General features: G+C 39.4%; 4 protein-coding genes across 5 annotated transcripts; all 4 read right to left on the bottom strand.

Moving 5' to 3' along the window:
- Positions 1-45915: 45915 nt before the first annotated feature.
- auh (AU RNA binding protein/enoyl-CoA hydratase) lies at positions 45916-87652 on the bottom strand. The gene is made up of 10 exons (XM_079600183.1): positions 87311-87652; positions 86858-86925; positions 84494-84581; positions 82356-82442; positions 78921-79013; positions 70980-71036; positions 53142-53329; positions 53006-53056; positions 49471-49518; positions 45916-47319 (listed from the first exon to the last, which is right to left on the bottom strand). The coding sequence occupies exons 1-10, from the start codon at positions 87519-87521 to the stop codon at positions 47242-47244; spliced, it is 969 nt and encodes a 322-aa protein (XP_079456309.1). The 5' UTR covers positions 87522-87652; the 3' UTR covers positions 45916-47241.
- A 1239-nt stretch (positions 87653-88891) lies between these two features.
- On the bottom strand, positions 88892-94530 carry nfil3 (nuclear factor, interleukin 3 regulated). The gene is made up of 2 exons (XM_079600039.1): positions 94251-94530; positions 88892-90659 (listed from the first exon to the last, which is right to left on the bottom strand). The coding sequence occupies exon 2, from the start codon at positions 90533-90535 to the stop codon at positions 89156-89158; it is 1380 nt and encodes a 459-aa protein (XP_079456165.1). The 5' UTR covers positions 90536-90659; positions 94251-94530; the 3' UTR covers positions 88892-89155.
- A 1322-nt stretch (positions 94531-95852) lies between these two features.
- On the bottom strand, positions 95853-194639 carry ror2 (receptor tyrosine kinase-like orphan receptor 2). The gene is made up of 9 exons (XM_079600178.1): positions 194177-194639; positions 132690-132770; positions 117410-117697; positions 115798-115825; positions 102567-102688; positions 101643-101945; positions 100750-101007; positions 100465-100670; positions 95853-99425 (listed from the first exon to the last, which is right to left on the bottom strand). Exons 1-9 carry the CDS (start codon positions 194265-194267, stop codon positions 98010-98012), a joined length of 2793 nt encoding a protein of 930 aa, XP_079456304.1. The 5' UTR covers positions 194268-194639; the 3' UTR covers positions 95853-98009.
- A 5050-nt stretch (positions 194640-199689) lies between these two features.
- On the bottom strand, positions 199690-217868 carry sptlc1 (serine palmitoyltransferase, long chain base subunit 1). Of its 2 annotated transcripts, XM_079600179.1 has the most exons (15): positions 217792-217868; positions 216797-216904; positions 214469-214563; positions 214269-214362; positions 212752-212824; positions 212546-212678; positions 211867-211996; positions 210731-210820; positions 210205-210312; positions 210022-210117; positions 205067-205163; positions 202127-202181; positions 201565-201682; positions 200176-200249; positions 199690-200092 (listed from the first exon to the last, which is right to left on the bottom strand). In XM_079600179.1, the coding sequence occupies exons 1-15, from the start codon at positions 217843-217845 to the stop codon at positions 199999-200001; spliced, it is 1419 nt and encodes a 472-aa protein (XP_079456305.1). In that variant the 5' UTR covers positions 217846-217868; the 3' UTR covers positions 199690-199998. The 2 variants fall into 2 exon arrangements, 1 of the variants encoding a protein (XP_079456305.1); XR_013796190.1 differs by lacking the exons at positions 199690-200092; positions 200176-200249; positions 201565-201682; positions 202127-202181; positions 205067-205163 and adding an exon at positions 208725-208825 and having other exon boundaries at positions 209784-210117.
- Between the last annotated feature and the right edge of the window lie 7026 nt (positions 217869-224894).

Raw genomic sequence — 224894 nt, 5'->3', positions numbered from 1 at the left:
TATCTTTTATGCCAAATCATTAGGATATTAAGTAAAGATCATGTTCCATGAAGATATTTAGTAAATTTCCTACCGTAAATATATAAAACATGTATTTTTGTGAGTGAATGCAGCACAATCGTGAACATAAATGCACAACTTTAAAGGAGATTTTCTCAATGTTTCGATTTTTTTGCTCCTCAGATTCCAGATTTACAAATAGTCATATCCTAACAAACCACATCTATTGGAAGCTTATTTATTCGTCTTTATAAATCTCAATTTAATACAATTTCTCCATGTGACTGGATTTGTGGTCCAGGGTCACAAATATGGACTAAAAATAGCCATCTTCCTTTAGAGAGCACATCGTAGCCTACAGGTCTCTGCTACTTCACACTGTCAGTCCAAATCTGATTATTTGTGTATCTGATTGGCTCATTTCTTAAAATCTTAATATCCGCGCTGGACTATGCGTCTTCTGGCACCGAACTTTTTTTTGCCGTTCACACTGGCTAAATCTGATCGGATTTCAATCCAATTTGCACAAAAATCAGATTTGGACTGAAAGTCTGAACGTAGCCTAATAAACATGTGCATATAATTCTAAAATCCTCCATTTTTGAATAAACCGTCTTTGAAAGAACAGTAGAGGATGTTGTAATGTTCTCCGGATATTCTTCATCTTCTGAATATGTGAAAAAATAAATAAAGTCAAGAAATCTGTTTTGTTGTGTGCAGCATGTACTGTATATGTCCAAAACGCTCAATGTTATGCTCAAACAGCAGCATTACACACTAACTAAAGTTAGAAAAGTGAAATCATATTCAACCACCCCTTTAAGGCTGGAAATGAAACACGCCTTATATTCAGGTGTGCATAATTATTATTAGACACGTTTTCGTTTACAGATCAAATAAGCCCGAAAAAAGAGATTTAACTCTTAAAATTCTGAAATGACCATGAGAAGGATGCAATACTAGAAATTGCAGTTAAGGCATGACCATTGGACAGAGAAATGCTCGTTGGGTCAGAAGGGTCTGACAAAAACAGGTGGAGAAGAAAAGACACGTTAACTGCAAAAAAAATGAAGAATTAAGTGAGAAACCATCAGGAACCCTTTAGTCTCCAGCAGCGCCACCATTTTCCAGAACTGCACCCTACCCGGAGTCTCCAGAAGAGCACGATATCAGGATCAGAGAGGTAGGCTAGGTCAGGTAAAGATCCTTGACCCCCTCTTAATAAGACTCACAGGCTGAAGTGTAGTAAAATACATTAAGACTGTTTTTGATATTTGTAGACAGACAGGTTGAGAGTGACTCTTGAAAGACCAGCACCACATCCTCTTTTAACTGATTGAAGAATTCATCTTCCAGAATCTGGCAGTACGGCTTGGAAGGTCATTTTTAGTCCATCTCTGCTAAACGGACTTCAGGATCGGAGATGGACTGAAAATGACCTCCCAAAGCTCACTGCAGAGTCCGGAAGATGAAGTCCACTACAGTATGTGTGTGAGCCCTGCCTCATCTGTCAGGTGAGTTTGGAGAAACTTTTCCATTTATTTAATATTTTTATGTTGCATGTTTATGACGTGAAGTTGGTGATGACATCAGCAACTCCTCTTTACATGAGGCAACAGTCTGAAACACACTGATTATATAAAACCTCATTTTAATTGATTTAATTGATCTCATAGAAACAGACGTATATCAATACTGTCTGTGCTTTGTTTTTTCCTTCAAGTGTTGCATAATAGCCAAATATTTTTAAATGAGATTAAATTGATTATATATATATATATGTACGTGTTTTACTCAAGTCACTTAAACAAAACATTTTAATAAGCTATCTTATTTGTCACGAATGTGTGGCTTGGGTCATGTTATCTAAAACATAAATGTCTGGTTTAGCACTCATTTGCTTTGGCATTTAGCCCTCTCTGGTGCCAAGGTTATATCAGGGGCAAAAGTTTTTTGTTTTTACATTATTTTATAATATACAGTTTAGCAGTTCCACACGGCAGAGAGTGGTTGGCTGATCTCAGAGCGGTTGTTCTGGTTCAGACCAGAGTGAGATCGCTTTGGTCACAGGATTGTGTTGTTTCTTGTATTGCTGCTAGGTGGCGCTGTTGGTCCACTTTACAATATGACTGTCGCCCTGTAGCAAAGCAATGCTGAGCAACACACCTCGAGTGAAGCTGCTGAACCTTTGAATATAAACACTGCAACCATTAATATGAGCACAGGTGACTTGTAGACATTTACTGAATGAATGCAATAATAATAATCATTTCTTGTGCTCAACCGGAATAGACCTGCGTTATTACAGTGAAATTAGCTTTTTTTTCAGTGACAATCCACTTATATTTATAGTGTTAGTAAGAGAAGGAGTGTGATTAATATATTTTTAGGGCATCATAACTTAATATACATTTGGATATTCTGTTTTCAACACAGTAAGAAACAAAGAGTTCATGAATGATTAAACTAATGAAGGCAATAAGTTGGAGAGTTTGGTTGCTGTTGAAAATTGTTGAAAAAACTGCTGTTTTTTAGACAGTGATTTCCTTTTACCTTTCCAATTGTTCATGATTATGATTTGTAACAATTATTTTAGATTTCAATTAGAGCATAAAAAGTATTTAAGAAAAGAGCATAACTTAAAGTTATTATATAAAAGTATATAATAGTTTAAAACCCCTTAAGCGGCGCCCCCTTTTTTAATAGACATGAAAATGCACATTCCAAACTTAAGTAATTCAAGAATGCTTTAGAATATAGATGTAAAAGAGAAAACGATGTTACACATTTAATTATATATGTTATATAAAATATGAATATATACTAAAAATGCAACAACAAAAAATCAAAGCCAAAAACCTGAACAAGTTGTGTTTCAAATTTTAGGTTGATATCTCAGAAAATCAGCGTTCAGTGAGATTTAGTTTGGGTGCAGTACCACACTTCTCCACTAGTGGACATTACTGCCCATATAAGGGCGCCTCCATATCCATATGTGGTTTGAGTCTGAACCATTATTTTTACAATTTTCATACAATTTATGAAGTAAACATCCTATTCAGAAGTAGTGTTGGAAGTTTTGCAGATTTTGAAATGAATTCAAACTCTAAGAAACACAGAAAGAAACACGTATGTGCATTATAGCTCGCTGCACATCACTAATGCTGAATCTATTATTATTTTCTTTATATTTAAAACATTATCAGACCTTTTTTTCTAAAATAATTGAATGGATGCTATCTTTTGAACTCTTGGCATGAAAACACACTGAGGTTTCTACCATTCTTTCATGATTTTTCATGTTCATCACTATTTCAAAATAAAGGTCTGAACACGCCTCAGGAGTATGAACATATTCTTGTTGCAAATTGATAAATTACGGCTCGTCTGTAATTTATTTTGAAAACCAGTCACCAAAATGTAAACTAGAGATTGTAAACTTTCAAATGATATATAGTTTGTGAAGATTAGTTTAGGTTTAGTCAATGCCAATATAAGGTTTAGTTGATTTCCAAGCTTTTTCCAGTCATGGAAATCACACTACTGTCCCTGAACTGGGGCTCTGACACACACATGCAAAAACAAAACCTCAATAATGTAATTATCTAACGTACTAACACATGGGTGCAGGAGAGATCTGGGCTTTATCATTCTGAGAGATATTAAGGTTGATCAGAAGATCGAGGGCAAATTTCAAAAGGCATTTTGAAAGGCACTGCAGAAATTGGATCCTTTGTAGGATCATTCCCAACAGATGTGAGGAACTGGATGCACAATACTGGATGCAGAATTATATTTTCCTCAAGATTATTAACATTATTAACAGCTAAAAAATTGGATTTGAGATATTTTCTATTTTACAGGATCTTAATTGTGTTTAGGAGGTCTCCTACAACATCACCTCATTCACACAGAGCCTGAAATGGATCATCAAAGATTCAGTCTCTATAATCCACTCTTTCCACAGTCTACTCTGCTCTGATTGGTCAGATGACCCAGTCTGTTGTGATTGGTCTACTCTGCTCTGATTGGTCAGATGACCCAGTCTGTTGTGATTGGTCTACTCTGCTCTGATTGGTCAGATGGCCCAGTCTGTTGTGATCGGTCTACTCTGCTTTGATTGGTCAAATGGCCCAGTCTGTTGTGATTGGTCTACTCTGCTCTGATTGGTCAGATGACCCAGTCTGTTGTGATTGGTCTACTCTGCTCTGATTGGTCAGATGGCCCAGTCTGTTGTGATCGGTCTACTCTGCTTTGATTGGTCAAATGGCCCAGTCTGTTGTGATTGGTCTACTCTGCTCTGATTGGTCAGATGACCCAGTCTGTTGTGATTGGTCTACTCTGCTCTGATTGGTCAGATGGCCCAGTCTGTTGTGATTGGTCTACTCTGCTCTGATTGGTCAGATGGCCCAGTCTGTTGTGATTGGTCTACTCTGCTCTGATTGGTCAGATGGCCCAGTCTGTTGTGATTGGTCTACTCTGCTCTGATTGGTCAGATGGCCCAGTCTGTTGTGATTGGTCTACTCTGCTCTGATTGGTCAGATGGCCCAGTCTGTTGTGATTGGTCTACTCTGCTCTGATTGGTCAGATGGCCCAGTCTGCACTAAAAAGTTCTGCTGTTTTCTCTACCGCTGCATGAGGAGAGATGCGTTTCAGGGTGATCACAAGTGGTCAGCCAGGATGCATTACCATATCCATCTGGTATTAACATGTATTTGAACATAACATATATAGTCACTCTGAACTTCATCTAGACTACATCTCTCATGGAAGCGCCAAATGTGGTGCACGATTATTATTAAATGACCGAACACACGTTACACAGCTGACTCTAACGTGATCAATGTGTTTTGGTTCAACACAAATTTGAATTGCTTGTTTTGTTGCGCTTTCTCACATTCACATGCATTCAGGATGGACGAGTTTTTCGATATAGTCATATGTGCCAGGTGGTTTCAGTGATCTGATCACAAAACGTTTTAGACCTTGTGTTCATCTAGCCTGGCTCCGCCCTCCTACATACTTCCGCTCAATTTTCATTTTCCTTCAGTACGTCGTCTGGGTTTGCGGTGTATACGCGGGTTTTCTCCGGTCAATTTTCTACCCGTCCAATCAGCGAACAGAGGGAGTGTCTGAGAACGATGGCGTTGAGGTCGTGCGCTAGTTTGAGTTGTAGTTTCGTCATGACCAAACGTTAGCGATTGGTTATGGCAGATCCAGAGTGGCTCTGGACAGATCCAATAGTTTTAAACTTCAACACAGTACCGCCTTCAAGGAAGTTAACGCTGGTCAATGGAGAGAGGCCAGACTCTCTGTACAAATGAAATGTATGAGAGTCTGGTAGGACCAGGCTAATGTTCATCTGTATTTAGCACTGACTCAAAAAAAAAAACGTTAAAGGGGACATATCATGAAAATCTGACTTTTCTGTGTTTAAGTGCTATAATCGGGTCCCCGGAAAATGTGAAAAGGTGAAAAGTGAAACCCAGTAACTTTGTTTTGGTGAGCCTTTCTCTGCAAGCATGTCAATAAGCCGCTCAGATTTCGCTCCACTCCTGACATACGTAGGAAGGGGATCTTATTATAATATTACCCCCTTTAATCTGCACGTTTCCACGCACGGCGCCACCGTTTGGTTTTGGCGAGACAACAGTGTGACCAGTTCTAACGCAATAGCAAAAGTTCGAGCAAAGCCTGTAAACTGTTCTGCCGTTGCTGCACAGACGAGCACTGAACACTATTGACCAAAACATGTCACATCTGTCTTATAAAGACCTCAGTGAACTGTGTCAACTTGTGTAAAAGTTAAACATGATGATGGTACATGCAGATCGCCGAGATGAATCAATGTAACTCCACAACCACAACATAAATGTGTCCACTAACCATTCAGAAACGTCCAGGTGCGTCTAAAAGTTGTAACCTCTTCCTGAGTCTCTGTAACTCTACACTACTGGTTATTTCTGAGGTTTTGGATGAGATTATTCACGTGTTTTGTTATTGCATCTGAAGCTGTGTAAAGGATCGGCCTCTTCTGAACGGGGCGGAGCAGAAGCTCATTTGCATTTAAAGGGACACACACAAAAGCCGGGAAATTTGACAAGCTATAATAAATGATCTGGGGGGTGTTTTGATCTGAAAATCCATAGACACATTCTGGGGACACCAACGATTTAAATTACATTTTGTGAAAAGGGGCATACAGTAATATGTCACCTTTAAGTGACTGTATTACAGCAAATGTCCTGAGGTCTCCTCACACTGTCACTACAGTCTTCAGCTGCCATAGAAATCCATTGACTAATAGTTACTGATAGTGTTCAGTTTTTCTGGAAGGAATATTCGCCACGACGTTCCTCTCTTCCCTACCCAGAAGATAATGGTGTTGTAGAGAACCGTGTGCTCAAATACACTGTCCATCCAGCAACATCAGCCATGGAAACCTGTGGTAACTGGCTGGTGAACCGTGCCTCTCCACATGCCTCCACTGGTACTTCAAACTTTCAGCTCCTCTATGGCAGGAAAAAGCTCCTGTGCACACACCAACTGACATGACTGTCCGCCGAAGGGTCACAAAATGAAGCAGTGCTGATGCTGAGCCTTGTTTCCAGGAGGGGGATAAAGTGAGTGCACTCAACCCCACGCATGTCCCTAAGGACACCGAATTTACCAGTTGCCAAAAGGGTCAAATTGCGTTCTTAGTGATGGAAATACATGGTATGCTTCCCATCTCACTGCATTTCCATGCACACCAACAACAACTCTGGCTCAGATCACTGCTCACTACACACACAACACACACACACACACACACACACACACACACACACACACACACACACACACACACACACACACACACACACACACACACACACACACACTCAAACCACCAGACCTAAACATGATCTTCAGTCGATCCTGAATCTGATGGTCTATTCTGTTCTTAAAAAAGAGGAATTGTTGTGTTCATACGTGAATTGTATGTGGACTACTAAGTCTAAAGTGTTGTGTAATGATGGAACGTGTGTGAAGTGAATGGGTAAATAAGACTGAATTTCGCTTCATTGTTCAATAACTCCTGACAGACACCACAGTGCTCCTGAGTTTCATTACTTTTGGATGCAGGCCCAACAGGAGCCTCACATATATCCACCAGAGAAACACACAATCGCACCACAGAGAGCAAACACATCCGGCCACATGCTCACACTCGCTAGCCTTTCGATCAAAGGCCCTCGCACACACACACAGCAGTCATCTTGTAAGTGATGGGTTGATAATCGGATTTGAGAGGGACGGTGCAAGAGTGCAAGGACCGGCTGCGGTTTTGAAGCATTATGACTTCATGTATGTGTTTCTGTGGTTGCTTACAGCAGGAAAGAAGCTTTTATAATGAGAAAAGCCACCGACATGGAGATGGCTCAGATAGGTAACGCTACGGCAGAAAAATGGACATTTGAGTCAGGTGGATTTGCTTGTTCTTGAGTCATTTTCTGGTAAATTAAAAAGTGTTGAAGTCTGAGCAACAGAGTAACGTCCTGACAATCTATACTCTATTTAAAACAATTTCAAACAGCATTTTGCTAATTGTTTTTATCATTATTATAGAATTTAATTGAATAGAATAAACTTTTTCTAACCATACAAACTGAGAGACTGCATGGAATATTTATAGTCTGATTAAATGAAAATTATTTTGAAATTATTAAAAAAATATAACGCATCAAGTGTTTTTCAAGTGTCTGTATTTTATATGAGTATTTTTATTTTGGGAAACTTTTACTTCACCACATTCCAAAAGCATAATATTATAATTTTTACTTGAGTCATCAACTCACATGATCTGGTCAGAGCGAGTCTCCATAATTCACTGAGTTCACAAGACTGACTCAAAATAGGCCAAGACCAGCGCTACATCCGAAATCACACACTTCCCTAATCACTACTATAGGCTAGTAGCAGAAAAACAGTACGCTAACAGATTAGCATGCCCGAATACTTAGTAGCCCTATTCAAAAAAAAGTATGCGAAAACTACCCGGATGACCTCTTCCGGTGAGTTTCTGAAGTGTGTATACGATGAAGGCTACACTGTATCCCATGAGGCCATGGGAGAAGATTTGAGAATGACAGTGATGATGGGACACAACTGATGCTCGTAGTAGTTCACATGATAATATACGTCTAGATTACAATCATACCACACTCATTCCCAGTATATAGAGCGTACTTTAATGACTGATGGACTGAAAGTACGTTACGAATGCCGAATTTTAGGATTCAATATTTAGGCTAGGCAAGCTGTTAAAGCTAGGGTAGGTAATGTTGGAGAGCTAGCCAGGGGTGCGTTTCCCAAAAGCATCGTTAGCCAACTATGGTCGCAAGTTCCATTGAACTCTATTGGAAACGACTGAACTTGCGACCATAGTTGGCTTTGGGAAACGCACCCCTGATTTGAAAGTGGCACCTCTTCTAAGCTCCGCCCCCTGCTGTCAGTGCTCCGTCCAAAGCTACGCCCCCCCCCCCCCCATCCCCCCACCCCACCCCCCCCACAAACATGAACGTGCATCCACATTTGGAGTCATCTGCATGTACCTACCAGTGATGCACGGGTTGATCCAAAATGAGCGGGTGCCTGCGCCCGCGGTTACGAGTCATCCAAAAATATTTTTAATGATATTTGGGTCGCGGTCGGTCGGGTCGTTTGAAATAAAGATGCCAATTAAACCTTTGTAATTTATATAGTACTAGACACAATGTTCTATGAAATACATAGGCCTACGCTTTATTGGCTGAATAACTGCGCGAGGATGACGCACGAGCTCAGTCTGCAGAGATGACAGCGGGAAATCCTTATTTACCTTTTGAATGTTGAGCGCGTTATTAACTTTTGAATAAAAGCTGACGCGGGACAAAATGCCCGATTTCCCAAAACGTTGAACTGAGCAATGCCATCGTGCCATTTTAATAGGCTACTTTTAAACGCATATAGCTCAGTAATGTCAGTTTATGTATTTGCTGAGAGGGGGCGGGGGGGATTTTTGTTGGGAGAGTCGGGGGAGAGACGCACACGTCGATTAGACTGGATAAACACACGCAGCATCTTAATGGTTAAGAAAATGAAACGAAATAAATGAATAAATCAAGCCTTTATTACAGAACACTAGGCGATATCATACAGCATTCAGAAAAATGCTGCGCCCGCACCCCTAGTTCCTCCGTCTACGGCCCATGACGCGATGAGCATTTACTCGCTACGTTTAAAAAACGTCAGGAAGCGGGTCGGGTACAATATTTTCTTTCTTTTTTTTTGCGGTCCGAGTTGCGGGCGGGTTAGTTGAAAACGTCGGTCGGGTGCGGGTTGTTTATACATTGACCCGCGCATCACTGCTGTGCACGCAGTGGTGCTCGGGCACGAGACATGAAGGCATCTGATTGGTTCTTTACATTCGCACCGAATGGCAGTGATTGGTCAGAGTTTTTACTGTCCTACAGCTGCTACAGAGGTCAGATTTTCATTCCTTTTTCTGAACACATAATGTATTGACTACTATCAGAATGGAAGGACCATTTCACCCAGTATAATAAAAAATGTTTCTGAACAGGATTACCAACCCTAGCTTTAAGCTCACTGTATGAAATGTTTGAACATGGACAAATCCACATTTGTGTTAATGTCTGGGGTTTTAGGTAAAAACTAAACATATCGTTAAAATAAAGCTAATGAATTCCCATGCATCTTCCCCGCTGCCGTAGCAGTTTCAAACGATGTAAAACTGGTATGAGTTCATAGCGTTCATACACAGTTTGCCCTATAGTGACGTCTGTTTTTATATTGTGTGTTTACATTTGTCAATAGCGTAGACACACATTATGTTTTTCCTCATGTCTATATACTATTAGGTATATTTAGCTATTTTCTCTTATTTGCACACTTGAATTATAAGAAATGATCAGTAGTAGCTATTAGTGTTTAATATACTGTAAGTTTTCTTACTTACACTGCATAAAGTAGCCTATATTGATTAGTGCTGGCTACTTGTTGACAATTCATACTTCATAAGATGGAATTATAAAATTGCAAAATAAACATTCATCATTCAGTACTTTTTACTTTTAATACTTCAAGTACATTAAAAATCAATTACACATTTTTTGCCTTTACTCATGTAAAATTCAAATAAAACCAGTACATAATATACTTTTACTAGAGTAATATTTTATTATCTTTACTTTTACAAAAGTACTTGGTATGTGCACTTGTTTGTCCACCACTGATTTTAAATAAACTATAACAGATAATATAATATAAATGAAATACAAGGCTATTTAAAGACAGCACACTTTCATGACTGTTACGAGACACACTTCAGTACACTTTTAAAAAGTTTGTTATAATGCCAAAATTAAGGTTTTACATCATCATAAAGTAGGCTACATTTTAAATCATTAAGTTTTAATAATCTTTAATAATACTTTAAGTACACTTATTTTAAAGTGTTACCTAACATACTGAAGCGCATGTAAAGTAGCCTATACTTATATTATAATTTTCTGCAATAGTAGCCTATACAGCCTATATTATATATTAGTAGCCTATATTATGTTAATTTTTAGTGTGTTATTTGATATTAAAGTTCATATATTTTAAATGTACTAAAATGCTACTTCATAAATTTGTAATTACACATATATTTAAATACATGACATACAAGTTTCAACAAAAATTACATTACAATGTTTGTCAGTGCATTCTGCATATTTCAGAGAAAATAGAAATAATTATGAAGTATTTACATATAGATGTAGGCCTACTTAAGTAGCCAACTAGCCTACTTACTGTAAGTGTGTAAAAAAAAGAAGAAGAAGCAAAATTCGCCAATTAGCCAATTGGATCGCGTTCTGGTCACTTGCATTGGTTGAAGCGCGGGAGAACAGAAGCGACAGACCCAGCTGACAACGACACGCCGTCGAATTGTTATGAAGCGAACCATGGCCAGTATAGGAATACGTTGGATGTAGAAAAGACACGTGGTTGTCCTTTATGTTTGATGTCCAATTTGCAAAAAATGTGGACGCAAAGTGGCTGCAAAAGGAGGAAACACAGAACACCTTCCCTCCTGCAGATAAAGGTATGTCCCGTTTATAATGATTATAAACGGATGATTTCCCGATGCAGAGGGAATCCCGTAATCCCGTCATTAGGAACGCAAATGTCACGTAAAACACGCAAACTAATAAATGGATGTGCAATAAATACAACCGACATGGTCTATGAATATTAAAGCGCAAAAAGACTGCTATGTAAATATATAATCTGCTTGTTCTGCGTGCCTCTGTGTGAATGAGCCGCGCTATTTCGTCTACTACATACTCAAGTAGGCCTAAGCTTGAGGCTCGTGGTGTTTTCAGCGTCTCACAAACAATACGAGGACATGCATGCATGAAAATTTCGAGAGCTCTCTGAGAGAACGCCTAATGCGCATTTTCAACATTTTATTTGAGAAAAAAACATTGTCAAATACAATTGTCTTCGCTACAACCCGTCAAAATAAAGTTCGGTTTAACTAGGAGAAATTATGACAGAAATATATTAATATTGTAGGCCTACACTAGAATGCACTTAATAATAATAATAACAACAATAATAATACAATTTATTTAAACATTATTTAAGAAGCCTAAATACGTTTTTTTTGTCCATAGTTTAATTTAGTAAATCTGTTTTGAGCACTTCCCCCAAAAAAAGGATATGTTTACATTTTCATTTGATTACCACCGTTTTTGATAATATATTTGTATTAAATAATAAAAAGAAACATTACTTTTCTGAATAAAATACATTTCATAGGACTCTATTATTCTTAAACCTTTTAATAAATTACTAATGTTCAAAATAAGTTGTTAATCTAATTCATTATCAATTATTGAATTTAGTTGATTAGGCATGTTTTATTGACATTTTAATAAACAAAACAAACAAATGGTTTCAAGTTTGTTATATTAAAAGCATTTGTTCAACCAAAAAAAAAGTTTTCATTAATTTAACTTTTAATTAACATTTAACTCATAATTTAATAATACAGTTTATTTGTTTAATAATTGATTAATACCGTAAACTGTTTTTTTTTAGATGTTATCATACCGTGAAAATCTTATACGTTACAACCCTACACGTGACGGGAGAGTCCCCCACCAAACTTTTACTCTGAGTAAATTTTAAATGAGCTACTTTTTACTTTTATTTAGTAGATTTTTAGACCAATCATTTTACTTGTACTTAAGTACAATTTAATTGAAGTAGTAGTACTTAAACTTGAGTAAAATATTTTATTACTCTTTCCACCTCTGCACTAGTTTGCTTTTCACAAGGGAGAAGAACATCTAACACTTTACTACATTCACTGCTATTTAATTTGTGAAATGTGATATGGTGGTTTACATCTTGATATGATATTTCACATATTCCACCAGCACAGAACGTCTTTCCATTTCCAGAACAATGAAGGATATTGAACACTGAATATCAAGGTCAGGTGAAACAATGACAAAATCTGCAACACTAACATACTGTACCAATTCAGTTTCATTTACCACACTGTAAAAAAAAAAAAAAAAAAAAAGTTATTTCCTTAAATTTTTTAATTAAAGACAATAAACTTGGATGTTTAAGTAATTTCAACTTAAATTATATTAAACTGGCTTTAAAAAAATGCGTTGAAACTTGGATAACATAAAAAAAGATGAAAACTGCTTAACTTATTTTCATTAGTTAAAGCAATGTAAAAACATTATATTGTCATAACTTATTGATCATATAATTATTTACAGTTATTAAAAGATGATGTTGCACATCTATTATGATTGCATCTAAAAGAGCTCGAACTGAAGAACATTTAACACATTCAGTACCACTTCATGTGGGAAATGTGATATGGTTTGTTGCTACTAACCATTTGCCCACCAAATTTAACATATTCCAGCACAGAACGTCTTTCCATTTCCAGAACAATGAATGATATTAAACACTGAATATCAAGGTCAGATTTTTTTAAAGGTGAACAAATGACAAAATCTGCAATCCTAACACACCAATTCAGTTTAATATTCCATTTGCAGGCAACTATTTATAGATTACGTTGCGCATTACGTATGGCATCTTAAAGAGTAAAACAATGACAAAATCTGCAACACTAACAAACCAATTCAGTTTAATTTACCACACTGTTAAAAAAAAAAAAAAAGTTGCTGCCTTAAATTTTTTAAAGACAATAAACTTGGATGTTTAAGTAATTTTAACTTAAATTACATTAAACTGACTTTAAAAAATGCGTTGAAACTTGGATAACTTATAAAAAAAGATGAAAATTGCCTTACTTATTTTCATGAGTTAAAGCAATGTAAAAACATTATATTGTCATAACTTATTGATCATATAATTACAAAATCTGCAATCCTAACATACCAATTCAGTTTAATATTCCATTTGCAGGCAACTATTTAAAGCTTACGTTGCGCATTACTCATTGCATCTTAAAGAGCTCGATAAATGAGTTCCAGCTGCTATACTTGAGCCCCACAAACGTGAACTAACACGCAGCATTCATCACAGCCAGTGCGCTCGCTGAGAGAGACTCGTGCTCGTCTGCAGTCGTTGCTCTCTGGCCCAACGGAAGCATCGGCCCCACACCTCACAGCAAGAGGAGAACCACCTTTACGCAACCCCCACACCCTGCACCCCTTCCTCCTCGCGTTTCTGTGGTGGATTCGTCCTCGGCCTGCACTGGGACATCTGCCGGAAGCAGGTCACCCACAGTGGGATGTGCGTTGCCTGACACAGGCCCCTGAGGCTCTGGGACTGAAGCCACAGCTCAGGGTCCCTGGTCAAGGCAGATCGCCTGCAGGCGTGTGATAGCAGCCGTCGGATCCTGTGCTCAGACACACAGACTGAGGCCATCACCGCAGAGACGCTAAACCAGAGCCTATTTCTGTTGTGGCAGGACTCCACCTGTGCTTCTGCAGAACGACAGACGTCTCGGCCTCTTTCCACGTCAGGTGCTTCAACAGTCACTCTCAAATCCTCAAAACACGCTTCGTAGGAAATCAATGAGCCGAACAAGTGGAGCGGCGGTTATCGGGTTCAAATCTTTTGGCTTTTGTGAAGGCCCTTTCCCCCTGGATGGATTAATACTAGCAAATTTTAAACTTCTGCAAAGAAGATCTATTACGTCACACCGATTAAAGGCACAGTTGCAAAACTGACCTCTCGTTGAAACGCACAATTTAGGCATTTCTTGAAATCCAAGCTATTCAGATTATATATCTGTGAAATGTAAGTGCGCTTATTATTATTGAAATGCGGCGCTGTGACCCAGGACTGAACGCAGGCTGTCGCAGCAGCAGGTGGGGAGTGTGAGGTGTGTGGTTCGATGTTTAATTTATTATGCAGTGGATGCCAATTCAGCTGCCATGTTCAAACCACTGGATATCCGCTGGAAGTCTATTCAATCTTCCCTAAGCCCTATGTGGTCGCCCTGCGGTCAAAACACAAAGGCCACCACTCAGCCTAGGACAGCATATGCTTCATTTGTTGTGGGCAAAACATGCTGTGGGCTTCACTGTAGAACAGACGAGCACACCTAGACTTCTGCGGGCCACTGAAGCTCAGACTCGTTCATCAGCTGAGCACGATATTCTCTGATGACAAATAGCTTGGGTTTTAGTAGGTCCTGACACATGAGCTGAGAGAGAGAGAGAGACTTAAAGCCAAGGTTTATGCAGAAAATCTCATGTTTTCTATTTAAAGCTCTTTACTCTGTTCTCTATCAAGGGTTGACGACGATGATATGGGCCACACAACACCAAGTCCGCTGATATATTATACTAATGAACCGTTTTTCTTCACACACAGATATTTTTTATACCGTTTGTCTTTACTGATGCACTAAAGCATTTGTGTGGTTTGTCATAATCATATCTTCATGTGGTGTGGCTGAAATTAAGCAGGTATGCATTTTTCTTAATAATGCTTTCAATGAGCTTGAGTATACATGACTAAACGGTAAACAAAGCCCCCAAACTATGTAATAACTTTGAATGGGAATTATATAGTCCAAACTATTTTTAGTTATATATACATATTATATTAGTTTTAGTTTTATTTAAAGTAGCCACTTTTTGCCATGATTCTGGGATACTTTTAACTTATCACTTGATTGCTGGTTTTCTGGTCAAAATTTTTTTTACACTTTACACTTTATTGTAAGGTGTCATTGTTGCAGTGTAATTATATATTGAAGTACTGAGTAATATTAAGTAACTACATGTACTTACTATAGGGTTAGGGTGGGATTAGGGTTTGGTTGAGGGTTAGTTGCATGTAATTATATGCATTTACTGTTATTACAATGGTACAATATGTATGTAACAAGGACACTGTAAAATTAAATGTAACCTTAAAGGATTAGTTCACTTTTAAAAAAACTTTTGCTGATATTTTACTCACCCCGATGTCATCCAAGATGTCCATGTCTTTCTTTCTTCAGTCGAAAAGAAATTAAGGTTTTTGATGAACACATTTCTCCATATAATGGACGTCAGTGGGGACCAAACGGTTCAAGGTCCAGATGACAGTGTCAGCGCCGCTTCAACGGGCTTTAAACGACACCAGACGATGAATACGGGTCTTATCTAGCGAAACGTTCGGTCATTTCAAAAATAAATAAAAAAGTTTAAGTTTTATAAGCACAAATGCTCGCCTTGCTCTGTTCTGTGATGCGCGTTCGTGACGCCACGTAATACGCAATTACGTTGAAAAGGTCACGCTTCTATGAAAAGTAAAAAATCTGTCCTGACGAAAATGTTCTTTTAGGCTTTTTAATATTACAACACCCAGGATACGCACACGAGATGGGCATTTTAACCGATAAACTGACACAAAGACATTTTAATATGTGTGTATGATCCTCCTTCTGCACATTTGTAAACACTGACTCGTCAAGCGTGACCTTTTCAACGTAACTGCGTATTACTTGACGTCACGAACGCGCATCACAGAACAGAGCAAGGCGAGCATTTGTGCTTATAAAACTTAAACTTTTTTATTTATTTTTTAAATGACCGAGCGTTTCGCTAGATAAGACCCGTATTCATCGTCTGGTGTCGTTTAAAGCCATTTGAAGCGGCGCTGACACTGTCATCTGGACCTTGAACCGTTTGGGGCCCATTGACGTCCATTATATGGAGAAATGTGTTCATCAAAAACCTTAATTTCTTTTCGACTGAAGAAAGAAAGACATGGACATCTTGGATGACATCGGGGTGAGTAAATTATCAGCAAAAGTTTTTTTTTAAAGTGAACTAATCCTTTAAGCACTTAGAAAATGCACTGTCACTGGCTTATATTGCAGTTTGTCTTTTGTCTCATTAACCTTTAACCATAAACTTCTAAATTAGACAAATAATGGTCATCATCTGTCACGGAATATATTATACATTCATATTAAAATATATTTAAAATTAGTATTCACCCTTTCAGGACTAAGCACACAAGTGTGTCCTCATTAGTACACACTACAAACGGCAGATTGGGTCGTAACCAGAAGTCTTTGTTTCTGAATCTGCAGTGCCGTTCTGTAGCACAAGAGGGCGCGCGTAGAGTAGAAACCACGTGGGTCTTTCTCCTAGGAACAGTGACCTTCCTCTGAGAGCCCCACTTTCTGACAGATATAGGGTTTCTTTCTAGGACAGTAACGTTTTCAACAATACAGTGTTTCAAATCGCTTAGAGCTTTATTTAATAATTCAAGAATACTGATTTACACTAGAATAAAGTATAAATCATAAAACCACTGGGGAAAAAAAACACTAGTCTGCAAATGCACTGTTCAACCCGTCATATCATTTTGCCTGATTACTGTAACACTTATGCAATATCCTCAACATACACTTTAAAAAAAAGAAAGAAAACGGTGTAGAGGTAAAATCTTTGCGTGGCAGGGGGAGCTGCCACTCGACCAGTCACGGAAATATGCGTGGCAGGGGGAGCTGCCACTCGACCAGTCACGGAAATATGCGCCTGCCACTGCGTTATATGCGCCGGCCACTCGACCAGTCACGGAAATATGCGCCGGCCACTCGATCAGATGCGCCTGCCACCCGAACTTACACAATATGTAAGGTTTTTTTTAACCAAATGCAGCAAGTTTCAGCCATGTCAGCCACTACCAGCCACACGATCTTTCACTGTTTACATCTTTCAGACACTCCTATTGATACACAAGAGCACACAGACAGTGCAATACAGATCTTATTTACCTAGCCTATTTCTCATATTATGTGATTTTTTTATTCGCTCTTTTTACCCATATATGGGAGTGCGCTCGTGGCTGTAAGCGTTGCCAGCCACTACCAGCCACACGATCTCTCACCGTTTATATCTTTCAGATTCTCCTATTGATATGCGAGAGCACACAGACAGTGCAATACAGATCTTATTTACCTATTTCTCATCTTATCTGATTTTTTATTCGCTCTTTTTACCCGTATAGGCTATGGGAGTGCGCTCGTGGCTGTAAGCGTCGCCAGCCACTACCAGCCACTACCAGCCACACGATCTCTCACCGTTTATATCTTTCAGATTCTCCTATTGATACGCGAGAGCACACAGACAGTGCAATACAGATCTTATTTACCTATTTCTCATCTTATCTGATTTTGTATTCGCTCTTTTTACCCGTATAGGCTATGGGAGTGCGCTCGTGGCTGTAAGCGTCGCCAGCCACTACCAGCCACTACCAGCCACACGATCTCTCACCGTTTATATCTTTCAGATTCTCCTATTGATATGCGAGAGCACACAGACAGTGCAATACAGATCTTATTTACCTATTTCTCATCTTATCTGATTTTTTATTCGCTCTTTTTACCCGTATAGGCTATGGGAGTGCGCTCGTGGCTGTAAGCGTCGCCAGCCACTACCAGCCACTACCAGCCACACGATCTCTCACCGTTTATATCTTTCAGATTCTCCTATTGATACGCGAGAGCACACAGACAGTGCAATACAGATCTTATTTACCTATTTCTCATCTTATCTGATTTTGTATTCGCTCTTTTTACCCGTATAGGCTATGGGAGTGCGCTCGTGGCTGTAAGCGTCGCCAGCCACTACCAGCCACTACCAGCCACACGATCTCTCACCGTTTATATCTTTCAGACTCTCCTATTGATACGCGAGAGCACACAGACAGTGCAATACAGATCTTATTTACCTATTTCTCATCTTATCTGATTTTTTTATTCGCTCTTTTTATCCGTATAGGCTATGGGAGCGCGCTCGTGGCTGTAAGCGTCGCCAGCCACTACCAGCCACACGATCTCTCTCCGTTTACATCTTTCAGACTCTCCTATTGATACGCGAGAGCACACAGACAGTGCAATACAGATATTATTTACCTATTTCTCATCTTATCTGATTTTTTTATTCGCTCTTTTTACCCGTATAGGCTATGGGAGCGCGCTCGTGGCTGTAAGCGTCGCCAGCCACTACCAGCCACTACCAGCCACACGATCTCTCTCCGTTTACATCTTTCAGACTCTCCTATTGATACGCGAGAGCACACAGACAGCGCAATACAGATATTATTTACCTATTTCTCATTTTATCTGATTTTTTTTATTCGCTCTTTTTACTCGTATATGGGAGCGCGCTCGTGGCTGTAAGCGTCGCCAGCCACTACCAGCCACACGATCTCTCACCGTTTACATCTTTCAGACTCTCCTATTGATATGCGAGAGCACAGTGCAATGCAGATATTATTTACCTATTTCTCATTTTATCTGATTTTTTTTATTCGCTCTTTTTACTCGTATATGGGAGCGCGCTCGTGGCTGCAAGCGTCGCCAGCCACTACCAGCCACACGATCTCTCACCGTTTACATCTTTCAGACTCTCCTATTGATACGCGAGAGCACACAGACAGTGCAATACAGATATTATTTACCTATTTCTCATCTTATCTGATTTTTTTATTCGCTCTTAACTACCCGTGGAAACTACTCGGTTTTTAAACTTTGTTTATACTCTTTAGCACTTTGGGATTGTTTTTAACTATGAAAAGTGCTTTACAAATAAAATATATTATTATTATTATTAACCGTATGGGAGCGCGCTCGTGGCTATAGCGTCGCCAGCCACTGCAGCCACACGATCTCTCACGTTTACATCTTTCAGACACGCGAGAGCACACAGACAGTGCAATACAGATCTTCCAGATAATACAGATAATATGAGAATAGCCTATTTCTTTTCGTTTTAAAATGTTTCGTTCAAAAGTAGGCTAGACATTTCTAGCTTGCATTGTGAGGAACATACAATGCAAGTGATCGCACAGAAACCATATGCCACGATTTTATAGGCTATTTTCTTATTCGCTTCTTATTTATTAAATCCAGCCAGGGAATTGTTTGATCAAACATGATTAAAATTAATATACAATTTATACAAAACGAATTTTACTTTAAAAAGGGCTTTATACAAAACAAAACTTAATGGAGTGGTCAATCATTCTTCAGAATGTCTATCTGAGTATCAGGCAGCTGCAACAGTGAGAGATAGTGGCTGGCGCGCCACAAGACGCGCTACATTACAGGTCAAAATAGCTAATAAAAATATAAGATAAGATGAGAAAAGGGTAAATACGAGCAGGATTGCACTGTCTGTGTGCTATCGTGTATCAATAGGAGTGTCTGAAAGATGTAAACAGTGAGAGATTGTGTGGCTGGTAGTGGCTGGCGACGCTTACAGCCACGAGCGCGCTCCCATATACGAGTAAAAAGAGCGAATAAAAAAATCAGATAAAATGAGAAATAGGTAAATAATATCTGTATTGCACTGTCTGTGTGCTCTCGCATATCAATAGGAGAGTCTGAAAGATGTAAACGGAGAGAGATCGTGTGGCTGGTAGTGGCTGGCGACGCTTACAGCCACGAGCGCGCTCCCATAGCCTATACGGATAAAAAGAGCGAATAAAAAAATCAGATAAGATGAGAAATAGGTAAATAATATCTGTATTGCACTGTCTGTGTGCTCTCGCATATCAATAGGAGAGTCTGAAAGATGTAAACGGTGAGAGATCGTGTGGCTGGTAGTGGCTGGTAGTGGCTGGCGACGCTTACAGCCACGAGCGCACTCCCATAGCCTATACGGGTAAAAAGAGCGAATACAAAATCAGATAAGATGAGAAATAGGTAAATAATATCTGTATTGCACTGTCTGTGTGCTCTCGCATATCAATAGGAGAATCTGAAAGATATAAACGGTGAGAGATCGTGTGGCTGGTAGTGGCTGGTAGTGGCTGGCGACGCTTACAGCCACGAGCGCACTCCCATAGCCTATACGGGTAAAAAGAGCGAATAAAAAAATCAGATAAGATGAGAAATAGGTAAATAAGATCTGTATTGCACTGTCTGTGTGCTCTCGCATATCAATAGGAGAATCTGAAAGATGTAAACGGTGAGAGATCGTGTGGCTGGTAGTGGCTGGTAGTGGCTGGCAACGCTTACAGCCACGAGCGCACTCCCATATATGGGTAAAAAGAGCGAATAAAAAAATCACATAATATGAGAAATAGGCTAGGTAAATAAGATCTGTATTGCACTGTCTGTGTGCTCTTGTGTATCAATAGGAGTGTCTGAAAGATGTAAACAGTGAAAGATCGTGTGGCTGGTAGTGGCTGACATGGCTGAAACTTGCTGCATTTGGTTAAAAAAAACCTTACATATTGTGTAAGTTCGGGTGGCAGGCGCATCTGATCGAGTGGCCGGCGCATATTTCCGTGACTGGTCGAGTGGCCGGCGCATATAACGCAGTGGCAGGCGCATATTTCCGTGACTGGTCGAGTGGCAGCTCCCCCTGCCACGCATATTTCCGTGACTGGTCGAGTGGCAGCTCCCCCTGCCACGCAAAGATTTTACCCCCTCTCAGAAAACGTGTCCACAGTTCCGCTTTATCTTAGGCGGCCTTTATGATTAGAAATCAGACTTGATCAGAATCGTAACTCTGGGACATTTAGTGCATATAGTTTGCTGTTTGAAATTAAAATTTCAGTTACACTTTATTTTAATGTGTACTTGTTACAGTAATTATGCATTGAAGTAGTGAGTAATATTAATTTATTACATGTATTTACTATAGGGTTAGGGTTTGATTTTAGGGTTAGTTGGATGTAATTATGCATAATTTACTGTTATTACTATAGTAAGTACATGAAACGTGTAACAAGGACAATGTAAAATAAAGTGTTACCTAAATTTCTTTAAGCTATATGAATTCTACACGTAATTAACTGACTATCGCATTTTACTCTGCACGATCTGCGAGCTCAGGTGACGCGAAAATCTGTCTTATTTTCATTGTGTAAATCTACAGACACTTAAAAAACAGAAAACGGCATTATAATGACCTACTAGACCTATTTGATTAGTAATTAGTACATGTTTTTTTTTTTTTTTCTGTAACAGTCAGGAAAGTGAAAGGCTTTCTATTACCAATAAACAGGTCAGAATACATTCCCTTGTTTTAGATCAGCGATGACAACTCTGGGTCCACTGTCCTGCAGAGTGTATCTTCATCCGTGTGTCGGGAATGTTGACATGCTATGGGAATCATGTAATGTATATGGTAGCCTACGTTTGGCCTACACGACAATGAGAGCGGGGCACAACCTAACGCGTGGCTAGTTGTAACACCCTTGTTTTAAATATTTCCATGCTAGCATGACTAAACTTAGTGTATTTACTAGTTGCCATATCAACACTAAATAGAGAAAAAATTGCGCCAAAATTCAGAAATCTTTGGAAAATATCACTGAACATTTATTTACCATAGCAAAAGTAAATATCTTACTTACCTGTATGTTAATTTTTTCATCTCTATTTTTGGTGTTTATTTTAAATTAGACAGATCTGATATTATTTTAATCTCCAATATGTTATTTAACAGTTGATATAGTTCTTTAATGCTTCGCTAATAGCAGAAGACACTAGCCGGGTTTAAATCCCAGTTACGCAGCTGGGGAACGCTGTAACACTGCGTTACAATGAGCCCCTATTAGAACTATGCTATTCTATACTTTTATGAATTCTATTAAGAAAAAGGTGAATAAAGACTGAGAGTCAATGTTCAGAAATTATTAATTATTATTATGTTTTGAACTATGTTGTATAGCTGTGTTTTCCGGTGTGTTCGTTGTCAAACTCTAAAGTTATTTTATTTTTAATTATTAAAAAAAAATGCCGTTATTTTACATTTTATTTTATTGAGAAAATATTTTAGCTTGTCTTGTATATATTTTTTTATTAGATCACTGTCATATGGTCATGTTAAAATGTGCCCCTCACATTTAACAATGTACCCCACATTTCACTTTCATTCTTTCGGGGTATATCAAGAAAAAAGATTACACTGTATTAATAAAAGAAAACTACATAATTGTACTAGACATGTGGGAAATGAATGTGTGTGTGTGTGTGTGTGTGTGGGGGGGGGGGGGGGGGAATACTCTGAATCCCAAGTAGATTTACACAAAATGAGAAAGTCAAAAAGCTTTAGGTTGTGCCCCGCTCTCCCCAGAAAGGTTTTTCCCTTGCATTTTTCTGGTACGCCTACAGACGTAACCATTGTCAAAACGATCCCCGTTCACACGCATCCGCGAAAACAATTAAAAACACTGTATTCTGCTGCCAGGCCATTAGTTGGCAATGTTTTTTGTGAAGAAACACCACACCTATAGACTCAACACGTAATATGCATGCGCATGACGTCACTGTTTTCATAAATTCGCATTTAAACTGAGAATATAAAGGTATAATTTTCAACAACTTGCACTTTGAAACCTGTTTTCAAAAGTTTGTATTTTCAGGCCCCCAAAACTCTGTTCCAGTTTACATGATTGGTCAAAATGTTTTTTGAGTGTGCACACTGAAGCATATGGCGGTCAAGTGTATCAAACACAACCAATTTGATTGTGAATGTACTACCCATATGTTTAATGGTTACTGGTTTAATGGTACTATTACATCCTTATGTGGTAAAGATATACTGTGGGCAGGACTAACAGAAACTGATTAATAATATAAAACTTTACATTTTGACAAGCGTATGGCATGCACCTAAAGGAAAAGAGAAAGCTTGTAAACATCTTGGTTACTGATGTAACCCTCAATCCCTGATTGAGGGAATACAGACATTACGTCGACTAACACACTGGACTGTGTTACCATGAGTTTTGGAGATGCAGATGCTGGCAAGCTATAGCGTGCCCTTTGGCAACTGCTCCCGTTTAGCTGTAACCTACCCAGCTCCCCAAGTAAGCCAGATAATAGTTCACCATGCTAACGGGATGGATGGAACAGGGCTTACCTTAGAGACGGTCACCGCTGCTGTTCCTGTTTCACGGGAAGAGAGCTTCAGTTCTCAATTCCCCTTTTTCAGCCATGACCAGTGTTATTAATGCTAGGGAAGCGTACCTAGTTAAATGGAGAGGGATGCTACGGAGGCCACATCCTACCGTAGGGAGGAACATGTGGAATGACACATATGGACTGACCCGTGGGATAGTGAAACATATGGAAAGATCTCTGCAGTAGCTCCTCCCTAGACAGGGATGTAACTACTACAGAACCAGAGACGGGGCAGAGCAGAATCTGCCCAGGGAAAGACACAGGTTTACCGGCAGAGAAACTGTTATGTGGAAGAATACACATATGAGATTACCAAGGGGGAATCACAACACAAGGGCCATCTAGCCGTCTGACTGCCGTAGGATGCTAGGAGGAAACTCAATCCAGGGTTCGCCAAGTGGGAAACTCCAAGGAGAGTAAAGAAGGTGCTTGTATCCCCCCATTAGAGGAGAATGGCTGCAATCGAAACATCAAGCCAGTCTTCACGTACATTACCTGTTTGTACCCAACATTCGGGAAGAAACTGGCTTAACCCAGAGATTGTAGAATCTTGCGAATGTGTTAGGTGTCGCCCACCCCGCAGCTCTGCAGATGTCTACCAGAGAGCCCAGGAGTGGAGTGAGCCCTTGGGATTGGTATGCCAAGGCGATGGCGTCCATTATCCGGTTGGCCAATCTCTGTTTGGAGACAGCCTTTCCCTTCTGCTGACCTCCAAAGCAGACAAAGAGCTGCTCAGAGCTTCTAAAGCTCTACGTGTGGTCCACGTAAACACGCAGAGTGCGAACGGGATATAGCAATGCCAGGGCTGGGTCTGCCTTCTGGGGCAGCACTTGCAAGTTCACCACCTGGTTCCTAAAAGGAGTGGTAGGCACTTGGGGCACGTATCAGGATGAAGTGCGAAGAGGCTGGCCCAAACTCAAGGCCCGACTCGCTGACCGAAAATGCCTGCAAGTCCCCCACCCTCTTGATAGAAGTGAGCACGATCACTTTAGAGACCTAGAGATCTTGAGCTTAACTGACTCAAGCGGCTCAAAAGGAGCTCTCTGCAGACCATAAAGGACCACAGAGAGATCCCAGGAGGGGATGAGGTGTCGCATCTCCGGGTGTCTTCCTGATGAGATACTATTGAGTAGTAGATGAGATACTACTTAAAAGCATAAGCTTGACTGGTAGAGGGAGCTCTGGCTTGAGTGATAGTGTCTACTTCAGCTGGTGGTAGGCCACATAAGTCTTCCACATCCCTTCCAAAATCCACACGTGGAGGTTCTCAGATGTCCGGACATGGGTGCCATATGATGCCTCATCCCTAAGAAAGAAGGTCCTTCCTCAGGGGAATACTCTAGGGAGAAGCATCAGGTCAGAAAACCAGGTCCGGGTGGGCCAGTATGGCGCAACCATCAAGTCCTGCTTCTAATCCTCCCTGACCTTGTACAGTGTCTGTGCAATAAGGCTCACTGGGGGAAACACGTATTTGCATAGGCTCCTGGGCCAGCTGTGTGCCAATGTGTCCGCGCTGCTTTGCCTTCCTGTGGGAAGCTCGACGGGTGTTATCTCCTGTCGTGCCAGAACAGATGTAGAAGCGGCAGGGGGAAACCTTCAGCGACGAGCAGACACCTCAGGAGGTGCTTGTTTGCCTGTTTCTGAACTGCTGAGAACTGCTGGGCGAAGCCCTCAACAGTGTCGTCGGAGAGGCCATCTTGCGAGATGGGGGCATCGAGAAAGCGGTCTTTGTCGACATCCCGCATTTCAGTAGGATCTAGCCAGTGATGACATCCCTGGACCACTAGAGTGGACATCATCTGGCCGAGGGCCCGCGCCGGGACTATCGTTGCCTAGAGGTGAGGTCAGTTGCCGTGTGCAGTTCCTGTTATCAATCTCTTTCTATTTTGTCCTCTTTTTTGAAAGTTGTGAAAACACTATTGTGGAGTTTTTCTTTTGCTATTTGTGTAAATAGGAACTCAGAAAAATATATTTAAAGGGCCCCTATTATGCTATTTTAAAGTTCCCTAATGTTGTTTTAGAGTCCTACAACAGGTTTACATGCATCAAAGGTACAAAAACTGTTTAGTTTTCTCATAATATACATTTGCACATCAACAGATTTTCAATGATTCTCAAATGACTCGCCAGACAAATCTATCTCTCTAAATCCCTCCTTTCCACGAGCTACTCTGCTCTGATTGGCCAGACAGCTCAGTCTGTTGTGATTGGTTTACCACGTACAGCACGCGTTGAAAACAAAAACGGCCATTGCCATAACAACGTCAGCTCTGTGTGTCCTGAGGCTTCCTACACCGCAAACTAAACACAGTAAACAATGACATAGATTTTAACCATATCAATGCGAGCGCGAGTCCGATGATGATACATTTGAAGAACTAGTTATTCAACCCGAAGCTCCATCGCAAGGACGACTCCAGCAGGACGTTTCTCAGTGATAAACTCAGTTTGAGGTACATTATGAGATGTTGCAACTGTAATTCCTCACCATCAGCATTAACAAGTGCATGTCCATCAAATGATTATTTTACTTGTACTAATTTATTTACAGAGTATTTTTCTAATATATTGGGGTGAACACGTGGACACTATCAATATCAGTGCACAGCCGAGCTCTAGCGTGAATGACTGATGTAACATAAACGTTGGTAAAACAAATCTTGCTCTAATCTTTTCTCAAAGTAGTGAGAACGACAGACAATCTGCATTAATAGACACAGTTTTAGGTAATAGTGGCCCAAAACTGATTAGCAGAAGTATTTCAGTAAGACAGTGATAATGTGAGTTAGCCAGTTATCAGGAGACCAACACAATATAAAACTTTGTGTTTTACAAAAGTTACAAAATCTAAGTATTTTGACCACCATCTTTCAAGAGCAAGTGGTTTGCAAATTCTGCATTGAACTGCATTGAGAAGCAGTCATCAGATAAAGGGAACACATGAATAGTTTAGGATTATACTGCTGTTGTATCATGTTAAAGATACATTTTAACCACTGATTCTTCACATGCTCGTCCTTGGGCAGTGAAAAAACTGGCTTAACCGTCACATGGTAGAGCACAGCGTCTCCTCGACATGATGCTGTCCAGAGTCCACAGGAATCAGCTGCTGGTTTAAGTTTCCCTGGTGTCTGTGCGCGCAATAAGTGGGCGGGAAATATGCTAATGTTTCGTCTTGACGTCATGACGAAACGGCTTATGATTCGTTTGAAAAACAATTCATTTAATTGACTCAAGAGTCGACTCTTACATTTGAAAGACAATAACTTTATATACGGTGCACTTTCCGAATTAAAACTTTGCAGGATGTTTTCATTCACTTAATTAATGTTACACTACATGATAGTCATATTCAAAAATCCGTAATAGGGGCCCTTTAATGTAGTCTCTTTTTAGTTTACCCAACTATGACGACTTCCGTTTTCAAAGACCCAGAGATGTGAAAGGGGTCCATGACCAACTTCAAAATGTGTGGGCCCAAGTGGGCTTCGTCACTGATAACTGTTAATACTCAAGAACTGGAGTATTTTCACTTTGTCGACAAAAACAAACTTTGCAAATCAAAGAGTTCATGTGTTCAACTTTTAGTTTTAGGCTACACGCATTTATAAAAATAAAAACTTGCAATGAAAAAAAACTGATTCTGGACTGGAGGGGTCACCTCACCTAAATTCCCAAAACGTGAAGAAAGCATGCGTTGCGTTTCTATTCTGGGTTCATCGGCTCACCTCATTGTATGCATCATCAATACTGAATTTGGTACACCTTATTGATGATGCATACAATTTACTTTTAATGTCACTGTCTTACTGCATTACGTAGCACAATCCAGGTAAAAATGACTGGCAGCCACAAGAGAAAGCCTTGTTCTGCCCTCCACGTGGGCGTTCCTATAAGGGTGTGATGTCACGTGACTATGAATTTATTTACATGTATATTTTATCAATTCCAAATAAAACTTCAGCATGTAATGCACAGTACGTCTGTCGCTTTGTTGAGCCACCACCGGCATGTCACCGGAAGTAACCATAAGCATGACTGCCATTTTTGCCGTGATGCCATTTAAATATAAATAGATAGCTTTTTAGAAAAATATTTGATGATTCTTACTGACCAGTTCTTTTTCAGCTGATGTCATGTTTAAGACATGATGTAGGTTAAATAAAGCACTGCACATGTTGCCAAAGTATTTTTGATTCTGATTGAGATAGTCATTGGATTTCATCCTTATATTGCACCTGATTTCGAGGTGCTTAAACTGACGCTGTTACAACCATCTGAATGTTTATTGCGATATTACTGTAGTCTGCCTGATATTTTTATTTTTAGCACACATTATACTATAACCACCTATTACAATCAAAGTGAAATCTTATGAAAAACGTTAAATCTTAAACCATCAGTAACTGTACTTGTACAATATTTTTAGGATACATCAGAATAAAATGTAAGTAGGATCTGATGTCGAGTGCACAGCAGCTGCTGCCAGAGAGATGAGTGTGAGAATCACACAGTGACACAGAAGCCGAGGGTATGGGCATGAATGAACCTCATGGCCTCGAGTCGTGGCAGTATACACAGGCCTTCAATAGGGCTCCGCGTGAGCGAGCAGAAACATACAGACAGAGGCCGACTGGATTAGGTGTCGGCTCTTGGAAGGCAGCCAGAGGATCAGCATTCGATTCCAGCTGCATTCAGCACAATAGCCAACTAATGTGACGGCTCAATCTTACATCAGAGCGGCCAGCGCTCAGCCATCGACCCGCGGCTAAAATTAGGCCAGCAGCTGCATGCACAAAAACAACTGAAACTTTGAACCTGGGTATGCGTAATGGGTCACAATGGCTAAGTGTCTATAGATGAAGGATTCTGATACACTGAACACTGCATTCAAGATATACTACATATGTTTTATCAGCATGTGTGTTTCCTGGGAATCGAACACATGACCTTGACATTTCTGGTGCTGAACTAAACGAATCGGAAAATCCGCATTTTAACATCAAATTATTCAAGGAAAACTGCCACATCGAGAGTTAAAGGAGAACTCCGGGCAATTTTTAAGTTAATCTTGATCGTTAGACCTTTGTGAGTACTGTCTATAGAAAAAAAAAATGAACCGGATTGGTGTTTGCAACACGGAGCTGCTACCGCTAATGCCCAGAGCTCACTCAGCTAACGGCAGTAATGGGGCATATTCATAAAGAGTGTGTCTGTGCCTCTTAACAGACACAACATGCAATTAAAATGTCTGTCCAACATGAACAGGGTCTTTACATGACAACAAGATGCGTTTAGCAACTTAGCCATTGTTTAAATTCATCTAAATAGTGTTTTAGAGACGGCTAGCTGTAGTCTCGCGCTGAAGTCCCGTGGGAACTCCCGTTGTAGCCGGGAAGAGGTATTCTTGACTGAAGAGTGTGAGGCTAGTGCTTCGTCTGTATACTCGGGTTTGAATAAATAAGGACGACCATCAAACTCAAAAGCCTCTTCCATGTTCAAAATCTTCTATATTCTCCATAGTTACGTTACGAACCATTTCTTCTTCATTTGTGAGCAACTCCGATCATCACTCTTCACACACACGACACTCCTCCACACACTCTTCACACACACAACGCTCCTCCACCTGCACACTTCTATTTACCTTTTCCCGGCTACAACGGGAGATCCCACGGGACTTCAGCGCGAGACTACAGCTAGCCGTCTCTAAAACACTATTTAGGTGAATTTAAACAATGGCTAAGTTGCTAAACGCATCTTGTTGTCATGTAAGGACCCTGTTCATGTTGGACAGATATTTTAACTGCATTTTGTGTCTGTTAAGAGGCACAAAAACACTCTTTATGAATATGCCCCATAACTGCCGTTAGCTGAGTGAGCTCTGGGCATTAGCGGTAGCAGCTCCGTGTTGCAAACACCAATCCGGTTCGGGTTTTTTTCCATAGACAGTTCTCACAAAGGTATAACGATCAAGATAAACTTAAAAATTGCCCAGAGTTCTTCTTTAAATTCTCAAAGACGCTCCCCAGTCTCCAGCACTACAATTCCCAGAATCCCTCTGGGTCTCCACCTGCACACACACCCGTTTCTAATTAATCACCTCGACAGCTCCCTATATAAGCACACCTCCACTTCAGCTGGACAATAACTTTATTCTAGAGCGGCTGTAAAGCCAAAACAATCTGTTACTATAATTTCTATTATCACTGTAAAGCTGATTTGAAACAATCTATGTTGTTAAAAGCGATATATAAATGAAGGTGACTTCAGTCTCAGTCTGGCCTTGAACAAGTCCTGCCTGTTCTCCGCATTGCCCTGTGTGTATTCCTGGTTCTCTTTGTCTTTTCCTGAATTTATCTGCAATAGTACTTACCGTTGGGCCAGATGTGTGTGCTTTTCTCCATTCCTGTACAACAATATAGACCGTTACCATCATCATCATCTCCATATTCAAGACTGTGCACTTCTGCTCACCCGTTCACCCTGTGATCCCTAAAACAGCTTTTCTGGATTCACTTAACCTCTGTTAAGTGTATATTTCCTGACGATGACCGAATACTAAGATTAAATTAAGATGGCAGATTTCATCTTGCTCAGAGTTTCCAGCTTGCTTGGGTCTGCATGACTCATGAAGCTGAGCTGAGCTTCTGGAAGGAATGAACGGCTCTTTCAATTGCCTTGTTTTGCAATGATTAGTTTTACCTTGACAAATGGAGGTGATTATCAGGGATGTGGTTAAGTTTCCAAAGGTTGTTATGGCAACACTCATGTGCTACTTTATTCATAAATAGATGTATTTTTGTGCAGCAAGAAAAACATTTTTTTTTTCTTTGAACACTGTACCATGAAGGTTATAAGAAATATTGAGCGTGCGGTTGTTGTGTCGACCTGTGGCGCTCTGCGTCATCGCTCCTGGCTTCTGCGTCCGGTTGCCGGGCAACACTGAGTTCTGTGGCGTCTGCACATGAAGAAACTTCAGCCGGAAGAGAAATCTCCTCAGATGACATCACTCTTCTCAGTATTTCTTTGAGCATCATCAACACTGAAGAGGATAGAGGCTAGTACACAACGAAAGGTTTTGAGTAAACTATACAAATGAAGCATTCTACATCAATATATATTGCAGCAGGGCCCTAAAAAAATATTAGAATACAAATGATATAAAAAAAAAAAAAATCTAAATATTAATAAAAAATCAATCCATCTATATAACATCTGTTTGTCTATCTATCTATATATCTATCTATTTATCATCTATCTATCTATCTATCTTTCATCCGTTTATCTATCTATCTATCTTTCATCCGTTTATTAATCTATCTATCTTTCATCCAATTATCGATCTATTTATCATCAGTCTATCATTCATCTATCTATCTATCTATCTATCTTTCATCCGATTATCTATCTATTTATCATCAGTCTATCTTTCATCTGTTCATCTCATTATTCTATCATCTGTCTGTATATCTATGAACTATAAATTAATTGAACTTTACTGTAATGTATTACTCCAAAAATGCCTTGAATATAACATGCATGACAACATGCCAGCTCCTGTTCTTTTTTATTTTCTTCTCTTTTCATTTCTTTACTTTTCTTTTTTTTTTAACAGATTTTTAACCAAATGGTGTTAAGTTGTTAAGTCAGTTCTTCTATCCTAACCGTCACCACGGGTGTAATTCATCAAATGAGCTATTAATATGTTCCACTATTGTTGACAGACAATATTGTCTTTTTTATGACCATTATATATTGTTTTGTCAACAATCTTGTGTTTGTGCCATCTTTCTGCTGGATACACAGTAGTTTTCTAAACACTACACCATTCAGATATTTAAATGTGACGAGTACAGTTTCTTTTATATCTAATGAAACGTGTTCCACCGTTCTTGCGTAAGACATGTTGAAAGCTTAGCTAATGTAAGAATAAAATGTCTCAACCCTTGTGAAGGACTGTCACTTTTGCTCACTCACACAAACACAAATATGACCATAAATTCCATCTAAAAAAAACAATCCCATGGTCCCAGTTCCTCCCAGTGATTGGCTCCTGGCTGACAGCACGTGTCCCAGCGAGTCTGCAAAGAAAGGCGTCTATTTATAGCTCCTGGGTGCGGCTATCTATAGCAACACGTGAGTCTGGAGCAGCTGTGCTGGAGATCAGGAGAGAGAGAGACAGATTCCCCATTCATTGTTATCCAGAACGACCTTTCTAAGAGTCTGAACCCTCGGGCTCTGTGCCAACACCTCTGCCGAAGCCGAAGCCCGACTCAAACTCAACCTCAGGACTGATGTAGAGTATCGGCTCCAGAAATAACACACAACATCTTTATTGAGACATTTCTGTCCCTCATCCTCATGAATGAGTTTCTTCACTGAGTTTATCGAAATTCATGGAATTGCCTTACTAAAGATTCTGCCTTACAGTGTGTCCCAAAGAAAATACTTTGGTAACACTTTACAATAAGTTTCATTAGTTAACATTAGTTATTGTATTAACTAACATGTCATGAACTAACAATGAGCAATACACTTGTCACAGTATTTATTCATCTTTGTTAATGTTAGTTCATAAAAACACAGCTGTTCATTCATTGTTCATGTTAGTTCACGGTGCATTGACTAATGTTAACACATACAACCTTGGATTTTAATAATGTATTAGTAAATGCAGAACATATTATGTTAATATTAACTAGGATTAATACATGCTGTAGAAGTTTTGTTCATTCTTAGTTCAAGTTAACTAATGTAGGTTACCATTACTAATGTAATGTTGGTTATAATGAACCTTATTGTAAAGTGTTACCAGTATTTTATAAGGGAAAGTAATTATGTGTCTGTAGAAAACCAATTTTCATTGTATTATGGTTTGCGGTAGTACCATTTTTAAATGTTTTCGAGGCACTGAGGCAGCATCTGATCAAAAACCGCAATAACTGCAATATTATTACAATGTGAAATAATGTTTTCTATGTGAATATATTGTAATTTATTCCTGTAATCTGAATGTTCAGCGTCATTACTCCAGTCTTCAGTGTCACATGATCCTTCAGAAATCATTCTAATATGATGAAACATTTATGATTATTATCAGTGTTGAAAACAGTTGTGCTGCAATATTTTTGTGTAAACCACAATACATTTTTATTTTTTCAGAAATACCTTGATGAATACAAAGTTCAAAAGAGCAGCATTTAAAGTCTTTACATTAAGTCAATTAAATGAATCCCTGCCCAATGAGAGTATTCATTTCTTTTTTCACAAACTTTTGAACGGTGGTGTATTTGTTTATTTAGTTCAACACAACAAATGTACAATAACACTCTTAATGTGAACATTGTGTGATCAGTTTGTAGCAGAAGACACATGATATATGAAATGTGCACACTGCACACATGTTTAGAGGAAAAGCAGGAAATATAATTAGGTACAATAAATAGTTTATTTGCATTTGTGGAAATGAGCCTGCTGGTGTTCCAGGAACTGAGATCTATTTCTCTCACAGAGATTCATTTTCTTTCTGGAACATTGACAAAAGCGAAGATGAATCATGGAACAAGCTGGAGTGCACAACGAGAAAATATATATATATATATATATATATATATATATATATATATATATATATATATATATATATATATATGAATATATATTTCACATCTGCTTCTTTTCATTCTATTAATGCACATTGAGTTTCATTCAAGTTTCTAAATGTTTTGTAGTATGTGGTAGCGGTGTAGCGATGCCCTCATGTCACGATTCGATACATATCACGATACTGAACTCACGATACGATATTATTGCGATACTCCAAGACACATGATAAAAGGTTAAAGGGGTGATTGATGATTTCACTTTTCTAACTGTAGTTAGTGTGTAATGTTGTGGTTTGAACATAAACAACATCTGCAGAGTTATAACGCTCAAAGTTCAAAGCAAAGGGGGGAAATTTGCTTTTAAAGAAATTGCTTTTTAAGGACTACAACAAATGACGATTTATAGATTATGAAGACCGAATATGCTAATCAATGACTAGAAGATAGACACATAAGTTCACCAACATTCAGAAATGTCCTGTTGCTTCTACATGTTGTCACTTCTTCTTGAGTCTCTCCATCATTGTCTGACTCCAGTTTGAACATTAAAGGCTAAAAGTTTTGTTCAGTGCGTGTGTGTGTGGTAAAAGGACTAGAGCTCTTGAAGCTCCGCCCCCTGTGCCGGGAGCAGCAGCTCATTTGCATTTAAAGGGACAGACACAAAAACGGTGCGTTTTTGCTCAGCCTCAAAAAGTGACAATTTTAACATGCTAAACCCGGGTTTGGTGACTCCACGGCATTGGTGACTCCACGGGATTGGTGACTCCACGGGATTGGTGACTCCTCGGGTTTGGTGACTCCTCGGGTTTGGTGACTCGTCGGGTTTGGCGACTCCTCGGGTCCCCGGGTTTGTTGACTCCTCGGGTTTGGTGACTCCTCGGGTTTGGTGACTCCTCGGGTTTGGTGACTCCTCGGGTTTGGTGACTCCTCGGGTTTGGTGACTCCCCGAGTTTGGTGGCTCCTCGGGTTTGGTGGCTCCTCGGGTTTGGTGACTCCTCGGGTTTGGTGACTCCTCGGGTTTGGTGACTCCTCGGGTTTGGTGACTCCTCGGGTTTGGTGACTCCCCGAGTTTGGTGGCTCCTCGGGTTTGGTGACTCCTCGGGTTTGGTGGCTCCTCGGGTTTGGTGGCTCCTCGGGTTTGGTGGCTCCTCGGGTTTGGTGACTCCCCGAGTTTGGTGGCTCCTCGGGTTTAGTGACTCCTTGGGTTTGGTGGCTCCTCGGGTTTGGTGACTCCTCGGGTTTGGTGGCTCCTCGGGTTTGGTGACTCCTCGGGTTTGGTGACTCCTCGGGTTTGGTGACTCCCCGAGTTTGGTGGCTCCTCGGGTTTGGTGGCTCCTCGGGTTTGGTGGCTCCTCGGGTTTGGTGACTCCACGGGTTTGGTGGCTCCTCGGGTTTGGTGGCTCCTCGGGTTTGGTGACTCCTCGGGTTTGGTGACTCCACGGGTTTGGTGACTCCCCGGGTTTGGTGACTCCCCGTGTTCTGGAAAGGAAAGCAGGCTCGATTCCTCACGTTCACTTCTGTGACCCGCCGCATGACCATGGCATGAACCGCCGGCCACACGGGTGAATGAGAAGAGCAAACACATGACGCAAGGCCACAAGCATCTCTCCTGCAACAGCTGAGGGTTCAGACTGTGTGAGCTCGAGCCAAACGCACACATGGATGTGGATGAGTCGCACAAACACCACAGCACCTAGTGGTCATCAAATGTACAACTTTTCCAAAGAGTAGGTTTAATGGTTTCTTTCAGTTGGAGTATTTCTGTAAATGTGTACTTTTCCCATCGGTGTGTGCAGACGAATGCTCTCACATGCAGCTGACGTGTGTGAATGAGCTAATGTTTACAGGCCGGTTTACCTCCAGGAAGGGATGTTAGCTCTGTTGTCGAGGGGTGTGTGTGTGTGTGTGTGTGTGTGTGTGGTCCCGCACGTAGGCTTGGACTCCAGCCCTTAAACCGGCTCCTTCCCCCTTCCCCGTGTGTGTGTGTGTGTGTGTGTGTGTGTGGCCACTCTGAGCTTCCCCACACAACTCCCAAGGATTGTTTAACCCAAAGATGAAGCCACTGCACTTGAGTACACTGATGGGCAGAACATAAAAGCTCTGAAAGATGAGATGAGTAAGCCTCTAAAGGGAAAAACTGTATGTCTGTGTGTGTCACATTAACATAATTTACACAGGACTCATTCAGACCCAGAAAACACTCAAAGGCCGAGGTTCAGAGTCATTTCAATGGTGATTTCATAGGAGTCAAAAGGTGATGGAAAAATGTTTCAATGCTTTTGCATTTACTCACAAATCTTCTGCATTCCTGTGAAAAACATTGCGTTTCTTTTGCAAAAGTATTGCGTTCCTTCTAAAAAACATTGCATTCCCTCGCAAAAATATTGTGTTTCTCTAAGAAATGTAGCGTTTTGTTGCGCAAAAATACTGCGTTCCTCTGAAAAACATTGTGTTCACTCACAAAATGTTTGCGTTCCTCCATGAAACATAATTGGCTCGCAAAACTATTGTGTTTCTCTGAGAAATTTTGCGCTTGCTCACAAGTGGATTGTCTGAGAAATTTGGTGTTTGCTCGCAAAAATACTGTTTCTCTGAGAAGTTTTTTGCTCACTCGCAAAAGTCTTGGTCCTCTGAGAAATGTTGCGTTCGCTCGCAAAAATATCGAGTTACTCCAAAAAACGAGTTTGCTCCAAAAAGCATTCCTCCATGAAACTGCATTTGCTTGCAAAAATATTGTTTCAAATTTTCTGCTCACTCACAAAAGTTTTGGGTTTATCTGAGAAATGTTGTATTTACTTGCAAAAATATTGCGTTCATCCAAAAAACACTTATTTTGCGTTTCTTGTGCTTGCTCGCAAAAGCATTTTGTTTCTCTGAGGAACTTCGTGCTCACTCACAAAGTGTGTTCCAAGTTTGTATTCCTCTGAGAAATCTTGTGTTTGCTCACAAATATTGCGTTCCTCAAAAAAAACAGTGTTCGCTCACAAAAGTTTTGCGTTGCTCTGAGAAATTTTACGTTCACTTGCAAAATGTTTGCGTTCCTCCAAGAAACAGTTCGCTCGCAAAAGTATTGTTTCTCAGAGAAACTTTGCATTCACTCTCAAGTTTTTCATTCCTCTGAGAAACTTTGTGTTTACTAGCAAAAGTTTTATTTCACCAAAAGTTTTGTGACTAAATGCAAAACCATTGAAATCTCATTTTTTCCTAATCAATGTGTCCCATAAGTGGCTCCATAACATAGTTAACTACTACAGTATAAGAACCATTCTCATGCAGATTAATAATTTAGGGCCTTTCTCAATCTGTGTTCTTGTCTGTACTTGTGTTCTTGTGAAACGTCATCTTTTGTGGCCCAAGTACTGTCCCAATACACAAGTTAGCATTATGGCAAGAACGGTTGTTCTTGACACGTCCATTTTACCGAGGATGCATCGGTTGGTAACTTGTGTGAACTTGACGGCTGAAATATCCCAGCATTCATTTCGGATTTCGAGGAAGGAGAGGCAGGTCAATACAGAAAGTCGTTTTTCTACAATTTCGTACGCTATTTCATCACTAAATTCACTTCTGAGGACATTTGATGCGAGAAATCAACTGTGTAGATTTAAAATATTGGAAAATTTATGCCGAATCGAAAATGTGCTCAAACGTTTTCGGAAGTGAGAATCTCCATAAGCGCCTGCGGGTGTTACGTTAGCTTGCGAGCCAACCGGCCAGTCTGCTCACAGACTCGTTTTACCCCGCAGTCAAGAGACCATTGCCTTTTACTGGCGTTTTTCCCCGCCGTTGGCTAGTGATGTATACACAAACAAACAACAGAAAGCAGAATGAAAGGAGACAGGCGTTGCTTTATTGTTATGAATATACATTACATTGTAGTGTACAGTTGTAGAGTAATCCCTTGAGCTGAGGGTAGGCTTGGGCGATAAAGCCTGGCTGTTATCGTCAATAATTCTCATTATGTTTGGCTACAGCAGACGCTGTTTGTGCGGGGGTATTATTGCGCAATACCAGCAAGAACACATCGTCTCAAACTCTCAGCAGCGTTCTGTGTGCTCGTCACCTTGTGAGTTCATTCTTCCTAGAACAACTAGCAAGAGCGTTCTCCCCAAGAACACAAGTCCGTTCTTTGCATTCTTGGTTTTGAGAAACACCCTTAATTTCATGAAAAAGTTATTTTTGAAAGGGATAGATTTCCACCCCTTAGGCCAAAAGTACCATTCGCATCAACAAAGACAGATACGCCTGTCTGTAAACTATTACCCAACACTAAACATTAAACATGATCAAATTTCAATCCCATGACAAGTGTTTAAAATATGTTCTTGCAACATGTGTAAATTTGTGACTGATATAATGACCCATGATGTTTGTCTTTCCAAACATGTTAATGTTGCACAGACCAGAGTAGAAGACATCGCTGAGCAAATGTCACTAGCACTGGCCTTGGACAGCATAATACGTCTAACTTTTACAATGTAACCCAAAGAATTTCTTAAAAGTTTCTCATATACAAAAACACTGTATTTTTTGTATTTTTTTACACACAGCATCAAGAATCAGCCTGTGAATCTCAACAATGGTGACAATTATAAAGCATGTTGCAGTGCCTTTTGGGTGCCACCAATCAAAACTCATTCATGGCTCATGGTGACAGCTTATGATCAGAGATCTGTTTGTCACCATTGTTGAGATTCATACGCTAATTATTGATGTCTGTGTGTGCCTACATAGAAAAAAAAAATGAAGTTTTTTTCTTTTAATTGATTTGATCATTTTAATTACATTGAAAAGGCTAAAATAATAAGATGTACAAGGACAGTGCTGCTATAATTAATAAAGTAAACCTAACTCATAAATAGGGCTCTATATGAGTTCAGTGATTCAGGTCAAATGATTGTGAAATAATGATTATGTTAAAACAAAACCAACACCATCAGATCACCTTTTCTCTTTGTTCATCTGGCTGTTACTGTACTGCAACTCAGGTACAACAGCCAAACAAAATCTAAAGTAAATGATTAAAGGGTCAAGAGCCAAACTAAAACAAACACTGTTTTTTAAAATGACGGTTTTCTCCTTCAGTGATTCTGCTTGTTATCATCCAGTGTCTTCAATGTTGGCAATAAAAAATAAAGAGTTCTTAATTCATCTTTGACGTCTGTCTGTTATTCAGATATTTTTGTTTAATTTTTTTGTTGTTGTAAATTTTACTAATTTTAACTTTTAATTATTACTCAATTCTAATTTGTTACATTTAATTAATAATATTGCTTGTAATCTGTTGCCACAATTTTATTGACTAGATATAGCGTATTCATTTTTACAGTGTATCGCACCACATTATTTATAGTATGCTTTGAGCCAAGAATATTTTCAGCAAAAAAAAAAAAAACTGTTATGGGACCACTGCGCTTGAAGAATCACATGAGCAGATTAAATAACAAATGTTTTGCTGTCATGCACAAGTTTAGCACACGAACGGCACTGTCTTCTGCTGTTATGCAACACATGTGACATATGTCTACTTGCTGTAACACACACAACTAATTACCACAATAACAGGTGGTTAATTTGTCAAAAGTACAGTCTGGAATGAGATGTAGATGTATTCAAGTATTATATTATATATTTACATAACGTTTTTCACAGTACACAGTTGTGTCAAAGCAGTTTTACAGAAAACAAGCTGAGACAATGAGGACATCACAAATTATGATGCGAAGAACGTCTGAGACTGTTTTCATAAACAGACTGTGTGTGTGCTCAAAATAAAATGTGCCGATGAGTTTTCAATTGACAGTTGAGATTAATAAACACAACTGTCACATTACACTTACCAAACACCAAGTGGATACAGAAAAATGGGCCAAATATTCTTAGATTCAGGAGCAAATCTGGGGCACTAAAGCAGCCCACACACTGCAGTGTGCACAACACACCTTTAGCATGAGGTTTGAAATAATCATTTCTCATCAATTATATTAAACCCTGTTCTAAAGGCCCGTTCGCACCAAGAACCATAACTATAACCATAACTATATTAGCGTTCTGTTTATAAGCACGTGCTGCAGTTTTGTTGTCTGTCGCTTTAAATGCTCGAGCTCATTACAGCAAGATGGATTCTGATTGGCTGTCAATGTTTTTATCGTTCATCAGCTAAATAAAACTGTTCTGAAAGTGATTCCAATGACGATATAATTTCTCTGTGCCGTTATAGTTGTGGTGTGAACTCTGCTACTCTTTTATATTTGAGCGATTTTTAGATCTTTATCATTATTGTAATAGTTATCGTCCTCTAGGCATTAAAGCTTCAATATGTATTTTTTTTGGCAGCTAGGGGTCGCTAACCTCTTACAGTAACAAAGGCATAGGTTGATGATGCAGTGATAAGCGGAATTATGGATCTTGTCGTCAAGCTGATGGATGTAATAATGTTTATGGATGAGTGAATACATTAATGTTTTTATCATGACTGTGGTGTAAAGCAGGCGATCGCAATTGCTAATGAGAGACAGATATCAGCACCACACGCGAGTCCCGCGGATATAAAGGAATAAGGACATTTCATTCTAACGAACGCAAGTGCTGAATAATTCTCGCACAGGTCATTTTATTAGACGAATGAAACTTGTGAGGTAACGCAGCGCTGTTCACTCGCTCTACACTATCACACTAAACTGTGTTTGAGTGTGTTTAAAGTTATAATGTTATTCTGTGTTAGTTTGTCTGTATGAGACTCGCAGTAATCTAGATCAACATTAGAATAACATACTGATCATATTCTAACATTTCATCATGTTGAACTATATAACATTGATTAGTTTTATGTACATTTGCTCACCTGTCTAATAAAGTATATGCAAGAGCGCGTCCCTATCAAGTCGAAGTTAGTCGCGGACGCTAGCTCTCGGCATCTCGAAAACGCCACGCTGATATTGATCCTCGTTTTATTTCTCCTTTTGTCCCAAAGTCTGCTTACCATGATCCATAATGTTTGAACGAAACAACAACAGTGTGAGCGTGCGTCTACACGTAACGCAGTTGTCCACGTCTGTCACCATGGTTACTATAGCAGTATGAGGGATAACCAGGAAACCAGGGATAACACGGCTATTACGTCAGTGACAGGCGACACGTGAACAGGGAGTCCGGGACGACCAATTATATAAAATTGTAATTTCTCTGAAATTAAAAATCCTTGGGAACTTTTGGGATATTTAAAGTACACAACAGCAGGAAATATATCACACTGTGCAAGTGATTTTGGGATATTTTATTACAAATATTTTTAGCGTTTTGTTTAGTTACTTGAATTGGCAAGCACAGGATTCTTCTTTTAAACTACTAGCTGTGAAAACATGGCTCATCTAAGCAATTTCTACAATTAAAAGGTATACCACAGACATTTTGTACAAATTTTAAACTACTTTTCTGACCTCAAGAAGCATTGGTCTCTAATCTATAACAAGAGAATGATGAAAACAACAGTTTCAAGTTGAATTTATTTATAAAGCACATTTAAAACAACCTTGGTTGAGCAAAGTGCTGTACAAGAAATATCTAGTAGGCCCACCCCCAAAATGAAAATAAAACATTCACAAGACATTATAAGCACAAGAGTTGAAGTGACACTGTGGACGTGTGTTTTGATAGATAGCCTGTAAGCAAACGGGCAGCTGCATTTTGGACCAGTTGAAGTCGATGAATAGATGAGACCGGCAGCCCTTGATATAGCGAATTACAGTAATCAAGCCGTGAGGAAATAAAAGCATGGATTACAATCTCAAAACTCTTCCTACTTAGGAGTGGTTTAACTTTATCTAATCTACGGAGGTAGTAAGAGCTAGAACTGACAACTGTATTGATTGGTTGGTTCAATTTTAGGCCACTATCCAGTGTAACTCCCAGATTCTTTGCAAAAAAAGAACAATATGGAGTAAGAGAACCTAAGTCAACATTACTCAAATCAGTTTTCTCGGTAGCCCCAAACAGGACAATTTGAGTTTTGTCATCGTTCAAGTGGAGAAAGTTATTGTTTAACCATGCTTTAGACAGTCTATCAATTGATTTATGGCAGACCTGTCATTAAAGCTGTGTATCATCGGCATAGCAATGGTATGAAACACAGAATCTTCTAAACACAGAAGCCATGGGTAGCATGTACAGTGAAAACAGTAACGGTACTAAAATTGAACCCTGAGGCACACCCAGTGTTGGGGTAGTTACTCAAAAAAAGTAACTAGTTACTAGTTACTAGTTACTTCTGTAAATTGTAATGAGATTACTTTACTAGTTACTGCATTTGAAAAGTAACTTCACTACTTATTACTTTACTTTCCCGTTTCTTAATTTACCGTGCAGATACATGGACAAACATAGCCCTATCATCACTTAGCCTGCATGTCCGCATAGTGTTTATAAATGTAGCCTATAAAAATGGCATGTAAAACCATATAAAATAACAATATCCCTCTCTGCACAAAGAAATATGCCTCACTGTAAAATCTACAAACAACAGGGATATGTCCGTGGTGGTAGACACATGATCAGGGCTGGACAGAGATAAACATTATATTTTATTTTGACGGAAACTGCAAAACTGAAACTTTCTTCTCCATCTGTATTTTGACCATAGACCGTATATAAGAGATTTTGACCGATACACTGACACTGCACGCTCGCTCAAAGCCCAAAGGGGGAGGCATTTAAAGATGTGATTGGGCCAATCCAGTGTCAATCAAGAAAATAACCAATGGGCCAATCTACGTGTTTCATGGGCCGGTCTGTCAGAAAAAAAACTAACGCTGACTTTTTTTAACCAATGCATTACACCGGCACTTACCCAGCGCCGCCAATTAAGCAAAACAAAACGAATGGGCCGCCGATGTACGAGTTTTATGAGCCGTTAAGACAAACGAACAAAAAAGTTTTAGATGCATCGGATCGGCCCAAAAAGCCGTGAATCTCCCGGTAGTCCCGATGGCCAGTACTTGCCTGCCAGGGCATAGAGTGAATTTCTGGCAAATATTTTTGTCCTTTCGGGCAAAAAACTGAAAGTAATGTGAATATCGCCACTGGCCGAAACTCGCGTCTCCGTCTCCATCTCCATTCCTCTCTGTCCTTCGCACCAGCAGCTACGTCACTCAAATCGATCTCTATGGCAACGGTGCTCAGGCAAGCACACACACACAGGCGTGCACGCACCACTTCGACAGATCAGAGCTTTACACACATGCAAACACAGCTTGGGTAACGCAGGAAAGCGCGTTCCTATAGTCTAGTAAAGTAGTGTAGTTACTGATATTTTTAGTGTAATGCGTTACTTTACTTCGTTACCCAAAAAAGTAATATCGTTACTGTAATCCGTTATTTTGTAACTCGTTACCCCCAACACTGGGCACACCACATAGAATTAAGAATATTTCCCTAGAATCTTCTGTTGGACAGGAAGGACCGAAACCAGTCGAGTACAGCGCCTCTTACACCGATGTATTGCTCCAGGCGAGACAGCAGGATACCGTGATCAACAAAATCAAACCAGTCATCATTTACCAGCATCAGTGGACATTAAAATGTCATTAACATTTTTCAAAAAGGCAGTTTCTGTGCTGTGTAAGGTTTTAAAACCAGACTGAAAAATATCTGAAATACCATTGCTATTTAAATAATTTTGTAGCTGCATAAATAAAACATTTTCTAGAATTTTTTATAAAAACGGCAGGTTGGAGATTGGTCGAAAATTTGAGTAACTTGCAGGATCAGGCGAAGGCTTCTTTGGGATCGGTGACACTGAAACTGATTAAGGGCGCTTTCACACAAGCACTTTTGGTGCACACCCGGGTTCGAATGACGTCAGAGTTTGGTTCGTTTGGATGATGTGAACGCTGTCTTCCGAACTCGGGTGCGCACCTGCGAACCGTACTCGAGTCCGCTTAAATAATGCGTAATTCATACAGAAAAATTAAATGTAATAATATTTTTGGAATCCATTTGAATTGTTTTTTATTATATTTAAATTTTAAGTACACGTTTGTATTGTGTGTGCTTACTGGAGTTTAAAAGCATGAAGTTGTCTGGTCTGAGATCCTGACGCAGGTGTGGAGCGCAGACCGTTACATTGGGGGGGATATAATGAGGAACTGATCGCTGGAGCGCGTGTGAAGACATGCTAGGTCTTAAACCGCTGGAATAAAGGCTTCATTGAGCGCACAAGTGCAGACTGACGCTGTCGAAGACGTGGATGTGGTTCACATTCCTGAGCCGCCACCACACGCTGCAATGCTGTCATCACAGAGAAAACACGCGAGGAAACAAGACTTCAGACACAAATCCCCAAAGCGTTTCAAAACCCAAGTATGCATGTCATTTCCTGCTCAACATCTCCGCTCTACCAATAAAACAGGAGGAGAAATAATAACACGATTAATAATTACCTACTTTGGCCTTTATCCCCTTAAGTGGCACCCCTTTTTTTTAATAGACATGAAAATGCACACTCCGAACTTAGATGGTTGTAATTCAAGAATGCTTTGGGATAAAGATGTAAGATTGGTCTTCTTTTAAAGAAGACATTTGGCAGATTTTTGTAGAAGTAAATTGAAATAAATTAAGAAAGTTAAACAGACAAAAAGTTATATAAGTTTGAGTTTATGAAAATGAACAATGTAAAAAAATGTATTATTCATATTTTATATAAAATATATATTTTCAAAACCTGGTGGACTCTAAAAATGCACAAAAAAAAAAAAAATCAAAGCCAAAAATCTGAACAAGTTGTGTTTGAAATTTTAGGTTGATATCTCAAAAAATCTAGCCTGGCCAGCCAGACTTACATCAAGATGTTTAGTCTGGACACTGTCCATAGACTAGGCTTACTCTGAGAGGCGGGATAAACGGCTGTCTCTCAAAATCCCTCTGCACGCAATAGGATAGCGCTACAACCAATCAGAGCAACGAAGAAGGTGACGTGGTGCGTTTTCCCACCAGCGGAGCTAATTGGTATATTAAACTTATTCCGTATCCAGTCGGCAAAACTCCGAACACATCTTCCTTTTTTAAAAATGATTTAAGTGCCGTTTTTTGCTCTTTTCTTAAAGAGAAACTTAACTCCAAGTCCTCCAGAGTCGCGGCCAAAGCCGATTTGAAAGACTGCTGTTCGACAGCTGCTGCCGCCATTCTTTGTTTACAAGTGCCTATGCCAGCCGTCGCAACTCTGTCGTCATATGTTAAGCCCGCCCCGCATGCTCTATACACGACGTGATTGGCCTGACCCAATCTGGGTTTTTGCTGCTAGAATGTGTATTGAGAGTTGCTAGACTGGCCCTGGCTGCAAAATACATTTTGCTGCCGCTAGGGGCGTCTAGATTTCTAGGCTACAAAAAATCAGCTTTCAGTGAGATTTAGTTTGGGCGCAGTACCACACTTCTCCACTAGTTGACATTACTGCCCATATAAGGGCGCCTCCATATCCATATGTTGTTTGAGTCTGAACCATTATTTTTTAAATTTTCATACAATTTATGAAGTAAACATCCTATTCAGAAGTAGTGTTGGAAGTTTGGCAGATTTTGAAATGAATTCAACCTCTAAGAAACACAGAAAGAAACACGTATGTGCATTATAGCTCGCTGCCACATCACTAATGCTGAAACTATTTTTTTATTTATATTTAAAACATTTTCAGACCTTTTTTTCTAAAATAATTAAATGGATGCTATCTTTTGAACTCTTGGCATGAAAACAAACTGAGGTTTCTACCATTCTTTCATGATTTTTCATGTTCATCACTATTTCAAAATAAAGGTCTGAACACGCCTCAGGAGTATGAACATATTCTTGCTGCAAATTGATAAATTACGGCTCCTCTGTCATTTATTTTGAAAATCAGTCACCAAATATGTAAACTAGAGATTGTAAGCTTTCAAATGATATATAAACTTTCACTCTGCAAAACCATGCAGCTCCAGAAGTATATATATATTATGTATATATATATATATATATCTATATATATATATACATTTTATAGCAATAAATGTCCCTTTGTGACATGTGAGCCTGCAGAAGCTATGAATGAAATAAAATGAGAATAAAGCGGACACATCCTAGGCTCATATGTATTCGGGCAGGCATGTGCTTTCCTGCTGTGTGTGTGTATGAGATCAGCATTACATCAGTGTGTTAATAACTCGATCCCCCATGAGCCCCTGGGGCGGCGCTGCTGCCAGCTGACTCAGCAGATCTGGGAACAGTCGGGGTTTTCCTCTTTTGCCACTGAAGCTCAAATAACAAAGACTGTAAAACCACAACTGTAATATTCTATCATGATAGCAATTAACATGTTTTAAGCGCAGCCCTGGAGCTCTGTTAGACTCGCTGCTGTTACACGGGAACTTTGAAGAGTTTAATCCGCTTCATCAGTTCCTGTGAGACGACTGGGAATGGAGAAGCGAGACTCACTTTCATCGTATCAATGTTACAGAAAAATTGGGGATTTTAAGGAGTAAATAATATTTATATTGTTTAATTATGTCTATCCAAAGTGACACATATTACATCTTAATTCTTCCAGTGTGTCCTGGTCCTTTTGGAGAGAGATAGCCGTGGTCACGTTTTTTTTTCTACCATTCAAAAGTTTGGGGGTCAATACGTGTTTTTCCTTAAGCCATTGAAAAAATTAAAATACATTAAAATATTATTACAATTTATCCCTGTGATCAAAGCTGTATTTTCAGCATCATTCCTCCAGTCTTCAGTGTCACATGATCCTTCAGAAATCACTCTGATATGACGACACATTTCTGATTATTATCAATGTTGAAAACAGTTGATTCATATTTTTGTGGAAACTGACACATTTTGTCCAGGATTCTTTAATGAATAGAAAGTTGAAAAGAAAAGCATTTATTTGAAGCAGAAATCTTTTGTAACATTATAAAATGTCTTTACTGTCACTTTTGATCAATTTAATGCATCTTTACTGAATAAAAGTATTCATTTATGTAAAAATAAAAATAAAAATTGAAGCCCTTTTAAACATTAGTGCATAGACACTGTATATAATGTTCTTGCTATACAGTTCCTAGTTTGCAAAGTTTACATGAATAAAGCCGTGTTTGTTCCAGTGATGTTCACTGGCAGATATCTGACTATGAAGAGCAGGATATATCTGAGAGATAACACGAGTACACACTCCCAAGGGCATTAGGGCAAAACTCACTGGAGGAAGTACAATTATCTTTATACTCGTCAGTATTATCTTGTTTTTAAAATCTCAAATAGTTGTGTTGTTGAATTACACAGATTATGAATACGTTTTAATGCATAAACTACAAATGTTAGTACTTTTTCCTAATAGCTTTGCTTACAGAAACAGAGACTGAGAGGTCAACACACACACACACACACACACACACACGCACACACACACACACACACACACACACACACACACACACACACACACACACACACACAGCTCCTTCAACTGCCTTATAATGGAGTGAATTGTAATAGTTTATTTCCCATTTTGAGTTAGTTTGAAGTGAATTCTGTATTATTTTAACTGATGAGAATGAACAAAGTCTCTTTACATTACAGGTGAAACTCGAAAAATGAGAATATGGTGCAAAAGTTCATTTATTTCAGTAATTCAACTTAAAAGGTGAAACTAATATATTGTATAGACTCATTACATGCAAAGTGAGATATTTCAAGCCTTTATTTGTTATAATTGTGATGATTATGTCTTACAGATTATGAAAACCCCAAATTCAAAATTAGAATATTGTGAAAAGGTTTTCATAAGCTGTAAGAAATTATAAAATTATAACAAATAAAGGCTTGAAATATCTCACTTTGCATGCAATGAGTCTATATAATATATTAGTTTCACCTTTTAAGTTGAATTACTGAAATAAATGAACTTTTACACCGTATTCTAATGTTTCGAGTTTCATCCGAAAGAAAAGAAGTTCATAATCACAAAGGACATACCATGCAAAAAGAAGCTGATCACTGGCGGAGGATAGCTTTCATCTTCAGGCAGAAATGTCTACAGATGTGACGATCACGGCAGCGCTCCACATGTCAGGAATGCAGCAGTCTCTCCGGCACTCGGGAAGGCTGTAGAAGGCAGCTGCTTGTGACCGGGTTGGTCAGGCGGGGTCACTCGCCCTTAAAGCGAGGAGGACGCTTCTCTCTGAACGCCTGCAATCCTTCCAGCCGGTCTTTGGTCGGGATCACCTGGAGACGACAGTGGCATCAGAGGAAGCTACAGCTGTGCCGTCTCCCGAGCTAAATATAGCGGCTTTCTGAGTGATCTAGGCCAGCGCTCACTGAAGTGCGTCACGTTAACCCTTTAAATGCCGGATACACAGACTGATTATATGAAATTGACCGTTCGCAAAAGCCACGCCCCTTAGTTATTGTTACTACGCCCGTCAAACAATTGAGAACCAGACACATGGCTGGGTTGAGCTCCATACATTAAGTGATTAGTTTTGGAGTAATGCAGCAGACATATCCTCCAGGGCACGACAGAAAGTATAGACAGAATAGCGCATGGGAGCACATGCACAAAACAGTTTTGTAAAATTATATATCAATCATTTTTATTTGATCATATATCATTTTACAAAACTGTTTTGCGCATGTGCTCCCGCGCGCGCTATTTCAGTCACAACACTGCAATCAGAGGACGCGCGGAAACCATCAGCTCTCTGTTCTCTTCATTCATAACTCAAACTACTGAGAAGGATATATGTGTGTAAATAGTTGTGCAACTGCGCGAACTTTGTTTTGAAGTTTAATGTTTGAGTTCCAGAGGAATTTGTGACTGTGTTCCTGTTCAACCACATCAAAGTTGTGTCCTAATTAGTAAGTCCGTGCTTTTTCTCTTTTTTCCCTCTTGTTTGCTGACTGATGAGGGGCCGCAGTGCCGTAGTGAAACGGTGTTTGTACATGTAGCCTATTTTTTTAGTATAGTTGCAAGCAATCATAAAATACAGCAAGTTTTAAGCCCGTGCAGACCCCACTGCCATAGGCGCATCGTTGCACTATCTTGCTGAAATCGGAATGTTTGACGGAGGTCCTTCTCCTTAGTTACAGTTGCTGAGCTAGGATTGGACGAGAACCGTTAGAGGGCGGGGTTTTGCGAACGGTCAATTAAAGGAATTATTTTTACATAGCTACTATTTATTTTTGGCTTTATTTGCCAGGACACGATGAGGTCGGACAGGAAGAGATAGGAGAGGAGAGATGGGAACAGGATTGGGAAAGGACCTCGAGCTGGGACTTGAGTTAAAGGATTAGTTCACTCCAGAGTTCAAATGTCCTGATAATTTGCTCATGTCATCCAAGATATTCATGTCTTTATTTCTTTAGTCGAAACGAAATTAAGGTTTTTCAGGAAAACATTTCACTAGTATTTTTCTCCATATAATGACTTCAATGGACCGGTTTGAAGGTCCAAATGTGAGTTTCAGTGCATCTTCAAAGTCTCGACACGATCCCAGCCGAGGAATAAGAGTCTTATCTGGCCAAACCAGCGGCCAATTTCTAAAAATTAAACATTTATATTATTTTTAACCACAAATGCTCATCTTGCACTAGCTCTGCGATGCGCCACACATTACGTGATCCCGTTGAAAGGTCACGTGTGACGTATGCAGAAGTACCGACCTAGTGTTTACAAAGCAACTGTGCAAGTCAAACACCATTTACAAAAACAAAAAAAAGATTAATAAAAGGTCAAACAAGATTTTGACGTTGGAGGAGAAAATGAGATCGAGTTTTCGCCCTACTCTACATTTTCCACATACGTCAGGTTACGGCCTGACCTTTCCAACGGGATTACGTAATGCGTGAAGTCGTGGACGTTAAAGACGAGCACTTGTGGTTAAAAAGTATATAAATGTTTATTTTATTTATAAAATGGCCGATGGTTTGTCTAGATAAGACTCTTATTCCTCGGCTGGGATCGTGTCGAGACTTTGAAGCTGCACTGAAACTCACATCTGGACCCTGTTGAAGTCACTATATGGAGAAAAATCATGGAAAGTTTTCCTCAAAAACCTCAATTTCTTTTCGACTGAAGAAAGAAAGACATGAATATCTTGGATGACGCGGGGGTGAGTAAAATATCATGAGATTTTAAATTCTGAAGTGAACTAATCACGTTTAATATGTCCGAGTGCCAGGACATGGCTCTTGAAAGGTTCATCAATCATGGGAAAAATATATTTCTCCATGTTGAAAACAAATGGGGTTTTACTGTGGAGTCCAACTGTTGCGCTCTATTGTAGAACAGTATTTTGGCTCGAAAAACAAAAGTTAATACAACAAAATACAATATTGATTCTCAGATTAATGGGAATTTTCATTGTGTGAACATACCTGAGAATAACATGCCTCTTCAATAGCTAATCCTGTCTTTAAATCCACCTGGAAAAAAACAAAACAACATCCGACACTAGTTTTGCATCATCCGTTTTCATTTGCAGAATGTTTATATGAAGCAGAACAACTGTATAAGTCACGAGACAACTTCTGATTCGATGTCGAGTGCCCACACAACACACTCTCTTTTCTCCTTGTAGCCGTGGGAACAAACCGTCCAATAAACGTGCAAGAGCTCCTCATGACAACAGAAGAACACAGACCTACTTTTGTAGGTGACCTTGGCATTTCACAAACACAGAAACATCTGAATTTTAAGTGAATGTCCTTTGGCATCAGAGGCTCAATCGAGCTCTTGCTTATTTTAACAGCGCCAGCTCTTCTAGAAAACTTTGCTTCCTAGTGAAGCATCTTCAAATATAAGGAATTGCTTTTTTTCAACTCAGGCTCACTGGGAAAAACGAGCTTGTGGCAACTTTTCTGCAAAATGATATTATGTTGCTGCTTTCATGTTTTGCAACACTTCCAAAAACTGAAATGACACTAAAAGCATGTGCAGTTTTCTCAGAACCAGATTATCCTGAATCTGAACATCTGTGTGCGTACGGCGGCGGCTCAGAAAGTAAATGCATGTTGAGTGATGCTAAAAGGTTAATGCTCTATCGCGTTTGAAAATATCGCATCACCTGACTGATAGTGTTAACAAAAGCAAACGTGAGAAGCTCTTTTGTCATGACTGGTGCTTTATGGGACTCAACAAGTGCAATGCTGTCCCAGCCGCGCATATGGAGCTAGTTATGTGATACACACATCAACATGTATTGGTTTACAAAGGATGTAGGGATGCACTGATATGAACATTTTGGCCGGTGCCGATATATCTTTCTAATTGAAAGCCGATAACCGATATAGTGGCCGATAAATCTAAAGTCAAATTTTTATATAATTTTTGAGAGCCTGATTACTTAAACAAAAGTCTCACCATTAAAAGCCATGTCCCAAACACACAATTATTATGTTTTCATTATAATTTGATCTTATATGACAGACGTGCGCTGCACATGTTGCACTGAACTGTATTTTCCTTTTTTGAAGTGATTCTGATCATATTTCAAGCAAATCAAACCCATCATGATGAACAGTGCGCATCTGAAGTGTCTCAGCTGACGGAAATAATACATTATTTATCGGCTTTAAGATATCGGCCAAATTAATTAAAAATGAACATATATCGGCCGATACTGATATGGAAGCCGATATATATCGATGTAACTGTCATATGTGACCTGTTCCTTTTTATGTGATGCTTGTTTGGATGTTTTGACTATGTTGTATTTGTATTTAAATTGTAACTGGTGTGCCGTCTTGGCCAGGTCTCAAGGGACTTCCTGGTTAAATAAAGGTTAAATAAAAAAATATATATATCGAGTTTCCCTAAGAGGACGTGCTATAGTAAAAGTGCAAAAGGTCATAACATATTCCCATGCGATTCCTTGCACAACACTACGCCCTTATTAATCAATAATCTGCCCCTGTAATCATAATGCGTGTAAAAAGTAGGGCTGCACAATATATCGAAATAATCTAAATATCACAAATGTATAAATCGCAATATGCATATCACAACGGCTCGCAATAACGGCTCATGAACAGAAGACAAAGAGAAAATCTCTCACTGCTCTTGGCTGAATAACTTTTGTAGCTTTAATAAGAATCAGTATATATATTTAATTCATACAGTAAAAACTAAGCAGTGTTTCTGTTGTTAAATAAACCTAATGTAGGTCCTAAAACCCTAAACCCAGTGGTTTACACTGATGTTAAACTATCTTATCACTTTCAGAAGATGTAGGGATGTTTTCTTGTCACAAAAAGAATGTGAAACGTATGTAGGTTATATAACTTTAAATATATTTGAAAGATAATTAAGTTCATTTCACACACTTTAAGCATTATCGCATTGCATAACGCATTTTTCTTCAATATCGTGCAGCCCTAATAATGAATAATGAATAAACGCTGTTGGTGTTTTACTGCCTCTAGTGTTCATGCAGTGTACTGTACTGCTACGGTTTAGGAGTTTTGCTAACATGTAGATAGCACGTTTTCCAATGAGCCTGTGTTAGCTTTCTTCCTCTTTTACTGACATCCACAGAAGAGACGAGGAGCTGACTTCCTGAAGGACGGGTGGTGTTGACAGGCTGGCCTCTCGGGTCGAGCTAATGTCATGAAGCAGACGCTCTCTCTTTGGTAACTCGGATGACAGCTGCACATGACTTCACGTACACACACTCTTTTACTGGTAAGCATACACATGCTGAGAGATGGACGTGGGTATTATAACAGATGTATATCTGCTGCATCATAGTGTGTCTGTTCTGATAGGTTTGCTCACGCACAGTAGGGAAAAGCATGATTATTTAAAGGAAAACTATTAAGCCCCTTTTTCTCAAGATCTAATATAAGTCTCAGGTGTCCCCAGAATGTGCCTGTGAAGTTTCAGCTCAAAATACCCCCAGATCCATTATTATAGCTTGCTCATTTTTGGGTGTGAGCAAAAACACGCCGTTTTTGTGTGTGTCTCTTTAAATGCAAATGAGCTTCTGCCTTTACAGCTCGTGCTTCGGATACTCTGGCAACAACAAAACTGGAGAATCTCACGCAGCAAATAAATCAGAAATTGTCAATAGCGTGTTCAACCTTACATGTTCGAACCAGAGTTGGACACTGATGGAGAGACTGGACGTTCCTGAATAATAAGTGGATGAATTTTCATAGTTGTTGTGGGATTAAGGATTCAACTCATCGACTAGCATGCCCCGTAATGTTAATATAAAAATCTTTCAGAAACAACATTTGTGCAAATCCAGCGTTAAACTGACCCTTGTTTGTGAAGCTGTCTGGTATAAAATGATTAGTGCAAATATACAACACTTTAACGATTTTCTTCAGTACATTTCCTTCATAAATGACACTTAACTACAGTGTCCTCAGTGGGTCAGATATAGAGACTGTTATGTCCGCTGGTACATCCAATTGTATATCTCCGGCTGCTTCAGCGAGGAAACGGAAACGGCGACTGCAGCGGCTCACTCGCGGCGGGATCTCCGCTAATAGAGATCGTTAAGAGAGTAAGAGTAGGGGGAAATCTGGAAACACTCGTTTGGAGACACCGTTTATGATTTATGGGGATTATAAAAAAAAAAAGGAGTGGGTGGATTCACCATTATAGGCTGGTTGTTTACACACACTGTAGACACACATCAGTGTTCAAACACCTTATTAAAGTGAATTTTGCATAATAGGTCCCCTTTAATAGTCATGGTAACTTATATCAAAATAATGATCAACTTTTAAAATGCTTCCGGTCTTTTTTTTCTAGACATCATAGGAAGTTTCTTCAATCAAACTCTACGGTATTTTGGCAAACATTCGAGTCACTTGGTAGGAGATGCCAACACAGATTGCCTCACTCTCAACAACCAGGAAGAAAACTGTATTTTTGACCAGATAAGTCAATGTGCAATCTTACCTCCATTCCCTGGTCGATTGCCAACTTCGCCATTCTGATGGCGATTGGCCCCTTGAAGAGAACAATGATCACACCTTCATTAGAGCGACGTACGGTAAGGAGATGTTGAAGAATGAGTGAGCATGGCAGTGCATACCTGAGGGATGAACTCACGGGCCAGATCCAGAGCTCGCAGATACGCAGCATCTCCGCTGGGGTTCTGCTCCACGGCATGATTGACGAGCCCCAGACTCTTGGCCTCTTCGCCGCTCAACACGCGCGCCGCGAATATCAGCTCTTTGGCTACGGACACTCCCACGGTCCGGGGCAGGCGCTGAGTTCCCCCTGCGGACAGAATATGAGGACACATTACCTCATATTAATCTGTGACATTCGAAGCATGTTTGATTATGGGGTTAGTAAGATTTTTGAATGTTTTTTTAAAAGAAAACTCTCTTTAGAGCCCTGCACGAGCCAAAAACTCCAGCCCTAACCCGGCCCTGGCCCCTGGTGTTCAAGCCCTACCCGGCCCTGGCCCGACAACGGCAATTTTTCAGCCCGAACCCGACCCGACCCGAGACCAATATCACTTTAAGCTCTCTCTGACGCACGCTCTTTGATGCGAGTGTGTGAGTAACGTGAGTAACGCTGCGTATAGTGTTTGTGTTGCTTAGGCGATGTATAATATAATCAATATAACAATATTTCATACACACTATGTGACGTGTGCTCTGCACGTATATTATGGGCACAATGAAAGGAGAGAAGCTAAATAAGCCCGAGTCCGACCTGAGCCCGATCTGTAAAAAAAAAAGAAAATGGCCCGAGCCCGGCCCGATTGGGCTTTAGCGTGTCGGGTCCCGACGGGCTTGCAGACCTCTAAGTCTCTTATGCTAAATATAAAAATATATTATAAAAACAGAAAGAAAAAAAACAGTAATATTACCACCATTTATAATAACAGTTTGCTATGTGAATTTTGTTTTTCAACCAGTGACGCAAAGCTGAATTTTCAGCATCATTACTCCAGTCTTTATTCAGTGTCACATTATTATTATGAATGATGAGGAATGCATATTTTTGTGAAAACAGACGATGATAACCTCTTTGAATCACTACCTTCCAGCAGAACTCAATGCTCAAGGTCTCTGATCGGCTAAACTATAGTGACACATTCTTCTCTTTTTCTGTTTGCGGTGTCTAGGGCCGTCAAAGAGAAAGATGCAACTCCTCAGGAAAACACTTCTCAACGGAAAACAACATCTTTAAAGTGTTCGAAAAACTCACCATTTTGGCCACAGTCGAATTTGGAAAATTAAGCAAAAGGTTGGTGTTGGAAGCTGATGAGGAGTGAGAACTAGAGGAGTTAGTTGCATTGTGCTTCAGTGGTGTTAACACCATCAAAAAATACACATTGCAATTTACAACTGCAACAAAAGGCTGCATCTTAGCGGTGACCCGGTCCATTTGTTGCACACACATATTTAAAGGTGCTGGTCATTCATTGCAAGTGTTGTGGTTGAAGACACACACTCACGGCCTGTTTTATGGTCTCAACACCCGTCTTAGAAAATTGTACAAAACGAAGCTAATTGCTTTACAATGAGTCTTGAAAATGACTGGCCCACTCGTGCATCCATGTTCCTTCATTTATTTCAATTTACACAAAGGTTTTTACTACTTAAACTAAACTACACTATTCCAGCGGGCAGTTAAAGTCACAATCCAGAAATGGAGGTAATTATGGTCACTTCAGTGCAAATCAACAGAGACGAGGAGAATTGTTCAAACCATTTTGTATTCAATTCAGAACAGCAGAATAAACAAATTGCCAGCAGACAAATGAAGGCACAACAAGTGTGTGTGTGTGTGTGTGTGTGTGTGTGTGTGTGTGTGTGTGTGTGTAAACCCATGTTTGAGAACCTGAAGCTTATGACAGGCTGTAAAGTTTTTAAACAATAGCTATAATTTTATCTATTCAACAGCAGGAAATGAATGTCATTTATATCTAGGTACCGTACGTTGAAAACATTTTACTGGTTTTGCTAAACGGCAATGACGTGGCAAGTGATAAGAAGAAAAATAGATATGTCCTCAACTCAAGTTATAATAAAGGGCAAACTGTATTTTTTAATAATATTCCAAACGTCTAAACCGGAAGAACTAAAACAATACCCACAGTAGAGCTCAAAATGACCCGAGTTGTCAAGTTCAAGGACACAAAACAAATAAACAGCAGTATAAAATCAGATTAAAAGTAGATCAAGTGACGTCTGTCAGAAAATAAGGACACTTTATGAGCGCTTTACATTTAAAGTCTTGTGATAAATTCCAGTTAGTTCTTCACACAAACAATGATATTTGATGCCAATAGTTTGTATGCGTGGCATAACTGGATGCAGGAGCAAGTTTGTGATACAGTATGGTGCCTAAAATGGAGAAAGTTTTCAATCTGTTCCCTGCATAAAGCTACCGGCTTCGGGAGAATTGTAATACAGTATATAGTTGGAGATCTAGTCAAATGGACTCATTTATGGTTCTTTCTGTGCTGTTTTTTTTTTTGGAGTTGAGAGACTTATACTTGACCTATTGTTGTATGGAAAAGAGCCTTTTAAACTTTCCTAAACTTTTGCATTGTACAGAAAACACAACAACAGACAGGTTTGGAAAAACATGACAATGAATACATTTCCATTTTGGGGATTTTTTAAATCAGGTTTGGTTCCGATCGGGCGAAAAATCAGGGACTAGTTTGCAAAAGTAGGTTTTGGACAAAATTCGACATAGCAGAAAATGTTTCCTGCCTAAATCACATAGGAGACATACCTTTGTGTCAGGGATCACAGTGGTGCAAGAGACTTGAGTCCAGGACAAGAGTTATGAGCGATTTTGTACTGTTGGTTGCTGTAGCGCCACCTATGGGCCAATCGCGGTCATACTCTGATAGGTTCTCCCCAAATTGAGGCCAACCATCTGGCCATGTTTCAAGTCTCTAGGCCTCACGGTTTGGCTTGCACGATCAGTTTTACAAATCCTTACAATTGCAATAGGGTTTCATCATTTCATGCTTGAACCCCTAATACGAATGAAAGCTTTTTGCCAGTTATAGCGCCACCTATGGTCCAATCTCCATGAAACTCTGCATGCTTCCTCACCATGTTATGACACATATGCTCATCAATTTTTGTGAAGTTCTGCGTTTTCCTTAATGATTTATAGGCTTTTGAGTGTATTTTCACACCCCTTTTCTAAATGACCCTGTTACAGCCACCCAGATGCAAAAGTTAATTTTTTTTCGATAATTATCGATCTAGAGAGTCCAGAGAATTGTCCTAGACTGGTTTTGTTCAGATCGGGCGAAAAAACAGGGACTAGTTCGCAAAATTCGGCGTAGCAGAACATTTTTCCTGCCTAAATCGAAATTGGAGAAATAGTCAGTAATAACTCAGTAAGTAAATATAGATGCACTGGTCAAACGGGGCATAAGTCGGAGCGGTCTTGAGTTTTATTTTGGCCGACCTCTATTCTGGACTTGCACAAAACCTGCTTTGCAATCATTTCCCAACATGTCGTTTGTGTGGGAATATTACAGAGTCTGAGTTTCACCTGTAAATTTAAAAACATGTACATCTGTGTATCTTTGTTTGCATCATGATGCAAATGTGGTTGCCTCTAATTTCAAATGGCTACAGATTTATTTTTGTTTAACAGTGGCCGGTTACACAGCAAATAAACAACAAACACATTTCCTTAAAGAAAATAAATAAATCAGCAACTGGTATCAGAATCGGCCAATTTGCTTGTAGAAAACAAAATCGGAATCAGCAATGAATCAAAATCTAATAAAAAATATTAAATAAAAAATTGTAAAAGATGTATAAAATCTGTTCACGGTAAAAAGGCAGTTTTCACAGAGCAGTGTGTTTTTCTAGTTGTATTTAATTGTAGTTTGTAAGGTTAATATTAAATGTAAACATGTTGGATGGTCCCTCATCCTAAAATGAGATAACCCTGAACACAGTAGGGCTCTGGAAAGCTGTCTGTATATTATTCAAATCAATATTTATCATTCCTAAGACAACTTGCATTCATAACCTTTGAATCATGAATCTTTTCTTGAGAAATGTGCAGTTATGGCATGTAACCGCAAACTACAAGGACAGGTTCCTTTCACAATTGTAATCAGGCCATCTCTTGACTCGGTTGCACAACTCTTCCTCAAGATCTGGTGTGTGAGAGAGATGTTTACACATGAAAGCGCAGAGACATGTTGCATAAGTGCTCACTAATAAAGCGGTTCATAACCCTGCACGGGCGACTGCCACCTCTCTGGCAAAACAAACCCTACATGAATAAATCATAGTGTTTATAAATCTAGGACACGGTCTTTCCAGTTTGACCATTTCTGATGAACGCTCTTGGACTGTAAAAAATTATCGTGATTTTAAATGTAAAAATGCTACAGTGAAAAACTGGTAATTGGTTAACAGAAAATGTCCTTACTATATACGGTAAATAACTGTGATCGATCTAATGGTACATTTACTGTAAAATACCGTTAAATGTACAGTTTTTGAAAGTGAAAAAGAACAAATTGTATAATTTACACTGAAAAAACGTAAATTGACATTCCCACAATTCCTGCGTGACACTTCACATTTGATGTATTTTTGTTGAAATCACTGTTTCTTCATAGTTTTCATAGTTTTTTTTTCTAATCAGTTATGCACATTAGGGTTTTATGTTACATTTAATGTTGTTAAATTAATGTTTATTACATTTTTTAAATGTCACGTGTGTTACCATGATGGTGTTTAATGTTTGTGTGAATGACACTGTGCCGCTTCTGTATATTAGTATTAACTTTCCTGTGGAAGAGCTGCTTGTGATGAGCTTTGATTGATCATGTGACTCTCATCACTGCTGTGATTGGTGGTTACCAGTGTATGGTACAAAACAGATATTAATACTTCAATAGGTCGGTAAATTCACATTAGATCAGATAATGAAATACGGTTTGTTACTGTAAATGTAAAAATAAGTCTGTAAAACCTGAAATGTTGCTACCGTAAATTACTGGCAACCACAGCGGCCGGTATTTTACCGTAAATTTAACCGATTTCTTTTTTTACAGCAGTGCAAATCTACGACTTTAATACAGTACAGACAACCACACTATATAATCCCGTAAGTCAGTGTTACATATGATACACTATCTCTTCATCTCTTTTCTGTCGTCGGTCTCATCTTTCTTCAACACTCATCCTCACACAGTTTGATCTGACCCATTTTAATTCAAGTAACATCTTCCAATAAGGCCGATCATTACAAACACAACCGTGAGCGATGATGACAAGATCTATTTATACTGCAATCCTCTCATTTCATTAGCCATCATTCGGCTTCACAAACAAATCTATATCTTTGGCTTCCTATTAAATAGTTTTCATGAAACGTTTTATTTTATCTCCCTTTTTTTGCTGAATGACATTCCTAAAGACCTTCAAACCTCTGTTTACAACCCTTATATTCATGGCAAAGAAATGTATACTATTAAAATGGTCTACATCTCAGGTCCCTACTATTTCTATGTGGATTTCTCAGCCTTTCTTCCTTTAGAGAAATTAACTTATGACCTCAACCACAAACAGGACAAATTCAGGAATCTTTGGGATCCTCTCCAATCCTTTCTACACAAATTTTGAAATTCTTATTTTAAGAAAGTTTTGGCTTCTCGTGTTGACTTCTCTTGTTTTGACTTATGTTTTCGGTAAACGGACACATGTGTACATTGTACATTTTATTTAACTTGCAGCGCTTGGGGCTTGTTTGCTTGTCTGTCTTTGTTTTCGATGTTATTATTATTTGAAAATCCTTAATAAAAAATAAAATAAAATATAAAAATATATAGTTTTCATGATAATTGTTGATGTTAGAGAACTAGAGTCATGGATGAAAAATAGTAGATCAAATGCGTTTCATGTATTACTGAATTTTTTGAGACTAAACAACAAACAACATTTGGTTGCGCGGCAGAGATTTAGCAAGAAGTTCAGGGGAATTATTGCATCACATCATCAGTCCTGGCCAGTGAGAAAGTGGCCTTTGCCTTTATACAATGCATTTACAACACCAAAAAAAAATAGAAAGAGGAAGAGGAAGATTACCATAAACGGTGTCAACATGCTGAAGAAAGACGAAGGGCAAACAGTGTGACGGAGGTTAGCTCGGGGTTGTTGTGAAATCAAGCCGAGGCTGGTGAGTGTTACACATTCATTCCAAGAAACCGGAGAGGCCGTCGAGAAAGCGCCGCAGTCCAGCATGTGCTCGTGTTCCTGGAAGGGCCACACAATCCTGCAACCCTTCAGCTAATCTGCTCAGATTCGACAGAGACTGCAGATGCAGGGACTATAAACAGTGATCGCACCTATACTTTCAAACAACATGTACATTTAAAGATTGATGATGGAAACGTACAATATGTTTTGCTTTGCTTTGGGGTCTTGAGTAACAGCTCATTATAAGGGCCTAATTCCTGGAAAGAAACTGATTTCTTTGTATAAGTTATGCGTCTCATTCATAAAACACATGCAGAATCCAATTGCTTACTGTATAAATTGCAGCATTTAGGCTTGGGATTAAGGAAAGAAGCCCAATGTTTGTAAATACCTATAGTCTAAAATGTGTTTTTTATTGATATATGTTCTTATTTAACCACTGAGTAATGCCACACAAACACACTTAAAGATAAAGACAAGATACAAGTTTGTCTTTCAACACCATGAGAAAATAAAACGTCAACAAGCAAACACACACACACACACGTTTGTTTAGCTATACTTGCGGACTCTCCATAGGCGTAATGGTTTTTAAACTGTACAAACTGTATATTCTGTCCCCTTACACTGCCCCTATCCCTAACCTACCCATCACACACACACACACACACACACACACTATCCCTAAACCTACCCATCACACACACACACACACACTATCCCTAAACCTACCCATCACAAACACACACACACGTTTGTTTAGCTATACTTGAGGACTCTCCATAGGCTAATGGTTTTTAAACTGTACAAACTGTATATTCTGTCCCCTTACACTGCCCCATCCCTAAACCTGCCCATCACACACACACACACGCGCGCACACACACACACACACACACACACACACACACACACACACACACACACACAGCCCCTATCCCTAAACCTGCCCATCACACACACACGCACGCACACACACACACACAGCCCCTATCCCTAAACCTGCCCATCACACACACACGCACACACACACACACACACACACACACACTGCCCCTATCCCTAAACCTGCCCATCACACACACACACACGCACACACACACACACACACACACAGCCCCTATCCCTAAACCTGCCCATCACAGGAAACATGAAATGTCCTCATAAATCACGTTTAAGTTGTAATACCAGTGTAATACACATGTCATTATACAAATATGTGTCCTCATAACTCACATAAACAAGAGCACACGCGCAAACACACACAGTAACACACACACAGTAACACTCCACCCCATTTAACTGGTATCACTGCTATTTAAAAGTCATTATGTAAAATGTCTGCATATTTAAACACACACGTCTCACATGGCAAGACCCCGGACGGCCTGGGCTGACCTTCCGCTCCTCCTCATTCCCAGCACAGGACAGGAAGAATGAAGAACTATGAAAATAAGCAAGTGAAGTGATCTGCCCATGTGCAATATCCTGACTTACTGGGAAAGTTCATCTGAAAATCAAAGTGGTCAACAAAAACGTAGTAACATTTTACAATAAGCTTCCACTTGTTAACAGGGCCTGAATTTCAGCACGTAATCGGGCATCATTTTGCACATTCCCGCAGGTTTCGCAACTGTAAAGCGGGATATTCCCGCAAACATTTACGGACATGTAGGTCAGATGATTATGTAAGGTTCAGGCTGCAAGACTGATGACTGACTAAAGAAACATTGTCAGCAAGATGGTAGAAAACTGTACATTTCTTGTCTATTGCCACACACTGCAGCTTATAACAACGACGTAAATAAGCGCAGTTACAAAAGCTTCATATGTGGGAGAGCGCTGCTAGAGTGTGACCATATTGTATTGCAATAGGTATCACTTCAAAGTCAATACCAAATCAAAACTAGTTAGCACATTATTTGTAATCGAAAAGGTTTAAAGACAAAATATGGTTACAGAGAGACAGAGAGAGAGAGAGAGAGAGAGAGAGAGAGAGAGAGAGAGAGAGAGAGAGAGAGAGAGAGAGAGAGAGACAGAGAGAGACAGAGAGAGAGAGAGAGAGAGAGAGAGAGAGAGAGAGAGAGAGAGAGAGAGAGAGAGAGAGAGAGACGAGAGAGAGAGAGAGAGAGAGAGAGAGAGAGAGAGAGAGAGAGAGAGAGAGAGAGAGAGAGAGCGAGAGAGACCCAGAGAATAATAAGAGAAACAGAGCAACAGTTACGATCTTCTTTTATCCTTTCCCCTGACCATGTGACTAAAACCCAAATGTGAGACGTTCAAACTGACCAATCAGAAAATAACAACTTCCCCCACCGTACTAAAGGTGTGACAATTCGTTGACCCCTGATGTACACAGTTTGGTCACTAGCAGCACCTCTACGCCTTTAGGCCAAAGGGTCCTTGTGGCAGAAAGAGGCCGGGGGAGGAAACCAGTAAAAGCAAATGTCTTTGTTCAGTGCAAATATCTTGGATTATTTTCAATCCTACAATTAAACGAATCCGAACAGATTATCAGAGCAAATCAGTCGTTTGAAAACTTTCTGCGAGACGTAATTTCACAAAAAAAGTGCGAGTGATTAATCTCTCTCTCTCTCGCTCTCTGCACAAATTCACACAAAATGATGTCAAAACACTCTTGTAAACACAGTGACTTGAGTGAATATAAGCAGTTGAGAACGTAACGGATGCGTGCAGGTCTTAAAGTGACAGCAGCCTAATAAACCTGCTGCCGTCTGGGTCAACGCTAATCAATAATAATAATAATAATAATATGTTTATTTTATATAGCGCCTTTCTAAAGACTCAAGGTCGCTTTACAATAAATTACAAAAACACATGACACAGAAACATGACACACAAACTGTGAAGATACATATAGAATCAGAACATGGAGTCAGGGGTCGGGGAAACAAGTGACAAAAAGATATGTTTTAATGTGGGTTTTGTGCCGTGGGATCGTCAACAGACCGGTATCCGAAGATCTAAGTGTGCGAACAGGGGAGTATGTATGGATGAGATCAGAAATATAGTTGGGGGCGAGACCATGGAGTGCTTTGAGTGTAATAAGAAGTATCTTGTACTGAATGCGATAGCGAATGGGTAACCAATGTAGACTGCGTAAAATTGGAGTAATGTGGGAATCAAGCAACAAAAGACAAAGAAAATCACTCATTGCTCTTAACTGAATAACTTACAGATTATGAAAACCCCAAATTGAAAATAAGAATATGGTGCAAAAGTTCATTTATTTCAGTAATTCAACTTAAAAGGTGAAACTAATATATTATATAGACTCATTACATGCAAAGTGAGATATTTCAAGCCTTTATTTGTTATAATTTTGATGATTATGGCTTACAGATTATGAAAACCTTTTCACAATATTATAATTTTGAATTTGGGGTTTCATAAGCTGTAAGCCATAATCATCACAATTATAACAAATAAAGGCTTGAAATATCTCACTTTGCATGTAATGAGTCTATATAATATATTAGTTTCACCTTTTACACCATATTCTTATTTTTCGAGTGTCACCTGTATATATGTGTGCTTCTGCTTGTAGTCTCTGAATTTTTGTTCATGTTCTGTATTTGGTCTTGTTTTTTCCTCCCTCTAAATTCAGTTCAAAGTTTGAAATCAAGCTTCCTTGTGTTGTGTGTACGCTATTGCAACAAAATTACCCTATTGTAAAAACATAAATAGATTGAGCAAACATTTCGGCAAGATAATGGTCATTTCTTTTTTAAAACATGTATAAAATGCAATAAACAGAGACGGCTCAATCTGAAGCCGGTTGCAACGGTCCTTCTAAAGAATCCGGGCCAGGATAACCAAGGCATATTGAGGCACTGAGAAGTGGGTCAGTAGATCCGTCATTGACTCACACATACACACACACACACACACACACACACACACACACAGGTTTATTATGAGGAATGAGTTAATCAGTAAAGAGCTCACGACATTTCAATACTACCATTCAATGAGCTTATCGGTGCCTGGAACTACTTCACATCAAATAAACATTGCATGTAAGGATGTGAAATACTACCACACCAAAACTGATTCACTAGATTTAAGGAAGCTCACTGTGATTAGGGTGGTTTCAGTCTTTAAAAAGCTACTTTTGTGACATAAAAAGAAAACAGCATAATAATTAAAGCATTGCAGCTAAAAAATATTAAAACGTAAAAAATAAAAATAATAACATGGATAACTCTGGCCCCTCTCTAGTTATGTAGACGACACCTGGTCTTCTATTTCTGACCGTCGACCGTCTAAATCTTGTTTATTTTTGTATAATTTGACAGCGGTTTCGAAAGCTTTCATGAGTCAAATGTGTTGTTCCACTAAAGCTGGTTGCAAAAATAAATATGCTTTTTAGAAAGCCATGGTCTAGAAAAGCACTTATATGGCAATGCAAATGGATATTGAAAATGTAAAATCTCATTGTGATTTACTTTGTGCAGATTCATTGTGCAATCACACAACTAATGGATTATGATCGAGATACTGCATATTGCATCGGTAGATGGACAAGAGTACGCTTGTCAGCAGTGCTAACTGTGTGTGGGGAGGAGCAAAATAGCAGATATTACAAATACAACACACGATCATTGGAAATATTTGCCTCAAATGCCTTGCAAAACTGCACAAAACAAAACCATGCATACAATTTTCCATCTGAAATGAACACTAAAACTATTTTTCTTTTATGGGGGTAGATTATCGATTAATAGTCTTATCTTTGAGTGGTTTCTAGCACAATACCATGTTATAATATCAAAAGACTTTTGTCATAGTGCATGATTTGTAAACTAATACATTTTGACATTTGCATCACATGATCAGCTCAACCAACATGGTTGCTTCAGCATTGGTTTTGTTAACACTCTGTTATGTTTAGTGTAGGGTTTACTGTGGTGCGCTATTTTTAAAAGTGACAGAGTATTAACCTTTTAACACCACTCAACTCAAAAGACATTTTCGAACTGCCATCATACGTTCAACAACCAACGCAGTAAAACGGTTCACGTTCACTGGTTTCAGATTGATGCACCGTCACACTACCCTGGAAATCCAGAGTTCTTGCGAGAGCACAATTTGAGTTTGCTCAGCGAGTTTACTCTGGTGTCGAGTAATAAAGCTCATTAAATATGCCCCTCTATCTGAGCTGCACCAATCACATCGGGTTATCTGGTATCGGCGGGCCAGAGGCGAGATGACATTAGTCATTAGTAAACATTGCAAGATGGCTGTGGATGAACACCAGTTGTTTGAAACGGCTTTGTCCGCTACAATGAAAGATTTAGACTTGCCTTTTTCTCTAAAAGAGGAACAGAAGACGGCGCTCGGATCGTTCCTTTGCAAGAAGGACGTTTTTTCTGTTTTGCCGACCGGACACGGCAAGAGTATAATCCACCAGTTAATGTTAGCTCCGCTCAAGTTCAAACCCGAAGACAGACACAAGAGGCGGGAACAGAGTAACGTTAGACGTGATCAAGGTGAAGTTGCAGAAGAAAGACGCCGTGGATCAGGAGGTCAGGTGACACTGCAATAGCTTGGACTTAAGGTGGACCCAACTTTTCAAATGTAATCAACATTTTCCTCAGTACTAGATGTGTTGGGCTATTTAACATGACATTAATTATATTCTGCTGAAATGAACGAAATTACTCGATAAAAGATTTGTTCATTTTGCTGAACAGAAGATTCAAAGATCCGAGTCAGTAAAATGATCCGAACTTCCCACTACTCCGCTGGTAGCTCAGCGTATGGGGCTTAGTGATACATCACCCGTGTATTGTTGTGATTGGTCGTAGTGTTAGCCAATTGCGTGCAGTGAGATTTTCAATTGCATGCTTGGTGCCGCCCCTCGAGCTGGCCGCTTTTCATTCACCGACACCAGACCATTTATCTTTCAGATTTAGGTCTGGATTTCCAGGCTACCTTAACACCACTTACTGGACATTTCACTGTGAAAGTGTAGCAACACACGCAAGCAGCGATGTAAGATTCTGTCACATGCACGCATTTCCAATGAACATGGGTTTTACACTTCACGGTGTCCATAAATAAATCAATAAAACTCGTTCTCTTGCAATTCTAAGTGTATAAGTATTAGTATTATCAACACAATTAAAACAAATTTAGCGATGAAAAACATTTTGATGATGTTGATTGATTATTGATTAATATGCCCAATCCTAAAAGATCATTATGGAGGAATTACTTCCAACCGGAAACAGAACATGGATGTTTCTAGTAATACGGATCGCCTTGATTATTGGATTGTGTAGTGAGGAGTGGAAAAGGCTGTCGAGCTGATCGGGAATGCAGCAAAACTCGTAAATGTCTTCATGAAATGGGACACACGGAACATCTCTGGACAAATCTTCATTAATTTCCATTAACTTTCTTTATTGAAGATATGTTGAAGTATTAGAATAATAACCATGACAAAACAAAAGTTGTGTCTCTAATTGATTAAAACACCGTCTCATGACCCGGCTTGTGCCCTGGCATCTCTGAAGCCCCATGTGAACACTGCTGTGGGAGAGTCCGTGGGATTAACAGCCTTTTCCTCCAGTTTACAATTGTACTGTTAGGAATTTGTACAGTTTAGGGCTGACTTGGCTCCTACAATATCCTATAATTTCTTAGTTTTTTTTAGGTTTAATACCTTTTTCCACTTCATAAGGGCCAAACAGGCTGTGAAACCAGTCCTCTCGAGTGGAGGGTCTCTGCTGATCTTCCTCGTTCTAGTTCCCGCGACTCCCTCAGGACAGGCTTTGTGTGCCTCTTGGGTCAATAATGTTGACACTCATGCCAATTCAAAATACAGTGTCGTCCTCATAAAAGATTTTAATTCCACTTCAAACTAAGAGTTCAGAGTTCTTGCCATTGAATACTTCTAACCAACTGAGAGTCCTACAGGGGAAAATCATGTCCTCGTGGGCTTTTAGAAAGAGACCTCAGGCGTCTTAGTGTTTTTTGTCCATACAAATGGAAGTCACCAAAATTCTTCAACACTCTTCAAACAACAACTCAACAATGATTGGAACAACTTAAGGGTGAGTAAATGATGATATAATTAAAATTTTTGGGTGAAAAGTCCATGTTTCTTTGTAGTTCTCATGTGTATTGAAAGAGAAAACTCATTACATTAGTTTCAAGCCTTTATTTGTTAAAATTTTGGTGATTATGGCTTACAGCTTATGAAAACCTTTTCACAATATTCTAATTTTGCCATAATCAAATTTGGGGTTTTCATAAGCTGTAAGCCATAATCATCCAAATTATAACAAATAAAGGCTAGAAATATCTCACTTTGCATGTAATGAGTCTATATCATATATCAGTTTCACCTTTTAAGTTGAATTACTGAAATAAATCAACTTTTGCACCATATTCTTATTTCTCGAGTTTTACCTGTGACAGTATCAAAATAATAATCATCACTGCTAGAAGCATGTCTATTGTCCCAAGTTGGCTTGTGCAGCTTTAAAAGCATTGAAAGTTAGTTTGTCATGACCTACAAAATCTCTAATGAAGAGCCAGATCATGGTCCGCCCTGCCCTGCCCCATTGGCATATTCATCTGTGCCGAAGGCATGAGGCCCTGTGATTGGTCGGTCCGGGGCGTGAATATTATCAGCATAACAGTTGCTATTCTGACTCCACCATGTGCTGAGTCATTGGAAACCAGATTCATGCGGGGAAAAGGCTGGCGTGATTAAGCCAGACACAGGCAACGATCTCAAACACACTTAATTCAATACCACCAACTGAACATGTTCTGTTTTTCTCTGGAGACTCAAGACTTCATGTGGATGACTGTAATATCCTTTGTAATCTTGCAATTTTCCAAAAGCTACCAATCAAGCCTTATTTGGCAATCAGGGAGTCAATTAAATAATTAACCTTGGAGAAGCAAGCAAATATTATATGTTATTATTAACAGAGGCCCAAGTCATTTAATAAGTAATTAAAGAAATCAAAGTTCTGTCATCATTTACTCACTAGCTCTTTCCCATACAAAACCAATGCACAACACACAATAAAATAACCATAAAATTAGACCATATGACTCATAATTAGCAATACTTAGAGTCCTCTTTACACTATAAATCCTCTTTATTATGCTTTTTTTTATGTTCATCTTTCTTGAGTGTGTAATGTTGCTTTTAATGTCCACTTGCTTTGGACGCGCGAGTGGATTCAAAACGTTCAAGCGTCCAACTAGACGTGATAGACGCGAATTTGACGCTAAATTCGCGTTTGGTGTGAACGCAGCATAAAGGACGGGACATTTCCCAAGCGCATCAAAGTGGTTGACCAATCACAACACACTAGACCAGCCAACCAGTCAGAGCACACTGTGCTTTTCAGAAGGAGGGGCTTCATAGAGACAGGAACTAAACAGAGCGTTACTGACAGACTGGGAAGAGACGAGCAGCAACAATGGAGAATTTGAGGAAAATAATGTGTTTTTTGAACATTCAAGAATGAAAACCTGTTCTAGTAGAGCCTAAAACCAAAATCAAGACTTTGGAAGGGTGCTCTATTGCAGATAACTTTTATGTTGTTTTATTTTTTGTTTATGGACAGTTGTTAAAAAGAAAAGCAGGGTAATAAACTCTCCCATGTTCGATTTTATGCAGATAACATTGTTTTTTTTGTTGGTTTTTTTTGGTTGCACCATTCCTTATTCCTTATTTGGATAGAGTTGATTATAGAAAGTATAGAAATGGATGTCCACACAAATTCAGAATTGAGAGGTTCACCTCTTCAGATGTGCGAGGTCAATGAGGAAATTGGATCAAGGGTACAAAACAGCACGACACCACAAAAAGAAGCCATGTCATGTGCTGATGTCTTAGCCACTGTTTTTCCAGTGCCGAATAAACCTCTGACTGGTTGGGTGTGTGCCAAGGCTCTGGCGACCTATTTCCATCCTCTCTTCTGAAGAGAGCAAACCTCTGGCTGCGAGTCAAGCCCTGAGTGATAACCATACAGGCTGTCTGACTCTGGACTGAGATTATTCTCAAACAAAAGGTATTTTTCTAACTCAACCACATGTACAGAGATCTAAGGAAACTGGAAAAACTGCCACTGGTTCTCACCCAACAAACAATTCTTCCATAACAAATCTGCTTGCTGCAGAATAGTCCAACAAATGCATGAGCCCCAGAAGTCTCGAACACCTACTGTAAGCCACATCTGAACATGTCTAAATGTCACTGCGTTAGATAAACCAGGTGGCATCAGTAAACAATGCTAACACTTTACTTAAAAGCCTTCATGTAGAATTAATTATGAAAATATTTTTAATGCCTTGTAATGCACATTATTATGGTTATTAAACTTAATATAAAAAATATGATTAATCTCACTATTAATTGAAACCACAGTTATAATACATTATAATATTTATCTATTTTGTTATACCTCTAGAAAGTATAATGCATTAAAAAAACACGACAAACAACCAATTAAAGATCTGCAAATACTATAATGCATTTGGTTATAACTTTGGTTATTATTATTTATTAAAATATGTAATGCATTATAATGTACATTATGAATACTTTTATAATGCAGTGCACTATGAATAAAGGCTTTAAGAGTAACCCAACTTGCTTCAGTCAAGATTTAAAAAACATTTGACGTAAATGTATTTTAATGGCTAAATAACACAGCAGAGTCTGACCATGGCAGAGCAGTAACCGCTGAGACAACGTAGTGACGCTCATCGTTTTTAAACACTTCCCAAATACTTTTAATTTATGTATCGAACAAGATACATGTACCGAATTATAGACGTTGTATGGAATGATATGATATTATTGCCTTGCTGTCGACTGCCTACAAGGCAGCATACTAACTGTAACTGAGAAGGAAGTGCAGTATTCTAATGAATTCCCTCAGAATAACAATAAAGTGTCTCTATTATGCTTTTATGGATATTGCCTTTCTTTCATAGAAATCATTTTACGACAGAGTTCATGTGTGATTCATGAAATATTCATATGCCACCAATCCCATCGTATGAATGATCGGACGACAATAAACTTGGTGGCTTAAAACAATCGCCATTTGAATATTACAGCCACATAAATTCAGTTTATGAGTTTACAACATGGAGAAACAACCCGGCCAAGAAGAATAAATAATCTCATGATGGAGAAATTGATCAAAAAGCAAAAAACACCTGTTAAATAATGTATTATTAATGTAATGGATATATGGATATGATAAGCTATATGACACTGTCAATAGAATATTTCACTATTGGCAACACATTTTTAAATGATGAATATGTGGTTTCGGAGCATGACCATAATTAACTGGATAACCGACAGTAAGAATTTTGATGGATTAATACTATCAGTTAAACGGTCACAACAACAGACTGGGTCATCTGACCAATCAGAGCAGAGTAGAGCAATCACAACAGACTGGGTCATCTGACCAATCAGAGCATAGTAGAGCAATCACAACAGACTGGGTCATCTGACCAATCAGAGCAGAGTAGACCAATCACAACAGACTGGGTCATCTGACCAATCAGAGCAGAGTAGAGCAATCACAACAGACTGGGTCATCTGACCAATCAGAGCAGAGTAGACCAATCACAACAGACTGGGTCATCTGACCAATCAGAGCAGAGTAGAGCAATCACAACAGACTGGGTCATCTGACCAATCAGAGCAGAGTAGACCAATCACAACAGACTGGGTCATCTGACCAATCAGAGCAGAGTAGAGCAATCACAACAGACTGGGTCATCTGACCAATCAGAGCAGAGTAGACCAATCACAACAGACTGGGTCATCTGACCAATCAGAGCAGAGTAGACCAATCACAACAGACTGGGTCATCTGACCAATCAGAGCAGAGTAGACCAATCACAACAGACTGGGTCATCTGACCAATCAGAGCAGAGTAGACCAATCACAACAAACTGGGTCATCTGACCAATCAGAGCAGAGTAGATCAATCACAACAGACTGGGTCATCTGACCAATCAGAGCAGAGTAGATCAATCACAACAGACTGGGTCATCTGACCAATCAGAGCAGAGGAAGCTCTCAGAAAAGAAGGGTTTAGTATGGAAGCTGGTTTACATCACAGAATAAAACATTTAAAAAAGGTAATTGTTACTTTTTATCTCGCAATTCTGACTTTTTTTCTCAGAGTTGTGTGATATACAGTCGCAATTGCAAGATATAAAGTTATAAGAGTTATAAACTCGCAATTCTGAGGAAAAAACCCCTCAGAAAAGTCACAATTTCGAGATGTAAACTTGCAATTGTTAGCTAAAAAGCCACAATTATCTAGTTTATAATGTTTTATTCTGTGGAGAAACAAGCTTCCCTGGTTTAGAGAGACAGAATCCTTCATCGAACCGTTTCAGACACTGGAGAAAAGAGCTGACGCTGAATGTATTTTATGAGAAAATGAAAGCATTTCTTGACCCCGGGTGCATGTCAATCTATTGGCGGAGACTCCAATACAAAATCAGGAACCAAGAAAATGTATTAAAAAGCTCCAAAAAACTAGTTAAAAAAAAGTAAATGAATAATTTGCAGAAAGACCATAGTGTAGTTATTAATCCAGAAGACAATTTATCACTCGTTTGTTCACTTTCAGAAGTCAGAAGCAATTACAGAAAACATTACAAATATACATGCAGAGAGAGACACTTACCAGCGCCTGGGATGATGGCTAATTTAGTCTCCACTAGTCCCATCTTAGCAGAGGTAGCTGTGAAACAGGTCAAAGTGTGAGAATCAGCCTTTGTTCAAATCACAAAACACACGGACAGACACATGCTTCCAGAAGGCATACATTTAACACCAAGCAAATAGTGATAACTTTTAAAAAGTTAGGTTTATGTATTACATACAATATCTCATAAAATAAGACACGTACTTACAGAACTGTCTCCAATTTAAAACACGAAATTAACAGTTTCGTATTGTTTTCTTTTTTGGATAAATTAAATCCATTTTTATTGATAATACTGTAATAATAATAAGATTCTTTCTGTTTTGTAATATTGAATGCAATGGTAAAAAATAAAAAAGTACAAAAGTAATTTCCCTGAATGATATGTATGGAAGTAAAATAATGCCAAATGTTTTTGAAACAAAAAGCCTGTTGAATTGCACTACTTGAAAAAAATATGCATTGCATTAACCATGCTTGCATTTTAATGCATTGTATTTTAGGACTTGCATTTTTTTATTGCCTCAAATTCAACATGGTTGAATATTTAAGCTGTGAATATTTCAATTCAAAACATTTCAAACACATTTTCATTATTAAAAATTAAATAATCCATATTCACCTTTCATATTTCAATTCCAAAATATTCAAACGGTTTAAAAATACAACCTTTAATATTCAACAGGGAATTTTCAGTCCATTTTATTTCGCTTTAAAAATTCGCTTCCTCAAATTCAGTGGTTAAAATTCGACAGTAAATTCAACATTGACATCCAGGAACTGCAGGAAAAGCAGTAGATTACCGAGCATAATATCCACCTGCTGTTATTCGGCCTCACCAGCAGGGGGCGCAAGCGCGTGTTGTTGACGAAGACGAGAGCAACAGTTCATTCATAAAAACCCCGTTTATAGAAATGTAAGTGTATTTGTGATTATTACGAGAGCTGTTTTTACAGCTGAGATTATAATGTTATTCCCCCGATGCTGATGTACAGATCAAATGTTACATTTGAAGTAGACATATATTTCTCTTGGTTGCAGAGGTGGGTAGTAACGAAGTACTTCGTTACATTTACTCTAGTATTTTTTGGGAAAAATTGTACTTTTAAGAGTAGATTTAAATGTGGGTACTTTTTACCTTTACTCGAGTACATTTCTAATAAAAAAACGGTACTTTTACTTCGTTACGTTGAGCGATGTTCCTCTCGTTACTTTATTTTAATGCAATACGTGTTGTTAAATGCGTAGTTTTCCAAGCGCGCTGTATCTTTTTTCTGGGCATGAGCGATGCTCAATTCACAAATGAATCACTCTTTTGAGTCGATTCTGTTCAAAGACTTCATCAAACAAGTGGGCAGATCTGTCTAAATCGGTTCGCGAATCAGTTTGTATGATCTGTTCAGTTTCCTGCACGCACTGAATCGTCTGAAGCGCTTTCAATTCACACTCGACTCGGAGTCGTAACAGGAAGATTTAAGAACATCAAGAGCGTTGGATGAAGTGGCTGTGGACCTACAGTACAGTCAAGTGAACGCAAATCTGCAAATGCATAATTTTTGCCAGCGATGAAGATCTCTATTATCTTCGTATGCTGAGGATGATATATCATGTGGAACGAATATTCGATTTAATTTCATTCAGGTAATACATTTTACAACCAAACAGATTATTACGATATGATAGCACTACTTCAAAGTATGACATTACCCGTTTTTTTTTTGGACATATACATTACTTTATACAATAAATAAGCTACCATTGTCCACATATGAAATGAACACCCGCCATCCCGCGGTAATGTGTGTGTATTGCGCAGTGGCGTGCGAACTCAACTTGAAAACGAATGCCTTTGCCTGCCTTAGACCTCGTTGACCAGTTTAAACATGGTTGCAGAAATATACATTTGATTACATTTTGAAGAACAGACAGAAGAAGATCCGTCGATGTGCGTTTGATCGTCGTTTGTGTTCAGATGTTCAGTAGCGGTCAGCGCGAGCACATGTGAAGAGTTTTAACTCTTTCTTCTCTGTGTCAATGTTTCCCTTTACATGCAAAACTCTGCAGATACACTATATTTCGACATTGTCTAATAATCCAACTGTAGTTGTATAAGTCACTATTATACAAACCAAAGGACAGGCAGTGATTTTCGGGCTACAGATGGCAGAAATAATGCTTGTCTCTTCTGTTTTTGTGGCAAAGATAGCCTATCTAATTATGATAATAATAGTCATTTAAATAAAAAATATCTAAATAATATCATGTTTTATATATATATCATATATATCGGCCTATGATCCGAAGTAACTAGTAACTAACTACTTGAGTAGTTTTCTCATTGGATACTTTTTTACTCTTAAGTAACTATTAAGATTGTTACTTTTACTTTTACTTTGAGTAAATATTTCTAGAAGTACTTGTACTTTTACTTGAGTACAGTTTTTGGATACTCTACCCACCTCTGCTTGGTTGTTTAGTTGCCTTAACATTATATCACTGCGATGTGCTGCAGTAGCCTAGTGTTTCCCTCAATACTTCAGGATGGCTGGACATATAAAACGCTCAACGTAGCGTGGACTAGTAGATATAACGTTAAAAGACCAAACTCGCACTTTAGGCTGTAGGTAGGCCTATGTGGTTACGGGCAGCAGACGGACTCAGAATCATATGAATTTAACGCGCAAAGTTTCACGCAGTTTGTTTGTGTGTGTGTTTTGCTAATACAATAATAAATCATAAATCAGATGTGTACAGTAACATTACGTCCAGCTATCAAATAGTGGCCTAGGTCTACATTGGGTTTCATTTGTCGTTTAATGAGATCTAATATGTTGTCAGTGCCGAGAATTTTCCTATGGAATTTTCAGATGAATAGATCCGACTTAAATTACAAATGTACTTTAATGGTCGAGTGGTAGAACTTTAGCCAAGAGGTTCAGAAGTTCTGGGTTCGAATCCGCACTCGTATAGTTTTTTTTTCTCATCAAAACCGATTATGTTTATCAGTGGTTGTATATCAAGCTGGGACACTTAGTGTGCAGTTTGTTTTGTGATTTCACCGGAACGAGAGTCTCCGCAACTGATTGAAGCGCTGAGTGAAGAGTGTTCGCGAGCCACATACTCGATCCGCACCACTGATCGCAGTGGCAATGAGCACTTGATTTCATACACATTTCAGCGCTAGATCGCCTCTTGTTTAACAAACGAACTAAATGAATGCTCTGCTGGTTAACTGGAGTTGTTTTATTTCGGCTGTTTGTACATCCGTGCTGCGAGGTGGGGACAATATCTACCCTGGCAGAAAGTGTGGGACATATCCCACCCGCATTATGCATGGATACTTGCATAAAGTTGGCTTGACATTGGACTTTCGCACATTTAGGGACCGTCTCTAAAATTACATTCAACATTACACACGTTTCTAACTTCAATAGCAAACTTCAACTTATCAAAAATATAAAAGGTGTGCATGTGTATCATGCCTGACCTACCAGTTTTCTGTAAGTCATTCTCTCCCAATGCTATTGAAGTTAGAAACGGGTGTACCAATGTCGTGTGTAACTTTAGAGACGGTCCCTAAATGTGCGAATGTCTAATGTCAAGCCAACTTTATGCCATATATCACAGGGAAACTTGGCGTGAAACCTTGCGCGTTAAGTTCATCTTTAGTCTGCTGCCCGTAGCCATATAGTACCTATACAGCCTTCTCAATAAAGTGCGAGTTTGCTCTTTTATATCTACTAGTCCACGCTACGTTGAGCGTTTTATATGTCCAGCCATCCTGAAGTATTGAGGGAAACACTAGTAGTGATATAATGTTAAGGCAACTAAACAACCAAGAGAAATATATGTCTACTTCAAATGTAACATTTGATCTGTACATCAGCATCGGGGGAATAACATTATAATCTCAGCTGTAAAAACAGCACTCGTAATAATCACAAATACACTTACATTTCTATAAACGGGTTTTTATGAATGAACTGTTGCTCTCGTCTTCGTCAACAACACGCGCTTGCGCCCCCTGCTGGTGAGGCCGAATAACAGCAGGTGGATATTATGCTCGGTAATCTACTGCTTTTCCTGCAGTTCCTGGATGTCAATGTTGAATTTACTGTCGAATTTTAACCACTGAATTTGAGGAAGCGAATTTTTAAAGCGAAATAAAATGGACTGAAAATTCCCTGTTGAATATTAAAGGTTGTATTTTTAAACCGTTTGAATATTTTGGAATTGAAATATGAAAGGTGAATATGGATTATTTAATTTTTAATAATGAAAATGTGTTTGAAATGTTTTGAATTGAAATATTCACAGCTTAAATATTCAACCATGTTGAATTTGAGGCAATAAAAAAAATGCAAGTCCTAAAATACAATGCATTAAAATGCAAGCATGGTTAATGCAATGCATTTTTTTTTCAAGTAGTGCAATTCAACAGGCTTTTTGTTTCAAAAACATTTGGCATTATTTTACTTCCATAGATATGTTCCTGTAGATCGGACTGGTAGAGCAAGGCGCTAGCGACAGCATTGCCATGGGAACACACATACTCTACAGAGAAATAAACGGAGAAATAATAATGAAAACAACACTTAAAAGTCATTAAATAATTTATCTTTCTTTCTTTCTTTCTTTTTACAGCATGGCAACTTCGAGTCACATTACACCAATTATGGCACTAAAATAGCCACAAATGAAAAGGTGCCTTGTGTGTAAGCATATGGTGTGAATTGAGCATGCAGGAGACCTGTTAACGCATCATCATCTCGATCTAAATCTGGGTGTGTGAACAGAACATATGAAAGAAGACATCTGCTAACTGACAGCATAATGAAGAAATGCAGTTATAGTCCCCCTGTGGTGGAAATCAAGGTTTTAATGTTGTTTATGTGTCTATATGGTGTTTTTAATCTGCTTTAAGACAAACCATGTTTAAGTTCATAAGTCGACAGCATTGCTGAGTGTTTTCTGCTTAAAACTGCAGTGAACCAAAGACAGTCTCAAAAACACGGTTTGAAATCGGTGGTGTTTCTGACGTCACACACTACCTTGTAACCAATCAGATCAACGTGTGATCGTCAACCAGTGGATCTCTGAGTGAGTGAGTGAGTGGAGGCGGGGCTCATTTGCATGTTCATAGAACCACGCATACTAAAATGAGACATGGGTGTAGAGTTACATTCAAGATATTTTAAGGCATGAAGAAATTAATGGCATTGAATAGTCGGGTCAGAGGAACTAGACTCGCGTACGGCCGTTACCGGAAGCCAGTGATTATAGTTTATAGGGGTGGGAATCTTTTACCATCTCACTATTCAATTAGATTCCGATTCTTGAGGCCACGATTCGATTCAAAATCGATTTTCGATTCAAAAAGATTTTCGATTCAAAACGATTCGATTTTATCCATAATGATTTCTAATCGGATTTCTGATCATGATCTACTCTCATCTGCTTTGCTATACAGAATGACAAACGGAGACATTAAAGTGTCTTTTTCACATTTATTAAGTTCAATTCTCAGGGAAGTGCCTTTTATAAAAAAAAACATTGTCTGGTTCTCAATTGCTACTCATTAGTAGCTAGCTATAAAATAAGTTGGAACAAAAATAAAGTGCTTCTTCATAATACAAAATGGTTCAAAATAGATGCATTTCCCAGGAAAGTTGCAGTTTACCACGAACATCATGTAGAACACAAGCGGTGAAGACAAAAAAAACCATCTATATTTCTCAGTCAGACACAGTAACTTAAAGAATAACAAGTTATGAAAATAAAGTGCTTCTTTCAAAATGAAAAATAGTAGCAGCTACCCCTAAGCTACCTGGCGATGAAGCAGCGATAGACCGAGTTTTTTTTGCCCTCTCGGAGTTGGCAGGGAGTTTCGTGAAGCACTGCAGTGTGTTGGTCTGCAGCTGGCGGCTGACTGTACGTTCACACCGCCGCCGACTTGAGCTGCAAAAAAGCTATGGCCGCCCTGTCAAGGACGCTTGTCAAAAAGTATGGGGAATCTTGTTGACGCTTTGGCCGCTCTGACGTAGCAGCATTCACAATGAAATGTAAACAGAAAAAAACAAGCAATGCATTCGGCAGTTTAGGATATCGCACAAGATTTGTCAACACAGAAACCATTTCATCACTGGAGAGTTTTTTCCCGACACCATCGTATTAATTGATTTTGATTAATATGCGCGAGGGAGAGAGAGAGAGAGAGCAGACAGCGCTCGGGTGAGTGCGCGCGCGCGGCCGGGTCTCTCTCTCTCTACTTGTTCATATTTATGCCCTGTCAAGCGCGCCCTGATAAACTGACAGGACTTAAAACACATGCAAATGATACACTTTCACTCTATGATGGTTAAACTGTGCAATTAATTATTTTTTCTCGGAACTAATGTTTTGGTAGGAACGAAAGATCTCCCTCTCATCCATATTTGCTTCCTCTTTGTTTTAGTGATTTGCCGCTCACGTTCCAAAACCGGCTGCGTGACGTCCCGAATAGGCTAGTTACAAAAATGGAGGCGAACAGCCAGCTGATTTTATTTATTTATTAAATCGATTCTTGGACATTTCAGATCGATTCTGAATCGTTGCAAATGAGAAACTAGATTCTTCTGTGAATCGATTTTTTTGCACACCCCTAATAGTTTATATAGTTATAAATATGGATATTTTACAAAAACGCATCGCTTCGCGTCAGAAGGCCTTTATTTATTATTATATACGACCCACAGGAGTCATAAGGATTACTTTTATGATGGATGGATGTGCTTTTTTTGGTTTAAAAAACTCGGGCACTATTCAATGCCATTACAAAGCTGGGAAGAGCCAGGATATTTTGTAATATAACTCAGATCGTGTTTGTCTGAAAGAAGAAAGTCATATACACCTATGATAATGATAATAATAATAATTTGTTACATTTATATAGCGCTTTTCTCGACACTCAAAGCGCTTTACATAGAAGGGGGGAATCTCCTCAACCACCACCAATGTGCAGCTCCACCTGGATGATGCGACGGCAGCCATATTGCGCCAGAACGCCCACCACACACCAGCTTACTGGTGGAGAGGAGACAGTGATGAAGCCAATCAGTGTATGGGGATGATTAAGAGGCCATGATGGACAGAGGCCACTGGGCATATTTTGGCCAGGATGCCGGGGTTACACCCCTACTCTTTTGAAGGACATGGGATTTTTAATGACCACAGAGAGTCAGGACCTCGGTTTAACGTCTCATCCGAAGGACGGCGCTCTTTGGCAGTATAGTGTCCCCGTCACTGGGGTGTTAGGACCCACACAGACCACAGGGTGAACGCCCCCTGCTGGCCTCACTAACACCACTACCAGCAGCAACCTGGATTTCCCAGGAGTCTCGCATCCAGGTACTAACCAGGCTCATCCCCGCTTAGCTTCAGTGGGCAACCAGTCTTGGGCTACAGGGTGATATGGCTGCTGGTGATGGCTTTAGGGTGAGTAAATTATGGGATAATTTCCCAAATAAGAAATACTCAGATAAAAGAAATTCTCATGAGTGAATCAAGATCAATACATTCATTTATACCATTCAATAATTTTGGGTTGTTGTTCCACACTTTACCACAGATTAGTCCTTCACTACTCCTGATTTCCAGTGGAGCTTTAAATATAACTAGTGTAGTTAAATCAGTGGCCGGTTGCAGAAACTAGTAATTTTTTCTTCAAGACTGTTCCTAACTTTTTAAAGTCAGTCTTAACATGGTGGCTAAGTTTATGCAACTGGCCCCAGGACTAACTTCGAGGATCTCTAATATGGATTCACATTGGAAGCACGTGTCAACAATAATATTCTGCATTTATTCTGCAATCATTCATATTGTGATCAGCTTCAGGTTGTGTTCATATAACCTTACGAGGAAAACCATAAAAGAAACATGTACCTGCCACTCTGATGTCACAGGCAAGAGCCATTTCAAGACCCCCTCCAAGAGCCGCCCCATCTAAAGCTGCAATCGTTGGCATGGGAAGAGTGCCTGAAAAACATTTACAGGGATACTTCACGCTTTGTCTCAGTAAACCCGGTAGTATTTTCGAAAGACCGTGCTTCCCCCCCTCATGTCCCCCTGAGACGAGAGATTTCTGTGTTGTGTGTCTGGAAAAAAACCTTTACTTCATTTAGCGTCATCATCGGAGGCTTTTCTGATCAGAGGCTCGAGACTACAGCCAGTAGTAGGAGCGAGTGCCGCATGTTTTCAACACGCCCATAGTGGGGTTTCGCAAAATGGATATAAATCCGATCAGTATTTAAATTAATTTATCAATAAATCGTCACGGAGACTCACAATAAAATGGCGTCTTTTCAATTTCGAGTCGACTAGTAGCCTAGTTGTATCTTTATACTGGCCTCTGTAACCGGTAGGCGTGGCTTGGGCCACATAAGGCAGTGGAGCAAGTGCATTCTGGGAGTTGTTGTCTTACATCCACATGAGCCAAAATAACATTTTCTGGCTTTTCTCAGTCTAGAAGGCACCAACTTCTAAAATAATGTCACATTTCTATTACATAAATGACCCAATTTTAATACACATTCATCTTTCCACCTTTAATAAATGTTAAAGTATGACCCATTAGAGGTGCAGTAAGCCATTTCTGCTGAACGCTGTTATATTTGAAATCACCAAAACAAACACGCTCCTACACAAAATGATCACACCCCTATCTTGATGCCTTCGCCCCCACATTCACATGTGACATTCCAGGCTTATAATAACAATAATAATGCAAATGAACAAACAAGCGAAGGTGACACACGAGTATACACAAGCAAAGAAAACAGCATCTCTAAGCTCTGTAAAACACAGAAACATGTTACTCGCGTATACAGAAGCAATAAAGTAACATTGACGTCTGTTTTCAGGCCTTCCCGCTCCTTAAGGTCTCTCCAGAGCTACAAAGCTTCTGCGATATTCACGCAGGTCTTGCCAGATGGTAACCCTTCTTTTTAAAAAGTTATATTCCCCTTCTCTTTTCCTCTGCCATCCCTCTCTTTCTATAGTCATTCTGCTAATGTCTGTCTTGTGCACTGAGCTCTCTCTCCTCCCCACTTTGAGTGGACACGCCCTCTACTGCTAATTGGCTCACTCTTTCTCCTCCCCACTATGAGTGGACACGCCCCCTACTGCTAATTGGCTCACTCTTTCTCCTCCCCACCATGAGAGGACACGCCCTCTACTACTAATTGGCTCACTCTTTCTCCTCCCCACTATGAGTGGACACGCCCTCTACTGCTAATTCGCCTTTGGCTAAGCCACACCCTAGAATGTAGATTGACCAATCACAGCACAGCCAAGAACGAGCTCCCACAGCGGTCCGACACTTGTTCACAGCGCTCCATTGACTTTAACACCGGCGTCTCATATTGTTGGTCTCGGCAGGCTATTACCGTCGTAGTTTTATCAGAAATATGGTTAAACGTTGTGCCTGGGGCATTTGTAACACAGATACGCGTTTCCCAGAGAGGTTGGAGGGGGTGTCCGTTTTTTCCCTTCCCAAAACCGAAGTCAAATACTGACAAGTGTCGTTTTTGAATTAAACTGTGTGGACGTCCTCAGTCAGCGAAACCCCTCAAGGATCAACAAGCTCACTTTTCTGTGCTCTATTTTTGCTTTTAACCTTACTGTGAAGTTATATAGTTAGACGGTTTTATGCTGTTTAGGTTATGATTTCGGTTCTCTACCCTAATTGTTGATACGCTAGCACAGTGGTTCCCAAACCTGTCCTGAAGGACCCACAACACTGCACGTTTTCTTTGTCTCTCTAATCAAACACACCCGATTCAACTCATCAAGTCATTATCACATGGGTTAATGAGCGGATGAGTTGAATCAGGTGTGTTTGATTAGGGAGACAAAGAAAACATGCAGTGTTGTGGGTCCTTCAGGACAGGTTTGGGAACCAGTGCGCTAGCGCACACTGCTAATAAATACAACTTTATACTCGCGTAGTCCGTTTGCTTTGTAATAACGATTATAGAAGTGAATAGAGACCTACCCAGCTTTGCATGAACAGTGTTGCTCTTGATATTGTTAGTCACAGCCTCCGTCTCGATTAGTAGGATATGCGGTGGCTCATTTTTTGACTGAGAACGTTATGCTTTTGCCTCTAATTGGATGCCTTGTTGTTGCTTGCGTTTCGCCGGTATGTCTTGAATATAGCCTTCGAGCGCATACTGCAGCCCCTTCTGCCTACTTCTATCGGACACTTTATTTGCTGCTTTATAAAAGTTTGATAAAATTCCAGCAGGAAGAGCATAAGCCATGTTGATACCAAACCAGAGCCCAGATGAAGTTGTCGGAGGTAGCAACAGTAACTAAGGGGGGCGGGGCTTAGCCAAAGGTGAATTGGCTCACTCTTTCTCCACCCCACTATGAGTGGACACGCCCTCTACTGCTGATTGGCTACTCTTTCTCCTCCCCCATCATTAGTGGACACGCCCCCTACTGCTAATTGGCTCACTCTTTCTCCTCCCCACTATGAGTGGACACGCCCTCTACTGCTGATTGGCTACTCTTTCTCCTCCCCCATCATTAGTGGACACGCCCCCTACTGCTAATTGGCTCACTCTTTCTCCTCCCCACTATGAGTGGACACGCCCTCTACTGCTGATTGGCTACTCTTTCTCCTCCCCCATCATTAGTGGACACGCCCCCTACTGCTAATTGGCTCACTCTTTCTCCTCCCCACTATGAGTGGACACGCCCTCTACTGCTAATTGGCTCACTCTTTCTCCTCCCCACTATGAGTGGACACGCCCTCTACTGCTAATTGGCTACTCTTTCTCCTCCCCACTACGAGTGGACACGCCCCCTACTGCTAATTGGCTCACTCTTTCTCCTCCCCACTATGAGTGGACACGCCCTCTACTGCTAATTGGCTCACTCTTTCTCCTCCCCACTATGAGTGGACACGCCCTCTACTGCTAATTGGCTCACTCTTTCTCCTCCCCACTATGAGTGGACACGCCCTCTACTGCTAATTGGCTCACTCTTTCTCCTCCCCCGTTTTTCAAAAATCGCTTACTGCACCTTTAAACGGATAGTGCTCTATAAAGAAGAACCTTTTTGAAATGGAAAGATTCCATGGATGTTAAAGGTTTTTCATGGAACCATCAATTATGAACCATCAACCAAAAACCAATTTGTTAATTTAATCGAATTCTTCCAAACACTATCCATCTCTGCTATTGGTAGTTACTGTAATCTCTCAATGTGATAATTTAATAATTGCAGAGATTAAATAATTCTGAGGCATCAATATTTCTCTACACAGCAAAAATTCTCAAGATTGGTATTAATGTTTTCAGCAGTTTAACTTACCAAGCTCTGTTATAAGTGTCCTTGCTTTAGTAACAAAAGGTCCTACTTCACTCTGGTGCATCTTTGCTCTTTCTTTTAAATCTGCACCTGTTCAGACAAACGTGTGTTAATGCAACTTTGTGAAAGATACTGTAAATCCCATTTCATTTTCTAGTGCAAAACGTAATGGAAATGCAACCACAAAGGTATTTTGTGTGTGTATTAAAATGCACTTTTCCCCTGTCAAAATTGAAGGGAATTTGATTACAAAGGAGTAGTTCGCATGAGTTTTGAGAGTTTGAGTTATGAGTTTGTGAAATTAATTTATAAAAGCATGTCACAAACACCTGGAAACAATTGATCAGTGTTATTGAGATGATCTGGTGACAACTCAATGGAAATGTAATTGAACTTTAGATTTATCGACCAAAAATATATTAAAATATTCATGTATTTATTATTATACCCAATTTTAAAGTTTTAATAAATAAACAAACATGTTCCAAAGCTGCGGTCACATTTCTTCTGATCATGTAAACCATTTTAAGTTTGATTCAACATTTGCGTGCTCTTTTTTGTGTTCAAATGTCTTTCTAACTTTTGCATGCAGCAGAAGACTTCACATGTTCTTGTGTTTTGTGTCCCACATGACCACACCTTAATTGTGTACGATCAAATATTTCACATTATTCTGAAGGCAATGTTTGTTTGCAGCAAAAATTTAATATTTTTTCTCTACCAACAATCTATTTTCTGTTGATCTATGTTTACTGTGTAACCAATCATAACATCAAATCCTGAAAACTTGCATTAATAGGTTGAGGAGATTCCCCCTTCTATATAAAGCGCTTTGAGTGCAGAGAAAAGCGCTATATAAGTGTAGGGCTGGGTATTGTTCTAAATCTTTCGATCCGGTGCCAATTTCGATACCTCAGTTTCGATAACGGTTCTTACGATACTTTTTTCGATACCAATTTTATGAAATCCATTTTAACAAGATTACATAACATATTACCTCAGAAAAACTTTGGTTTTATTTTTTTTCAGTTTGACTCATGCTCCTTAGCCAGTGCACAAAGGAACAACATTTTTTTTATAAAGAGCTCATGCTCACCAAAGCTGAATTTTTAAATAAAAAAATACAGTAAAACTTAAGTAATATTGTGAAATAATATTACAATTTAAAATCTTATTTGAATATATTTCAAAATGTAATTTATTCCTGTGATGTCAAAGCTGAATTTTCAAAATCATTACTTCAGTGTCACATGACCCTTCAGAAATATGAAAACAGTTTGCTGCTTAATATTTTGGAAAATATTATGCATTTTTTCATGATTCTTTGATGAATAAAACATTCAAAAGAAAAGCATTTATTTAAAAACGAAATAGTTTGTAACATTACACATGTTTTAATGTCACATTTGATAACTTTAATGCATCCTTACTGAAAAAAAATTCTGACTAACCAACACATTTTTGAACGGCAGTGTACATTCAGTAGGTTATTATTTATTGCAATATAAACACTGTCCGAGTGATCAACAAGGTATCTCTTCATTTACCAGTCGAAGACGGAGCAACTTTCTGCTCTTATGTTTACTCCGTGCACTGTCAAGGTCTTCATCATATTTGTCGTGGTACCGGTCTTTGCAGCAATTATCTTACAGCAAATACTGCATCGCGCGCGGTTGGCATCGAGCCTGGAGAAATGTACCCACACTTTTGATCGACTTTTCCACATCTTTAAGGTATTATGTGTGTGTGCTCGCGTCTCATATGAATATGTGCGCGGAGAGTTTGTGTGTGTGTGCTCGCGTCTCATAAGTATGCGCGTCGATAGTTTGTGCGTGCGCGTGTCTCATATGAGTATGTGCGCGGAGAGTTCCGCGCGTCTCGTGTGTGTAGAGTTTGCGTCTATGTGCGTGATTACTTTATGTGTGTCGTTGTGCATTTCATATGTATTTGTTTGAGCACTGACGTTGACGAGTTAACTCCTTAGGTATCGAAATCTGGAACCGAACAACATGTCATTTTTCGATACTCGATAGTATCGAGGCAATTCGGTCGGTACCTAAAAAGTATCGAGACTCGGTACTCAGCCCTATATAAATGTAATTAATTATTATTAATTATTAATAACTTAAATGGCTACATACCTGCGCAGAATATTCCCGGCACCATACTGCATAAAATTACAGTACGCACTTTATTGTTCTTCTTCAATGACTCCACGGCTTCGGACATCTGGCAAAAAAGAAATCACAAAAGTGGGGACATTATGTAGGCCATAGCTCTTATTTGTTATCCAATCAAATTCTAGTCTATCGGGTTAACCAATACCGAAAAAGTCTAGTCTAGTCTTTTCCGGCTGGGAGGTTAGAGAAATTCATGTTTCAGACGTACTTTGTAATTATAATCCCGTCTGAATCTGCCAAGTCCTGTCAGAATGAAATCACAGACGTCGAGTGATACGAATCGTGACACAAACGTATTTTAGAAAACTAGATGTGCATCAAGGCAGGGGTTTGTCACAGACCCCCAAATATGATCAACCTTGTGTGAGGGACCCCATCATAAAATGGAAAAGGCATCAACTTTTACAAACACCTAAAATTAGTTTCTATTAAGTAATTTACATTATTATATATATATATATTTTCTACTTACTATAGTAATGTACAGTACATACTGGGGCTGTAAATGATTAATTGCGATTAATCGCATCCAAAATAAACGTTTGTGTTTACATAATATATGTGTGTGTATTGTATTATAATTATTTAGTATATATAAATACACACACATGCATGTATATATTTGAGAAATATTTGCATTTATATACTGCATATATATTTTTATATAATTTATATTACATATAAATATAACTACTTTATATATAAATAACACATTTTTCTTAAATATATACATGCATGTGTGTGTATTTATATATACAAAATAATTATACACAATACACACACATACCGGTATAGTATGTAAACACAAACTTTTGTTTTGGATGCAAATAATCGCGATTAATCGTTTACAGCCCTAGTACATAGTCCTATGTATTATATATATATATATAGATATACTTATTTAATTTTAATCTAATGTTCATTTTATTAATCAAAAGTTTCACAAGTTGTGAATTGTGAAAATTACGTGAGCCAGGACCTTTATACAGTTCATGCGATTGTAAAGACTGTCTATTCCTCACAGCCTCGTTTTCATCGGTGTTAAATTCAATATGGAGTCTAACTATGATCTATAGTTGTTATAGTACAACGACGTCCGCCCCTTTTTCAGTGTCGTTGGTTCCGGACGTTTTTTTTAATTACTTTTTAAAATTTATTATTTTAAAATATTCTTTGTTAAAGACTTAAAATTAACAGCAGGGCCTAAAATTAACACTCGGCAAGCGCCAAATGCGAGTAAAAATCGGTGTTGGCAAGCACATGAAACATTGTCTATCACCAGTTGGCCGGTAACATTTTTATGAATTGTAACAATGCAGCACTGTGAGAATATGAAGGAGAACGACACGCGGGACAGTCGACGGGCCAATGCCGCATCGTCACGAAAGTTTAAGCCTTGTTCATTTAAATATTCAAGCGCAAGAAGCAGCGAGAGGGAGACCGAAGCGTGCGGCCAGAAATCTGCGTCTCAGACAGTGAGAATAGGGGATTGACAAACATATTCAAACAATATTATGTCAAAATGCCCGTCTTGGCAAGTATCCTCCTCGTAAACATAGTCAGATGTGTCTTAAGTGATCGTAAACAGTTGAGGAAGAAATAGTAACAGTATAACGCATCCGTGCATTCGGTCTTAAAGAGACAGCAGCCTAATATTCCTGCGGTCTGTGTGTTTTTAATGTAAATCAAAAAACAACTGACAAAGAGAAATCACTCACTAAATAAGGATTAATCTACGTTTAATGACTGGTTATAAATATTTATGGCCAGTAAATTTTCTTAAGTCTCCGGCCATTTGCAGGTGTGGCTTTTATGGTTTTATTGAGGGAAAGAGCTACAATCCCACGAAGCATTGTAAACAGCATAATCAAATTAAAAACGATGGAGGAATATAAAACTACTTTTACAAATGTTAATTTTATGTATAAAAACAAAAACAATATATTTTAAGAGTATTGCAAATTATGCATATATACATAAATGTCAGTATTTTGAGAGCGTAGGGAGGTCGACTGTCATTTGCAGTGCTTCGTGGGAGTGGGCGGAGCTAAAGAGCTATTTTGGAGCATTGCTTTTCTGATTGGTGGAATTTTCGGTACAGCATTATGGGTACTGTAGTTTTTCACCAGGAATTTCAGCAAATACTGAATCGATGAGTATTTACTACAGCATGCTGCAAATACTACCGATGAACAACCTCGTAGCTCGCAGTAGGTCTGTCTATAAAGGTTTATAAGTTATTGTTCAAAATCTATTTCCTAATGGAGAAAATGAAAGGTGTTTTTACTTCCCGAACCCGACAAGTAACATTTTACAAATACTCACCATCATAACAAGATTTTTGCTGATGGCATTTTTAGCTTCAGGGCGATTAATCCCCAAAACAACAATCCCTAAAAACACAAGAACAGTTAGACTACAGAAGACTGTCAAAACAATTGCAGGAAAATGAACAGCATTATGAAAAATAAAAATCATAACAAGTGACATGACAACTGAAGCAGCCTCTGAAAGTCACAAAAAAAACTCTCTCTATATAAAAATAAAAAATAAACAAGTTAAGAACATTTAATTGAAAATATGTTATGTCGGGGTAAGGTTAATGAGCAGATGTTATATCCTAAACTCGGGCATTTGTCAAGGACAGTTGTAGTAAGAGAGGCACTGAAACCGGTGAATTATGGGGCAGTGCAGAAACTGCGTGGCTTTGAGTGACAGATGTTAGACTCGTGTCCTACAAGACTCTGTGATCCTCAATGCCTGTGTCTGGCGGTCTACCTGAGTCTGCACCGTCCAGGTGTCTAACGATAAGGTCGTCTCCGGACTTAACGTCGGAGCTGTGCAGTCGGACACCTCCGCTGAACGCGCGCGCCCTCTCGGTCAGACATGTGTGCAAAACACTGCCCGACCTCATACACACGCCGTCGATAATGCTTGTTTGACATCGGGAAGCCCGAAACAGCATTCTGCACTTCACTAAAGCCGCCATGCTGGAGCTTTCCTCCACTCTCAACTCTGAACTGAGCGGGTGACGTCACGTGTGTCTGGGGTCACGTGACTGGGATTTCTCTCAAGAAGAAAAAAGCTGGATTCGCCCAGACGTCATGAACGCACACAGTCCTTTAGGTAACATATGTAGTATTTAAATAATACATTTGTAAAGACCTGTGCACCATTTGTTAATTGCCTTTTACATTGTGTTAATTTAACAGACGCTTAGTTTTATCCAAAGCGAATGAGGAACGTAAGCAATTTGGCGATTACGCAAAGCAGTTTTTCAAAACAGTATTTTTGATGCCAAATATTACCTATTCTATCTTTGTTACTCATTTGTGCAGTCAATGAAAATTCATGGATTGTGTAATTTTAAATTCATTTTTGTTTACATTTGTAGAAGAACCAATCGATGTGTTGTTTCAGCTTGATGTCCAAAATAAGTTTCCTGTTGCAAAACCAGTTGAAAACCACAAGTATTACTGATGATTACAGTATGGTCATTAGTTTTATAACCTGATTATCAAATAGGAAATCTATTTTTAATTTCCTAATATCAAAATTATATTTATAATCTGAAAACACTTAGGTAACACTATGAAGCCTGTATTTATAATGCATATTATTTATAAGGGTATTAGTGCATGCTTATTGCTTTATAACCGCTTAGAATATGTTATATAATCTCATGAATATTCGTAACAACAGTTGTAATGCATTATATAATACTTATTTATGGTTATTTTGAGAGTGTGCTGATTTATTACACGATATCCACCTAGGTTATGATGGACTATAGTTATATTGACATTGAGATCTGCATAATATTTCACTAGGCTACATCTTAATTAGGTGGTTATTCCTATTTGAGTGTTTCCTGTGAGGCTAATGTTATGTCAGTGTGAGCTAGTTTAAGTTTACTGGTAGCTTGAAAACAATGCAATTTGGTTGTGCTGATGATATTACAATAAATACTGTAAATGTCATATGATCCATTCATGATATATTATGGATGCTTTAAAGAAAACTTTACTTAAATCAGTCAAAGACCACTTATAAATATTATGACCAATTTATAAACCCTTTTGGATGTTTATGAGAAGACTTTGTATTTGTAACTTGACAGTAATTTGATAGATAGGCCTATAAGATATTGTGTAAATCTTAATGTCAAGATATGAGCCTTATAACACATCATAATTATAGGAACTAGAATACATTATGGTGTTCAATGTGTTATCATGACACTTATAAATGTTATAACCACAAATAAACTAAACATTCAATAGTAAATGTTCTTTTAAAGCTGCAAAGACAAAGTTGCTATTCTTACCTAGCGAGAAAGGGGAAAAGAGACGGGTATTTCAGTGCTTGCATTTATTGTAAACAAAAGAGAACATACAATGTACAATACATTTCGAGAAGTTAACATTAACAGTAGCCCAATTTTTGGCTTTTGAGCTACAAATGGAGTCATCAAGAAGACACGCCAAACCACAACAGTAAGTGCACAAAACACCGTTCTTCTCAATGAAGTGCAGCTTTTTGACACCAGAACAACCGCACAGTGCAGTAGCGAACACAGTGGAAAACAGGCGTTGTGCAAATAGATTTTCAGAAACGTCCTTTTCATAACGAGTCAATTTCAGTAGTGCTTTTTGTGAACTCGATTACAGACCCCTTTGTTATCAGTCTTTTCAAGGAGGCCACTTCTGCCGACAGGTCGGCGATGCCCTGTTTCAAGTACAAGTTCTCAGATTCGGAGTTGGCGTACGAGTCGTTCTCAAGGTCGATGATGAGTTTGCTAGGTCTGGGAGAGTCTGGACAGTGCCGGAGTGTGCAGCCGGTTGGTTCCTCCTGGTGATCGTTGTGCCACTCCTTCGGCTGGTGACTCCAGTCCTGAACGCTGGTCGCCTGGAAGGACACCGGGCTGAGAGATGACTGGATGTACTCAGGTGTAGTGTACTGACTCATTTGGTAGCATCCACTTGCGGACATGTCAATGGGAAAGGAGGCCTTGCCAGGTGATTCATAGTCGGGGTCGATAGCCTCCACTTTGATCTGGATGGCCCGGGCTTTGATCCTCAACTTGTGGGGCAAAGCTGAGGCACTGGCATCTGGCACTTTAAGGGTGGACACAATCACACTCTGTGAATCCGCCCTGGGAGGAACTGGACCCTTCGGGACCTGCTGTTCGTCCTCTCCGTCCGAGGACTTGCTCACGGCGCCGTCATCGCCGTCAGATGTCCGTGGCGAATTGCTGGAGGATCTGGTGATTTGCAAGAACGGAGATGGCTGGGAGAAGCTCCCGGGGAAAGGGCTACTAAGGTAGTTCCTGTACAGTTCGTAAGGACTGGCCCTGTCTTTGGCGTACCTGCCGGTCTCCAGGGGTTCTTGTTTGATGCTGTCAGGGGTTCTGGAGATATTTATAAGTGGGCTGCCTTGGGTCACTGTGCTTGAGTTGGATCTATCGGACGAGGCGCTGTGAGGGGAGTGCTTGATGACTGATATGCAGCTGCTGGTCAAGCGTGCCGGTTCCAGTTCACTCGGGTAGGAACCATTGCTGGCACTGGCTGGGATAAAGTCCTGGTAGAGCGCCGCGGTGGAGCTGGAGATGTTCTGCACCTCCTGAGCATAAGCCGCTGAGCTCACTAGACCAAACCTGAGTTTAAGAGACAGAAGCTCGGACTTCAGCGACGCGTTCTCTTCCCCGAGGGCCATGAGCTTGTTCTCCAGAACCATATCGTTGAGTCTGCGCTTCTCTCGCGAGCGCTTGGCTGCTTCGTTGTTCTTGCGCCTCCTCTCCCAGTACATGTTGTCTTTCTTCTCATCTGGTATGAACTCGCGTTTTCTGCGACAGGAGTTGGACTTGGTCTTAAAGGGCATTGTGGACAACTTGTGGTTAATCAGGTCCCGGTCTGTCCCTTGCAAAGCCACCGCCAGCACCAGGGCATCGTCTCCACCGTAGGGCTCCTTTTTAATAGCTTGCATATTACACAGGGTTGTCATCAAGACTGCGTAAGCTCATTAGTTGACTCCGGTTTTAAGTAAACATCTCATCGTAGACCACGTGCTACAGAAGTCATGCGTGTCCTCTTAGTGAAGTCAGTTCCAGGGAATCTCTTTAATGGATCTGGGGAGATAAAAAAAAAACACAGACACATCATCATTAATATGGTCAAGCCTTTTGTCAGGAACCCCACCTCATCACAAAAGTGTCTTCAGACTTTTTGTGATACTGCTGTGGATATAAGGCCCTGTTTACACCTGGTGTTGAGATGTAATCACACTACACTATTGGTGCTTTTCCACTACACAGTACCAGCTCGCCTCGACTCGCCTTTGTTTGGTTTTCCACTGTGTAAAAGTTGTACCTGTACCTGCTTCCAGATACTTTTTTTCGTATCACCTCCGGCGAGGTTCTGAGCGAGCTGAGGCGATACTAAAATGTCACGTGACACACGACAGACTGCTGATTGGTCAGAGAGAATCGTCACTATTCACTGCGTCATCATTGCACGCGCCAGACGGAGTATCCTGAATAACCCCGACATTTTTAAATAGTTTTGCCAGAGATTGCGTGATATACCCATTACTAATATTATGTAAAACAGCATACACTCGATTTCCTCCATTGTCCTGTGTGTGTGTGGGTAGCGGGTGTGTGTCGTGTCGCTATGACGACCAGGTACTATTGTGGAGGTACTGCAATGGAAAACGGAGCGAAAAGCGAGCCGAGTCGAGTCGAGGTGAGCTGGTACTGGTAATGGAAAAGCGCCATTTGTAATCACACTTTGGTCGATCGAGGGGACGAGGGAGACACATTCCTGTTTAAACCGGGTGTTTTAATCCGTCTCTTTTGTCCACTTTAGACCACTTCTGTCCTGATTTCTTCGAGGTGAGGCGGTTAAATGTATGGTCTTTTTCAGATCTTTCGATCTAATGGACAAAATAAGCTTGCGTAATTTACATATGAACACTCTCAGAGACACGGAGAAACACACGGAGAGCATCAGCTTTAGTTTCTGCTCTGATATCCGTAAGATTACGCTGAGCGCTGTGAGTGTGTGTGAGAAATCAGGAATGGTGAGAGAACATTGTGCTTGGTGCGTTTTTCATCTACAAACCAAACTTGGGTCTTCAGTCGAAAGTTTAAATCTGGCTAGCGCTCTTCCCACAATGTTACCCGTTAGGCGGACAGAAGTCTGTATTTAGCGGCTGTTTGAACACATTTGACCACATGAGTGTTTACAGTACGAAAGCAATCCGGTTGAATGCGATTTCCACTACCTCTGGAAGCGGTCAAAAGTGGACAAGCTTAAAGCGTTTTAGACCCGTTTACTCCTGTATTGGCGTCGTCCACCTGTGACCCGATCGACCAAACACATCTTAACACCAGCTGTAAACAGGGCCTAAATTGTCTTTATCTGCAATACAGAGTGATATCAGCACGAGCAATAAAGATCTGCTTATCGGACGAAGACGTGCAAGTTTTGTTCCCTGTAATGGATTGTAGGTAAATATCCACCTCATCCAGTTTTGTTTTCTGTTTTATAAATAATATTTTATGGCGTGAGAAATTGCTGCAAATGTGAGTGAACTGTGAATGAATGACAGTTTCAGATGATTTGCAAACCTGTTTAACACTGATCAGATCAAAAGAGATTCAGGACAAGATTGCTGAAATATTATCATAAGAAAAAAAATATTTTAGCGACGTCCAAGTAGGCCTTCATAACACAATTAAAGTAACTGACCAAAGCAGGTATCACTGAGATATATATCTTATATATATCTTTACCAAGTCCTTTTTATTCTTATATTTTATGTTTTCATTTTAATTTTAGTTAAAGTTTTAGTAAGTTTTGCTGTGTTTTTGTCTTTCGTATTCATCTAAAAATGGTGCATATAGTTTTAATTAATTATTATATCAGTTTTAGTTTTAGTTTTTTAAAGCTACATCAACTTTATTAAATGAAAATGAGAAATGTTGCCTTGGCAATGTCAGCCAAATAAGTGTATGTATTTTTATTTTATTTGAAATCATACATTTTTTGTATGGTTCTATTTTTTATTTTATTTATTTTTTGCATTCATTTATTTATTTCATTTCAAGTAACAATAGTTTTTTTATGGTTTTAGTTTTAGTTAATAGCCCATAACCAACGTTGGCTTCTTTGAAACATGAGAAAAAGTAAGAATGGGCAGTGTTTCTATTTTAAAAAGTACAGGAAAATAGTTTTACATGTTGCTATTATGCAAGGCGAAACGTGCTTATTAAAATTATGCTCTGCCCCATTATGTCATCATCTTGAGGCGGGTCGAGCTCAAAGTAACGCAACTCACGCTTTCAGACGCAAAGTAAAGGCTTTTGTAATGTGGCTGTGATTGAATTAAAACACGGAAACCCTTTCGAAGTAGTAGCCTACGTTCACATAGAGGCCGGTATAACATTATTATTATATTAATTCGCAGCGTTGCAGGAGACGAATTGAAGACCGGATCTGACAATGACCTTTGCCGTGCAGATCACACAGCTGGAGTTACATCATGTAAAGCGGGCTGTGCCATAAACTGAAGTTTTCCGTGGTAACTCACTGCGGTTCATCACAACACTGAGAGAGAGTTATAGAGCCCGGCTGAACTCAGGCTCCAGTACAGAGCAGGGAACAAAGGAATGCGAGCATCACACACACACACACACACACACGTGGCTGATCACAGACTAATTCATTCATACAGAAAAATGCGGTCAAAACATCTCTCAACTCCACAAAACACGGGAAAGGGCTTGTATTCTTCTACTATAATGGTTTATGGCAACACATTATTTCTCTAAGTCAAACCGAGAACAGATTTGGGGTGAGTGTTCAGGTTTCGGGATTCATGGGATAATAAAGAGATGGGCTATAATAAAGTTAGCTGGCGTGGCGTGACACTAAACCCGGGTTTAATATGAACACACATCATAGGTGTTGTGTTGTTATTTGACAGGCCGTTGATGCACATTCACCCCATCCCGACACACACTCAGGACAGTCGCATCTGTGCGCGTGAAACATGAAGCCTAGCGATAGGATTCAAGATATAGATGTGTACAGATTGTCAAGAAATATCAGTTGTCTCTGAGTATTAAACAACAGCTCGATGTGATGTCGTGCCGTTGCGGTGGGTTTTTTTTTTTTTGTCAGAAGTGTCCCAGCTTCCGTTATTATGCAAGGAGAGTATCAGTCACTATTACACAATGAACGCAAACAAGCGGAGCGGCATTTAATTAATGCGCGTATTATTCACATTTACTAATAAAGCGATTTTAATTTTAGACAGTATGACTGCAAAATATTAAATCCCCCAATCATCTAGGCTATGTAACATCTTAATTTTTAAACTGTATTAAATGACACAATGTGTCTTATGTGCTGACCTGAGAGCTTCATACATGAACACTGGGTCACTGTGCCATCCTGTCTCCAAATCTCTCAAAAATATCATAGCATGCACTATGATTATGAGCGGTAAAAATGCATAACGTTGAACACTAAAATTCGTCTGCATTAATATGATGTTCAGTTAAAAAGAAGTATGGCGCACATATTGCAAATAAGCCTCGTTAAAGTTGCTTTACTGTATTCGGTTACAGTCACACACACCGGCTACCGGTTGAAACCCCTAAACGAGCCCTATCCGCTCATACAAGCCTCCCAGGAAAAGAAGAAAGCAGTACCTCTAGTAAGCAAGGGTCCAGTTTGACGGAGGTCCGGGATAAATAATGTAGGCCTATATGAAAACATTCAAAGCTTCAGCAGCAGTCATACAAATCCCATCTGTAAATGATAGTTGTGTTTCTCCTGCGCGTTTTCCTGGCGGAGTGATCGCTGCCTCATGGATCTGTGTTAGTAGGTCACCACTGAAGCGCATTGGCAGCGTGCTTTGACTGGCACATCAAGCGACCAATCAGAACACAGCATCTTCCGATTTCAGCCAATCAATCGCTCCTCTAGCGCACATATGCAATAATGACTCCATAACAATATGAACCGTGATATAAACCTTATGCGCTAGAGAATCATCATTATTCTCACCATACTGGATGCTGTGTTTTCATTATAAAGTCATTCTGTAATTTGGGGACATTGTGTTTAGCAGCAGTTAAGAAAGATTATCTGATGTGGTTATGCACATCTTTAAATCTTTGTGTTTGAACTTCCGTTTGTGTGGTAATAGCTCTGTAAGAGTAATTATCTGGTCAAGTGCATTTCATTTACTTATTGTAGAGTTAACGAAAGTTATCATGCATGAGCATTAATGTGTGAAGCGGATGTCACAAATACCAGGTTTAATTTTACAACTCATTCATAAATCCGTAAGATCTTACCTTCATGCTGTGGGAATACAGAAAGAGGGCGGGGCTACATAAGATCGGAACACCTTTAAAAAGTCTCTTCATATGAAACACAGTTAAACTTTCTAAAAGCATTTTCTCCAACCGGCAACCAGATTTAGAATATCTAGACATGAATCTCTGCGTGCCGAACATTATTAAACCATGTCTACATAACACATTTACTATAGCCTGTTATTATTATAATTACTGCTGTATATAGTAGTAGAACTATTATAATTGTATATAGAAATAAACAATTCCGAGTTATATAGCAATTATTTTAATTATTATGTCTAATTTTAATTACATGTTTGCAGTTGTTAGAGAAATAGCAGCACATCTTGTTTGAAAGAAATGAAGCCAGCTAGTGGTATTAAAAGGAAAGTTCCCCGTCGAATGGATCCCGTTTAAACAGACTTACATAAAGGTGTTATGCATTATTATTACATATCGTTTAAAGGACACAGCCACTCTAGAGTTCAACCAGTTCCCATTCATCACAACTCAATCGTATGCTTTTCCCCAACAAATAAAACTAGTTTGATGTATTTATTATGGCATGTTATTCTATATAATGTGTGGTTGTCTAATGGTCGATGTGATATAACAGGTGTGAGTGTGTTATGTAACCTAAAACTAAAGGAGTTGCACAACGTGGCGCCCGAGGTGACCTACATTAAATAAGATGTGTGCGACTGCGCCATCCAGTGGAAACACACACAGGTTTGAGAATGTACATTCAGAAAGTTTCCTAACATAGGCTATACACATGTCTAAACCAAGAAGCAAATGCACTGAAATTACACATTATATTCATTAAAACATTTTAAATGCACATTTAATTCTTTTTCTTTTCTTTTTTTTTGTAAGTTGCAAAGGTTTGATGTTAACAGAATAATTTTTTTCTTAGGAATGTTCAAAGCATAACACATGCACTCACTTGTGCAGAAACAACACGTTTTATTTAAGAGGTATTATATCTAAAGATTCACAGTGCAAGGTGATTTTCTCTTGATTTAAAAGTGACCAATTAGACAAATGCAATAAAAAAATGACGCTCTTTTTATAACAGTCAGGAACACATTAGTACCTATATAGCACGAACGCGCACGGCTCAGTTTCCATTAGGGTGAGAAGCACGTGGACGCAAACCTTGCGTTACCAACTTTGTATCGCAGTTTGTGTGGAAGCAGAACGGACTGTTTGCTCGCTTGCTTTGGGCAGGTTCGTTCACCAGCACGTGTTTGCGCGGCTCCGATCGGTCCAGCCTGGCGCGCGCAATTCTGTGCCATTTCAGAGGACGAGCTTTTAGGATTATAACAGCGAGGCGTGCGCGACAGGTTGACCAGTGCACTCCTGTAGTCCGGCAGCCCAAGCATCGTTTGAGCGGAGTCATTCCCATCCGCAAAACTTCTGTTCCTCATATAAGCCGCGTTGGTGCATGCATTTGTCCCGTTACTGTACCTGCCCATTGGATAATAACCATCCAATAAACTGATGCGCGGCGCTTTCGTAGTATTATAAGCAGCGCTCAAATCGAAAGCCGGACTAAAGTGATTAGTTTGAGGACATATTGATCCGCAGCACGCAGAAAACTGGCAATGCGGCAGACTACGCAATGGCAACGCGGTTGTAGGCGCGGGTAAGCTGCGCGGGTAGCCGTCATGGGGCAGTCCGATGGGGAACCCGAAAGCTGCATCCACTGGGGGGGTTTGGAGATGAACGGCAGAGAGCGCAGCCTTTAATTTGTCATTTTCCCGTTGAAGCGCGACGGCACGAGTCTCCAGGAGATGTTCCTCCATCCTCTTGCGCTGGCGAGACCTCTTCGCTGCTTCGTTATTACGGTTCCGTTTGAGCCAGTAATTCGTGTCTTTCTGCTCGTCAGGCGTGAACTCTCTTTTCCGTCGCGTCGCGTTGTTTGCGCGGAGGCTCGGCGTCGCGTGAAGTTGGTAGGCATCCCGTGCGTTAGTCAGTTCATCATGCGTGGAGCAACAAGTACCCGATGACATCTCAGCAGGGGGAATCTGGCTCGTTATGCAAGGGTCAATTATTTGCAGTTTGTGTGCCAAAAAGTGGAGGATATATCAGTTATTAATTTGGTCCCGCCTTTCTTGGGAAGTGGCATGAGATAAAAACACCTACTTTACAGTCATTGGTTAACATGAACCTGCACACAACTCTCACTAGTACATCATGAGCCATATATAAAATACATGATTGTGCTGTTTTAATTACAATATCACACAAAATGCTTTTCCAATGTCTATAGCGTGTAGCTTTCTAGAAGTTGAGGAAAACCCCACAAGTAATATCATATTATGTATTACTTTATTGGATTCTCCACGTGCCTGGATGAACAAAATATATGGTTAATATTTGTTAATAACATCTGGGTAGGTTGGTATGACTTTAAAGTAGTTAAACAAAACCTGCTTAAAAAAATGAGACAGAGAATATTACAAACCAGTTACAAATCTTCAAGAGAATCAATGGCATAAATTACAAATCTTTACAACAGGAATTCAATGTTTTATAAAAGCAACTTCTAAAAAAAAAGGACAAATGGCTTGTCTTTGCACATCCACATCTTATATAGTCCGATATCGTGATCCATGATGCACATCAATGCCCTCAACAAATCCATTTGATCCTGTGGAGCTAAAATAAGTAAAATAATCAAAGTCTTGTTCTCGACGACACTGCCAACTATGGCGTGGTTACATTAATGAACGGTACCCACAAAAACTGCTGAAATGGTGTTTCAAGTTGCACAGCAACAGTAAGAACATGCATTCTTCTGGATAGCTTTGCAACAATTTGATTAAAACGCCCAAACCAACGAGATCCATTGCTGTGTCACGTCTGCTACCGAACCCAAAGCAAAGCATCTTCTTCATAGACTGTGAAAAACTGCAGCTGAAATCTCTTATAAAAATATCTCCACCAGCATGACGTGTCCGTCCATCAGTGTCTGCTGATAAACCCATAAATAACACCACGTCCATGTGCCATTCACCGGTTTCCCTTCACTTTTTAAACCTGTACAACTGATAAAAAAGTAGAAAAATGACACAGTTCTCATCCACTGTCACAGATAGTCTATGCTTCTGAACCGATGGCGTTGCGCTCGGTCTGCGTGCTGTCGTTGTCCCCCAGGAGCTCGGTCTCGGGAACAGAGAGGTCCTCGTTGTGCAGGCCGCTTTGAGACGCCCCGTCAGCGAAATCCTCCTCTGTGGCCTTCAGGTCTTCACTCATGAGGGCCCTCTCGGTGCCGGACCCGTTGGAGGGGGCCGTGGTGACGTACCCGGTGCTGGTGGAGCCGCTGCCGCTGTGGTGCGAGCCGGCCTTGGCCACCATCAGCTGCTGAGGGGGGGGGATCTGCACCGGGATCTGCATGGGGTAGAAGTTCTGCAGGTACGGGTACGCCGGCATCGGCTGGTAGCCGTTGACTGGGATGTAGAGTTGGGGCGGCACCATTGGGCGCATCTGGCCCTTCATGGACACAAACTGAGGTTGAGGAAACGGAGACTTTTTGGGACTAACGTAGCGGGCGTTGCTGATGTTGCTGACGGGGCTCGTGCTGAGGGAGCTGGTTTGGGTGGTGTTGCTCGCTCCTGAGGTCTGAGCCGAGCTGTTGTAGTTGGACAAGCTCTCCCAGGTGCGCAACCGAGCGTGAACGTCTTTGAAACGAGGCCTTCGCGCGGGGAACTCGTTCCAGCACTCTAACATCAGCGTGTAAATCCAGGCCGGACAGTCGTCGGGGCAGGAGAGCACTTGTCTGTTGCGGACCATCTCAATCACGTCCTGGTTGGAATAGCCGCAGTATGGCTGAAGGCCGTAGCTGAATATCTCCCATAACACCACGCCGTAAGCCCAGATGTCCGAATCCGTGGACAACTTCCCATATAGTATGGCTTCCGGGGACATCCAGCGGATTGGGAAGGGATTGGCGCCCATTAGCTTGTAGTAGTCGGCGGAGTAGACCTCTCTGAACAACCCGAGGTCCAGGATCTTAACATTGAGCTTATCACACACCAGGATGTTTCGAGCAGCCAGATCCTTGTGGACCACGTGGTGGCTGGAGAGGTACTCCATCCCGGCGGCGATCTGTGTGACGATGTGTAGGAAGTCTGCTTGCTCCAGGGTGGATTTGACCGTCTTGTCGTCGTCAGAGCTGCCGACATCGGAGTGAGGGGATCGCATGACCAGGAACTCGTGGAGGTCGCCTTGGCCCGAGTAGCTGAAGATCATGCTCATGGGCTGCTCTTTAGTGATCACTCCCAGCAGGCACACGATGTTGGGGTGTTGCAGGCGGGACCGGAGCATGGCCTCGTGCCGGAACTCTTCCCGGAGAGGGCCCTCGTCCTTGTCTTTCACCGTCTTTATAGCCACCACCTGAGTCTGTTCACCTGGAGCGGTGCCGTAGAGGTGGCCTTTGTAGACCTTTCCAAAACGGTCCTCTCCGAGCTCTTCCATGAACCGGACCGCAGACAGGTTGAGTTCTCGGAGCTTTGCCTAGAAGTAAAAGAAAACGAGACATTTCAAGTCTGCTTTTGCTCAACTTAAAGAGGCAAAGTGTCAAGATATATTAAAATTCTGGCACATCGTTCATCAAAGCATTCAGGTCCGTTTTGACCCAGAAGAGATGGGTCTTAATACTGGAACCTAACTTGATCAAAAATTTAAAGAGACTTTTTTTCTGAATCTATGAGTGTTTGTAAAATATTTAGCCCCTTTCCCATATTTCACACATTCTTTTTGGGACTTAATTTTGTTAATAAACATGAATCTACACGTATTTTTTTCACGTTGACCATTGCAGCATAAAAAATATATATTTTCAATCTTTTGTTATTTGAAAGTGAAAGATTATGCAAGTAAAATAAATATATTCAGTTTGAAAACATTTCAGGATAATATTGCCATTTTGTTGGAAAATTAATATGTAGGTTTTTATAAAGTTGCTGAAGAATTTATTTAAATCCATTGATTTAATACTGATTTAATTAATTTAATCCATTAATACTGCTAATTCTCAGATTATGTTCATATACAATACAATTTTTCATAAATATTTTGGAAAAACATCTCTTGCATCACAATTTCAAAGAACTTCTCGATGTTTTAATTGATAAAGGGGTAACATAACACAGTAACATTCAAAACTTTGCCATTTTTTGTGCATTCACTCATTAACGACAAGTTATTGATCAGATGCAATATGATTTTAGTTGAAAACACATGAAGTTATTACTGATATGCAAGCTTCCGTTCCGGATCGTTTGCAGATTCTGAACACATTAAAGGGATGGTTCAGAGTAATTTCAACCTAGGGTCCTTTGCACCATGACCTCGAGCCATCACTTCCGTATGGCATTATTAGTGCGGAAATTTACGAGAAACAACATTCGGATTAGCGCCTGCACTAAAAAAAAGCTTCTGGGGGGGGTGTTTGGCTCGAGGTCATGGTGTAAAGGACCCTAGGTTGAAATGACTCTGAACCATCGCTTTCAGAGGGTTAAGACGTTTAAAAGCTCAGATGCTGGGCGATTACCTGCTGCTTCTGCTGACTGAGTAGCGGCAGCTCCATCTCTTGGCTCGGCGAGGCGGAGAGCTGTCGGCGAGCTGGGCTGTCTACAGACTCCTTCTGTTTGTTGCGGCACATGCAGATCAAGAAGAACAAGCAGGCAATAACAAGAGGGGTGGCTATACTGGGGATCAAGATGTACAGTATCTCCTTTTTCATTTGCTCCGGAGGATCTGGGAAAGATGGAGAACAAAATGTTTAATATTGCTTGAATTCGTTGAATTTTCTGTCACGAGGTTGAGATGTACTCACTGCAGGGCTGGATGCCACAGACGTCCACTCTAACATTCGGGTCCAAAGTGAAACACCAAGGGCTCTCCATTTGCCCACCAGGGTTCCTGCAGAAGTTGTGTCCTCCTCTGAGCTCGGGGTACTCGACGGCCGTCAGGTGATGACTGTGCGGATACTGTGCACTCCAGGGCTGGCACTGGTAGCCTGATTTGGTGACACTCACCGTGCCTTTGTAGTTGCCGCCACTTCCATTGTAACAGCTGTGGTTTGGGGGTGAATCTTTAACAAGGATTGAAAATTAATAGGTATTTTCTCTCAGAACATTGAGTAAATGTACATCATTGATCATTGAGTTATAGACTAATACAACCTTAAGAAATTTTGGTTATACTTTATTGGGTAACACTTTATTTTACAGTGTCCTTGTTACATGTACTTACCATAGTAATAACAGTGCAACTAACCCTCAACCAAATCCTAACCCTATAGTAAGTACATGTATTTGCTTAATATTACTCAGTACTTAAATATATAATTACACTGTAACAATGACACCTTACAATAAAGTGTAACCCTTTATTGTAAGGTGTCATTGTTACAGTGTAATTATATATATATATATATATATATATATATATTTAAGTACTGAGTAATATTAAGTAACTACATGTACTTACTATAGGGTTAGGATTTGGTTGAGGGTTAGTTGCACTGTTATTACTATGGTAAGTACATGTAACACAAGGACACTAAAATAAAGTGTTACCGAAATGTTTGACGCACCACAAGAGGGCTCTCTCGCTTTAATTCCTCTTTGAGGCCAGTTACACTAGATCTCATGCTATTATTGAGTTTTCCCTGGCTCTGAATGACAACCCCTTCTTGTGTTTTGTGGTCGAGTCGTGATGACCTACACTGGGGCGGCAGGCCGATGCGCAGGCAGCTGGCCGCGTCCGGAGAGCCGGGCTGGGGGAGCAGGTTACACGCGGGCAGCTCCAGCTGCATGAGGATCAGCGGGTTGGAGCGTGCGATGGTGTACTCCGCGTTACACAGGTCGTTCTCCAGAGCCTCGCACTCGTCCCGGCAGAGCTGGCGCCGGCGCGGGCCTCGGCTGCCCTCCTCGCACAACGGGAAGACGTAATAGCAGAACGATGGGATGGCAAATTCAGAGCACTGGTCTGAGAGCTGGGTCGAGGTGCCGATCATCGTGAAGGCCGCTGGAGAACAACACAGGAATGATGAAGAATCACAGAAGCAGAATGTATGGTATATCGGATTAAAATTTATATTGGGATGTAGAGTTGCCAAAAGTACAGACTTCGGTACCAAGTCAGTACTGAAATTTAAAAAATGTGACAATACCAGCATTTCCCTCTAGCATTTTGAGTGCTGGAGGGAAATGCGGGTATCGTCAAATTTTTACATTTTAAAGGAACACACAGACTTTTTTGGGACTTGAGCTTATTCCCCGTATCCCCCAGAGTTAGATAAGTCCATACACACCCTTCTCATCTCCGTGCGTGCCGTAACTCTGTCTGACGCACCCACCGCTAGCCTAGCTTAGCACAAAGACTGGAGGTAAACGGCTCCAGCTAGCATACTGCTCCCAATGAGTGACAATACATACTGGGAGCTATATATCCCATCACTATATATTTTGTCACTTATTGGGAGCAGTATGCTAGCTGGAGCCGTTTACCTCCAGTCTTTGTGCTAAGCTATTTAAGTCATCTAGTGAAACTTCCTGTATTTTTTCACTTCGCAATATATATATATTGCAGAAAAATAAAATCTGGCAATGTCAGTATTTGATCATGATGCTGAACTGTGCTGCTCACCAGTGATGCGGTTTTCACTTTCTCCCTGCATCTGCAGAGACTCCACGTAGATGCTCCTGTTTCCAATGAAGCGAGCGCACGCGATGCCTCGGTACGGCTGGCAGAAGCCCGTCTCAGGCTTTCTAGAAGAAAATGACAGACAGTGATGATGACCCAGATGAACGCTTGCCTGAATGGCACACAGCTGATATCTAGTAAGGCAACTCAACTAATAAAGCGGTACGTTGTAGAATAAGACCCACACAGGACAACTCCAGACACCACATTACGCATCACAATACCATGTGATTATGATAATATAAAGACCTCCTGTGGTGAAAATCAAGCTTTTAATGTTGTTTATATGTCTATGTGGTGTTTTTAATTGTGCTTTAAGACAAACCATGTGTAAGTTCATAAGTGGACAGCATTGCTGAGTATTTTCTGCTTAAAACTGCAGTGAACCAAAGACAAAGACTGCAGTGAGTCTCAAAAACACGGTTTGAAATCGCTGGTGTTTCTGACGTCACAAACTACCTTGTAACCAATCAGATCAACGTGTGATCGTCAACCAGTGGATCTGTTTGAGTGAGTGAGTGAGTGGAGGTGGAGCTCATATGCATATTCATAGAACCGCGCATACTAAATGAGGCAAGGGTGTCGAGTTACATTCAAGATATTTTAAGGCATAAAGACATTATTTTCAAGGAAAAAACGTTTAAATATGTAATTTTGGTGATCAAAGATGAGTTTTTAAGGGATAAAATGATTGACTATAGGGGCACTAATTACAAGGTCTATATTTGGTGTATGTCATAATTTTAACTTCTAAATCATTTTTCAGGGATGAGAGTAATGATATTTCCATCCAGACTGACGATGTGCAACCCTGGCTTCTAATACTGATGTTAAACTAATATCCTGCTGACCTCGGCGAAGAGACCACAGTAATGAGCATTGAGGGACTCTCGAGTGAGCCTGTGCATCTCATGACCTCTTGTTCCTGGATCCTGAAATCTAGGGGCTCACGAAGAGCCAAAGCCAAACAGAAGTCTAGTCACCCTGGACTGCGGTTCGAGTGTTATGATTGGAGCACTTCTGAAGAAGCTTCAATGGTTGTTTATGACGCTACTTTTGGGCTTTGCTGTTTCTCTCATCATAATCTGAATTTAAAGTGACCAAAAGATTTGCTGCTCAGGATATCCATCTCTGCAGTTTATGCAGTTACACACTGGATAAAAGTGCTCTATTCTGGCAAAACAGAAATGGGTTTCTGAAACTGCTTGGAATTAGATTCTGAACTGTTTTTTTTGTTTTTGTCTCCACAATGAACTGACAACACACAGCAACAATGATTTCCAGATCTGAAACACGACCCTGTGTAAGGCTCTGGTCCAAACCCGTGTCTACCTTCTTCTTCTAAGGCAGCATCCAAGCTGAAACTGAACTGGACCACCAGCAACACACGCAGAAACTGTGCCGTTAAAAAACTAAAGGTGCAAATAAAACTCTTTTGCTTCATTCACCATCTTAGATTTTTTTCAAAGAGCTCGAAGAGTGCGAAGGATTCATACAATGCTACCTAAGAATTTGGCCGATATATTAAAGCCGATAAATAATGGATTATTTCCTTCAGCTGAGACACTTTAGTTCGCCAGTTAAAGGATAATTCCGGTATTTAGGACTGAGTCTATTTTCTAGTTTGTTTCGGATGAACTAGAGTGGTGAACACAGACATTTTGACGATGGGTCCTGTGTCAACTTTTTGACTCTTTTAGAATCGCCTTTGACCGCTTCAGAGTGGCTGTCTACCAACATGCACAAACATGTCCTTAAAACAACCCTTAAAGGCCATTGCACACTGAGTCCGAAATATTCGTATTAGTTTTTTCGTGTTCGTCAAGCCGCCTTTCCACTGCACACGACAAACGACAGCCGTCGGACCGGATTCCAATGGAGAGTCGTACGGGAGCCGCGGGGAGTTCCGATCATCGGATCCGTTTTGAGCTTTGGATCCGTTGAAATATCTGAACTTCTGCGGCTAGACCGTATGCGACCGGTCGACCGGATGTGATGTATTCTAATCAAAACTATGAGCACGAGGCTAGAATTACCAATATTTTAAGTCTTTAATGTTATTCTGTAAACGCTTTTTCTGTAAAATGTCGGTTATTAATAATTATGGCAGAAAAAAATATTTTAGAATTATTAAATCAATATTTATATTGATTAGCTCTATAAAATCTACTATGTTTTTATTTTTATTTTAGATGTATTGAGTTTGTTTTGTGTGGATATATTCATGCTTGCATTACATTCCGAGGGTAACGGTTGCTTCACAACCAATTTCAAAGTTCCGTGCGACTGACACTAGGGGGCGAAATGCGACAATCGTATGCGAATGTTGTGTGCAGTGGAAAGGCGGCTTCAGCCTAAAAATTCGTCATGCACAGAAACCTTGCACACCGAGTCCGATGCAGATATTAAAACTTTGCGGAAAAAACGCAAAAAATACAAAATGGATTCGTCGAGCAGTGAGGATGATTTTGTTGCCCTCTTTCTTCTTAAAAAGAGAAAAAGAAAGAGGAAATATTGGGTCCATCCAATCCTGAGATTGCGCCAAGAGGAAGGAGAGTTTGACCTCCTCATCAAGGAGTTGCGGAATTATCCCGAGCGAGTAAAAATTTACCTCAGATTGTCGAACAGTTTGATGCTTTGCTAGCGATACTGGAGCCACATATTAAAAAGAAGACCACCAACTTCTGTGAACCAATCGATCCTGAACAGAGACTGGCAGTATGTCTAAGGCAGTGGTTCCCAAACCTGTCCTGAAGGACCCCCAACACTGCACATTTTCTTTGTCTCCCTAATCAAACACACCTGATTCAACTCATCAGCTCATTAACCCATGTGATAATGAGCTGATGAGTTGAATCAAGTGTGTTTGATTAGGGAGACAAAGAAAACATGCAGTGTTGGGGGTCCTTCAGGACAGGTTTGGGAACCACTGGTCTAAGGTAAGGACACGGACACACACACACACACACACACACACACACACACACACACACACACACACACACGGCCGGTGGCAGCGGTGGGCAGACAGAACAGCTGTGTCTTTGTAATCCGCATTTTGTTTTTCATCAACTTGTCAGATGCCATTCTGGATTTTGTCGTTCGCTTGTACGGTGGCTCTGAATTGTCAAAAAAACTCTCAAAATGCTGGCTGTGGCTGTGAAAAACGCAGAAAATCGAACCCGATCCTAATTTTTTTATTACGGACGAAAGTTTCGTAGACAGTGTGCAAGCGTGATTGACATAACATGAGGTAGAATTTTTTTTTTTTACGTGCGAAAATTTCAGATGCGAATTTCGGACAATAATAGCCTAACGTTAGTTTCCAAAACTGTGCGGTAAATGGTGTTCGTTGATGATTATAAACAAATATATCGGCGCAATGTATGATTTCAATCCGTGTTATTTGCTATATAACTATTGGAACTATTTTTTTCAGATACCTCACAACCGCTTATAAACTTCCACTCGATATTTGAGTCTGAAGCGTTAGCACACTCCCGACCACTTGATGGCGATAACCACTTTGCCGTACAAGGACGCGGTACAGAACTCAGTGTCTAGCGCATACAGTAAGAAAAGGTCTCGCGGGACAGTCGTAGACGAGTTCAACTTCAAACCCAAGGCCTCAGCATTGCACTGGTCACTGAGCCATCGACTCTGGTAAGAATTTGTGCGGCTAGCCTTCTGAGAGATGGAGAACCGAGCGAAAAGACTACAACCAAATGTAAACAGCCCCCTTTACCGTTTCCGGTAGCGCAGTAATATCAACGAGTCCTCGAACAGAAATCAATGGGATTTTACAAAATGCCAAATAAAACACGACAGAAACTGTATTTCATACGCTACTTGTTTTGAAACATGCAACACGTGTCAAAAAGGCTACATAAAATTATAAGAACATTATAATTGTGTGCTTGGGACATGGCTTTTAATGGTGAGACTTATTTTTGTAATCAGAATCTCAAAAATGATATACAAATTTGGATTCCGATTTATCGGCCAATATATCGGTTATCGGCTTTCAAATATAAAGAATTATCGGTAGCGACCAAATGTTTAATCTCGGTGCATCCCTACTATATAGAGTGCACAGTTTTGCTTGCTTGTGAGACTCGTGCACTGCAAACAGAGCAGATCCGTCACCAATCCCGAACATCAGGAAAATACATTTTCTCCAATATCTCACTCATTTTCTGGAGTTTAGTGATATGGCCAACAATTTTCAGAAAATGTCCTAACCTGGCCCACATGCAACATGATCAGAAACAAACACACTTATCAGCCTCCGGGGTTTGGCATTTTAAGTAGATCCCTAGTCATTGAAAGTTTTCCGATGTTTTTAAAACGGTTATAAATCTCACACGGCTGCTCTGAGAACGCACATGCTGAAGCCTGTGAATGGATGTAGTGTGAGGCTCAGCTAAAATAACTGCTCTCTGAAGGAGTTTCGCACTATTCACTTTTCATTTTGCTCCATCTGTGGCAGATTGCCAGCGTACCCATCAATGCCCCAAACTTCTGCTGCGTCCAGCCTCAATATCACATATGGTTACAATTTCACCGCAGTTTGGATCGAGCAAGGAATTTTCTCTCAAGCTAATGTTCAGGGACTCGGGCCTAACAAGATTCAGATTTAGGCCTACCTCTTTGTGTTGTTGAAATATTGTAAAGAGAGAAAAAAATAAATGCTAAGCATTATTTCCCTAATGGCTGTTCTTTGTAACCAGTTCAAAGTTTACAACAACTGGATATTAGTTTTGCATTTAAGTTTGACGTCAAGAAGTTTGAACAACATTTTTTATCTCTCTGACCCACCTCACATATACTCAACATTTATCAGTGTGAAAAGACAATGAGGCTGTCAAGTTGTAAGCAACGCAACTGGAGATTTGAGCTCATCTGTAACCACTTATGTAGAGAAAAACAATACTCTGCCTCGATCAGATACATCTACATGTGCTCTTAAAGGAGAACTCCGGTCAATTTCAACATTGAGCTAATTTTTGAGTAAATTTGGAGTGCTGTCAATACAGAGAACAACGACAAAAATCGGTGTTGCCTACACCATGTTATCCTCTTTTTAAAATGTACACCCTGTTGACTTGAATGGGGTCTAATTTTAAACCAGCTTTTATTTCTCTTATCATCCTTGATGTGTCATACAAGTGCCCAGCCATGTTGAGTGATTCCTTCAGAGTGAACACAGTGAATCTGACTGCAGTAGATGTGAAAGATATGAATAAAAATTATGTTATATCAGCCAGCGCACATACCTGTATTTACTTCCTGTTTTCGGTCGAAGTCCAACGTAGTCGATTGACGAGTTCACGCGCGTGATCATAGGTAACTAAGATGATTTGCGCGTGAACTCGACAGTCGACTACTGTGGACTTCGACCGAAAACAGGAAGTAAATACAGGCACTTGTATGACAGATTAAGGATGTTAAGAGGCTAAAAGCAGATTTAAAACTTGCCCCATTGAAGTCAACAGGGTGTACATTTTTAAAAGAGGATAACACGGTGTAGGCAACACCGATTTTTGTCGTTGTTCTCTGTATTGACAGCACTCCAAATTTACAAAAAAATTAGCTCAATGTTAAAATTGACCGGAGTTCTCCTTTAATGCTCTTCTACTTGGATAGTATTCTTCTTTAATGGCTCTTATTGTAGATTATCCTCGCTGTCCCACAGAACAAATGCAGCCTGGGACTTTCTTTTGACCCCTAAAGGCCCCGATATACTTCAAGCGAAATCGAAGAACTGGTGTGACGTCATTTCAAACTAAATGTATGGTTCACTCTGGCTGGTAAACACCTCCGAACTACCATTGGGTTGTGGCGATGATGTAATAAGTAGGTGTGGCTCTGAGGCTCCGCCTTCTTTGAGATGTAAATATTCTCCAGTTCATTTTTTCTCTGCTTTACCGTGCGTTCACACCGCCGCCGGGGAGAGCGTCAAAGTGGCCGGATGTCATTTATTTTCAATGAGAGCCGGCGGCGAGGGTGGCGCGGCGCGTCTTGGACGGTGAGAGCGGTGAAGAAAAGTTAGGTCAACTTTATGGTAATTGCGGTTCGGTGGCAACCTGCGGCAACCAATGGGAACGTAGAAGTGCTCCGTTTGAGAGGGTTCCAGGGAACGCAGTGTAAACTTTGGTTCCGACCACATTAGTTCCCAAGCAAAATAGAAGAGAGGTTGATCATTTGCATTTGATAAGGCGGCACGCAACACTATTTATTGGCAAGATTTTCGCGCTAGAACGCTTGTTTTTCAGCGGGAATGCAAATTAGAATAGCACTTAACCATGAACACAAAAGCCACACCACACAAATGGCTTTTAATTGGTTTATTTCGTTAGCAAACATGTCACTATAATTGTTATGTTCTTTCCATAGATAAATTTTCAGCAAAAAATAACGAGCACGTGCATGTTTGCTTTGCGGCTCCTTTAAATAAAGTTTTAAAAAAGACCAAGCATTCGATCTACGTCAGAGCGTCCACGAATCTTTCCATGGCGTCGTTGGCAGGGCGGCGAGAGCGAATTTTGCCGCTCTCGCCGGCGGTGGTGTGAACGCACGGTTATAGTTTAGTATTTTTCTTCTCTGCTTTATAAAAAGAGCCGCTTTATAATATAAATTGAAGTTGTAATTCTGAAGTTGTAAAACTGAAAGAGACACTGACACTGTTTTCATCTTTGATACTGTAAAGATGCTGATTTAAAGCGATCTGTTGTATAAAGTGCTGTATAAATAAGTGTGACGTGACTGCAAACATCCACATCACTAAGATCAGAGGCTTTCTGAACTAATGTTTTCTGATTATTTTGTTATTGAGAGGAAAGCATGCAGCTATATTGACATATTCATCTAAATGTGGCCTGCGCTGGGATGTTAGCTAACAGTGAACTTCTGCTCATGTATTTCAAACTATTTTTCCCCCTATAAGCGAAGAATCTTTTTCAAGATGTAATATAAATCTTTGGTGTCCCCAGAATGTGTCTGTGAAATCTCAGCTCAAAATACCCCCCAGATCATTTATTATAGCTTGCCAAATTTGCCCCTTTTTGGGTGCGAGCAAAAACACGCCGTTTTTGTGTGTGTTCCTTTAAATGCAAATGAGCTTCTGCTCCGCCCCGTTCAGAAGAGGCCGATCCTTTACACAGCTTCAGATGCAATAACAAAACACGTGAATAATCTCATCCAAAACCTCAGAAATAACCAGTAGTGTAGAGTTACAGAGACTCAGGAAGAAGTTACAACTTTTAGACGCACCTGGACGTTTCTGAATGGTTAGTGGACACATTTATGTTGTGGTTGTGCAGTTACATTGATTCATCGGCGATCTGCATGTACCATCATCATGTTTAACTTTTACACAAGTTGACACAGTTCACTGAGGTCTTTATAAGACAGATGTGACATGTTTTGGTCAATAGTGTTCAGTGCTCGTCTGTGCAGCAACGGCAGAACAGTTTACAGGCTTTGCTCAAACTTTTGCCTTTGCTTTAGAACTGGTCACGCTGTTGTCTCGCCAAAACCAAACGGTGGCACCGTGGGTGTAAACGTGCAGATTAAAGGCTGTAATATTATAATAAGATCCCCTTCCTACGTCAGGAGTGGAGCGAAATCTGAGCGGCTTATTGACATGCTGGCAGAGAAAGGCTCCCCAAAACAAAGTTACTGGGTTTCACTTTTCACGTTTTCTGGGTTGGTAGATGCACCGGGGACCCGATTATAGCACTTACACACGGACAAAGTCAGATTTTCATGATATGTCCCCTTTAACATGTGTTTTTTTGTGAGTCAGTGCTAAACACAGATGAAAGATGAAAGGTCTAAAAGATCTTGTGATCAGATCACTGAAACGCCTGGCACATATGACTATATCGAAACACTCGTCCATCCTGAACAAAACAAGCAATTCAAATTTACTGAACCAAAACACAAAGATCACGTTAGAGTCAGCTGTGTAACGTGTGTTCGGTCATTTAATAATAATCGTGCACCACATTTGGTGCTTCCATGAGAGTTACGTAGTCTAGATGAAGTTCAGACATAAGTGACTATATATATATATATATGTTCAAAATACATGTTAAAGGTTGTGTAGGTAAGAATTGTCTAAAGAACTTTTTTTCAAATTGGCTTAAACTGTGTTTATATACCAATACATAATTAAAAATGTAAGTACTTTGAAAAAGAGAGTATAAAAATTGAGTGACTATAGTGTATTTAATCTTCAAAAAACACAGCTCATTAATTCCTACCGGGACGAAACAAGTGATTGGCTTGTGCGACTGTCACTCTCCGTCGCCATGACTACCGCCGCTATTACTGGCTCTGCCCACGTGCGCACATGGAATTGGAATTAATGAGCTGTGTTTATTGAAGATTAAATACACTAGAGTCACTCAGTTTTTTATACTCTCTATTTCAGAGTACTTGCATTTTAATTATGTATTGGTATATAAAGACAGTTTAAACTAATTTGAATAAAAGTTTTTTTAGACAATTCTGACCTACCCTACCTTTAATACCAGATGGATACGGTAATACATCCCGGGATTCCCGGCTGACCACTTGTGATCACACTGAAACGCATCTTAAACAGCTGTACACATATTCACCGGATGATTAGCAGATTGTCCCAGGTGCTCCTCTTCATACAATAAAAATTAATGTGGACAGGAACTAAAGAGCTCAAAAATTGACACAAAAATGTCCATTTGTACACAAGTCTATAGTAGTGCTTCAGAAAACCACTTATTTTATTTTTTATCTTTCAACACTGCCTGACTCCATTCACTCACTCCACTGAATGAAAAAAACCCCAAAATTTGTAACACTTTTTTTACAAAATATCTAGTAGTGTTTCACGGACAAAAGACAGACAATCAGGATTTTTAGTGGGCAAAAGAGGTCATTGTCTACAGTGTAGCGGCGTATAAAGCACTGCTCACACGGCAGTCACTCTCAAACCAGCGGTCAGCAAACATCTGCATGGAGAAATCTTTTGTCCTCACATGATATTGCGTGGATTCCCATTGAAAATCCACAAAAATACGCCGAACAACGGTAAGTGTGGCTGCACCTTTACGGCACTGATCTACAGTAAGTCAGTTTGTGGGAATGAAGGCTGAATCCCATTAACACGAGCACTGCCCTGGAAATATCCCCACAGACATTGTACCATTTATTTAACCTGGAAAAGGAAACATGAGGACCTGCCATAAAACTTCCCCGAGCAAAGTGGGCTGCCAGCGATCTCCTCGGCTCGTAGGGAAGTGAAGTCAGATCCTGCTTCATGCCAAGATACAATCCTGTGTTTTTGTTCTTTTTGGAAAAGCAGGTCCTGCTTTTATTTCCACTAATCAACCAAAGCTTTCTGTCATGTCAAGGTAAACAGAAAGAGAGTAAGCGAAAGAGACACTCACGTAGATCTACCCTTTTGCCATATTTATGTTATGAGACGACAGCCAGCAAAGAGCTTTAAACTAAACACTAAACTGTTTTTCTATCTTCTCAAGCTTCAGTTCACACAATTGCGAAGATATCGGATCAATTTTAAGCAGAAACCTGCAGATCCAACTCAAAGTCCTGCCAACATTGACTCTTTTTGAGAAGAATTTAAAAATTCATGAAATGTAACTCCATTTGCAAGTGTGCATATTTTTTTTTAAAGAGATGAGGCCAATGGGTTGTAATAAACATTTGACCCTTCGCAGGGAGTTTGATTGACAGGTGGTCTGACCAATCATAATCCACCATTCGCCGGATCCGCCATTTTGTCCGACAAAGCAGTCAGGAGAGTTAGTAGATTAACATGGGAGGATTTGAACCTGAGAAGCGGAGTGTACTGACGTCTTTCTGCGGTTAAAACAACATTCCTTCTGATGTTCATTCATGTTTATTTGATGCTATAAATGAACTAGAAGGAAGAGATGATCGGTTCACGAGCGGCTTTAACTGAGGCGACACAGCGATCTGTCAGACACATTAAAAAAACTAGATTAAAGGGATAGTTCACTTTGAAATTAAATGTTGGTATGTTTTAGCTTACCTCAAGGGCATCCAAGATGTAGGTGTCTTTGTTTCCACAGTATTTTAAATTTTGATATTTTTAGGTCAAACCGTTCTTGTCTGACAGTCATATCATGCAGGTCTGGGGTCCACCTCAAAGAGCATCACAGAGTCCAAATTAAACATGATTTAATGACTCGTAAATGTAAGTACACATTGATGGCCTAAGACACGAAACGAGCGGTTTGTGTGAGAAAACGAACAGTATTTATATCGTTTTTACCTCTTGTAACACAGCCACGTCCAAATGATCTGAGGGCGCGAGCGCATCCTGGTGTGTGACGTGTGCGCAGACTGGTGCATAGATATATACACTAGATGTCGCCTTGGCTACGGCAGTTCATTGGAACAAATGTCTTTAATGCGGCATCTAGTGTATATATATATCTATGCACCAGTCTGCGCACACGTCACACAGAAGGAAGCGCCCGCGCCCTCAGATCACTTGGACGTGGCTGTGAAAAAACGATATAAATACTGTTCGTTTTCTCACACAAACCGCTCGTTTCGTGTCTTAGGCCATCAATGTGTACTTACATTTACGAGTCATTAAATCATGTTTAATTTGGACCTCTCTCTGCATGCTCTTTGAGGTGGACCCCAGATACCTGCATGATATGACTGTCAGACAACAAAAATATATAAAAAATTTTGATAAAAATATCAAAATTGAAAATACTGTGGAAACAAAGACACCTACATCTTGGATGCCCTTGAGGTAAGATAAAACATACCAAAAATTTATTTCAAAGTGAACTATCCCTTTAAAGACGCATCTCTTTAGCCAAGCATTCACATAATGCATCTCATACCTTTTATACTACAGTTAAATCAGATCAAATGCATTCATATTATGAACAGCAGCTACGCTAATTATTTCCCATCTGCCTTTTTTGCTGTTATAAATAGATAAATAGTTCGCCAGTTCCAGTTATGTATCCAGCCTCTCATGGAGACTTCAGATGCCCCAACGCCTGTGAAGAGACGACTGTTATGCCCTAAATTAATATATGATTAACTAACTGTATTTTTTTTCTATGTACATTTCTGAAATGCATTTTCCGTAAAGCTGCTTTGAAACAATATGTATTGTGAAAAGCTTTACAAATAAATTTGAGTTTAATTGAAATTTGGGTCCCATTTTATATTAAGTGGCTTTAACTACTATGTACTAACATTGAAATTAATAATTTGATACAATGGACTCATTGTGTACTAGGGGTGTGCGATATTACAATTTTTGATCGTGGACGATTAAAATGTCTCCACGATCTGCTTTTGAAGAAATATCGTAGGATCGTCCATTTTATCAGTTTGCAGTTCTGGCGCCTCCGTCTCAACATAGCCTAACGTTACTGTACAGCGCGACGTATATCCACATGAAATGCAGAGGAACGGGACACTGTAGTTCATAAAAATGAATTATTTGCATGTGCTTTAAAGCCTTGCCGGTTAAACATGTCATTCGCTGCTGATGCGCTGTTCTAACGGGCGCTTTTCTGCGCGCAAACACCCGACGCGCACATGCACTAAAAGCCTGTCTAACAGCACCCGTTACTGAACTAAGTTATCTTTCGAGTCTTATTGCGCTAATACTGTCAAATACACACAAGGTTTACATAAACAAAGTTGGTTATGTCTAAAGTGAAAGAACAATAGAAAAAATGAAGAAAAAAATCTGCTTGTCAAATGCGTGTAGACTCGTTGCGGGCAGATCTTAAAGTGACAGTAGCCCTAATAGTAAACATGCTGCCGCTTGTCCTTAAAGGGACAGTTACCCAAAAATAAAAATTCTGTCATTATTTACTCACTCTCTAATGTTGTTCCAAACCTGTATTAATTTATTTCTTGTGCTGAACACAAAAGAAGATATTTTGAGGAGTGTGGCTAACGGTTGCTGGTCCCCATTGATTACCATAGTAGGAAAAAACTATTATGGAAGTCACTGGGGTCCATCAACTGTTTGTTTACCCACATTCCTCCAAATAACTTTTATTTTCAACAGAAGAGGGAGACTTATTCGGGTTTAAAGCGGCTTGAGAGAATTAAAATTTTTGGGAGAACTATCCCTGTTAATAAAACAACAAAATACAAAGAGCATCTCACTCACTCTTGACTGAGAACTTTAATAGTAGCTTTAATAAGAATCAATGTAAAATTTATACAGTGAAGTCGATGTTGTGTTTTTTTTCTTCATATTTGTTCATTTAATTACTTTCTTCAATGCTGTTAAATACACCTGTAGCTGAAAAAATAAAGCACTGTTTATTTAATTAGTATATTAAGTTGTGTATGTGTATCTTTGTTCTTAATTTTTAATAACAAAGAAAATGACAAAGATTTTTTATCTTCGCCACTTTGGCCTAAATGTCTGCCATTCTTTTTTATTTTATATTTTGTTACCTAAGGCTTTGTTTTTAAAATAGGGACGTTTGTTTGGCTGTGATGCTCAGTCACTTGCAAAATAGTAAAAGCAACATGAAAAGGAATTGTGATAAAATCGTTAATCGTGATTTTCCTGAAAAAAATCGTGATATGATATTTTTGCCATATCGCCCACCCCTATTGTGTACATATATGTTTTTACATTGTACTTATATTTTAAAAATACCTGCATGTAATTACAGCGGTAATTAATTTATGTAAATACATTTGTAATTACACTGTTGACCCTTCCCTTACACCGACCCATACCAGCACACCTGTCCCTAACCTGACCCGTATCACACCGCAATAGCAGCAGAAGTGTTTTACAATACAACATGAACACAATAAGTACATTTTACTTATTGGGACCATAAAAGGACCAAATATGAAAGTTGAGACTTTGTTTCATATTAACAGTAACCTGCTCTGTCTGTCAGTGTCCTCTCTGCTCTGCATGTATTTTTCACTGTGAGAACATAGTGTGTGTGTGTGTGTGTGTGTGTGTGTGTGTGTGTGTGTGTGTGTGTGTGTGTGTGTGTGTGTGTGAGCTTGTCGGACATAGCGACAGTAACTAAAGGGGCGGGTCTTTGTGTACGGTCAATTAACCATGTGGAAATGATGTACCTTTTATTTAACAAACACAAAAAGTGACAGAAGCAGTACTCACAGGGTTGGTCCAGTGGGTGGGGACTGTCCTGTAAAACACAGAGAGGAGGAATTACGGACAAGCGTCTTAACACGATCTTCCCTAAGGGAGCAGCTGTTTTCACAGAGCCTAATTTGCCGTTTCAGCTTTAAGAGAAGTTGGAGTGTTATTACGCCACGATGACTTTTCAGAGAGGCAGGAGGCACGGCGCAAGCGAGCTCCTAAACCTGTCAAAAGCATAATGTGAAATATTGGACGTGCTCCTTGTGGACAATTTACCGTACGCACATAAAAGGGATTTCCCCCCCCCCCCCCCCAGAAGGACACAGTGGGAAGTTGTTTCTTAAGAAGAGTCCTAATGCAGGAACACTGAGATTTATGCCGCTGCTTTCCTATAAATATACAGGGATGCCAGGGCGAGATTTGGCGCATATGGTTGTAAAACAGTGCAGCTTTAGTTAGCTCTGTAAATCAATGGACTCCCCAAATAAGTGAAAAAAGGGTGAACGGGAAAGAAAACACTAGAGCTACAATACAGAGGAGAAGCCGACTGTGAGGAACTAAAGAGTTATAAACGTCTGAGAGGAGTTTATATTGGGATACCACACAGGTATGTGTAATTGAGCTGGGTTCATGTGACGCCGTCATTCATGGCAATCATTTACAAAAATAACTGCATTAAAACCAACAAATATCTGCAATGAATGGAAATGTGTGGCTTCTTCCTATAGGAGCAACCGCGGGGTTCAGGAGGTAAAAAACACATTCATTTTCTCTGTTTTTAATGACAGTGTTTAAACCTTTCAAAAGAGACCTACAAAGTTTAAAGAATGAAATATGCCCCTATGGAAGGGAGTGTGATCGCAATGTCATTTTTTATTATTTAATAGCCAGATTCTGGGTGGAAAAACTACACTACCCATAATCCCGAAGAGGGGAAAGCCACTGGTAACGGCTCCCATGAAGCATTAGTTAGCACAAGTTAATATAACTTGTAACTTTTAATGGTTTATGGTTAATGGTTTTGAAAGAAGTGTCTTTTGCTAAACAAAGAGATCAAAAATCAAACGGTAAAACAGTAATGTTGTGTTTAAAATAAAATAAAAATTGTATGTGAATATATAGTAAAGTGTAATTTATTCCTGTGATCAAGCATCATTACTCCAGTCTTCAGTGTCACATGATCCCTCAGAAATCACTCTGATGAAACTTTTCAGATTTTTATTAATGTTGAACAGTTTTTTTTTTTGTGGAAACCTGAATTTTTTTTCAGGATTCTTTGATGTCTAGAAAAAACAGTATTTATATGAAATCTTTCGAAATGTTATAAATGTATTTACACTTCTTTATCAATTTAATTTGTCTTTGCTGAATTAACGGTTGTGTATGCAATACAAATATATTAGTACATAACTAAATATTTTGCAAATGTTCAATAAAGGCATTGGTTTTATTTGATCACTCCCTTCGCAATGCTTCATGGGACCTGTAGTTCATTCCCCCTTTAAAAAAACAATGAATAAAAAAATAATGTGTGATTTTTGGTATTAATTTCAGAACTGTTTCCGGATCTCAGATTAAAGGTCTTCAATTAAGACCCAGAATTGCAGAAAAAAAGAAAGCAATGGCTCACCGAGCCGCACATAGAGCACTCCAGTCGCCGATATAGCCTTGATGGAGTTTGAAGCCACACACTGGTAGTATCCGGTGTCGGTGGTGTCCAGGTCCTGGATGCGGAGCTTGGAGCCGGCCTCGGTCTTGCGGATGGAGACCCGGCCCTGCTCCTGCACCACCGGGGCGTCGTTCTTCAGCCAGCGGATGTTGGGCCGCGGGTGGCCCGCTACCTTGCAGTGTAAAGTGGCCGTCTGGCCCTGCACTATAGTTATATTGTTCGGCGGCTCCACAAACTCCAGGAAATAACCTGAGGGAAAAGGGCAAGGAAGGCTGTTAGAGAGGTCAAAGGTGGAGACCCGGAGCATCAATGCAGGCTTAAGAACAGATCGACCCCCAACCCTCCTTCACAGGCCCGGGACAGACGCTACATTTAGACCGTGAACCCACTTAACATTTAAAATGATGTGTTGGTTTCTGCCTCAGGAGAGAGCTCAAGACTCGAGTCTCACAGAAAAAAACACACTGTGAATGGAAACTTTATGTGAATGTTATGTTAAGTAGGTTGTTGTATAGTATTTTGTAATTAATATATATTCAGATTATTGATTGATTGTATTGTGTATTTTTGTTATGTGATTTCTGTTGCTGCTGTGAACCTGGATTTCCCCTCAGGGATTAATAAAGGAAGTCTAAAGTCTAAACAAATGAAGAGCCAGATTTCACAGCTTGCGCCAGCGCGAACCATCTTTTGCAGTTAAAAGCTACTGTCAGTGAAAAATTAGCAAAGAAAAGACATGGATAAAGATATTTTTGTGCCGGGCCTTGCTGTATACATATGCATTTGCTGGAGTTTCAGTTTACTGGTATTTGCAGCATTATTTAATGCCGAAAAAAGCAGTTTCGTAAATCTGGCCCTAAATATCAATTTTACATCATATATTCACACATTAAAACTAAGCATTTGTATAATGGAGTAAATCCGAGGCTGAACAATTAATCAAATCATGATATATCTTAGTGCGATTATCAAATTATCAAAATATATGCAATGAACACATTCAGAGTGAAGCGTGGCACTGTTCATTAACAGTCATGAAAACAGTGTTTTCTGTGTCTCTGAGCAGCAGATGCAGCTTTTAGTTTGCAGTAAAGCTGCTCTGTAAATAAATGACTCGCTGAATAATTCACTCAACCAATCGGTTCAAAGCATAGGCGTCGGTTTCGGTGGGGACGTGTACCCACCAGATTTGAGTCATTTTGTACCCACCACCTTTTTAGGGTTGCTAGTAGGGCTGTAACGATACACCAAACCCACGATTCGGTTCGTATCACGATTTTTTTGTTGACTTTAAAAAAAAAATCTCCATGTTTTTGGTGCTGATGCGGTCGTGACCCGTTCATGTAACGTAAGGGTGGCACTGCCAACAATAAAGCACTTAAAAGCTGTCACAAAGAACCGGCAAAAGTGATGATTATGAATATGTCAAATATAGCAAGGAGACATTTTAATTGTTTATTAATAAACAAGTGTTTTCTGTGTCGGCTGCAAAGATGAAGTTGACGATGCGGACTCGCGATCTTCGCAGTCGTGAACGCGCCGGAGAGAAATGCACACTACATACGGATTACATCGTTTTCTTTCGTTTTAAATTGTTCTGTTTAAAAGTATGATTTCAAGCGTTCTGTAGATAATAGATATATTTCTCAGGTCTGTGAGGCAAGTAGGCTATGCTGAGTTTCAGTTCATTTATGAGACGAGCTCCAGTTCATGCGCCGGCGCCCGTGTCGTCATGATATCTATTATCTGCTTTACTTATTTATTTATTAAATCCAGGCAATTGGTTGATGAAATATTGATTAAAATTAATACAAAACGAAATTCACTTTAAAGAAAGGCTTTGTGCGTTCTGTTTGAGGTCTCGGTGAAAGTTTTAAAGCATCTTTTAGTGCCGATTTCAGAGCGCGGTCACGTCCGTAACATTGTTTTTTCCTCATAAATGCGAACACGAAAAATAAAATAAAATGAATATTTGATGTTCTGTGGAGAGCATAGCTTGGAGAGCTTACATTAGTAAGCTACAGGACATCGTCTTTCAAAACATGACCTGTGCGAAAGAGAAAAATAATGAATGCATCTCTGTCCCCAGCACATTTCAAACCAAACTGACGTCCATGGTTCAAAGCCACCGACTCATTAAGGAGCAAAACTCCACAACTGTGTTACAGTGAGTCTGCTGTGGCTCGATTTACAACTTTATTTGTTGCCAACATGGACCCTATTCACATCTCCAGTGTTCTCAGATGTGGAGTTGGACATTGGGAAACTACAACCAGTTAGATTGCTGCACTCCAGTTCACTCCAGCAGATTATTGAGAAAGAAATCCATTAGGCTATAGCATTTCCACAACTTTGCAAAGGAGGAAAAAAGTATAGAGAAAAAAGTATAGAGAAAAAAGTATAGAGACTAATCAAACAGAAGAGAGAAAATTTACAATCATTCCCCTTGATTTAGAAATCAATCAAACCCCTTGCAGCAGTTTTAACTTTTTATTTTTATTTTTTTATGTCAAGGAAATACAAAGTATAGTGAAATGTACATTTTAAATAATTAAAAATATGTACAAAAAAAAACTTTGCTAGACTGACAGACAATATGGTCACACTTTAGATTAGAGTCCAGTTCTCACTATTTACAACAACTTTTGCTTATTAATAGTTAGTAAGGTAGCCTAGTTGATAAGTTTAGGTATTGTGTAGATTAATGGATGTAGAATATGGTCATGCAGAATAAGGCATTAATATGTGCTTTTTAAATAAACAGTACACTGTAAAAAACAATGTTGGTTTAACTTAAAAAAGCAAGTTACCTTGTTGCCTTAAAATTTTTAGTTCATTGTAATAAAAAAATTGTAGTTAATGCAATGAAGAAGAATGGTTTAATAAACAGAAACTCACAATAGTATGTTATCTTGACACATTAGTTATCAAAGTTGATTTGTCAAAAGATAAAAAGGTGTGATATCAAATCATGAACAGTTTTTTACAGTGTAGTAATACGCATGCTTACAACCAACTAGTTAATAGTGAGAATTGGACACTAAACTAAAATGTTACGTTAATAACTGTGAAAACACATTGTCACAGTCTGTGAGAAGAGTCCATTGTTTCTAATACGCTAGTTACTCAATATTAACATATTTATTGAAATGTTGTGTAAATGCGGTATCACACAATTGTGCCACTACTGCTAGATGTAATGTGACATTCCCAAATGAATAACCGAAGCCTGGACACGCACATCTCTTGACTGGGCTGACAGATCCCGGATCTGCGGCGTAAGAAAGTAGTTCCACAAACAAGAGCTTATTATCGACACTCCTCGTCTTAGTCTTATTTAAATACCTCTTCCCTTTACACAAACCGCTTGTTCTTTGAACTGTTATAAAAATGTGGCTCATGTAATATTGCTTTATTAACATACTCAAAATGTTGCTACATCACATTTTTGTGTTTGTTTTAGTTGAAGTGTGTGTGTAATTTCCGCATGGAGAAGATAAACAGGAGCGGACCGGTCCAGGTCTGACCCCGGCATTAGATGGCAGCATTTGAAATGAACTACTCGACTCAGGGAAAGCACATCTGGATTAAACAACGTCAGCTTCAGCTCAAAACAAACATCTTCTGTTGAGTGGTCCCATCCTGAACACTGCGGATGAAAGGAATGTCTCAGGAGGGCTTGTGTTTGTTTTGGCGAACCTATGATTTGTAGACCTAAGCGATGCAGCAAACAAACCCTGAAGAAGCCATTCATTTTGAGTTTGGGTCAAATGTGCGGGACAGAGTTGATAAAACACCCCAACATCATTTCAAAGTAGGACTTTTACTATGTATTTTGAATACCGTGGCTATACAATAATTCACAATTACAATATTAATTGAAATATTAAGTTCAGAAAAAAAATAATGTTATCAGATTAATTTTCTTGTTTACTTTGTGTTTTCACAACAAAAAATGCTCAAATATGAGTTTAGGGAGTTTGTAAGCATTACTGTACAAAAGCAGAACTTCCTGCAGACACACACACACACACACACACTTTTGTTTTATGATAAGTGGCAACCAGCATTAAGGTGCAATAGCGCCGCCTACTATGTTGGAGTGTCAACCAATATTATCGTGTAATTTTATATAATATCAATATTTAATTTTTGGAATATAACGGTTATCGTCAATACCGGTATATTGCAAAATCCCCTATTTCAAAGACTCGCCAAACTTTCTCTATATCGCTATTCTTTAACCCTCTGCATTGTAAATCTCTCACAAATGTCAATAAATTTCAAGCTGGATAAATGTCAGTCAAGGAAGATTTAGCTTGCCAGTGATTAGGCTAAAAGTTAGGGGGAAAAAACAGTAAAACATGAAAGTATTCTGCAATCGTTTAAGAAATAGCCTAGGTAAGTAAGCCACAATAGTAATAGTGAGCCATAATCATCAAGATCATAACAAATAATATATTAGTTTCACCTTTTAAGTTGAATTACTGAAATAAATGAACATTTGCACCATATTCTAATTTTTTCAGTTTCACCCGTATAACCACTGAACCTTTTTTTATAGTAAAAAAAAAATGTATTTAGTTCAGTTAGATAAACACTACAGTTAAAAACTGAACACAGTCGATTCAGCGTGAGCTCAAGAGTCCAGATTTCACTCTTGACTGACAAGACAATGGCGGAAGATTTGCTTTTAAAGGGCACCTATTATGGAATTTTTAAATGTACCTTTCATGTAGTGTGTAACATAGATCTAAGTGAACAAAAACATCCTGCAAAGTTTGAAATATGAAAGTGCACCGTATATAAAGTTATTGTCTTTCAAAAGTAAGAGTCGACTCTGAGTCATTTTTATGAATCGTTAGAAGACCGAAGCTTTTTCTCTGACTAGATGACGTCAACTTGTCAAGTTATTTGAATACGATACGCCCACTTATTGCGCTCCAAGGCCAGCAGGGAAAACATCATGGCGACGAGACGCTGTGTTCTGAAGTGCGACTCAAAAGCCAACTTTTTTCATCTGCCCAAGGAGGAGCATTTGAAGACTAAGTGGCTACAATTAATATATACAGCTATACCACAGAAGTGTAGTCCGAGCCTGTGCTTTGTTTACACCATTTTGAAGACGATTGCTTTTTAAATGCAATCAAACTTGGATTCGCGAGCCGCCTGATATTGAAGGAAGGTTCAGTTCCAAGTGTATTTGCATCAGCTTCCTCCTCCGTATCACAACCTGTAAGTGTTATTAATAATTGTTGCTTTTATGTTTTATGTAGCATGCTTAATAATTATTTTGTTTGTTGAGTAAGCACCGTTTAGCTTCTAGGTCTTCAATGGCAATTGTATTGAGATATGTGAAGTGTTTGTCGTTGTTTTCCGAGTTGTCTTAAAGAATAGAGTAATACCTCGTAGTAACGTAACTGCATTTTATTTTTTTTATTTTTGTAAAAACGTTATGTTTATGCATCGGGCTAACGCAAACAAAGACTGATTGTGCTTTTACAATATGAACTCTGGGCTATGCTCGCTAACATAACATTAAATTCTTTATCTTATTTTTAGTTTTTTACTACAAACTACAAAGCAGTGGACTATAATAATTATTATAACACGATTTAATAAAAGCATCATTGTACTCCGTGTTAAACAATAAGTATTATCTCTGTAAACACTGCTGGGTCATCTGACCAATCAACGCAGATTAGCGTCGCGTAAAGGAGGGGTTTGAAAAATGAGTCGTTGAACGATTCATTTGGGAGTCGGTGAGCAAATCAGGTAAAAATAAATGCATATTATACGACAACAAAAGTGTTTTTTGTCATTGCATGCATGTAAAACTGTTGTTGGGGACTCCCTAAACAACATTAGGAACATTTTAAATGTCATAATAGGTGCCCTTTAAGCAAGTTCGTCATTGTTCTGTTTTGTTGTTGTGTTTTTATTAAGAATAATAATAAACCCACCATTCAAGCAACTGCCGCACACGAATTGCCGCTAATTCACCAATTTGTGAGCGCATGGGCGTTGATAAGGGTGTGTGTGTGTGTCCACTGGCACTGAGCGACCGGAGCAATGGAAGCGCTTCCAGTTCATTCCTACGGAAGCTCAACTTTCATGGGAATTATTTTAAAACGCTCGTTCTGCTCCTGAATGAACACACGTGTGGCCGTGCACGATTTACTTTCGAATTAGCGATTTAAAAGCTAGGTAAAGAAGAAGTCTATATACGAGTGAGACTCGAAAAATGAGAATATGGTGCAAAAGTTCATTTATTTCAGTAATTCACCTTAAAAGGTGAAACTAATATATTATATAGACTCATTACATGCAAAGTGAGATATTTCAAGCCTTTATTTGTTATAATTGTGATGATTATGGCTCACAGCTTATGCAAACCCCAAATTAAAAATTTGAATATTGTGAAAAGGTTTTCATAATCTGTAACCAATAATCATCAAAATTGTAACAAATAAAGGCTTGAAATATCTCACTTTGCATGTAATGTGTCTATATAATATATTAGTTTCACCTTTTAAGTTGAATTACTGAAATAAATGAACTTTTGCACCATATTCTCACCAGTATATGGCGATTGTATTGTCCATGTGTGTGTCAAGGAATGTAGTTGGTTTAAAAATAGCAGTGTCTGGCCCCAGCGAGTCAGAGGCCTCCTCCTCTTCACAAAGACATGAGAGATGACTCGATGGTGTGGAAGTGAGAAATGCAACCGCACTGCATGATGGGAAAACGGAGAAAGCGACAGCAAAAGGGCAACGGGAAGAGGCAATGGGCCTGGGTAACCTCAGCCTGAGCGGCGTGAGCTCATGTGCAGAGCCAGACGCAGCTCAAATAAACAGCCAGACCTCCGCCTTATCAAGCAGACATGATGTGCTTGACCCTGATCTGAGATCATATCTGCACAGCCCACAGCCATCATAGGGGTGGTATGTAGCCTTAAATGGGTTGACACGCAGTTGCCAAGTTGTCCAACCCACGCATGAATGATTACAAGAGCAAGTACACAGTTTTTAGGCTACTCATCCAAACGTGTGGCCTTTCAAAGTTTATAGTGTGCTCGATATATTCAACGATTCATCTTCATCTAGTGTCTGCGCTATTTCTCTCCATAAGTTACGACGGATAAAAATGTCTTGGTCTCGTTTGAACTAGATGTGCGTGTATATGTTCATCCCCTCACAGAAGCGCTGTGCATGCAGACACTATTGCTGTCACCTCCAGTATTTAGTTTTTTCGATCGTGAAACAATAGATGTGTCGGTGTCGCCACCTTCTGGATCAACTAATTAGAGCAAAAACATTCAACGTGCATATGGAGGACAAGAGGTTAGGAAAATCACATGATGCACTGGCGGATGGGTTTGCAAACTGGGTCCGGAGACGCGTAGGGCCGCAAGGGACTTAATCCAAAATGAGCGGTCACCCACGGTTACCCGAGTCATTAAAAAATATTTTTAATGATATTCGGGTCGCGGTCGGTCGGGTCGTTTGAAATAAAGATGCCAATTAAACCTTTGTAATTTATATAGTACTAGACACAGTTTTCTATGAAATACACAGGTCTACACTTTATTGGCTGATCACTGGCGTGAGGATGACGCACGAGCTCAGTCAGAGATGACAGCGGGAAATCCTTATTTACCTGAATGTTGAGCGCGTTATTAACTTTTGAATAAAAGCTGACGCGGGACAAAATGCCCAATTTCCCAACGCGTTGAACTGAGCAATGCCATTTGCCATTTTAATAGGCTACTTTTAAACGCATATAGCTCAGTAATGTCAGTTTATGTATTTGCTGAGAGGGGGCGGGGGGGATTTTTGTTGGGAAAGTCCGGGGAGAGACGCACACTTCGATTAGACTGGATAAACACATGCAGTATCTTAATTGTTAAGAAAATGAAACGAATTAAATGAATAAATCAAGCCTTTATTACAAAACACTAGGCGATATCATACAGCATTCAGAAAAATGCGCACCCCTAGTTCCTCCGTCTACGGCCCAATGACGCTACGATGAGCATTCAGCTACTTTTAAAAAATGCGGGCGAGGTACAATATTTTCTTTCCTTTTTTTTGCGGTCCGAGTTGTCGGGTGCGGGTTGTTTATACATTGACCCGTGCATCACTGACTGACAGGGATCTGGCGGTAGCACTTTTAGCATAGCTTAGCATAGATCATTGAATCTGATTAGACCGTTAGCATCTCTCTCAAAAAAATTACCAAAGTTTTTTGATATTTTTCCAATTTAAACCTTGACTCTTCTGTAGTTGCATCGTGTACTAAGACCGACAGAAAATGAAAAGTTGTGATTTTCTAGGCCAATATGACGAGGAACTATTCTCTCATTCCTGCGTAATAATCAGGGAACTGCTGCCGTACCAGCAGCGCAATGATATTACACAGCGCCTGAAAATAGTCCCCAGCTCGTAACTTCCAACGTGACCGGCCGAAGTGTGTAATATCATTGCCCAATTGTTACGTGCCTCCCCAGTCTAGGGGTCAGGGAGGCAGTAACTAGGAAATTACTAAAAATTTGACAACCAAGAACTCTCCTCTCCTCTCCTGTCCCCACACTCAACAAAAATCACACAGATTTTTGAAACACTCAAAAATGCCTTTATTTGGATTAGTCTAAAGTACAAAAAAAAAAGAAAAAGGAAAGCATCAATAGGCTTCAGGAGGGGACAAGGCCAAAACTATAAACATAAAGTTCTGACTTTAGGGGGAATACTTTCTTAACCTTTCAAAAATAAGATTCAAAATAAACAACACATTTCTTACCTTACTCCCTCTCTAGCCAAACACAGGATAAAAACATGGACATGGACAGAAATGCCTGAATGCATGAACACCTCCCTACTGCTTCCCAAATAAACTAAACCAACATAGGTTAGAAACGGTTTAAACTCAAAGCTCGTTTAGTAAAGTCAAAAGAAATGAGGAAAAATGAACTGCAGTCCAAGTTTGCTTAAGGCAAGTTCACACTACAGGACTTTAAACCGTCGGGCTGAACTGTGCGGCTCACACTACATGACTCGCTCTCTGTGAAATCAGGAGTGTTCAAGTTGTTGAGCTGTTCACACCACACGACACAACGTGATTGATCCGCAACAGGAGGTAACGCACTACACGAGTTGACAACAACTCTGTCATCCAACGATTATATCTTGTCTACAAACCACGTTTTGTCACGAAAAATCACGCGATAAAACGAACCGGAAATGACGCAATACAGCACGCGCGCCATTACCCAGCGAAGAAGAACACAAGTACACAACACGCGAGTCTTTGTTTGAATATGGACGTCAGACAGAAATTACTGCTGCAAACTGTTTGCGCGATGATTTGCTCTGAAAAAACAACAAAAAACGCGTATTTTCCCGATGACCTAAACCCATGCCTTGCTCTGATTGGCTGTAGCTCATAACATCATATGTGGTTGAGTCGTGCGACAGCTCCGGATATCTAGCATGCTAGATATTTTCTGGGCTCGGCGAGGCGTCTGCGAGCGTCTTTGATGCGATGTTGGCTCTTTCATACTAACAGATTGGCGAGCATTCATCGGCCACTAATCCCCCGCGATTTGCACGCGTTAACAACACAAACTGTCGGCGAGCTCAACGATCTGCAAATCGGGCTTAAAATCCTGTAGTGTGAACTAGGCATTAGGTGAACAACAACAAACAACCAACAATAAGATATACAATTCATCTTAGCACACATGCTAGGGTGAGGCAGGAGAAGACCGTCTGGAGTCAAAAAGGGCTTTGGAAAATGAGCCTATTTGTATTTGGGCTTAAGGCAACTCTAGAAACACCATTCAATTAGGAACAACGTGAAACCATAATGATCCTGAGAGGCAGATAATTCAACAGTCAACAAAAGACGACGGGTATAAGCCAAGACAGCACACACACACACACACACACACACAACACACACACACAACACACCATCAAAACAAGGCAGCGTTGACAAGATCTGCATCACATCACAGAAGATTTGTAAAGCAACCGAGGCATGAAAGGCCGTTTGTGCCGCACACCCGAACTGAGAGTGAGGAGTAGCTGTGAAAACACACGCAGCCTGAGAACGAGCGAGGCAAGTTGTTACAAGCACTCCGCTGTCTATAAGCGGTGTGGAAACAAGAGCGAGGGTGTAGTGATCATGACATGACGAGAGTCTACTACTGTACATGAGTGTGTCCCACGCCAGCGCTCTGCAAACACCGTCTGCGCCGGCTAGACTTGCACTCCGCGGCGGTCAGCATGTTACAACAAGCAGAATGTGAAAACAATATTACACAAGTCCATTATCCCTCATGCGTGTGTGCCAGTGCAATTCAATCAGAAAAAGCTAACACTAAACAAAGCACAAGTCTGCACCTATTGCGAAGATTGTGCTTGCAATCATGCAGGGTCACACAGCGAGAGAGTGTGTGTGTGTGTGACCAGGGAGAGGGCAAGTTGAAGTAAAGCAATAGGAGTTTTGTCCTGTGATTCAGATGCCAACATTATTGCATTAATAATAATAATCACAATAAAACATATAAATAATACGACTGAAGTATGCAGGTGAAACTCGAAAAAATTGAATATGGTGGAAAAGTTCATTTATTTCAGTAATTCAACTTAAAAGGTGAAACTAATATATTATATAGACTCATTACATGCAAAGTGAGATATTTCAAGCCTTTATTTGTTATAGTTGTGATGATTATGGCTTACAGCTTATGAAAACCCCAAATTAGAATATTGTGAAAAGGTTTTCATAATCTGTAAGCCATAATCATCACAACTATAACAAATAAAGGCTTGAAATATCTCACTTTGCATGTAATGAGTCTATATAATATATTAGTTTCACCTTTTAAGTTTAATTACTGAAATAAATGAACTTTTGCACCATATTCTAATGTTTCAATTTTCTCCTGTACATTTCAAATGTCATGCAGTCACTTATGAAAAAAAACCCCGAAACGTTGAAACTCTTGGATGCCTGTCTGTGCCGCTCAGGTTTGGACGGCGAGGTTAAGTGGGTTTGAGTATCTGTGGCCGGCCATGATTGGAAGGATAAACAGCACAAGCCGAGCTGGCAGGACACTAGCCCTCCGCATAACCAACCTCGGGCCTTCAAACGCAACACTAAATTTGTAGAACGCTTTACCATCCGAAATTAAACATTGACAGAACTCAAGGTTTTTAACACACATTTAAAGCAATGGCTGAAACTGAAACCTCTCTGTGAACACTGACTGTACAGGGTACAATACGGTGAATGCATACAAGCGTAATGTTGCATGTGTTAGCACGCACAGACATATGCATAGTATTGTGTTTTGTTTTGTTAAATGTGTCTAGACTTTGTTTATAGTGATTTCTACATCCACTTAAGCCCATATCTTATTTTATGTATGGGATGTATTTATTGTATGTATTTGAATAGTATACATTTTTAATTCAATAAACATTAAATAAATAAATAAAACTAAATGCTACATGTACAGTTTCAATATTTTAAGATGAATAAAGGGGATTTTAAGGGTGCATAAAATAAAATTTTCAATGCATCACAAAGACTTTTAAAGATTAATCTTTTTTTGTCTATAGTTGTTTTGAGTCTATGCTTAAATATAACACGGTTTGTAGCAGACGTCGCCAAGTTATTACTGATCAAACATCCTAAACAAGTTATTACTGATCAAACATCCCAAACAAGTTATTACTGATCAAACATCCCAAACAAGTTATTACTGATCAAACATCCCAAACAAGTTATTAAAATGACCTGGAGCCAGCCACCCTTGTGAAAAAGAAGTATACTTTAGCAGACTTTTATAAAAAGGAAAGAAAAATATTTTCATAAAAGAACACTTAAGTTTGAACTGAATGTTTTGGACACTTAATTGCAAAAGGTTAAAACAATTATTTAAAATGTACTTTAATTTGACATTATTACAAAGTGCACTTTTAAAAAGTGTGTTAAAGTGCCTTATTATAGTTAGCGAACAACTTGACACGCCCACAAACACGTTGTACAATCGGTAAGCATTAGGAAGCCTCCGGATGTAGACCAATCACAACAGACTGGACCATCTGACCAATCAGAGCAGAGTAGACCAATCACAACAGACTGGACCATCTGACCAATCAGAGCAGAGTAGACCAATCACAACAGACTGGACCATCTGACCAATCAGAGCAGAGTAGACCAATCACAACAGACTGGGTCATCTGACCAATCAGAGCAGAGTAGACCAATCACAACAGACTGGACCATCTGACCAATCAGAGCAGAGTAGACCAATCACAACAGACTGGACCATCTGACCAATCAGAGCAGAGTAGACCAATCACAACAGACTGGGCCATCTGACCAATCAGAGCAGAGTAGACCAATCACAACAGACTGGGCCATCTGACCAATCAGAGCAGAGTAGACCAATCACAACAGACTGGGCCATCTGACCAATCAGAGCAGAGTAGACCAATCACAACAGACTGGACCATCTGACCAATCAGAGCAGAGTAGACCAATCACAACAGACTGGGCCATCTGACCAATCAGAGCAGAGTAGACCAATCACAACAGACTGGGCCATCTGACCAATCAGAGCAGAGTAGACCAATCACAACAGACTGGGCCATCTGACCAATCAGAGCAGAGTAGACCAATCACAACAGACTGTGCCATCTGACCAATCAGAGCAGAGTAAACCAATCACAACAGACTGGGTCATCTGACCAATCAGAGCAGAGTAGACCAATCACAACAGACTGGGCCATCTGACCAATCAGAGCAGAGTAGACCAATCACAACAGACTGGGCCATCTGACCAATCAGAGCAGAGTAGACCAATCACAACAGACTGGGCCATCTGACCAATCAGAGCAGAGTAGACCAATCACAGCATGTTTATAAAAATGTAATGAATTCAACATTTGTGATGTGGTCCATCAATTTGGAGTCAGAAATCGTTTTATGAGGTTTTTGCCAATTAGTTTTTTAATTTTCAAAAAAAATTATCACAAAATGATTAATTTTGATGCTCTTTAATGTAGTGTGGCAGATCACTGCAACTCCCTCAGTCCAAACGGCAGCAAATGTATTTCACAACTGGTTATCGACTATGGAGACACACTGAACAATGCTTCATTATGCACCCGGTTGATTCATTTAAAAATGTTGCTCACTAACATGCTTTGCAGCCACTGTGAATGTTTATCTTGCTACGAGGTTATACTGGTAATGCAAGGTTTAGAAACGCTGCACTTCATACACACTCCTGAAAACTATTACTGCCTCCTCTCGTCCCCAGACCCCTTGGTCCCGCGGCCAACACAAACACTCTCCCAGCGCTCGTGTGCGGACCGGCTACTGGACGGGCCGGCCAGAGCACAGCGCTGGGTTTCCTGAAGCCCTCAGACTTATGCACACACACACACACACACACACACACACACACACACACACACACACACACGCAGCGATACAAGAGTCTTTTTACATTGATTTTAATTATTAAAGTCACATTGGTTCTGACGTGAATCATAACTGGATATGACACCTCAGTCTGAATAAGTCCAATGGAGAATAAAACCAGAGCGTCCGCAGAGAGGAAGAGTTTCAGTTCAGCGTGCAGCAAATGTAAAATAAAGGTCAAGGTTTACTACCGATAAAGTTTTAATAACAGTCCACACCACAGCTGTAACATCAGAGGAAGATATCGCCAGAATTACTCTCATGCTGCGGCCCAATTCACCCAAAATGTACTTTGACCTGATGGGGCGTGTCTGGCGACGCGACAAAGTTGAGATCTGTTTAACTTTATGCAAATGAAGAGCGACTTTCTGGAGTGAAGTCAGTGGAGCGCGTGATCATCCGTCACTCTCTGACAGAGGCAAGTTGAACGAGAAGCTAATTTTAGCCGTCAGAAACTGTGCTATAAGTTGTGATGTATCTCCGTGTGCATACAGTGGTGTTCACAGCTCTGACTCAGAGCCGGACTGGTTTCCTGAACCCATATAGACCGGTATTTGCCCGTTTGTTGCAGTTAAATGGCCGCGATGCACTCAAAAGCACTCACAGTTTCTCGTTCATCTTTAATATTATGCATGTTGTACTGATTCCATTTATATTTAGAATTTTCCTTCCAAAATGTTTGTTTGTAGTGGCAAGAAAATGGATTTGTTGTCTACAATATGGAGAAATATCCGTGAATGTCACTCACAATCATTATAGGCAACCAGTAGCGGGAACGCCCACTAGCGACCTCACCGCCAGCCACTGGCGATCTGCAGCGACAAAGTCGCTTGTAGTGGGAACGTAGCTTGTATCTTTAAGTTCGGTGTTAAAAATGAAAATGTGAATGCTAATGTATCGTTATCATTTGTATTTTGTATGACCAAAAGAAACAAGCGAACCGAACTACAAGTGTGAACACAACCTCAGAACGACTTTTTTTCTCCAGCTTGTCAATGATAAAAACATTCCCAGCCAATCAGAATCCACATGACTTTAAAGAGCTGGAATCGTAATTATACAGTAATTAACTGAATGTTATCACTTATTAGTGTGGATGCTAATATAGTTATCTTTCTTGGTGTAAAAAGGTCTTAAAAGCCAATCAGAACATATTAGATGTTTAATATACAGCTGTGGGTGGGATTTTATAGTGGGTGGAGCAAACCATCATGACGCTTAAAGGAACACGCCACTTTTTTTGGAAATAGGCTCATTTTCCGGCTCCCCGAGAGTTTAACAGTTTTACTGTTTGCGAATCCATTCAGCCGATCTCCGAGTCTGGCGGTAGCACTTTTAGCATAGCTTAGCATAGATCATTGAATCTGATTAGACCGTTAGCATCTCTCTCAAAAACATGACCAAAGAGTTTAGACATTTTTCCTATTTAAAATGTGACTCTTCTGTAGTTACATCGTGTACTAAGACTGACAGAAAATGAAAAGTTGTGATTTTCAATACAGTTATTGAGCATCTGTAAATAACCAGAGAAGTTGCATTTTGGGGCAAACTTTTGATTAGAATTTTCCAAATTGAGGGTTTGTGCAATTGTGATAATGTCAAATGTAAGTTAAATTAAACTGCCCCATAATTATAGAACACGTTGATTAAAAGGCATTATACACCGACAGTGTTAGTGTGAGCTGGACACTGGTGGGTTGATCTCTCTGGCCTGTGTTTAGCGGCTCGTGTGCGTCTGTACCTTCAGCTGTGGGCAGTCCTCCGCTCTGGGCCTCAGCGAGCGCCTCCAGCTCTCCGGACTCCGGCAGGTTCACATCAGACGCTGGGAGACAGAGAGCAGACCGTCAGTCAAGTCCAATTACATGGAAGATGTGCTCTCAAACTACTACAGCAAATATTACGCCCGTTTCTTCCGTATAATTCAATTATGAAACGTTAGCATCTGTTCTGATAAACACAGTAGAAGTAACTTGTGAAATTTATATTTAGAATTCGTAATTCTAGAATATATACAATACAAATACACAACAACATATTATAATTCAATTAATAGGTTATTAAAAAAAAAGGTCCATACCATGACTTGAACATAGTCAATGACTGAATTTAAAGCATTTTTGTGAGGCATATCAAATCAAAAGTCTAAGTAGTGTAATACAGATTAAACCAATATACAAGACATTCATATTTTTCCAAGAAATTGGAATTTAATTTTTTTTTTTTAAGATTTCTTCTTTTCCTCTTGGATCATATTTTGCACTAACAAAAAGAAAATATGAGTGAGAAAACATCAGACTGAGATTAAGGGTCTCTACATTGCACAATTACCATTATCCTAAATGTTATGCAAGCAAAAGCAACTTTAGGCGGCATGTTTAATCTAAAACCGTTCCAAAAAGAGCATCATATTTATCATAAAACACTCTGAAGATCAGATTACTGCTGACGCCGTGGTCTCTGAGATGCTGCATAATTTAGTAAATCACACAGTCAACACGAGTGGAGTTTAGATGGTAACCGGCGGTGTTTAACAAGCTCCCTGTATGCGGTTCAGGGAAATTACATCCTCGTTTAACAGTGTGAACGACTTCCTTCTGAGACGGAAAACAGCGTGAGAACCTTTGCATACGAGAAACATCGAGCATCAGTTATGCAATGCACCCTCAATTACTTCTTTGTTTCATCCGTTCCAATAAATTAAATTGTGTTATTTTTTCATAATGGGCAAATTATCCTCAAATAAAAGAAAGCCGAGAATGTGTGTTGAAAACCACATTATATATGCTATAAACAGCTGGTCTAGCAGTGCTGTACTGGAGTTGTATCCCAGAATGCATTGCCAGCTGAACCATTAGAGAGTGATTAGGACTCATCCACACAGTCCTAACACACACACACACACACGGAAAACATTAGATGGGTCATATTTCACCCCAAACGTACGGCAATACAGTCATGCAAATGATCCCAACCTGTGTCTGTGTTTGCAGAATATACATTGATGCATTGTGGGAGGAAAGCAATCGGATTGGGCGAGTGTAAAGACACGTCATCCAGCTATTTAACATTCATCTGCGCTAAAACAAAGCTCTGCAAAGATTAGGGGGATCCTGATGAAGTTGATGACTCTCCTAAACTAACATTGGTTCTTTAAGACTTTAAACTCGGTCTATTTTACGGCATCTTGAATCATGATCTGCCATAACACACACAGATGGTGTGTTTCAGAGCCGGCAGAACACACACCAGGGCTTAACAACACACATTTCTCTTATAGCTGAGAAGTTTAATTCACCTATACATTATTTTAAACACGTTTAAACTTTTGCACAATCCAAAGGCATGAGTCTTTGAATGCTTTCTGAACACACACATTTTTCAAGAATCCATTAGTGGATTATTAATGGGATCAACACAGCAGAACTGGTCTGGAAAGGCATTATCATAAGAGCATACTTCTTGCTCAACTGATGTGCAAGTCAAAATACTCCTGCACTATCAAACACACACACACACACCCGGAAAAAAAAAGATTTTTTTTTTTAATTTGTCAAAAATGTCACATCATGTCTCCCCATAAATGAGAAACTCTAAGGACAATCACTTTTGCGATAACGCTTGATAAGGTATGAGAATAGGGATGCCGTCACTACAGCTCGGACTATAACGACACAGACGTTGGACTCACTATCAGAATGATATTTTCCAGCTGATGAACGATAAATGCATTTACATCCAATCAGAATCCACTCGACTTCAGAGAGCTCGCTTACAATAAACTGAACGTGATCGTCGGTTGGTCTGGACGCTAATATCGTTATCGTTCTCAGTGTGAACCAGTCTTAAGTAACTTAAATCAATATACAGATGAAACTCGAAAAATGTGAATATCGTGCAAATGTAAATTTCGCCGCATTGAGGCAGTAATTCATGCAAAAGCGTCCAAACCAAGGACTGAGTACATATGATTATACTCTTCAGAGGGCCGACATTTCTGTGTTTAAAATCCTTTTTTATTGATTTCGTGTAATGCGTTTCCCGAAAGCATCGTTAGCCAACTATGGTCGCAAGTTCCGTCGTTATTAGCAGTTCAACGATTTGGTGTTTCCCGAAACCATCGTTCCAACGAACGTTCGCAAACAGCATCGCAAACTTGTGTGGTTGGAGCGACAGCTCTCGAGCTGTGGTTAGAAGCAGAGTTTCTAGTTTACATGAGATGTAGACTGAATTAATCCTTATCTTTAGCAAAATAAGCAAGCTGACGTTCAGTACAACCCGTGTTATTTATTTAGAATACATACAAATGTAATTTACGTCTTCTAGTTTGTCAAGAGATTTAAAGAACTGTTTTTGAAGACTGCGCATGTGCGAACGTGCTCTACTATGTAAGAACGAGCCAAATATTGAGTCTGGTAATAAAGCAAAATAACTGAGACAAATTAGAAATGGTCTTCAGATGCCATGTCTGTAACTTATATGACAAAATCTAGCATTAATTCGATCTCAAACAGATTAATTAAAATACGTTATTAGTCCACCACGTGCGAGACGTCAAAAACCAACGTGGTTGAACGATACTTTGCAACATACGGTCGTGACTAGCTAGTTGATTTCTCCAACGATGCATCGTACTATGGTAGTTAAGCAGCGAGCTATATAGTTGTACGGGAAACGCACGTGTAATAAAACTCTGAGGAAAGCATATCATGCAGAAAGATAAGGCTTGCCTCCATTTGTGTAGAACCACAATTACATGTTGTGTTTAATAAAAAAAAAATTTAAAATTTAATTTGTAAAAAAATTAAAACGCATGTAGTTTAGCACCTCTGAGCACTGAACAGGTGTTTCCGCTCTCAAATCATGTGCAAAAGGCTTTCTGGTCTTGGAAAAGCCAAAGGCACAATAAAGTGAATAATTAGGCTGACGTTGGCAAGGAGTTGTGGGAGCAAACGGAGATTATTATATGAATAATCATGTTATTTGTCTGGAAAGCAAGGCAATTTACATGCACACTGACTGACAAATAAAGACCAAGTTGATCATTTAGGTTTAATAAATGCATTAAATTCTCAATTAAATTCTAATAAATTCACAAATCCATCTTTACTGGTTTTGAGCTCGCTTAAACTTGCTCTCTGCTAATCGCCTCATTCGACTCATCATTTGCTGTACACGTACTACACCAACAATCATGCTACTAAATAAAAATGATAGTGCTTTAAAAGGTTTTTACCTTAAAATACATTCTTCAATCAACCCTGTTCCTGGAGGACCCAAGTTGTTCACTTGTAGCTTCACGCTCAATCAGCTAAGCTTGCACTTTGAGTCAATGTGATCATTGATATTTCATAATAATGCTAGTTTATCTCATTTATCAGTTTGTTGAGCAAACTGAAAAGGTTATATAGAAATACTTCCTATACACCAAAACAAGTTGTGTATGAAGCTGTGACATGTGCTGAAACTCCCCGAAGAGAACACCAATGACTGCAATAATGACTTGACATAACTTTTACAACAAAATATTAATTAAAAACACTAGAGCCAAAACATTCGATATTTCTCAATAACAAATATTCATGTAATCATGACTCCCATTGCTTTGACCCAAAATACAAATTATTCAAGACTATTCTATTTTTATGAGACACCTAAGTCTGGATTCACGGAAAACTCCTTAAGAAGTTATGAAATTTCTAAGTTAAATTCTAAGATGTTTTTAAGAATATGCTTTTGAAAAAAATCTCTTCAATAATAAAATTCTTAAGAAAATGTATCTCTTTCATTTAACTCAATGACAAACACCTCAAGATCACTGTAATAATCATAATAAGCATTAAGGATGCACCGATATGAACATTTTGACCGATACCGATAACCGATAATTCTTTATATTTGAAAGTCGATAACCGATATATTGGCCTTTATATTTTTATATATATTTTGAGAGCCTGATTACAAAAACAAGCCTCATCATTAAAAGCCAAAGCACACAATTATAATGTTCTCATGATCATTTTATGTAGCCGATATGACAGACTCGCGCTGCACATGTTGCACTGAACTGTATTTTCCTTTTTTGAAGTGATTCCAATCAGATTTCAAGCGATTTAAAACCATCATGATAAACAGTGCGCATCTGAAGTGTCTCAGCTGTAAGAAATAATCCATTATTTATCGGCTTTATTATATCGGCTAAATTTTCATATCAGACCGATAACTATAACGATACCGATAACGCATATCGGTATCGGCCGATATATGTTCATATTTAATGTTATAATTAACTAAAATAGGAAAACTAATAGGAAAACAGGCTTGAACTTAATTTTTTTTTAAAAACTTGACTCCGTGTGCACTCCCATCAAAACAATACTGTGCATGCTTATTAGGGATGCACGATATATCGGCCACATTATCGGTATCGGCCGATATATCGTGCATCCCTAACAAGCATGCACAGTATTGTTTTGATGGGAGTTCACACGGAGTCAAGTTTTTTTTTTAAAATTAAGTTCAAGCCTGTTTTCCTATTAGTTTTCCTATTTTAGTTAATTATAACATTAAATATGAACATATATCGGCCGATACCGATATGCGTTATCGGTATCGATAACATATATCGGTTATATGTTATCCGATATATGCATAACATTTTTTTTTAAGTTCAAGCCTGTTTTCCTTTTAGTTTTCCTATTTTAGTTTTTATTTTCATTTGTAATGCCTCTGGTCCCGGCCTCTTATCAGTTCCCGGGTCGGACTGAACCTGCAGGCCAGATCAGGGATCAGCGCTGGAGCGAGGCCAACAAAAGGCCCAGTGTGGAGACCTGGGAAAAGACGCTGATCTAATTATTTTGGCTCGGGGAGCCTGCGAGCACTCAGGCCTCTGAATCACCACCTTTCACAGCGGATTCTCCTTCTTCCGCGAGTACTGGCCTGGCAACTGTCTGCGCGCAGGCACTCATAAAGAGGCGATGTCTGCGTGCGCCGAGCCCCCGGGGGAGCGTCCGGCTCCAGGACGGGGGAAACACACCCTCGGCCAGACGGAGAGTGCAGAAGCTTGTTAACACCCCATCTCGTCCTCTGGAGGACCGTTCAGCCAGGACCCGGCTGCCAGATTCATAAAATCAACGAGTGGGATAAAGGGGAGAACCTGAACTCGTTGGGAAAAACAACACCGTTAACATCCCATTTAGTTTAACTGTAAAACACTGAGAAGGACATTGCATTCTCTTCCACGAATTAGATGTTCAGTGCATGACCATATATGAGAAACTGTGCTTTTAAAAGAGGGATTCGGGTCTTTCTGACGGGGCACATTCCTGGCCTTGTTGAGTTCAATCGCTCAATCGTCAGTTCTGACCTGCAAACTTCCAGCCCTGGTTTACCAGCAGCACATCTGCTGATGTACTTAGCAAGAGGTGCCAAGCATGAAAAACAGCTCCTGGTGGTTCCTGACAAGCACATGAGCAATGACCTGGATCCTTACGACATTCCTCAGCCGCTCGTTTCCTTACCTTGCTCTTTTACAGAATGAAAAACCCCAAAACAAGCTTTCTTAGATCCAGCTGGTTGATATGGTTAGTGAGGTCAGCAGTGGCTCATTACTTCGAGATTCACGTCTTCAAATAGTGTTGAAGGACATCCGAGACACGGATCAAAGCCTGCATTGTTCGGAGTTGGCAAGTAAAAGCCAACGAATCACCAATGCCACCAAAGCTCAAAATGACGTCCAATCCTACAATATCATGTGACAACATCAAATCAAGCCCTGTAATTGCTGACCATGTACTTCATCCATCCATCCTCAACACTGTCGGGGCGCAGACACGGTTTTCTGTAACTAACATCTCTTTTTTTTTTAATCCACCTTATTCCTGACGATCTCACTGCGTTTTGAATTATGGGCGGCACTTCCGGTTTGGGGAACTTCCATTCAAAAAGGATTCTGATCTGTTAGTTTGACTGGATGAGCTGTCCATTTCCCTTCATGGTTTATTTTCAGGCATCAAGAGAATAACACACACTTGGTATTTTAACGTGACATGTTATAACAGGAATATCTACGGCAAGAGCTCTGTTCAGTCGCTGCTTTCTTTTCCTCGTGATCATTTTCTTTTTTTCCTTTGCAATCCGCTGTAAAAGTATGGAAAAAGGACAACATATACTGCGCATTTATGGTAGGTTTCACAAATTTAATTTACGATATTCCATTAATAATTCACTGGAATGCGCGAATAATCTCTCGTTATTCTCATCAAACCTCACGTCTCTTTCCAGGTTTGTTTTCACAGGTAAATGCAATTTATAATCTGTCAAAATGACGGAAATTTTTAAATAGTATCACGTAATGCTGAAGTTAATGAACATTTTTGATTAAGGCAACATAAGTTACATAATACAGATATACGATAGTGATATTTAACCACAGACTCGCGCTTTTGGGGTTATTTGATCTGTTGAAAGTACCGTGTTGATGCTTTTACACTTTTAAATTTCCTTTTAATGTTCGATGGTTGAACGGCGAGTAGATTAACGTCGTCTTATGGTGACACTTTCTTAACATATTGCGTTCATAGAGCGAGCCTTTTCACTGATCGTTTACAGCTTAACGGAAGTTACACCCATAATTTGCGCAAAGCATCATGGGGCGCAGGAATAGTGTGGATAGACACTAGCGTTTTCATTGCCCTTCAAATGACGCAAATCGAAATTGCGAATAGAAAATACGTCCAATGGAAACGAGTCAATTTTGCAAAAACTCCCTTTTAATGGCAAAAAAAGTGTTAACGCTCGCATGAGCCGATTTCTCAGGCAATTTGAAAAATTTATATTTCACAAAACTGCAATGGAAATTGTTTTTTTCCCGCATTTACAGTCACCTGACGTACGTAAAAGCCGATCATTCTTTAAAGAAGGCGAGTGTGTTTGGACAGAATACGTTTATTAAACTCATAAAACACAAAATAATTACAGGAATACTGGATTTTAAACCTCAAAGAAATGCCATAATCACGAGCTTGAAGCAGAACTGAGTGAGAAACACCAGAAACCAGGGTAACACTTTACAATAAGGTTCATTAGTTATTGTATTAACTAGCATTAACTAACCATGAGCAATACATTTGTTACTGTATTTGTTAATCTTTGTTAACGTTAGTTAATAGAAATACAGCTGTTCATTGTTTGTTCATGTTAGTTCACAAGATTTTTATAAAGTATTAGTAAATGTTGAAATTAACATGAACAAAGATGAATAAATGCTGTATATGTGCAGTTCATTATTAGTTCATGTTAACTAACGAACCGTATTGTAAAGTGTTACACTCCACTCACAGTATAACGGTCTTTCCTCGCCATTAATGATTGGATAACACACACACACACACACACACACACACACACACACACACACACACACACACACACACACACACACACACACACACACACACACACACACACACACACACACACACACACACACACACACACACACACACACACACACACATCACACACATCACACACACACACGTCTCCTTCCATGAAAGATAATGGCCAGTGCGGCGGCTGGATATACGTAAACCAACCAACATCCGTTGCAGTGATTTTTTTAAATGACTTATCGCGAAAAATTACGTGTTAGTCGTATAACATCGGTTAAAGGAAACGCATAATTTCGCAATAGTTTTTTGACATTTAGAAAATATCGCACAAATCTGTAATGGAAACTCACACCTTTTTTAAGAGAAACTTGATTTAATTCATTATCACCATAATGCCATGACATAATCCACAACTTTGTGCTTTGTACTTTTATAAAACAAGTACAGACAATATATAAACATTTGAACAAACGGATTTGAGGCCTGAAAAAGCTTTACTCGGGAACGGAGAGAGCCTAAAAGAGATAATCCGAACAATCGTTTCAAATTACCCATCCTTTAGTACCGTAGTCATTAAACAAATCAAACAAGAAATCCCCAAAACAATCTCAGGTACTTAGTTTCACACAAAAACACAAGGGTTTCTTACATAGAAATCAATCAATCAAATCTGTTTTTAATACAAGACCTTGAGGACCACCATCACACAGTAAACAATTGCTGGCGAGACCATTGGAAACTGACTTCAAAAGAGATGGAAAGAGAGCAAACATTTGTTTGTAGTTCAAACCCACCAGTTCCCCCCTCAAGGCCTGCAACTTCCAGAGCCGAACCGGCCAGATCTACACCAGCCAGCCTCTCGAACCACAACTGTACATCTCTACATCAAATCATCGTGGGATAACGATTTGAAATTCAATGAAGTGAGATGCTGGAATCAGGACCAAAAACATCTATTTAGATGGGAACAGATGCATGTAATTCACCTTTGGCTAAGCCCCGCCCCCCTTAGTTACTGTTGCTACTCCGACAACTTCATCTGGGCTCTGGTTTGGTATCAACATGGCTTATGCTGTGACGGCTCTTCCTGCTGACATTTTATCAAACTTTTATAAAGCAGCAAATAAAGTGTCCGATAGAAGTAGGCAAAGGGGCTGCAGTGTGCGTTCGAAGGCTATATTCAAGACATACCGGCGAAACGCAAGCAACAACAAGGCATCCAAATAGAGGCAAAAGCATAACGGTCACAGTCAAAACATGAACCACCGCATATCCTAATCGAGACGGAGGCTGGGACTCACAATATCAGGAGCAACACTGTTCATGCAAAGCTGGGTCTCTATTCACTTCTATAATCGCTATTACAAAGCAAACGGACTACGCGAGTATAAAGTTGTGTTTATTAGCAGCGTGTGCTAGCGTATCAACAATTAGGGTAGAGAACCGAAATCATAACATACAACAGCATAAAACTGTCTAACTAGTATATCTTCACAGTAAGGTTAAAAGGTAGAGCACACAAAAGTGTGTTGTTGATCTTGAGGGGTTTCGCTGACTGAGGACGTCCACACAGTTTAATCCAAAAACGACACTTGTCAGTATTTGACTTCGGTTTTGGGAAGGGGAAAAAACGGACCCCCCCTCCAACCTCTCTAGGAAACGCGTATCTGTGTTACAAATGCCCCAGGCACAACGTTTAACCATATTTCTGATAAAACTACGACGGTAATAGCCTGCCGAGACCAACAATATGAGACGCCTGTGTTTAAGTCAATATAGCGCTGTGAACAAGTGTCGGACCGCTGTGGGAGCTCGTTCTCGGCTGCGCTGTGATTGGTCAATCTACATTCTAGGGCGTGGCTTAGCCAAAGGCGAATTCTAGGAGAGATATTTCCATTCGCCCAGCTTTCTAACGCAAAGAATAGACAGCAACACTGATTCTACAGCAGCGTTACACGCGTTCATCACAGGGAAACATCGCGGTGAGCTTGGTGAAGATGCTTGTCAAAATGGCAGATAAGCTGAGAGAAAGGGCATACAAATTTTCATTTCATTTTCATTTAACCTTTAGTTAACCAGGTGAGCACATTGAGAACACTTTCTCATTTACAATGGCGACCTGGCCAAGATAAAAGCGTCGAGGTAGAAAAAACAACAAAGTTACACATGTAATTACAAGACAAAAGTACACCGTAATCATAGAAATGCAGGTCAGCAGATCAAACATGAACATTTTTGTACAAATAGTACAAAAAGGTGTCAATATATGGAGGCAAATAATTGGTAGATAAGTGGCGTTGCTCTGTGCCATACAGTCAATGGAGAGAAAAAAAAAGTGTAGCGGTCTAAGGTAGAGAGATACTGTTGTCGGGTACAAAATGGCTATGCTTAGAACAATATGAAAGGTGACAAATGGCCATGGCTGGATGCAAAAACAACAAAAAGACAAAAACAGAGACAGCCATGGTAAATTAGAGTGTACTAATAAATGTATTAATGGCAAAAGAGTGAGTCGGGTTAGCATGTGCAATGGTCAGACAATAGATTCGCTAATAGTAATTTGAAGGTGGTTAGCGGGACAATGGATTCAAGCTTCAAAATATACCCGAAGTAGTATTTTCATGAGAACATACTGCAATAATCGTCTTTTATACCACTTTGAAACATGATTTTTTTTTTTTACAGTGCTATATCTATACAGGTGAGACTCGAAAAATTAGGATATCGTGCAAAAGTTGTTTATGGCTTACAGATTATGAAAACCTTCTCACAATATTATAATTTTGAATTTGGGGTTTTCATAAGCTGTAAGCCATAATCATCACAATTATAACAAATAAAGGCTTGAAATATCTCACTTTGCATGTAATGAGTCTATATAATATATTAGTTTCACCTTTTAAGTTGAATTACTGAAATAAATGAACTTTTGGTCATGTTTTTGAGAGAGATGCTAACGATCTAATCAGATTCAATGATCTATGCTAAGCTATGCTAAAAGTGCTACCGCCAGACCCGGAGATCGGCTGAATGGTAAAACTGTTAAACTCTCGGGGAGTTGTGTTCCTTTAACAAGCTGACTGATGTGGGGGTCAAGACATAATTTGGGATCAAATAGCCTAGTACCCCAAGAGTGTGTATATATTAGATGAAGGATAAACTATGACTCCATCAATACGAATGGAGAATTAATGTTGGGAGGAGACAAGGGATATAGGGCCAACTAACAGGATTTCAGTGTTCAGTTTTTAAGAAGTGTGTGTGTGTGTGTGTGTGTGTGTGTGTGTGTGTGTGTGTGTGTGTGTGTGTGTGTGTGTGTGTGTGTGTGTACACTAGTGTTGAGATGGGAAACAGAGGATTTGTCACTAAACAAGGGAAGTGCAGAACATGAAACAGTGTTTCAGGAGAGATGATGGGATTCATAAGAGTAGAGGTTTTTTTTCAGGGCAAAAGTGTAATTACATGGCAGCACACGAGCTTTGCTCAGATCTTCCACACAAATGATGGGATAATAACAGCTCTCTCCACAGACATAAACTCCTCTGGGCACTGTGTTTATCTGCAGGAATGCTGGTAGTCATAACAAGACTAAATATATAAAGTGTAATAGGTCATCAAATAAAATGAGGAGCATAGTGCAAATGTGATCATGTAATCAAGTCAAGTCACCTTTATTTATACAGCGCTTTTTACGATACAGTGTTTCAAAGCAGCTTTACAGAGATAACGGGAGAGTAATGCAACAGTTTGTTTCCAGGAGAAAATAGCATCACAGTCCAGCTTAAGAAAGTTCAGTGATGGTTCATTTTTTCATTTTTGTTGCAAAAAAGTTATTAATATAGTTCATATATATATATATAGCCACTCTGGAGAAAACCGTGATGTTATCGTCCAGCTCAGTTCAGTTCTTGTATTAATGATGTCAATGCAGGCAGATCAGTAATATTGTTGAATATTAATTGTTATGTAACATAAATGTATTGTGTAAATCACAGCACTGCCCAATGCGTTAACTCTATGATGTGAAGCGGCAGTCACAGCTTCCCAAAGTTACAAGAAAACTTCAAATTCAAATAATGATGTACCCAAAATCGTAGTTTGCAATGACAGGCCCAAGTTCACAACAAACAAGTTAAAGTTTGTGATTAAAATACTACTAATAGTCAAGTCAAGTCAAGAATATTTGTATAGCGCTTTTCACAATACAGACTGTATCAAAGCAGCTTCACAGTATTAAATTAAAATAATAATAAAACGTCCATGTTTGGTAATGCTAATCAATAGTATTATTGAAGATAATAATAAGACACTATAGTAAAAATACTTTCTTCTAACAATTATTTTACACTATATTTACACAATTCACAAAATAAAGAAAAAGTACACCAGTTGTCATGGTCATCGTAACAACAACACTACACGTGTGTGTATCTGGGTCAGGACATGTGCGGGTCTGAGAGGTCAGGTTTGGTGCTACAGGAACATGATGTAAAAATGCCTCTGTGTCAAACTAACTATACCAGCGGCTCTAGCATTCACTATAGCAATGACCTTTTGAAATAATTTAAAGGGTGTATAATGCCCTTTTCACAAGATGTAAAATAAGTCTCTGATGTCCCCAGAGTGTGTGTGTGAAGTTTTAGCTCAAAATACTCCACAGATATTTTTATATAGCATGTTAAAGTTGTCTCTTTTTGAGGGTGAGCAAAAACACACAGTTTTTGTGTATGTCCCTTTAAATGCAAATGAGCTGCTGCTCCCGGCACAGGGGGCGGAGCTTCAAGAGCTTGTGTCTTTTACCTCACACACACATGCACTGAAAACTTCAAAAACTGTTAGCCTTTTATGTTCAAACCGGAGTCAGACAATGATGGAGAGACTCAAGAAGAAGCGTCAACATGTAGAAGAACAGGACATTTCTGAATGGTTAGTTGATGAATTTATAGCCGCGTTTCCACCGAAATTACCCAGAACTTTTTTTGCTTTCTGCGTTTACACCGCGGTCTAAAGTACCGGGAAGATTATAAACTGCGCGCGACTGCTCCTCCCAGTCTGGACGGACAGTAATCAGTTTTGAGCGCCACATTTATAATAAGTATGGAGGAGATTCAAACTGTGCTGCAGTTGTGTGTGATGTATTGGTTTACTAACGAGGAAATTAACAAAACGGCAGAAACGAGACGAGAACTGATACTAAAGCGTGTTCAGAACGCACATTGACCGTGAGACGGCTGGGACGAACGCGCAGAAAATTTCCTGTTACACAAATACGCTTAATAAAGCCTGAACCTCGTCGTCGGTCCAGCTGTGTGATTTTTTTTTTTAATATTAAATTCCATATTTGCTGACAGACAACTCTCACTGCATGAAGCCACGAACTGCAATAGATTTTTAAAAATGCCGGTTAAAATAAAATGCTGCGTGGAGTCATCCAATCAAAATGCGGCGTGAACAACCAATCAGCATGTTCAGCGCACAAGTCCCGCCCCCGAAAGTTCCTGAACTTTGAAACAGAACTACCTCGCCAGCAGGGACTCTCGGAGGGGGAAATATTGACCCGGAACTTCATTTAGACCCTGATTCCTGCGGTGTAAACACACCGAGTACCAGCCCAACGTTCCTAGTACCTGGGGAAAGTTCCCGCGGTGGAAACGCGGCTTATGTAGCTTATGTGTAGTTATTTTCCAGTCATTGATTAGCATATTCTGTCTTGATAATCTATAAATCGTGTTCCGGGGGCGGGGTTTATGTACATTTTAGTTGGTGATGTCACTAACCCGGGAGGGCAGTTGTGTAGTCTCTACCAATATCTTCCTTTGCTTTGAACTTTAAGCGTTGTAACTTTGCAGAGGTTGTTGATGTTGAAACAGCAACATTACACACTAACTACAGTTAGAAAAGTCAAATCAGAACAGAACGTCAGGCAGTTCCAGGCCTCCTCGCTGGCTCGTGTCAGACGACATGTCGCGGTTTACATCCGCTGACGTCCGAGGAGAACTTCAGCTCCCCACCCCGGAGAGCGTCTCCTCGGCCCATTGCTCTGCACGCTCACATGATTATGATGTTGGCAAAAATGGCCCAAAGTGGGGGAGTGGGCAACATGCAGCAGCGAGAGAGAGAGAGTGCTTCATCTGACATGTTACAGACCCGATCTGTGGACCGTCTGCCAACATAATCGTTTATTTTAGAAACCATCCTGTTATTAGAGCAAAGCAATAAACTCCACGTCCGTGAGGCGGCCACTGATCCGCACTATCCTCTCTGCCGTCCTCAGAGAAACACTTCATCAGGAAACGGGGATTTCACAGAAGAACCATTCTGGGGTCCACGAAGAACCGTCCGGTGAATAGTTTTTTTTTTTTAGAGAGGAGATTTCCTAGTATGCACAAAAACCTTTTGGTAAAATGGAAAGATGCCAGTTTAAATAATAGGAAGAACCCTTTTCCACTATAAAGAACCGTCTGTGCAATGGAAAGATCACACGGGGGCTAAAGGTTTTTTATGGAAGCATAAATGCCAATAAAGCATCTTTACTTTGATGAGCAGTTCTTGCTGTGTGTGGGTCATGAGCAGATGTAACTGTCCGAGAGTTAAAGTTTAAATGTTGAACTATTCTATCAAAAGAATAATAATAATAGCACCATCCTTTAAGGAATTCAGGAATTCTGCAAGTTAATAATTTTATGTTTGGATAAAACATAAAAACAATTTTTTTATTTTATATTGTTATATTTTAATGAATTTTTATGGTATACATGGATGAATACAGTTTGTTTTTCTATGAGAGATGTACAATTTTGTTGTATGCATGCAATGACAATAAAGGTGAAACTAAAAACTATATTTGTATGTTTGTGTGTGTGTGTGTGTGTGTGTGTGTGTGTGTGTGTGTGTGTGTGTGTGTGTGTGTGTGTGTGTGTGTGTGTGTGTGTGTGTGTGTGTGTGTGTGTGTGTGTGTGTGTGTGTGTGTGTGTGTGTGTGTGTGTGTGTGTGTGTGTGTGTGTGTGTGTGTGTGTGTGTGTGTGTGTGCGCGTGTGTGTGTGTGTCCATGCAACCATTTGTAAAGAATCAAAAAGTACATAAAGACATTGGGTTACACTTTATTTAAAGGTGTTCTTGTTACGGTGCAATTAGAGAATAGTAATTAACTACATGCACTTACTGTATAATTAGGGTTAGGGTTAATGTTTGGTGTAGGGTTAGTTGCACACACACCTGATTGTTATTACTATAGGAACAACATGTAAACTGTGTAACAGGGAAACTAAAATATAGCATTACCACACATTGTAAAAGTAATCCGTGTAATCATCATGTAATCCATATGCTCATGTGTGTTTCTCAATGTTTGAACATGAATACACATGATTTCTGTAAATTGTAAAATTGTAAATAAAACCAAGATTAATGGAGTGCAAAATTTCACGTTTAATTTAATGTGTTACTTCTTGCCATTCTTTGTAATTATTTGTAAAATTTACAAGCAGTTTCTGAGTGAAAATTGCTTCAAAACGCGTCGTACACCAACATTGGGTGAAAGTCTTGATTAAATTATCTTTTTAGAAGACTTGGATGAAACTGCTCAATCCATATGGATTCATTTTAGGAAGTTTTTCAACTTTTTAAAGCTAGAAAATGTTGGACTTTGGACAATTTAGTTTTTATTTGTGTTCTGGAAAAATTAATGAAAGTCTTGGGTTTGGAGTCAATTCTGAACGATTTTTCCTTTAGGATGAACTATCCCTTTAAGATGTGTCCCGAAAGAAATGGTTAGAACAGCAAACACACTTGATTAGAAGGGGGTGTCCACACACTTCTGGCCATATAGTCTATCAGAGGAGGCGCTGTAGAACAAATCAACAACATTCAGTTTCCTTACTGTAGAAGAAACACTCACGCAGAGTTCATAGAGAGATGAACGCCACCGGTTCATTGAAAGAGAGAGACACAGGAGCATGTTCTGTTCAGTCATGCATTGCTGGACGAGCTGGAGCAGGTCTGAGGCTTTATTGAGAGATCTTCTGGTTTTCATCACCTCCAGCCTGTCAATAGCCTGAGCTACACGCCTCTGGGGACGGACCTGCACAACTCCGCTCACACAGTCGCAGGACGATACACCAATAAACCTCCTGTTGTTGGCGAGCCCTAATGGTGTTCCCTTATGAAGAATGCTTTGACAAAAGGGAAGTCTTGTGTATACGATCCCGAATGCTATTCCAAGTTCTTTAGAAAACTGAAGTCAACAACCATCTCCTGTGTTTTGTCCACATTAAGAGATAAGTTGTTGTTGTGGCACCAACCTAACAGTAGTTCCACCTCCTCTCTGTATCGTGCTTCATTGTCGCCACTGATGAGGCCAACTACCGTTGTGTCATCGGCAAACTTAATAATCAGGTTGGATTCAAACTTGGTGGTGCAGTCATGGGTGAGTAGCGTGAACAGCAGTGGACTGAGTACGCAACCTTGAGGGGCACCTGTGCTCAGCGTGATGGGACCCGATGTTCTGCTGCAGACTGTGCTCTCTCTGTCAGAAAGTCCAGAATCCAGTTGCAGGTGGAGGTGCTGAGGCCCAGTAGTGAGAGTTTCCTTACTAGCTGCTGGGGGATGATGGTATTAAAAGCCGAACTGAAATCAATGAACAGCATTCTGATATATGCGTCCTTAGTGTCCAGACGTGATAAAGCTGAGTGCAGTGTGTAGGAGATGGCATCATCAGTAGTGCGGTTGGAACGCACTACTGTCAATCACCTGTCAATCAAGCTCCCTGCGAAGGGTCAATTGAAAAACCCTTTAAAGTGTTAGATGGCATATTTAAACGCAGGCGGTCAACACATGCGCAATAGAAAGTTTCATCCATTCCCGGTATCTGTTAGCCTGGCTAACGCCAGACCCAATTCTCGTTGAGACTTGGGTCTGGGAACCACATGTGCATTTTCTCGTATTTGAGGCGTGGTTTACGAATGCGCCGGCGCCGTTTATTGGGTGCTAAGAATGTCTATCAAATGCGCCTGTACGTAGCTCATAGCCAATCGTTTTATACCAGATGACGTATGTAGAGAAATGGTTTAACGCCAAACGCTGCTCTTTTTTCTAAATAAAATTGCGATCTAAACTACTTAGAACAATATCTAAGGCTGCAACAAAAGGTAGCTTCGCGTCTGCTGCCATGTTGACTCCATAGATATAAACAAACTGCTTAGTTGTGTCGCAAAGATGTCGTCATCGTCTTGCTGCTCCCTCCCCGTTCTGTGATTGGTTCCCTAAACGAGGCGAAAATCAGGTCCATGGTTTCCAGACTGCCTTTCAGCGAGAATAAAATCGCGCTGCGCAAAGGCAGTCTGGGGAAACCCAGGCTAGGTATCTGTGCTATTTCTCTCCAGAAGTTATGAGCGCTAAACATATCTTTGTATTTGTTGCATGCATCTTTCCGTTTATTATGTTTGGTTCGGTTATCAGGGCTGGAATATCCACCGGTGTGAAGAAGCACACAATTGTTCTGTAATTAAATAAAAGTGTATGGTGTAAACACAGCTTTCCGATGCGGAGTCGAGAAGCCCTGAGTCTAGGAGACATGAGACTGCAAATTTTCTAGATGCAGTGCATGATCATTTAATAACTTAGCTGTATTTTATGCATCCTAAATACACACAATTAAATAATATTGTTTCCACTTTTTTGTTGTTTCTTTGAGATGTTTCATTTATTTGTATTACTTTCATTCATTTTACTACTGAAGCAAAATTGGTTAATATAGTGGAAATTTTGAGCAGCCTTAATGTTATAATTCATAGTTTTATAAAGGATGTTCCCAGTTGAAGTGAGATCATGGGTTCATGGTCAGTTGCACTGTTCAGCTTCTGCACTATAGTTGTGTTGATGTTTACAGTAAAAGTCTCTATAACATAAATGACTGACCTGCGTCAGCACCAATAGACTGATAAACTGATTTACCAAACTCACTTTTCTTATTTAAACTGCTAACTCAAACCAAACGCCCAAACAGAGGTTCAGATTTGCACAAGACTAATACAGAAAACCTCGAGTGTTTCCTTCTGGGGGGGAAATAAACCTTTAGAGACTTTACAACTTGTTGACATTTACATACATGATCACAATCTGACTGTCAACTGTGTTTTCAGACAAAACTACAAAGGTCATTTGGTAAATAACATAAACTGTTGTTTTTGTCTGAAAACACTATATTTAGTGCACACAAAAGATTATTTGGTAAACAACAACGAAAATATTTGTCAGATAAAAACATAAAACATACTGCCAAATGATCAAAAGTTCTTTCCGAAAAATGACATTTTATGACTATAATAAAGCTTATCTAGTCTTAGACAGACGACTCCTCCAGTCAGGTCCAGATCTGGACACTCAGCACCTTTGGTATATCTGTGAAGGTCATCAGGGGTTTGGTGCGGCTAACAGGACTGATGTGTCCCGGAGAGGAGCAGAGTCCTTCATCTCAGAGGAGGAGGAGGAAGAGGAGGACGAGGAGGAAGATGAGGAGGAAGAGGAAGAAGATGAGGAAGAGGAGGAAGATGAGGAGGAAGAGGAGGAAGATGAGGAGGAAGAGGAAGAGGAGGAGGAAGATGAAGAGGAGGAGGAGGAGGAGGAGGAAGAGGAGGAGGAAGATGAAGATGAAGAGGAGGAAGAGGAGGAGGAGGAGGAGGAGGAAGATGAAGAGGAGGAGGAGGAAGATGAAGAGGAGGAGGAAGAGGAGGAGGAGGAAGATGAGGAGGAAGAGGAAGATGGAGAGGAGAGGAAGAGGAGGAGGAGGAAGATGAGGAGGAAGAGGAAGAGGAGGAGGAGGAAGAGGAGGAGGAAGATGGAGAGGAAGAGGAGGAGGAAGAGGAAGAAGTAAACTGTGGGATCCTGACACTCAGTATGCACTAGAAACACAGTTACGTGTGCAGTGAGTTCAACATTTGGTCGCTGGTGAGTCAAATATCCAGATGTCAGTTTTATATATTATATTTCTGTAAGATAAGCGATCATGTGTTGCCGATGACGTTCTCCTCCAGCGGGCGTACGTTAGTTCTCAGAGGAATGAGACACGTTACGCTCCGTCTCAACTGCCTATCCACTTTTAAGTCCTTAAACACTCGTTTTTTGGGGTCGACAGCTTATAAAAACTTATTTCTGTGTTTCTTTGCTTGTTTGCTGTACACCTCGTCACACAGCAGCTTTTAGGCATTTTTCTGTGTTTAGTTAGAAGCCAGAAATGACCAGGAGGAGCCTCTCGCCATGCAGTCAATGGAGACGGTTGGATTGTCCGCCCGGTGGCGGTGGTCTTCAGATTACGCTCTATTGCTAAATTGTTTACATTTTGCCAATGCTTGTAGTTCATTTCCTTTAGCACAAATGTCTCTTATTCCCCTTTTTTAAACATGTTGCTGTGCGATTCAGCAAATATAATTCCAGAACTCAATGAGCCTCCGTCCTTCATGAAGTTTACTCCACGACAGATCTTCTCGTATATCTCAGGTTCACTCCGTTGGTTACGCACCAACACTTCACTGGTAACAAGCCGTTTCTAAACAACCACTAATATTCTGGCTTGTGAAATCAGGCCTCGAAGTGCCATTATTCCTCCAGAAAACAAATGTAGCACACACTACACAATAGTGTACACATGTGATCCAGGGACGAGGACTAATAATGCTCTATTTACACTGATAAACATGAATGGTCTGCTATCTGGAGTCATAAATAACAGAAGGTACAACACTAAAATCAACAAGTGTAAAGCATTCACCGATGCACTTACACAGAAAAATCATTTTTTTCTCTGCCTTTCTTGCTTTCTTCCTAATCTAGTTATCAAAATAAAGCTGGCATTCGTATATATTATGAATATTGTTGGCTCCTCGACCTTTGTTTCTCTCGTGTAAGTCACCGTGTGGATAAATACAAACATGTAAATGTAAATTACGAGAGTAAATGTTAAAATTGAGAGATATTTAATGTTTTTGAGTAAATGGAAAGACTAGTTTAGTTAAGCTGGTATGCTAACATGCGCTATTGCTAGCTAGAACTTGAATTTACTAATGTTAACTGTTTAAATGGACATGTTTTAGTCTTGTTCGTCTAGAGGTACAAACCTAAATCAACTGTGTGGAAATGTTACTCAATTTAATTATGTTCAGTGACTAATTATTTGAGTTTAATCTAGACTCTAGACTAGAGGAAACACAAACTCTACAAAACATGCTATTACCAGCCACTAAAGACAGACAGCTCAAACACTGCACAGCGCAAACTGAAATTACCTTTAATCTGAGAATCGACCCACAAGGGCATCTCATCAAATCAACAGATCGAGCCAAGTTAAATTCATATGATGTCATTTTTAGGAAAGTACCGTATTTTCCGGACTATAAGTCGCTCTGGAGTATAAGTCGCATCAGTCAAAAAATGCGTCATGAAGAGGAAAAAACATATAAGTCACACTGGACTATAAGCCGCACTGGACTATAAGTCGCACTGGACTATAAGTCGCATTTATTTAGAAATGTATTTCACAAAATCCAAGACCAAGAACAGACATTTAATCTGGAAAGGTTATTCAGCTGCACAACAGCACACAGAACAACAGCTGAATAGTGCCCGGTGTGTTAGCGTAACACATTAACAGTTATTCAGCTGCACAATAGCACACAGAACATGTACCTGGGGCTGAAGAGGCTAAACTAACATTAGCCAGCGAGTCCAGCAAGTTGCCGGTCAGCAAGTTCACCAAGCTCCCGATCTCACTCCTCAACACTGAATACATTGAGTTCTTCCTCGGTGTCGCTTCTGAACAACTCCGCTAACTAGAGCGCCCTCTCGCGGATGTAGACGGTAATGTTTTCTCTTGGTTCATCTCAGTCAGTATGAATTCATGTTGATATATAAGTCGCACCCGACTATAAGTCACAGGACCAGCCAAACTATGAAAAAAAGTGTGACTTATAGTCTGGAAAATACGTTATCCTATAATGCTTCTCAGAAGCCCTTCCATTAAAACCCTTTGAAATGTGCCAACAAGTGTATAGTATATTTAAATAATGCGCTGAATGATGAAATGATAATTTTTTATAAATCGAGTAAACAGCAATTTAATGCAGTCATGTGACCACTTTCTTTCACTTTCTGGCCTAAACGGTCATGAGAAATTAACCGAATAGGCTCTTTAGGTCAAAGCTATAACTTTACAGTTAAAAGAGCCAATCGTGTTGCTCAATATGCCGCTTGTTCATCAATTCAGAAAAAACAATACAAAACTACAACAACAAATGCAATGTGCGGTTCTGTAAAGCCTGGCGTTGGCCGTGCGCTGGCGTTATACTGAATATACATCAAAGAGCGCATTCATCTGTGCGTCTGGACATGTGCTCCGCAGATGTGCTTTCCTTTCCTACCTCAGACTTCTTCTGCGTACAGGCTTGACAATATCCGGCTTACTAACTCAACGCTCATTAATAAAACTCTGACCCTACTTCACAAAGCCAGGAAACTCTTCTCAGGAGTGCAGAAATGTGTATGCCTTCACGTCAGTTAGATTAAAATCCATTACCTGGGTCTGTATAACAGTGCTGGTCTGCAACAGAGCCCGTTTATCTCACAGTATTGGGTAAACTAACCGGAACGTACCTCTTTACATTCAACCCAGGCTCATTGGTAAAAACATGATATTGTGAAAAGTAATTATATTTCATGCAGGATTCGCAACACTTGCACAAAAGTGAAAGTGCATTCAGTTTTATCTGAGACCGATACATGTCATTGCGTTGGTTGTACGTATCGCAGCGGTTCAGATAAGTAAAAGTTAATGCTCGATCACAATTGAAAATAACACACAACATAAATGCTAAATTTAGTCACATAATTTCTACTTGATTTTGAACTTGCTTTAATATTACTCAAATAAAAGTAGAAGTGCATACTTATTAATATACTTGTAAGTATTTGAAGTCAAAGTGCATGTGGACTACTGAGAGGGGTAAAGGATCAGCCAATCAAAGAATACGCTTCTTTTTAAGAGATGGTGAAACGTAATCTTTTTTTATTATTATTTTTACTTATGTTTTGGAGTAAAATCAAACTTTTCTCTAAATTAAAAAATTCGAATAAAATACTTGGCTATTGCCCACCACTATACGCAATTAAAGGTGCACATTCACACAATGTACAAATTTCACAGTTTTTTTAACTATTTGAAACATTATTAAATGAAATCTGTTTTCAGCAAGTTTGTTTTTCCGTCAAAAGAAACACTAACTCTAGTTACGAGTCAATGCGGAAACGATAGAGCAACAAAACAAGTTTTAAGGTGTTTTAAAGGTATGACGTGTTGGGAATCTGTCGACCAATCGAAATGCAGAGATCCAACTCCGCCCCCTGGATCTGGACCCAACTCCGCCCCCTGGATCTGGAACCAACTCCGCCCCCTGGATCTGGATCCAACTCCGCCCCCTGGATCTGGATCCAACTCCGCCCCCTGGATCTGGACCCAACTCCGCCCCCTGGATCTGGATCCAACTCCGCCCCCTGGATCTGGACCCAACTCCGCCCCCTGGATCTGGACCCAACTCCGCCCCCTGGATCTGGATCCAACTCCGCCCCCTGGATCTGGATCCAACTCCGCCCCCTGGATCTGGATCAAATTCCGCCCCCTGGATCTGGATCCAACTCCGCCCCCTGGATCTGGACCCAACTCCGCCCCCTGGATCTGGACCCAACTCCGCCCCCTGGATCTGGACCCAACTCCGCCCCCTGGATCTGGATCCAACTCCGCCCCCTGGATCTGGACCCAACTCCGCCCCCTGGATCTGGACCCAACTCCGCCCCCTGGATATCGAGTACTGCAATGAGGTGCTACTGGAATGATGTGCTTCTGCGAGTCTTTGAGCTCTTGAACTGTGGCTTGTGTCTGCTCCACATCTCAAGTGCAATGCCGTACCGGAGAGCAAGTGTACCATGTCAGAAAAGCCACACATATGGAGCTGGTTATGTGATGCAGACGTCAAAATGTATTAGTTTGCAAAACATGCAGTATGATAAACGTGTTTTGAGGTCGTAACAGTATTTTGTGCAAGGAACCACGTGAAAACAAGCCTTCAGTCTTCTGGTCTAATCACAATTTGTGTGAAAAGGGACTAAAAATTGGCTTTATTTCAGCAGAAAACTGCAGTGAATTGTATTTATAGGCTTGTTTTCCCAATGAGCCCATGTTGTTTAAATGACTCTAATCCACTTAGGAACCTTAGGAAGTTTTCACCAAACATCTTACTGAGCTTTTAGGCCAAATACCACCTTCAATCAAACTAGATTATACTCCGTTTGCCCTGAAAGTGTAATTCTGGTCGATGGCTTTGGCTCTTGGCTGAGGATATACATGCGAGTGTTTGTAGACGTGTGAGCGCAGACACATTTCACACACACCACAGCAGGCTTCAGAGGAGCCCTAAACACACAGCTGACGGACAGAGCCGCTCTTTATCCCGAGAGAGAGAGACAGAGAGACAGAGAGAGAGAGAGAGAGAGAGAGAGAGAGAGAGAGAGAGAGAGAGAGAGAGATAGAGAGAGAGAGAGAGAGAGAGAGACTTACCTTTAATGCTACGGATTAGCACCATTTACACAAAGTCAACATCAAATCAAAATTGGCCCTATTTACATTACACATGAAAACTATTGCCACATTTCCAAGAGGAGGATTCATCAAGCTGTGTGTGAGTTTTGTGTGTCCACACAGGTCCCCAACCCCCCAACTTGTTCACCCCCCCCCTCCCTCCTCACCCCCCCCCCCCCCTCCCCTAGCCTTTAATGGCCCCCAGACGACGATCAGATAAGTCCAATTTTCTTTGATTTTATCCGGACTCGATTGGAACGCCATAGACCACATTTCTGCATTACGAATAAAAAAAAACTAAATCAGGGCCAGTTCAGGGGAAGCATTTATGGGTTAGAAGCCGCTAGAGGAAGTCTTTACTGTCTTTGAACAACCGCAATTAAACTTAAAAGAGCCCAAACCGGCAAACAACAGGTCTACAACATCCATCCATTCACACGCATTCAGAGTACAGCCTCTTAAATATGACTCAATTAAACTTTTTGCGTTAAACTTTGTTCAAAAACGATGATATAAATCATAATGCTATTATGTTTTTTTGACATTTATGGCATGGTGATGATACCATATAGGCTCAATGCAATGACAGTGTATGAGCGCTATATAGTTTACACAAGTCATGCCAAGTCAATCCTTGAATTATTAAAATGTAACAATATCTCAAGTCAAGTCAAGTCAAGTCATCTTTATTTATATAGCGCTTTTTACAATACAGATTGTATCAAAGCAGCTTCACAGTGATAACATGAAAATAATACAAAAAATAATTTCATCATCATCCACCTTTAAGGCAGATCTATAATATTGTTGAATATTGAATGTCCCCAACTAAGCAAGCCAGAAGGTAAGGCAACAGCGGCAAGGAACCAAAACTCCATCAGGTGACAGAAGGGAGAAAAAAACCTTGGGAGAACCCAGGCTCAGTCGGGGGCCAGTTCTCCTCTGGCCAATGAGTAAACAGTGTATGAAGTTCAGAATGAATCAGAGTATTTGTCCAGTTCCGGTTGTTTGAAGTCGGAGTGGAGAGGAGGAGAGACTGGTTGACACTTCAGGTCAGCGGCGTCGTCGTCGTGTCCTGGCGCTGGTCCTTCATCAGATCTGGATACGGCCCGGTTCCAGTGGACAGCGGTAAACCTCGGGATAGACAGAGAGACTAATATTAGCGTAGACGCCGTCCTTCTTATGATGTACCAAGTACATCAGGATTACGGGAAGTGTTCCCGGTCCCGGCTGTTCTAAACTATGCAGCCTAATTATATAAGTCTATAATGTGTTATGTGTATGCTAGGCTGAAGAGATGTGTTTTTAGTCTAGATTTGAACTGACAGAGTGTGTCTGCTTCCCGGACAATGGTAGGAAGACTGTTCCAAAGTTTTGGTGCTAAATAGGAAAAGGATCTACCGCCAGCAGTCGATTTTGATATTCTAGGTATTATTAACTGACCGGAATTTTGAGATCGCAGTAGACGTGAAGGACTATAATGCGTTAAGAGCTCGCTCAAGTACTGCGGAGCTAAACCATTTAGTGCTTTGTAAGTGATCAGCAATATTTTAAAATTTATCCGATGTTTAATAGGCAGCCAATGCAGTGTTGACAGAACAGGGCTAATATGGTCATACTTCCTGGTTCTAGTAAGCACTCGAGCTGCTGCGTTTTGAACTAGCTGTAGTTTGTTTATTAAGCGTGCAGGGCAACCACCCAGTAGAGCATTACAATAATCTAGCCTTGAGGTCATAAACGCATGAACTAATTGTTCTGCATTATTCATTGAGAGCATATGACGTAATTTAGATATATTTTTAAGATGGAAGAAAGCGGTTTTACAGATACTAGACACATGACTTTCAAATGAAAGATTGGTATCAAAGAGCACACCCAGGTTCCTAACCGACGACGAAGACTTAACAGAGCAGCCATCAAGTGTTAGACAGTACTCTAGGTTATTACGTGTGGAAGTTTTTTGTCCAATAATTAGAATCTCTGTTTTTTCTGAATTTAGTAGTAGGAAATTACTAGTCATCCAATTTTTTATATCGGCTATGCATTCCGTTAATTTTGTGAATTCGTAGGTTTCGTTAGGTTTTGAAGAAATATACAGCTGAGTATCGTCGGCATAACAGTGAAAGCTAATTCCATGTTTCCTAATGATATCTCCTAATGGTAGCATATACAGAGTGAACAGCAGCGGTCCTAGTACTGAGCCTTGTGGTACGCCATACTGAACTTGTGATTGATAAGACATCTCTTCATTTATTGCTACAAACTGATAACGGTCAGATAAGTATGATTTAAACCATGCTAGTGCAATTCCACTAATGCCAACATAATGTTCGAGTCTATTTAAAAGGATGTTGTGGTCAATGGTGTCAAATGCAGCACTAAGATCCAGTAATACTAATAGAGAGATACAACCACGATCGGATGATAAGAGCAAATCATTTGTGACTCTAACGAGAGCTGTCTCGGTACTATGGTACGGTCTAAATCCGGACTGAAAATCCTCGCAGATATCATTTCTTTCAAGAAAGGAACACAGTTGTGAGGATACTGCTTTTTCTAATATTTTTGACAGAAATGGCAGATTAGAGATCGGCCTGTAATTGACTAGCTTTGTAGGATCAAGTTGCTGTTTTTTAACAAGCGGTTTAATCATAGCTAGCTTAAAGGTTTTTGGTACGTATCCTAGAGACAAAGATGAATTAATGATATTAAGAAGAGGATCTATGACATCTGGAAGCATCTCTTTCAGCAGCTTAGTCGGTATAGGGTCTAACATGCACGTTGTCGATTTAGATGATTTGACGAGTTTGCAAAATTCTTCCTCTCCTATAGCAATGAATGAATCAAATTTTCCCTCAGGGAGACTACAATGCACTTCCTGATGCGATACTGTATTAGACGGTTGCATAGTTATAATTTTGTCCCTGATATTATCGATCTTATAAGTGAAGAAGTTCATAAAGTCATTACTGCTGTGTTGCATGGAAACTTCTGGGCTTGAAGCTTTCTTTTTCGTTAGTTTAGCCACTGTTTCAAATAAATACCTAGGATTATGTTTATTATCTTCTAATAGGGTTGAAAAATAAGCAGATCTAGCAGCTTTTAAAGCCTCTCTGTAAGCAATCGAGCTCTCCTTCCATGAAATCCTAAACACCTCTAGTTTTGTTTTCTTCCAGTTGCGCTCCATTTTTCTGGCTGCTCTCTTAAGGGCCTGAGTGTGCTCGTTGTGCCACGGCGTTGGACTATGTTCTTTAATCTTCTTTAAGCGCAGCGGAGCAACTGTGTCTAAAGTGCTGGAAAAGAGAGAGTTAAAAGTTTCTGTTGCAATATCAAGTTCTTCTAAGCTATCCGGGATGCTGAGATGATGAAACTGATTAGGAAGATTATTGATAAAGCAATCTTTAGTGGCAGAAGTGATCGGTCTAACATATTTATAACACGGAGTCGGCTTTGCAGCCTTGGCTAAATGTAATTTACACGAGACTAGATAGTGATCTGAGATGTCATCGCTCTGTTGCAGTATTTCAACGGCATCAATATCTATTCCATGTGATAGTATTAGATCTAAAGTATGATTACGACAATGAGTCGGTCCTGACACGTGTTGTCTAACTCCAATTGAGTTTATAATGTCTTTAAATGCCAATCCCAATGCATCTTTTTCATTATCTATGTGTATATTAAAGTCACCAACAATTAGTACTTTATCTGCAGCCAATACTAATTCTGATAGAAAGTCCGCAAATTCTTTGATAAAGTCTGTATGGTGCCCTGGTGGCCTGTATACAGTAGCCAGCAGAATTTTCAAACGTGATTTATCGTTTACACTAGATATTTTTACATTAAGCACCAACACTTCAAAAGAATTATATTTACAACTAGATTTCTTAGTGGTTTTGAAAATATTACTATAAATTACAGCAACACCTCCTCCTTTGCGTTTCAGACGAGGTTCATGTTTATAACCGTAATCTTGTGGGGTTGACTCATTTAAAGCAATGTAATCGTTTGGTTTTAGCCAGGTTTCTGTTAAACACAGCACATCTAGGTTATAATCTGTAATCATATCATTAACTATTAGCGCTTTTGAAGTAAGAGATCGAATATTCAGCAACCCAAGCTTTATCATTTGCTCATTTGTATTATATCTGTTTTTTATTTGTTGAACATCAATTAAATTTTTAACCTTAGATGGGTTTGAACGTATTTTGGATTTCCAAGTTCGGGGAACAGACACAGTCTCTATATGATGATATCTCGGTGAAAGAGGCTCTATGTGATGGGATTTATCTGACCTTGGTGACGTGAGGCCGCTAGCAGACGGTCGGTTAAGCCAGTCTGTCTGCTTCCTGACCTGAGGCCCAGATTGTCATGTTTTAGCTCTAAGACTATGAGCCAAATTACTAGAGAGAAGAGCAGCACCATCCCAGGAGGGATGAATACCATCTCTTTTCAACAGGTCAGGTTTGCCCCAAAAACTTTTCCAATTGTCTATGAATTCTATATTATTCTGCGGACACCACCCAGACAGCCAGCCATTGAGTGAACACAATCTACTAACTATCTCATCACTCCGGCGAACAGGAAGGGGGCCAGAGCAAATTACAGTGCTTGACATCGTACTTGCGAGTTCACACACCTCTTTAATATTAATTTTGGTGATCTCCGACTGGCGAAGTCGAACATCATTAGTGCCGACGTGAATAATAATCTTAGAGAATTTACGTTTAGCATTAGCCAGCACTTTCAAATTTGCTTTGATGTCAGGCGCTCTGGCTCCCGGCAAACATGTGACTATGGTGGCTGGTGTCTCTATTTTCACGTTCCGTGTAATAGAATCGCCAATAACTAGGGCACAATCAGAATAATTCTCAGTGGGTGTTTCACTGAGCGGGGCAAATCGATTTGTTATCGGAACGGAAAAGGGGTTTTTTGATCCGCGACTACAGCGATCTCTCACTGTCACCCATCTGCCCTGCTGCACGGGCTCTACTTCAGCCGGAACCGACTCATGTAAAGAGTTCACTAGGCTAGGCGCATCCAAAATAGTATCTAAAGCTCTAGCACTCTTCTTACTATTCTCGATTAAAGTTTGGATGCGTGTCTCTAGTTCTGAAATCTTCTCCGTCAGCCTGACTGTCTCCTTGCATTTATCACATATAAATCCTATATTGCCGACAGAGAAGGCTATGGTAAACATGTGACATGAAGTGCAGGTGACAATAACAGGAGAAGACATTACTCACCGTGTTTGTTGACTGATTCTTACTCACCTGGGCTTTTATGAACTCAAAGGCGCGGGCGCGCGAGAGAAAAATAAATAACTGAGCGCACGGGTGGTGCGTTAAAAGGCTAGCGAGTTAGCGTATTGTGCTGACAATAACGGAAGCTAGCAATGTCAGGTTAATCTGAGATGTTGAGTAAGATGTATTTAGTAGTATAAACAACTAGAATTTATAATAAATGATGGTTCAAAACAGAAAGAAATACGAAGCTAATACGAGGCTTAGACGCAGCAAACAAACTCACAGCAGCAGCAGTCACAGCGAGGCAGACAGGAGCAATCGATCATCGATCAAATCAGAGTGGAACTGCAACCCTCAGAGTGGAACTGCAACCTCAAATTCTCACGTTTACATTTATGTATAGTGCGTTCAGAGAATTAATCATATAATAAGAATGTAAATGCGTTCCTTGAAATGCAATGTAAGTCGCTTTGGATAAAGGCGTCTGCCAAATGCATAAATGTAAATAATTTAACTTTTTTTCCTTTCATAATTAATCTTTTGGTTTTTGCCCAAGGTCGAAGTAAACACAGAATAAAACACTCATTCCAGTGATGAGAATTTGCTAAATAAAACTTTTTTTATTTGAAGAAAAAAAAAAAACTACATTAGGGTATATACTTCCATTTTCTGCCAAAAAAAAGAGAGTAAAACAGTACAATTATTATTTAAAACAACGGTTTTGTATTGAAAACATTTTAAAGTGTATGTATAATGTAAAGGGAGCTAGTGCTACAGTTTCCAGAGGATGTAATGCTCAAATTACATAATTCAGATGTCAAATACATGCATGCCTTCTTTTGTGTTTAGACGTTTCTGGGTTACCAAGTGTCGTGTATATGCAAATTCACGTATAAATTGGGCACTCAGAAATAAAGATTGCATTTTTTCTAAACCGTTCTCATGCATATTGTTTTGCTCACCCCTACTCAGTAACATTTAGCATTTCAATCACTGGACCATCCCAGTCAAAACCAGCAGAAAGATTGATCTAGCTGATAAAAAGGAAATGTTCTCTCTATATGAACTCTGAGATCTACAGCTTTAAATGGAAAGTTTGAAAAGCCAGCGTTCCTGCAATGTGACTGTTCATGAAAGGCCCATGGATCCTCTCACTGGATCTCCCCCACTCTCCCTCTCAGTGTGTGTCTTTGTTGTTTGCCAGCCCTCACCTTTCTTCATGGCAGAGCACTGTTAACGGCCCCTAACAAAGCAGCATTTACTCTCCGTCACAATGAGAGCCTTTTGGCCTGGATAACACCCCTGCTTAGGCAAATAAATTGTTGGTGAAGGGAATAAAACTGCTTCTCAGAAACATGATTTACATTGAACATCAAATGGTGATGCAACACAGTGCCAACATTGTTTATTGTACAAAAGTAAACAAAAATGTCAATATAGCAATGACCTAAATATAGTAGGGCTGCAAGATTTGGGGAACATTCGGATAAAAATTGCAATTGCGATTTAAACTGTGATACTAAAAAATAAAATGTTGTGCTTGTATATCACTGACTACGAAAATGATTTAATAATAAGATAAATAAAAGGTTACGCTTTATTTTAAGGTGCCATTGTTACAGTGTAATTATATATTGAAGTACTGAGTAATATTATTTAACAACATGCACTTAGTATAGGGTTAGTTGCATGTAATTATGCATAATTTACTGTTTATGGTAAGTGCATGTAACATATGTAACAAGGACACTGTAAAATAAAGTGTTACCAAATAAAATAACTATTATTATTACTAATTAAATTAATTAAACAATTAATACTACTAGGAAAAAGAAGCATTTAGTACTCAAAGAAATGTGTGAAGGGTGCTTCAGAAAGCTATTGTAAGTGGATCCTTCCTCATGAAAGACACAATTCCCCATCAGGGCTTCGCTGTTAGCATTTAAAAAGCCTTCGTTAGCAAGACTACATATTAAATAACACCGATGTGTACTGGCCTTCATCAGGGGGCCGAACAACCGAGAGCAAGAAGTGATAGAAGAGGAAACATTCCTGTCGACACAATACATGCATTACTATTTTCTATAATTTCTCTGTAAAATAAAACAGAAAAATAATAATTTTATTTTACAGTACACCTGTAAAACTACAATATTTCTGGATGTCTTCTCGCATTATCAAATGTTGAAGCATCAAGATTTTGTTCTGGTCGTAAACTGCAGAGCTCTAAAAGCTTCTCTTTTGATAGACGCCTGAGACTCACAGACGGTCGTGTGGACCAGCGTTTACTGTGAACCCTGCCGCTCGTGTGGACCAGCGTTTACTGTGAACAGACGCTCGTGTGGACCAGCGTTTACTGTGAACAGACGCTCGTGTGGACCAGCGTTTACTGTGAACAGACGCTCGTGTGGACCAGCGTTTACTGTGAACAGACGCTCGTGTGGACCAGCGTTTACTGTGAACAGACGCTCGTGTGGACCAGCGTTTACTGTGAACCCTGCCGCTCGTGTGGACCAGCGTTTACTGTGAACCCTGCCGCTCGTGTGGACCAGCGTTTACTGTGAACCCTGCCGCTCGTGTGGACCAGCGTTTACTGTGAACAGACGCTCGTGTGGACCAGCGTTTACTGTGAACAGACGCTCGTGTGGACCAGCGTTTACTGTGAACAGACGCTCGTGTGGACCAGCGTTTACTGTGAACCCTGCCGCTCGAGACGCTGAGCGGACACCCGACCGCGAGCTGCACGCGTGCGAACCAACAGCGCCACTCTGAAACACACAGACTAATATCAGCCTTTGTGATAATAACCACACTAATCCATATCACAAATGTGGGTTTATTTCGCTTAATTGTGCATCCCTACTGTAGAAGTTAAATACATATAAATAATAAAACCCTATTGACTTTCTAAAAGTTGAGTTATATTGTCTCCTGAATTGTATTAGATTTAGGGCCCATGCTCAGTTATAAATCTCAACCAGAATAACTGTACATTTGATTAAATAGTAATTACGGTTGTAATGCTACACGTATTCGGCCCACGGATTTTATGTGTACAAGACGAATACAGCGTTGTTGCCTAATTAACCACCAATAAATCGCAATAAGATCAGTATTGTTATATTTCGATATAAAAAAAGTGTAATTTTTCAAATGATGTCCATTTTATCATGAAATTCAAACCATATGCTGCTGCTTAATGTGGCGTGACACTATACAGGCGCCTCGGTTTAAGATAATCTCTCCCTAATAAGCATCTGAAGGTGTGTTTGAAAGATACAGCACAACGGTCTGAAACATGCATCTCCTGTATCTATGAATTCACTTAAAGACAGAGACAATGTTTTTCAGTAAACCAATGTTTAATAAAAAAAACAATTGTATAGTTTTAGAAAATCGAACCCGTTCCGAATTATTTTATGACGGATAAAAGTTTCGGAGGCCGTGTGTAAGCGTGATTGACATAGCGTGAGGTCGTATTTATTTTTTAACACATTTCGGACTCAGTGTGCAAGGACGTTTACACACTTACAGAGCACAGACGTTCCTGTCAGAGACTCTAACATTACTGGACTGCAACACACCAGGAGCTTTTAAAATGTGGTTTCCAAATATGGACCGAAGACACGACTTAGTACTTCTTGTTCAGAGCAGACCACACACACACACACACACACACACTCTTGTACATCTATCTTTATGAGGACATTCATTGACACAATGCAATCTCTAGCAGTTTACCCTAATCATCACAACTAAGTGTCTAACCCGAACCCTGACCCTAAACTTAACCTCATTATAACCTTTATATCCCTAAACCCAGTCTTGACCCTCACACAGGCCTTTAAAGCGGTCTCAGAAACTGAGGACCGGCCAAAATGTCCTCGCTTTACTCTCTTTGTCCTCACTCCAATGGTCTAAAACTCAAACTGGTCCTCACATAGATAGTTGTACAAGCACACACTACACACATACATACGGTAAATCCCTCCCTGCTGATGTGTGTCACACACTGCCTCGTGGGACTTTGATGATAACACCGAGCGCTGGAATAAACAGTGCTGGGACCCTCGTGACTCTGTGCGTATCGTATCATCATCATAACTTCAGTTTCCATATACACAGAGCTCTGTGGTCGGCCAGGCCTCGGCTGTTCTTCTCTGCCCCGTTGTTTTCATAAAGCGTGCCTCTCCCAGCTTACAGGGCTTCAACAGTGCATATTTCAGCACCTCACGCACAGTTTACAGTTTCTCTGCATAAACACGGCTCAGGCGGCTCGGAGTGACTGGATTAAGACTCAATCTCGGCCGCTTTGACGGGCCAAACGCTGCTGCCGGTTTTCCTCCATTAGAAGTGCAGCGAGCGGGAATACCTTCAGATACAGCGTCACACTAAACCACACTCCCAGACGACGTACTGAAGGAAAATGAAAATTGAGCGGAAGTTCGTAGGACAGGCTAGATCTAGACGCCATTTCACTTGTTTTTCGTACTGCATTAAATCACAGTAAAGGATAATCATTAGTGTCCAGCATGCCTTTCTAAAGGCCATGCAATTAACAAGGTGTTTGTAGGATTAACACTTATCTGCCATCGAGCTTCCAGGGAAGAAAGGATCAAACCTAACTAATGTGGCCTAATGTCTCAAACAGATCTCAAAATAGGGCTAACTAATGATTATCTTGATTATTTATTTGGTTAAACCAAAATCAAATGGAAAAAAAAAGGAGAAAAGTCATTTAAAATAAATAGATTTGAATCAAATATTCACAAAATAGTTATTCCACACCCTGCCCAGTGCTGTCCTCCAAACAATGTGCAATTTGAAGGCAATAAAAGTATATTGCATCTATAAAGGCTCTGTGTAATTAAACATTACGTATTAAACCTGGTTGCTTTTGATTTGAAAGCATTAGTTAAAATAACCTAATTCAACACGCTGTCAGGGCAAGCCTATGCAGAATGGACAAACTCTCGAGACATTTACATCAAATGTCAGTTTTCCCCAAGGTAGCCTTCAGTTTACGACACCGATGTCCTGACCTTATTATCTCTGTGACGGCCACTGGTGTGTCTGTGTAACTTCACATGAAGAAACCATGACATCTTTAGGACATGAGGACAGATCCGCGTGGAGACGTGCGGGACGGCTGAACCAGTGTGGCCTTTTCAACAGGTACGAACTCTGCCAGAGCTCACAGATGCTGGACTTCACCCGCTACACTTCTCCATACCTGCCAGATAAACCGGTCCTGGCCCACACGACCCAGGCCTTTTGAGCTAATGCATTACACAGAGAGTAACAGCGATGCAGGGAACAACACACACATCTCGATGCAACACGATAACAAACTTCAATGCATAACAGACTTTTGAAACTAGGACTAGAACCTAAACTACACTGTAAAAAAAAATATTTTCATGATGTGTTATCACAACTTTTTATCTTTTGTCAAATCAACTTCGATAACTAATGTGTGAAGACAACAAACTATTTTGAGTTTCTGTTTATTAAACCATTCATCTTCATTGTATTAACTCAAATTTTTAATTACAACGTACTCAAAATTAAGGCAACAAGTAAACTTGTTTTTTAAGTTAAACAAAATGTTTGTTTTTTTACAGTGTAGGGCTGTACGATAACAGTTCAACTGATAATCACGATTAGTTTTGCTCATATATACTTTTTTTTTTTAGCAAATTTTTTTTTATTACTGATTATAAGAGTGAAACTTCTGGCACCGAACCAAAACTTTAGGATGCACTTGTCCGAAAACCGAAACCGAAAATAGGGTGCATCCCTAATATAAAAGAGGAAATGTAATGAAGACAATTTCACATATCGCATCTTCATTCACATAATAGGCCTGCAGTGGCACATGGACTTCATTTAAACTTGAACATTTTGAACATTTATTCACCCATCATGATCGCAAACAATATCAAGAATCATGTTTGGATTTATTACAGTTCGAGAATCAGATAGAGAAGATTAAGTAAAACACTGGACAGAAAATATATCCTTTTAAGAGAAAATCTAATTTTGGGGATTTTATTCTTTTAACGGCAATTATTTTTTGGCAAAAAAAAAAAAAAAAAAAAGTTTAAGGCCTAATAATCAGCGGGCAAATATTGCAATGCGCATTTTTAATGAATCGAGGGAAGCAGAAATCGTTCCCACGATAAAATTACGATTAATCGTACGGCCCTGCTAGAAGCCACGCCCACAACACAGAGACAGCCAATGCCGTCAGAGACCCTCCTCCAGGGAACCAGTGATGTCATCACCAGTACCAGTGCCTTTTTCACCTCACCATCGCCACCTTGAGATGAGGCGGACCGATCATGTTTCATAATGCAGTGGTGCAACTAAATGGCTTAATGTTTCTTAAAAACGTTATCTGATGTAATGCACACTAATGCGTGGCAGAACCCATTCTCACTTTTTGAAAGGTTTTAATTATGAAACTATACAGTAAGAATACAACCACTATACATGAAAAACAAAAAACATGAGTTTAAGAGTTTGTAAATCCGTGTGTTTGTATCTTCCACGGCACCTTGTTGAGTGAAACTGGATATTGAGCATGTTTTCCTGTGGGGCTTCAGACCGACTCCCTGGGTTTGCTGAGCTCAACTTCTACACGCTCTGACCGAAGACTCCCGGCGGTCATACGCACCAAATTGTTTGCAGGCTGGCAAGTTGGACAAAGACCACAGCTAGCTTGCGTTAGCTCACAGACGAGGCAGCCAATCACTGGACTCCAGGAACAAAGCAGGAGGGACATAACTCTGGCTTAAGCCTCACACCTGCATTAGATTAAACTAATCGCCGCACATGTGGACGGGACTGGACTGGGCTAGATTTTCACAAATTTGATCGTCTGACGATGATTAAAAAATAATGAATTTAGTAATTTAATCAGATGGTTACAAAGTCATCAGAGGTATGATATGAATCACTTAAAATATGGTTTCCAAGGTGTTGCTATGCAGTTTTTAATGTAATGCTAGGCAGTTTGAAAAGTAGTTTACTGGCTCAAATCAAAAAGGAATTAATAATGACAGTTTTTCTTAATAAACCGCCTGTCCTAAACCTCATAATGTCTAGCATACCAAAAGTAAAACCGATTTCATGGTTCAGTCACAGAACTAAAAGGTCTTTCATGAGGAGGATACACATTTTGTCGAGCTGTCAGTGCGCATGTGGACGGATAGACCCCCTCAGGACAAGACTTGTTCCTCAGACATCAACATCTGCTCTGCGTCTCATTACACGCTCAGAGCTCCTCTGCCTTCATGAGCATGTTTAATGGGAGCAAGGCAGCACTAGAAGACACTGTCGAGTCTAAACTCCCAACATGCTTTAGGATGGCATGCGGTAAATCAAGACCTGTCAATCTGAGCCATCAATCCCATTGGTCTCGAGAGACACACACTAAACCCACCCAACATATAGAGATCCAGTTTCCAGTGGTTGAACATGCTTTAGGACCAGTTGAACATCGTCAGGCTCCATATTCAGTGTTCAATGCTATATTCGCATGCCAATGTTTAACTGGTCCTAAAGCATGTTGGTAAGGTACTCACTAATAAGGTCTTTTTATATCAAGTGTGCATTATTCCCAATAAGTTAAACATTGGACGGATGTCTCCAAGAACAAACAAGCGAAACTGATATGTTATGCACATTTAATGCCATCATTTTTTTCCATAAAGAAAATCTCAGAACATCAATGTTCTTGTATTGTTGACGTACAGGATTTTAAATCAGAAAATTCAATTTTAACTTAATAAATTATACTCACTAATAAGGTCTTTTTATATCAAGTGTGCATTATTCCCAATAAGCACCCCCATGAAAAATGATTTCAGTTTATTTCCAATGACTGATCAAAAAGCGATTTATCCAGTTATCATATCTACAGTTATCCTATCTATTACAAAACTAATCCGATTTTTATATATATTAGGGATGTTAGCGATTAATCGACGATCATTTAATTGTCGCTAACAATTTAATCGATAAAACTTCAAATCGAACACACCTAATGTCTTCAAGCCATGCAATGGATTAGGTCGTCTGCTCGTTTACTTCAAAACATAATTAACCAAGGGTCCAAAAACCCTCCAAACAAGTGATTTTACTGAACATAAGTAACATAAATAAAAATACATAGAACAAACAACAAGTAATAAGATCCCGGTGGATGAGTGATGATCAGTGCGCTCCTATCCAATGGCACGCGGTAGATCAAGACCTGTCAATCTGAGCGATCAATCCCATTGGTCTCGACACACACCATCCCTCCCCAGTATACCCACCCACATATAGAGATCCAGTTTCCATTGGTTGAACTTTCAAATGACATTGGAAAAAACTGTGTCATCTCCGCGATCGACTCCAGGAAGTCCTATAGCTTTAGCCAATCAGCATGTCAGTGATCTACACATCATCTTTTGTTGTGTTAGGGCTCGCTCCAGACTCGAAGACACGCCATCTACTGTGGTTGTGTTTCTAGAAGTTACAAACAAAAACGTGCATAAAAGCATCATGTGTACTAGGGATGTTAACCGATGACCGTTTGACCGATGGTTGACTGTATCAACGTTAACCGATCAAAGTTGTCGGTAAAAAAAAAAAAAAGAAGTGATCTCTAAATTAGGCTATTATAGACAGTGGAGTAAACGCTACTACTGTTAGCAGTCACATTCCAAGACCTTTTTGTGTGAAGTGAACAAATCCCTCTCACTAAATTTTTCATAACTCGCCCGTTTGTACTTAATAAACCAATAAAAACATTTGGCGCGAGGTCACAGCGTTTGGGTTTGCGCTCACAAGGTTTGCAGAAAGTAAAGGCTACAGGCTAACACACTCGAGGTTAGAGGCCGACGACAGGAGGAAGCGTGTGAGGAAGAGTAGTGTGTGTGGGACCATTTCACCAAACAGAACGACACAGATGTTGTGTGATACAGTGCTTAAATATGGAAATACATTACATCTACATTTTAGTGGTAACAGATAAGGTGGTGATCATCATTTTTTTTTTATTATTGTTAGCACTGCCTCAAACTAAAGCGGCGTCTCTTCGGAGTTGTCATTTTCTTAAATGAGCCGCGGCAATGTTTCAAATGAGCTTCTAATGCTAGACAAACGCCTTTATTTTCAACGCGATCACCTTGTACCCGAACCATTTCGAAACTAAGGAGCCATTTGTCCTCCGATTACATACAAGCTCCTCGGTGTGTGTGTGTGTGTGTGTGTGTGTGTGTGTGTGTGTGTTGGCTGTTATTTCATATAGCGTAGCATATTTTAAACTAATCGGTTAACCGGTTTCAACCGGCTAATGAGGCTCGGTGGTCGGTCAAGACATTTTTTAGTCTTCGCCAAACAAACACTTGGTATAGCTTGGTCTCGAACTGAAACAAATATGCTTGTTGTATTCTGCTAGTTGAGACCTTTTCAGCGATACATGACAGCTCTATCTTTACGATGGGTTTACAGATATTTTTACAGACATTTTCATGTAAAGCAGTTATGAAAATAGAGCACTTCTAATATGTCAGCACATGTAAAAGCACTTGTTAAGTGATGGTTATAGAGAACATATGGCTCTTGAGAAGCACAATAGAAGGGTATTGAAAGTGAGACAGAAAGTGAGGATTGTATTTGGACTTGCTGATAATGAAGTTCTTCATTCAGTCCCACTTTCAGAGTTACAGTGAGAGTAACTCAATCCCCTACAGCTGACCGCACTGTTCAGGGATTTACAGACACAATAACAGACCGCACGAGCCTCAGTGAACAGAAAACACTGAGGAGGACATTGGTGGAAAAGGTTAATCTGTGGTAGAAATTAATAAATACTGACTATACTGTACAAACGGTACGATTTTTTAAAACGTTTTTGATAAGAAGTCTCTGTAACACTTTATAATAACTGCACGTTTTTAATCATTTGTTAAGCATTAGTAAACAGTTAATTCATCATTTATAAAGCTAGACATTAATAAACAGCTTATAAATACAGCTATAGATGCTTTACTCTTGATTTAAAAGCATATTTATAATGCGTTTAATAATTGTATTTTCATACTTTATTAATGATCAATTCATAATTTCTAAATGAAGTATAGCATTATTTATAAACCAGTTATTTAATTAAGAGTTGTCAGTGGTTCATAAGGTTACTTAGAAAGTGTGAGTAAATGATCATAAATAAACTATTAAAATGTACATATAGTAATAGTTAGTTAGTGCGTTAACAAATGCTTTATTAACATGTATTTCTACTGTAATTCAGGGTTAATTCAGGTAGTTATAAAGCATTTACCGGTAGTAGTTGTTACTAGTTAACTACTTTTGTGAGCTCGTCTAAAGTGAGGACCATTTATGCCTTTATAAAGGAGTAAAGCATTTATAAAGGAGATTTAAAGGCTGTTAAATATTGATATGTTCTGTATCACTGTGATGTGTTTGTTTCCTTTTTCTGTTTAGAAGATAACGGAGTCTTTAAATCTCCTTTATAAATGCTTTACAAGACATAACTAGTCCTCACTTTAGATGAGCTCACAGAAATAGTTAACTGACCACTACTAAATGCTTTATAACTACCCGAATTAACTACATTTACTTACACTTTCTAAGTGATCTTATGAATCACTGACAACTCCCAAATAACTGGTTTGTAAGTAATGCTATACTTCATTTAGAAATTGTTAATTGATCATTAATGAAGTATGAAAATACAATTATTAAACAACATAGATATGCTTATAAATCAAGAAAAAAGCATTTGTATTTATAAACTGCTTATTAATGTCTATTAATGCTTTATAAATGATGAATTAACTGTTTACTAATGCTTAACTAATGATTAATTGCGTACAGTTGTTATAAAGTGTTACCGAAGTCTCTTCTGCTCACCAAGGCTGCATTTATTTAATCAAAATACAGTAAAAATAGTAATATTGTGAAATATTAGTACAGTTTAAAATTGAAATGTATAGTAAATTGCAATTTATTCCTGTGATCACAGCTGAATATTATTCAGCATCATTACTCCAGTCTTCAGTCACATGACCCTTCAGAAATCAGTATATGATGATCAAGAAACATTTCTGATTATCAATGTTGAAAACAGTTTTGAAAACAGACAACATTTAACGTAAACATTATTACGCATTTAAAGCCTAAAAACGTAAAATACTAATGAATCTTTTATATCTTCTTTAATATAATCTTTTATATATATACCTTTTTATAGATAAATTCAGGATGTAGGAAAAAATGTTTTACTAAAACAATATAGCATTAAAAAGATATTTTGAGCAGCGAGCCCTTCTTATGTAAACACATTTCATTTCAATGCTGTCAATACATCAATATTGTTTCAGTGTGTATGAAAACGTAAAACATTACGTAAAAATACACAAGAATACGTGATCATATTATAATGAGATAATGTTAGATAAAAACTCTGTCAAACTTTGACAACCAGCGATTGTGTAAAATCAGACCAGATGGACTTTTTCAAAGGCAGAAATAAAACAACTGTGGTTGGTCGGTGACTCCGTCTGAGACCGAAACCAGATTTATTTTTTTAAACCCACGTCATCCTCTGGTTAGGAGCGAGCAGCTCATAGATCTGCAGTCAACTACTCCAAAATCCCACCGTAATAAAGGGTTTTATTTAAGGAAATGTAAAAAGTGCATGAGCAGACAAAATAACTGGCAGTGGAAACATGATGTAGGAATAAAAACATTGTGTGAGGTGTAGCGAGACACTTGAAGTGTGTTATTTTGGGAAGAAGGGGCACAGAGAGTGCAGAGAGTCGTGGGCCGCCGTATAAAAGCGGACTCGGAAACGGAGAGCAGCGAGAGCCAGGGACTCCCTTCGGGCCCGTGCTCTCGAAAAAGACAAGCCCAATTTATCATGTGTGAAGTGCAGCTCTCCGTTAACACCCCGAACGATTAAACGAGCAGACATGAGATGTCCTGGGGAGCAGAAAAATAACAGTCTGGAAAAATCATTCCAGGATCCATGAAGCTCTCGTGCCGGCTCCACCGGCGGGACAACACACCTCACGCTGTAGATCCTCCGAGTGTGTCGGACAACATGCTGCCGGTTGAGAGGCCAAGACAAAAAACTGAACGCTAGGTTCTGCTGTAAGACTGAACAGGGTTTAGTGCTGACAGTCTCATCTGCCGGTTGACCATAAACACTCACAATCCATAAGAAATGTTAAATAATCAAATCAAAGAGGCCGCGACTGTTTAGTTCTGCAAGAGAACGATGGGATCGCATACACTGCCTGAAGTTCAGTACAGGATTGCATGTACCGTATTTTCCGGACTATAAGTCGCACTTTTTTTCATAGTTTGGCTGGTCCTGCGACTTATAGTCCGGTGCGACTTATTTATCAAAATTAATTCATACTGACTGAGATGAACCAAGAGAAAACATTACCGTCTACAGCCGCGAGAGGGCGCTCTAGTTAGCGGAGTTGTTCAGAAGCGACACCGAGGAAGAACTCAATGGATTCAGTGTTGAGGAGATCGGGAGCTTGGTGAACTTGCTGACCGGTAACTCGCTGGCTAATGTTAGTTTAGCCTCTTCAGCCTCACAGGTATATGTTCTTTATGCTAATGTGCAGCTGAATAACTGTTAATGTGTTACGCTAACACACCGGACACTATTCAGCTGTTGTTCTGTGTGCTGTTGTGCAGCTGAATAACTCCAGATTAAATGTCTGTTCTTGGTCTTGGATTTTGTGAAATAAATTTCTAAATAAATGCGACTTATAGTCCGGAAAATACGGTAGCCTATTGTACAAAATGTTTCTCTATGTCAAATATTAAAGTCTCCCTGTTGTGAAAATCCAGCTATTAATGTTGTTTATATGTCTATTTGGTGTTTTTAATATGCTTTAAGACAAACCATGTGTAAGTTCATAAGTCGACAGCATTGCTGAGTATTTTCTGCTTAAAACTGCAGTGAACCAAAAACACGGTTTGAAATCGCTGGTGTTTCTGACGTCACAAACTACCTTGTAACCAATCAGATCAACGTGTGATCGTCAACCAGTGGATCTCTGAGTGAGTGGAGACGGGGCTCATTTGCATATCCATAGAACCACGCATACTAAATGAAGCAAGGGTGTCGAGTTACATTCAAGATATTTTAAGGCATGCCAAAAAAAAAAAATCAAGGAAAAAACTTTTAAATATGTTGTTTTGATGATTAAAGGTGAGTTTTAAGGGATAATATGATTGACTACAGGGGGACTAAGACATTTGCGACCAATCTGTCCCCGTCAAACAGATCATGTGTTTGATTCCCAGGGAATGCATGAACTGATAAAACATCTTGAATGCAATATAAAAGTTGCATTGGATAAAATTGTTTATCAAATGCATAAATGTATGTAATGCACATAACCGAGCTACAAGTGTGAATGCCCTATATTTCATTAATCTGTGGTGTTGTGGACACAGGTGTGTGTACGGCACGCTCACACCAGGTGAAGCATGGGCTCAGGACATGAGGAGGGAGGAATAAGGAGGTTCCTGAGTCACCCCGACTGTACACTAATGCTTTTACAGAGCGTCTCAGATCTGCACACACACAGGCCTGTAATTATAAGTCTGACGCAAACAGACTCGGACTCCACTTTTATTGCTGCCGTCCTATTCTCATGACTGATAACTGCAAATGGGTTACTCGAGGGGACACATGAAAAGCTTGAAGCCTCTTCTTTCCTTACTTGGAGAGGAGCTCTCTCAGTTTGATGTGGTTTGTCATCCCCGCTAGAACATCTTCCCGTATCACGGTCCTGATCAGATGAGGGATTTTTCCACTTAAAGTAACCTTTCATATTACCAGCTGCTCCACTTTAGCAAATCCATGATAAGATCAAGTCATCTGAACATTCACAGAACCAGAACTCTGAACCGACAAGATCCTGAATATGTGTAATGAAAGAATAACCTAAAAATGTTAGGAGGACGATGAAGGAATGGTTCCTCAAAAATATTTTTCTCTGAAATACAAAAGAAGACGTTACGCAAAATGAAAAAAATATATATTTATATATAAAGTTAGTCCCCAAACTGTAGAACGGTAGTATGAATCACCATCCACTTTCATTGATGGAAAACAGCATATATATATATATATGTATTCAAAAGAATCTTGAAAACTGTTTTCAACAATGATAATAATCAGAAATCTTTGAGCATCAAAGCATCATATTAGAGTGATTTATGAAGGATCATGTGACACTGAAGACTGGAGTTACATTTAAAATCTATTACAATAGAATATCAGTTATTTTAAATTGTAATATTTCACAATATGACTGTTTTAGCTGCATTTCAGTTCAAATGAATGCAGCCTTGGTGAGTATAAAAGACAAAATATTTCTGTAGTGTATCCATGAGAACCAATCTTTGGTGTCAAACACATGAGATCTGGCGTGCTGCGTCTGAAGGGGCCATTTCCTTTCTCTAGAAGAGCCACAAAACAAAAGTCAGATGGACTTTCTATTTTTTCTTCTTTGTGGAGCTTGACTGTATAACTTAAAATCAACTTTTGCTGAGTGGAAACAACAGCTCAGACATTTACAGGGATACTTCACGCTTTGTATCAGTAAACCCGGTAGTGTTTCCGAATGGCCGTGCTTCCCTCCCTCATGTCCCCCTGAGACGAGAGATTTCTGTGTTGTGTGTCTGGAAAAAAAAACTTTACTTCATTTAGCGTCATCATCGGAGGCTTTTCTGGCCAGAGGCGAGAGACTACAGCCAGTAGTAGGAGCGAGTTGCGCATGTTTTCATATGGCTATACATCCCGGTACAAAGCAATTTAGTATTATTTAGATGGAAAACACGCTAGTATTTAAATTAATTTATAAACTAACTCGTCACGGAGACTCTTTAAACAGCGTCTTTTTAGTTTTTAAGTTGACGAGTAGCCTAGTTGTATAATATCTCCCGATACTGGCCTCTGTAACCGGTAGGCGTGGCTTGGGCCTCATAGGGCGGCGGAGCAAGTGCATTCTGGGAGTTGTAGTCTTTCATCCACATGAGCGAAAAATTAATTTTCTGGCTTTTCTCAGTCTATAAGGCACCAACTTCTAAAATAATTTCACATTTCTACTACATAAATGACCCAATTTAAATACACATTCCTCTTTCCAGCGGTGAAATATCCCTTTAAGGTTTTATTGAAGAATTATATTAATGTGTGATTAAAGGATAGTATTTTTCATTTTGAGTGAAATATCCCTTTAAGCTTCTCAGATGAGTCCCTGCAGTTGTAGTGGGATGGAGCCGTGGCCAAACTCAAATACAGGCCCTTTCACGAACCGGCATCATCTGGTCTTTATTAATGTAGTAAACCCTCCGACTGTGCTCACAGAACGCGGTGTGAGGCGGCGTGTGTGTCCAGAGTCAGACCAGGCGAACGATATCCATTTCCAACTGACCACCGATCTTTAGCTTTAAACTGTTCAGGAAAGTATGGGAAGTTGTGTGCATTTGTGTGTTTGTCCTGATTTCAATCAGAGAGAAGGGAACTGTAAACATCATGACATCGAACACACAAGAGAGAAAGTGCGAGAGAGCTCATAACATAAGCCATGAATGATTGCCCAGGCTGAGAAATGAAACGCAGATGTCATTGTGTACACGTTCAATAAATAGAGGCACATCGAGTTTCTCTGCCTGTGCTCCATTACGGCACACACTTGTGAGGACATTTTATTGATAAAGTGATCAACATTCCTGAACTCTCTAGACGGTTCTCATTAGTGTTTATTGTTCTTCTAACGCTCATCCATAGGAAAGGGGTTTGAACTTTGACTTCTAACAATTTCTAACTACTTCTAATTTTGTTTATACCTCGTCCTGCACCATTTGTGCTACAGACGGGAACGATACCTCAAATTGTACGACTGGTTTTCTTACGTTTCTGTAAAACACGTAACAGTATAACACTAATATTTTGAAATATTATTCCAATTTTCCAATTAAAGCAGAGTAGACCAATCACAACAGACTGGGCCATGTGACCAATCAGAGCAGAGTATACCAATCACAACAGACTGGGCCATGTGACCAATCAGAGTAGAGTAGACCAATCACAACAGACTGGGCCATCTGACCAATCAGAGCAGAGTAGACCAATCACAACAGACTGGGCCATGTGACCAATCAGAGCAGAGTAGACCAATCACAACAGACTGGGCCATGTGACCAATCAGAGCAGAGTAGACCAATCACAACAGACTGGGCCATGTGACCAATCAGAGTAGAGTAGACCAATCACAGCAGACTGGGTCATCTGACCAATCAGAGCAGAGTAGACCAATCACAACAGACTGGGCCATGTGACCAATCAGAGTAGAGTAGACCAATCACAGCAGACTGGGCCATGTGACCAATCAGAGCAGAGTAGACCAATCACAGCAGACTGGGTCATCTGACCAATCAGAACCAAATCCCTTATCAAACCGTTTCAGAAACTATGAGAAAAGAGCTGATGCTGCAATGTATATTATGAGAAAATAAAGAGTTTTTGACGTTGGATGTAAACGTGTAGGAGACTCCAAAACAACATTAGGAAGCTTTAAAATACTGTAGCATAGAGGGGCTCTTTAAATGTAAAAAGTCCTCGTAATGGATTCCTCTTAAAAGCCACAACTTATTGCATGTTCAGGGTGTGTGCGATTCATTTTTGAACAATTTCAAATGGAAAAAAAGTTTGTCTTAACTCTTAATCTTTCATCAAAATGTAATAACTTGCTTGTAAATGTTGTATCTTACAGCCGCCACAGTATCACTGCACCAGAGCCTCCTCGACCACCAAAACCTTTCAGGGTTATTATTATTCCTTCTTTTCAGAATATTGAAAACAAATATATCCCACGGCACAAACATTAGGAAATTATGGCTTTGGTAAAGGAAAAAAATGGTATGCAGTTCACGAGTCAGACGACAATACTATAAACCAGGGGTCACCAAACTTTTTTCTCTGGGGGCCACATTATCGTTCCTGACTGTGATGGGGGGCCGGGGCCGGGTCAGCTATATAACATAGAATTGTATAACCCAGACCAAAATGACCACCAGCAGGCCTCATTGTGTAGTAGAGATTACTAGCCTGGCACAGCCATCCCCACTACTATATCCACACTACTATATCAACACTTGATTCATGGTACATATTTGTTTATCTTTACTAGTGGTTTGCAAAAGTTGTAATCGAGTCTTCACACTTTGTTTTATTTAAAGTTATTCTTCACAAATAATCGTTGGTCCACTGTTCTTTGAAAACTCTGCACTCTCTTTTAGGGGTGGAACGGTACACAGAAGTCACGGTTCGGTTCATACCTCGGTTCAGACATCACGGTTGGTTACAATAAAGGGAAAAGCAAAACAAAAATGCAGAAGGCTTGTGCATGTCTCAGGCTGGACCACCAAAAGAAAAATAAATGTCTTAAGCCTTGTACTTTTTTTAAAATAAGTTTTATTAATAAAGTAAAGGCATAGAACCAGTTTATTTGTAGTGCACTCACTGACAATAGTTTTATATAATTAGTTCATTAATTCAATTAATAAAAATACCTTGATATGTTTGGTAATTGTACCTGAATTAATTGAAAATTAATCTGCTACATTTCAGATTAATATATTTGTTTTCCTTAAAAATGTAATTAACAGTAACTTAAACACTTTGCAGTTTGAATGATGTCCTGCATAAACTAAATGACGGAGTATGTTTTTATGTTTCCACTGTTCGATCGTGGCCGCGCCACCCACCCACACACACACACACACACACACACACACACACACACACACACACACACACACACACACACACACACACACACACACACACACACACACACACACACACACACACACACACACACACACACACACACACACACACACACACACACAGACACACAGACACACAGACACACACACACACACACACACACACACACACACACACACACACACACACACACACACAAATATAAGTAAACACTTTACAACTTTTCGATCGCGCCCACACCTCTCTCTCAACATATTCCAGCATTGCAATCTTTACACCGCAGCCTGCTTCAGAGCTTCAGAGCTAAGGCGGAGCTACAGATTAGGTGTCCCTAAGAATCCGCGTATCTAACAGTAGTTCCGCATTACATTAATTAAATTGCACGCAAGTTTTATTTTATTTTATACCGTGTATTCTCAGTGTAAATGTATGCACCAAACTGTGACGCCCGTACCATGACGACTTTTGGGGATTGCCTCATAGGGCCGGTTCAAGTAGTGAGGGGCTGGGGGGCCAGTCAAAGGGGGGTGGCGGGCCTGAGTCGGCCCGCGGGCCTTAGTTTGGTGACCCCTGCTATAAACACTTTAAACAAAAACGGCTAAAAGGAAAATTACAGTTAAAGGCTTTTTTGGCCGTTTCTGGAGCCGCTTTTAAGGACGATCACATCGAAACAAGTGAGACTACACTTCACAGGTCTGGACCGAAGCCCATGCGTTTAAACAATATAAAGAAAGCTAAAATGAGCCGAGAGTGCAAGGAGAAAATTTACATCCCCATCCGAGAGAGCCAGCCGCCGCTGGAGCGTTACATACTGGAGGAGGTATGCCGTATTAAACATGAGGCAATGTCCTGTGTTTATGAGGCAAATGAAAAGCAGATCTCAGAGCGTTCGCAGGAGTATCGCTACGGGACCAGCGTCTCAGCCGCTCAACGGGACACTGCAATCTGAGGAACACACACTTCATCTTTATCAGAGCAGGACTCATCAGAACCAGCGGCACAATATCACGTTCAGACAACTACTGAGAAAACACAGTGTGTAAAGACCATAACCACACACCCTTCCACACACTTACATCACTTGCAACACATCTAACGTCTTGTATTAAGTGCCGGTAATGATAGTGGGAATGGTTACCTTGATTTAAATCATTTATAGCTGAATAGTTCACAAATGACTTCACCAATTTACAGTATTGAAATGTTTCAAAAGCTCTAAAACTAGGAACAAACTTTTTTTGCTTCATGTCAGCGTTTACACTTTTTTTCTATACGTTCTGTCATCATTTACTCACAACGTCAATACACACATGACTTTGGTAACCAAATGGTTTGATTACCAATATTGTTTTACTGACTTCCATTGTATGTATGGAAAAATGACTTATTTGATGTCCCTCAGAACAAAGAAAGTCACACAGATGTGGAACGACATGACGGTGAGTAGATGACAGATTTTTCTTTTTCTTTTTTGATATGTCCCTTTAAGAACGTGGATATTTTATTTGTAGCTTATAAACCCAGATAAGTCCTCTGCATAGACCCATGGCCGGCTAACACTCCCTCCCACCGAACACCAGCTCTTCTACACGCCGATCCTCAAGCAGAACTGGGTGAAGTTTTCTGGATGATACCATTCAACACTTCTGACTTGAGATGCAGTGGATCATAATCACATGTTGGCCAGAGATGAACCGGTCCTGGTTCTGTCCCTGAGGGAGTTTGGGTTCTTGCCACGGTCGCTGGTTTAGTCGAGGACACTTAATATTCATCAGTGTTATTGATCTGACTGTAGGAGGAGAACGGCACTGAGCGGTTTTCTGCAGAGCGGCTTTACAGATGAATTGAACTCATTTAATAATTGATGATCTTTACACAGTTATTGAACTGAATCAACACTGAACTCAACAATGACACTATTGTCTTTTTATAATTGCATAAAGCGATATATAAATAAAGGTGACTATTTGACTTGACTATTACACCTTTTTACTTATTACGCTGATAACATATGTATTATATATACAGGTGAAACTCAATTTTTTAATATTGTGAAAAGGTTTTCATAAGCTGTAAGCCATAATCATCAAAATTATAACAAATAAATGCTTGAAATATCTAACTTTGCATGTAATGAGTCTATATAATATATTAGTTTCACCTTTTACGGTAAGTTGAATTACTGAAATAAATTAACTTTTTTTTTATATATATATATATATTTTAGGGCTGTCAAAAGATTAATCGTGATTAATCGCATCCAAAATAAAAGTTTGTGTTTGCATAATATATATGTGTGTACTGTGCATAATTATTATGTATAAATACACACACATTCATGTATACATTTAAGAAATATTTGCATTTATATACTGTATATACATTTATATAATTTATATTATATATCAATATTTTATATATAAATATAACCAATTTTTCTTAAAAATATACATGATTGTGTGTGTTTTTATATATATAAATAATTATACACAGTACACACACATATATTATGTAAACACAAACTTTTATTTTGGATGCGATAAATCACGATTAATTTTTTGACAGCCCTGTATATATATATATATACACATTGACCACACTGTATATTATCCAGCATGGTGCTTTGCTTCATGAACACTTCATCTAGACCCCAGGTCTTCACATCTCCTGTCAGTGCTGAACATGAACAGAGCGTTTGTTGAGCACATTCCTCAGCGAGTGAAGCCAGCAGAACATGCCTGCGGGTTATTAGCTCCTGCTGATCTCGAGTGAAGGCTCTGAGGATCAGTCACCTGGAGGAATGCAGCGGGCGCTGAACACCTGCCGGAGCAGACGTGCACGAGTGTGTGTGTGTGTGTGTGATGGACACGCTGAGATCTACCGCTGGCTGACGGCCATCACACTCTCCAGCTCTCCAGCAGATCCGTGATTCATGAAGCTGTACGGATTACAGACTTAAACCTTATCTGGACGTTTGTTACTTTTTCTGTGGGAGAGCTACAGGGAAGGACAGGCTCTACAGTTCTGATGGGATGCAAGATCTACGGGATTTACAAATGTCTTATTTAAGTGCAATTCATAAAATGTAATGTTTTTGCACTATGAAACTGTCACATTGTGCGCTGAAAACATTACAGTTCGAAATATTCCATAGTGTTTATGCATTTACACAAGTCCTTGTTCTGTCCTTACACAACAATCAAAACATATTTGCAGTTTATTAACTCGCATATACATTATATGTGCAGCAAGATTATGATTAAAATGAGAGGAGACAGCAAAGTTATTCAGACCTCAAACTTTAAATATGTATTTAACAAAATCTGGCCAAAACTGAAGAGTTTGGAGTTTGTTTTGGGGTTTGCAAACACAAGCTTTCCAGAAACCTTTTGCACCGGCTGTTAAATGCATTCAAATGTTGACACTGAAATCTCTTCAGGTTCATTACTTCTGTCCCAAAGTTATGAGCAAAACGACATCAATGCACTGGAGTGCAGAAAGGTACACCGTTGCGCAGGTATTTTAGACCTTTTTTTTTTACCCTTGAACAAAGAACACAAAAGTAGGGCTGGGTGTTGACACAAATTTCATGATCCAATTTGATTTCGATTCAGTTTTCGATTCAGATTTCGATCAGATTCGATATTGATGATTTGAGATATCTGGTACACTACACGACATGCCAAATTTTCTCAAAGAAAAAATATCTCTCAACTAATGCTGTGAACTATACATGAGTCAGTTGGTAGTACTACTAAAATACTGCAGGTTAAAGTTAATGGATTTGTATACAAACAATTAAATTACACTCAAGGTAGTGTTAATAATAATACAGTGATAATAGGCCTACTAACTTAAGAATTAGCCTACATTATTTCTACTCCAACTAATTTTTTCAAATATAAACATTTAAATGGTGGCTGTCAACTTGACGGATTTATTCAAACATGCATTATATATTGAAGAATATTAAAAATCATAATACATATGTAATATGGTGCATATATTAAAATGCTCCTCTCTAGAATACATTTTTCCAGCTGACTAACACATTTTTTGGTCATAGAATATGTTTTTTCTGAGGTAAATGTGACGTTACGTGACATTGTTTAGAAGCCGATGTCTTTCCATGGTGCTGATTTCTGTAAGTCGTACAGTATCTGTTATCATATACCTTCTGATGTTCATTCATGTTTACGCCGCGCTGTAACTGGTGTTAAAGTGGAGGAGATGATCGGTTCACGTGCGCTTCTCTTGAACTGCCACGCCACATTAAAGAGTGCCACATATGCACAAATGCAGTGAATTTTGTAATATAATGGACATAACTTAAAATCTGAGGCTATATTTCATATCAAAAGAAACAAAGCACAAAAGCTTATTGTGATTTATTGGATGGGAGGCGCGCAACAATGTCCTGCTCATTCATCAACTGCGAAGAGGACAGACTAATGGATTCTTGGGATTTAAGAATCGATAGATATCGTAAAAATGAAAATCTATTAAAATCGAGAAATCAATATGTTTTACCCAGCCATACAAAAAATGACTTTGCCATGAGTTTATAATGGCTATTAAAGGTTTGCTACTGGTTGGGACTCAAAAACTGACTATACTTACTACTAAGCTACTTATACTTACAACTATAGTTACAACTATAACTAATAGTCATACCAGCTGACAAAAATATTGTTATGTTTTGCTAATGTTTCCATTGGGTTATGATACATTATGCTCTCTGAATGTTACAAAATGTCTTTCTTTTAAACATTTTAAACACATTTGTCTTGGTTATGCGAACGTTATATGGGAACATTGTATGTTATCAATGCAAACATTGTGAAAACATTACAGCTGAACGCTCTATGAACACACAAGTAGAAACCAAATTCAAAAACGTTTCAGAAAAAGCTCCATGAACGATGTACAGATAATGTTTTAGTGAGTCGTCTTTTGAGGACAGAATTAAAGACCAGATAAAAGTTATATTAACATTAGATTACCGGAATAATCTTTGTTCATCATAACTTTGAGAGTACATTATAAAGTACTGAGATGGTTCCCTGTTAGCTGGGATATTTAGGGTTGGTTTATGCTTTCCATAAATAGTCTTGATTTCAACAACATGTAGTTCACTGGATGTTTGTTCAATGTCATATCTTGAAAGTAATTTTTATTCTACAGCCTCTTTTTATCCATATTTGCAAGTTACACCCAAAACCCTCCCTTTGAGCACACAGCTTTCTGACCCTCTCTGGGAAAAACTTCCACACACACACACACACACACACACACACACACACACACACACACACACACACACACACACCAATTCTCACGCACAAACAAGTACAGTTGATTAACATCTTCCAAGGCACTAGAGATTAAAGGCATTTTCATAGTTTCTGAAGCGCATGGGCTCGAGGATCGGCCATTTCCTCATCTCAGCACATCGAGTGGTATTTATGAAGCGCACAGCTGGTTTTCACTCTGCTTTCCCCAGCAGGACTCACACCTAATGAAATATGTTTGTTCCCTTCAATTTTGGACTAAATAAAACACGCTGATGTTTAACAGGTACAGTTTAACTCCTCAGACTAAAATGTCCGAAACACCAATAGTTGTTACGGCCAAGACTCGCACAGAGTAAAGTGGCTTGGAAATGCCTTTAAAAATCATAATAAATCAGCTGAGGCCTTGATATACTCTCTGAGAAGTACTTTAAAGCTACACTGTGTAATTTTTTAAGTTGATTCTTTGCAAAAAACACTGTTCTTTCAAAATTAAATGTGCTCATTCATGTGTAATTACTTCCACCAACTAATCAAGTATTCTCGTAAGCGTAGAATCTGCTATTTATAATACATAGGGTGAGCTGCTCGAGTGGTGGCAGCCATGTTGCGCCTCCATCTTGAAAATACATTAGCCAAAGAGGGACATTCCTGGAGATTCAAGCTTCGCCTTTCGCGCTTTTACACTCAGTGGCACCAGAGCCCGTCTACGGAGAGCCTGGCCACTCCCTATTAAGTCCTATTGTACCGAATTTTGGTTGTAGTTTCACCAGAGTTTCACTGGGGGCGATCGTCCGAGTGCAAAATGAATGGGAGTCTGTGGAGCTAGACGGAGCACAACATTCATTCTGCACTCGTCCTGTGAGCGCCCTCATGTGGAGCCAGAGTGCAACTGCAACCAGTTCAGTAGCCGGACGTTTACTGAGAGTGGCAGATCTGCCCTTATTAGAGATCTGGTGGCACCGTGGCGAATGTGACGGGGAGATTTATCGCGACTGCCGGCAGATTTGAAAGCCTGTTGAAGATTGAGGATCACGCCTATTCTCGAGGACACGTAACAGAGTCGCCAAGGAAGCGAAAGAGAGAATTAAAACGACAACACGACCGGCAAATCAACAAGACCAAAGTCAATATTGGAGTGGCTTTTCCAAGGCGGAAAGAGCTCATGAGAAGCAAAGATTTTAAAAGGGAAGTGGCCTGGTAATTAATAACAGCTAATTCAGCCTATTTGTATAAATTTTAAGTTTTATAGTTGCTTGGCTCACTATAGACCTTATGCGCCAGAGAAACGAGGGCGCCGCCATCTTTAGAATATTGTCTTTGAACTTCCGCTTTGCGGTCGCTCTGTGTATCTCTATGGCATCGCTGTCCAGGAGTAACTAGCTTTTGAAATGGATTTACTTAATGTAAAGTTAACGAAATTTATCATGAGGATTGTAATGTTTAAAGCAGATGTCTTAACAAATGTCAGTAGACCGGGAAGATTTTAAAAACGAGCCGTTCATTCATAAATACGCAAGATCGCTGTGAAAATACAGACCAGAAGACGAAAGACAACGAGCGCAGCGCTGAAAAGGGGCGGGGCTACATAAGGTCTATAGCGAGGTTAACGCTAGAACGACGTCTAGGATACGGACACCGTAAGAGTTTAAACGCCCTCGGAGTGGGAGGGTTAGAAAGTAATATTCAGTTGGTAGTCATATATAGTTTCAACGCTAGATGGGAGAAAATCTCACACAGTGTAGCTTTAAACATTATCCATTATCCGTGTCAAAAGAGGCGGATCTCCGGAGCCGACGGCGGTCTGAAGGAGTTTAACAGCCGGCGCAACTGGCGAGCCGCTTCAAACCACTGAAACAATCTCCAAAACACCCTGGTTTTGGCCAGCTTGTGTTTAAAATGACATCACACCCGTCGGTTCTTCTGGTGGAATGATAGTGGGATCATGATTTTCCCGCATGGGATTCAATTCTTCAGTAGATGTGGATAAATCTGAGCATGTAATCCAGGCCTTTTCTCAAAAGCTTCTAGTATCTTTTATGGCAGAAAAGCATCCATTTCTCTAATGAAAAACACAGCCATATGAATACGTATTTAAACATGAATAAGCACTTTGCTTTCTTGTCTGATATATTCTATTTATATCTGTCATGCAAAGTGGAAAAAACGAACTCTGAAATCTGCCAATTTTCCACCAGAAGGCCGCCACATTAATGCTCTTCTCCTCTGAGAACTGAGGCTCAACATTACAGTTTATTCCTGATCTCGAACGCTGGGTGGCCTTTGGAAAAATGTCACCTTGTTGGTTTAATATGGCGTTTGGACGGATCGGGGGCTTTACGCTGCCAATGGAAATCACAGGTTTGGGAGTCGGGACCAATTCCACTGACTCCAGACATCCAGCAACTGGCACTGGGAAAGAGCAACTCCAGAACATGTTTGGCACGCGGCATCGAAGCCGTTCATCACCGGACTGAAAGCATGCCTGATGTAAAGCCTGAGCAGATATATAGTCCACACTGACGGCCACACACTTTAAAGGAGGAACGTTTGAATAACTTAAGGCGAGACACGGCAGGCAAAAAAAAAATTTTTCACTGGTCAATTTAGAGATTTTGGGATATTTGTCTTCAATAACATGTCTTCTTTCAGACTTGTGGTGAAAAAAAGTCAGAAATACACATTTAGGTCTTTATTTTACTAACTTTGTCTGTTTGCGTCTGTAGATTTCTCCTAAATTCAACAAAAGTTGGCGTTATAAATCAACATGATCCGCGATCACTGTCTACGTCGTCATCACACACACCGTTAGAAAGCCCTCTCTCCTGTACAATGCTGTCGGATCCAAATATGGTAATTTCCTTTTTATCAGCAACCAATCGTGAAAGTAAAAGGGCTGAATGCGCAATCTCATTGGCTGATGATAAATCTTTAAAACAGTTTTCTCAAAATGACTTTTCTCTCATTCTCCAAGTCCGAGATCTCCACTTCAGTTGCACCGATACACACCAAACCTTCCAGTCGTGTGCCTAGTTATATTATGAAGACATTTACAGAGGGATTTGTAAATATATTATTCATAGCCTGATTTATGTAACATTTTATTCCAAAAAACATGGTCTAAATAATCAGATTCAATGATCTATGCTAAGCTATGCTAAAAGTGCTACCGCCAGACCCGGAGATCGGCTGAATGGATTCGAAAACGGTAAAACTGTGTAACTCTAGGGGAGCTGGAAAATGAGCCTATTTCCAAAAAAAGTGGCGTGTTCCTTTAAATGTGAGATTGCTCGTTTCTGCTTCTTCGCATGTGTTTTAATCTGGAGATACCGCACTTGTTCAGGAGACGTGTAATAGCGCCCCCTACCGTATTACAGTGAGAACGCAGAAAGCCGGAAAATCCAATCAATGGCAGCATGATAACTTTCACAGCCTCGTTGTGTTTATAATCACGCTCTTGCAAACTATTCGAACTCAAAGTTTGATGGGAAATGTTTTTTAATAAAGACTGAGAGAGTCGGAAGCGTAATCATGATGTTGAAGTCATATAATCATTGGTCACAGAGCTCATTTTCTGCAATAATCCAAAAATCGTATTGGTTTTGTTGTTAAGGGGGAACCAGTGTGATGCTAACATGCTAACGTACGGGTTGGCCAACAGAAGCACATCATCACTGTATAGTCAATACTGAATAACCTGAATCAGCAAGATATGAACAACAACAAACTGCTGATATAAGAATATGAGAAAGTAGCACTGAAAAAAAAGGCCAATATGATTTATTGTGGCTAAATAAGTATGAGAATCTTATTCAATTTCTTTCAGGCTTATTCTTACTAACACGAGCATTACGTAGAGCTAGCAGTGAGTTAATACAACAGAGGAAGGAGGAAGAGTGGTGTAATAAGTTAAAGATTGCACAGGAAAAGCCATTAACTTGTTTGAACGTCACTGACCTGAACCAACATCTAAAACTGTGTTCATTCTGCCAAGAGGACCAACGACTCTTCATTTACTAATGTATAAAACAGCAATACAGCATGCAAGAGACATCGGTCAGTGTTTATCACATCACTGAGTAGTTGACTATACCTATGACCAGCGTAATATATTTTATGGTGTCATTCAGCAACAAAAGAAGAAGAAAAAATATATAAATATATATATAGTTATCTCATCATGTTTCTATACCCCATACAAAACAACTTCTTTGAAATCTGTGTGTCTACACATTCGATATCCTTTTATGCACTGACAAACACTTACGCCTCACAATCCTGTTTAAATGTCCTATTCCTACCAAGCTGTATTTATTTGATCAACAATACAGTAAAAACACCTTGAAATGTTACAACTGTTGTCTATGCGAGAATAATATATAGTAAAGTGTAATTTATTCCTGTGATCAAAGCTGTATTACTATTTTCAGCATCATTACTCGTCTTCAGTGTCACATGATCCTTCAGAAATCACTCTAATATGATGATTTGATGCTCAAGAAACATTTCTTGTGTAGAAGACAGTTGTGCTGCTTCATATTTCCATGGAAACGGTGATGCATTCTATTTCCCAGGATTCTTTGATGAATAGAATGTTCAAAAAGAATCTTCATTTGAAAGGGAAATCTTTTGTAACATTATCTCCTTCCTGTAAGTTTGATTAATATAATGCGTCCGACTCCTTGACGAGCTGAAGTGTTAAACCGCAATAAGCCCAGAGGTTTGAACAACACACACACACACACACACACACACACACACACACACACACATCTCTTTTGGGGTTACGACAGCATGCCGTCACTTCTTCATCAGTCAGCACTGCTCTTTTCCAGCATTAAACTCTGGTTCCCTGATGACGCACTGCGAGATCTCTTCTTCTATGGTCTACAACAGTGCCGTCTTCTTCTTCTAAACACCTCGTCTTCTTCAGGGAGGACACTGCGGCCCACTGGTTTCAACTTCTGCTGTTATGTTTTGATTAGAGATGCTTGGATTAGTGATGCGAGGGCTCAATAATGTTACAAAAACATATTTCCATCCTCAAGCACGACCACGGACCGCAGAGCTCTCCGCTGCTGTCAGGACTCCGGCTTGGCAGGCGACGGCATGTTTCCTCTCGCTGATGTCTCTGTCTGTGGACGGCGAGAGCTTGGGCTGATGCAGTCTGGATCTACACCACTGCGGGGTTCAGCAAACGCATTCAGTGCTTTACCACGGTGAGGTCCTCATAAAATGGATAAAAGTCATGTTTAATACCTTGCTCTGTGTTTGTACTAGTCAGAGGGGTCACTCATTTAAAAAGTGCATGGTATAAATCTTAACCAGAGTATATCAGCCATCTCTCCCATGCATTTGATTTGTTCTTTTCTTTAATCAAATGAAGCAGCACCGCTGTTTTCAACATTGATGATAATTATAAATGCATCAAATCATAATTTTATAATGATTTCTGAAGGATCATGTGACACTGAGACTGGAGTAATGATGCTGAAATTTCACATATACAGTTATACAATATAATCACATAGAAAACAGCTGTTTAAAATTGTAATAATATTTCACAATATTACTGTTTTGTTGCATTTTTAATCAAATAAACACAGCCTTGGTGAGCAGAAGAGACTCAAAAACATTTAAAAATCTCCTCAATATCACTTTCTTAGACTTTAGTAATACATTTCTAAAACAATAGGCCTAATATATTTCTGAAAGTCTAGTAAACTCTAGAACCAGAACTACTTCCTGAATATTACAGCCAGGCGTGAGGATTTAATACAGATAACAGCGGTTCTGCAGACCCAGAGTGGTCGAGATGTCCGAGTGTTTCTTCACATGCTAATGACGAGGCCGTTCCCATGGTCACATTTGCGGTTTCCAAAAGCATTAAAGGATCAGCTGCCTTACCGCGCTTGTTCATGCCGGCGCTTTGAAGATTTCCCTCTTGCCCTGGTCAACTGTGGATTAGCAGACTGAACTCTGAGTAACTCTACAAGCACGTCCAGGTCCTCCTCGTCCGGCTCATCTCACGCTGCCATACAACACGCAAGCAAACGGTTTCTCTTCGTCTCAAAAATCTGCTTTCTTTGAGTCGGGCCTTTTCTGGTGGACTTATGCTGATATTCTTCAGATGCCATGAAGCTCATCCAGGTATAGCAGGATGGATCAGGTCATATTTCACCCCATAATCAAACTACCGCTAAATAAAATATTGAGTCAACTCAGGGGCCGTTTACACAACACCGTTTTCAACTAAAAATAGAAAACTTTTTTGGCCGTTCATTTACACGACAGCAGCGTTTTGAGGGCCTGAATATAAGGGCACCTCCATTTCCATATGTGGTTTGAGTCTGAACCATTATTTTTACAATTTTCATACAATTTATGAAGTACACATCCTATTCAGAAGTAGTATTGGAAGTTTGGCAGATTTTGAAATGAATTAAACCTCTAAGAAACAGAAAGAAACACGTATGTGCATTATAGCTCGCCGCACATCACAAATGCTGAATCTATTATTATTTTCTTTATTTTAAAACATGTTCAGACCTTTTTTTCTAAAAGAATTGAATGGCTGCTATCTTTTGAACTCTTGGCATGAAAACAAACTGAGGTTTCTACCATTCTTTCATGATTTTTCATGTTCATCACTATTTCAAAATAAAGGTCTGAACACGCCTCAGGAGTATGAACATATTCATGTTGCAAATTGATAAATTACGGCTCCTCTGTCATGTATTTTTGAAAATCAGTCAACAAATATGTAAACTAGAGATTGTAAACTTTCAAATGATATAGTTTGTCAAGATTAGTTTAGGTTTAGTATAGGATATTACTGTTTTAAATATGTAATGGCAGTGCCAATATAAGGGGTTAGACAGAGGTCGGTAAGTCTATTAAGTACAAACAAAATGAACACAAAATGTAAAAAAGTAACAAAATAAATCACATATGTCCCTCATCCCAATGCAATACTTTGAATAATAATAATCTTTCTGGGATTGTCTCCTCTCTTTATATGTCCTGATATGGGGAGGGGGCCTGAGGCATCAACAGTGCCGAGTTCAGTCTTACGCCCACCCCTGTTTTTAATGATTAACAGATTCATTCTGCATTAACATCCAAAGACTCAAAAGTGTAAACATGCAAATGGCTCAAAGGAGGAGGCATTAGGAGCTGAAAGCAACCTGACTATTTAAAATCACAAGCTTCTTCTCAGGCTACACTGTTTGAAGCCGATTCAGTGCCTGTGGGTTCAGGGACTCTTATTAGCAAGTCGCCGATTAGCATGTCAATGGGCTTGCTGAACATCCCCAACACCTTCTGATGGCTGGCAGTGTGAGCCGGAGGAGGAGAGCCTCCTGCGGACAGCAGAACACCGCTGGAAGCCAGCCGCGTCAACAACCCAGCAGAACAAAAGCTCACGCACTTTAACACGGACAGGGACGCTTTCATTGCTTATATCGTCACAAAATGTAGCTAAACTGTGTTGTTGCACAGCTCTATAAAGTTGGATATCTTTTATTTGCTTTTATTATAACTGCAGTACACTCACGTAAAGCAAATCTCAACACAGAATAAGTTTGTGCATTCCAGTGCACAGATTTGACTATATTTAGCTAAAATTACTAAATATATTTTGAGACAAAAGTCTTGTTTATGATTTTCATTTAGAAGTTTTCAAGGTAATTAAATCAACAATGCATTAAAATTATGGTATTTTGGGGTATTATAAAAAGTGCCTCTGAATTCGTGCCAAAAACATGGTTTGGTTCAAATGGTCAATATTAAGCGGAGATCATGGATGCTACCGTTGTTTCCGTCCCGGAACAAAACATTTTTTTAACTGCGATTATTTGAGATATAAACTCACACTTGTAAAAAAAAAAGAAGAAAAAAGTATTGTTAGATAAGTTGCAAGCACTTTTATTTTTTTATTCTGTAAATGTGAGAGAAAAAAAACACTATTGTTAGATATAAAGAAAGACGCAAGTGCGTAAACACAAATAAGTTGGCAAAACTCAAAATTTTAGGTAGGCTAATCAGACAGTTACATAAAAACATTTAATATAAGAAATTCAAACTTAAAGTAAGCAGAACTTTGTACTCACTCATTTTAATTGTTCTTAACCTGAAATATTTAAGTAAGCTAATTCATACACATAACTTAAAATTATCATGTAATCTCAACCAGTAGTGAAAACTTGGCTAGCTTTAACTATAGCTAATTCAATAAATGCTACCTTGCTAATTGGTAACACAATGCTTTGATGCTAATCTTGTGCAAAAAAATACATTATATAACAATTAATTTAATCATTTACTCTCCCTTTTGAGTTTCATGGCAAAGCATGCTGGGGAATAGAAATCCCAGCCTAGTTTTAGTTAGCCTAAATTTAGGTTTGTCTCAATTAAAAGAAACAAGGTCATACAACTCAAAACAATGAAACAATTCAGATTATTTAGTTAAAATGTGTCAGTTTTGTGAACTCAAAAAAATAAAGAAAGTTCTAAAAAAAATCATAAAAGTTAATTTTAACTAATTTGTTTAATTTGAGTTGGCTCTACTCAAACCAAATAATAATTTTAAGCGTAAGGGTTTACACCTTTTTACTTCGTTTTTTATTCCGTGCCAGAAACGGTCCATAATATCGTCCTCATATCGTCTAAAAGAAAAACTGGTCTTGTCTGCCTTCCATATACGCTCAAGTACCCCCCCCCCCCCCCCCTTTAAACACAAAAACGTGTTCTGTGTGAGCGAGTGTTCAAGTGTGAGGTGAAAACTGTGCCTGCTCACTTGCAGTCTTCAACAAATAGTTTGTGGCAATAGTTGCCAGGCTGAGGAAGAAGAGCCAGTCACGTGTTGTTGACGCACAGACACCTAATCAATGCGCCCAACACTTCCCCAGCGCCCGGCCCACAGGCTCCAGTGCGGGGACAAAGCCCCGGCGCGGGGTGATAAACGGTCCCATCCCCCTTAGACCTCCAGACAAATGGCCAAAAGAGCGCAAACTCAACACAGGAAATCTCAACATCTGTCACACTCTTCCCTGCAGGGAGGGAAACGAATCAACACGAAATCACTCTCAAAATATGCATCTGATTACCTATACAGCCAGTTTCAACAAACAAATGCATTACATCTGATTTAAAGGGGCAATAAGAAAGTTCTGGTAACACAGGCACAGTAAATTACAGATCAAAGTGAAGCAGAGGTGCGTTCAGTTACAGATGCTTAGATTAAATGCACAGTTCAAACACACATTTTAACCGAACCTTTCCTAAATTTCCTTATTCTGTTGAACACAAAAGAAGATATTTTGAAGAATATGGGTAATCAAACAGATGTGAGGCCCATTGACTTCCATAGTAGGCGAAGGAAAAAAATACTCAGAAGTCAATGAGGACCAGAAACTGCTTGGCTACCCATACTTTTTCAAATCAAAAATATCTGTGTTCAACAAATCAAAGAAATTTAGGAAGGTTTGGATCAACAAGAGGGTGTGTATAGTAAATAAAGATGACAGAATTTAAAATGTTGGGTGAACTATCCTTTTAATCTGCTTCCCTAACAGTATATTCAATAATTTTGCAGGAATATGAACACCATATTTAGGTGACAAGATAATAAATCAATAACAGGAACGCGCATTAAACTACACGAACAGCAAAAACATTTTCCACACTTCTATTAATTATGCAGACTCTTCAAAATGATAAAGTTCATCAGACATTGCTTGCAATAGAATGCAATTAATACGAGGAAGATACAAATAGAAATCACATTTATGAAAACTTAGATAGGGAAAGAAAATGATATTAAAGTATGAGTTCTTACCTGCGTGTGTGAAAGTTGCGAGGAAGATGTATATCGCCAGCAGACGAGCTTGAGTTGTAATCCTCAGTGTGTACATCCTAACAGGGAGCATTCCTCTGGAGCAGCGGGATCCGGGATAAAGCCTCTCTCTCTCCGCAAGTGAGGATGAAAGTTGAGTTTGCGCGTGCGAACAAAGCGCGTTCCCGAAGCGCTCAAGTGCGCAGTGAATGAAACTGCTCGTGACGCTGCGTTTGCGAAACAATAACGCGTTTCATCCCGCTCAGTCGAAAGGTGTGCGTCGAGCGCCGCGGATCCTGTCCAAGTGTCCCACAAGTCTCCTAACAACACAGTGAGCGAGTAACTCCAACTCCTCGTGACGTAGGATGGATCCGTCCCGAGGGAAAGAAGCGAATTTACGAATCCTACTACCGCAACGGCTCAGCTCATGAATATTCATTAGCACACGATTCCCTCGATTGATTTCGCGGAACAGCGGACTTGGATTGGCTCTTGAATATTAACGAGGTCACGTGTCGCGAAGCTCCACGAAAGTTTTTCCAGGGAACGTCAGCGTGAGTTTCCAGCCATAGTAGGATTCGTGATTTGGGAATGAGATTGGATGGAAGTTTTGATCACCTTGAAAAAATACGACACCTGCCGGCGAAACCCTCCTTTTCATTCAGAAAAGAGTTGGAAAAAAGTATGCTAGACTTTCATATTGTTACAAAAGCTTTCCTTTTCAAATAAATGTTCATCAAAGAATCTTGGGGGGAAATTATCAGTTTCCACAAAAATATGAAGCAGCAGCACAGCTGTTTTCAACATTTATAATAATAATATGAAACAGTCTCAACGGGGAACTAAAGCAATGTTCAAACATAAATCAGTTTAAATCAGGTATAAAGATATGTAATGGTCTTTAAGGGATGTGAAGAAGAGGGCGAATAATCAACGAGTATTTTTGGGGCTAGTAATTATATTCAGTTTCATTGTGTTGTTATTATTACTTTATTTATTTATTTATTTATTTATTTAACGGTATTGATTTATTTATTTGTATTGTTTTCCTGAACTGATGAAATTTATAATTTATTCTTTCATAGTAGGCCTAGTTATTTAAATATTTTTCATTGTTTACATAATTTATGTAGGCCTACTTTTTGCATTGATTTGAGGTATAGGCCTACCAAAGTAGATGCGTGAATATTTGGAACGCGGGTCGATTATTTGTAAGCATTTGTGGATACGGGGTGGGATTAATTACGTTGTTGTTGTTTTTTCACTCCTTTTCGAATATGCAATGGACATTGACAATGTTAAAACAAAACAAAAAGTATTTGGCTGTAACTATTGTTAATTATTATAATTTTTTATGTTTAACTTGATTTGATATGTAGCTATACTTGATTTCATTTTCTTGTCGGATGTTCTTTTTGCATAAATTCGAAATAAATTAATTAATTTAAGCAGCAAATCAACATATTAACCCTGTAAAGCCTGACGTATGAAATTATAGGCAGATGTTTTATAGATTGAACAAGAGTTTGTAAAATCAGCGTAATGTTATTCTGAGGCCCAACTGAGAAATGGCCAAAAGTAATGAAATTCTGATGCTTGTAATGTAAAGCAGATACTTACATAAACCATATAAATATCAGTCATCACTCTATATCTCCCAATAATGTCTGAATAAGATGATGTTTATTTAAATGCTTTGTTTAATAATCAAAGCTCTGTAGTTTTAAAACATATGATGCAATGCAACACAATGATTGAGAGATGAACAAATAAACCTTCCTCAGAAGCCTGATGATCATATTTGACACTCGTGATTTTTCTATTAAACGATGTCTGGATAATCAAGTAAACCTGAGATTAATCCAGTAAGTGTTCATCTTGAAATGTTACTTACAATATAAATTATTCTTATGTTCACTTTATAAAAATCATCAGAAAGACACGTGACGCACGAGCTGAGGACGTTATACTCAAGGACTTTTACTTGCTGAAAAAGTATGAACTGCCAGTCAGAGACAGAAGGACTGCAGCAGATACAGTAAAACAGGCTCTCAGCTTTTGATCATGGTGATCATTGATAAATCTGCACATTTATTTATTTATTTACCTTTATTTTACCAGGGAAGAAAATCACATTGAGATTACAATCTCTTTTACAAGTGAGCCCTGGCCAAGAAGGCAGCACATAGAGGATACACTTTAACAGACAACAAACAACAAAAGACAGGGATGCACAGAAGTATTAAAATACACAGAAAATCACTATCTAAAACAATCACAAACATGATGATAAATTTGATTTAGATAAGACTTGAATTCAATATGTGAAATAAAAACCTCCAGTTTTTGCAACTCATTCCATGAAGTTGGAGCACTGTAACTATAAAAGCAGTTTTGCCAAACTCTGGTTTAGTTTGTGGAACATCATATACTATGTATCTACTTGATCTTAGCTTGTATTCAGATCTACTAGGTGTTAAGAGTGTAGTTAAATATAAAGGAGTATGTCCAGTTATTGATTTATACACAAAGATCATCCAATGTTTGAACCTTCTTGTGTTAAGTGAGGACCAACCGACCAATTCATATAATACACAGTGATGAACAGAGTACTTTGTATGCGTTATAAATCTCAATGCTGAGTGATACACAGAATCCAATGATTCCAACAAGGTCTTTGTGGAGTGTCTATAAAACACGTCTCCATAGTCTAAAACCGGCAAAAAGGTATACTTCAACCAGCTTTTTCATAAATATGATCCAGCAGCTTTATAGGCTTCAGGCCGATTGAATGATGAAGACTGCAATCACAGAAACGCTTTAGTAACGTGAGTTACGTAGTACTTGAATACACCTTGTGGTGCAACCTGGACACATCGTCAGTGATACTCCCGGGGTCATAGGGTGTTTCGGGTCTTGCTTCAGACACCCTCACCCGGGCGACCCAGCCGGGGGTGATCAGGCCCCGACTTGTGTCCAGGTAGCGCTCTATGCCACGCGTCCCCCCTCCTTAACCAGAGCCACTGTGCAGCCTTTTCAGCAGATGTTCATGGCTCTTTGCCTGTGCAGTCCGCAAATCCCCAAGAGTCCCGGTGTAGAGACTGTCCTGCGAAGCCCCTACAGCCCACTTCAACAGGCTCACAGCGGGCCTTCCTCCGACACTCAGCTACCAGATCAGCGTACCGTACCCTCTTCCTTTCCTGGGCTTCCTCCATTCTATCTTCCCAGGGGGCCGTTAGTTCAAGCAACACCACCTGCTTACTTGCTGCGGACATCAAGACCATGTCCGGTCGTATAGTGATGCGACTGCAATGGTGTCTGGGAACCTCAATTGAGTCCCCAGGTCCACCAGGAGGTGCCAGTCTCTTGCTGTTGCGAGCAAGCCCCCTTGGGTCTTTCTAGGGGGCTGAGGCTTCTCGCCTGCTCGAACAAAGGCAATTGCAGACTTGGTTGGATGATGTGCTTGCTAATGTTAATGCCAGTGCAGATGGCGTCTGCTACTGCCTTCAGGATCTGGTCATGGCGCCAACGATAACGCCCATCGCTTTTGAGCAGCAGCTGAGGATATGCTCTAATGATCCCCTTTTCTGGCAGAGTTGGCAAGCAGGTGAGTCCACCAGGCCCCAGGTGAACAGGTTGGCAGGGCTACACTCTTAGAAGAAAAGGTTCTATATAGAACCTTAAAAGGTTCTATAGGCACTTCGTATTTGGAACCGCTAAAAGGTTCTATATACAGAACCCCTTTTAAGGGTTTTTAAGAACCAAAAGGGTTCTTTCTTGTCATTATAGAACCTTTTTAGCATAAAAGGTTCTTTGGAGTTGAGTAAAGAACCCTATGGTTCTATATAGAACCCCAATGAACCCTTTTTTTCTAAGAGTGTAGAACCTTTTAGGGGTTCCAAATACGAAGCGCCTATAGAACCTTTTAAGGTTCTATATAGAACATTTTCTTCTAAGAGTGTAGGAAGGACATCATACACTGACTGGACCAAGAACTTGGAATGGTGTGGTTCCACCCTACAGAGTTCTTCCCAAGTGATCTTACGGCCAGCTGTTTGCTCCCACCTTGGACATGCCCACCCCTCTGCTGAAGCGAGCCTCCTCCACCTCGGCTCGTACCTCCTCCTGGATAAGCTTCCGCTTCTCCTTTCCTCTGGCTTTGCTGTAGCATGGCTTGGGATTGCTACCAAGCCCGGCCCGCCCAGTAGCCACCGTACCGTACCCACCAGGGTGCTATGCCTTGCCTCCGCCCGTTCCACTGCATCCTGGGCGCGCCACTTCCTTCCTGATCTGACCTCTACCCCTGCTGAGGAGACCTTGGAGTTTTTGGTTTTCTTGTTATTAAATAAACAAGCCGGCAAGTCCAGCCCAGCTGAGAAGTAACACATCACTTTCCACAAAAAGTAACAAAGTAATGCAATTAGTTACTTTTTTTTAGGGAGTAACATAATATTGTAACGCATTACTTTTAAAAGTAACTTTCCCCAATATTTATCACAGGAATAAATCATATTCTAAAATATATTAAAATAGAAAAGTTATTTTAAATTGTTATATTTTTTCAATGTATTACTGTATTCCTGATCAAATAAATGCAGATGGTGAGCAGAAGAGACTTCTTTCAAAACATCACATTTCTGAACGGTAGTCAGTGAAGCCTATATTTCTGTATATACATTTATTTTTGGAGATTAAAAAGATTACAAAAACCAATGCAACATGACTAATTTGTATAAAGGCTCAAACGTGTTTTATTCCTGAATTTTGCTTGAAAACAAAGTCATATTTTGACATATTGACAATCACTGAATGAAAACTATAATTTGATCATATTTGGTGTGTGTGTGTGTGTGTGTTTGTGTGTGTGTGTGTGTGTGTGTGTGTGTGTGCTTTTGATCCATTACACTCACTCCGCACTGTTACCAGAAAATACACAAGAAAAACAAAACTGAATCCTAGAAAGAATAACTGCACATGTAATGCACGATTCCTCGAAGCTAGAGAAAAAACACAATTCATATGCAGTGCATGAACATTTTGGAATATGGTATAGAAGCAACTCTTTGGTCAAAGGTAACAAACAAAATGTAAATACTAGTGTATAAAAAAGTTACTTATATATACAGGAGAAACTCGAAACATTAGAATATGGTGCAAAAGTTCATTTATTTCAGTAATTCAACTTAAAAGGTGAACCTAATATATTATATAGACTCATTACATGCAAAGTGAGATATTTCAAGCCTTTATTTGTTATAATTTTGATGATTATGGCTTACAGATTATGAAAACCTTTTCACAATAATCTAATTTTGAATTTGGGGTTTTCATAATCTGTAAGCCATAATCATCACAATTATAACAAATATATCTCACTTTGCATGTAATGAGTCTATATAATATATTAGTTTCACCTTTTAAGTTGAATTACTGAAATAAATGAACTTTTGCACCATATTCTAATGTTTCGAGTTTCGCCTGTATAATATTATATATATACATATATATATATAAATAGGTATTTTTTGTGGTGTATTTACTGTTGATAAGTTAAGATCTCCCATCATTCCTCAAGGCATTGAACGGATCATGAACAGGTTTGATGTGCACAGCAACTGCAAACAGCGTGAAGAACCAGCTCAACGTGAAGTAAAGACTCGAACGATCCACAGAGTCTGTACGTAAGTGCGGAACATAAATATAATACAAACAGGTTCGCTCAGTGTGTTGCTGAGGTGTCAAAGGTCATCGAGCCGTGACTCTCACTCCCCCGTCTCCCGTGATGACGGACGTCTCCGCTGATCTCCCGGGATGGCCGCGCGTGGTCACATGAGCAGGTTCACGGCCGCTTCTCGAATGCATTTCGCCGCGTTCTGGATTTCCTCCTGCGTCTGCTCCACGGTGACGACGACTCGGATGCTGAGGACACAGCAGACGTTCAGGTCAGCACAGATCAGAACACGGTTCACGAGGCTAAACTGAGGAGATCGTGCACAGCTGACCTCGGCGGTGGCAGGAACCGCTCTTCTTTGTCCAGGTATCGAGCCAACGTGAGCGCGATCTGTCTCTCCAAACTCTACAGATATCACCAGAACAGGTTATTTTACTCAACTACGCTCTGCAAGTCAACATCAATTCAAAATTACCATTTCAAAACTTTGTTTAATAAATGTCTGATCTAATTGTGCACATTATATAGACATATAATGAGAAACTTGTTACATTTTGATCCATCACTGTATCTCTGCCTCTGAAATAACGTTTCTATTTTGGTTATATGTGACCCTGGACCACAGAACTCAAATCAATTTCATGAAATCGAGATTTATATAAGCTTTCCATTGATGTGTGGTTTGTTAGGATCGGACAATATTAGAAAATCTGGAATCTGAGGAGCAAAAAAATCGAAACATTGAGAAAATCTCCTTTAAAGTTGTGCATTTATGTTCACGATTGTGCTGCATTCCCTCACAAAAATACATGTTTTATATATTTACGGTAGGAAATTTACTAAATATCTTCATGGATCATGATCTTAATATCCTCATGATTTTTGGCATAAAAGAAAACTCGATAATTTTGACCCATATGATGTATAGTTGGCTATTGCCACAGATATACCCGTGCGACTCCAGACTGGTGCTGTGATCAGGGTCACATAGACATGGATTGGTTAATATAATAAAAATGAACAATTCTAACTTTAAATTGAGCCACGTTCAAACGCCCATATTTCATTACACAAGAACTATATGACTTGATGGAAGAATACATTTAATTATTTATTGAACATAAACAATGTATTTTATGATCACTAATACTGATTTTATTGGATCAAAAATACAGTAAGAATATAATGAAAGAACTATCATTTCAGAATAATAATAATATTACCATTTAAAATATCAGTTTTCTATGTGAGTATATAGTAAAGTGTAATTTTTTCCTGTGATCAAAGCTGTATTTTCAGCATCATTACTCCAGTCTTCAGTGTCACATGATCCTCAGAAATCTAATATGATTAAACATTTATGATTATTATCAGTGTTGAAAACAGTTGTGCTGCGGCTTCATATTTGTGTGGAAACTAATACATTATTTCAGAATTATTTGATGAACAGAAAGTTCAAGCAAACAGCATGTATTTGAAACACGATAAATGTCTTTACTGTCACTTTTGATCAATTTTTGTATTAATTACTTTTCAATGTTAATTTTGGCATCTAAAGCTACGAAACGCTTCATATGACAGTGGAATGGGTTGTGAACCGCATTTATACGATCTGCTTTGAGGTCAGAGATATTGTTTTCCATTATTGCACAGGATTGAACACTCAGCGATATGCTGATGATCGAGACTCATCTGTCTGTGATTGGCCGGTTGAACGTACGTAATCGACGACTGTTCGGAGCAGCTTCAGGTCGTTGGCTCTGGATCCGGTGCTGTTTTCCAGCTGGAGATGGAGAGCCGGAGCAAAAGCCTCTCCCACCACCTTCAGTCCCGGAGTCCTGCAATACACCCCGATGACATCATCACTCCTGACCAGCCACTCCTGTGCCGGGAGCAGCAGCTCATTTGCATTTAAAGTGACAGGCACAAAACGGTGTGTTTTTGCTCACCCTCAAAAAGTGACAACTTTAACATGCTGTATAAAAATATCTGTGGGGTATTTTGAGCTACAACTTCACACACACACTCTGGGGACATCAGACGTACTTTACATCTTGTGAAATCACATTATACCACCCCCTTTAAAACATGCAATACAATGATGATTGAGAAATGAACAAATAACCCTTCCTCAAAAGCCTGATGATCATATTTGATGCTCATGATTTTACTATAAAAGGATGTCCCAGAGTTCACTGGAGGCAATCTGCATTCAGGTTACTAAACATCTGTGGCCCATTTAGGTTCATTTTCATGGAAAGAAGTAGGAAGGATTGACTTGCCCTTGCAGAGCATTGTGGACGAGTTGGCACTTCTCCCGCAGAACCTGGAAAATGCCTGTGAGGGAACATGAAAACCGTGAGGGTGTGATAAAAACACACTTTAACTAGACTAATGTCATTTGTTTGCATTGGTAAATGTGTCAGAAAGGAAAGCAAGTTGATAAGTCATCAGTGAGCGACCTGAATTATAACATTTGGCACAGACATGAAGAAAACTACATCACCCCCTTCAGTACTGAGGTTTGGTACAAAAAAAATATGAGATGGGAGAAAAAAACAACAAGTCTCCCTCGCAAAACCTCTTAGCGAGCAAACAAAAGTTTCTTGGGGAGACGCAAAACATTTGTGAGAAAGTGCAAAGCATTAACAAATAATTTTTAACATAACTCCATGGTTATTTACTCTCTTTAAATTAAATAGTGTGATATCACATATTTTTGTCTTTATAAAACATGATCCTTCAGAAATCAGTCTAATATGATTAAACATTTATGATTATCATCAGTGTTGAAAACAGTTGTGCTGCGGCTTCATATTTGTGTGGAAACTGTAACAAAGTTCAAACAGCATTTATTTGAAACAGAAATCTTTTGAAACATTAAACATGTCTTTACGGTCACTTTTGGTCAATTTAATGCATCTTTGCTTTTCTTTGATCTGTGATCTGACTGACCACAAACTTTTCAATGTTCATCTTGGCATCTAAAGCTACGAATTACTGCCATCAGCCACTCTGCTCTTTAAAATATCGGTATCAGCCATTCAAAATCAGCCGATCACAACTTACGATCACAGGGGAACGCACATTAAGTATATCACAGGACCCTGTGCTTGACACTATTCCCGTAGAGTATGTTTCCAGCTAAATATGTTACAGAGAGCAAAAGATCGAGGCTCAACGGGCAGTTAGTTTCTCCTGGCATGAGTGCGGCTGGAGCTCAATACACACACACACACACACACACACACTAAACCCCACTGAGAGAGCTGTCTGAAGCTCGTGTCCCCCGGGGAGAAGCCGAAGTGTTGAACACTGTCTCTCAACATTCATTCAAGTCAAACACCACTGATGGCCTCAGAGACACACAACTGCCCGAACACTCACTGATCAACACACACACACACACACACACTAAAGTGAGGTGCTGGACTCACTCAAATCCCGCTGATAGAGCCGTCTGAAGCTCAGAGACACACAACTGCCCGAACACTCACTGATCAACACTATACGCATCTTCATTATTTAATCAGTCTTCTGTTTTATTATTCAGTCTATTATTCAGTCTTCTGTCACGTCACGTCATTTATACAGCACTTTATACACCAGATCGCTTTAAATCAGCAGCTTTACAGAATCAAAGACGAAAACAGTGTCAGTGTCTCTTTCAGTTAGAATTACAACTTCTACTTTAACTTGTGGAAGGCCGACCTCGAGGGACTGAACCGGAGAAGATTTACACGTTAAAGAAGGCGGAGCCTCAGAGCCACACCCACCTATTACATCATCACCACGGACCAATGGCAGCTCGAGGGTGGAAAGTTCACTTTTGAAAACCGTTTCGAACTCCAAACGAACTTCATTTCTGCCTGATCTTGTTCAAAATGACGTCACACCAGTTCTCGATTACGCTTGAAGTATAGCTTGGCCTTAAGACCGTTTCTGTACGGCTGCTTCTGGACCAGGTCAGGAAGAGCTGGGGATAATCTGGCGTTTCGATATGGCATTGTTCCCTCGTCAATGTAAGTCTATGGGATTTTCAGCCCTTTTAAAGTCCGCCAAGCAAAAGTCTGACCCTACTTAAGAGTTTTATTCAAGTGCCTTAACTAAATGTGAGTAATTGTGCTGGCCAAGCAAACACCGCTGAAACCGAGTCTGTTTTTATGTCTGAGCGTCGCTGCATATGGTTTAGATCAGCTGATAATCAGAGCGTCTCTTTAAAGTCCAGCCAAATCAGTCCACTAAAACACTGCTAAAAGTTAAAAAAGAAAGAAAGAAATGCTTAGTCATGTTATATAAAGGATGATGAAAGTAATTCAGGTGTGTGTGTGTATATATATACAGAGGTTGCCAAAATTATTAGAACGGTAAGATTTTAAATGTTTTAAAAGTCTCTTCTGCTCACCAAGTCTTCATTTATTTGATCCAAAATAAAGCAAAAACAGTAATATTGTGAAATATTTTTACAATTTATTTTCTATGTGAATATATAGTAAAGTGTAATTTATTCCAGTGATCAAAGCTGAATGTTCAGCATCTTTACTCCAGTCTTCAGAGTCACATGATCCTTCAGAAATCACTCTCTAATATGATGATTTGATGCTCAAAAAACATTTATTATTATTATCAATGTTGAAAACAGTTGTGTACAATTTCTTTTCAGGATTCTTTGATGTATAAAGTTCAAAAGAGCAGCATTTATCTAAAATAGAAAGCTTTTGCAACATAATAAATGTCTATACTGTCACTTTTGATCAATGTAATGCATCCTTGCTGAATAAAATTATTAATTTCTTTCCAAAAAAACAAAAACAAACTCTTACCGATCCCCAAACTTTTGAACGGTAGTGATAATGTTACAAAAGCTTTCTATTTCAGATAAATGCGGTTCTTTTGAACTTTCTATTCATCAAATAATCCTGAAAAAAATTGTACACAACTGTTTTCAACACTGATAATAATAATAAATGTTTCTTGAGCATCAAATCATCATAGAGTGATTTCTGAAGGATCATGTGACACTGAAGACTGGAGTAAAGATGCTGAAAACTCAGCTTTACCAACACAGAAATAAATAGCATTTTAAATAATAATAAAAAAAAAATTTTGGCCACCACTATATATAGAGGTATATCTAAAAGTATGTTCCCATCTAGCAAAAAAATGATAAAGTAAATGTCTAGAGAAGATGAAATGCATGCTTTAGTGCAAGTAAATGTCACCTGGATCTTCCTCCATGATGTTCAGGCCTTCGATCGCAGCCGCGGCCAGCATGGGTGGAAGAGACGCTGAGAAACAGTAGCCCTGCCCTGACAGACGCTGACGACACAAAACACACACTCAGAATTCACAACAGAAAATATTCATATTCCATTTAGAGTATAATAATGGTAGAAAGCTCTTTATCAGAAGCCAAGCGATGATCTGGATTTGTTATTTTCACAACCATTACAAAAACGAAGCTATACAACGTTTCATCGCATTTAAACAAAACTTTGATTTGGAAAGTGGACCATCCCTGCAGAATCCAACAATACACATTTATCAAGCTCGCCGATATTATTGGTCCATTTGAATAAGATTGAAACTGCTGGATATTTGCCACACTTTGTTTGAATCTTAAAGGGACGGTTCAGAGTCATTTCAACCTAGGGTCCTCCGCACCACGACCTCGAGCCAACCAATGTCCCAGGAATGCACTAATATTTTGTTGATAGTACCAGTTTGAAACAATTATTAGTTAACACTTAGTTGTCAACACAACACTAAAAAATTTAAATAAAATTTAAAAAAATAATAAATTGGATATATCAAAAAACGTTTTCAGCAACACCGGGTGATCGCGCAAGACTTTTACGGGCTTTTCCCAAATCACAGATTCAGATTATTTTATTTAATGCCATGTCAGCATTCAAAGCTATTTTCATGGCAAAAATTCAATTACAAAAATACAAATATCATATAAATACAATAAAAACAATACAAACAAAACAGCAAGTCATTATACAAGATTTTTTTAAATAACATATGATAAAAAAAATCCAAAACCTTTTCAGGCATAATCCCATTAAACATGTCCTAAAGTGAAGTAACTTCATAAAAGAGCCTTCTTGTTCTTACGACAATCCAATAAAATATGTTTGACAGATAAGGGGATTTTACAAAACATGCATGAAGTTGGGTCTTCACCTTTAAGCAAAAAAGCACGGGTCAAACTTGTGTGACCCATACGACCCAAATCACGGAAGTGACCTCGATGTCCGGGTTAGCGGTAGCATAAGCCATCAGGCAAGTGTTATTTAAATAAACTCCTGATGTACTTACACACTTTCCAGTGCCTCGTTTTATGAGTACAGAACCTGTGTGCACTACTGTAGAAGTGAGGTGCCATCCCGGGCATTATTAAGCCCCGTTCACACCGCCAGCGATTGTGTTGCTGTGTGTCGCTGTGTGTCGCTAGTCTCTGTACTGTGAAGTCGCTTGTGGGCGTTGGTAGTGCTGTCGCTCTAATGTTATTGGTTGACTGGACGTCTGGCCATATCTAAATGCCATCACAAGTGATACAACTATATCATTTTAATTTGACTAGAAATGATAGGCTCAAAAGAAACCGTACGCTGTTGGGAGAGTGTTTTTATATTACCACAGCAGTGTTCAGTGGATTAAATCATTTACTAGATTAACGGTCGATCAAGTAACAAATTAAACTCACTCATACGGTCAAATTACTAAAACGTCGTATTTGACAAATAATACAGTTTCTTGTCTCTAATAGTCAACACAATGCAGGGGAAACTGTAAAGTGAACTGCAGTGTGCTAAACTTGCATCAAAAACTTACAACACTCAAACTATAAATGTATGAATTAAACTCACTGTCGACAGTTTCTTTTCCATGCATCATTTTATTATATCCATGAATGTGGCCTGCACTCGAGATGGTGACGTAACGTGAGCTCCACTGAAAGTCTTCTTTCCTATTGGTTGTCGCTCCCGAAAATCGCTTCTCATTTGCATAAAGTTGAAATTTCTGAACTTTTGTCGCTCGTCTCCTGTCGCTTGACACGCCCACATTCTGTCGCCAACGGTCACTGTCGCTCGTGTCGCCGGAAGTCGCCAGCGCTCCATTGAAATGAATTGGATCTTGTCGCTGGCGGTGTGAACGGGGCTTTAGTGTGGTAATTTACCAGATACAACCTTGGATCCATTAGCGTCTGCACTAAGCCATTCGGCTGATATCTCTCTAAATAAGCTCGAACTTTAATAATATTCCACCGAGGGGAAAAAGCTTCGGAGGTTTGGCTCGAGGTCATGGTGCGGAGGACCCTAGGTTCATTTTACTCCGACCCATCCCTTTAAGCATCTTCAGAACCAAAACTTGATAAATATAATACATTTTAATGATTCAGTTTTTCCCCCACTGAACTCTTTCCTATCCCTTTAGGGAACAAAACCAATACTGCCATTTTTAACATTACAAACGTCGAGCCACAGGTTATCACACTGAGATATTGGGTTTTGAGTCTCGAGGGGCATTTTTTCCAAAGTAACTGTGCAGTAAAAGTGCACGAGAGCCTGCGCACAGCCAGACCGCTGATGCTCCATGTGCACTGCAGTCGAGCGTGGGGATCCACTTCCCTCACATCATTAAAGGGACGAACGAATCTGATATGATCCATGTGATTCGCAAGCCGTGTTATGCGACAGTCAAAAGGGCAAGGAAAACAATAAATGACTGTATGACGGTAAAATCAAACCTCATAAATACAGCGGACGGCAAAATGCATCATACGGTCACTCAAGTGGAATGATGTAATAGCAAAAGATTGATTTCTGTCAAGTATCCATCCACCATAGATACTTTAAACAATCTCACAAGGATCTGATATCAAAGAGATTCGGTCACATGAGGATAATTCCACACGTACGTCCAGATTTAAAAAAGCATATGTATATAATTACAGCTTTATCTTCAGAATATAGAAACCATATGTACAGAAATATATATCAAAGGAAGCCTCTGGATCATTCACACAATAACCAGAAAGCCAAATCTTTTAGATTCGCGGCAGCAAACACTAAGAGTGTGTGCAACACACCGTTGCCTAACAAAACCCTCTGCTTACTGAACACAAAGACTAAACCAACGTCAAATATTGAAAAATACAGATTCGTCTCGGCCGTCAGTATTTGCTGTAAACACATTTCCCGCGCGCTAATATACACACACACGAGTCAAAATGATTGTGTGTGGGAAGATGGACTGCAAGCCAGAGATGATGTAAACAGACATTAGACTGAAGCCGGGTGTTATGCCGTCAGCCTTTCATTCAAAGTCGGATGTGGGATATTCCACCGCGCTCCCGTCAGCTTTACAGGAGTCTGGCCATCCACACAGAAGCTCCCGGGAAACACAAGCTGGTGGAAATCTATCGTACATCTCGAGGTGCGCTCCAATCGACGTACTTATGCACTATTATACACCGTTTTATTGTATAAATATCCAGATTGGTGTGTTCACACTGAAAATCCCAGATTGAACGAGTGCACTTTAAACACTTGGAAGATCATTACATCCGTGAATAATGTGGGACACTTCATGCTCACAACTGACGCAGCTTTAAAGGGGTGATGAACTGAGAAATCTAATTTTCCTTGAGCTTTTGACATAGAAGAGGTCATCACACTATAAGAATATCCTATGTTAGTCCAATAAAAGCTTTTATTGACTCCAGGCACAGCGAACGACAGGTTTTTCAGAGTGGGGATCTGTGACGTCACAGGGTATCAAACCCCGCCTCCGCAGAAGAAGATCGACGCCCACTTCAACACCGCCTGTTTAGCCTCGCTAATGCTCGCATTACATGAATAATGTAATAATGATGCACTTTTATGGACTTCAAAACAGAAACAACCATTCACTGCCATTATAAAGCTTGGAAGAACCAGGACATTTTTTAATATAACTCAGATTGTATTCGTCTGACAGAAGAAAATCATATACACTAGGGATGTCCCGATCAGGGTTTTTTTGCCCTCGAGTCCGAGTCTGAGTCATTTGATTTTGAGTATCTGTCGATACCGAGTCCCGATCCGATACTTCTATTATACATAAAAAAAGAATAAAGAAGAGTGAAAAAAACAGATCCAGGATGTTCATATTTTTTATTTAATTCACCTTATTTTAACAACTCTGTTAACAAACAGAGCACTTCTGAGGTAGCTTGAACAATCAAATAATAAATAACAAATTATACACTTTTGGACTTAAGTGCAACAGTAAATATAAAAAAAAGTCTAATATAAAAACAAATAGCACCTCAACTTAAAATATCCAGCAGGCATGTAAACAAATAAAAAAATTAAAGTGCCACAGTGTTTGCTGCAAAGCCAGTAATGTGCTTTTAGGAACTGCACTCCTAACTCTTACTGTCATCACAGTAGTAGGTTTCACTGAAGGAAATGTATGTTTTTCTTAATGAAAACTCGCTGTATTGTGTCGGGTGTTTGTTTTTGAGGTGCCGTATCAGGTTTGTAGTGTTGAATGTAGCCCTTTTCTTTCCCACCTCTTGCAATGCCAAGTTTGCATACTTCACAGTTTGCTATGGCAATGTTGTTTTCATCAACTTTATAGTATCTCCACACCGCAGACATATTCGCGCTTTCCGCTTCAAGTTGCTTCCGTTTTCTACTTTGCCAATAACCAATAGCGTCTCTGAAAAAAAAAGTGACGTCATGCCGCACGCATTGCTGTTTCTGTGTGGAGTCAAAAGGGTCTAAACTCTGTGCGACCGCATAACTATAGATGTGTGTGTCAAAAAATAATGAATATATATATATATATATGTCCGAGTCCTGATCGGGAGGTTACGTCCGATTCCGATCGAGTCTGAAACAACGTGATCGGGGCCGATTTCCGATCACGTGATCGGATCTGGACATCCCTAATATACACCCAGGATGACTTCAGGGTGAGTAAATCACGGGCTAATTTGAATTTTTGGGTGAACTATCCCTTTAAGTACAAAGTGGATCAGTCGTTTGGGACGCAACCTTGAAGATTCGGACTTTCTGAGTTGAATGTAACAACAGATATTATGCTGAATATTCCTGTAATAAAGTGCCAATTTATAAAGTAAGTTTGATGGTGCAGATCCGTTGTTGTTTTGAAGTCATACCTGATGATCAATAACGAATGATCGTCCACAGCAGAATCCTCCGATGGATGCCAACGCATTCTCCATGTTGGCACTTATGAGGTCAATATCATCAATCTGAAGTTAAAACACACACCATTATTTTTCAAGTGAGCACCTGGAACTGTAGAGAAGTGCACTGTGGTTATTCTAGCCTTTACGTACGTTGACCCCAAAATGCTCTGTGACTCCTCGTCCATGTTCTCCAAGCACCCCGAAAGACATGCTCTCCTCCAGGAAGATCCGCACTTTATACTTGTACTTCAGTTTTACCTGGAAAAGAAGATCCATTAAAAACACCAGATCGTGTGGAAAAATGCAACCGGTGCAATGCAATAGTAGCAGTGATATGCAGAAGTTTAATATTTATAGTTAGGTGTTTGTTCAAATCCCATAAAAGTTATAATAAACAACAGTATTATAGGAGGTATACAGGAAGTAATCGGATCATTTTCTTTTAATACTTCTTATGTTGCAGCCTTATGATGAAATGCTTTATTTTAATGCTTTTTAATACTCTGCACCCCATTTGATATATTTCAGTTTTATCTTTCTATCACAAATCTGTTTATTTGCCAGTAAGGAGAGCAGATTGATTTGAAAAAAAATCAAAGGTGAAATGACAAAAAGTGTGTGTGTGTGTGTGTGGCTGAATAATTCTGTGAATGTGCTGCAGGCTAAATGATCTCACCAGTTCAGGCAGTGGACAGATATCTGCAGTGTTGATGTAGAGACCCTCAGCTAAAATGAACCGTCTGATTACTCTCGCCTTACGTGGATTCTGAAATAAAAAACAACATAACTATGAATGAACTAGCATGTCTACAGCAAAACAACAAACAGCTGCTGCTTTCAAAATATTACATACTCTTTCATTACATGTTCTGAGTGAATGTAGACCGTTGCTAAGGTCTTTTGAGTGGTTGTTAGGGTGGATAGATTCATATATGTACTACTATATATAGTACATACAATTCAGGTGAAACTTGAAAAAAATTAATATTGTGCAAAAGTTCATTTATTTCAGTAATTCAACTTAAAAGGTGAAACTAATATATTATATAGACTCATTACATGCAAAGTGAGATATTTCAAGCCTTTATTTGTTATAATTTTGATAAGTTGTTAGCCATAATCATCAAAATGATAACAAATAAAGGCTTGAAATATCTCACTTTGCATGTAATGAGTCTATATTATATATTAGTTTCACCTTTTAAGTTGAATTACTGAAATAAATGAACTTTTGCATTAAATTATTCTTTAACAAAAAGTAAAAACTCTCTCTATTTCAAAAAAATTCTGTTGACAAAAAAAGGCCACATGGGCAAAGGAAAATAATATATAACCGATAATGTAACTTTTCACTATCCAGTCAAATCCCAATTGTTAAGATCGGTTACACATCAACTCAATGCATCCTTGTTACTGTGCGTTTATGTACTGCGTAATATTAATTAACAACATGTATTTGCTATAGGTTTAGGGTTAGTTGGTTGTAAATATGCATAATTTACTGTTATTACTATAGGAAGTAAATGTAACGTGTGTAACAAGGACACAGTAAAATAAAGTGTTCCCTTAAAGTCGCAGTCATTTCTGAGAAACGCTGTTGAACATTTAAATCAACACCTAAATATTTGCTTGATGTCTCTTCTCTCTGTGTGTGTGCTGAAAAAAAAATGTTTCTCAGAGATTGCTTACTGCACCTTTAAAATCACGTCTACATGATTGGATACTGTTTTACCAGGAGATAGGTCACGGACACCATTCTATGCTTTATTTATTGAATTTGTTTTCATGTCACCTGGTCGAATCCCTCCTCACCTTCTGATCTTCAACCTCTTGCTCCTTCAGAAGGCGCTCTAGATCCTCCATATCGTTGTGTTTGAAGTATTTGATGAAGCTGCGTGAAGCCTGGAGGCCTTTCTGAATGGAGAAACACGCCGCCTCGTCGCTGAGAAAACCAGACACACACACACAGACACACAGATCAGGATCCACTTCATCATCTCTAAAGATGCTGCTGTTCCAGCTGTGGACGTGAACTAGTGTTGCACAATATACCGGTACTAGAAAGGTATCGCGATACCCAGCTATTAAAATCGGTACGATATTAAATTGTATTAGTAATACATTTTTAATTACATTTAAAAAATGAGATTTTGGTCATCCTAACCTGTTCAGAATTGTGAAAGGTTAGCAAATGTTAACATGATTGATAATAATGTCAATGTTGCAAACATCTTTGTAAGGATAAACACACTGGCATGTAATTATTATTATTTTTTTTATAAAGGGGAAGGAATGGTCAAAAAGCAGCGCAGGAACAGAGTTTATTTTTTTTATTTTTTTTTATTAAACAAATTGAAAGTTCTATCACATTTTTCAATTACTTTTACTGTCTAACCCATGGTATCGATTCAGTCTCGGTATCAAGGTATTTTAGTCTGGTATCGTATGGAAGTCATGATTAGGTATCGTGACGACACTAATGTGAACTCACACAAAGATGATGTCTCCTCTCTTGGAGTACGCTGGGATGGCACTGGCGACGGTGGCGAAGCCGTACGAGTAGATGATGGCCTCCTCTGTTCTCATGAACTTCGCCAAGCGCTCTTCCAGCTCCAGATGAACATCTGCAGAACATTTACATGCTTTACACCGACAGTGTCACCGACAGACAGAAACCTGAGGTGATAATCCACCCACCGAAGGTCCCGTAGAATCCTCTCGGCCCACACGTTCCCACGCCGTACTTCTGCAGTGACGTCAGGGCCTTCGACTGAGGACAGATTAATGACGCTGTGAGACTCATTCATGCTTTTGTTGAAGTACGATAGACTCAGATCCTTTTATTCAGTGCCATGTCAGCATTCAAAGTAGGGCTGCACAGTTAATCAAATTTGTAATCGCGATTATACAAGTACGGATGCCACAATTATGTAATCGTTTAAAGGCGCAATTACAAAATAAAAGTTCCCTTACATTATTCTGTGCGCTTAAGATGTGTTGTTTTTCTTTCTACAGCTTATCTTAAGGGGTTTCCCTCCATTGTTTTAGTTTTAATATAACATTATAATATCATGCATATCCAGTATTTACTTTGATTTGGTTTCTTTAAATATTTTTATATAGATATATATTTGACATTTGAGGCATAATGCTATAGAAAAGCAAAAAAAAAGGTTTTCAGGAGGAGTGTTTTCAGCTTGTTCATTTTGATATGACAATATGGCTGCAGTGGCTTCAAACAATTGCATAAAGCTATTAAAAACATAATCGTAATTTATAATCGCAATTCAAATTTCAAGGGAATAATCGACAATTTTGATTGTTGTCATTATCGTGCAGCCCTAATTCAAAGCTATTTTCAAGGCAAAAAAACAATTACAAAAATACAAATATCATATAAATAAAGATTTTAAAATTAGCATATGATAAAAAATCCAAAACCTTTTCAGGCATAATCATAAGTCCTCGAGTGATTGAAGTACGAGAAGATTTTCATCACAGAGTTTCCGTAATAATGACCAAGAATATCAAAATGTTTATACTGGCCACTTTTTTTAACATTAATTTTTCATGATAAATAATAAATAAAAAAATGGCCCCATTTACTAATGTTAATTTTGTTAAAGAAAAATGTTAGTCGATGACCTCTTTTTGCATGACTAAACCGAGATGATGATGAGACGACACCAACGTCATACAATGATAACTGTTATTACATTCAAAATGTTGTTAAAATGTTTTACTTTATCAAAATCTCACATTGTTTTGGTCAAAAAAATAAAATAAAAAGAGGACAAAAACAGATGAAAAATGCCATTAAATACATTAAAATTATTTCAAAAGATTGTTTTCAAAATTAATAATAATCAGAAATGTTTCATCATATTATACTGACTTCTGAAGGATCATGTGACTCTGAAGACTGGAGTAATTATGCTGAACATTCAGCTTTGATCACAGGAAGAAATTACACTTTATAATAGAAAACATCTGTTTTAAATTATAATAATTTGCCAATATTACTGTTTCTACTGTACTTTTGATCAGATAAATGCAGCCTCGGTGAGCCGGGAGTTATTCACAGTAAGTGTAAGTGCAGTGTAAACTACGCCTCCCCAATCTAGATGTATTCAGCATTAACAACACATTACAATCAGGATCAGCGGACTGGAAAAGTGAAGACTGGAAAAGCACTTGGACTAGCGCCTGCAAACCTTCACACGCTCGTTGTCCAGCAGACCCAGGAAGTTAAACGAGGCGAAGTTAATGCACTCTTTCCCATTGACGATGATTTTGTGGCTTGGAGGGCTGGAGAAGAAAAACACCGGCTCAGTCAGAGTCATTCACACAGTGATTATTATTCCATATGTGGATTTGAACATTGTTTGGAGTAAGAAACGCCTGGCTGACGCACCCTGTGACCACATCGTAATGAAGGGACGGATGATCTTTGGATACGGGAGAAACCAGCGGCTCCGGCTGCCACTCCTCTATTAGCTCCTCTTTCTCCTGAAACACACCAATGAAGGACACACACAACTGCTTATACACGTCAAGATACATCTCCTGTCTTGAAGTAACTGGGTCAAATTACCATTACCAGTATTTAGGGTGACCACCCGTCCCGCTTTGCGTTGTACCGCACAGCATTTTCACCCCTTGTCCCGCACGTCGCATATTGAGAAAATGCCCCGCATTTTCATCAGTCTGTTGGTTTTTAATTATCATATTAAGAAAACGTTCATGCGTTCTTTTGCCTTTTTAAAAAGCATTTTATTTATTCTTTTTGCGGCATAGTTTTCCACCTATATTTAACAGCGCTTCGTCAGAAGTACAAACACAACAGCCGTTTTTTAAATCCTAGCCAATGGTTGAGAAGAAAGGAGTAAACACGGTCACTAGTAGGTTGTGACGGCTGTCAATCAAAATGTGGACCGCTGATTCGTTCCATGTGTTCCCTGTCAGAAAACTAATGGATAATTAGGTTCATTTTAATTTTTAATTGTGGTTGTCTAAAAATATGAAAGTTTTTGGTTTAATATATTCTTAACATATAAGACTGTCAATGTAATTTTATGTTGTTTTATATTTTATTTGTTCATTGTTTATTTTGTTGGATTTTAATTGGATTTGGTCAGAACTGTTTCAAAAATAGTGATCTGCATGATGCCTTTGGGCTCAGTGATGCTGAACTTAAATGACATGTAAAATAAAGACATGTATGTTACATTGTGATGTGGTGTTTTCTGGAAGGGACTAAAGAACAAAGTATTTTTATCAGCTGTATAAAACAGCTGTACAAGTATTTTTTATTTTTTATTAAGTTAGATAGACATTATATAACAGTTTCAGGTTATGTTTTAGCGTTGGTAACATGTCCCACATTTGGTTCGTTTGATGGTGGTCACCCTACCAGTATTACAATGCTGCCATTTAATTTTACACATTTCTAAATGGTCTTTAATGCAAACGGTGGCTCAGGTAGGTCAAAAAACACGTGAGGAGAAGCGTTAAAAACACAACAGATTCAGACGCGATTAAAATCACAAAGTATGTCTGTGAAAATTTCATTTTTCTAACTTCCCCCTGAAAAACTAGTCGCGTTCAAATAGTGCTTATGCTGTGTTTTGAATAAAAGTTTAGATTTTTTTTTTTTATAAAAATCAATTATAGTTTACAAACAGCAACTGTACTATTCACATACATTAATACTTAAACATAAATGTGTAGCATTTTTTTAATGGTTATTGAAAAAAGTCTGATAGATAATGGCAGTTTGTTGCTTTACATGGATATAAAATATCAGATTATATTTCAGATTCTTTAGTAGCCTAAAACTATTTGTATTTTCCAGGCGTTTCTTCCTTCTCGTATATGACGATAGACTGGATTGTTGTCGCCTCATTCCTCCAGCTGTGATTGACAGCTCTGAGTTGACACGTCATTATTAGTCGTGATATTTCCTTCAGCCGCCATAATAGTTTGCACACATAAGTTCACTTAGAAAGTTCTTGAGGAGGAGGTTTTCAGAGATGTTTCGAGATATAATAGAATCGTAATCCCATCTCAACTGGAGAATAACTTTATGGGTTGCATTAAATGTTGGATCGGTAGGATCTTTTATCGGCAGCAAACTCAGTCTAGCCCATAATCCTGGCTTTATCTGCTCTCCTTGATGGAGAAATATCAAATATCTCCAGCGTTCATGTTGGATAGAAACTTCTGTTCTGCTTGAGTGCCTTTGGGGTCAGTAAGAGTTTTTAAAAGAAATTAATATAAGCATTAAATTGACAGTAAGCGACAGTAAAGGTGGAAATAACCACCTTAAATTTAATCAAATTTCATAATTTTTTCATAAATTTCATCAAAAAATCATGATAATAATTATGTTCCATCATTATACCAATTTCTGAAGGATCATGTGACACTGAAGACTGGAGTAATGATGCTGAATATTCAGATTTTATCACAGGAATAAATTACACTTTACTATATATTCACATAGAAAACAGATATTTTATATTGTAATAATATTTCACAATATTACTGTTTTTTACTGTATTTTTATCTTGGTGAGCAGAGAAGACTTTCAAAATCAAAAACATTTGTAAAGAATCATGCTGGCCACAATCTTTTGAACGATGGTGAACAATAAGCTTGCTTGAGTAGCAAATAGCCGCAGAAATACAGGAATCATCCTTCAGATAACATCGATCCAGAGTCTGAATGCAGGATCGCTCACCTTCTCTGTGAGGTCGGACCTCTCCTGAAGCTTATATGTTTTGGAAAACAGCAGTCTGATGATCCACAAAATCAGGATACCTTCTAAAATCAAATGATATGCTGGTGCCTAGAGGAGAAATCAACATGATTATGAAACGAGCGGCATCACTTCCTCGTCTGATTGAACACGTTCATAAGCCATGTATAATGCTGATGAATGAACACAAGTAGTGCACATCAGATATTAATGTTTTCATCGTTCATCAGATGAATTTACACCATAATTAAAACGCAATGCTTTCCAGATGAAGCACTCCTCCTTATCAGACATCCTAAAGATGAATGTGTGCTTGCTTGGCAAGATAATGGTTTATTCTACTTATTAATATTAGAAGAGTCTTATTAACATCAGTGTCTTGTCTTATAACAGCAGCAGCTGAATGTTTTATCTTTAGTTCTCTCCTCATATAAAACTCTCACAAGAAACAATCCATATAAAACATTCACATAAAACAATATCATACAGATTTGGTCACAGTTAATCAATCAATTTGACAACAGAGAAAAATGAAATAAATGGAGTTCCAGATTCAAAATAAACAACAAACAATCCTTTAAAACATTTACCACGATTTACACCAAAACACAGGTGTTTTTACTACTTTAATAACTTGGAATCAACCACAACATGACAGACCGATTCTGAAAGCTTCTTCTTTATACATATTTTTATGAGAGCCCATGTTAATGTCATGCTTTTAGTGTATTAACAGTAAGGGTAATAACTTTCTGACGGGGTTACTGTAGTAAACTCAGGTGTAGATGAGTGAGTCTCACCTGTCTGACTGTTAAACACTTCCTGGAGTTACATCACTGAACATTATGTGTGTGAATTGAAATATAGACAAATACAATCATACGGGCCGGCGCTGTTTAACCAAACACACGCTAAAAGTCTGTCGATATTTACGAAAATTAAATAATAAATAATAAAAGCAGAAAGTTTGTAGTTACCTCGTAGAAAGCTTGCACCATCTCCACCAACACCCACTGTTGCCCCGACGCCATTTTGACTGAGTCATGTGACCGAGTGCGCGTTCGTGATTCATGTGAGGCGCCCTCGCGTGGAGATCACGTGCCGGTGCAGTGTTCCTGGTTTTTCTTTTCTTTTTTAAAATATGATGTCAATCACTAACATATGATATCTGAATCAAACCAGACTGTTGATGTTTTATAACATCATTGTAGCCGTAAGGTTTTTATAAACGCTCGATCTTTTGGTCTTCTTTATTTAAATTGGGACAAAGCTTGAGAAATGCGCAACAAATTTTGTTTTGGAAAGAATTACGCGGAACATTTCTACCTGTCAATCTTGTGGACTGGGAAAATAAACAGTTTTGCAATTGTGCATGAATGATAGACATTTGTTTATTTGATGCACTTTTTTATTTCCTGAATGACTTTTATGTGAAGAACAATATAGCCTACATTAGCTATGCAATTATTTATTTTATTAGGAAACCTCATGGGATAAAAATCATTTTAAATGATGCATTAACAATGTGAAATAAACTACAAATTACAGTTTTTTTTTTTATAAAGGTGCACTGAAATAATGTTTTTCTAGCAGCTAATGTTGTTAATAATGTGACTAATATCTCCTGTTGTTGTGGCATTGTTGAAAACAGACTCGTGCTGCTTCATATGTTTGGGGAAACCATAATACATTTTTCATGATTGTTGTATGAATAAAAAGTAACTTTTGATCAATTTATTTAATGCATCACTGCTAAAAAAAAAAAAAAAATCCTCTAAAAATCTGAGTGACCCAAGCTTTTAAACGGCTCTGTGTGTGTGTGTGTATGTGTGTGTGTGTGTGTGTGTGTGTGTGTGTGTGTGTGTGTGACTTAAAACACCATTTCATTTCACAAATCAAAGGAGACTTTCTGATCGCTTCCAGTGTGAGTCTGCCACCTAGTGGGCTTTTCGAGATCTGTGATTGTACAGTATTTCATTATATACTGTCTATGGTATTTCATACTCGTAGTCCTGAGACATGTGAAGTGTGACAAGGTGAGTTAAGTGGATATATGACATGGAAAGAGCTCATCTTTTAATTTTATTAATAGTCTGGTGTTATTTTTATACGCAAATGCCTCACATATCTATGATGTCTCTGCTTTGAAATTAGTTTATTACTAGAATGCTCTTTACACAAATTTGCCACAAGGTTTAAGAAATATTTCTTGATCATCATATTAGAATGATTTCTGAAGGATCATGTGACTCTGAAGACTGGAGTAATGATGCTGAAAATTCAGCTTTGATCACATAATTACACTTTACTATATATTCACATAGAAAACAGTTCTTTTAAATTGCAATAATATTTCACAAAAATACTGTGATTTAATCAAATCAGTGCAGCACTTCTTGTCCCAGTAATCAGGAAAGGGAAACGAAAAGAAAAGGAAAGGAAAAGCAGATAAATACATGCTTTCTCATGATTGATCCCTTTTATTCAGATTCAGGTTCTTTTTTACGAACACTTAATGAGGGTAAGTTTCATAAAAAAGCAATATTTTGAACAAAAAGCTGAGAAAATTATTTTTTTATCAGACCAAAAAGTGCATAAGCAATGCTTTTATCGCTTGTTTCTGCTTCTTCTTCACATGTCCTTTGATCTGGAGATCCTTTAATCTTTCAGAAGATGACACACACATCTTAACAGCAAACACACACACTCTCCCCTCCTTCTCTCCACCAGACCTGTCCTCTTGATCCCCACTCGTCTCCTTCAAGACATTTCTTCGTCAGTTTTCCCGCGCTCACTCATCTCATCAACACCTCTCTTCACACTGTATCTTTCCCACAGCATTTAAGCTCGGGTAACCCCACACACTCTAAATCCAGCACTTTTAGAAAATGACAGACTAGTATCCCTTCTTCCATTCATTGGTAAAGCACTTGAACAAGTCGTGTTCAACCAAATCTCTGCCTTTCTCACACAGAATAACCACCAGTCTGGTTTCAGAGAGATCACTGAACTGAGGCGGCCCTGCTCTCGGTTACTGAAGCGCTGAGACCGCAAGAGCAGCTTCCACATCTTTATCCTTCAGGATCTGTCTGCTGTTTGTAACAGTAAACCAGCAGATCCTCCTGTCAACCCTCATGACGAAGGGCATAAGCCACAACATCTAGCTACCGGGGTGCCTCAGGGCTCAGTGCTGGGACCCCTTCTCTTCTCCATCATGACATTACTACGATCTGCTTGTGGTCCCGGCCAACCCAACACTACACCACAACTTCTCCATTCAGCTCGATTCATCATCCATAATACATCTAGGTCAGCCAGACACCTTGGAGTTGTGATCGGTGATCAGTTGATCTTCACAGACCAACTGCCCGGTCCTGCAGATTTGCCTTATACAACATCCGGAGGCTACACCTATCCCACGCTACACAACTCCTTGCCCAAGCTCTTGTTCTATCCTTATTGTAATGCTCTCCTGGCAGGCCTTCCAGCATCACTGTCAAACCTCTGCCGCTGATATAATAATGTTTATAATGTTATATAGTAATATATAATATAATAATGTAACTAGAGGCGTCAAAATCAAGGCACTGATGTTTTCCTACAGAACAACCACTGGCTCTGAACCCCTATATCTAAGTCCATTACTTCAGATCTATGTGCCCCCCAGAAACTTGTGTTCTGCAAGTGAACGGCGCCTTGTGGTGCCATCATCCAGAAACGGCTGAAGGCGCATCTTTTTTTGTCAACACTTTGCCCATTAAAGCTACAATATAAAATTTTTTTGCCGCTACGGGTCGCTAACCTCATACAATAACAAAGGCTTAGGTTGATGACGCAACATTTTCTGAGGAATTATGGATCTTGTCGTCAAGCCGATGGATGTAATAATGTTTATGGATGAGTGAATACATTGATGTTTTTATCATGACTGTGGTATGAAGCAGGCGATTGCGATTGCTAAAGAGAGAGATATCAGCACCACACGCGAGTCCCGCGGATATAAAGGAATAAGGACATTTCATTTCTACCAAACTACCCGCAAGTGCTGAATAATACTCACACAGGTCAGTTTATTAGACGAATGAAGCTTGTGAGGTAACGCAGCGCTGTCTCACTCGCTCTACACTATCACACTAAACTGCATTTGAGTGTGTTAAAGTTATAATGTTATTCTGTGTTAGTTTGTCTGTATGAGACTCGCAGTAATCTAGATCAACATTAGAATAACATACTGATCATATTCTAACATTTCATCATGTTGAGCTATATAACATTGATTAGTTTTATGTACATTTGCTCACCTGTCTAATAAAGTACCGGTACATGTACGAGCTCTGTCGAGTCGAAGTTAGTCGCGGACGCTAGCTCTCGGCGTCTCGAAAACATCACGCTGATATTGATCCTCGTTTTAGTTCTCCTTTTATCCCAAAGTCTGCTTGCCATGGTCCATAATGTTTGAACGAAACAACAACAGTGTGAGCGCCGCTAGACGTAACGCACAGTTGTCCACGTCTGACACCATGGTTACTATGGTAGTACGAGCGTAAATCACGGATAACGCGGATATTACGTCAGTGACAGGCGACAAGTGAACAGGGATTCCGGGACGAGCCATTATTTCAAATTGGAATTTATCTTAAATTAAAAATCTTTGGGAACTTTTGGGATATTGTAAGTACACAACTGCAGGAAATACATCACTGTGCAAGTGATTCTTGGATATTTTATTACAAAAGTCTTACATATTGTACCATTAACATTAACACTTACTATTCTATATATCTATTTATAGATAATAATAAAAAACCTTGCTATGTGTGATGCATTGGACTATCTGGGACTTACATTTTGTTGCCCTGTTGTTAGTTTAATTGCTTCTATTGTCCTCTTCATTTGTAAGTCGCTTTGGATAAAAGCATCCGCTGAATGATTAAATGTAAAATGTGTAATAGCGCCCCCTACTGTATAACAGTGAAAACATGGAAAAATGCATCAATGGCGGGGAAAGAGTTAATAAGCGGTTAATAATTGTTTAACTTTTATGTCCAGATTCATTATTTATAATACTATGCACCACATTAAAGGGGTGGTTGATTATGATTTGACTTTTCTAACTGTAGTTAGTGTGTAATGTTGCTGTTTGATCATAAACAACATCTGCAAAGTTACAACGCTCAAAGTTCAAAGCAAAGGGAGATATTTGCTTTTAAAGAAATCGCTTTTTAAGGACTACAACAAACGGCTGGTAGAGACTACACGACATTCCTCCCGGGTTAGTGACATCACCAACCCTAAAATTTACATAAACCCCGCCCCCGGGAACATGCAAGCAGTGTTGAGAAGAGGAAGAGTTTTAGCACATTTGTGAGTTTGCTCAAGCTGTCTTTTCACATGCAATACAGTTCGTAACACAAATGCAATAGCGTATCACTCTGTAGACATCTTACAACAGTTCCCACACCAGCGATTTTATAGATTATCATGAGATATAGATTATATGTCATGTATTATAGATTATCATGTTGCTTTTACATGTTGTCATTTCTTCTTGAGTCTCTCCATCATTGTCTGACTCCGCTTTAAACATAAAAGGCAGAACAGTTTCTTTTAAAGGGACACACACACACACACACGAAGCTCCGCCCCCTGTGCCGGGAGCAGCAGCTAATTTGCATTTAAAGGGACAGACACAAAACGACGCATTTTTGCTCACCCTCAAAAAGGGACAATTTTAACATGCTGTAAAAAAATATCTGTGGGGTATTTTGAGCTAAAACCTCACACACACACTCTGGGGACAACAGAGACTTATTTTAAATATTGTAAAAAGTGGCATTATACCACCCCTTTAAATGCAGACATTTTTTATAATACACATGATCACATTTACATTTCTCACTAAAAATGAGCAAAACATTTGTGCAAGTAACATTGCATGTAAAAAATATTTATTTCAACAGAACACATCGGGTAATCAGTTGACACACAATGTAAAATAACATGGGTACCAAAAAAAAAAGAGAAAAGAAAAAGTTTGACGTCTGATATTGACAAAGCTGAGCTCGTTTCCCTGATGCTGAAATCCATCCATGGTAAAAAACACAAAGGCAGAGAGTAGATTTATTGTCATGTATTGCATGTTGGTTGACAACACTTTGGCCACACTTTAAATAACATCGCAATAAAATAAAAACTAGATGGGCTTCTCAATGTCTTTATCATCCCATCACATATCCGCTCTGCCATCAGTACCATTTCAGTCCATCACACCTTTATGAGACCTGAACACCACCGATATCTGCAAATCATGTGTTAAACCGACGGCAGACACAACTTACAGCAGAAATTCAGTTTACATTAAAAAAATATGCTCGTCGTTCCTCAACAAGGCCCGAAAAGACTAAGAAAAGGAGCCACAGTGGCGGATGGCTTAGGGTTGCACACCAGAGAAAGCTCAAAGCATTTGACAAATATGTATTTTAAAGGTGTGGAAAGACCCGGTGGGTTTAAAATCAAGCAGGAATCCAGTGAGTTTGTGTTGCAGCGAAGGCAGAAAACATCTGGCGGTTCACATCCACATCTGCCTTTCTGAGCCGAAGACAGATATGCCAGCAAAACAAACAACGAAACACAACAGGAGCAGAACAGGGACAATAATTTAAGGGCTTATGAGTTATGGCAATCAGTGCAGATATATATATATATATACACAAACATAAAGCACTTGATAAACGACAACAGTTAACAGGGACCGACACATTTAGCATTCCATGTCAAAACCTACATGGGAATTTACTTGCATTTATATCTCAAATACACGTAATCTTTTGACTTTCTCAAAGCCAATATTTCAAGATTCTACATTTCATCCGGCAAATATATTCACAATGACACAGCAGGCCTTCAATTGCACAAAATACCAAACGACTAAAAGGATTTCACCCCTTATGAGAATTCATAAACCGAACCACACTGGGTGTCAATGGGATACCCAAATATACAGTTTTAACTGACGTTTTGTCTTATACTTTTGCAAAGTTTGCTTTTGTCATGACATTGTTGGCAATACTGGCTTAATTAGGTTTTATACGTACGGTCCACAACCGGCGGGACTGATTGGCTGAAATCATCTGAAAATCTAATTAAACCTCGAAATGAATCTCACAAAATCTTGTCCAGTTCAAGTTCACATTCACCTCAAAATTAAAAGAATACATGACATTATTTTCATAAATTTAAGCACAATTTTTTCCCCATTATGGTAATGCGAAGTGAAAGGTGTGAATGTGACTGGATTGTGTGAGTCCTAAAAATGTACTTAATGTTTTATGCAGAATATAATGTTGTCCTACTTTCTAATTGGGGACTTAAATTTAATAAGGACTTTCTCTTGACGGGTTTCATGAGATTCAACACAACATTCGATCAGTGGCTGCGCCCGAAAACTCATAAATGCTGAATTCGGGCGACGCTTTCCGATGTAGGACGTCCCAATCACTCCTGTCTCCTGAGACCTTCATCTGATCGACTTTTGAAGGCAGCATAGATATATCCTTCACTACTTTTGATATCCCACAATCCTGTGCTTTCCATTCTGTGACAGTTGAGCTAAAAAATCAAGATGGCGTCTAAAAAAAAATTGCGTTTGGTGGTAAATATAAGTTTTTGACCAATGTTTTCCACTTCTGATGTCATTTCTAGTGAGAAATAGTTCTTAAATATTAATAAAGCTCTCTATTTTTCTGTAGATCATTAAACCGTGACTTTGCAATATGAAGGCCTTTCAGTATATAAGGTACCAATTTGATATTTCCATTATACTTCGGTTGGATCAAGCGGACGGGCAGCGAGCGATCACGTCAAACATCTGCGTTCGCTCACGGCAATACTGCGTTCCCCAAAAACTCACAAAAGCATCGCAATATAGATTTTGCTCAAATCTCATATCATTCCCATCACCAGCTTTGAATCCGACGCGAAGCTTCTTGGGCATTTGCGAGTAGGGCTGTTAAACGATTAATCGTGATTAATCGCATCCAAAATAAAAGTTTGTGTTTACATAATAAATGTGTGTGTACTG

This window comes from Phoxinus phoxinus, assembly GCF_949152265.1.
Source record: "Phoxinus phoxinus genome assembly, chromosome: 23".
NCBI classification, from domain to species: Eukaryota; Metazoa; Chordata; class Actinopteri; order Cypriniformes; family Leuciscidae; genus Phoxinus; species Phoxinus phoxinus.
The sequence above is the reverse complement of the archived record's forward strand: the minus strand, read 5'-3'. Positions and strand labels throughout refer to the sequence as shown.

Excerpts from the sequence above, each read along its gene's own strand:
- nfil3 (XM_079600039.1), bottom strand. The coding sequence starts at position 90,535 with ATGACAACCCTGTGTAATATGCAAGCTATTAAAAAGGAGCCCTACGGT.
- ror2 (XM_079600178.1), bottom strand. The coding sequence starts at position 194,267 with ATGCTCCCTGTTAGGATGTACACACTGAGGATTACAACTCAAGCTCGT. Across the intron at positions 115,826-117,409 it reads AGTGCTCTATGTGCGGCTCG|GACAGTCCCCACCCACTGGA; the intron begins GTGAGCCATTGC and ends TGTGTTTTACAG. Across the intron at positions 101,008-101,642 it reads CATCGGCCTGCCGCCCCAGT|ATTCACCCCCAAACCACAGC; the intron begins GTAGGTCATCAC and ends TCCTTGTTAAAG.
- auh (XM_079600183.1), bottom strand. The coding sequence starts at position 87,521 with ATGGCGGCTTTAGTGAAGTGCAGAATGCTGTTTCGGGCTTCCCGATGT. Across the intron at positions 84,582-86,857 it reads GCAAAAATCTTGTTATGATG|ATGTCCGAAGCCGTGGAGTC; the intron begins GTGAGTATTTGT and ends CTTTTTTGCCAG. Across the intron at positions 49,519-53,005 it reads CAATCGACCAGGGAATGGAG|GTGGATTTAAAGACAGGATT; the intron begins GTAAGATTGCAC and ends GTTTTTTTCCAG.
- sptlc1 (XM_079600179.1), bottom strand. The coding sequence starts at position 217,845 with ATGGCGTCGGGGCAACAGTGGGTGTTGGTGGAGATGGTGCAAGCTTTC. Across the intron at positions 212,825-214,268 it reads TGGACAACGAGCGTGTGAAG|TCGAAGGCCCTGACGTCACT; the intron begins GTTTGCAGGCGC and ends ATCTGTCCTCAG. Across the intron at positions 210,118-210,204 it reads CAGAGCATTTTGGGGTCAAC|ATTGATGATATTGACCTCAT; the intron begins GTACGTAAAGGC and ends TTTTAACTTCAG.